The 266,661-nt window shown below is 51.2% G+C and overlaps 7 protein-coding genes and 1 long non-coding RNA gene across 29 annotated transcripts; 5 read left to right on the plus strand and 3 right to left on the minus strand.

Annotated features, from left to right (window-relative positions):
• The first annotated feature begins 4,515 nt into the window (after positions 1-4,515).
• RTN3 (reticulon 3) lies at positions 4,516-45,762 on the plus strand. Of its 3 annotated transcripts, XM_075006088.1 has the most exons (9): positions 4,516-4,856; positions 17,751-17,801; positions 27,550-29,820; positions 37,979-38,186; positions 39,395-39,533; positions 40,805-40,874; positions 41,460-41,506; positions 41,887-41,945; positions 43,807-45,762. In XM_075006088.1, the coding sequence occupies exons 1-9, from the start codon at positions 4,727-4,729 to the stop codon at positions 43,850-43,852; spliced, it is 3,021 nt and encodes a 1,006-aa protein (XP_074862189.1). In that variant the 5' UTR covers positions 4,516-4,726; the 3' UTR covers positions 43,853-45,762. The 3 variants fall into 3 exon arrangements, with proteins under 3 accessions (XP_074862189.1, XP_074862190.1, XP_074862191.1); XM_075006089.1 differs by lacking the exon at positions 27,550-29,820 and having other exon boundaries at positions 4,585-4,856; XM_075006090.1 differs by lacking the exons at positions 17,751-17,801; positions 27,550-29,820 and having other exon boundaries at positions 4,587-4,856.
• Positions 45,763-46,611: 849 nt separating this feature from the next.
• ZFTA (zinc finger translocation associated) lies at positions 46,612-57,198 on the minus strand. Of its 7 annotated transcripts, none has more exons than XR_012647022.1 (7): positions 56,994-57,198; positions 55,764-56,228; positions 54,549-54,929; positions 53,831-54,265; positions 51,444-52,763; positions 48,530-48,638; positions 46,612-47,419 (listed from the first exon to the last, which is right to left on the minus strand). XR_012647022.1 is itself a non-coding variant. In XM_075005751.1 (5 exons), the coding sequence occupies exons 1-5, from the start codon at positions 57,058-57,060 to the stop codon at positions 52,231-52,233; spliced, it is 1,881 nt and encodes a 626-aa protein (XP_074861852.1). In that variant the 5' UTR covers positions 57,061-57,198; the 3' UTR covers positions 49,833-52,230. The 7 variants fall into 7 exon arrangements, 1 of the variants encoding a protein (XP_074861852.1); XR_012647019.1 differs by adding an exon at positions 50,762-50,833 and having other exon boundaries at positions 46,612-48,638; XR_012647021.1 differs by having other exon boundaries at positions 50,762-52,763.
• A 1,223-nt stretch (positions 57,199-58,421) lies between these two features.
• On the plus strand, positions 58,422-65,215 carry SPINDOC (spindlin interactor and repressor of chromatin binding). Of its 2 annotated transcripts, XM_075005308.1 has the most exons (8): positions 58,422-58,533; positions 60,988-61,174; positions 61,315-61,575; positions 61,836-61,949; positions 62,061-62,207; positions 62,851-62,970; positions 63,289-63,432; positions 63,608-65,215. In XM_075005308.1, exons 2-8 carry the CDS (start codon positions 61,006-61,008, stop codon positions 64,051-64,053), a joined length of 1,401 nt encoding a protein of 466 aa, XP_074861409.1. In that variant the 5' UTR covers positions 58,422-58,533; positions 60,988-61,005; the 3' UTR covers positions 64,054-65,215. The 2 variants fall into 2 exon arrangements, with proteins under 2 accessions (XP_074861409.1, XP_074861410.1); XM_075005309.1 differs by lacking the exon at positions 61,836-61,949.
• Positions 65,216-65,774: 559 nt separating this feature from the next.
• Positions 65,775-76,116, minus strand: LOC142019245 (dual specificity protein phosphatase 10-like). Of its 2 annotated transcripts, none has more exons than XM_075005855.1 (4): positions 75,996-76,116; positions 70,914-72,091; positions 69,224-69,556; positions 65,775-68,221 (listed from the first exon to the last, which is right to left on the minus strand). In XM_075005855.1, exons 2-4 carry the CDS (start codon positions 72,076-72,078, stop codon positions 67,950-67,952), a joined length of 1,770 nt encoding a protein of 589 aa, XP_074861956.1. In that variant the 5' UTR covers positions 72,079-72,091; positions 75,996-76,116; the 3' UTR covers positions 65,775-67,949. The 2 variants fall into 2 exon arrangements, with proteins under 2 accessions (XP_074861956.1, XP_074861955.1); XM_075005854.1 differs by lacking the exon at positions 75,996-76,116 and adding an exon at positions 73,653-73,762.
• An 11,345-nt stretch (positions 76,117-87,461) lies between these two features.
• MARK2 (microtubule affinity regulating kinase 2) lies at positions 87,462-198,056 on the plus strand. 10 transcript variants are annotated; one of them, XM_075005906.1, is made up of 19 exons: positions 87,463-87,977; positions 175,004-175,183; positions 178,653-178,706; positions 184,845-184,893; positions 185,264-185,329; positions 185,422-185,492; positions 185,770-185,826; positions 186,076-186,312; positions 186,773-186,892; positions 187,722-187,821; positions 188,504-188,616; positions 188,923-189,055; positions 189,717-189,892; positions 190,073-190,170; positions 191,526-191,684; positions 192,722-192,973; positions 194,133-194,159; positions 196,835-196,879; positions 197,179-198,056. In XM_075005906.1, exons 1-19 carry the CDS (start codon positions 87,921-87,923, stop codon positions 197,528-197,530), a joined length of 2,346 nt encoding a protein of 781 aa, XP_074862007.1. In that variant the 5' UTR covers positions 87,463-87,920; the 3' UTR covers positions 197,531-198,056. The 10 variants fall into 10 exon arrangements, with proteins under 10 accessions (XP_074862016.1, XP_074862007.1, XP_074862010.1 ...); XM_075005912.1 differs by lacking the exon at positions 87,463-87,977 and adding an exon at positions 118,727-118,812; XM_075005907.1 differs by lacking the exon at positions 87,463-87,977 and adding an exon at positions 158,318-158,530.
• LOC142019274 (uncharacterized) lies at positions 92,253-133,790 on the plus strand. The gene is made up of 3 exons (XR_012647031.1): positions 92,253-92,441; positions 93,263-93,374; positions 133,712-133,790. It is a non-coding gene; the product is annotated as an uncharacterized LOC142019274 (long non-coding RNA).
• A 3,312-nt stretch (positions 198,057-201,368) lies between the features above and the next one.
• RCOR2 (REST corepressor 2) lies at positions 201,369-211,021 on the minus strand. Of its 2 annotated transcripts, none has more exons than XM_075005917.1 (12): positions 210,895-211,021; positions 208,562-208,618; positions 207,731-207,811; positions 206,231-206,283; positions 205,693-205,854; positions 204,420-204,544; positions 204,146-204,215; positions 203,661-203,894; positions 203,422-203,499; positions 203,151-203,208; positions 202,720-202,946; positions 201,369-202,383 (listed from the first exon to the last, which is right to left on the minus strand). In XM_075005917.1, exons 1-12 carry the CDS (start codon positions 211,019-211,021, stop codon positions 202,027-202,029), a joined length of 1,629 nt encoding a protein of 542 aa, XP_074862018.1. In that variant the 3' UTR covers positions 201,369-202,026. The 2 variants fall into 2 exon arrangements, with proteins under 2 accessions (XP_074862018.1, XP_074862019.1); XM_075005918.1 differs by lacking the exon at positions 210,895-211,021 and adding an exon at positions 209,310-209,429.
• A 13,941-nt stretch (positions 211,022-224,962) lies between these two features.
• NAA40 (N-alpha-acetyltransferase 40, NatD catalytic subunit) lies at positions 224,963-257,547 on the plus strand. 2 transcript variants are annotated; one of them, XM_075005538.1, is made up of 8 exons: positions 224,963-225,076; positions 232,703-232,798; positions 238,434-238,486; positions 239,915-240,010; positions 242,202-242,360; positions 243,151-243,234; positions 249,794-249,871; positions 251,533-257,547. In XM_075005538.1, exons 1-8 carry the CDS (start codon positions 225,071-225,073, stop codon positions 251,672-251,674), a joined length of 714 nt encoding a protein of 237 aa, XP_074861639.1. In that variant the 5' UTR covers positions 224,963-225,070; the 3' UTR covers positions 251,675-257,547. The 2 variants fall into 2 exon arrangements, with proteins under 2 accessions (XP_074861639.1, XP_074861640.1); XM_075005539.1 differs by lacking the exons at positions 249,794-249,871; positions 251,533-257,547 and adding an exon at positions 246,377-246,712.
• Positions 257,548-266,661: the final 9,114 nt, after the last annotated feature.

Below are 266,661 nucleotides of genomic sequence, written 5' to 3' on the forward strand. Positions count from 1 at the left end.
CTTAGCCTTGCAACTATTAGTACTGCTTTTTCCCTTAGCTCGTTCATTGCAACTACTTTGCAGCAGTTCTAATCATCTTCAAATGCTGTAGTTAAACTTGCCTCCTGGCTTCTGGAAAGAGTCTCAAGGGATGGTGCTAGGAGGCAGAACTGACTGAAGGAATGAAGGAGCTATGCTGACTGGTTGCAGAAGACAAGTCGTGTTGCTGGAGAGCAGGTCTTAACAGGTTTACTATTGTTAGTATTCACGTAGTCCAGTAGTATGTGGAGGCCAACAGATCTTAGTTCCCTCCACCTTGGTTAGAATGTTCACCGCCAGGTCCAGGCAAGACAGTGCATCTTGAGCAACAAGAGGGATTGCCCCTTGGGCCCTCAGAGCCAAAAGCACAACCATCTACTGCTTTTATTGAAGGGGAATGGGGAGAGGACAATAAGTAACAGACAGAGCCCTCTGCATGCAGACCTGGGGTCCATGAAGTCTTTGTCTTAGCAGGAAGAATGACAGACACTAATAAGGAGAATGGAGGAAACAGAGCCCCTAATGTGTGAGGAATTTGGACTACACGGAGTCCATGACATGAATAGGAGACACTGGTATGGAGGGTAGGTGGAATGTGGGATGGGGGCAAAACACACCACCATGAGGGAGTGGGTGGACAGGTTGCAAGGATTTCCCCAAGTAGAAATGGGAGAGCAGCAAAGACAGCTTGGGGGAATTAAGAGAGCCCCTGTAGTGTGCCACAACAGTGTTTCCCAAAGTGTGGTATGTGTACCACTGGTGGTACACGAAAGGATTTCAAGGGGTACATGGCAGAAAATAAATTACTAAAATCAGGAGATAAGCACTGGGATGGGACTGGGAGAGGGCGTACACTGATAAGGCCCAAGTCCCAAAAGGGGTATGTGAATGTTTTAAGTTTGGGAAACTGTGCCATGAGCATGGCTGACAGAACCTACTATGTGTGGGACCCTCTGTGTATACAACTGCTTACATTAGAGAAGTCAAGGACAAACAAGTGAGCCTGGTACTCGAGGCAGAAGGTGGGGAGGTCAGGCTTGGCCTTTAGTTCCTGCATGAGTCCATTCCACAGCATGGCACCAACCCCTGAGAAAGCTCCAGCTCCTACAGACAAATGTTACACTTGCTACATGCAGAAGGCTCCATTGTACTAGCAAGGCCAAGTGGGAACTTGATCTTTCTCCTGGACCTTTAGGCATTTTGAGCCCTTTAATTTCGTATGCTGTTCTATAAAGCCAGGGTAGGGAGTGTAAGACACCTGGAAGCTGTAAAAGAGCCACATTTCCTGGAGACTGAGCATAAAGAGGATGCATAAGATGTGCCAAACCAGCAATTAAATGTGGTTCAGTGGCACAGGAAAATTATGTCCCTGATTTGCCTTCTTGTGGGAACACAGAACTGGTATGCAGCACAATGCTCCTGGGTCACTGTGTGCAAGGCAGGACAGTCCTACCAGCTCTCAGCAGAACTGATGCATTTCGCAAAGCGTGAGCTTTGGGAAGTCTGTGATTACAAATGTTTTTATTTAAAAAACAAAATCAGCCCTTACGGTTGTGCTGAAAGTGTGTCTACTGAAGTCTAACAGAAACAAAACCCCAAATTCATTACTTAAAGAAGACCCTCAGATTTTTAAACTATTTCTTGATTTTTAAAGCCCAGCACATAATTTCTGAATGCTGAGAAACAATAAGCCTGTGTTCTACTCACAGCTTTCTTTTGCTTTGGTGATGATCTTGGGCAAGTCATGCATGCAATTTTCCTGTGCCTCAATTTCCCCATCTGTAGAATGGGGATAATTATATGTCCTCCCCCTCCAACACCATATTATTTTAGCACCTCATAATATATAGTGGATTTATAGTGGACACAGCCCCCGTGAGGTGGGGCTATTTATCACCATTTTCCAAATAGAGAAACTGAGGCACAGTGTGACTTGCCCAGTGTCATAACAGTAAGTCTGTGGCAGAATCTGGAATTGAACATGAAGGTTTCAAGCTGAAAGCTAATATCCCCATCACTGGACCATTTTCCTCATGTTTGAGTGAAAGGGATGGCAATTCTGCAGTTTGTAAAAGGACAGTGAATTTGAAATAGATGGAAAATGTGCAACTTTTATTAAACTTTCAGATCCTTAAACAGAAATTTTGCTTTCAACCTTAAATTGAAGATTTTAGCTTAGTTCTTACAAAATGCCTAAAAGTTTCACAGAGTCTCAAGCAATTTTACTCATGGCATCTGTGCTGCCAGCAGGGCTTAATCAGCATTCAGGGTCAGAGCTAGCTCCAGTGTTCCTATGCAGAATGATGGGGCACTCAGTAGGGGGCAATCTCTACCCATTCCACGCGCATCCCCATCGTGGTTCAATAGGCTGTGCTGTTCCTTAAATACAGCGCAGGAAGAAGTAGTTGACCAAGGAGCCTACAAATCTTATTACACGTTGCTTAGAATAGACCTCAGGAGTCCTGACTCCTAGTTGTTCCCAAACCCACTAGAAGCCACTCCCTGTCCCAGTCCTACCTCTTAGGTAATGCTGCAGCACAATGATGTAGTATTCGTCTATGTGGAAAGCACGTTTCTTACCGGTAGGCAATAAAAAAAAAAAAAAAAAGACAGTTCTGATGCACCTGACAAAGTGGATCTTTATCCATGAAAGCTTATGTGCCAAATTATCTGTTAGTTTACAAGGTACCACAGGACTTGTTGTTTTTGAAGATACAGACTAACTCGGCTGCTTCTCTGATACTTGTCTGATGGGAATAGGTTTGAAAGCAAATACACATCAGCAACTGTTTAGGTTCTGCTGATACCTCAGAAATTCTAGAGTGGATGAAGCACAGGCTGCCACATATTAAAAAATACATTAAATACAGTCTCTCCCACTTTGCCCTAATCGGCACTATACTCTTGTCCTTTGGGGCACACTGTGATCCAATTGCTTAACCAGAGAACGGAAAGGTAAAATCACTTTGATAAGGAAACAAATGTTATCTTATCTAGACTGATAGGCAGCAAAGTGCAGATAGTTCCAGCCAGATCCCTGGAACGACTGCAGTGCTAGTGCAGCCATGCAAGGCTGTTAGCTCCTATGGATGCCAGCTTCTGTAGTCATATGATTGCATCAAAAGTTCAGGTTCCATTTATAAAACCAAAGAAATTTCTAGCTTATTTGATTGTGGAGAAAAGGCTGAAAGCATGATCCAGCCGTAACTAATGCTGTCTGCATCTGCAGAGAGCCTGAGAGCAGGGAGCCTCCACCTGGACCCTGTGCACATAGTCAAGACAGCCATGTCTGCCTCTTAGTCTGTATCTTTGAGAACAACAAGAAGTCCTGTGGCATCTTATAGACTAACAAATACTTTGGAGCATAAGCTTTCACGGGCAAAGACCCACTTCATCAGATGCATGAGTGTCAGATGCATGACAAGCATGCATCTGATGAAGCGGGTTTTTGCCCAAGAAAGCTTATGCTCCAAATTATCTGTTAGTCTGAAACTTAAAACATTCACATACCCTTTTCTGGACTTCAGTCTTATCCCATTTCCTTCCCAGTGCTTATATCCTGATTTTTATCTCCAGATCTGAAGAAAGGGGGTCTACCCCACAAAAGCTCATCACTTAATAAATAGAATAGTAACAGAGAGACAGCTGTGTTAACTACACCCATTCCTCACCCCCCTCCATACATCATGTGTACTTGATTTGTCAGTTTTTATTGCAATTTTTTTTTGGACCTCTGTACTTACAGATGTCAGTCTGTACTGGAAATGCTATTGATTTGCTGAAGTGGGTCTGCTCCACAAAAGCTCATCACTGAATAAATCAGTCTGTTAGTCTTTGAAGTGCTACATTACTGCTGTTTTCTTTACCTAATAAATTATTTTGTCATCTTTAAAGTGCTACATGACTGCTTGCTTGTTTTGTTAGAATACAGACAGACACAGCTACCTCATTTCCTGCTGTGTACCCCATGAAGTCCTTTCACGTACCACACTTCGGGAAAGGCTGCCCTCGGTATGGGCTGTTTGAAAGACAATGCATTTACATGTATAGTTTTTCTTTGAGAGAAAAGGGGAAGGTGGAACAAAACTGAAGGAGAAGAAAGGAAAGTGACAAGGGGGAAAGAAGATAAATGATGAGAAGGACTGGAGGGAAATAAATGAAAGACAAATTCTCCCTTCCCGTTAAATTCAAACCAAAGAATCAATTCAGCTCTGCATGCGCCCTCCTGCCTTCACTCCGCGGGGCGCCGCTCACCCGCCCGCTCGAGCCTGGTATTCTGGAGTGTGAATCGGCGCCTGTCCAATTTTAGGCGCCGCCAGACGTATTGCGCATGCGTAGAAGAGGGCGTCCCTCCAGCCTCGCCCACACTGGGTGCTTGCGTAACAGCAGCTTCCAACCCTGAAACGCAAAAGGCGCAGTACAGTACCCGCGCAGTAAATACCTCGCGTCCGTTGGCGCCTGCGCGTTGAGAGCCCCTCGCTGTTCCAGCGGCGCATGGGTGCTGCCCAACCGTCCGGCCTGCAGCTTCAAGCGCTTGCGCAGGGTACGCCTTCCTTTCAGCCCTCCCAATGGCGCATGCGCAGTGGGCGGCCTGCAATCCGTCCTAGCTAGGACAACCGAGCTCGGTTGCTCGCCGTCAGTCCAGTCAGTGGGTCCCCACCGTGAGGGACGGACGTTTAGTGCCGAGACTCCTGTTGCTGTCACGGAGATGGCCGACCCCGCCACCCAGTCGCCGTATATCTCCTCCTCCGCGGGAGGGGGCCCATCCGAGTCGGGTACAGCCCCGGTCCCTGCGGGCGGCCGCGACTGTAAGGGGACCAGCTCCCAGTCGTGCGCCGGTAAGAGCTGGGGGGAGGGTCAGGGAACAGCCGGGAGGGGGGGTGGGCGGCGAGTCGGAGGAACAGCTGGGTGGGGGGAGGTGGAACAGCAGGGGGAGTGGTGATAGGGAACAGCCTGGTGACAGCCGGGGGTGGGGGCGCCTGCGGGAGGGAGGAGAGGCGGTGAGGAGGGAACAGCCGGGGGGGTGGCGGGAGGTTGGGGGCTCTGGCATTGGGAGTTGGGGGGGTTGGGTTTGACGGGTGAGTGGGTAATAAAGGGGCGGAGACTTGGAGTGAGGGGGACTCAGGCTGCGGGCTGGCTGGACGCGAGGGGCATGGGGAAGCTTTGGTGCCGGGCTGGAGGATTTGGGGGAAGGGGGAAGGTTTCCTGCGAGGAGGGGTAGTTAGGGGCTTTGAATGCAAGGGTGACAGGCATATGTTGCATGGGGCTTGGAGTGTCGGTGGGAGAGGGAGGCTGACAGCAGTCTGAGGGATTGAGTTTAGGGGCATGGCTGTTTTTGTGGGGGCTCGAGACTGGTGGGGAAGGAGATGGTTTGGGTTTTAGTGGGAGGGAAGGTGTGTTTTAGGATCTGGGGATGGTAGGGAGAGAGTTGCACTGGGGTTTGGATTAGGGAGGGTTAGGATGATGGTGTGTTTTTTGAAGGGTGTGACTTTTTCTTTTTTTGAGGGAAGGGTGCGTTTTGTTGGATGGAAGTAGGTTGAGGCGGGGGCCTGAGACTGAGGTGGTGGAGAACTGCAGAATATAATGCCTATGTTCCATTTTCTAGTTCTGTTTTGACGGCGTCTAGTGGCGCCAGAGACCGGGCGGGGACTAGGTCAAGGAACAGTTTCTGAATTGAAGGGAGGGGACAAGGCAGATTCCCTTTGCCTTTGATAGTGCTCACTCCTTCCCTCCTGAAGTGGGCATGGTTCTTACTGTCTCTCTTTTAAGGATGCTTCCGCAAAGCATCACATTTCTGACTTTGGAGTGGCCCAAAATAGCAGGAATTGTCGAAAAATCAGGCTATGTGCAGATGAGGGCACAGTACCCACAGGGTCATCCCTCTGCAGGGGGTGGGTGAATGATGATGCAAGATGTATACACACACTCCATCCTCCTGCATTGTTTAATATGAGACATGGGCAGTGGGGACATGCCTTTATTCTTAGAAATATCCCTTTCTCTGTCACAAATTATTCTCAGGACCGGTGGAAGAGTGATGGGGCTAGTGGCAGCTTGCAGTGATTTTTGTTTTTGAGGGGGTGGTAGCAACTGGAAGTGTTCCCTTTTGTTATGTTGCAGCTCAGTAAATGGCGTGGGGGTGGAGGGAGAGCACATCAAACAAAGCAGTGTGCGGTTAATTCCCCCCTTCATTTAAGGGGAGCTATCCAAAATAGGAGGAGGAGGCTGTGCTTTAGTTCTCTTTGTATCCCTGTCAGGCATGGTGTTGGGAGCTGGCAAGCTAGTTTCCCTTGCAAAGATCTGCAGTGCAGATGCTTTCTTGTAGGGGGAAAAAAATTGGGCAGGTGACAGCTCTTAAAGGGGCAGAGCGTCTTATGATTGCCATAATAATAATAGTTTCGTCTTTTTCCACAAATATCCAGAACAAAAATTATTTGTTAAGTTTAAAAATTCATGGTATGTGTCTTCTGTTTTAACTGGTTTACCAAATATCCTGTCTCCTCTGTGGGAATATAGCAGATTGTCATGTTTTTCTTACTAAACAGAATTTATTTGCCCGAGAAGCTGGTTTTCCTGGGTTGCTGTAGGCTCTGCTTATCAGCATGTAAGCTGTATAGCAGCTTCCATCTTTCCTGCTAAAGCCCCAACACCCCACTGAAATGCCACCCAAGCCTAATCTCAAAGGAGATGAAATGGCTTTCCTACTCCTTAACAAGCCCAGTCTGTGGGGTTAAAGGCAAGCAAAGGGATGTGAGGCAGCATGCTTTATGCTGGCATGCTGTAGGGCTGAAGTGTGAATGTCTGCCTTTCTGGAACTTGCGTCATGCTGCTTCTCCACCCCCTCCTCCTAGATGTTTATTTGGTGCCTGAACTGGGGTGCAAAGGAAGGTTATTACTCAGCAGTTCAGTGCTTTGACTTCATAGTTATTGATTAATCGGTCACCCTTTCTGCTCTGAAATGCAGCCCTTTCACCCAGTATTTGAGGGCTATTAATACTCTGATTCACCACAACTGTTTGTGAAGCACCTCAGCTATCCAAGGAATAAAACCTTTGTCCTCAAATCTTCCAGATAAGCGACTGCTCTATAAATGTTGAGCCATCTTGATGGCCATTGGCACTATGTTTTAAGGGACAGTTTTAATCAGGCAGAGAAGCTTCAGGGTTATGTTTCTTCTAGAATCACTTGTGGACTCTGTTCCCCCAAGATGAATTATGCCCATGCTCTGCCTGAAGCTCAAATGAAAACATATGCAAGATAATATGCCAGAATGATGTGGCATAACTTACGTGCAATAATCCTGTCTTCTGTTATGGGAGAGGTGGTGTGGTTTAGTAGAACTTGGGGGCAAGGGTGAGTGTCAGAAATCTTGAGCTCTTTCTTTGGTGTAACTTGCTTTGTGACCTTTGGCAAATCACTTGCCCTTTCTTCAGTTCAGTTTACCCTTCAGTACACAGAAGAGTTAATTCAATGCTTGCTAATGTAGCAATACCAAAAGCACAGGTAGCTTGCCAGCCTCATTTTAATCTGCTTTTTTTTCTGTGTCTGGAACCCAAATATTTTTCAGCATTTTGTATATCTTCTCACAACTGTAATATCTGGAGTCTTGGTTTTGTTCTAAATGTTATTTGTGGCGTATAGGGTTTTTTTCTTTCTTTCGTTTTTTAAAATCCCACTGCAAATAACATTTAAAAAAATCTTTGTCTCTCTTTGAAAGAGCAATACTTCTGGAGATTTAAAATCAACTACTTGCCTATTGAGCTGCTTATACATAATGACTTGTGCCTGAGTTTGAGACGCTGCACACAACAGTCCTAGTTCAAACTGGAGTCAATGAGAGCCATTAGTTGTTAGCACTTCCAAAAAGTCAGACTTTGGGCCTGCTTAGAGAGCATAACACTACAAACTTTATACAGTAACTCCTTAAACATGTAGACTTCTGCTGAGTTAATCATAGCAAAAATATTAAGATTTAGTACTGGTTACAAACCACTCCTCTGGTTCTCCTGTCGTCAGGGTTGTCATACACCAAAAACAATTTTTCAAGTGCTCTTAGTTACTGCTGTAACCTTGCACTTTGTGGCCTTGCCTTATCCCTGTCCCTCAGCTTGTAAGATGATAATAAACTGGTTTAAAGGATACATCATGATTACCACACTACCCTGCCCGCTTGTTTAGCACTTCTAGAGGCACTATTTTTCACTCCAGTAACTGTTGTACTTGCCCACATTTCCATCACCACCACCACCTTTCCCTCCTTAGCCTGAAGAAGGTACCAGAGAGTTTTCAGTGTTCCAGGAAAAATCCTGATATGTAAGGGTTCGTGTTGAGAGCTATGCAGGTGTAATGTAGTCTAATTATTATACATTGAACGGTGACTCAGGAATCCTGGGTTTTATTTCCAGCTCTGACAGTGATCTGATGTGACCTTGATCTTCTACTCCATGACTCGGTTTCCCTTCACATCTTGTCTACCTAGATGAAGCTGTCTGGGGCAAGGATTTTTTTTATACTAAACACTGTATATGGGACTCTGAGTTTATTTAGAACCCCTCTCATACTGGAATACAAATCATTAACCAATTAAGGCAAATCACTGGATGTGTTTATAGCTATTTTACTTTTTGCCATCAGCTTGTTAAGTCTGGTCTTAAAAGGCAAAGCAGGTTGAGGTTTGTCTAGTCACTAGTGCGGAGACCTGGTGTAGAAACTTTGTTTCTGTAATGGATTTACTGTGACAAGACACGTCATCTTGCTGCGTCTCAGTTTCCCCCATAATATTTTTGTGTCTTTCTAAGAGGATGGTTTTGCACTTTAATACATAAAGCGTTATAAACCCTTGCTTGAAAGATGCTGTAGAGTTGCAGAATATTTGCTTAAAAGAGTATTAACTTCTTTTCTCCATTGGTTAGATTTGCTAGGGGAGACTTGGGGGGACCAATCCTGAGATTGAAAAACGTGCACACTTTGAGCATAGACTTCTCAGCAATTTTAAATGGTGTTCTGAGCAGTTGACAAAGAAGGTGGCAGGACTTTTTTGCTTTCTTTATCGTACTAAATCAGCTGCTGTGTGCCATCATGGTGCTGCTATAGGCATGGTTGGGAAAGATACCTACCAATATGGCTAGTAGTTGGCATTACTGCTTGTTGCATCACTGAAGTATTTCAGAGCCTGGCAGTGTCATAAAGAGACCTGTCGCACTACAGTGCCATTACAATTGGCAATATTGCCTATTACAGTACAGTAAGGTCTCAAGATTTGTGAACTTAGTGTTTGCGAATTCAGTTATTCGCAAGCGGCCACTTCCCCCTGGGGCTCTGAGCAGGAGCTCTGGCAGCTGCCACTTCCCCCAGGGCTTCGGGGCATGGAGCACTGGCAGCCGCCACTTAGCCCGGGTCTCCAGGCAGGAGCGCTGGCAGCCGGGCTCCAGGCGAGAGCCATATTTGTGAAATTCAGCATTCATGAGGATTCTCAACACAGAACACTTGCAAATGTTGAGACCCTGCTGTATGTCAGAGCACTGTTGGAGCTTTTTGTAAGCACTGGCTGCAGGCTTCGTGGGTTGCTCCTGAACCTTTGTTTTCTTTCAAACAATGGGAAGAACACATCCACTGTCCATGTGAGTCTAATGACTGGTACTGTTACCGGACACACGCATCAGTTCTGTTTTGTAGCTAGAGAAATCAAAATGTTATATGAATTTCTTAAGAAGGAAGCATCTGGCCTTTACTCCTGGATGTTTCCATGGTGTGGGTTGGGAATCGTCCTGCTTGAAATAAAGTGAAACTTTATAAATGCCCCTAAGCTGGTTTGTTGGTATCAAGAAGTGAAAATCCTAGTGGTATGAAGTAAGGTGGAAGGGTAAGTGGGTACAGTTCCTGAGAAGATGAAAGCACACATGATTACGAACAGCCTCACTACTTCATTTGTGAACTGAAGTAACTTTTTTCATTATTTGCTTACAGACCTTTGAAAGGTAGGGATGGTTGAGGCTTTGCAGCTCTGAGCGCAACAGGATTGAAGAGGATGACAGAAGTCTTGAACTTTATTCCTTTGGTGTCAAATCCAGGTCACATGATAGTATTGCTGCTGTATGGAAGGAAGCTCTGGATTTAACTTCTGATTTCTTGCCAGGATAGGCAGGAGTGTTTTGCTTAGTGGTCCCCTTTGTGGTGTAAAGGGGATGTGAAGAGAGTCCCACTTTGTCCTTGAACTCAAAACTGGTGGTTATAATGTTCCCAAGTGTCCTTAAAACACTGTCAGAATCCTTCTTATCCCTACCCATACTTCAGAGTTTGGGTGGGCAAAACAAGTCAGTCCAGTGTAATGTCCTGCACTGGAAGGTGCATGAGAGATCAGGTACTAAGAAACACTGAAACCATTAATTATTGCAATGTTGCTGCAAGAAAGAAAACTGCATGACTACCAAACACCCTGGTTCTACTAGGGTGTAAGTGTAAAGTTATCAACACTCTTCAAACATGCACTGGTATTCAGTGCCACTTTCTGAAGCCACTCTTTCACAAATGCTTTTGACTACAGGAGGCCCAGCACAAAAACAAGTCCTTGATTAATGAAAAACCCCAGGGATGGCTTAAAAACATGATCAGGCCTATATGGTTTTAACCAACGTTTTGTTCTAACAGGAATACTGTTTTGGAAGCTTTATACCAAGAGCTCTACATACGTACAACATTTGTATTCACATCGGTATCTACAAAAATGATATGTGGACAGCTGCATCCACAATATCCACATCTTCTCAGAGTTCTGCATACAAAATTTGTATCTGTGTCTATATCTGCAAAAACGAGTTGTGGATTTTCACAGGTATAAAACAGATGTATGAGGCTCTATTTGTACCACACAGTCTGAGATTATCAAACAGTACAAATTCATTAATAAAACCTGACTTCAGGACTTTAATTGAATAGCTGGGAATGAAGAAATGGTAGTGAAGGAATCTGCAGGACAGGAGAAATATGCAGGACAAGTGTAGCAACCCTGAACACAGGAAGGATCCCCCTCACCCTTAACTTTATTGGTTGATTCAGGGTGCTAGTAAAGGTTGGTAAAAGAGCTACATCCGTGACTCCATGTTGCATGGGCAGTTGGAGTAGATACATAAGGTTAAAAAGGCTAAAGGAGTGCCCGAAAAGCCAATTCAGCTGTATGTGAATTCGTATGAAGATGGTGAAGTAGTTTGTGTTATCCTTATGTTAAAATACCCTTTAGTGAGAGTCAGAAGCTAGTCTCTTAAGTAAATAAGTGTTCTGTACCTTTGAAAGCTTCTCTGAGCCCCAGAAAGTTGTATTTTAAATAGATAGTGGTGTGTGTGTTTGACTGCAGCTAAACAAAGGCTTTATCAGTTTAGCTGCTGTTCATGTTTTTCTTATGCTTCTTGCTTAGGGTTTGAACATTGGGGAGCATCAGTATGTGGAGTTAATGTCAAGTATGTAGTTGTCCCCTCCGCCGAACCTCTAGCTATTAGTACAGGTTGAACCACTCTAGTCCAGCACTCTTGGGACCTGACCAGTACCAAACAAGAGAATTTGCCGGACCATGAGAGGTCAATTTTGTCTAGCATGTTACCAACACCTCCACTGCTTACTGGGCTCTTAGAAGACATTTAGTGGTAAATTACAGCAAAGTAACAGCACAGAAAACTGAGAGCCAGGACTGGTGGCTGTAAACAAACTTTATGAGGCCACGGGAAATATTCATAAATGGTGGTCTGGCTAACTAAAATTTTGCTGGATTATGGATGTTGCTGGATGAGAGAGTTCCAGATTACAGGGGTCAACCTCTACTGCATGGCTTTGTCTCTCTTCATAAAAATAAAATAATTTTAATTATTTCATCAGTGTCTCATAGAATGTAATGTTGCAAATTCAGTTGTGACACATAATTCTGTGACTTGAAACTGAGCTTTTAACGTAGCCCAAATCAAGTTTAACAATAACTTTATTTAATGAAATGCCTCACAAATGTGAGGCTAGTGACAAGGCTGTCAGCAAGCGTGTCTGCTATTCTGATGCCTTCTGTATAAGACATTCTAATTTTTCTCCCATGGCACAGAAGGGCAAGGATGACAGCCTGTCTTCTTGTGTTGGGTGTACATTGTATTTAGCACCAAAGACATGCCAGGCAGAACTCCAACTCTATGTCTCCATTCACTGGGGAAAGTAGGAGCAGGGGGCGTGAAGGGGAGACATGCTGGCACGAGTGTTGTGCTGTCGATTGGTTTTCACCATAACTGGCAGCTCTCTGATCAATGATTTAATTCAAGGGAGTGCTAGCTAAGACATTCTTTACTAGCTAACAAAGACTAACTTTGAAACTTCCTCAGAAGGGTACATCTGTCCCTTTCAGTCTCTGCAGATGGTAGTCTCATCTTAGCTGTCAGGTCAGTGATAGGATAGTGTTGGGGAAACGTGCTGCTGCTGTACATGCTGTAATTAATCTATGATAAATGCAGAGGACATCAGACTCCGGGCTGTGAAACCACCACTAATTTCTAATGAAAAATGGAATCTCAAAACATGTAACATACCAGTAGCTGTGTTTCTGATGAATGGCACTCTGAAGCTAACAGTGTGATGTATTTTTAAGCAATGAAACCAACCTGATGTGACTATCCAAAATTGCATGTTGTGCATCATGAGCCCTATTGCAATTCTTCTGTCCAATGGTTTTAATCAGTATGTTGTTTCTCTGCTTACAGAATCCAACAGGCTGTTGCCTTGCTAGGAGTTTTAACGTAATGGGTTTCGTTTTGTAGCACCAAAGGTCACAAGCTTATCAGTATCTACTTAAAAATTACCAGCTCAGTGATGGAGGAGTTACAGGTAGGATGTCCCTGCTCTGGCATTCTTCAGACGTGAGTGGTCCCAAACTGATGATTTTCTTGGACAAGGGGAAAGTCAGTGCTCCCTACCTGGCTTCCAGACCGGCTTCTGGCCTCCCTGCTTCTCCCCCCAAGCTGCCCATCTGGCCACCTTCTTATCCTGGCTGCAACGGTCTGACCTTGGCTGGGGCTCCCAGCTGGCTCATGCTTCTGGCTGCCAGGGCTCTCTGACCAAGCAACATCTGTAGTCCTTGTTGCCGGACCAGAGAATCCCAGCTTTCAGTGATTCAACCTGTCTAAAATAGTAGTATTACATACAGAGCAATAAAGAAAAGTAAATTGAATTTCAAACCAGAATATATTATCTGACTTATATTTAGGAAAGTTGAAAGATTACATACAGATCATAAGATCTTGATGGAAAGCAGCATCACCATTTTTAATTAAGTAGATAATAATCATGTTGCTTAGTTACATTGTGCTGCACTGTGTTTTGTACACTAAACTAGAGACGTTAACGTGTAACCAGTAAGCCTCACCCTAAACAGAAGAGACTTACTGATTATGGTTAACCTGTAGGGCTGGAACAGCCCCCCCGCCCGCCATTAGCAGGGGTTTGCTCCAGCCCTGTGGAGCTCACTTTGGGTGGGGAGGCGCTCCTGTGCAGCCAGAGCAGCTCTTGTGCACTGGGTCCAGCCCAGATCTGCTTCAGGCAGGGGCGCTCCAGCCTGGCCAAAGCAGACCCTCTCCAACAGCCTCAGGAGTACCACAAGCAAGTGCCTTCTAACCAGACTAGAGCAGTGGTGTCAAATAGGAATTCAAAGATCTCCACGCTTATGTTTATGGTTGTCATCTTTCTATATTCACCACATTTCCCCCCCCCACACTAAATAAATACCGTCTCCCTACTCCCCCAGAGCCAGACACTCCTAGCCCCCCCATCCACCCAAGCCAGGTATTCCCTAAATAAATGTCCTCCCTCTCTCCCAGAGCCAGGCACCTCCAGAACCCCGACCCCCATTCTAATTCAATGCTGGCGACTCGCCAGAGCTGCCACTGGAGTCTCAACCTCATGCGTTTCTCCCACCAAGCAGTAGGGCAGGCACAAGGAGGGACAGGCAGCACTCCCCAGGTGCAGCTCTCAGGAGGAGCTGCATTTAAAGGCTCCAAGAGCCTCATGCAGTTCAAGAGTCATGGGTTGGCCACCCCCATATTTGCCATACTGCTGTACCCTATTTGCCACAAGTTTGGTGAGTGGCAAACATATTGGACACCCCTGGGTTGGAAGATCCTGGCACCTTGGGCTGGAGTGGCCTCCCCAGTGGCTCTTCCCTCCCCACCCCCATTTAATCAATTTAAGGGAATTTACTTTCCTATGATAAATGCTTGTATATCTGTAATATAAAGCATTCCTGTTAGATAAAAGGCAGCTGGCCACTGGGGACTCAGAACAGTACTGCTTAGCACTCAGCACGTTGTATGCAAGAATCTGAAGGTACTTTACAATAAGTTGCATTAAGTACTATAAATGAAACAACCGAGTCACATCGGTTGTGGTGTGCTCTGATGTACTCTAAAAAGTTGCCAAGGAGCAGGGTGAGAGCTTGGCACTGCTGGTACAAGAGTAGTTTGTTACTAGACCCTGCTAAGTCTTAATATACCCATTTCAGTCATGATTAATTTGCCATGCCACATGTTAGCTGTTTCCTCATGCATTTTAAGAATACTACTGTATCTCCAATGTTAAAGAACTGGATCTAAATATACAAGCACCTCATAATGCCCATGGAACACATGGTCCATGGGTCATTTAATCTGTCTGAACATGAGTGTAACTCCCAGCATTATGTGCTCTCTAAACCAGATTTATTAAACTATGCTGGCAGCCTGCCCTTATGGCCTCCATACTTAATCCATTTGCTTAGACTGACTTCACAGATGTCCTGCTGAAAAGAGCTCTCATGCTCCTTTTCACCCACTCGCATCTCCTAAGTGAGAAGCTTTGGCCCCAGCACAAACTATTCCTCTGGTCCATCGTTAGAGGGAAGCATTTGTCTCTGAGTCAAGCTTTATCTCAGTGTTTAATAGTTGTTAGGCTACCACAGCGCCTTAAGCCTCCACTCAGACCAAAACATTGAGATTCCACATCTCCAGCTTCCTGGTGGAGTAAAGGAAACATTAAATCACTGGAGCATTTCTTCTTAAAATGTGTTTTTCTTCTGCCATAAAAGGGCAGCATGGAAATAAGCGGAAGAAATACTAGGCCACCAGTTTCACAGGTAACTAGTGCTTTGAGTTGCTCAAGTTTCTCTTGGGTGCCCAACTTAAAATACCATTACACTGATTAAAAGCATCTTGATCAGCAAAGGGCAGGTGCTTATTAAATGAGTCCTCTTTAAGGTGACAAAGTGGTTAAACAAAAATTGAGATGTTCAGTCATTATGACTTTTGAAACTCTTAGGCCTTAAAGTGCTTGTTCCGGGATCAATATACTAAGATGCATCTCTTCTGGATGGAGACAGTTGTTTTGTTTTAGGATGTTTTCTGGCATTTTGAGAGGTAATACAGCCAGGTGGAAAATACCTGCAGTCCTCTAAAACTATAAAATCGTGTAGCTATTAGCAGTACTGTTTAACGTATGTATGTATTTATGGTCTGAAATGCAAATTCTGCCATAAAACAAGCTTGAGTTTCAAACCATTAAAAATGTCAGGCTTGCAGCTGGTTTCAGAGGACTTTTTTCAAATTTCTTACCAAGTGTGAGAAATCAAAAAACATTTCCTTTAAGGCTATTCCTATGGTTAAATACATTAAATAGGCTCTTTGGTAAAGCAGCTGGGGTTTGAAAAGCATAATGAATCCAGACATAGGATATGAAGGTGAAAAAGAATCTTCATAATTCCTCCAAAGGATCTCTGTTCAGCTACGCAGAGCTTGGGCTGAATAATGCAATTTGAAGCTATACAATATGCTTTTGTCAATTAGGAGACCCTATACAGCCCCCTCATTCCAATCACAACTGGTTAACAACTATGAACACCACTTTTGTTTACACAAACCATGGATAAATAGTTTTTGTGTTAAAAACTGCTGTTAAAAAGAGGGCTTTGAATGGGGGAAATGAGATGGTTGATCATTGAGATTGATAGCCTCTTCCCATTTCATAAACTTAGTGGAGTTCTTATCAAAACGTTTGCATCTTTGTTCATGAAATTCCAGAACTTGCTGTCCTCGTATTTCAGAAGGATTATAGCTGAAGGTAAATGAGTCATCTGCAGACTTGGATAAACTGGTTCTGAGCAAATAAAAACAAAGAAAACCACACACCCGCGCACCCGCGCGAACCCTGTTTAACGTGTCAAGCAAGAGTCTGGGCATAAGGACTCTGGGGTTCCCTTGTCGTGTGCTATGGCCTTGTTTTGGATCTCGGGATTAAAGCTTTAGGGTTGGGTAGCTGACCCTGAGGCATTTGTCTGAGGTCACAGAGGAAGTTAGTCATAACAAATATAAGCAATTCTGGATACCATGCTCAGTCCACTACACTGAGGCTTGGTCTACACTAGATAGTACAGTCAACTGCAGATATGCAATTCTAGCTATGGCAATTGTGTAGCTATAATCGACATATCTGCAGTCAACTGTAAGGTCTGTCCTCACTGAGGGAGGACGATGGGACCATTTCTCCCATCAACCTTCCTTACTCCTCGCAATAGGAGTAGCACAGAAGGTCAACTGCCAACCCCAGAGAGATCAACCCTGAGCAAGTCGATCTCCTGGTAAGTGAAGACAAGCCCCATGCTGCTTCCTTTACCATATATTTGAAAAATAGGTTTTTGAAATTACATATGCAGAGACCGATCTAATCTTTTATATGGTACAATCAGTTTAAATTGGAAGAGCCATATTTTCACCTCCATGTGAGAGAAAAATCCCACAGAGTGGCTGTATTTCATAAAAGTTCAACAAATTCCTTTCTGTCTTTGCAGAAGAATAAATCCCCTTGTTTCCAGACAGTTTTTTTCGATATCTCTTAAAATAAGAATGGGTGCGTTATGGGACAGTGGTGTAATGGTGGTGTTTGGTTTGGTGTTAACATGAATGTGTTAAATGAAGTAATATTGAACTTCTGTATTTCTTTTTGAGGAAGTCTAGAATTAAGATGTCTTTTGTCTTTCGTCATATAACGTGTCTAATTTTAGGTCTGTTAGGAGATGCTATGAGTATGGAAAACCATCTCTAAAAAAAGTGATCTGTGCAGTTGCCAGAGGTGGTTCTGTCTTTGAAGTTGGATGTTTAGAGTGGAGCTGTAGCACATTTCCTATATGTCCTTAGAGTGAACTTATATTGTAGTGGGGTGGGGAGAGGTGTAGTTTCAAGTTAAGGCAAGGGGGAATCAAACTTTGAGCAATGGAGGAATCTTTCAGTAACCCCACATGTGTGTTCAAGCTTTTTGATGTTGGTGTTGCTTGTATTAAGTCTGTTGCGGCAGCACTGGAAACTCATTCATTAGCTGGGTGTAGCAAATACAGTTACCATTACTTCAGAAGAAGTGCATTTACTACTAAAGACACTTGCAAAACCCTAGTGAAAACCTAATGAATTCATACAAGCACTGACTGTCCCCCATTCTCCTCTAAAGTAACAATGGAACATTGTATTATAGAGACATGGTATCCTTTCCAACCAAGTGGGGTGAAACTGACTGCTTGGCTTAATATTCATAGTAGCTTTGCTCAAGATTAAAAGTAAGGAGTTATTGCAGCAAGGTGAGTACATGGATCAAAAAACCCTTCTTCATCCCCATGGTCCTTCTGCAGCCATTGCGATTCACTGCAGAGTAGTGTGTATAACTGTCAAATTCTCATCCTCTATATTTTCTTTCAGATTCCTTTGTTTCCTCCTCTCAGCCTGTCTCTCTCTTTACGACTTCACAAGGCAAGTCTGTCATTTTCTTGTACACTAATAAAAGAAAAATGTTGAGAAAGAGGCTGTAACTGGGGCACAAGGCTTTCTCTTGTCCACAATTATCTCTTAAATTTGTTAGTCACTTCAAAACAGTTTACCACCATGTGACTTGCTCAGCAGCTGTTAGCTAATGATGCGGTGCAGCCAAGCTACTTGCTTATCATGACCTGGCTGCTAGTGCACAATACTTTTTCTTCATGTGGTTTAACAAAAATAAAGACATGCTCTTTCCTCCTCATATAGCAGTTAGCTAGCGCTGTCCGGAGTGAACTGGCAAATGGGATCTACAGCTGTGATCTAAGGACACTATGAGGGATTTCCTAATGCACATAATGATCCTGAGGAAATGGGGGTTTGGGAAAAAAGGACAGGTTTGCTCTAGTTCATGTGGAAGGCTCCTGTGGAACTGTTGATAGTCTTGTCTCTTGTTGAATTCCTAGTGGATTAACAGCACAGTCTAGGAGAGCAGTCAGCTGGCATACAGACAACCAGCCAAACAATGCTGTGGCTTTTCTTTTTATTCAGCTGCTGATTGAGAATTGGCATTATAACTGTGCATTTCTTGGGTACGGTTCTGCCAGGCAACGCAGAGAAGGATGGAGGGGAACAGTGTGCTTCACTTGTCTTGCTGGGAGCCCCTCTTTATTTTGTGGGGAGGCGGTGTGGTTTAGTAATTAGAAAGGGCAGTTTTGAGCCAAGCATCCTAGATTCTACCACTAACTCTTGCATTGCCTTGCCATATGGGCATCAGGCAAGTCAATTCCCCTCCTTATTTGCCTGTCTGTGGAATGGAGATAAATCATCAGAAAACTTTTTACAAAGGTGGTAGGCTCCATTGGCATTAGTGTGATGTGTATGTTACTTGTGCCGGTAATCTGCTCAGTGGAAAAACTGTTTTAAGAAGTCCCAGTAAGCTCCCTTCAGCTCAGAGGTAGTGGTTGCTCTTCTTTGACTCATTCTGCTTATACTTGGGTAGGATAGTGTTTTTAAGAGCCTGGAATTGGGGCCTGTTGATTAAATTGGTTACTAGCAGAACTAGTATTGGGAAAACAGCTTGGCTACTAGTATATGCAGTGCCTTAGTGGCATTGACCTAGCAGCTGCAAAGATAAAATAGCAAAGCCCCCCCCGCCCTCCCGGTGTCTTCTGCGGTAGCTACAATAGCTTGTTCATATGAAACTCTGACCTAATGTGTAGTGATGCATCTAACAGTACATACAGTGATGCCAGCGTTTCAGTGCTTTAGCTCATGCTGTTGGTTCCCTGGAGGAAATTGATACCAATATAGTTCAGGCAGTGGTAGGAATGGGGAATGCAGTGTTCTCTCCTTGTTTCTTATCTCATTTCATATCTTGTCATGAAAGCAAATGATGCCATCCTATGTCTTCAGAGCAACCAAATATATTTCCATCATAGAATGCTAAAGAGCAGTAGCTGACTGAATAGCAATGACTAGACAACAGATACCCTAATATATCACCTTTTCTAATCTGTTAATCTGAGATAAAACTATTGGCCTAGAGTTTTAATATAAGGAGGAATTTGAGATAGGAAAACTGCGTGAGGTCTGAAGTGACTTCAGTTTCCATCTTCTACAGGAAAAAAGCCATTCATTAAACCAAGGACTTGATCTGCATACAGATTTTGTACCAGTATAATAACTGTTTAGGGACTGTGATGTTTAACTGGTAGTTATACCAATACCACCCCTAGTATGTGACAGTGTTTTATTAGTCAAAGGATGCTTTATACCAGTAAAGATTATTTCCCTTCCTGCATGGAAATAAGTATACCAGCAGAAAACACCTTTATACTGGTACAGATGCCTCCACACCTGGCATGTTGTAATGTTCTAACTACCATAGTTAAGTGGTACACACTTTTCTTACAGACAAGGCCCAAGATGGATATAGGCAAATTCAAGAAGATCCAGTCCCTTAGTGGGATTTCTCAGAAACAAAATGAGGTTAAATAGTCTGTGCTGTAGGAATATTCTCTTGTGGATTTGATTTGCATCCACCAGTTCTGATTTTTCAGCCCAGACCTTTTTGAAACTAAAAGAAATGTTGGTGTTGGAAACACCAGAAGTATTCAAATAAGATATGACTATCAATTTAGCCCTGATTTCAGCCAGTCGTTGGAAATGCAGTTCATTTAACTTTATAAACAAAAAGTTGGGACTGTTGGAGCCACCAGAGTTGCTAGTTCAACCCTAATTTCATGTGTGCAGTTATACTTGAATAAAGTGTGGGTATGTCTACACTATGCAGCTTTTAATAACAAAGCAACATCGACACAGCCTTGTTACTAAAAGTCAGCTTGTGTAAGTGCTGTTTGTCAGCTCTTTTGTCCAAAAAACAAACAAACCAACTTCTTCACCCAACAAGGGGGGTTTGCTTTGTTGACAGGAAAGTGCTCCTGCTGGATAAAGCAATGTTCACACTTCCCCTTGCTGCCACAAAACTTCATCCTTTATTGAGGGAAGGAGTTAAACACCTGTGAACAACAAAAGTTTTGTCAATCAATTACTAGTGTAGATATACCCTGTGACTCCTGCATATAAGGTACACACAGAACTCCAGAGTAGAATGAAAGAATGTCATGCCTTAGCTGCCAAAGTTAAGAAACTTCATAGTTGATCATCCTTCAAAAAAGGCTAAGGAAAAGAGCTGACTCCTGATTATATGATCAGGGTAATGTAAGGAAAAGCCTGCTATGCAGTATCACTAATACAAATTCTTTATTTGGCTGTCTAACGAATTCGCCCAGCTGGCACAGACCGCTCCAGGCATCTGGAATAGGAAGTTACAAGACTGAAGAACTTTGGGGCAAGCGGTGGGAACAAAGTTGTTAGCCAGTTACAGCCTTTTAAAAACATTTTTCTTTCTACTCTGTTCCTGTTACTCAAGTCCTTTGCAACCAAGCTTGACTGCAAAGTGTCTGCTGGCTAACTTCCTATCTTGGTGCTGTGGCTGTCAAGTGCTGATACTGCTTTGCACGTTTTTATCTTCAATTTTTGTCTGTTGTATTTGCTTGGATTCAAAATAACGCAAATTAGTTCAGTAGCAAAAAAGCCTTAATATTTTTTTCAAACCTATCACTTGGTGGGTGTGTTTGTATGAGTCCACGTGCTATTAAAGATGCTGAATCAAATGCCTGTCACCCTATTAAAGTGATAATTATATAGTGGTTGCTACACCGCTTTGTTATTAGCTTGCTACAGAGTTGCAACCTAAACCCATGTTTTTCCATCAGTTGACATACTGTTAGACTTTAAAGTAGCAAATTCCACTTGAGTTTTTGAAAACAAACTAAGCAAGTGATGTAAACAGCAAGTACTGAACACCTCAGAGGCTGGGTCTACACATGTCCCTTCCTTTCGAAAGTGGCATGTTAATGAGCAGGTTCGAAAGATGCTAATGAGGTGCTGCAATGAATATTCGCGCGCGATCCGTGGAGATGGGACCTTCCAAGAGGACCCCCTGCAGTTTTTGAAAGCCCTTCTTCTGATGAGGGGGTCCTTTCAGGCGGTCTTGTCTCCACGGGCAGCATGCGATTCAAAAAGCCACACTTTTGAATCGCCGCAGCCGCCATTATGCTAATGAGGTGCTGCATATTCATTGCAGCGCCTCATTAGAATCTTTCGAACCTGCTCATTAACATGCCCCTTTCGAAAGGAAGGGGCACGTGTAGACCCAGTCAGAAGGAAAATGAAATATAAGCAGTTTTCAAATCTGTAAGAGAAATGACCTCAACACTGAATTCAATGAGTGGAAGAGTGCATACCAAGTTGATTTAATCTGTAGGTTGAGCAAGGCTCCTACAGGTATCTCCTGTTGTAAGGGTGACCTCTACAGGGTTTCTAAAAATGGCTTTGAAAGTAAAGGGGAAGGATGGTCCAGTTAAGGACCTGGCCTGGGACTCAAGGAAGCCACATTTAATTTCTTGCTCTGTCACAGATTTCCTGTGTGACCATGAGCAAGTCACTTTATGTCAACACTAGAAAGCTAGGCTGACCAGGCTATGTCACTGAGAGGTGTGAAAAATATTCATATCCTTGAAATATGTAGTTAATCTGACCTAAGGCCCAGTGTTGACAGTGCTAGGTCAAGGAAGAATTTTTCCATCAAGCGCACTACCCTGTTTTAGGGAGGTGGACTTACTACAGTCATGAAAGAACCTTTTCCATCGCTGTCATTGTGTCTATCCTACATTGCTGTAGTTATGCCCTCTGTAGTGTTTCTATTGGTGACGTACCCTTAGTCCCTCTAGGCTTCTGTTTCTCCATAAGATAGAGATAAAAACATATCCCCTACCTCACAGGGGTGTGTGAGAATAAATATATTCAAAAGTCTGAAGTGCTTATACTAAAGTCATGGAGCAATGTAGTATCTTAGACTATAAATAAGGAAGTCTGTTGCGGGATTCTTGCATCTTCCACTGAAGCAGCTGGACATTAGGAGATAGGATTGCCAAACTAGACCAGATCTGGGTTCCATCCTGATCAGAATCCTATGACTCTAAGAACAGAGAAGTTGCATACTAGTTCAGTATTCCCTGTAATCCAGTATTCTCCACAGGGTGGATAAAAATCAATGATTTTTTTTAAATAAAAAGTTGGGTTTTTTAATTTAAATTGGATATTTTTAAAATCATCAATAAAATACTAAATTTCTCATTTAACAGAAGTTACAATTAAATCTCATCACAAACATGTTACACATACATTTAGTCTCTTAAAAAGAATTAATGGCTCTAGTTTGTCAAGCCTAACTAATAGCTCTTGCTTCTTGAACATATTCGGGGATTTCAGTTTCTGCTTTTTAGCAGATTACCTATGCAAAGAAAGATACAAACAAGATGCATTTGTTCTGTGCTTCTGTGGTGGTGGACCTTGGCCAAGCATGGCACAGGAGTTAGTTAAAACAGTGTCTTGAAGACAGCCAATAGGAAAGGAAGGAGGCAGCATAGAAAGGAACAGTGGAGTGGACTGGAAAGAAAAAAGGAAGACGTTATTCAGCACACACACAACTTCCTATATTTCCCCATCATTTTGCCACAGAAAATACTATCATGGCTTCTGGGCATAAGAGAAGACCCTCTTTGGGATTATTTTGAAGAAATTCATTCTCTGTGTAAAAAAGGAAAATATATCAAGTGTAAGCGGCACAAGGAGGGCCGAGTTGCAAGAATAAAACATTATAAGGTAAACTGTTGATTGGGAGAAGATGATGTGAATGCAGATGCAGATGTGGTTGAGTGGATCCACCGATAGTAATGTAAATAATTTACTTTGCAATGTATCATTCTCCAAGACTTTGCTTCTTAGTATAAGTGTGATCTGATAAGTAAATTCCCAAGCTGTTTGTGGTGCTGGATGTTGCTAGAAAAAATGTTTTAGCTTAGCTAATCATTATGGTTTGTTTAATTAGTTAAGACGTTTTAGAATCTATCACTCAGGCATATAGTACATAAAGCTGCAGTAAGAAAAATCTAGAGTTGCCAGTTGCCACTGATCATCATTTTCTTATTTTATACTGCATAATCCATGCTTCTTATCTTGAAACACCACGGCCACAGACCATAATGGTGATGTCATAAGTCTGTTCTCTATTTTATTTCATCATAACTCAGCTTTTCCAAGGGAACCCCATTCTATACTTGTTTTCTCAAAAAATGTAAGTGCACTTTAAGCACAGTCAGTCTTAGTTTTTTTGGTAACTTGTTTTAACACCTCTCCCCTTTCTTTTTTAATTTTAATGAATCCTTTAAATTGCCTTGATTTAAATAATATGCTTTTTTAATTTTTTTCATATTTCCATGAGGAAGTAAGGTACAGAAATCTTGATCCTCCATTTTAAAATAAAAAAGCAACAGGAAGCACTTTTTAAAAGCCAGCTTTACATGGCACCTTTATGCATCATAAATTATTCGGGACAGTCTCACATTTGGGCTCAGTGCAAATTGGATGAAATTCTCAGGCTTGTAATAACAGGAGATTAAATTATATGATCTTGGGTTCCCTTCTGGCCTTATTCCGTGAATCTTTTCCTTCAGTCTCTTATCCCTCAAGCCATAAGAAACATCTGAGTGTTTTTCCCGTCTGAGAACTAAAAGATCAGTTTTTCCAAGTTGGCTGACTTGAGGCTTTTGTAGCGTGACACTAGAGTTTTTCCTTTATGATTTGAAGAATATGGTTGACTACATATAGGAAGTGTAGGCCTCAGATTAACCTTATATCTGGGGAGCCTTGTTTTTGATGAAGTGTACCTTTATAGATTTGTTTAGAATGCTGGATTTTAAACTGGACTGTGGACCCTTGTAGGGGTCTGGGGATGAGGTCTAAGATCCCCAAAGTGGTCCACACCTCCACTTGACATTTTTATTGGTCCACAAATGAAAAACTTGAAAATCATCTTTAAAAATACGCTATATCTGTCTACTATCTCAAGCTATAGCCTTGGAAAGGACAGCACTCCATCCCCACACCTCCTAATTCAGTTATATCCTGGCCGAGACTTCCAGGAGTGGCTGCCCCACGTTCTTAATTTGGAAAAGTCCTAACACACCATTAACTCAGAAGCTGAATTCTGTTCCCCTCCTCCTTTATTTTGTTACTTGAAGCCCTAACAGTTGAGTATGTTCATGCATGAAAGAATGCAGGCATAGTTGGAAAGAACTTATTTCTCAAAAGTATGAGACACGTGCTGAATGTTTTGCTAATGCTGTCCAGTAAAAAGCACCCATAAGTGATTAACTTAGGAATTCCTTTCACTGAAAATTTAATTTTTCTTTGAAACAAGCACAGTTTTTCTCCCAGTGAATGCAGAAAAAAATTTGGATGATGCTTTGCTTAGTAATGGCCACTCTTCCAGCTTGCATAGCGGGTCTTTTTTTTTTCTACTCCAAGATATCAGCTTCCTAGAACTGCAAAGATTTTTCCTGAAGGTTAATATTAAGTTTATTGGCCTTCTGGGGAAGATGATTATTGAGGGTTTGACAGCTGAACTGTTAAAAAAAATAATTACAGAGTTGGGCTCTTGACATGAGGGGTGTTTCTTGTGGTGTGAGGAGTCTTGGGGCACCTTCTAGAAACAGGTAGAAATCTTGGAACGCTAGGCAAAAGAGACAGTCACTGTCTTCTGCCAGTTAAAAGCCTTCATTTAGAGTTCAGGAGCAGTAGGTTCTGAACATTAGACGTACAGGAAAATAGTTTCTTTTCCTGTTCTCTGTTAGCTTGCACTAGGTTTCGATAGAACTGCTGCGTACAAGCAGCTTAAATTTATGGGCAGTTGCCCGTAAATCCTCTCATACTCTGTCCAACCTCCTCCTTGTTCAGACTTGGATTACTTGAATATGCACAAGTGCTACACTGAGTAAACTGTGTGTATTCTGTTACAAATGCATGGGATTGGAAGGAACTTCAAGTGGACCCCCCTACACTAATGAAAGACCAAGTAAAGCTAGACCATCCCCAAAAGGTGTTCTTACAACACACTATTGATGGGAATCCAAGACCTCCCTTTGAACTCATGGGAAGCTGTGCTTCTTGTTAATTTTATCCCTCTTTAAATAATCAACTTTCAAAACCCTTTTTAGGATTCGCTAGTAGTATTTTCGTATCATTGCAGTAGCAAGCTCTGTCAATATCTGCTGTTGCACAGAATCTGCACAGCAGTTAGGTTGTATCCTAATGTGTTACTTCATTTATGATCATGCTGGCAATGTTAATCCTGTATTAGAGGCAAACTTTCATGGATGAATCTGTATATTGCCTGAATTTGGATTGTAAAGCAGTGTAATGTAATGCTTGCATCAAAATTGACATTCATAACATCCTAATAGACGTTACTGGACAAGCTAGAAATACATGTGCAGAATGAACCTCTCTAGTCCGGCACACTCTCGTCCTGCAACATCCATAATTCAGCATGATTTTAGTTAACCGGATGACCACTTACTGTAGGAGTGGCCAAGTTTCCTGTGATCCCATAAAGTTTATTTACAGCCACCAGTCCTGGCTCTCAATGATCTGTGCTGTTATTTCATTATAATTTACCCTAAATGTCTTCTGAGAGCTCAGCATACAGTGGAAATGTTGGTAATGCTACTAGACAATACTGACCTTCAGTGGTCTGGCAAATTTTCTGTCAGGTCCCAAGCATGCTGGACTAGAGAAGTTCAACCACTGCAGTATGTTTTTAAAAGAAAGGGCATTTTTGCATCTTTTAGCAGAGAGGGAGGTATGGCAATTTGCCAAACTCAACAGATGAGGAGAAGTGTGTGTTATCTAGGTATAAGCTAAACTATTAAAATAAATGAGACAATTTTTTTTTCTAAACCCGTTGTTTAAGTTTTATGTTGGGAAACCTGTTGTGGTGGCATTTAGAAGGTAGTCAGCTTCATCACAGCCGTCCTAGCACAGGTGTCATCCTAGCATTAAGGTTAAGACTGAGCTCAAGGGTTTATTCCTCGTTATATCAAACAGTTCAGTATCAAACAGCTGTTTTAATGTAAATAAAATATACAACATCCATGTGAAATCCTTATGGTTCTGCATTGAGCAGCTTTCTTCTATGCTGTGTTTTTCCAAAGCTCAACTTGGCATACAGCACATTTTCCCAGGCATTTGCTCTGATTCATCTTGTATGAAGTTGTTTAGAAGCATATCAACATGACTGAATCACTAAAACTGCAGACATACAGACTCAAATCATGCCAGAGGCATGCTCTCTTTCACCTGCAAAGGGATTGGCTCCACCCCTCCTCTTTCACAAATATAATTCCATTTGCAGGGAGTGATTCCCCAATAACTACATCGCATGTAGCCAAGGCTGGTTCTCTTGGTAGCACAGTCAGAGAAACTGCTCTAAGCAAATTTGCAAGATCACTAGGTAAAGCTTTGGTCATAACCACTCCAATCTCCTTGAGCTTTGATGTGCTATGGTAGGGCATGCAGCCTATAAACTCCTACATTCGTGACCTCAAGTGCTGTAGATAAGACACCAACTTTGGATGGTATAATCAGATTGCCTTTCTAGGCACTAATGGAGATGGGACTGTGCCATTCGAGCTCTACGGGGTATGTTAATGAACATTCTTGCCTTCCTGCTTCTTCAAGTGCAGGTCAGAACTATACCCACGTGTTTGAGTAGAGCAAGGGAGGACCAGTTGTCTTCTACACCATACACAGCTAGAAATAACTCCTTCCATTTGCTGAATTGAACAGTTCGGGCAGCAGTAGCTGGAATGCAGGTGTTGTGATGCACTCAGGTGTTTTTCAGGGGTCACTTTAATTTGGGTGATGAATTTAGGCTGTCTTATTGAAACAGTACTATTTGTATAGCAGTCCCATCAGTGCCTTAAGTAGCACGCAGCAAAAAATTCAGACACTTAATTTGTGTTCCTTTTGTTAACCTCAGCATGCTCCTCCAAAGTGGCTTTGCACAGTTAATTTTGCAGGCCTTAACACCCATCTTTATGTGCTAGGAAATCACAGCTATAATTGGGCAGCTTGGAAAGTATTGATGTACATTGCAATCTCGTGTGTGTAAAGTGGCGTTCCTGTTCTACAGCTGACAGTTCCATGCATGTTTGCCAAGCCTGGTGTCTCGGGTCCTCTCTTTTCCCTCTAGATCCCAAGAGTGCATGTTGCCTGCTTGACGTTTAACTTATAACTGCACTCTGTGAATTTCTCCCTCTCTCAAATCTTGCCTCAGAGGGCACAGCTTCTCCTCTCTCTGATAAGGCAGCTTCAGGGATTCTGAGATCTGAAAATCAAACTCCTGGCTTGACAGCTTGGGTAGACAGCAAGCTGCCTCCCTTAAATGAGGTGAAAGAACTGGTGGTTGCTGCAGACAACAAAAGAATGGATAGTTTTCGTGGGCCAAGTGCAGATTCTGAAATAGAGGCAGCATTCATTGGGTCCCCTGGGTCAGCAGGCTCCCCATTTTCTGTTGGAGCAGAACCTCATTCCTACAGTCCAGTGATTTCAACTAGTTCTCCCGAACAAACTGATGTGAGGGGCGCCACTATCTGCCTGTCGGAAGGTAGTAAGTCTGAACAAAGCAGACATAAGGACCAAGATTTTACGGACCAAAACAAGAAAGGCACTACAGGCAGTGAATCCAGGTTTACTTTCCTGGCTGACCAGAAGCAAGATACTGAGCAACATCTGATGAAAGGTGCGTCTTCACATTCTTGCATTCCATCTGGTGGGGAGACCACTATGGAAAAAGATTCTCCCGAATCGCCTTTTGAGGTGATTATCGACAAAGCAGCCTTTGATAAAGAGTACAAGAATGCATTGATCAGCAACTCTAGTGATCTCAGTAGCAATTGGGTGATGCACAATGAGAGAGAGCTTCTTACAGATATCCCAGAAGATAGCATCTGTGAATTCAAAGTGAAAACTCGCAGCGGGAACAGCATTCCAACAGGGCCTGGGCTGTCACGCCAGTCTTCAGGTACAACAGCTGCATTGGAAGAAGTGTCCAAATGTGTACGTGAGATGCACAGCTTCACGAACGAGCTGTTGACCTGGGACTTGATTCCTAAAGTAGAGCATTCTGACAAGATTGGAGAAACCTCAGACCTATGTTCAGTGTCCTCCAAAGAAGCTGGCAACACTCCTGTGCAGCGACCGGGCAACAGAAAAGAAGCATGCAAAGCATCCTCCCCTCATCCTGTCACCATCAGTGTCCATCAGAAAGACAGCACGTATACAGGCTTAGCATCACCTCAGTTTGAGAGACATGTTCCTTTGGACCAAGAAGCTGTTAAACTGAAGGCTGCTTCATCTGTCACAGTTGAACTGAAGGCTGATGGGAGCTGGCCAAGTTCTGGCCTGGCTGAAATCACAGATGCAGATAGCTCTGGTGAATCTGATGATACCGTGATAGAGGATGTGCCAGTAGAGCTGGCCTATGGAAATGAGAAGCTTGTCCTTCACCCCACTGATAGCAGCAAGGCACCAATGGAGAAGCTGACCTTTGCTCCAGTTACTGCTGGTGAAACAAGAGACCAGATAATAACAAGTAATGCAGAAGTACCTAATAAGTTGCACAACTACAGCAGAGAGGGCCTTTTGCCCACCAAGACACCAGAAGACAATCAGGGATTAATTGAAGATTTTGAAACTATACAAGTTCATCCAGACAATGTTGGAGGGAGTCCAGTTGCTGAAGCACAGTCTCCCAAGTTATGCACTCTAAGCTTGACATCTATAAATATGCAGCAATCAAGCAGCTGTGATCCAGGTCTTTTTGGGAAACCACTCCAGGCTGCTGAAAGTCTTAGCATTTCCCCAGTGGGAGCTCCACCAAAAGATATTAAAAACATACCAAACGAGAGAATCTCCCTCTCTCTGCCTTTGGGTAACTTGGAAGAGCAAGAGCATCCAGATGCCTTAAGTGGGGAGCACTTTGTGGATTTTATGCAGGAATGCTTGAAGTCCAAGGGTAATGACTCTCTGGAGGACCTGACAGAAACCTTCTCAGCGGCTGAAACTGCAGATCGAAAAATCACTCCTCCAGAAAGAGCTGTTCCTAAAGATGAGGTAAATAAATCAGATGTGGAAGTGGATGGTGGTTATGCTGTGGGAAGCATCACAAATGACAAGGGCAACCTCCAGAAACCTTTGTCTCAAAGATCCTGCACAGTAGCTCAAGACTTTGAGCAAGAGCAGTTGACAATTAAGGCCCTCAAAGAACTAGGTGGAAAACTGAATGAGACGCAAACTCCAACACAAAGCAAAACCTCCCCACTGGAAAATGGAAAACCAGCACAGGCCCTTGACACCTCAGCATATGCTCAGAAATCTACCTTGGAGATGAGACCTCTCTGCATCCAACAGCAAAAGGATGTGAAGCCTGCCCCTACCACAGCTGGGATTAGTACTGGTGGTGAAATCCCCAAAGAAGTGGGCTATGAGAGTGTGGCTGGCTCTCCAGTAGAACATGCCCTAGGGAGGCTACTGACTGGGTTTTCAGGTAAACATTTTATATTGGAAATACAATACCAGTTTCTTGTCCTTATGTGCTTGTCAGACATTCACCTTGTTAATTAATACCCTTAGAAGTGTGGCTTTACAAAGGAAACCAGCTAACTTGCATTGTGGGTACAAGAGCCTATCTTGGGTTCTGGGTGATTCTAGTCATGTTTTTCTCCTTCCTTGAGAACGTTTCTTCGTTAATGTCCAAGTGCATTCTACCATTCTCCAAATAAGGCTGTTTGCTTGCTAAAGTCTGTCTTGTAGTTTGACATTATACCTTTATAGTGAGTGGCTTGAGCAGCTCAGTCCCTTTAACTTATCAAAGCAAAGGGTAAGTGGTGTCTTGATCAGTCTACATAGGGAGCTAGAAATTTGATAGTAGGCCTTTCAGTTGAGCGGCAAAGGTATGGCCAGATCTTATGCTGAGAAGCTGATGCTAGACAAATTCAGTCTGTAAATAAGGTGCAAATTGTGAACAGCAAATTAACCTTTGGAACAATGTACCAAGGGCTATGGTGGAATCTCCATCACTGGCAATTTTTAAACCCACATTGGATGTTTTTCTGAAACGTTTGAATCAAAGCAAATAGGAATTGATTCAGGGCAGCCCTGCGTGAGTGAGCCTCTGTTAAACAGGAAATCTGACAAGATCTCAGAGCTCCCTTTTGGCTCTATAATCTTGAATCTACTGCTACCTGTTTCTGTACTTTCTGAATGCCTTCCATGTAAAAATCACAAGTAGCGGTGTCACTGGTGGATTGCATAGGGTCTTGGGGTCAGCACTCTGCTTGGGGGTGTAATTTGGGGTATGGGAAGTTGAAAATAAAAACCCGTTGCTGTCCATTCCACCAGTACGTTTGTTGATCCAGATGACACACACACATCAAATGGCCAGTTGTAATAGCAAATACTTGTGGCCACAAACAGTTCTTTTAATAATTTGAAGCCCCTGGGGCATTTGCATCATGTGGTTCATTTTTTAAATGACTGCTAACACAAGCACTGATTATTTTGAAAGAGGTTATTGTGACACTTTCTTTAGACAAAGGCGTGCCTTGGCTGAGCAGGGAAGCGTGTACTGTAAAGAGGTCTGAATAGAAACTCTGTTGACACTTCCAATGAGGTTATGCTGGGAAGAGCAATTTTAATCTGGTTTTCAGAGCTCCCTCCTGTCTCTGGTGTATGGGCCGATATATAACAACAAGGGTATTGGGAAGAAACTCACTCCTGGGTTATTGCTAGGTGCAGTTAGTGTCCATTCAGGAGAGTGGAATGGTATCGTTGACACAAGTAACGTTTCAGCTAATGCAAGGGGTTGTTGAACTGCACCTAATGAAATCGCTTCTGTCGTTGGGGTTCAGGGTGACGATCCCATTTCAACTTTCAGATGCAGGCTGAGTGCAAGGAACAATTAAATATTGGCAGGCTCAGAGTGTGGTGGTTGAGTTTGTTGGAGGTGGAACCCAGAACATGTAATCTTTGAGAGCTGTGCTTTCAAAAATTTTAAGATACGAGGCATTCTTCCCTGTGATTCAATGGAAGCAGCCCTGGGAAAGGATACTGAGAGTTGGGAAAGGGTGTAAACACCATGACTAGGGCCAGATTAACACAGGGTCTTAAGGGGCTGCATCCCAGGACCCCAGGAAATGTTCTCTAAGCTGCCAAAAGTCCAGATCTTTTAGCAGGGCCACATTAACCTAGAGACCTGGACTGTGGCCACTAAAGCCCCTCTATTCATCCTGCCTTGCCTGGTGAAGAGGAAGGTGACTCTGCATGCTGTGGTCTTGCCAACCCCCCTAAACACATACCTCTACTGGGCTGGAGCTGCAAGTGCAAACCTGTAGAGATTGGTGGGGGGGAGGGCTCTGTCTGCATGCTGCCTTCACCTGCAGGTGCCACCCCTGCAGCTCCCATTGGCTTTGAATCATGGCAATCGCTGCAGCCAGGGACATGCAGGCAACTTCCAGAAGTGTTGCAGGGCCAGGGCAGTCAGGGAACCTGCCTCACTTGCTGCATGACCAAACAGGAGCTGCCAGAAGTAAGCCACCGTCACCCCAAGTCCCTGCCCCAATCCTGAGCCCTCCTTCACACCCTGTCTTCTGTCTATATCCCGCATCACAACCCACCCCAGTGCAGAGCCTGCTCCAGCTCCCTAACTCCTTCCCTGAGCCTGCTCCTGCACGCCAAACCCCTTAGTCCCAGCTCGGAGCCCCCTGCCGCATGCTGAACCCCATCATTTTTGATCTCGTACCAGAGCCTAGGAGAAATTCCAACCCTTCCCCTATCCACATGCAATTATTTCCTTTTAAACTGGGAGAAAGACTTGTATACAGGGGCCCCACAAAAAGCTAATAGCCCCAGGCCCACTGAAGAGTTAATCTAGCCCTGTGAAGAACAGTACAGTTATTTGGGAAGATGACAGAGAGAAATGGGGTGATCTGTATGGCTCCAAGGGAAGCAGTAAATACTCGTTACTTGGACTGGGCATTAAACAATACATTGTAACGAGCAATTCTGCATCTTGCATTGACAGGCAGATGAGACCCTTCTATACCCAGTTCCTGCGACTTTTAAATCTCCTGTACAGCCCCCGTAGGAGCTGGCGCTAAGGTAACCGTTGCAGGAGCGTTCGTACGTGAATGCATTCTGTGGTTTTATATGACCTGAATGATTTGCATTCCATTATTGATCTTGCATTCACAAACACAAGGTCAGGAATCCCACAGTGATGTGGGGAAATAATGAAAGCTTAAAAGATGATTAAAGCCAAGTGGAAGTTGAGCTTAGCTTGACAAACCTATTCACCTGGGATGTGGACAACAAGCAAAACAATGTTGTTGGGTCAATACTAGACCACACATCACCCATAGGCACTGCTTTAATCAAGTGTAGCCAGCCTTTGTAGAATTGAGATTTTTGCAGTGTGTTCATATGGAAGGGATCCAGGCACCTGATATGGCTGTTGTGCTGAGAACTTTATCCTTGGATGCTGGGCTAGGAGCATGTGTGTGTTTGAGGGACGTATGCATTATAATTTCTGTATAAGAAAGATAGGTTAGGAATCACCAACCAAAATCCTCTGTGGTGAGAACGTGACCAAGGCAGTTACATCCCCTCTGTATTTCTTCCTGATGGCACTGTGGGAAGCTGGCTTTGTTCTCCTTTGTTCTGGTGTGGTCTAATACTTTGGTGGTTCTTGGCTTTCACTCTCTCCAGCAGTTCTGGTAGCAGAAGCTATTCCCTTCTGCGTTGTATGTGAGATTGACAACCAGGCATCTCTTCATAGAAAAACTATTTTTCTGCAGGTCAGGAGAGAGCAACCCATTTGAAAAAGGGCTTTTTGTAAATTTATCTTTGGCCAGTTGCCAGGCTCCTTCCTAGCGCGGAGAGAGCGCCTCTCCTGTCTCTCACAGTAACAGCCTTGTGCTGCTTTCTAAATGCCTCCTCTGTCCACTTCTGAGGGCTCTGGATCTGGCTGGGGACAAATTGTAAAGAGCGAAGAAGGCTCCATTAACCTATTTTGATTCCTGTGCAGCGTAGGAGCTTTATCCAAGTGGTGGGGGTTTTGTTTTGAACCAAAGGGGTTTGAAGCATCTGCCTTCGCAACCTGAGCAGTTGGTCCTGTGTTCACAGCGCATATGTCATTCTCTGTGTATGCTAAAGGAGCACAGGCTCCTAATATGGCTGGCTCCTCCCTTGCAACCCACCGCTTTCATATTTCACTTAGCTACAGGAATCCAAGCCAGAATGTGGTATACACACGAAGGTGCAGCTGATTCCAGCCTGTGATCCACAGACCAGCTGAAAGCTGGGAATTGTAAATAGGCAGGCAAAGACAGAGCATGAAATAGAATCAAAGTCTGCTGGAGATTCTGGAATCTTTCCTTTACCTCTGATCTGAGTTATTGCACTTCCCATCTTCATTGTAATTCACGCATCAGCCCTGGCTCTTTACCTTGTTCAAGCATTAAGGGGAAAAACTAAAATGGCTAGTTCTCCAGCAGCCTGTTATCTGTCTTCAAACCTAGAGATCGGAGATTGTTCTCACTTCCTCTCCTATCACACTTCCCTTTTGGCAGCTCTGCTGCTGAAAACCAATTCTGCCAAGCTGCTGGTGCAGAAATGGTCTGGGAACCGTGTTTAAGAAAACTAGCACCCTTTATGCTCTTCCAAAGCAGCCAGAAAGCTAGCTCTGTGCTCAGTTTCAATCCGGAGATGTTAGAAGGGAATTTCTAAAAACATGCACTGCACTGCCAGGTCTGTTTTTTTAAAATAAGCTGTCACACTAGCAGGGTTCATCTCTGCATATTCTAAAACAAAACAAAACAAAAAAAACCTTTCCTGTCATAGTAGAGGCTTCACCAGCCCTTCAGGTAAATGCATGTAAAGCAGGCAAGAACAACACAGGGTAAACACTGGAAATTCCACCTTTTTCTTTTTGTTCTGCCTGGAGCAGATTTGAGTGGCTTTCTTACGCAGCTTTGTCTGAGAGCATGGATTAGTGCCAGTCTGCTGGGAGTGGTGCTGACTGACTGGCTGCCCATTTATAGTCTCTCCTCCTTCCTCCGTGCTCCCCCCCGCCCCCCCAGCAGCCTGTCACTAGTAGAATAAATAACAGGAGAAACTGGTTGAGGACTGCTACTGCAAATTCTTCCGCTCAGTGTTAGTTCTTTCCTCAGGCGGCCATTAACGCCAGTGGTGCCCTCTTCTAGCAGAAGCAGGATACTGCAGGGAAAGCAGTACGGGAGGTTCTCATTAGTCCAGGTTTTGTTACTAAGTAATGCAACTTATGGTGAAACAACTTATAAAGGGGAATTAATATCCATAAGAAATAGTGTAATTAGCTTGAGATATGTTCCCAACACACACACTTCACACACATGTGGTACATATAAATACCTATAACCTGGAAAAACCAGTAAATAGAAATAGATTACGCAAACACAGTACTGTACAGTATATTAAGAGAAAGTATGCGCCCTTACGATGCGTTCGCTTCAAAACTTAGACAGTAAGAATGACAAAGGATTGTGGTGTGATGTCACGGCACTCTACAGCAGGGATGCGGAAAGTGTAGGGGCACAGCCCCTTGGGAGGGCATGGACTGTTTTATGGGGGCACAGCAAAATGCAACTCCCTTCAGCTCCAGTGTCACTAACGCAGGGGTCAGGGGAAGAGCTGTGTCTGCAGGAGGGAATACAGGCAAGTCACGTGCCCCAGCCATTCTCCCTTGCAATGGGACATTCCCCTTGTGTGCTGGGAGGGCAGGTAGGCCCTGCCGCTTCCCTTCAACCTGGCACACAGGCTGCCCCTGTGAGTCCTCCCCCTGCACCCCAGAAGGACACTGCACACCACCACCTCTCGACAACCCGGCATGCAGCCTGCCTTTGCCTCCAGCTGCCTTTGTTGGGCAGTGCAGCTGTCTCCTCTGCCTCCCCCTCTGCTGCCTGGCTGCACTCTGGTAGAGTACAGGACCTGTACAGGTTGTACGTCTTATCCAGCATCCTTGGGACCTGACCCGAGCCAGATAAGAATTTTCCGAATGAGGGAAGGTCATCTTCCCTCAGCACCACCAGCTGGCTCCTGATTGATTGCAGGTCCTGGCAGCCGGGTCCCAGCTTCTGGCTGCCTCTGGGTCCTAGCATCCAGCAACCACAGTGGCTCCCCACCAACCACAGATCCAGGCAGCCTGCAGCTGTTCACACCACCCCGTCCACCTCTGGCTCTCTGAAGCTCCCTCTGGTTCCCTGCTGGTCTTTCTCCTCACCCCCCCAGCTTTCCATGGCTCCCTGCTGGCTGCCCCTGGCTACCTAACAGCTTCCCGCTGCCACACCCCGCTCACCTCCTCCCGCTACCTGCTGGCTCCTCCCAGCCCCAGCTTCCCATATCTGCTTGCCACTGCCCCATGTTTTCAGGGCTTGCTTCCAGGGACCCTGCACTACAGCACCTGACACCCAGCCCGCAGGTACGTTCCTAGCTTTTGGTCCCTTGGCCCCCAAACAATGTAAGTGTGGATCAGTGCAACTTGCAATGAATTTACTTTCATGAATTAATGAACAATGTATATGTGAAACAACTTACAGTGAGGTGACTTATAATGAGGACCCCTCTGTACCCAGTGTGCACTTCCTACCAGGAGACATTATTTGCAAGAGCTGGGAAAGCAAAGCCCATCAAGTCTCGGGTGTACACATAGGGATCTCCTTTATTCTGAATGGCGAGTAAATCCGGGGCATGGGCTGAGTTCCCTAACTGTAGTTTTAAACAGCTGTTAAAGACATCCACTTATTTTAGAGTAGAGTTTTAGAGAACAATTTGTGTTGCAAAAGTTGATCCAAAGATAATTGCAGATGGTGCTACTGCGTTGTACCGAGGACACGTAACCCATGTTATCAGTACTTGGATACCCCTGCGTGAGCACCACAGACCAAGCCGGGGTGTGCAGGGGCTGATGCTGCAGACACCAGCGTATGGTGGCTGAGTACTCAGAAGGCTGTCTAAGGTGGGATTTAGCCTGGTATATTGTCTCTGGGCGAAGATGAATGGTACTTCTCTTCAGTCCCCCTTGGGTAAATCTACAATGGGTTGCACTGAAAATGTGATTGGGGGAGTAGTGTAATAAGTGGATTGTGATGACTTCATTATAGCTAATAGGCATTTTGATGCTACCGTGGCTGTTTCTAATCTCTGGAGCTGAGCTTCCGTCTGCCTTGCGTGTTTCTTTTGCTAGGACTTACTCGGCACCAAACAGACACCTCTCTCATTTTACAGTCAGCGTCCTCGACTTACAGCCTTCCTCCTGTAGGGTGACCTCTGCCGTCTGCTCATATTTCTTGGTGCATTGCTGTGTGGCCTTGCTCTGTAACCCTCCAGCAAAATGACAACACCGTGCTGCAATCTCTCAACCATTCCTAGGCCTTTGGGGCACAGGGCTGACTTCCTGGGACGTTCTGGTTTGGAAGGACTGGGATGAGACGGAAGGAGAGGCCCTTACCCAAACACCAGTCTTCAATGATAAAGGAAATGTGCTGCACGCAAACTTGTGTGCTGTTCTTTAAAGATTGATTTTTAAATTGTCACTGACTGACCAGCAGGTATTTCCCTGCTCAGACTGTCTCTTGTGACAGCTTACTTTGGACAGTCTGCTTCTTTTAGAGGGTAACATTGCCTAGCAGGAGAGGAGGATGGGAGGTCCCAGCTGTGCTGCTAATGCTGCTAATATTGTAGAGTGATGTCATGCAAACTGCTTAACATCTCTGCTTCCTGGGTAAAAAGCAGACCTCACACTTGCCTATCTGCTGAGTGCTTAGAAGCTAAGAGAATTCTGCCTTGGCTTTGTTTCCACTTGTCTGGTTTTGAGTCCAGCTTTGTGTTCTGTGAGAGAAGTTGTATGGAGACTCTAATTACCTGATGCTAAAGAAACACCATTGGAAGGATTTTCCATTTTGGTTTCAACTCAGATTTTCACACAAGTTGAGGGAAGCCAGGCTGCAGCCTGTTTTGTGGCTCCTTTGGGCTTGCAGGAGCTGGGAAACTGACCAGCCTCAGTTTCCTGGCTCCTGGAGTGGTGGGGACCTGGGGGCAGCCTGATTCCCCACTCCCTGGGGCTTTTGGAACCCAGGAAGCTGACCAGCTGCATGATTCCCAGCTCCCTACTGCTTAGGGGACCTGAGAAACTGACCAGAGCAGAAGCCTTGGTCAGTTTCCTGGTTCCGGCCTGTGGAGGGGAGCCAAGAAGCAGTGGCAGCCTGGCTCCCAGCTCCCCTCCACTCCTTGGAGCCAGGAAGCTGACTAGTGCTCTGCTGGCTGCTTCCCAGCTCCCTGCTGCTCCAGGGACCAGGAAACCACTCCTGTCAGGGGCAGCAGTCACGTTAACCCAAGATATGCTCAGTTTGGGTGTGCATATTTCTAGGGTTTACTTTATACACCTGTTTGATGTTGTGTATATGCAGTACATTCATGGCTGTGAGTGGGCCTCTGGGCCTGTTGTTCATGATGTATGGTGCAAGGGAACCAATGTTATAGGCCCATAAAGCTACACCTCAGTGAGAATTACTTAACAAAGACCTGCGCTGTCTTCCCTACCGTCCAGCATTCTTCACTGTTTTTACCCCCACCTTCATAATTTCTCCTTGTTTTGTCCCTTTGCTTGGCAGTGCACGATTTGATCTTCTGGCGGGATGTGAAGAAGACCGGCTTTGTCTTTGCCACGTCACTGATCATGCTGCTCTCTCTGGCCGCCTTCAGTGTCATCAGTGTGGTTTCTTACCTTATCCTGGCGCTGCTGTCAGTCACCATCAGCTTTAGAGTCTACAAGTCTGTCATCCAAGCCATACAGAAGTCTGAAGAAGGACATCCATTCAAGTGAGCAAATCCTTCATTCTTAGAGATATGGCCATTGGACAGCCCCTCTGGTTACCACACTAACTGGCCACAAGCTCTTCTGAATGTGTTGGCACTGGCAGAGTGGAAATGGGAACTAGGTTGATCACACAGTGCCTTCTTCTCTTCTCTCTGGTTAATCTGATCCTGTGCCAGGAGAGCAACTGCCCTTCAGTTAAATACTGTCCCACGCACCAGCACCACTACACAGAATGGAGTGTCTTGGTAATACTAGCTGCCAGTGTCCCCTACTGGAGTGAGGGCTTCTAGCAGCATCATGATCATTATACGTGCAGCAAAACTGCTTAAACTCCGTGAGGTGTGTGTATGTTCAGCGAGGTCACAGTCCTGAGGAGTAGCCAGTCCCTCATTGCTACCATAATCAGGCATACTTTAGGCTTGTCTGAACCTGGAAGCTAATCTGCAATGAAATCGGATGTGAATTTTGAAGTAGATTAGCAACAGTTAATTTGGAATTTTGGAAGTAGATTAACATAATTTGGAAAAGTGCTTTTGTTCCTTATTTTGCCAGTGTTTTGCAGCTGAGAAGATTCCCAGGTTAGTGGAGTTACAGGCTTTAGAACCTGATGTCAGTGCATTCCATCTTATATCGTGGTGCTTACATGCTGGGCTCCATTCTTGCCTCAGAGCTGACAATCTGTGAGCTTTCTCACAAGCACCTCTCAGCATCAATATTCGTGTCAAGGTTACAGTGAAGGGTCTGCACATAAGCAGTGCGAATGCCAAGAACTACTAACTGGATCAGAGCCACAAAGTTCTGGAGATTTACCGTAGATTTACTGGGATGTTCTTCCATACTAATCCTGCTGGTGGCACTTCATATATGGCACGTGCTTCAAAGCAAGTGTGAATGTGTTTGAATACCTCTCCTTCCCTCAGTTTTCACTCAGGATGGTGCTGTTCCAGTTCCGTATCTCAGGCCTTTCTCCCTCCCTGTCTGGTTGTAGCAAGTGTATCGGGTCTGAACTTTCAAGGGTCAAATCCCACATAACATTTGCCCTCCTCCTGGGTTCCTGGGATGTAATAGGATGAAGCTCTATTGTCTGAGCTAAAGAATCCCTTAGATTATAAGCAATAGCGCATTCTGCCTCTGTGCGTGGGGAAGGGGTGAGTCATACTGTTAGCATAGGGCTGATGTGTCTCAGTGGGGACAACTCTCATTCTTCCAGAGCCTACCTGGACCTTGACATCACTCTGTCTTCAGAGGCCTTCCACAACTACATGAATGCTGCAATGGTGCATGTCAACCGAGCTCTCAAACTCATCATCCGCCTCTTCCTGGTGGAGGACCTGGTAGATTCTCTGAAGGTGGGTGAAGGGATTCCTGGTAGCTGGGGATCTTGTTGGGCAGTGACTCTTCAACAGGGAAGCCTGGCTCTGGTAATACCTGCTTTGGAGACTCTTCAGCTGTGTCTACGCTATGAGATAAAATCAAATTTAAAGTCGTTGGCGTGATATTAATGGAGTTAGCTCAATATTAAAGCATCACTTTCTTCACTGTAAATACTGTTTGTTCAAATTAGTGAGCCCTACTACTGATAACAGTGTCGATATTAATGGAGAGGTATTTGTAATTTAAAATGTCAAAGGCTTGTGTGGAAGTGCCATGTATTGAATTCAAATTTATTAGTCTCCAGAAGTGTTCCGTCACTGCTATGCAGTGACCCTCCATGTATAGCCGCTTCCTTCTCCGCTGCTCTCCATGCAGGTGCGCCGGAAGAAGGTCACAAGATGCCTGCAAATTTTTGATTGAATTAGAATTTGAATTCTGCAGTTTACAGGCCTGCAAATATAAAGGTCCGAACGCATGGCTGACGAACCGGGCAGAGGTGGACAGGGCTGTTAGCACAGCTGCCCGCTGCTACACCAAAGTCCGCAGAGGACACGCAGCAGTGGAAACCCGGGCGGGTTTTTGGGAGGGCTGAATTCTGTTACTGGGTGCTCTGAATTCTGGGACAGTGCTTTCCATTCTGGGATTCTAACATGAAACACCCCCCAAGCAACTGGGCCTAAGGCACTGTGGGATAGGTACCACGCTGTCAAACTTGCATAGAGCAATGGGTATGTGGAAAATCGACATGGAAAAATAGTGGGTCGAATTTCAAGAAGGTCTGTGGACACTTAAATTCAAATTCATAAAAACGAGGTTAAAAAATTGAATTTATTAAAAATCATATTTGTCTCATAGCGTTAGACACAATCTTCCTTATAGAGGGAGCTTTCCTTCGAGCGCAGCAGCCCAAGCTGAATTCTGGGCAGATCTGAAGTGGGAAATAGCACCACAAACAGCTGAGCCAGAAATCAGCGAGACATACCAGAGCTGGAGGAAGGCAGTTAGTAAAACAATATTAGGACTTTTCATGGCAGCGACAAGGAGTGATGTTCCCTGTCCAAAGGGTTTGGAATCAGTGTTCCTGTGACCTTACGAACAAAGCAGAACTCGATACCAAAGGGCCTGGATCAGCTTTCAGGGACTTGTGCTCTCATGTAGTACTGATCTAGTCTGCACGGGGGCAGGTGAGCGCTGCTTGGCAGTGTGGCCAGGTCCCGTTAACAAAACTACACTGTTCCCTTTGCAGCTGGCGGTTGTCATGTGGTTGATGACTTACGTCGGGGCTGTGTTCAATGGGATCACCCTCCTCATTCTTGGTAAGAGAGCGGCTACAATTCGTGAAGGCAGCAGGTCTCTGTACAGAGCAGTTCCCTGGACTGTGTAGCAACTTGCCTGTTTCACTGTCATTCAAGGGGCTTATCCAGTATACATACGTTCAATTACATGGACCTCAGCATCAGCTTCTAATTGGTCCATCCTTAACCAATGGACCCTTGGATCTTTTACAGGCCACAGGGGTGCCAAGCGTGCACACACACAGAGCATTTACTAATGGGTATAAATGAGCCAGAAAGTTGCCCCAGTGCTTAGCATGCTAGCTTGGTACCTTGGAGACCCAGGGTCCATTTCCTGTTCTGCCACAGATATGCTGTGTGGCCTTGGGCAAGTCACTTACTCTCACGGTGCCTGTTAACCATTTGTACAATGGGAATAACAGCAGTGCCTTGCCTGTGGGGTGCTGGGAGGATAGTTCCATTAGAGATTCTGTGGCACTGAAGTAAAGGGAGCATGTTGAGATATTGCAGCACTGCTTCTGCACCTTACACAAGGTAGTATGTTTCCATGTTCACACAGTGAACAAAGAGCTATTGTCTTCCCTGTGACATGTCTGTCTCTTGCAGGGGAATTGCTGGTTTTTGGTGTCCCAGTTGTCTATGAGAAGTATAAGGTAAGTCACTGCAGTCTCCCCACACACATGTCATTCAGCAGCCTGTTTGTCTAGCAGATGCCTAAGGCACTGGAAACCTCATAAAAGACCTGCAGTGGACTTGGTCAGAACTGCATTTGAGGCATGTGGATTTAAAACAGTAGCTTTGTAGGAGTTAAAATGCAGATACGTAAGGAGTCTTCATGGTCCTAGCTAAAATTTGCCTGGGCTAAGTTGGTAGCTACATTACAGCGGTCTGGTCAGAGTGAGTGTGGTGGCTGCTGCTGGCCATAAAAGATAAACTGAGGCAGTCGTTCAGAGACCTGTGGAGGAAAGCGCCATTGCTGTCTGTTAAACACACTACTTTTTCCAGCTGTCCTAACCTGTTGGTTCTTTCCTAGACGCAGATCGATCACTACTTTGGAATCGCCCGGGACCAGTCTAAGTCAATTATTGCAAAGTGAGTCCACTCAGTGCTTCGCCAGAAACCTCACTGTCAGAATAGCATCTCCCCTGTCACCTGAGAGCAAGGAGTCCCTGGGCAGAGGGCTCATCCTCCCCTGAGGACAGAACCATCTGTTGTACAACAACTAGCATGGTGGACCTCTTGTTAGAGCAATACAGGCCCCAGATGAACTGGACCAAGCTGTTGAAAAGAGCCTTGGCTGGGAGGCATAGCTGGTAGGGGTGAGGTGCTTGTGACCTGCTGACTACATCCAGATCGTGCAAGTTCATTGTCTCTTCAGGTTCTCTGGGCTCATAGGGCTTCCTGGGAAACAAGTAGGCACACAGGGCTAATGTGCTCGATGCTGGGGCCTGGTTGCTGGGGTCAGATTGTTTGGAAGTGAAGGTTTGGCCTCCCAGCTGGAACATACTGCTCCTTGCTTCTGCTGCAGAGGAGAAGCATCTCTGCTGGTAGTACTGGGGGTTGGCACAGCAGTCACAGCTGCTGGGCTTGTTTCCATCTGATGGCCCAACTTCCTTACCCTCTGAGCTGCATGTGGTCACCTTGAGGGCTAGCCACAGGGAAGAACCTCACACAACCCGAGCTCTGCCAGTGGGAAGAAGCCTCAAGCTTCCCTCCTTGCCAATCTCTTAGGCCAGGGCGGGCCTTAATTTGCCATGGGATGTGGGGCTACTCGGAGGATTTGGTAAGTGGTGAGGAGACACGCCTTTCTATGATACTAAGGTGCGGAGTCTGGGATGGGGATTGGGCTGCAGGAGGGGGGTTGGATTCTGCCAGGGAGTTCTGTAGGAGTCAGGGGTGTGGGGGGGAAGGGCAGGACAGAGATTTTGGTGCAGGGGGAGTTGTGACCGGGGTGCCAAGGGCAGGCTTTGGCCAGGAGGTGCTTACCCTAGGTGGCTCCCGGCTGGTGGCCAAGCAGGTCCCTCAGACTGGCTCCCCAGCTGTCACGGTCCCACGCATCCCTCAGAGCAGCTGGCTGCTGGGGCCAGCATGCGCATTCTCTGCATTGCGCTCCTTGGAAGGAAGGGGGCAATGGGTCTCTGCAGGCAGCACACACCAACAGGCACTGCCCTTGCAGGTCCCTTGATGGGAAAGCAGCCAATGGGAGCCTGTGAGGATGGAGGTGTGGGGCGGGTACAGATGCATCCCCCGAAGGGCACAGCACACAGAGAGAAACACTGGCCCCCGCAGCTGGCCACTTTGACAGCATGTTGGGCTGCAGCAGGCAGGGAGTCTTCCTGAAGTTCTGATGGGCTGGAGCCAGATATTTGGCGGGTGTATTTACCCACCTGTTAGGCGGGGCGGCAGGGGTGCATGGTGGGCTCTGTGGACCGCACTTAAATGGTGAGAGAGCCCCATGTGGTTCACCAACCACCGTTTGGCCAGCCCTGCTCTAGATGTCTGACTGCTATTGACTTGCAGGGGGAGTTGGAGCCCTTGAAAATAACCCCCTTGTACCACTCTCCCGTAGCTCCCAGTGTGGGCCCCACCGTGCTGTCCAGCCCCCTGGGTTTCCAGTCTAGTGTGAGTCTTCCGCAGCTGCCATGAGCTTTCGCTAAATGCCTCCCTGAGTGCGGAGCATTTGGGGCGCGTGATGCTGAGCAGAGAGGACAGAGCCACATGGGACGATCCTCAGTAAATCGAGGGCAGTGACACTCCCGCTCATGGCTGCAGGGCTGGAACTTGCCACCATGAAGCATGTGTGTCTGCTGCCTGAGCAACAGCCTCTGATCCAGTCACTTGTCGCCTTAGAAACATCTCACGTGCTCCAACCACTAGGCTGTCTTAAGTTAGTGAGCATCCAGCGGAGCTTGTGCCCCTTCAACTCACCTTCTTCCCACTTCTCTCCCTGTAGGATCCAAGCAAAACTTCCAGGAGTGGTGAAGAAAAAGGCAGAATAAGCTGGGGGTGGGCTGCCCCCCCAATCCAGCCCTTACTAAACTCCATACGATAGTTATAACATTGTTACTTGTACCTGTGAAGGAACATGCTGAGTCAGCTTGAGCCTGCATTCCAAGTGTTTCTTGTTATTTGGCATTTGCTTTTCTAAGCCTACAACACTGGGCTCAGAACATGCACCAGACTAAAGGAGACCTGCCGTCAAAACCATTGGGGGAGTCTCAGCACACCCAGCCGATTGTATGGTCTGTACCCAATCACGGGGACCTGACCGGTGCCCTGAACGCCTCTGTTCCTTTGGGGTTCCCGGCTTCCCGCTAGGGCAGGGTGGCTCTGCTCGACCAGACGCTTTCCTGCCTGCCAAGGGGAATAGCTGCAAGGGGGCGTCCCTTGCGCCCTCTTTTTGGCTTCCTGCACTTTCCTTGAGCAGTGCTCTGTGGTCTCTGCTCCCAAAATACTCTCCCAGCTGGCTCCTTGGGGTTAGACGCTCATACTCAGAGGCATGGAGTGGGAAGTCCAGGAAAATGCCCCCTCAACCTTGCTGATCGAAAGGGGAGGGTTGTATCCCTACGTGACATCAGTTCTATGCTTTAGTCTGGTTCATCTCTCTCCTCTCCTGTTCCTGCGATGTGCTCCCCGGCCCGGTCCCAGGTTGTACCTTTTCTTTCTTACTATGAGATGAAAATGTCTGTATCTGCTGTACACTGCTACAAATGTGTAGAGGAAAAACAACATCCCTCAACTCTCCCCCGAACTCTGCATGCGACTCCTCTGCTGTCAGAACCCCTATCTCGGCCCCTGGAGGGCGGGTGACCACTGAGAGCTGGACTACTGAGGCAGTGCCGCACGCTGCCTTGCCTGTCTGCCATTTCGGCAGTGGGGAGCAAAGATCCTTTTCAACCCCAGCTGGGCAGAGCAGTGATACCTAATAGGCTAGTGTGCAGAATAGCCGTAGCGTGGTATTTTCTTTTTTTTTTTTGTACAGACTCTTAATTCACTGAACTTCCTTTGAAGGTAGCTTTGAGTTTCCTCTAGTGGGGCGGAGTCAGTCTTTAACCAGTCTGCCCTGCCCCAGTGAGAGGTGGCTGCCCTAAGAGACCTAGCCCAAAAGCCCACTTCTGTTGCTTTTTCCAGGGGAAAAGGGGTCTCTAGCTAGCTGGTGCAGAAGGAAGTTACCCAGTGGATGAATGAGCAATTCTGGGGACGGGGGATTCTCCCCTCCCTGGGGTAAGTTTAGTTTGGCGAGGAGAAGGATGGCTTTGTTGGCTCCTAATAGTATCTGCTGATGGAGCAGGGGCTCTGAGCCCTGCAGGGCAGAACTTAAGCAAGAGATACAGCTCTGCCTTTGAACTGAGCCCACCTGACCCAGGATAGATTCAGTTGGATTATTGCAGGGAATCTGTCCTCAAGCCAGACAAGCCACGCGCTGGAGCCATAGGACTTGCAGCTGGCTGGGCAGCTGTGCCACTGTCTTCTTCCCAAGGAAAGCTTTTGAGGGAGGTGGGTGAATGCAGGGAGTTCAAAGCCTCTTTGCTCCTGCCCTGATCTTTTCTCAGCATCACAGCAACAAACCACATTTCTGGCTTTCCTCAGAGGAAGCTGCACTGATAGCCTTGCCCTGAGTCCCCCTCCCCGGGACCTCTTCTGCACTGGAAACCGTTGGCCCAGTTCTTAACGTCTGTTCTGTTACTGCTGTTGTGAGATGTTGAACAGATCTTTGTGCCAGGCAATTTGTTTTTTTTTTTTTAAAGAGAACCTGTAGACAAAAAAACGGAAACAAACTACTAATGATGCTCTGTGTGTGGATGTGTGTGTGCGTGCCGCATAAATTACAGTAGTGCCCCGGGAGCTGATCAGCCCGGTTCCTGTCAAACTGCAACTGATGTGGTATTAATAAACACCATGGACAGGTCCCCTGGCTTCCTTTCCTTGTGTCAGTCGTCCCGGGAGCTTGTCAAGGGGGAGCTAGTGGGTGGGATGGAGTTAGCCTCAGCAGCTGGGATACACAAGTTCACCAGAGCTTGCCTGTCTTTGGGGAGGCCGAGCCTGGGTGGAATTCTGGCTCTCTTCCCGCTGTCACGGGGTCTTGGACCTTCTTTTCAGACTAGGCTATTAAGCACCTTACCTTAGAGTGAGCTGAGAATCGTGATGGACAGCTCCACTCCAAGGAGCTCTTCTGCCCTCAAGGTGTGAGCTCCTCCTGCAGAGATGAGTTTCAGTGGCCGGTTTGAGACCGCCCTGTGAAAAGATGACGTGTGCATACCGCCGACGTGTGGTGGTTTGAAGCTGCCATTGAGCTATAAACACTTGCGAATCTCATCCACCAATTCAGCTGTTTGTACCCTTGTCAGTTAACGCAAGGCACCAACCTCACTCAGTATAGGGGGAATCCAAGCTCTGATGCTTCATTCGCTTTTGCAGTGTCTGCATTAGAGGGCAAAGCACTGAATGAGGAATTCTTTTTACAGACACATCCTTCAGCAGGTTTAGAAGGAAAGGAAACTATTTTTAGGAGAGTTAAAGTACCTTTAAGAGTATCTGCACAAAGCCACATGTTTAAATCAATGCACAGAACTCTGCAGCTGAGCTGTTTATTCTTCTCAACTCTCTCCTCTTTGCACTAAAGAATTATAACTATTATGACTCCAGCTCCTAAAGCAAGGGTCTCATGAGTGTAAGTGGAGAAACACTGGCAATAGTATTTTTATTAACCCAGTAATACCCCCTCCCCAAATTCATGCACTTCAAAGCAGCATCATTTGAAAGGATTTATTTAACATGTTTACAAAACATATGCATATAAAAACATACTGATGCAAAACACCTTTTCATAAGGACCACATACAAATATTCCAATACTGTCACTAAAGTGTCACATAGGCATATAAATATAATTCGTAGTAACATTTACATGGTAGCTACATGGAGCAAGTCACTCACTGAAGGGAAGGAAGAGTGGTGTATAAAAACATTTCACTCAAAACCACTCAGGCTTCAGGAAGGTCTTAACTGAGATGATCGTAGTGTCTAGTCCAAGATGGCACAGCTAAGTCTGTACCTCACACAACACCAACCTGTCACCTGCTTTTTGCAATGTCCCTCATGGGGTGGGAGGATTACGACTGGAATCCAGCTGTTATTCTCTGTGCACCTGAAAAACCCTGGAAAGCATGGGGCCTCACAGCTGGGCTCCTTACCTCTTGTGCTGGCAAGTGTGACTGTCCATGTCTGAACTACCGCCCTTGTGGTACCTACACTGTATTTTAACAATGACAATTGGTAAGGGCACAAAAAACTAACCCTAGAGGCAGCTAGCAGTTACTATAGACATCACATGAGAGTCCACAATCTCCTCTACTTTGCACTGATCAGGTCTCAATTGAAGTACTGTGTCCAGTTCTGAGCACCACACTTCAGGAAAGATGTGGAGAAATTAGAGGGGTCCAGAGAAGAGCAACTAAACATGATTAAAGGTCTAGAAAATATGACCTATGAGATGTTAAAAGAACTGAGTTTGTTTAGTTTGGAAAAGAGAAGGGTGAGGGGACATGATCACAGCTTTCAAATACCTAAAAGAGAGGAAGAAAAAAATATTCTCCTTAACCTCTGCTAAGAGGACAAGAAAGAAGGGGCTTAAATTGCAGCAAGGAAGGTTTAGGATGGACATTAGGAAAACATTTCTAACAGGGTGGTTAAACACTGGAATAAATGGCCAAGGGTGGTTGAAAAAAATCTCCATCATTGGAGATATTTAAGAACAGGTTAGATAAATATCTAACAGGGATGTTCTAGATGGTGCTTGGTCCTGCTGTGAGGGCAGGGGGCTGGACCTGATGACCTCAAGGTCCCTTCCAGTTCTAGAGTTCTATGATTCTATGTGACACCAATGGCGAAATGCCCTAACATTGCATATCTTTGTATGTAAAGAAACCCCCTCCCCTGCTGGCCAGAGCATGGCATTTACAGAGCTGGAATGGAAGAAGGGAAGCCAAAAAAAAGGCTCTGAACACCATCCATGCAACTAAGGAGGACCCACAACAACTCATGGCATCCCTCCTTGGGAGCCACTTCTACCATCTGGCGTGGTCGCTAGAGCACGTGCTGAAGTGCAGGAGCTAGCACTAACCCAAGGTAAGAAGCTACAAGGAAAAGGCCTTTGGAGCACAAGCTGCTGCTTCTGCAGCCAAAGGGCCAGCCTGTGACAGAGCAACCCATCCCATGCTAGGTGCGTTACCCATGAAGCCCTGAAATGTTCTGGGGGGGTGGGGGGGGAATCCTTAACATAGTGCTGTGGCTTCTACCCTCCCACCAAGCCTGCTGGGTTGGATTTGGGATTCTTGGGCTCATGGTCCTTGGTTTTTCCAGCCTGTACCTTGGGGCTGATGAGCTGCTTGACCTCCACCTGTGGCTAGGGTGGGGCGGGGCCTGCAAAAATAGGCCCCAGTGCTACCTGTGTCCAGGAGTACACAAGGGAGCATGGCCCCTGCCTGGCTCACTTCCCTGTGCACGAGCTGCACCAGCCAGTGTGCAACCCAGAAGAGCGACTCCTGAGCCCTAGCCACCTGGGAGGAGCCTCACACTCGCCCTGGCAGTTCCCAGCTTCGGAGGAACGAGCCAAGACGTAGCTGTGGGTGTTCTGTGCACGCACACCCCCCCCAACACTGTAGCTGGTTTCTAACCTTCACAGCTACAGCAGTGACCCCTGGAATCTTCCCTCTGGGCGGATGCTTGCATGAGGAGCTTCGGCCAGTGTCACAGCTAGAGCCAAGCCGGGGTGGAGGGTTTCTCCTTGCATGCAAAGGGAGAAGCCATATGAGGGTGATGGCCCAGGTCAGTTCCCCCTCCCCCTGCTGTTCACCTAACGCCCCTGTACCCACTCAGCACCTTTACAGGTTAAGTCATGGAGTGGGGATCAAACCCAGCAGCCTAGGGAGCCTGGTATCTCCTCATGCTCCTGGTTTCTTCCTTGGAAGAGAGCAAAAGGCCCAGCCAGGCTGTTTCTCCCCTCTCCCTCACACTCATGCTCCCAGATCAGATCCATGGTCCCATCTTCCCTCAAATCCCCATGACCCTATGGCCATCAGCCATAACCTTTCATCTAAGGTGCCATGGGACCTGAGGCCCTCAATCTTTAATACATTTATCCCCCTCCCCGCCCCATCCCCAGCGAGCAGAGCAGAGCTATTATCCCCATTGTACCGAGAAGGAAGCTGAGGCACAGCTGAAGTGACATGCCTAAGGAAGCAAAGGAAATTTACAGAAGAGCAGGGAATTAAGCTCATGTCAGCTGAGCCCGAGGCTGGCGTATCCCTCTTTCCTCCCAGGCAGCCCTCCAGCCTGCTGTTCTTCAAGGGGTGACTTCTCTAACCCAAGCAGAGAGAGGCTTATGCAGCTGCTCTGAGATAGGGCCTCAAAGGGGGCTACCCAACCCCAGAAACAGAAGAGGCAGCCTGCTTAAAACCCACCTCAGCGGAGCCTGGGCACATGCGAGCCAAGCTGCTGCGGCATAAGGTGCCAGCTGCTGTGTCAGAGGCAGAGCCGAAAAGGGAGCCCCCCCCTCCCCCCCTCCAGCTCAGAGATGACACATGAGCGCTGGGTCTACACGTGCCCCTTCCTTTCGCAAGGGGCATGTTAATGAGCGGGTTCGAAAGATGCTAATGAGGCCCTGCAACAAATATGCAGCATCTCATTAGCATAATGGTGGCCGCAGCGATTCGAAAGTGCGGCTTTTCAAATCGTGCGCTGCCCGTGGAGATGCGACCTTCTGAAATGACACCCACCCACCCCCATTTTCAAAAGCCCTTCTTCCAATCACAGATAGGAGGAAGAGCTTTAGAAAACTGGGGGGGTCCTTTCGGAAGGTCCCGTCTCCGCAGGCGGCGCACGATTCGAAAAGCCGCACTTTCGAATCGCCACAGCCGCCATTATGCTAATGAGGCGCTGCATATTCATTGCAGCACCTCATTAGCATCTTTTGAACCCGCTCATTAACATGCCCCTTTCGAAAGGAAGGGGCACGTGTAGACCCAGCCCGGGGCAGCACTGAATGATTTCCAAACGGGGGTGGTTACAGAGTTAGGAGCATAATGCCTTGAAGGAGGGGGGCAGCAGGAAGAGGTTAGGGGATAATCCTAGGGCTCCCCCACAGGCTCTGAGGTAAACTCTACCCCTTGCTAAGGAGGACAATGTGCTAGTGTGGATTGGCAGCTGCCTGGGTAACCCTGCAGGTTTGTTTGCATTGACAAGGGTGGCAGGCTCTTCCATTTGCCCCTGTCTCTTTACTGCAGGCAGGGCCCAGCTGCTCCAGGCAGCCAAGGGTTTGGAAGCAGAGTCCACCCTTCATAAACTCAATGACCTAGCAGGCCTGCCAAAGTCTGCCTCCCCCTCTCTTACAGTAACAGGCCCAGCTAGCCCTGTACCCCGCTGCCAACCCAGCTCCAAGAGAGGCAGGGCCATGCAGGAGTTCATCAGGCACCCCCACTAGCCCTGTGCCTGGCACCAGGGAGGAGTCACTGCCCCTACATGGTGAAGGGGTCTGGGGCTATCAGCTGCAGGACTCTGGTGAAGCCTGGCAGCTCGCCTGGCAAACAGCCCATTGTTTTACAGGCGGCACCGAGGGCAGATGTGGCACTGGCATGAGATCAGCTGTAGGGAAGGCAGCGGGGCCGTGCCGACTCGCAAGAGCTGCTGCTTTGCCCCTGAGACAAGACCTTCCTGGGGAAGTAGCACAGATAAGTCCCTGCCCCTGTGGGTAAAAAGGGCCTAGTGGTTAGAACACTGGCCTAGGCTGCAGGAGACCTGGGGTCAGTTCCCTGTCCTGCCCCCGATTCACAGGGGAATCGTGAGCAAGTCTAAGCTGCTCTCTGCCTCAGCAGCTGCAGCCGGTGGCAGAATGTGCAGATCTCACCAACCTGCTTCGAGTAGCAGCTCCCCCGGCCAGCAGCCACATCCTGATGGTGGAATCAGCTCTCTTGTAATGTCCCCTAGAACAGAGGTCCCCCAGCTGCAAGGTGTGCCCTCCCCCAGGGGTAAACAGGAATGGCAGGAGGCAGGAAGAGTGCCACCCTGCTGCTAGGTCTGCTCCAGCCCAGCTCCACCCTGTGTGGCTCTGCGCCCAGCCTTGGCCCCAGGCCCAGCCCAGCCGCAACCCCCTTACCCACCCACAGCCCCTGGCTCCAACGGGGGGTTGGGGGCACAGGCAGGACTCGCCGCCCTCGGGGCAGTTCCCCAGCAGCAAGGGAAAGGACGCTGTGAGCAGTGGGTTCTCTGCCGGCACCTGGCAGTGCACAGGGAAGAGCCAGCCTGCCACTGCAGTGCTCAGGCCCTCGCTCAGAGCAGCCTTGGCCTGCCTGCAGCTCTAGGGTGCTGGAGCCCTCCAAGACCTGGACCACCCAGGCTGGGGCCTCCAGCTGTAGCTCTCGGCCTCATTCCCAGGAGCCTCCATCAGCCCCGCAGCGCACTTGAAATTCCAGCCCTGGCCCAGGCAGATGCCACTTCCCCTTATACACCCATTAGAAGTGAGCACAAAACACTCTCATCGAGCTGGGAGACCAGCCCCATGCCCTTGGCACCGTCAGAAATGCCATCACTTACCCCGGCCCCCAGCGCTGGCAGGGGAGGGTCAGTTTCACTTCAGCACAGGATGGCTCTCAGGAGACTGCATCGCGACAAGGTGCGGTGACTCCCATGGCTCATGAAGCTACTGAGCTCCTTTGCAAAGGCCAGTCTAGGTGCTCCACAGAGGGCAGCGTTGCCCTGGAGCAGGTGGAGGAGCGCGTCTGATGTTATGTCCTATTAAGGGCGAGGCACATGGCTCCAGCTGGCAGGCTTGGGTGAAAATCTGGAGCAGGAAGGGAGGGTTTCTGGGCAAGGGCCAGATGGAAGCTGGGGAGGCCTGAAGGTGGAAGCACCAGCTGTGGAATGTTAGCCTTTCAAAGCATCCCCCTTAGGAGCCAGGAAGAGCCCCAGGAGGGAAATCGCAACAGGCCCCTTAAATAGGGCCGCTGCCCCCTTGCTCACTAGTGGCTGTCCTGGCAGGGGGACATGGGTGGACCCTGCCCCACCAGCACCCTGAGCCATTCCGTGCCAGCCCTGGTTGTGTCATCCCCAGCCCAGATGGGGAGTGTTAACAGCTCTGGGGGGAGGTCAGCCTGAGGTCCTTTCCCCCACCCCGCTGCTTGGGTTAGGGGTATCAGTGCACAAGGGCCGGGTGCACTGGGATGGTGCTGGGAGAGGGGGAAGGTACTGAGCAATATCTGTTAGTAAGGCGGGGATGCAGAACCCCTAACCGGCTCCCCCTTCAGTCACCTCCGCAAGGGAGGTGGGGTCTGTCCACAACCCATCCCCTCCCCACCGTGAGTTAAAACATCCTGTCCTTTAACTATGCTGTGCTGGTGGGCGGGGCACAGGTCAAACCCGCCTCTTCCTCTTCATCAGGAGCTGCCTGGAGAAAGGGGTGGGGCTTAACTTCAGACTCCTCCTGCTGGGTGGGCTCATAGCGCAGGGCGGTCTCATTGTAGGCCTCCAGGATGGTCTGCCGCTCCTCTGGGGTGAAGTCCAAGGAGAAGGGGTGCACCTGCAGAATGTGGCGTTTGATGGTGCTCACCTTGAGCGTGGCCAGCGCCCCCCCGCACACCATGCACACCAGCCCGTGCCGTCTGCCATCGTAGTCCATCAGATACTCCACCCGCCAGTGCAGCTGGTAGTTCCGCCGCTGCTCTCGCCGTGGGACAGGAGGGGCCGGGCCTGGCTGGATGCCAGCTATGGAGTCTGGAGGGCTCTGTGGGGTGGACGGAGGCGTCCCCACCACCACCACACACTCATCCTCCTCTTCCTCCTCCCCCTCTGCCATCATCTGCACGTCCTCATCCCGCTCCTCGGGGCCTGATGGCTGCAAAGGATTCTGGGAGTCTCCTGAAAGGGCAAAGGGAGGTCAAGTCAAGCTAGTTACCATCCTTATCCCCCCCACCCTGCTCCGGCTTCCCACGGCCCAAGCACGGTGAAATCGCTGACACCGGGGCTCTGCTCCAGGGCCCTGCTCCCATGGCTCAGGGCGCACAGTCCAGCTGCTGTGGCGGGGAGGGGAGAGCGTAGCTCCGGAGCACTGCTTCTGAGCCAGCCTGGCTGAGAGGAAGGAGACAGTCGCAGCCTCTCTGGTGCTCTTCTGACCCAGCCCCCCCATACAGGAGGACTTGGCCTCTCAAGAACTGGTTCCAATCTAACTTGGCTGTAGCAGGGAGGGGCCTCTCTGGGGCTAGTTCTGCTCCAACCCTCTAAGAGCTGGTGTGGGAGACCCCGCTGCTCACAGGGGCTCTGGGGCGGGACAGGCGGGCAGCTTCTCTGCTGGGGCTGGGGCTGGGGCACGCTTGTGGAGCTGCAGCTGGATGCAATGCCTCCTGCTGCCACCAGGGGAGCTCCTGCACAGGCGGCCACCAGGAGGGCTCCTGGAGCTGCTGCCAGGTGCAGTACTGCCTGCTGCCACCAGGGGGCCTTACCTGGGGCTGCAATACCCCTGGGGCTACTTGGGGAACAGAGGAGGGGCGCTATGCTGCAGTACCACCGGCAGCCACCAGGTGGTAGTCTGATCCTTGCAGCAGAGTACTGCAGGGAGCAGAGGGAAGCACACTGGGGCCGTACAGTTCAGAATACAGGGCCCAGCTGCTGCCCCTCCCTGCAGCCCAAACGCTTGCTAAGGCCACTGGGCCCATCTGGCATCTTCTGGGGGAGGAAAGGGGAGGGGGGGGGTCACTGACTCTGTCCCTGACTGCGCCGAAACACAGACCTGGATCCTTTTCATTTCGCCCCCTCCCCATGAGACACTAGCAGCAGCTCCCCATCTTGACCAGGCCCAGATGGCAGGGCATGGCCCTGGGCCTCTGCCCCACGCAGCAGCCCGGCGCCCAGGACTAGATGCACCTCAGCTTCTCAAGTCCCCATCAGAAGTCTGGCACGTGGCTGGTCCCAGCCCCTCCCCCACTCGCCTGAGGCCTGCTCTGGCAGGGGTGTCCCCATCTCCACCAGCTGGGCCACCTTGCGATTCCACTCCTCCACGATCAGGGCTTTGACCTGGTGGCTGAGCAGGGTGGAGTCAGGGTGCCGCTGGCGGATGTGACGTTTGATGGTGCTCATCTTGAGGGTGGCCAGTGCCCCCCCGCACACCATGCACACCAGCCCGCGCCGCTCGCCGTGGTAGTCCATCAAGTACTCCAGCCGCCAGTGCTCCTGAAAGTGGCGCCGATGATCCTTGCCCCGCAGCGGCCCCCCGGTCCCCTCTGCCTCCAGCTGCCACGGGGCCGCAGGCTCCTCCTTGGCCCAGCTCCCCGGGGAGCTGCTCTCCTCTGGCTCTGGGGCAGCTATTCCTGGACATGGCTCCGGCGACTCAGCACCGAGGTCCCCAGGGGAGGGGGCATCGGGCTCTGGGGAGAGATGTGGGTCAGGACGGAGGTGTTTGGGGGGTGGGGGTCACACAGGGTACCCCATGGGCACAGAGCGATTTGCTTGTACCCCATCCCCACCGATTCCCCCCCATACACACAGCCCCTCCCCATCACCTGTGACGCGGGTGGGTGCCCAAGCCCACCCCATGGAGGGGATGCAGAAGAGCGCATTTCCCTCACCCACCCCCTGCCCAGTCTCCCAGTCCCCATCTACCCAAAGGGGGGGGGCTGTCCCCCCAGCCCGGTCTCTCTGCCCCCTCACCTGCAGGGGACTCCCCCTTGCCAGCCGCCAACACCAGGGCCCGGGAATTCCAGGCCTCCAGGATGGCGCTCTTCTCAGCGGGGCTGAAGGAGAGTGAGGCGGGATGGGCCTGCAGCACATGGCGCTTGATGTCGTCCAGGTTGAGGCTGGGCAGCCCACACCCGCACATCATGCAGCGCAGCCGGTTGCCCTGGGCATCGTAATCCATGAGGAACTCAGCCTGGAACCAGCTCTGCAGGGACTCGCGCACGTAGCGCTCCAGCCGACGGGCACTGGGCGATGCCTTCCGGCCCCCAAGCGCCAGCGGCCGGGCAGCCCCCTGGGGAGATGGGCATGGGGTGCGACGCCGACGCCAGACCCCATCCCCCACCGCTGGCGCCCCTGGGGGAGAGAGACTGATCAGCACCCTGCCCCACCCCAGCCCCCAGACGAGAGGGGCCCGGGGCACAGGCTGTACCTGCTGCTGCCAACGGTGCCCTGAAGAACAGAGATGGGTTTGTGCCCCGGATACGCATTACCTAACCGTAATGCCAACCACCCTTCCCCACTAACACCAAACCCCACTCCCCCAGGGCACCCCGAGTACCTTTCCCTCTCTGCCCCTCAGTCCCCCAAGAGGCGGACATGGAGACTGCTGGTCACCCCCCAGTTTCCCAGCCCCAGCCATGCGCTCACCCCCCACTAGCCCTCCCCCCAGCTGTATTCCCCAGCCATAGCTGCCCCCCAGCCCAATTAGCCTATGGCAGGCGGGCAAGGCCCCACATGGGCTCACGGTAGGGCAGCATGGAGCCTCCCCTACAGGGGTAGAGCCTTCGCTGCCCAACACGAGAGGAGCCTGATGCAGGGGAGGGCCATGTCCGTGGTGCTAGTGGAGATTTGGGCCAGAGGGATGCACAGGGTGTGGGGTGGCAGGCCCTCCCAGGGACTCGGAGTCCAGAGTGGGGATGCACACCTGGGGGAAAGGAAAGTGCGGGGAAAGGTGCCCGGGAAGGGTGCCCAGGGCAGGGGGGCTCCAGGGGCCAGGGGCTGAGGAATGTTTCAGAGTATTCAGGGGAGTGGTGTCTAGGAGGGGAAGAGGGGGGCTCTGAGGAGGGGCTGCCTTGGAGCTGCTGGTGGGTGGAGGCCTGGCTGCAGGAGAAGGGGTGTTGAGAGACTGGAATGCCCAGAGAGCGGGTGGGTACTTAGGGTGCCCCAGGCGTAGGGCTTGCGCACTACCTTGTGCTCCCAGACGGCTGTCAGATGCCTGGGCCACGTCCCCGTGCCCCCTAGACTCCCCCTTCAGCCCGAGGTGGGTGTCCCAGCTCTTGATGATGACCTGCTTCTCACGGGGCCCCCAGGCCCCGGAGTAGGGGTGCTTCTGGCGGATGTGACGCTTGATGGTGCTCAGCTTGAGGGTGGCCAGGGCACTGCCGCACACCATGCATATCATGCCATGCCGTGCCGGGTTGAAGTCCATCAGGTACTCCGCCCGCCAGTGCTCGTGATAATACCGCCGATGGTCCCGCCCGGGGATGCGGCTCTTGCCAGGCCGAGATGCCCGTTCCTCACAGTGATCCGAGTACTTCCGTCCCCCTGGGGCCAGGAGAGGGAGCTCTGGGGGGGTACCCCATGACAGGGAGCCCCCCAACAGCAGCTCAGAGTCCTCAGCGCTGCCGGCATTATCGGGGCTTGGGGAGTCCCCTGGTGAAACAAACCACATGGGCAAGAAGGATGGGTGAGAAGGCAACGGCATGGGATGGCTGGGGGCTGCATGTCAGAAGGGAGGGGCATTGGCAGAGCTAGGGGCACTGTTAGGGGCATTGTCTTTTCAGGTCCTGGGAAGAAAATGGCCTCTTGCCCCTTTAAAAGGTCTAGAGGGTCAGGGACAACGGATCTCCTGGACTTCCGGGCCCCTACCCTGCAGAGAGAAGCCTGGGGACCAGACGGCTCCATGCCCTCTAGAGACTCCAGCAAAGGGCCCTCCTCCCTGCAGCTTTAAGACCTGCGCAATGAGAAGAGGTTATGCCCCTTTAACGCCCCACCGAAGATCGCGGGCGGTTCTCCCTCCCTCCCTCCGGTTTAAAGCCCTACAGTCACCTTTAGGGGCCCGGGATACAGAGGAGGAGGCACTTACCCCTTTAAGAGACCTGGGCAAGGGCAGAGGAGCAGGCGTCTGACCAATTAGATGGGCCGCAGCGTCGGAACCTTAAAGCGGCAGTGTGAGGGGAGGGCGGCTCTTTTAGACAGCGTGTGGGTCTTTAAAAAGGAGGGGGAGTCTTAAAGGGGCAGCGGGGGAGCGGGATCGTTCTTTATAAAGCGGGGGACTGGGTGCTTTAAAGGAGGGGCACCTCTTAAAGGGGGGGGGATCTGAGACCTTAAAGGGGACGTCACCCCCCAGCGAGGTCCCCTGGGCGCCTACTCACCCCAGGGCCGGCAGGTGGCGCCGGCCGCCCCCTTTGTTCTCACCTGCCTCCGGATCGAGGGGCTCCCGTTTGACTGGGCGGCGGGGGGGAGGGGAGGGAGGCGGCTCCATCCCTCTGTCCGTCCGTCCGTCAGCACCCGCCCCCCTCCGGCCTCCTGTCCATCCGCGCCGGGGCCGCGGGGCAGGCTCGGTGCTGCCGCAGGGCCCTGCGCGCGCGGGGACGGGGGTTCCCGGGCTCCGTGCGGCGGCTACGGCCAAGCCAGGCTGCTCCGGCCGGGGTGGGGATTCCTGCCTGGGGCCCCTGGGGCTCCTTTAAGGGCTCCTGGGTAAATTTAAAGGGGCCGCGCTCTATTTCTGCAGCGTGGGGCGGAGAAGATGGGGGCGCCCCCCGGCTTCCAGCTATCTCCCTCCCACTCTGGGTCCTCAGCCTTGGAGGGGGAAGCGGGGATGCAAAGGGGGGCTGGGATATAGGGGGAAAAGGGCTGCGATTTAAAGGGGTTCGGATGGGCATTAACAACCCCCGTTCTCAGCCCCCGCCACTCACCCCCCTTTGCCTCTGGTTCCCCACCCAAGGGGAACGGGGGGAGCGGGGCGACAAGGAGGTGTTTGCGGTACACTGAGCTGCCTCATGTCTCTGCCATACACCCCATCAATGCACCGCCCAATTCTAACAGGGAGCTTGCAGCCCCCCGTCGACCTACTCGGAAGGGGGACATTGGGAGCGACCATATCCCAGGCACCACAGACCGCCCCGCCAGGACTGATCCCCGTGCCGGGGCGAAACCTCTGCCACCCCCACACACTGTCACCCACTCCACGGGCACCCCCAGTGCCAGCCGCCCACTATTTCACAGCTCCAACCCCCATCCCTTACACGCGCGCTCCGGGGGGCGGGGTTCTGCCCCATAGAAACCCGTCCCTCACACAGTCCCCTCCCCCCCGTTTCTCGGGGGCACGATTCAGCAAAGCCCAGCACGCGTACAATCCCCCTCCCTTGACCAGGTGGGGCTTAGCCCCCACGGAATTCCCTTTCCTTTTTCCTGCCCTATCGCCCAGGGCAGGGGCGGGGCTCAGCCGCTAACTACCCCGTCCCCTATAGACTCCCCTGCCTTTGTGCCCAGGGAACAGGACTTAACCCCTATAGGATTCCCTGCCCCTCCCTACGGCTTGAGCTGGGCTCAGCTCCTGCCCTGCTCTTGGGACAAGTCTCTGCCTGCCCCCATAGAAAGCCCTCTATAGAAGCCCGTCTCCATCCCTGCCCCACAGAGTGGGACTCTCTCCCCACTTCCCACATCCTGCAATCCCCACTCGCGGCCGCTAGGTGGTGCTCGACCCAGCCCCTCCCCCGGCCCTCCTAGTCCTTCTCGTGTCCACGTGTTGATTGGTCAGCGGCGGAGGAGGCGGGGCTTAGAATGGCTGGCTCCTCACGATTGGCTGTGGGCAAAGTAGCGCTCCCCGAGCTAGGAGAGCCGGGACAATGAGACCATAAAGTAGGAGGTGCGGGGGGGCTGGAGAGGAGGTGGGCAGTGCCGCTCTCTCCGCCAAACTCTATGGTGCCGGGCCCGGGAGCGGCAGCGCGAGCCGGTGAATGGGGAGGGTTCGCCAGGATGGATCCGCCAGCGAGGGGAGGGGCTGGGATCCGGTGGGGGAGGGACTGGGATCTAGCGGGGGGCCTGGGGGAGAGGCTGGGATCAAGCGCGCTGCGGGGGGTGCCGGGGCCCAGCGGGGTGCAGGCCAAGGGGGGAAGGGGGTTGGGATGCAGTGGGGCTGTGGGTAGCGCCGGGGGCGGGGACCCATAAGGGCCGGGATCCAGTGGCAGGCCCAGGTCACGTGGGGGGAGGAAGGGGGGCCGGGATCCAGTTGCAGGCCCAGGTCACATGGGGGGGGGAGGGAGGGGGGGAGGCCGGGATCCAGTGGAGGCCCAGGTCACATGGGAGGGGGGCCCAGGTCCCAGTTGCAGGCCCAGGTCACATGGGGGGAGGAAGGGGGGCTGGGATCCAGTGGCAGGCCCAGGTCACATGGGGGGAGGAAGGGGGGGGCAGGATCCAGTTGCAGGCCCGGTCACGTAGGGGGGAGGAAGGGGGGCTGGGATTCAGTGGCAGGCCCAGGTCACATGGGGGGAGGAAGGGGGGGGCAGGATCCAGTTGCAGGCCCAGGTCACGTGGGGGGGGAGGAAGGGGGGGCTGGGATCCAGTGGCAGGCCCAGGTCATGTGAGAGAAGGAAGAGGGGGCTAGGATCAGGTGTTGGAACAACGTGGTGTGGGGGAGATGAGAGACTGTGAATCAAACTATAAACCTTGTATGTGATGGAAGCTACTTCAAGCCATAGAGTGCTGTCCAGCACCCTTCCAGCACTTCTAGCTGGGATCCCATATGTGTGTGGGTTACACTGGGGAGGAAGTAGGTGCTGGGATCCAGTGGAAAGCACAGGTCATACTGAAGAGAAAGGAGGAGTTTGGATCCAGTGGGGTGTGGGTCATGGTGGGGCTGAGGAAGGGACTAGGATCAGGATCCAGTGGATGGTATAGGTCACTCAGGGGGTGGGGATGGAGGTTTGGAATTCAGTATGGGAAGAACTGCCCAGCAGCAGGGTCTTGCATAGGGGTCCTGGGACTAGCCCTGTGGGCGGAGAATTCACGGACTGAGCAGACTATTGGGAAAACTGAGGTCCAGCAGGGCACTAGGTTAGCTGGAGAGGAGAGTGAGTTTCCGAAGCGGGCTGGGTTGTGGTAGAGGGTGTCATTGTGCGTGGGTTGGGGGCTGGAGACTAGATCCATTGAAGGACGGGTGGGGGTCTATTCCTGCAGAGTGAGGTGCAGCTGTTCAGAGGGCCCCTCTTCCACAGTCAAGATGTCTGGTTATTAAACTGCCCCTCTGCCCTCCCACAAGGTGGCTGCATTGTAGTACCTGGGGCGATAGTTATAAACCCCTTTGGGATCTTGTGCATTCTGGGGTGTTGATCTTGGAATCTCTCAGCCAGTGGGTCAGGTCTCCTGGGTTCCCTCCCTGGCTCCTGGAGAGGAGTACTGCCTCTTGAACTCACCTGTAGCTGGTGCCTTAATGTCCACACCCAGGATCCAGTTAGAGTGACTCCCCCACTCCCCACCTTCCTTTTTCCTGGTGGTGGATGGCCTGCCAGCCATCTCCTGTGGGCAGGGCCCATGGCCATGGGTCAGCTAGCAGAAGAATGGGGGGGACAACTGCAGCAGCCAGGCTCCCAGCGTCACTGGGCAGGAGGGGATCTGGAGGGGATCCCTGGGTCAGAGTCAGGGGAAGGAAGGACTCTAGCTGTCATTGAGTTCCTAGAGGAAAGGGAGACTCCTGAGATCCAGGGGAATTGAAAAGAGGGGGCCTGGGAGGGAACTCCTAGGGCTGGGGGGGTCTCTGAAGAAGGGGAGGTTTCCAGGGTCTATGTGGAAAGAGGGTTGGGAAGGAAATGTTTGGGTCGTAGGTGCTGGAACTTAGCACCCCCACGCGTGAAGCGGTTTCCGTCATGTGCAAGGTTTACAGTTGTTACAGTGGCTCTGAGTGCCTCACATCCGGGGGTCAATGAGCAGACGTGCAACATCACAGTGACTGGAGGGGCCCCAGGGATGTATTTCCCAGTGTAGAAAGGGATCCAAGCCCCCAGCCTGAGTGTTGCCAGGTCCTTTGGGGAGTTCCCTGCCAAAGTGGCCTGGCTGGGGCTGGGACCCCCAGGAGAGCGCAGAGAGGCTGTTGCTGGGCCTGAGTGGCTGGAGATAAGGAGGAGGTGGAGCGGCCTTGAGCTGAGGCCTGTATGGGGTAGTGAAGGAGAAAGCAACCGGGGTGGAGGAGCTCTGCCCACAGTCAGCCAACGAGGGAGGGAGGGAGCAGCTCCCAGCTTCTGAGTTCTCTCCCTAAGTGTGGGAGGGGAGAGGGGTCTAGTGGTTAGAGCAGGCTGGGGTCAGGACTCCTGGGTTGTGAGTGAGGGATAATGGCAGGCAGCCAAGTTGGCTCTTGTGACAGGATCCAGCAGTCTCTGAGTGCCCCGACTAACCTGTCCTCCATTGTACCCAGCTGTGCCCAGGCCCAGCCATGGAGGTGAAGGCAGAGGGGCCCCAGCTGGAGTACATCGCGGTCTCACTGAAGTGCGAGGCAGAGGAGCCAGTGCCAATTGCAGCCTGCACCCGGCTCTGTGCCCCCCTGGGCGACCTGGCCCCCGGGGTCAAGCTGGAGGAGGCTGACAAGGAGCCTCTGGAGAGAGGTACGGACTGTCCAGCCAGGACTCCAGGTTCTAGCCCCTGCTTGGGGAGGGAGTGGGGTCTAGTGGTTAGAGCTGAGGGGCTGGGTCCCAAGGACTCCTGGGTTCTCGCTCCCCTCACACGTATTTTCCTTCCTTGCTAGGGGGAGCACGAGCAGAGGCGGGGCCCGGTCGGGCCTGGCAGCAGGAGTACCTCGTGGGAGACTGCCCGGGGCGCGGCGGGGTCGTGTGCATGGTCTGTGGCACCTTCCTGGGCACCTGTGGGCCGAGTGCTGCCCGGGAGCACGTTCTGCAGCACCACGCCCACTCGCTGGGCCTCAGCCCAGAGGAGAAGCGCAACATCCTGGAGGCCTGGAGCCAGGGGGGCAGCCTGCCTGAGGGGGCACCCCCACCCTGCACCCCAGGTATAGCCCCCAGCCCCTCCTGCAGGCGCGGGGCCCAGAGCTGGGGTAGCAGGTGAGCTGCAGGTTGGCCCTGAGGGGCACCGGCAGAGCTGGCGAGGGGAGGAGCCCAGAGCCGGGGTAGCAGGCGGCTGCAGGCCAGGAGTAAGGGGCACTAGGCGAGCTGAGGGGTGGGTGGGAACAGTGGGTCTCTGGGCTGGGCTCAAAGTGCACCAGCAGGGCTGGGGGTGACAAAACCATCCCAGACTCTCCCTCCCCTCTAGGTCAGCACCATGGGGCCAGGGAACCAGCTGAGATCGAGGTTCTAATTGACTCAGAGGAGCAAACAGTGACCCGCAAACGTGGGCAGCCCAGAGGGCGCCCTGCCCCCTGCCCAGGTGAGTCCAGGGCCTGGGCAATCGCTGGGGGCAGGGACCAAGCGCAGCTGTTTGGGAGCCCCTCCCCTTTCTTTGGGGCTGCCCTTCATGACACCGAGTGCCTCATTGCAGAGGCTAAGGCCCTGGAGCCTGGCCAGCGCCTGCGGGGCCAGAGGAGACGGCAGAGTGTGGGGCCTGCAGAGGATGTGGTGCTGCCAGCCAGGGAGCGGAGGAGCAAGCAGCTGAGCGAGGGACAGGACAGGGGCACTGTGAGTCCAGGTGAGTGGTGGGAGGAACAGGTGTGATGGGGTGCGTGGGTGAGAGTCAGGCTGGATGTGTGTGACAGGCAGAGCAGCTCACAGCCGCTAAGGATGACCCCCGAGGCGGTAACCTAAGCTGGCAGGTAACACCTCCTCCTGAATAAAGAGCAGGGAGGAGCAGAGCTGGGTTTGAATAGGAGGCGGCAGTTAGAAGCTGGGGAGAGAGGGGGAAGCTAGACCCAGATGGGGCACCCCTCGGGCTCCTCTCCCCAGGAAGGGTTGGAATGACTGACTCTGCCAGCTGTGCTGACCTCTGTACTGAGCTGGGCCTCTGTCGACTAATAAACTTCCTGTTTTACGGGCTGAGCGAGAGTCACTCCTGACTGCAGACAGGGTGCAGTGCTTGGGGTGCAGTCCCATTACAACAGGATTCCTTGGTTCTGTTCCCCCAGGAGCGGAGTGGGGGCTGGGAATTAGAGCAGCTGGGATCTGTGACACTTGGTTCTGGCAGTGGAGGGCCTGGGAGGCAGCACTCCCGGAGGCTATTCCTGGTTCAGGAAGGGGAGTGATGTCCAGTGGTTAGAGCAGAGGAGCTGGGAGCCAGGATCTTTGGTTCTTTCCCAGTGTCGACCCTCCCCTTACTGCTGTCTCCTTCCCTGCAGGGAAAATATCCCACTCAGAGGAGGCTGCCCCCAGCTCGGCGCCCCCAGAAATCTGCCTCTTCACTGACGGGTCCTTTCCAGCCGGATTCACGCTCAGGTTGTACTGCAGACCCCAGCCAGGTGAGGGTGCTGTGGGAGAGAGCATATCTCCTCCAGCCATCCCCGTGTCCCCCAGAGCAGAGCTGAAAGCTCCTCTCCCCACTGGGGTCCTAGCTGCATCTCGGCCCCTGCCGATCAGCCTCCAGGACCTCAGCTAGTTCCCAGACCCAGTGGCTGGCCTGGCTGGTTCCCTTTGGCTGGGGCCAGTTGAGTTCCCATCCAGTGGTGACCCCATCCTGGGGGAAGATAAGGGGCAGGTGCTCCCTTCCCAGCTACATGCTGGGTGAGGGGGAGAAGGCACAGTGATGCTCCACTCACTGACCCGCTCTCTGTTTGCAGCCTCCACAGGGAGAGAACTAAGGAAGAATCCAAGCATCCGGGACCAGAAGAGCTCTGGGGACAGGGGCAAAGCCCAGGCACTGGGGAGGAGACAGAAGCAGCTGGGCAAAGCAGGGGCCATGAGACGGGGCGCAGGGAGCCAAGGTGAGTGAGGAGGGACCCTGCTGGCCCCTTAGAGGCCACCCCAGAGGCAGCTGCATCTTTCTGCTGGACAGGGGATGCCCGTAGAAACAGCCCCCCCCGCATGCTCCTCCCCAGAGGCAGCTGCTTCTCAGCGTCAGCTGCTGCTCCTCAGCATTAACCTTTGACCTCTCTGCAGTTGGCAGCCGCCCCATCTCCGCGCTGCCCAGCCAGGAGCTGGACCCAGGTCCCCCCCGCCTCCGCCGCAAGGGCTGCTCTCACCAAGGCATCCCCCGGCGCCTCCGCCTGAGCCCCAGCGCTGTCCGCTGCACCCTGCAGAGCTGGCGGGCGCAAGGCAAGGCCCCCCCAGCACCTGCCCCGGCCCAGGCCAAGCCCTTTGACCCATCGTGGCGCGCTGACCTCCTCATGGACTACGATGCCGGCACTGGCACCATGGTGTGCATGGTCTGCGAGTACTCGCTGCTGCCTGTTCGACTGGGCACCGTCATGCGTCACATCCGCCAGTGCCATGCTGAGACGCTGCACCTGCCTCGGGGGGTGCGCCGGGCCATCCGGGAGGTGTGGGAGACCCGGGGACCCGTCCCTGCTCCACCCCAGCACGGGGCGCTGCAGGGGAAGGAGTGAGGCTGACAGCAGTGGGGGAAGGGACCCAGGGACCCGTCCCCGCTCCACCCCAGCATGGGCTGCTGCAGCGGAGGCTGCCCACGTGCTGCTGCGGGTGACCTGGGGGCTTCAGCAGATGAGAGGCTGGATGTGAGTTAACAGAAGCCAAGAAGGTTAATGGCATACAGGGGCGCATTAGGAGGAGGATTTCCAACAGGTCTAGAGAAGTTGTTGTTCCCCTCTAGTCGGCACTGGGTCAGGCCACATCTGGAGGATTGCATCCAGGTCTGGGCCACCCCCCCAGTGTAGAAGGGATGTGGATGCATTGGAGCGGGTCCAGCAGAGGGCAACAAAAATGCTCAAGAGGCTCAAGCACGTGACCTGTGAGGAGAGGCTGAGGGATTTGGGCTTACTTAGTTTGCAGGGAAGACTGAGGGGAGATTTGATAGATGCCATCAACTTCCTGGAAGTGGGGCTCTAAAGAGGATGGAGAGAGACTGTTCTCAGCGGTGACAGACGGCAGAACAAGGAGCAATGGTCTGAAGTGACAGAGTTTGAGGTGTAGGTTGGATATTAGGAAAAACTATTTCAGCAGGAAGGTGGCAAAGCAGTGGAATGAGTTTCCGAGACAGGTGGTGGAATCTCCATCCCTAGAGGTTTTTAAGTCCCGGCTTGATAAAGCCCTGGCTGGGATGACTTAGTTTGGGTTGATCTGGCTTTGGGCAGGGGGCTGGACTCAATGACTTCCTAAGGTCCCTTCCAGCCCCAGGATTCGATGATTGTGTGATCTTGGGGGGCGAGAGAGGATGCTCCTGTTTGACCCAGCCATGCAGGGACACTGAGATGCACCCCAAACTCTCCCTGCCACGGTGTCCTGCCGTCCCTCTCGCCCCCAAAATGGCCTTGGGACTCTGCCTCCTTAGTCCAGCCCTCCCCGTCACTATCTGGGGGGATCCAGCCCCTCCTGGTCCCCAGCACTGTTCCCCCCATATACCTGTCCCTGTGCCTGCTGCCACGGGGACAGGGAGCACTGGGGCATGGTGTCCTCTGGCCCTCCCTAAGCTGCAGGGGCAACAAGCCGCCGGCTCCCCCTGCCCCCCACCCCCCGTTACCTAGAGCAGCCCCACCAGGGTGCCCCCCACCATGTAAATAGAACCAGGAGCAATAAATTATTTTTGATGAAGTCAAGTGGTGTTTCATTCCTGGCGTGCCCCCCTCTGGGAGCTGCAGGGTGGCTGCCTCCGCCTCCGGGAGCTGGCTGCAGCGTGAGGCCCATCCTGCGAGCTGTCTCGCCACCAGAGGCTGGGGCCGGAGCAGAAGGTGGGTGGCCAGAGGCTGGCTCAGGGGCGGGGTGGTGGGGGGCACAAGGCTGGGGGCAGGGGTGTCAGGCCACCTTGGTGCTCTCCTTGTTTGGAGACTGCTCTGCCCAGCCTGTCTCCACCCGGAGCCCGACTGGGAGCCTTCGCTGCTGGGCGAAAGCCTTGTGGGGGGCTTGGCCTACATGTCCCTCACCTCCCGTTCCCCAGTTGGGGAGCAGGGGGGTCCCCATCCACTCCCACTTGCCCAACCATTGTGCTGGGGCTCAGCCCAAGGCCCAGTGGGTCAGGCTGGGGCACTGTTCCGAGCGAGCCCCCGACCTGTGTGTACCGCGTCTGCCCCCCCAGTCCCAGATCCCCCATGAGCCCCTCCCCCAGCCCAGAACACACAGCTGCCTGGCTACAAAACCGAATCCACATTTAATAAATTATTCCTGGCCTCAATAAATAACAAAGACAATTTCCAAAAAGAAACAGCAGGGTCCCCTGTTCCCGCCCCCACCCGCCTCGAGCTCCAATGCCTGGGGGGAGGAGGCCCCTTTAAATACAAAGCTCTGAGATCCGTGTGGAAGGAAGGGGGAGGGAGCCCGATACGAGCCCCCCGCCCCAGGGGACGAGGGGTAGGGGATGGTTACGCACTCACTAGCCCCAGCTTGTCATGTCCCCATGCCAGCTCCCAAGGCAGAGCAGGGGGGTGCACGACTGGCTCAGGGACACACGGGGCTCTGGAAACATGGGTGCCCCCGTGCCCCAACCTGCTCCACCTGCCCTGGGAGCAGAGTCAGGCAATGAGGGGCACTTCTGCCCTCGAGGCTCACCCAAGAGAAGAGTGGGGCCAGGCTCCACACCCAAGCTGGGGGAGGAGGGACGACTGTAGGCAGATGGGGTTGGGAGGGCCCCCCTTTTCTCTGGCTCAGGCCCCCCCAAAATTATCACCCGCCTGGGGGTGTGGCCATGTCAGGATCCGATTGCACAACTAGGGGGAGCCTGTGTCTGTCCGCGGGTGGGAACAGGTGGCAAGGAGGTGAGGGTGCAGGGGAGCGGCTCTGGGTGGCTATGCACATCGGGGTGCTATTTGGAAACTGGGAAGTGGGTGGGCCTAGGCCTCCTCAGTGCTGAGGCCCCTCCCCCAGCCTCGGGGGAGGGGCTCCTGGTCCCAGGACTCAACCAAGTTCTTGGGACAACTCATAAGCGGCTCCTGCCCCCTCTTGGGCTCCGCGTTCCTCCAGGGGGCTGGGCCCAGAGTGCCCCTGCTGTAGCTGCAGCTAATGACCAAGTCTTACAGTTCAGGCAGCCAAGGGGCTCAGGCTTTTAGAGCCAGGCCCCAGGGCTGCGTCCCTGCTGGGGACACAGAAGGGGGCACACGGCCATGGCTCGAGAAAGCTGCCTGTCTGAGGGCTTTGTGGCCAGGCCTGCCCGGCTCCAGGGGGCACGCCCGGTGCACCGGGGCTGTGGGAAGTATGTGTGCAGGGTTGTCTGAGTGGGGGGTGTGGGTGGGTGTGCATGGGGTGGGACTATTCACTGCCCCCCCCAACAGAAATTGGCTCCATCTCTTTATTCCACACTCCAGCCCCCTATCTGCCCCCTCCATGAGGGGTGGGGGGCAAACTTCACCCTGCAAAGAAGCGGGAGGGGTTGGAAGACATTAAAATAGGGGGAAGAGAAATTTCTTCTCCCCCAGATTTTGCAGGCCCATTAGCTATAGCACCCCCTGCTCCAGTTGTGGGGAGAAGGGTTAAAAAGCCCCAAAATCCTATTGCATCTTGGAAAAATAAGAAGCGCCCCCTCCCCGCTGCGCAGCTTCCCTGCCCTCCAGCGGAGGGCACCTCAAAGAGACAGGAACCAACAGCCACAAGAAAGGGCCCAGGCTGGTACAAAGCAGAGGCAGCTCCCCTCCACGGTGGAGCCCCTCCCCGAGTCTTTAAAAATAAATATCCCTATGGAAGACTATTCGGAGTTACTATTGCCCTGGAGGGAGGGAGGCAGGGGTGTGTCTCCTACACTGGGGGGGAGATGTCCCCATCCACTTTAACCCCTCCCCCCATGCACCCAGGAAAGGTGCTACTGTCACTTGAAGACACCAGTCACTATAACAGGTTTCCGGTCAGGTATGGAGCAGCAGCATCCAGAGAATAAAGGTGGGGCGGGCAACAGGGCCCCCAGAACTGCAGCCGCTGTTGGCGCTGTTATCAGCCCCAAAGGAAGTCTGTGATCGTCCTGAGTTTTCAAAAGAATCTGCTACTTTGGGGGGGGTGGAACTGGCATGTGCCCCCTGAACCCCAGCAGGACCCCCTTCTCCAGGGCGGCCTTCAGCAAGCAGCACCCGGAGCGGGGAGGCCACAGGACCAAGGGGCGGGGGACCCCCCCCCCACACACACACACCCTAATAAATAACAGCAGGCACCAGCCCTCCCCCCCACACACACACCCCCACACACACCATTAGTCTTGGGGTAAAGCCCAGCCCCTCTGCCAGCTGGCACCTGGGTGCCGAGTGGGGCAGGTCGGGCGTCGCAGCCCTGGCCGAAGGCCGTCTGTCCGTCCAGTTATTGCTCACGCCCCCTGCCCTGAGGTGGGTGGCCTGGCCCAGCCTGGGCCCCTTCACACCTCGGTCTCCACCCCAGCCAACTTGAGCTTGGGGGTGAGGATGCGGGGGGTGACGCCCGCGTTGAGATCCGTCTCAAACTCCAGCAGCTGCCCCATGAAGTTGAGGTTGGGCGAGATGATGGGGCGTCTGCCTTTGACGTACTTGTAGGCATCGCTCATGGTCATCAGCGTGTGCTTCATCAGGTAGGCGATGACGATGGTGGCCGAGCGTGAGACGCCCGCCTGGCAGTGGATCAGCACACCCTTCCCCCGCTGGTGTGCCTCCTCTGGGGGAGTGACGGAGAGACGGGCTCAGGCCAAATGCACCTCTGACCCAAGCAGCCTGTGCATGGTCCTGTACCAGCTCTCCTGCCCTGCACCCCTGAGCCCTGCTACCCTGTCCCCTCCCCCGCAGCCCTGCACCCGGTCCCCTGCCTCCCCGAGTCCTGCTACCCTGGCTTCTGCACTCCCAAGCCCTCTACCCTGCCCCCTGTCCCCTAGCCCTGCCTCCTGTCCTCTGCACCCCCCCAGCCCAGCGACCCTGTCCCCTGCCCCTGAGCCCGGCTACCCTGTCCTCAGCCCCCCAGCCCTGCCCCCTGGCCCCTACACCCCCCAGCCCAGCTACCCTGTCCCCCGCCCCTGAGCCCGGCTACCCTGTCCTCAGCCCCCCAGCCCTGCCCCCTGGCCCCTACACCCCCCAGCCCAGCTACCCTGTCCCCCGCCCCTGAGCCCGGCTACCCTGTCCTCTGCACCCCCTGCCCTGGCCTGGCTACCCCATCCTCTGCCCCCCCGCGACCCACCCTGCTACCCTGTCTTCTGCCCCCCAGCCCCTGCACCCCCCAGCCCTGCCCCCTGTCCTCTGCACCCCCCAGCCCTGCTACCCTGTCCCCTGCCACTGAGCCCGGCTACCCTGTCCTCTGCACCCCCAGCCCCAGCCCTGCTACCCTGTCCCCTGTCCCTAAGCCCAGCTACCCTGTCCTCTGCCCCGCCCCGCCAGCCCTGCTACCCTGTCTTCTGCCCCCCTGTCCGCCAGCCCTGTCAACCAGTCCCCTGCATTCCTCCAGCCCTGCAGTACCTTCTCACAGGCTATCCCATCTTGGGGGCGGGTGGGTGGAGAAGGTTACATTGTTCAAGAGGGGAGTGCAGCCTTCTGTCCCCCAAAACACTCTGCTCCTGGGCACCACACCCCTGCCTGGCCCCAGCCTGCTCCCCAGAGGCCCCCCCCACCAAACCACCACTGTGCCCAGCCCAGCCTGCTCCCCAGAGCCCCCCTTGTGCCCCCCCCGTACCGATGAACTCGAAGGCCTCCTCGAAGTACTGGCGCAGGTCCTGGCGGCTGTTGTCGGTGGCGGGCAGGCGCTTGTAGCGCAGCCGCCCGCTCTGGGCGTGGTAGAGGGGCAGGTGGGTGGTGACGTTCAGCACGTGGCCCACGTTGAGGCTCAGCATCTGCTCCAGGTCCTGCGCGTCGCGCTCGTTGCCCAGGAAGAGGAAGGGCAGGATGGGACTCAGCTCAGCGCTCTCCAGGTCGGGGGTGAGGGCTGGGGCCCCAGGGTCCCCATCCAGCCCCTCCAGGACACCCTCAGCTTCTTCCAGGGGCTCGGACGGTGGCACAGCCACACTCCCTGCAGGCAATGGCTCAACGTTACAGGGGGCACTTGGACCCACATTCAGACCTGCTCTTGGTCTGAACCCCCCAAAGGCCGAGCCCCTGGCCTGGCCCAAACCCAGCCTCTCTCCACCGACTCCCCAGCCAGAACACCTTGGGGGCAAAGCGTCCCTTGAGAGCCTCTGGAGCTCTGCCCCCTGCTCTGCCCTGAGCTCAGCTCACGCCCCCGCCCCCGAGCCTGAGAGCCCCAGGCTTGGGAATCCCAAACTTTGGGACCTCAGAAGTCTCCAGGCTGCTGCCAGTCCACAGGCCCCAACTCAAATCACACCCCTGGAACCACAACTCTGCTCCGTTGCAAACCTCCTCCACCCCTGACCTGTGTGCCTCCAGCCCCCTCGCCCTGAACTCGCCCCCCCAGCACCCAGGCCATTACCTGTGACCCAAAGACCCCTAACACCCACCTTCGAGCCCCTAATTACCCCCCATCTCCGGCCTTCTTCCCACAGCCCTCGAGCTGCACTGGGGGGGGCAGGAAAACTTTGCCATTTTCCTGGTCTGTTGACTGCCGAGGCCGGCACCTCTCCAGCCGGCTCAAATGCAGTGGAGTCTCTCTCTGGTGCAAGCTGGGGGGGTGGAATCTGGGGAGACGGGATCGGGAAGGGGGATGCTGGGGAGCGTAAGGAAGGAGGGTGAAGGGGGATCTCTGCGGGGAGGCGGAGCCAGTTGACCTAGGGGTGCTGGTGGGTGGTAGGACCCTCAGCAGCCCAATGCCTGGCCCCCATCCACAGCAGGGGTCCCAGTTCTGGCCAATGGCTGTCAACACCCCTGCAGGGAAGCGGGGGGTGGGGAGTGGGAAGTGATGTCATGTCACCAGCTGGGCTGGGATCCATCCCACTCAACAGGCCCAGAGGAGGTGTGGGAGGGGCTCCCCCCTCCCCACCCCATAACTCCATATTCCCTCTGGATCCTGCTGGGATGAGGTCGGGGGTCCGGCTCTGAGGAGTGAGGGGAGGGGCTGGGAGGAGCAGTATGAGGCTGGGGGGAGGGAGGCAGGGGGCACTGAGAAGGATGGGCGGGGTGTGGGGTGAAGCCTAGGAGAGGGGAGGGTGCACTGAGGGGGGCGAGGCCTGGGGCTGGGCCGGGATGCAGTGCAAGGGGTCTTGGCTGGGGGCTGGGCTCTCTCTCCAGCCCTAGGAATCTCTGTGTGAACCCCTCGCAGGTCTCAGCCAGGACAGCCGTGCTTGAGAGGGCAGGTTCTCTCTTCTCCCCACTGTGCACCCGTTTCCCCCCAAGCCACGCCTCTGCAGCCTCCAGTGGCTGGGGCACCACGTCCCCCACAGTCTGCCCCCTTGGCGGCCCCCAGGCCCACCTACCTCTCCTGCCCTGCACCTCCTTATTGAGGGAGTCCAGCACCAGGTGGAGATTCTGGGCAGGCAGGGCTTTGGGGGGCTCAGGAGGGGCCGGAGGGGCAGGGCCCTCCCCCGCGGCAGAGGCACAGCTGCCATTCTGCTGCTCCTTGGGCCAGAGGCACTGCAGGGAGTCGTGGGGGTCCTTGGTGGCCACAAAATCCAGCACGGCCAGCTTGCCCTGCTGCAGGCGCCGCCGGCCAGCCGGATCAGAGACACTGAAGTGCATGGCGCCCTGCAGCTGGCTCTTGGTGTACTGCACCAGGTTGCGGCAATCCAGGATGAGGGGCGCCCCCTGCTGCTGGGTGCGGGAGCGGCTCATCTTCTTGGCCAGCTCCTCCGGCCAGATGGTGCGCACGCTGTAGTCGTCCTCATCGAGGCTGGAAGGGGATGAGCTCCGGCCTGGGGCGTCGTAGGCCACGATGGGGTCGCTGCTGCAAAAGCTGCAGGAGGAGCTGACCGACTTGACCGAGGGGTTGCATGCCAGGCAGGCCAGGGACTTGAGGGCTGAGGAGGTGCAGGGCAGGCACCCCAGTTTCTTGACGGAGGGCGGGGAGCAGCTGAGAGAGGCCAGGCTGGAGCGGCAGGACAGGCAGCCCAGGGACCGTAGCCCCGGCTTGGGGCTGGCGTCCTCGCAGCGCATCAAGCGCCAACAGCCCCGGCAGCCGCCTTTCAAGGGGTGCATGGTGCCGGTGCCGGGGCTGGAGAGGCGGGAGGAGGCGGGCGATGGGGTGTCCCTCCCAGCCGGTCGCGAGTTCTCCTTAAAGCAGCGTTTCTTGAGCTTGGCTTGAGGCAGCAGCACCTTGAGCTCGGACCCCCCGCAGGACCTGCCACCACCCTGCTGCAGCTCAAGCTGCAGGGAAAGGTTGCGCTCACGCGCCCGGGTCTGCCCAGCCCCCACCGTCAGCTTGATATCAATGGTGTGGGAGTGGGGAGGCGAGAGGCAGGCGGGGGGCTCCGGGGAGGCTGGGGCTGTTCCGGCGCGGTCCTTTGGCGGTGGGTGGCTCGGGGGTCTCCGCGCCCGGGGCGACAGGAGCTGCTTGTCGGCAGGGAAGCTGTCGTTGAGGTGCAACGCCAAGGTCTTGGGGCGCTGGAGGATGGAGAGGCGGTCTTCCAGCGGTGAAGGCGGCATTGGGAAGGGTGACCTGCAGGGAGGGGGCAGAGAGGGTCAGCAGTGTGGGATAAAGGGGGCACAGAGGGTGATCCCCATACCAACAATCCTCCCAGCCTCTCTGCAGGCCTCCCCCCGCGCCTGCCAAGCTGTGCCTCCCTGTGCGCCGCCCCCACACCAATGGGCACCTGGGCTGAGACCCAGCAAACTCATTTCACTCCCCTCCCAATAGCTTTTTAACCCTTCACACATGGGCTTCGATATTTCCGGTGCCAGCACAGTCATTGCAGCCGGGGCAGGGGAATGGGGAGCCCTAGAGTCCTGGCTCCCTATTGGCCCCCCAGAGGCAGTTGCACCCCAGTGTTGGGAAAGGGATCTATGTATAAACCAGAGCAATCGGGGTGGGCAGAGCAGCTGGGTTGGGGGTACTCTGTGCAAGCGCTCTGGATTCAAGCTCCGACTGCAGGTTTCCTCCCTTCCCCCTCTCATTTTGGCGACGTATCTCCCAGCAGACCCTGCTCCCCCGAGGCTAAGTTAGCCTCAGAGAGGCCAACTGGCCTCTGGGCCAGCAGAGATTAACCCCCCTGCACCTTGTGGGGCTCAGCCCACCAGCAGCCCTCCATCATCCACGTGGCCAGGTGCCGTGGTCCTGAGGGGCTGAGTATCCCACTGGGGCAATTACACTCTGTGCCCCCCAGCCCCCACATACCTCCGCTTTACACACACCCCAGTCCTCCATCTGCCCCTCCACCCAGCCCCCCTCCCCCATCTCCTGCCCCCTAGCGACTCTCCAACCTCCCCCTACTCTTTTCTCTGTCTCCGCAGGCTGGTTTACCTCTCCCCCCGCCATTCCAACCCCTCTCCAGCCACTTCCTCCCGTGAGGGTCTCTGCTGGGCCCACCACCCACCCCTTGTGGCAACGTGCCATCCGGACACTGTCCCCAGCTCCCCACTCAGCCAGCCCCAGAGCACTCTCCCCCAGGACAGCAGCTTGGCTCCAAAGGGGGGTGACAGGGCCAGTCATTGCCATCAGCACCTCTGGCAGCAGAGGGACTGTGATGGGCAGAGCTGCAGGGCTGGGGAATGGGTCCCCCCCACCACTAGAGGGCAGTGTCTGTGCCCCTCTAGCCTGGGATCTTCCCTAGCAGGCCAGCGGCTGTGGAGGGCTGCAGGACCTTGGCAGAGCCCCTGTGAAGGACGTCCACATGCAGCCCCACAGGGGGGCCATGCACACCCGCAGCTGTGCCATAGCCTATGGGCCCACACGCTCCCGCACACTCAGCCACAGGTACACATGGATGCAAACTCACACATGCTCCCTGGCCCACAAACTGACACCCACGTGCACAGACACTGGCTCCCAGGACGCCTGCCCGTTCGTATGCACACTCACCTCCATGCACGCACACCTCTTTGCAAAGTCGAAATTCACACGCACCCTGGCACTCCCCTGCATCTGTGCTCGAGGCCATACGCATGCTCGCCTCAGCAACTGCTAGTACCAGGGCATGCTTCATCAATGCACGCTCATACGGAGGCACACTCTCCTCCTTGCACACTTACTTCCCAGCACACTCTCAGTGCTGCACGCTTACCCAAATGCATGCCCACGCATTCACTCATGCACACTCAGACTGAGGTGTGCATGCCACACACTCTGCTCTGTAGCTGGCAAGTCCCAGTCCCTGGGGCGGCATGTTCAGTCCCCCCCTGAAAAGAGAAAGCGGCGTCTCTAAAAATACCCAGCTGAGCTCAGGGGCTGGCAGAGCCTGACAGAGGCTTGTGCTGCTTCAGGTTACCAGCCGGGGTGAGCTCACCAGCTGGCCCCAGAAGTGCTGTGGTGGGCAGAGCGAGCGGGGGGGACAGGGGACTGCCCCCACCTCCCTCAGCAGGGACACTCCTCGCCCCAGGACTCAAAGCACCCCCAGCTCCTGGGGATGGGGGCTGTGTTCTTGGCCACGCCACCTGCAGAACATGGTACCCACTGCCAACCAATCAGCAGTAAATATCCCCCAGGATTCTGACTGGCTGCGGTGAGGGCTGGTCTTCCGCCTGCGGAAATTGTGATTGGCCGGGGTCTAGGTGGCTTTTCTAGCTGGAGGGGTGGAAGGGACCAGAGGAGTCTAGGGCTGCTCCTGCCCCATGCCCCTCCCCTCCTTCCTGCTACAGGCTCCTCCTGCCCCTAGGCTCCCCTCAAGCCCCTGTCGCCATGCCACTCCTCCTGCTCCCATATGGCTCCAGCCCTGCCCACGCACGCCCTGCATGCACACCCCCCAAGGTCAGGCTACAGCCCCCTCCCATAGGGCTGCTGTACCCTTGCCCCCCCACTTTGCCCCTCTCCAAGCTGAGAAATAATTCCAGTGCTGGGAGCAAGCAGCTCTTTGGTGGGAAGCTGCCTTCCTCTCATGCAGAGGTCAGGGGTAATGACCAGGGACATGAGGCAGTTGTGTGTCTGTGTCAGAAACTGCATGTGGACATACCTATGCTGGGCATATTATGGATGAGTGTGCAGGTGCGCACTATAGGATATGCACCTGTAAAAGCTCTTGTAGGTCATTTGCACTTCTGTGCATTAGTGTGCACCAATGAGTGTGCATTTCTGTGCAAGCTTTGGTGTGCTGTGTAATGCACATCTGTGGTTATGCACTTGTGCATGTTGTGGTGAATGTGTAGTCTGGTGGATGCATGTACTGAGTGAACTCTGGCCTGCTGTGAAGAGGGTGTTGTGATAAGCAGGTGGGTGAAGGGGTGTGCACAAGCCCTGCATGTTGTGTGGGTCTGTGTGTGCATTTGTGCAAGCTCTGCAGGTGGTGGTGGGTGTATATTTATGAACAGTTGTGCATGGACATGTGTGCATGTCACAGCACAGGTGAGTGCAACCATTTGTGTTCCTCTAGCAGTCATTTCCACCTTTGCAGGGGTGGGGTGTGAAGACCAGCAGTTCATTGGCCAGCCCCAGGAGTGCCACCAGTAACTTCCTTCCCAAGCCCCTGACCATGGTATCACAACCCAAAAATAACCCCTTGTGTCACTGCAGCCCGAGTGCCGTGTGGGCACAAGGGCCGCCCAGCTCCCTGTAAGGTCACAGCCGGCCAGGCTGACAATACCCCCACTCCTGCCAGGGTGCTGAGCCAGGAACCCAGGACCCACCTCCAACCTCTCCGAGCCCTGACATCACATCGCCACCTGTGCCCCCAGTCTGGCACTTCTCCCCTGGCCTCCCCAGCCTGGCATCACCCCACAGCCATCCCTCCTCGTCTGGCATTGTCCCCATCTACCCCTGTATCTTGCATTGCCCTGATTCCCTCCAGCCTGGCATGACCCCACATCTCCCCAACTTGGCATCAACGCCCCCATCCCCTCATGTCCTGGCATCAGGCTCCTGTGCCTACCCCTCCCACCCCCAGCCTGGCATCCTTGCCCAGAGCAGGAGCCCGTCTGTTACCCATGAGCGCAGCTCCAGCCGTCCCCTCCATGTGCCCCAAAGCTCTGCCCCACAGCCAGGCACCACAAGCTCTGCTGGCATGTCTCTGCACCCCTCTTTGCCGTCTCTCCACCCCAGACAGCAGGAGCCCCCCATCCTGGCTGCCAACGGACACCTTTGACAGCCTCTCCCCTGCCGCCCACCGGTCCTCTGCCCCAGCTCCAGCTGGGCGCCCCCCGCCGCCAGCTGGGCTACCGGGCACCCCCAGCTGCTCCAGGCTGGCAACCGAGAGGCCGGGGGACCTCACCTTCGGGGATGTCTCCTCTCTCGCGCACCCCACTCTGCCCTTCCTCCAAGTCCCTGCGCCCTCCCCCCGCATGTTCGCACCCCGGCACCCCTGCGGCAGCCAGGCGCTGCGCCTCTTGGTCCCCCGGGAGAAGCAGCCCCGTGCCCTGCCCCCCGCAGTGCCAGTCCCAGCCCCCCATCTCCCCGGGGGGAAGGGGCACCCCCTTACCTGCATCAGATCCCTAGGCTGTGGCTCATGCCCATGTGGGTGGAGATAGGGGGCTCCGCAGAAGCCAGCCCCGGCGTCCCCCCACTGCCCAGGCAGGTTCCACCCCCCGGGCTGCTTATTTACTCCCCCTACCCCCACCACTCTCTGGGGCTGGAGCTTTGCTTTGGTGGGAGGGGGAGCCGGGAGCGGAGTGGGAGGGGCTCCGGGGGTGACATCATCTGGAGCCAATGAGCGAGAGCCCGGATCTCCGGGCTGGGGAGAGACTGGCTGGCACGTGACGCACGCTGGCTTCGTTGTGAAAGGAAGGACCCCCTTGGCTCCGTCTGTCTGTCTGTCTGTCCGTCCACGGGGGCGGGCCCTGGGGAGACAGTGCGACCTACCCCAGAGGGAGCGACCGATCTGCCGTAGAGCCCGGGATCCTCCACCCCAGAAACAGCATAGATCTCAACCCCATGGGTCCCCTCCATCCACCAGGCCGAGCCTATTTCTCCAGTCATCCCCACACACATCCATCTAACAGATCTCCAGGCTTCCCTCCACATCTCTTTAGCTACCTATCAATGCACACGCAGTTACTCCATTATCCAGCCATCCCTACACACACCTGCCCAGCTATCCAGCCATCCCTGGACACATAGGCCTGTCCATTCTGTCCCATCTAGCTGTCTATCTGCCTCCCCTCGGTTTCTTCCTCACCGCAGTACTTCCCATCACAACGCGTTTTGTTTCAGTTTTACAACTATCGCACTCCATTCCTGCATGATTTCCAGCTGGGGAAACTGAGGCAGTGTGCAAGGGAAGGGTCTTGTGCTCAAGGCTATGCTGGGTGTCTGCAGAAGGGCTGGGAGGAGAACTCTGGAGAACTCCTGTAAATGCTGCATTACAAAGTGCAAGGGGCAGGGCGGCTTAAATGAATTTCCCAAAGCACTCTGAGAACCAGGGAGAGGAGTCCCTCCATTAGCATCATGACTCTGTGTCTCCCTCTCTCCATTCATGGCGAGGCGCCATCTGCCTATCCACCCCAAGTAGCCCAGCAGCAGGTTTCTACTGGGGGTTCCCAGGGACAGTAGGAATCAGATGAGCAAGAAATTTAACAAAAGAGAGTCTTGTGTCCCCAGACTCACTCCAGCTTTGGACCTGGTTCCTGTATTGAACCCTTTGCAGCCCTTTATTCACAACACCTCTCCCTTGTCACTCTGCAAACCTGAACCGGAGGGTGAGGCACCATGGGCCTAGTGTGAAAGCCCAAGTGTGGGTCACACAATGGTCACACGGCCCAGTGGCCTGGAGCCTTCTGCCAGAAAAGTGTCCTGTGCTTTGCCCACATCCAAACTCGGTGCATGAGAGGATGTTTCTGGGTGTGTGGACAGGCAGAGGTGGAGAAGGGCCATGAATCCAGACACGAGAGTGGAGGGAATCTCCGTGTGCGGACACGTGGAGATATCTAATGTACAGGTGATGAGAAGTGTGGAGAAATGTTAAGAGGGTGTGTGTGCATGTCAGTGTCATGTGTTACATGCCTGGGATATGTATGTGTGCATATTTGCCTGTATGTGTTAAGCATGTAAGGGGCCAGAGATGTTAAGGAACTGACACATATTGACACATTTTGCTCATTTTATACACTTACTGAATCTCAAAACCATGCAAACCACACCCATGGCACACCCCAGTCCTCGCAGGCCATGCTGCCTCTCGCGCCAACACCATACCAGGCTCCGGAGGGTCTGCACAGTCAGCTCTGCCATTGCATACGAGCGCCTTTGTTTTGAATGCTGTTTTCCCTGCCATTGCATCTCCGGGGCAGACTCCGGTACAGGTGTGACTGATGACCCCACAGCATGTTACTCACTGGGTGACACACACAGTGGGGCAGGGACCCGCCCAGCTTGGATCTGGCTCAACAAGAAACTTCCTGAGCCAAAGCCCACAGTTTCAGGTCCCTGCCCATTCGTTGGTGAGGTCATAGGGGGGAGGTGACTCAGACAGCACAAGGTCAGTGGCCAGATCACCAGCTGGTGCAAATGGGTCACAGTTCCACTGGAGTAAATGGGAACTAAAGCTCCAGGCCCTGTTCCTTTATTGTCTACTGATTGATGGGGGGGGGGTGTTTGTGTATGTGTGTGTGTTAGAGAGAACCCCTTTCTAGACACATCCCACCAAACTCCAGGGTGGACCTCCTGTCTGCGCTTCAGTCCCTCTGGGGCAACACCTGGCACAATTCAGGATCAGTCAGTATCCTCTTTCCTGCTGGTGCTGGCATGAGAGCTGGTGCATTCCTGCCTGCCCCCCACCACCCCCAACCGCCCATGGGACCTTTCCAAAGCTATGAGTCACCAGGGTCGATCACAGTCCTGTCCATGCCTATGAGCTAAAGGGGCTTTTCTGGCTTGGGCTCCTAAGGGATGTTGAGGAGGAAAGCAGTGAACCCGGAGCTATATATGCTCACTGGGACGCCCAGCTGGGCCCAAAGGGCCATGTCTGTCATGCCCAGAGCCTGGGATTAGGTGCAAATCAGGAAGTGGTATAAGAGTCATGTCCCTGGGAGGAAGGAGAGCAGAATGGGACATGTCTGGATGGGGAGGGTAAAGGGGTGGAATCCCTGCCAGTGAACTGATCCCCTGGAAGCCTGTTCCAGAGCTGGCCCTAGAGTTAGGAAGATGGCCCTAATGCAGGTGTATATTTGTGTGGGTGTACATTTGTGCAGGGCAAGTGTACATGTAACTGTGCATGCATGTGTATGTACAGACACATCATCTCACCTTAGGCCAGGCTGGTTTCCCCACCCTACAGCCCAGTGTGAGGTCCGTGTGACTGAGTGTCCAGGGCTGTCCCAGCAGTGTGTGTGTACAGGTGGTGAGGGTGCTCTCTAGAGATACAGGGCCACACCCACTGTGCACTACCCAGCTGGGCTCAACCACAGAGATCCCACTCCCTGGGTCCCAGGAATGATGTCATCAACAACCAATCAGAGTGCGTCACTCATGTGCTGAGTTGTAAATGTCTTTCATAATTCGGCAGTGGGCTGAGGGAAGGGGGATTCTCCTGGGACTGTTCCATTGTCACAGCTCAACAGGAGGGGCAGGGGAGAATGGGACTAACCATTACCACATAGGTTTGGGGACTTCGTCTGTCTTTCTATCCGATTGGCTCTCCTGCCCTTAGGGAGTCAGGACTCCTGGGTTCTATCCCCAGCTCTCCGAGGAGAGTTGTATCTAGTGGTTAGAGCAAGGGGGAAATGCAGGGAGGACTCCTGGGTTCTATCTCCAGCTCTGGGAGGGGAGTGGCGTTTAGTGATTAGAGCAATGAGGAAGTGGGAGAGGGGCCCTGGTTCCTATCCCCAACTCTGGAGGGGAGTGGGGTCTAGTAGTTAGAGCAATACAGAAGTGGGGTTTGGGGGCAGACTCCTGGGTTTCTATTCCCAGTGAGTGGGGTCTAAGTGGGTTGGAAGAGGGCTGAGAGTCAAAACTCTGTGTCCTATTCCTGATTCTGGAGTAGAATAAGATGCAGCCACACCTCCCACTGTCTAATCATAAGACCCCAATTCTGTCCAAGAGCTGAAACCAGCACCCAGGAGTCCTTACACTGAGCCCCATCCCAGCTGCTTATTTTGTCACATGCCCTGTGTAACTTACTTGCAAGCTCTGCTTTGTTATGGGAGCCAGCAGTGGCTGCGTAAGCTTATTTTCTAATGAGCCACCAGTTATTGAACTCACGTTATAAATAGCTTTTGCTACCAGTGACTTGGTGGTGGGGAGTGAGATCTCGGGTCTTTTCCTTCTAGGGGGTGCTGGCTCTGATCCCACCTTGGGGTGGGGCACTGGCTGGCTCAGGAGAAGGGAATGGGATACAGAGGATCTCTTGAACAGACAGGGGGGGCATGGGGGAAGGCAGCAGTTTTTAGGAAGGTGCCACTGGGATGCTGCAGCACATGGGCTATTTTTGGGAGCCCTGAAGAGGAGGATGGGGGGACAGGTCAGCCCTGCAGGTGTCTGCTGTCCCCCAACACCACCCCCTCATCCTTAGCCTGGAGGAAAATTGCTGAGACAAGCAACAGGCCACACCCACGCGCTACCCTGTCGATCTCTGACATCACCAATCTCCCTACAGCCAGAACAGGCCCAGCAGAAAAATCTATACCATCCCCTGTGCTAGGCCAAGCGCATGGAGCGCCGCCATCCATCCCCCCCACAGCACAGAGCTGCCTCCTCAACAATACAACTCTCCCCCTCACCCACAGCACCCCAGCTCTGCCCCCAATAGTGCTGCCTCCCCATCTATGACAGCAGCCTCTCTTCCCCAGCACCTGTGGCGTGCTGCTCTCATATCCTCCCCTCCCAGTCAGCCCTACACAGACCTAATCTGCTTCTACCTCGGCAGCGAATACACCGAGACTGGTGCCCTGTCTGCTCCCAGGTTCCCCCATCTCCCATAATGCACCTATATGCCCAGCCAGTGCTGCAGGTATGCTAGGGGGAGTTTCTTTGCAGAGCCTTAAGTGGAACAGGCCAGATGATATCAAGTACACCTGGACAGTCAGGGGAGGTGGGTGCCTGCAGGGATTGAGGGGGAGCCGGCGTGTGGGCTGCCTGGCTCACAGTGGGTGCTGACAGCCCTTCCTTACCTTGCATCTTTGCTTCTCAAGCACATGGGCAGGGCATGTGCACCCAGGCTGGCACAGGGCAGGGCAGTAGCTGGCATCTGCAGAAGTTTAAATGCAAGGAAGAGCATGCATGCAGCTTAATAAGCTTCCCCTTGCCTCAATCGTGAGTCAGGTGCTGCCATGGAGCTGGGACGCAGTTCTGCTGCCACCCTGCCATCTAATGGGTATCGACAGACACCGTGTGGGTGGCAATCAGTTGACCTGCCCCGGGGGATCCATCAGCACCACTCCCTGCGAAGGCCAGGGACCAGCCAGCCGCAGGATTTAAAGCAGGCAGCACAGGAGGGGATGGGATTCAGATTAACAGCGCAAAAGGGGGCACTTAGATGCAACTGCCTCTGGAGCCAAGCGCAGGGCTGTGGTACGGCGAGGGAGACGTCGCTTGTGCCCCGCTAAGATGCAGCTGATTCTGGAGTGGATCACAGGGACTGTTTAACACCTAAGGATACATAGTGAGAGAAAACCTCCTATGGCAATAGGGATCCAAGCTGGAGCTAGATCAGGACACTGCTCAACCTCTGCCATGCCCTAACATCATTCATTTGATTAGGGCACTCCCAATTGGCCTGAGAACCCACCTGCCCTGATCCTCCTGGGCCTGGCAGGGTTCCAGAATGCTTGGCAGGAACTGATTCTAGATGGTGTCTCTGACCCAAATCCCACCCCCCTTGCTGCACTATACCTCCCCCGAGATGGCTGCATCTCAACCATGGCAGAGGCATGGCTCTAAGAGGGGAAAGTCTATACTTGTTTAGTGTATGACTTATCACCCCCCAGGCCTGCTGGTCACACACATGGAGAACACCATGTGTCCTCCTGTCTTTGTGCAAGTTGTGGTTGCTAGTTAGGTGACCAACTGTCCCGTATTTGGGATGCCAAAAAGGCGTCCCTCCTAATTTTTTAAAAGTGACAAATTGTCCTGTATTTAGGCCCGCTGGAGTGGGGGTGGGAATGCTCACAGCTGCAGCTTCCCTGGGACTGTGGGTGGGGAGCACCGGCTCGCCAGGGCTTGGTGTGGCTGAGAAGAGCTACCCCTCCCCCTGCATTGCTCTCTGTCCCATATTTGGGGCAGGGAGATATGGTTGCCCTAGGTTTGAGCGGGGGGCAGAACAGTGGAGGAGGAGGCAGAACAGGGGCACAGTGGTGGGGGGCTTAGAGGAAGGGTGGAACATGGGCAGGACAGGGATGAAGCAGGCAGGTGTCCCAGGCCCTGAACCTCCTAAGGACAGCCCGGAGGGATGGCTGAGGGATGGGTTTGGTCACCAGAGCCAGCACTGCCCCATACACAGAACTAATCTGCATAGGGCACCACAGACTTTGGTGCCCCAAATTTCGTGGTACCTGACACAGCTGCATATTTTGCATACTGGTACGCACGGCCTGGCTGGCCTCCCATCCACTTCCCTAGTGCATCCTGGAGCACCGGGTGCCTGGGAACATGCACACTCCTGGTGATGCTCTTAGGCATTGCAGGCTTTTGTGCATTCATGACACAGCATCCTTATGTATCACCCGGATGCAGTTCAGTGCATCAGTGCAGCCACCCCACTTCTCCTGAAGCTTGTGCCTAGTGACCCCTGCAGACAGGATACCTGGGCTTGGGGCAGAGCCATGGGGGGAAAAGCATGAGGCTGAGAACCCTAATTTCCCCCCTGCCCCGACTATGTGAGCCCAGCTCCTATCCCAGCCCATCGCAGTGTTGGCTCCTTGGGGGAAAGTTGTGGAGTGCAAATCCACAGTTCTGTCTGTGTAGCTTGGGGAGTTGGGATTTTTTCAGAGGATCTTATTCAGTCTGTGGGGGACTGACTGGGGCTTCTCTGTATCCCACCCCCGGGCCAATGGAATGCTCTGTAATGGGGGGCAGCAGGGAGCAAGGCCCTCTCCAGGGCAGTAACTCCTGGCCTGTCCCTCCCACTCCCCCACTCTTGTTTGCTCCCTGCTGCTTCTCCTGGGGGCATGTTTCCATGTGGAGGGGAAGGGGTCCTCTTCACAGGGGACTCTGACATCCCTGCTGGGTTTGGGACCCAGTGGGCAGGAGGATGATGGGGATTTGGCCAGTTTTCCCTTGCCAATATCCCAGGCTGGTGTGAATCCTCTATAAGACAACGGGACTTGGGACAATCCCTGGGGGTGGGATGGGGTACCTCTACCCAAAATGCAAGAGGGCCTGGGAACAGCCTTGGAGAAGTGCCTTTTCCCATAATGCATTGGGGCCTGAGAGGTGCTCTGTGGGGCTCCCCATACAGTTGGTCTGGAAGTAGCTATGGGGGTTGTCTGGGCCCATAGTGCCGTGTGGCTTCTCAACAGTCTTGAGGTGCCTCTACCCATAATGCAATGGGGTCTATGTAGGGCCCAAGGATGCTGCTAGCTATAATGAAATGGGGCCCAGGAGCAGCCCTGGGGGCACCTCTGTGGATCATAATGCAACAGGGCCTAGAGGCAGCTGCGGAAAAACTACCCATAATACCCATGAGGGGCTTGAGCGGTGCCCCTTCCCACAGTGCAGCCAGGTGTGGAGCAGCCCCCTGGTCATGCTCCTGGGGTATTATGTGGGTTGGGTGAGAAAGTCCCGCTCTGGGGGCAGGGAGCAGAGGAGCGGGAAGAACAGACCCCTGTAGCTCCTGTGTCTTGGGGTGACCTGCTTTGGGCACTCTCTGTCTTGGGTCCCTTCCTTTCCCTCCCCTGCAACTCCCCACTGCTGTTAATCAAATGCAGTTGTTAGAAGCAGCCCCCCAGTGGGTGCTTCCAGGGTTCCTCGGCCTGAGCCACCTTGTGTCTCCCACCAGCCATGGCTGCGATGGGTATCATGCCCTGGGCTACAGCCTCCCCTTGACCACCAGGGTTGTGTCCAAGGTTCCCTCTAATTGTTCCCATCCTTGGGCAGAATAAATGTCATGTGCACCCCCAACAGCAGCACATGCTGCCCACGGTGGGGGGCCATGAGCGTTCTGCTAATCACCTGGGTGGCTCCTGAATCTCTCCTCAACAGCCACCCAACTGCTCAGTTTACAGGGAGCACTGGCTGCATCCCCCACCTCCCTGGGAAGGGAGGGGCTGGGGTGCAGAAGGAGCAAGGGACACAGAGCAAAGTGGTCTGAGGGCACAGGAGCGTGGAGAGTCTGGTGGACATAGGACTGGGGGGGCTCAGAAGGGGCTGGAAGGGAAGGGACCCTGGGCATACAGGACTGTGGGATGGGACAGAGGACTGGGAGCCTCAGGTAGTGGGTCTATGGAAGACCATGGCAGAGATCCAAGGGCTGGAACAGACCTCAGGGTGTCAGGGTCTTACCAACCCCAGGCAGAGCCCCATTTGCTAGGGACGACTGAGGACAGCGTGTGTGGTGCCTCTAACAACCCTCAGGGCCATGCCAGCTGGTGGTGGGCTCCTGCATTGGCTTAAGCCATTGATTTAACTGGGTTCTCCACTGAGTGCAGGATTCCTCCTTGTAGCCCCTGCAGAGCCCCCCTCCCGCCTGTAAATTCCCCCCTCACCCCACTGCTGGTGCCAGGACTCCCCTCTGCAGCAGCCAAGGTAGGGACCGGATGAGGAAGGGTTAACAGCAGAGCAGTTCCCTTCCTTCTCCACCTGACCATATGGCTGGGCCCCCAGTGCCTCCCTCCAGCTCCCATGGGGCTTTAGAGTTAGAAACTCCCACTCCAGGGGAGATCTGGGGGGAGGATCCTGACCCACAGTCCCCCTCTCTCCTGCAGGTTTCCTTCCACTCCCTGCTCCTCCCCCCAGCCTGCAGGCCGCCTTCTGCTCTGCCCCACCCGCCCCCCAACCTGCGGGCTCCCTTCCTCTGCTCTCCTCAGCCTGCCAACTATCTTCTGTTGTCCCCCAAGGCTATGCGCTGCCTTCTGCTCCCCCCCAATTGGTCCCCGCCCTGTGAAGCGCCTCCCGCTCCCTGCTGCTCCTGCCCCTCCCGCTCTGGGCTGCCTGACCTCTCCCCCTCACACGGGCAGCTTTCGGCTGCTCCCTCTCCCGCACCAGTCTTTAGGCTGCCTTGTGCTGCGCCTCTCCCGCCCTCTCCCATTGCAGTCTAGCCTCCCTGGACCCAGCCTGCCAATCACACACAGACTGTTTGCTGATCCCGGGTTCTGGCCCAGAAATCTCCCCACCCTTCTCGCTCAGCCATGGCTCTGCTACTTGGTACCTGCAGCACTACACATATCCCCCAGCCCCAAAGCCAGGGCCCCTTTGCTTCCCCTTCTAAGCAGGTCAGTCTGGCTCACCAAGCCCTAGCTGCAATTAAACACAAGCTGCTCGGAGTCAGGACTCTTGGCTCCAAGCCCTGGCTATGCTTATGTCCCTTTGTCTCTAGGCTTGCAAACATGGTCATGGGGCTTAGTGGGGCCCAGTGGGCTGGGCACTGGGTCAGGATTCAGGAAGCTTGGGATCTGTTCCTGTGCTAATGACCTTTGGCAAGGACTGCCTCTTTTCTGGACCTACGTATCTCCTCCCAACCTTTGTCTACTTAGATCTGACGCTCTCTGGGGCTCAGGCTGCTGTTATTATGGTGCTGATATTTTAGCTGGGATCTGTGCAACCTGATCTTGTTTGGAGTTTGTGCAGCCCAGTACAATGGGGTCCTGATCTTGGTCCAGATGATCCTGGAAACACAGAATAACCATACAGGTGCAAAGAGTAGTTCTCCACTCTGTGATGCTGGACTGACATTCTGGAGGGGCATGTGCATGCCTGGGGCCCTCTATTGGGAAGCTGAAAACTGCTTGGTGCTACCCATCCCTGGGGAGCTGGCCCTAAACAAACAGCATTCAGTCCTTGCTGATTAGGTGTTCTCTGTCATGCTGTGGAGCAGAGAGATAGGGCATAGCTCTGCGGCAGTGTGGAATGTGTCATGGCATGTTTCTAACACAACTGTTTTGATAATCCCCTGGATGCTGCACCCCACTAGATGCCCCCTATGCACTAGGTCTCTGGCTGGAATCTCTACGCTCTTTACAGGGCATTTAGTTCTGGGGGAAGGACCAACAGAGCCCCAGATTTGGGAATGATCCACAAATGCAATCATCAGCTAGGCCCTGTTACTGGTGCTAATATTGGCTGCGTGATGTATGTGCTTCCTCTAATGCAGTGGTTCTCAAACTGTGGGTCAGGACCCCTTTTCACTGGGATTTCAAGGGCCAGCATTACGTGTCCAAAGCCAGGGCTGAAGCCCACTCTGGAGGGCAGGGCTTAGGCAGCTGTGACTCAAGGCAGGAGTGTCTGAGTGTGCGCACATGGCTGTGCAAGTAGATTTGTTTGCGCATGTGTGTGCCCAGATGTACACATGTGTGCATGCAGCTGTGGGTGCATCTGTGAATGAAGGTCTGAGTGCATCCACATGCCAATGTGTGTGTATGCAACTGCGGGAGTATTGTTTGTGTGTGCATTCAGCTGTGGGCATGTATGAATGTGCACATGCACCAGTAAGGGTGTGCATGGTTGTACATGCAGCACTGACCATCCGTGGACATGCAGCTGTTTGGGTGGGTGCATGTGTGTGTACACATCCAAGAACGTGTGTGTGAATGGAGGCAGCTCTGCCCCCTGCCTGCTTGCATGCAGTTGTGGCCATGTGCAGGCCATTCCAGGTCCTCTGTGCGGTACCCCCCTCCCCAGTTCCTGGTGCTCGCAAGCTCTAGTGCCGGCTAGCTGGGGCGCTAGCTGTACGTCGTCGGCAGCAGCCGGCTCCCATCGCATCTCGAAGACTGTGCAATGTGGGACCTGAGCGCCAGCCGCATCAGCCTCTGCTCCCGTCCGTGAGCCGCAGGCCGCCCAACTGCAGTTCTACCTCTGACCAGCAGGGGCCGCCGCTGGCGCACACCAGTCCCGGGCCGTGGGTGTTGTAGCCGCCAGTGCATCTGGCAGCTGTAGGGAGAAGGCGGGGTCTGACCACACGGGAAAAATAAGGCGCCGTTCTCCCGGGAAGTGGCTTAGCCTCACACCCCCATACACGGAGGAGTACACTGGGGGTGGGAGGGGGAAGGGATCCCGGTTTTGCCCACAGCTGGTTGTGTGTGCAGCACGGGAACGTGTGCGGCTGGGAGGGTGTGAGCAGGTGAATCTCGTGTCTTCAGGGGGCGTATGAAGCGCAGGTGCAGATGGGAGTGCAAATGCACGAACATCTACTGCTGAGCACGGGCGTCTGCAGCCCTACGCCGCGTGTCTGCGTAGATGCACTTACGGGAATATGTGTAATGTGCCCCGCTGTACACACACGCTTGGGCATGTTTGCACGACCAGGTGTGCACACATGCAAATGACGCTCTCGGCGTGTACATTTGCACCCCCGTGTACCCGGACGCGTGATTTCACCTCCCCCTTTCTAACCCAGCTACCGTCCTCCCCAGAGAAGCCCCCTCCCCTCAAAAGCAAACTCAGACTCTATTTACGGAAAGTGGCGGAAATAGCTGAAGCCGGGCGGCTCGGCCTGCTCGTGTTCCCGAACTCCGGCACCCGCCCTGGCAAAGCGGAAAGAGCCGAAGCCTCTTCCTTTTGTCGTTGATTTTCGGAAACTGCCGATCTTCAGCCTTCGGGAACTCTCGGAAGCCCATCCGGAAATGTCCGATCGCTGCGCCGAAGGCGAAGTTCGTCTTTCTCCGGAAGGAGGCGGAAATGACCGACCGCGAAAGGGGCCGCACCCTCAGTCTCGGATGTTTCCGGAAGAAGGCGGGCACGGTGATCGTGAGGGGGCGAGTCGAGTGTTTCCGTCAGGCGACGGAAGCTGCCGAGTGGGGGGTGGGGAGCCGGGTTTCCGGAACCGGCGGAAACTGGCTCTGGCGGGCGGCTCGGATGTTTCCGGAAGGGGGCGGAAATGGCCGAAGGCCGGTGGCGGCGGCGGCCATGTTGGGAGCTGCTGCTGCTGCCGCTGCTGCTGTGTGAGTGTGAGATGCGCTGAGGGGAGCCGGCTCTCGGGGCGGAGAAGACGGCCTGGCCGGGGGCACTCGGCCTCCGGGTCTGCTCAGCCCCGGCTCCGCGCGGCCTTCGCCTACGCGCACGCCTGGTTCTCGGCGGCGCGGCCTGGTCCCTGCTCCTCATCCCCGGGTTCGCTTGAGCCGCCGGGCCGGGCTCCCCTCACCGCGGCCCGGCGGAGACCCATGTCCGAACCCCGGCGGCTTCCGGCTCCCTGAGTCCCCCCCACCCCCTGGGGCTCCCCCATGGTGGTGGCTTGGTCGCCCCCTCCGGTGTGAGGAGAGCCCCGGTCTGAGCCCCAGGATCTGCGGAGCCCCAGGAGACGCTGGCCAAGGGGGGGGGCAAGATGTCGAGCAGCGGCCGGAGCCCCCTCCCCACCGTGAATGAGAGAGACACGGATCAGGTAGGGGGTTGGCGGACCCTACGCCGGGGTGGTGGGCTGCCACATGCTGCCGAGGGGAGGGAATGCTGGGGGCAGGAGAGGGGGCCCCTGCCCCGTGTGGAGATATAGAGTAGGCAGTGACTGGGGGGCTATCGAGCGGGCAATACCCCGTTCCCTACAGCTCCACGCCCCATGCTTCCTAGGGCTAAGCGAGGGTTGGGAGCCTGGTTCTTCATAGATCGATATGCACCTTTCTTGGGTCCTTACTTATCTATCTGGTCTTCCTGTGCTGCGGGATGTGGAACAAGAAGACAAGAAAGGAGACTTCTGCGGGACCGCTCAGTGTTCCTAGGAATCCCTTCCCTAGTAGATCCCTGTCTGCTTCCAAACTCTGCTGTCCCTGGTGAACAGAAGGGAGGGGGTACGAGTCAGGGAAGAGAGTACCCTTATCTGTAGCCCTGTATGCGTCCCCGTGTCCCCAGTACTTCATCACTAACTGCTGTCTGCAGTGAATGAGGTGTTGAGACAAATAAGGGAGAGATTACTATATATCTACTCTGTGCACAAATCTATAGATCCCCTTGCATAGCTTCCTAATCTCTTTCCCCAGAGGGGGTGCAGGGACACTTGTAGAACCTTATAATGCTCCTTGGGTGAAATAGAGGCATACTGCGGAATGTTCTCACTCTCTCTCTATATATAGTTGTTATACCCATAGGCCAATCAATGATCATGCAGGAGTGGTTATAATCCACTTCTTTGACCCCTTAATGTCCCACCGTTTACACTATCTCCCTGAAATGGGAAGGAGTGGGAAGTAGATTGATGTATCCCCTTTGGTGTGCGCGAACAGTTTGGATCAGAGAGCTTTTCCATCTCTTCTTCCCCTCCCACATATTAATTGCTTTGTCAACCCATTGTGAATGATGGAGGCTTTGAATGAGAAAGACAGATGCCCCCCCCCCCCACCACTCTGCATCTCCTTGCCTTTTCTGCTGCTCCATATCACTTCTGATCCTTCCTTAGGTTTCAGGGTGATGGAAGATCCCATTTGCATGCTCACTCAGTAGCTCCCTATGCCCTTATTAGGTTTCAGACCCAAGGAGTTACCTCTGTCTCAAGTGCCTCATTCATCTGATGCAGCTCAAGATGCTTGGTGACATGGTGGTGGTTTCCTTTGTCAGGGTGTATTTGAGAGAGGAGATAACTAGTGAATAAATTGGCTCTCTAAGCTGAATTTAAGAAACATCTCATAACACATCAGTCTAACCTCTTCTCCTCCGACCCCACCCTTATAAGTTGAGACCTGCTGTAGATGGGAGCTTCCCACTTCAGTTACTTTTTTTTTTTTTGGTGCGGGGTGTGATTTGTTGAGAGAGGGGCTTGCTGTGCAGCCAGCATTTCTCTTGGTGTTGTGCTTAGTTGTATAAGGGAAATCAGAAGGTGCATTTGGACCTTATTTGTTAAGAGTATTCTTGGGCAGAGCAAGCATTCTTTCAAGAGTGCATGAGGTGGGTTGTATAATATCAGAGGGTAATTATTCATTGCTTTGTGATATGTTACTATTTCTAACAAGGGGAGGACTTGTTTGAATGTGAAGGAGAGGTAGGGTACTGCTGTTCTTTTGCGCTGGCTGCCATGAGATGCAGACAACCAGTGCAGGACAGGACCCTTTGTGGCTTGCTAACTGGTTTAATGGGTGGAATAATTACTTGCACACACATGCTGCATTAGATAGGCCTGGCAGCAGGGTGGACTGGGCATTGTGAAAGGTCTTGGACTTCTGTCCTAATAGCTTTTGCTTAATGAATTCTGATTCATTCTCACTGGCAGGTGCACTGTAGCAGCCATGCGCTATTTAATCTCTTCCTTACCTTTGTCCAAAGCAAAGGTATTTAAAAATAGGTTTCCCTCCCCCAGTCCTACGATGACTGTGGTTATGTTCCCTCCACTACTGAAGCACAGGGAGATATGAATTGTGTATATGCACTTGTGTGACCTCAGCTGGACCTTTGTTAAGAACACCAAATGAGATGAATGTTATGAGACTAGTTAACAGAACAGAGGGAGCCTTTTGACCAATAATCCATGCCTTATGTTGGTGAAGTTGGACCTGGTCACGCTACATGCCTTGGGACTCCTTGGAATTAATAAACATTTCTTAGGCAATGAGGAATGTAACTTCAAGATGGGGAGAGGCTCCCTCTGTTCTGTTAACTAGTCTCATAACATTCCTTTCATCTGGTGTTCTTAACAATTTCTTCAAAATAACTAAATTTGGCTGACATTTAAGCACGATTGATCTAAAGCTGTTTCCATGATCTCTCTTCAGCTGCCTCAATTTGAAATTGCTGAAGCATAAAAATAAAGCCTCTGCTTCGCTTTTGCTTGTGTGTATGGCTGGATAATGCAAATTCAGATCTCTTACACTTTGGACTGCCCCTCAGTGGTTTAGACTGGTTTGGCTATGTCCTTCCCTGTTTTCTTGGGGGAGGGGGTGGTAGCATTGTGATGCATAATAAAGTATGGGAAGAGCAGAACGTAATTTAGAGCGAAGATATCAGTCATCTGCTTCCCTTAAAGCTGGAGGACTGGAGAGTTGTCAAGAGTATGAATTATCAATAAAATAAGAATTTTATCTCTGTTGCAGTATTATGGAGATGTCAGAGAACTAACATCAAGGAGCGCAAACTACAGTGCATCTCCATCTCTTGCTGCTCTTTCCACTTTTGAATTATCTTGTGCTTTTAGGAAGATAGCAGCATCAGAAGAGGAGTAGAGGTCTCGTCTAGAGTCCTTTTCCATGCGGCTCTAGCCACTAACCTATGTCCTGACCTGCAAGACTATTTCCACCTTTGGTTCCTCTCGAACAGAGAACTATCGGCCACCCTAAACTGATCCTGTAAACCATGGGTGTCCAACCTTTTGGCTCGCCTGGGCCGCGTTGAGTGAAGAGGAATTTCTTGGGCCGCACATAAAATATATAATAGAGTTAATGTATATAGATCACATAATAATGTTAAAAGTTTACGATCTTGTGGGGCCGCATTACTAGCTGTCCAGGGCCGCATGCGGGCTGTGGGTTGGACACGCCTGCTATAAACTGAAGAGCAAGTCTTTTTGCTGGGTGGCAGTGGCTTTTCATGATCAAAACTGAGGTGCATTATGTCTGAAAAACTGCTTTAAGTGGAAGATTTAGCTTGAGCACCTCTTGCTTTCAAGGTAGCGTCAACTATTTTGAGGTTAAAAACAGGAAGTGTTGTAATTTCTCTTATCTACAACATTGCGAATTAATATTTCAGGCGCCTGGACCATCAAAACTGATGTCTATTTCATGCTTGAAGTAAAAGTTTTTATGGGTACAGGTCGGTATTAAACTGTCTTCTCTGATACAGTACTCCCTTTTCTCAGGATCTCTGTCCACCCCCATGGGAATTAGCTATCTCAGTTGTCCAGATGCTTTGGATGTCACAAAATCATTTCTAGTAAATGGGTTGTACTGTGTTCCCTTGTTTGGCCAGGCTGTTTTTTACTTCCTATTTGATGAAATTGTATGCATCTCTTTACCCTCCTAAATGTACATACAGATGGAGGATGCAGCCTTATTGCAGAGATTTCACTGATTTCTCTGGAAATCCATTTTACATGTATACCTACGTAAATTGGAATTAGTGATATTTTAAAATGTATAGCTGCATAATTTGGGAGTATAGAAGATTGTGAAATCTTTGGCTTTTATTGCCTGTTACTTGAATGATGACCTCTGGCCTTATCACTGATGCTTTATAGTTTAAGCGTGTTCCTTCTGCATCTTTTGCTGCCATGTGGTAATGTAGCAATGTAGCTGAGAGCAGAGAGCTCAACTAGAGCAGACAACCAGTTTCTGAGATCCAGAGGAACCTCCCTGCATGATGTATTTCCCATTTTTCCCTGCATTAAGTTTTATTCTTCAAGTTGGCTCCCCAACTGGGGAAATCCCACTATCAGGATTATATTACCTATAAGGAGGTATTAAAATCCAGCAGACCAAAATGCCACTGTGAGGGTGATGAAGAACTAAGGCTGCCTTATGAATGGGAAGGTCTGTCTCAGTGTTTCGCAATGGTTTTATGCTGCTCACCCCCTCTGGATTGTTTTTAAAAGAGAGAGACCATTACCGCTGCTTGAAAAAATTGTGAAGGACCCCTCGCCCCCAGCTTAAATTCCAAGCTCTGGGCTTCAGTCCTGTGCTGAAAAATGTGAATTAGCGATGTCTGACCAGGCTCTTACCTTGCTTCCTCCCTCCTTAGCGCCAGCTCTGCTTGTAACCCTCCCTAAACGACTCCCTCATCTCCAGCTTGGGAGACACTGACTGGCCGAACTGCTGTTTCCCAGCAAAAAGGAGGCGGTGTGTGGATTCGAAGTCATGCTGATATTCTGCGTGTAGTTGAGGTTTTTTTCTTATTGGGAGACTTGAACTATGGTAGTGATTTCCCATGGTGTGAGGTGAGCATAAATTGTGACGTTAACTACAGACCAACCTCCTTTTGATGTGTGGCTCCAAGGCATGCTAGAAGCTTTAGAGGCCTGTAGGAAGACAGGCTCTTGCCCCAAAGTAGAGCCCTGCACATGTGCAGGCCATATTTGCAGCTCAGATGTGGGGACACATTTTGTATCTGCACTGTTCTCCAGGGAGTTTATAATCTAAATTTAGCTTTCAGATTGAGGGATGGATCCTGGGCAGTGGGTGACACCACAGCTTGGGGAGACAAGCACAGCCCACCCCCAACACTGTGGCTCATGGCCTCTGCCCAGCTTCCCCACACCCAAACACACACACAGCGGGCCTACTAACCCCCCAGCCTGGGATAGTGCACCCTGTAGCTCCAGGGAGCTGGCAGGATATGGCTGCAGCCTCCACCAGCTCCAAACTCCAGACAGATGGCGGGTGGTTTGGTTGACGCCTTTCCTGGCCCTGGAGCTCTGGGCAGCCACCATGTGGTGCAGCTGCAGCCTCCCTCCAGTCCCCATTCCACAGGAGAGCCACCAGTCCAAGTACTGGGGAGGTCAGGAAGTGTGGCACAGTCCATGGCTTGGTGCAGCCCCCAGCCTCTGCCACCACAAGAGCAGGCTGCGGAGGAGACACTGGGGGCTCCAGTGGAGCATGGGCAGTGGCAGATGAGGCTGTTTGGGATGGCATTGGCTTCTCCTGCCTATGATGCCCACAGGCCGTGGACAGGTGTGACTTTATTCTTGGTCTGATTCTAAGCTGAACTGCTGCTTGCTATTTCCTAACCCCTTTTCTGTTTCATCTCATTTTCATTTAGGAGGTTTGGGTATCAGAAAATGCCGAAGATTTATAAAAATGTCTAGGAATGTGTATTCAATAACTTCTGCTCCTGTAAAACATTCCCTGAGGGATCTCGATGCACTTTGCAGGTATTAATCCTTGCAGAGGGAATCGGCACTAGCTCCATTTTTCCTGTGGCAATATTGAGATACCAGGGGGCTTAGGTCTTGTCTACACTTGGAAGTTATACTTTTGATATTTGCCAGTTAAACTAGTGCAAATGCTCAGACTGATATAGCTCTTCTGGAACTGAAAGGGGGATAAAGCGTCTTTATGGTGATATAACTGCACCTACACTAAACTATATCAGTATTCTATTATAGGCAGCCTAAGAGACAGCCAAAGAGTCAGTGTCTGAGTGAGGCATAGAACCCAGGAGTCTTGTGTTAGTTACTAAACACCTTGCTTGCCACATGTGTCCAGCAAGACTGATATGTTACCTACTGTCTCTTTCAGTCCTGAGTTTTCTTAATTCCTTCAGGGAACTATAGCTGCAGATGTCTGTCTTCTGCTGGCATTTTTCTAATATTGCTATTTTTCTCTCCCCTTATTATCCCTGATGTTTCATGTGATAAACTCCTGAGGGCAGAAATAAATGGAACCTCCTCATGAACCCCAAATGGCTGCTCTGCTTCTTTGCTTTATGAAGAAGTGTAATGGGTAAAATACAAGCCTGTGGCTTACGAGTCCCAGCTGTAAAACTTTATTCTGGGCTATTAAATCACCCTTTCCTTTCTGCGGGGAGGCTGTAGGAGGGTAATGCTTGCCTAACCGGTTAGACTGGTCTTGCTAAGGACCAGTTAGTGAGCAGGGATGATTTGTGCTTGTTAAATGGGAACTTCATGGGAATAGCACCTAACAAATGCCCTGCCTGGGTGTCATGCCTCTGCTTTACAAAGCTTGATTTGTTAAGCCATGTGATCTGCCTGTGAGGAAGGGATGTAACTTTACGGACTCATGCAGGTGTCTGAACTGAAACAGAGACAAGATTGCTTGATAGGCTGGGCCTCTGGGAGATCTCGGTTTGATTTCTGGTTCTGCCGCAGACTGACTATGAAAAGTCCTTGTCTAGTCCATAACAACATGAAGTCCTGTGGCACCTTATAGACCAACAGATATTTTGGAGCATAAGCTTTTGTGGGCAAAGACCCGCTTCATCTTATCTAGTCCATATAGTACTATGGTATCTGAGCCTCTCACAGCCTTGACTGTACTTATTCTCTCTGTAACCCTGGGTGGGAGGCACTCTCCTCATTTGATTTGACAAATGGAGAACTGAGGCACTGAAACTCCCTGTGTGTGACCTTGAGTATGTTAGTGACAGAGCAGGGATCTGAACTAAGGCTCTTTTGTTCCATGGGAACATCAGAATAACTAGCTTAATTTGCAATTCAAGGCATTTCTGTTTAAGAAACACCTAGTCTTTTTTAGCTTCCATACAGTCAAACACACTAACCACTGGACCATCCTTTTCTTCCACCCCTTTGACGTTTGGCAAGTAATGTCAATTTTGTACCTCAGTTTTCCGCCTTGTCTGCACAACACTGAGTGCTGAGGCCTCTGATCCCCATTGTAAACTTTGGGTGCAACTGTAATGCATAAATGCTATCTGACTTATACAGTATTTTGATAAGCATTTATAAGATGTCCATCTCTTCCGTATCGAAATTACATACAATTTGGCTCAGAATACTTGCTCCTCAGGTGCAGCCCATGGGATGCCAACCAGCAGTCTGCAGAGAGTCAGTGGGTTGGTTGTATGTAGCTGCCCTTTCTTGCTGGAAGGTAAGAGCATCTTAAATATTTCCCTAACATGACTCTTTCACATTGGCAGTTTTCATAAAGTTACAGGGATATTTGAGATTGGGAAAGGGGCATTGGGAAGGAGACTTGTGTGGTGCCCAAGACACAAAAAGTTATGGTCCATTTCCTTCACCCCTTTTAAAATATAAATTTGAGATCATTTTGATTTAGATTAAGACATGTCACACATTTCAATCATAAGGAGCAAACATACCAGAAATGAGACCCAGTCCCTACAGTTACCAAAACCCCACGCTGGAAGACAGATCATTATAGCAAGGAATAGAACCCAGGAGTCCTGATCAATCCTTTTGTTAACCTTCTGGTTACACTAAACTGAGAAAGTTGTTCTATTGCTCCTTGCCTGTGACTAAGATTCTGATTAATGTCAGATAACCACATTGCTATTCCCTTTTATTTCTCAAAATGTCTGGATACATTTTTAGGTTGGGGTGGTGGTTGCATATATTTGGCTGTATGGAAGCTAAAAGCATTAGGTGTTTCTTAAATGAAAGTGCCTTGAATTACAAATGAAGCTAGTCATTCTGATGTTTTCGTGGAAAGCATCCGTCTTATGGCATTGTGTTTTCATGAAGTTCCCCCATGGCTGATGGATGCTTGGCTCTGTTTCCTTCAATCCTGTGTTCTTCGCTTCATAATTTTTGTTTTTTAACAGTTGAGAGAGAGGAAAAACACTGGGTTGGTGTAAGATGCCTTTGGTCAAAAGCTCTGTCTGCTTCATCATGGCTTGTGAAGGAACAGGCCTTCCAAGCAGTAGCGGCACTGTATTTGGAGTGCTGAATTTCATATTTATCCGGAAGCCAAGCACTTGCAAACTGCACCAGATTGTGCACTAGCTTAATTGTGCTGAGGGAAGGAACTATCTCGTCCAAATCTACTTTGAATTGATCTACCTGAATTAGCTGTCTATTCTGTTTACTTGTGCTCTTTTTGTTCAGTAAATTTCTCTTGTACGTTATCCAGCTTAAACTTTATTTTCTCTGAGAATGCGGCTGTCATTTGTATGGGATATTCTGTTACTTTCTGGTTTGTTTTCCAGTGGCTGTTCAGTGTGTGTACATGCACGCGGTCCCTGAATTGCATGTCCAGGAAAAAGATCAAACATACAGTAGTTTCTGCAGTTATGAAATCAGATAACCTTAAAGGGGCAAAAGGGGCTTAGGCTTCCATCAGCACTTGCTGCTTTTGGCTTTAGTGTTGGTTTGAGTCTTGTTGGCTGCTATCACAGGAAGTACTTGAGTCCAGTTTCAAAAGAGAAGGAAATTTAAATGGATATCTCTAGAGTATCCTGGGTATTAGTTAAATAGAAAAATCTGGTTTAAGAAATATTAAACTGCCTGCTTCAATTGTTGTTAGGTTTCATTCTCGTCTCTGTGTGGAGGCAGATTACCCTTCATCTGCCCACTGTATGGTTTTCCTGCCTTCCTTTGATGTATCTGTTGAGAGCTCCTGTTGAAAACGGATACTGGGCTGGATGGACCTTGGGTCTGATCCAGTCTGGCAATTTCTTTGTCTTTTATAAATCTATTCAAACACAGGCATGGCTTCAGTTGGTAGCCTGTCTGAGGTGCAAGTGCAGGAACACGAACAAGGAGTACTCTTCCTGGCGTAGCTGTGGCATAATGGAAGTGTCCTCCCTCCTGTCTTACCAGGTAGTGTGGGCAGAGTGTTGGTCTGGGACTCTGGAGATCTGGCTTCCATTCCTGGCTTTGCCTCTGGCCTAGTGGATAACCTTGGGCAAGTCCCTTTCCATCTGTGCCTCAGTTTGCCCAGCTCTAAAATGAGGATAGTATGTCCAGACTTTGTGAAGCACTTTGAGATCTGTTGATGAAAAGCATTAGATAAGAACTGGGTATTTTTGTCTATGTCATAAGGTTTCTTTAGGAAAATGCAACAACTCTTTGGCTTCCCTGGAAATTGGCAGAGCAGCTGCAATTGACTGAGACTCCTGTGGGAGTGAGAGCCTGGACTCTACCTTGGGCAATATAGACAGTTGAGCAGGTGTGATGTTCCTTACGGTGTGGCGCCATGATGAAGCTTTGTTAAGGTTTGCCTCATTGGCTTCAGAGCTCTACAGACAGCGTCTAGCTTTGTCTAAAAGAATCTGCACTGCCAGCAATTCACATACTAAAACAACTTTCCCTGCAAACTACAGTTGAACCAAGAAATTCCAAAATCAGTCTTAGGTACTTGTCTGGCCCCTCTTGCTGTAATGCATGGATGTGTCACAAAAATTGATGTATTTATCTTGACAACAGCAGGCAGTATTATCCCTGCTGAAACTGAAGCACAAACACTAACTGGTTTGCCCAGGGTCACACACTGAGATGGAGCAGAGTGCTTGAACTGAATTCTCACAAGTCAGAGGCCAGTGCCTCAGCCACTAGCTAGTTCTGCCTGCGAGTGGCCCTTATACCTGCTGCTACTTTATCCTTGTGGCCATGGGGTTCTTGCTGGTAATAGAAATGAATTTTTTTGTTGAGTTGGAAGGGTTTGTTCTGGAGATTATTAGTAATAAAAAGACAGTTCCCCTGAGTTTCAAGCAATACATCCCTTCCATTTTGGAATCCAAACTGGGTGAGACAGAAAAGCCTTATTAAACTACATAGTTGACCTCCTTCCTTCCGCACACTGAGGTGCCAATGATGGGATCGATTTTTAAAATGTATATTCCAGTGCTCTGTCTTGTCCTGGTTTTCAACCATTGGTGCTTCAGCTGCTTCTCCTGAGTGTGAGCATTCCACGGTTTTTGACACGTTACTTGCTGTGGTACTCCTGGAAACCTCCATTTGTACGAGCTGATTTTTAATTGACTGGCTGAGTTGAAGACTTGTGTTCTGATATTGATAACACCCGTCCTTTCTTTGGAACAACTGCTTCTCTGAGCTGCTACTCCTGTGGTCCCCACTGGAAATCTGAGAATGAAAACTGTTGACCTTTTAAGGTCTAAAAGCACATTGCTATCTCTTTGTCCTCCATGGCTAGGTAGCTTTGTTTGCAAAATTAGCTCCTTTCTCTTCTTTAAAAAAAGAAACCTGCTGTAGTTGGCAGAGCGTATATGTATATGATGGACATACGCATCTCCTAGGACTGGAAGGGACCTCGGGAGGTCATCTAGTCCAGTCCCCTGCCCTCTTGGCAGGACTAAGCACCATCCCTGACATTTATTTGCCCCAGTCCCTAAATGGCCTCCTTAAGGATTGACCTCACAACCCTGGATTTTAGAAGGCCAGTGCTCAAACCACTGAGCTATTATTTCAACAGCTTCTTTATAACCTTTCTCTTTACCCTGCCTGGCACCATGTGGGTGTCTGAAAGGGAATGGAAGGCTCTCAAGAACACTTGTTTTGAGTGACCAGGCATCAGATGGTCGAAGCCCCAAATCAAAATTTAAAGGCCTAAAGTCTCGTGAGTTTCAGCTTCCCTGGTAAATCATATATTTAAAGGTCAAAAGGGATCCCTTTGCTAATCTAATTACTTCCTGTGTAACATAGCCCCATAGAACTTCACCCAGTGATTCCTGAGTCTATCCCATTTTGTTCTGAGCTAGAGAATACCTTTTAGAAAGGCAGCTAATCTTTATTTAATTTTAGTATTGGAGCCTCCGTTAACTTCACTCTTTATAAACTTGCTGAGAATGCATTTCTCAGGAAACTGTACATCCAAATCTTGTGTTGTCTCTCTTGGTTACTTGTGAGTGTTATCTAGTGGTCCATGCAGGGTATTGGGAGTCAGGACTCCTGAGTCACGTTCCTGGCTCTGCCAAGTATTATCTGTTTGATCTTTGGTTTGAGACGTTAAGGGGAGAAACCTAAGTTAGGGCATGTCTACAGTAGACATGGAAGTCGACCACAGATATGCAGTTTTAGCTATGCCAGTCTATGCTCATATCACTTGTCTGTCTTAACAGGGGCAGGTCAACAGGAGAGTGTCTTGCAAGGAGTACGGCGTTTGACTGTAACACCTTAGAGCTTGATTTCGCACACACTCAAAATCAAACCCTGGAAGATCAACCCTGACCAGGTCGATCTTCCACGGTAGTGTAGATGTAGCCTTAATTTCAGTATGCCGTTCTGTAAAATGGTGGTAAACTAATCTCAAGAGGGAGGAACCCTGAAGCAATTTGAAGATCCTCTTTGGAAGTACTATAGAATTAGTGTTCTGGATTCCACCTTGTATTCTTTATTCATCATCTGCCTGCATGATTTAATTCCAGTGGTCTGAGTTCTAATCTCCATTGTGTCACAGATTCACTTTATGGTCTTGAGCAAGTCTATTCCTTGCCTCCCTAGTGATTATATCTACGTGTTTTGCTGGAATCTTACAATCATTAACTAATTAGGTATGTAAAGCACTTAGAATATTAGACTGCTACATAAGCTCTCACTGTTCTTTGTTGTGGGGAAATGTGCTGTCCTGTATGATGCTAGTTTGAATTGAACTCCTGTGTTTCTGGGGGGTAGAACCAATTAAGTCTTTACTCAGTGATACTTAACATTAGTGTTTGTCATTTGGATAAGTGATAGTGAGGGAATAAATTGCTCATTCTTAGTGATACAGTCCACAGTTTGACTAGTATTACAGTACTTCTAGATGTACAGAACTGCTCAGTCTAAGGGCTGTGAAAAGTCTGGGAAGGGGAACAAAAGAAGGGAATTTTATATATACATCCTCAAGATCTATTATAGTCCGCATAATAAACATAAATCTTTTAAGAGGAGCTTAAAAGTAAGTTTAGCCATTGTGGTGTGTTTGGGAATGTTGAACCGTGCTTGAGGGGCACAGAGATGACTTTATGAGGCATGTAAGGGTAGAAATATTATTGTCTGGTGGAGGGGAATGTGAGTCTCAACTAGGGAATGGCAAAGTTGCATAAACCATGAAGGAGTTGACCAAGTATCAAGAGATGCAGTGTGCCCCAGTGCACAGAATGCTGGTCTGGGGGACTCGGGAAACATGACTTCGGCTGGCCTGCTTGGTGACCTTGAGTAAATCTGTTCCCTTAGTGCCTCAGTTTCCCATCTGTAAAATGGGGAAAATTCTTTGCCTTTTTTGTAAAGTGCTTTCAGACGTGCTGATGAAAGGTGCTGTGTATGAGCTATGTTTTACTGTAACAAAAACCAGTGGAGGGATTCAGAGAGGGGACTGATGTGACCAAATTGACAGACAAAGGAAGTGACTTGAGCAGATAGCTCTGTTTATTGGCTAGCAAGGAAGGATGAGCGTGTGAGTTTCTGCAGCAGTTGAGATAGAATGTAAGGGCCTGACCAAGAGATCCAGTGGTAGATGTGAAAAGATGGATCTTGGAGCTGATGAGGAATATTTGTATTAGGTTTAAATGCCAAAAGAGGGGCAGGATTTACTTGAGATTTATAGATCAGAGGCCAATCCTCTGCACTAATTGGAGAAAAGATATGCTCTACACACCTGCATTAGACTAGCCTGGCTGTGAGCAACCACTGCAGAGCCATGTTGTAGTCACTGTATTTTCACTGGTGCTACACTTTCATGTATTTGTAACTAGGACTTCTGAGGGCCTATCCCATGCTTCCTTGTGTTGCAGTGAGCTGAATAAATGATTTTTTTTCCCTCAGTGACTTGTGGGCAAACTAGTCTGTTCTCTTAGGTACATGTGGTAACTGTGGGAAGGCATTGAACTACCAGCAGTTAAGTGATTTAGCTTGTGTCCTCAGGTTACCAGCCAGAATGGAAAGAGAACCTGGGTTCTAACTGACATGCCCAGCTGGGAAGAAAGCAGATACAGAGCATCACTCTTCAAGAAAGAGTTTTGTGTATGTGTGGTGGTTGGGTAATATCCAGGAAAGAGCCATACCCTTAAAGGTCAAAAGGGATTAGCAGACTGACCTATGTAATATAGGTCAGAAAAGCTCACTCAGTTATCCCTCTTTTGAGCCAAATAACCTGTGTTTGACCAAAGCACATCATAAGATGCATAAGAGAGTACTAGTAAAAGTAATGGGGTGGAATTTAGCCAGAGAATCAGAGGGGAGAGGCTGTCTAGGTATGTCCGATTGGGAAAGCTACATAGGCTATAGGGGTATAACTTTTTCCTTCCCTTTATTCTGGTGTAAGTGGCTTTTTTCGGTGGGTTAACCCCCTTCCTAAGTAACATAAGCTAAAACAAGAGAAGTCTCTCTAATACAGGAACAAGCATGTCTGCACAAAGGTTATATGCTAAAGCCATTCTCATGTAGACAAGACACAATTTTATGCTCAGGCTGTCAATATGTGATGTTACTCCTCTGATTTATTTCTGGAGATAATGCCTAGCCTGAAGTTCAGAAGTGCCCCCTTCCTAGGGAGGTCAGTGCGGTGACTACAGGTAGTATTGGGTTGTGTTTTCTCAGACACTGGGTTTCTGGCTGTAGCATTTTTTGATCAGAACCTAAGTTTTAGTTTTAAGAGATCACTGTAAAGACACATCTTTGCTAGATTGGCTAAGCTAAGCCATTGCCTTCTAGAGAGAAGGGGTGGCACTGAAACCCAGGAGATCTGGGATCAGTTCATGCCTCTGTCATGGAGTTGACAGGGTCTGTGGCCACATCCTCATGACTGACTGACAGAAGTTTTAAAAACTATTTTTGCTCCAGCATCTAATCTGTTCGTAACAGCAGCACCTGGGTATTTCACAGCTAATGTTCATTTGAATTTATTGTTACAGTGCCTTGTGGGGGGTGCTCTAGATTCTAAATATCTGTCTTAAACCATTTATGTCTGTTGCTAAGAAGTGAAGAGGGAATCCTGAGACACAGTCATACCAATGAATTATGTTGGATCTGTGCACAAGTAATGTATTCGATTCATTCTCAAATACAGTAAACTCTTTCATATCCGGCAGCCCCGGGGATTGGGATGTTGCTGGATAATCAGGTATTATGGGTAATAGAGAGGTATAGTTAGCAAAGCATAACACTAAACCAAACAAGATTAGATATTAAGAAACAAACCAAAATATATGCGGAGTACTTTATTTACCAATGCCAGTAGTATTGTGCACTGTAAACTATACTTTATTTGTATTTACTTTCACTATACTGTACTCATGGAAAATGTAACTAAAATTTACTTATGGTTAAAGTGCCAGTTATTTGAGAGTTCTGGATAATAGAATGCCAGATATGAAAGAGTTTACTGTGGTTTACTTACAAGATTCATTCTCAGAGATGTGCTCTGCTGGTGACCTTGCCACTGTCCAAACAATAAAGAGGTGGGAGATAAGTTGTGTGCACTTCCAACTTGATGTTTAGAGGTGCCAGGTGGGCCCAGGCAAACACATTGGATCTGAGAATATAAAAGCACTTTCCAGGCTTTATTAGTCTCAGCTCTCCCACTAATGGTAGGTCAGTATTAGTCCTACTTCACAATTTGGACCGTAGAGCAAATGACTTGCACTGTAACCATGGGCAAATCATTGACCAAGATGGGAATAGAAAGTCGTTCCTAGTCCCATGTTTTAATCACTGTTTGAGGAGCAGGAGGCAAAGATCCCAGTTTGGGCTGAAGCTTCAGGTACTCAACTTGGAAGGCAGTGTGTCCTGGTGGATAGAACACTAGACTGGGACTCATAAAACCTACTGTTCCCAGCTCTGACATTGGACTGCTGGATGACACTGGGCAACTCACTTCCCTCTGTTTTTCCGTCTGTAAAGTGGAAATAGTGATATTTGCTTCTGGGAAGTTCAGTGAGGTCTGCTAATGAACAATGCTGCACGAGAACCAGATATTAATATTATAATAGTAGTGTATCGGATATTGGACTGAGTCAGAGAGCTTGGATTCTTTAACCAACTCTGCCACTGACTTACAGGGTGCCTCTGTTCCTCTCATTCAATGTCTATTTGTATTGTAATCTCTTCAAGGTAGAGGCGGTCTTTCTGTGTGCATGGCACAGCTGGGAGGGGGTCCATTGGATTTTGATAGGGGTTTCTAGATGCTACTAATAATGCAGAGTCTAAACTCTGCTCTGTTAGCGGCTCTTTGAATGTCTGCTTTTTGCAGTTCTAACCTGTCTTGGAAGATGCTTGTTTTCCCAAGGCTAGACGGAAGGGTGGGTCCTGGACTGCTACCTTCTGTTTCCATCTTGCTGTCTGACCTTGGAAGTTGTTTCACCCCTCTTATTCTATGTCTTTAAAGTGGGACTGAGCCTTGGCTTCCTCTTGATGCAGTTGAGAGTTGGTTAATGTTTGTAAAGCACTTGAAATTCTCAGATAAAAGGTTCTATAGAAAAGGCAACAATCTTTTAATATAGAAGCAGTTTATTATGAGACTCGCCCCGTCCCTGTAAGGGCACTACAAACTAGGAATCATGGGAGACTTTTCCTATCACTGCCTAATGCTGAAAATGTTTCTGGTGCATGAAACCTCTCCCTGGCACTCCATGTACTTGAGATAAATGGGGATGAGGTCCTAAGTTAGAAATGTCTGGTAACCCTCTAGCTGTTTTTCTGCATGACAGATCCAGTAACCTGACTTTGCTCTGTGCTTGGTTGCACATGAGTTGGTTATCTGGAATCCAGGGCTCTCCTTTGGAAGCTGCCCATTTTTATTCCCATCTCTTTTGTTCTCTTTAAAATGCTGACTGCTTGCATTTGACTATGCCCTGAATGACAGACCCCTACTGGATTTCAGGTTTAGAGAACTCCTGGTGCTCTTGATTATGGCTTTTGTGAAGCAGGCTTGGAGCTATGCTTACTAATAGCTTGTCTGTATACAAGTTATAGTACCTTAACTACACTGGGATAGTTAAGTCAATACCACAACCTCTTCTCTGCAGTATAGATGACGATGTCAGTAGGAGACACCTTTCATTCCAATGTAGCTGTTCCCATGCATCATATGAGGATTTATAGCGGAGCAATTAGATTGGGGTAAAAACAACGAGAAGTCCTGTGGCACCTTGTAGACTAACAGGTATATTGGAGCATTAGCTTTTGTGGACAAAGACCCACTTTGTCAGATGCATAGGTTGGGGTACATACACTTTGTAGACTATGCCTAATTAGACCAGAGAGGTTTTGGAAATGTATCCTTTATGCCGTAGCAGCTGAACAGGGTCCATCTAGCTTATGATTTTTGGGTTTCTGCAGTGTTCATTATAGTTAATGGTTTCCTGTTCTAGCTCTCTGATAGTGCAGACTTCTTGTGGAATGAAAACCAAGTCAGTGGCCCCAGTCCTTCAGAGGGTGCTTATGGGCCCATAGGTCTGATTGTAGGGACAGAGTTTCGATTTAGGGTAAACTTGACCAGTTCTGGAAGTCCATTTTGACCCCTTTTTAATCAAAATAGAGGTTTACAAAATTCTTCCCCATTCTGCTTACATTTAAAAAAGAAATCTTGCATTGCTAAGTTAATTTGCTTTAAAAAATTCATGCTGTTTACTTTTTGCAGTTAACTCAGACTTGACAATTAAAACAGATGAGTCATTTTCACTCTGTACTGCTAGTTTTCACTTTCTGGCTCTGGTACAGTATGAGGATACTGTGATTGGGTTTGTGGTGCTGGTAGGAAGGCACTTGCATTAACTGAATTGTTTAAGAGTAGAACAATATTAATTTTTTTAAATAAAAATGTAAATTCTATGTGTAACCTAAATTAGTTCCCTCTAGGGTACATTTTCATTAGCCAAAAAACAAAACAAAAAAAAACAGAGATTTATCCTTCATTTGTGTTAGCTAACATGGAGTAAAATTCTAGTGACATTGGCAGTTTGTGCTTTTTAACATGGGCAAGCAGTTTGGGATAAACCTAGGGTCCCATGTATCTTTACCCTAACTTGCTAATTCATTTTAAAACTATAAACTACTTGTCTTTATGTGTATTTTACTTTGCATTAGCTACAGAAGTTAAGGACAAACCCATTTGTGCAGTGAAGATGAAGCTCTAATACGGAAAAGAGGTGAGGTGTCTCAGTATGTTATCTTGCTACATTTGGCTAATACAGGGGAAATGTGAATGTCAGAGTATGTGACACTTTGCCTTGTAATCCAGTTTCATTTAGTGAGGTGACCTTGTAGAGTATAGCATGAGATCTAGGTAAAGTCTGAGTAGGTTGCTTTTAGAAAGCTGAAGAAAAAAGCATTTGTTTGTGGTTTTAGTGTAATTTCTTGTGGTCCAAATACTGGATTTGTCAAGTTTCTGTGTGTGGAAGAAGAAATAGTGTGTTGAAAGAAGATGTTTCTTAGCTTCCCCTTCAGACTGCGTATTGTTTTTTATATACTGCTTAAAAGATAATGTCCTTGCAGTTGTAGGGTTTGTTTGCAGTGGGGTTACTACAGCACTTCAGTGAAGATGCTGCTTACACTGATGGGAAAGGTTTTCTCTCATGGGGGTAATCTCCCCATCATCCATGTCCTTAACAGCAGTACAGTAAACCCTCAAGGTACGTGGGGGTTGCATTTCTGTAAACCCTGCATAACTCAAATTTTCACACAAGCTGTTGGGAGAGGTTGCGGGGGAGATGGGAACCAAGCTGCATCCTGGTTCCCAGCTCCACTGGGCTTGCAGGAGCCATGAAACTGACCAGCCCACCAAGGCTAGTCAGTTTCCTGATTCCCAGAGTGGTGGTGGGGAACTAGGGGGCAGCCTGGTTCCTGTCTCCCTGTGGCTTGCAGACCTGGGAAACTGACCAGCTGGTCAGTTTCCTGGCTTCAGCCAGTGGAGGGGAGCCCAGAACCAGGAGTAGCCTGGCTCTAGGCTCCCCTCCACTCCCTGCCACTCCCTGCTGGCCAAGGTTGGTCAGTTTCCTGGCTGCTTCTCCCTGCCTTCCCCCAGCCACAGGGATGTAAGAAGCACCGCTGAGGGAAGGCAGGGAGAAGGGGATCTTAGCTTGTCTAGCTGCCCACAGGTGCAGGCAGCTAGCCAGGCTGACAGCCGCAGAGCAGCTTCACGTTGTGCTTAACTCATGTTAAAGTGAGTTATACGCAACTTGAAGTTGCATATTTCTAGGAGTTGCTGTATCAAGGTTGACAGTAGAATTTTGCTGTTAACCTAGCACTGTCTACACTAGGGGTTTGGGTCAGCTTAACTCATCACTTTTGAGGTATGGCTTTTCCATACCCCTGAGTGATATAGCTATAATGATCCAATTTCCGAGTCCAGACTAGGATTTTAGTTCTGTGCTTTTTCTGTGCCAATGTTGAGCTTCCTGCCTTGTATCTCAAGTAAGCACTTGGACTTTCTACAAAACTCGGGGGGCGGGGGGGGGAGGGGTTTGTAAGTTACCTGAAAGGGTCATCCATGCTAAAGTCATCATTGGTGACCCACCTGAGGTTACAGATGATTTTTCACATGTCCTTTTGGTGATTTAGTAGTCCAATCCCTGAGCTGCATGCAGACATCACAGGTAATGATGGAAGACAGGGTTGGGCCACAATTGCTGTGACATTTGTCTTTCCTTTCTTCTCTGGTGTTTTTCTGTGGCCACAGTACACTGGTTTTCCTCAGAAGACATTCCTTTCTGACAAGTCTTCACCAGTTATCTGTGTACTTTGTCGTTGTCTCCCAGTATATGGTTTCTGATCCACTCCTCTTGATGCTTATTTTGAAGGTATCTTTAAAGTGCTCCCTGTTTCTTTCTCCTTTGGGGAGCTGGTTGTGCAGCAGTTGTTTTGAAAAACATAAATCAGGTATGTGTACACAATGCCTGTTTTGCTTTGTCTGGGGTTGGTTAACCAGGGCCTCAACACTGAAGATGATGGGTTGAGTGAGGACACCGACATTAGTGTGGCAATCCTCCCTTCTACTTTGCATTGAGAGTCTTCCACAGAAAGTGCTTGTTTGTTCCAGATTTTTCATGGTTTTTTTTAATAAGTCACCCAAGTCTCAGAGCCGTAGAGAAGAGTTGTGATCTCCACTGCTTTGTAAACTAAAAGTCTAGGACGTGTTCTGATACTGTGGTGGTTGGACATCCGGTGAGACAATCTACTGTGCTGGTCTTACCTTTGACACTCTGTGCTGAATCTCAACATGTGTGTCTGCCCTCTGTGGGAGATGGCTGCCAAGGTAGGCCAAGTATTCTACATTTTCTAGTTCTTCTTTGTAAATGTAGAGCTTCCTGGCGTATCGCCACAGTAAAGTACACCTATGCTGAAATAGTCCTTCTCTTGAAAAACTTAGCTATGTGTTTACGCTATTCCTAGCACAATAGTGTCCTGATAGAGTGGTGAGGGTAATTTAAGCTGGTCAGTGGGCCACAAGATGGTCTCCTGGGATAGGGTAGTTTTGCTAACTGTGCTAGCATATCTCAGATTTGTTGGATGTGCTGATTGAACCAGAGTAGTGCTTTGAGTGGATTTAGAGGGAGCGCACGACTCTCACAATATTATGTGCAATTAGCATGCACCTCACTTCATGTGCCCTTGCTTTACATGTCTGTCACTTTTTTAATAAGAGTAGGGAAAAAAAAACTACACAGAGGAAAACCAACGGAATCTGGCAACCCTGGGCATGGGCAACAGTAAGCAAAAAGTCTTGTGGGCCACACGGAGAACCTGAATGCCACCACTATGATAGAAGCTTCTGGGCATTACTCTAGTAATAGTCATTGAATTGGCTCTGACACAGTTGAAGTTCACAGTGAAGACAGGGCTTTGTGTGTCTCTTAGGTTTTAGCCCAGTTATCAAGTATAGTGGGGATTGGGTGGGAGGATCAGTTCACACTTGACTGGATGCCCTTGTTTATTTGTTTTATAGCATGGGTAGACCTCTAGAAATCAGCCTTGGACAGAGGAAAGTGACTGGCTGATTTCAGAACTTGGCAATCAGCCAGTCCCTGTGAATTATTTCTTCATATGTTTTGTTTTCTTCACCTTTAAAGTGGGTTTTCTAATTTTCAAGATGCCTCTTGAGACACTAGAAAAGGAACCAGCTGCTATATTCAGATGTTTCTCTGAGGCAAGGTAGTTCTTGGGGAAGACTAGCTCACTTTGCTGTGTTATCTGCAGAATGCAGGTTGCTATGCTATTCCTGCTAATGAAAGCTGCATCTTTAATGGTCTGCCTTTGGTGGTTTAGCGCTTCACTGCTACATGAATTTCTTGGGGAATAAAAAAATCTTTTCCTTAATTACTTTGATCTTGCCCTTGGAGAGGGATGGATGCTAATTGATTAGGTGACATTCCTTTGTGTTAGTGTGTCTCGGTGTTTGACAAGTAGATTGGTGTAAGACTATGTTTTGGACACATGCTTCAGTGAACTAGTATCCCAATAACTTATATTTCATTTATTGCAGATAGCAATTAAATTCTAAATTAAGTTCAGTCCCATGTAGTTTAAGCCATATGGTAAGCGATGCCTTTTCCTTGTTTCCACAGTAGTTTTTGGCATAAAAGCCTCTTTCACCATTTTGAATAATCCTTAAAAATAAGTAATAATATTAAACATGTTTTTAAACCTGTTCCTCTTTGAAACATTGAAAATATTGCTTGTGAACTACAGCATATAAGGCATTCTGCCAATAACCAACTGAATGAGATGTAAAACCAATCCCTTAATGACAAAGTGTTTAATACTAGTTGTTCAATTTTCATTAGTTTTTTTTTTAAATAAATCATTTAGGCTTTGAATAAATACCTCTGTTTTTCAAGATACTTGAGTACCCCCCTTTTGCTTGTAAATATGTTCACTTAATATTAACTTTCTATACAGTTAGTTCAATATAAAAATGCTTGTACAGTTTCAGCTCTGCACAGCTCCTTTTAAAAAAGTAAATGCCAGTCTGTAGATTTCTTAGTTGCTTAGGCCTCCATGTTGAGGTAACTGATGCTCTTCATGTGGCACTTTCAAAATGTGAGGTCTGGAGCACTTGTGCCCTCAAATTTTTGGTACCTTTTGCTGACCTTGAGTTTGGACAAGCAGACTGTGCCATTGAAATCTGATGGCTTTCTCCCAAAAGACGAGGCATATAGTCCCAGTGATCTGACCAGATGCTTCATTTGAACAATTATAATTTATCATTGTAAATTTATGGAAGGTGGTCAGAAACTTTGATTGATGGCAGTATAAAACCCACAGGTAAATTCTCTTTGCAGTAGTGTGGTAATCACCATGGTTGGTAGCATTGCTGTAAACAGTTGCAGGATGACATTAGAGAGGGAGTTGCATTTAGCTGACAACTTTATTAATTTATATTATAATAGCACCTGGGAACCTCAATCAAGATCAACGCCCAGTGCTAGGCACTATAGACATATACCATTTCATGCACCTTGGTGAAATACCCCCTGTGTATGTAGCTTCTCATCCATTCCTTAAAAAGCTGAGTGTTTTGGGGGCTTTGGGGAGACAGGCAGAATATATAATTCAGTCCTCCTTGTATCTTGTCTCATGGAAAATGAGCTGCTGCAAACCTCCATTGGTTACATCTGCATTCTGGAAAATCTGGAAGGCCATGTAGAGAAACTAGTTTCATTCCCAGAATTGTTCGTTGGTTTGAGAATTACAGTTGAAAGATTAGAACAGATCATTTGCTCTCAAAGCACCTGGGGACAGAGGAGCCGCTGCTGAAGTGCAGAAGGATTTATTGCTGCTTATGCACATGGAAGGATACCTGATGTCGGTCTCTGGTGTAATTGGAGCGAACATATGGTGCTTACAGCAAAATCATGGAGGCTGAAAAATATCCTGGGCGTAATACTCCATCTCAGGGCTGGTTAGAAAATTTTGTTCCCCTCCTGTCAAGATTTTGGCAAGATACAAAACCCATGTGTTTTGATTCTGTAATGCCACCATTTTGCCTCATAGAATTTGCTTTTGGGATACCTCATGCTCTCATTCTCTTCTGCAGGTCAGGCTCCCTGGGTGGACTAGAGCTCCCTTCCTGGTAAGGGGAGGCAGTGCAGCCATGGCAGTCATGTGGCTGTGGGGCAGCCCAGCTAGGGACCGTGGCTCATAGAAGAGAACTGAAGGCAGGAGGCACGTGAGCTATAAGTCCCAGGAGTCATTGGGCTGGCATTTCAGAATAAAAGACTTTTGGTTTTTTAGGTGATTTAGATTTTGAACCAGAAAAAAAAATCACAGTTTCCCATCAAAAGCATTCACTAAACCCCTACAGTGCTGCCACTTCTAGCGTGAGACAATGATGGGGGAACAGCATGCAACAACAATTTGGAGTGGATCAGAGAAGGAAGCAAACACCATAGCAAATTGAGATTGCAGCGAAATATACCTCCAGCATAGAAGCGGGTAATATTTTGAGACCCTGCATCCAAATTCCCTGATGGGGATATCCATGGTTGGAAAGCAGTGCTCATCCAAGAGGCATGCCAACTGCTTTAGCTGCTGCACTGGATGGAATCAGTTGTTTGTTAGGATAGTGGGGCTATGTGGTGGAATTGATTGACCACCACCAACAAAAAAGCAGATGCCGGAAAGAATTGTAGGATCAGAAGCAAATTGAAAGACTGTTTACAAAAGGATTATGCAGCTTGCCCAGACGTGGAGGGAGGCGCAGGGCACAGTAGTCAAAAGCCTCTTAATTTACATACAAGTGTGTTCAAAGGGGCTTGCAGTCTGTCCTCTTGGGAGAATCAGGACTCTGTCCTTCCCTCCCCAGCTCCCTGTGCCACTGTTTAGTTGGCCAGGTGCCTTGTGGAAGTGTGGAGGAGATAGGGGAAAGAAGGGTTTCTTGACTTCCACTGAGGCAGCTGCTGGATGTGAGAATTAATAAGATCCTTGACTCCTACTTTGCTCCTTAGGCTTTCTCTTGGGTATTGCCATTTTCAAAGGAGAGGAAGTCAAAGGTCTCATCTTATTTTGGCCTTCATTTGGCCAAATATCTGGGGATGAGAGCGTGTAGGAGCCACCATGGGTGTAGTTGTGGATGCTGTGAGGCTAACTTATTAGAAGTGAATGCGTCCTGAGGCCAGTATCCTTTTAGGCATTCTGGATAACCCTGGAGGAATAACTTTAAAAAACCTTAAATAAGCACTAGACTCTAGGCAGCGAAGAGGGAGGAGAGAGTCCTGTGTGAACATAAAGCCGGAAGTGGTTGAGACAAAGCAAAACAAAAATAAATAAAAGGTGGTGAAGGGAAATGGCAAAGCTGAGGTTACAAAGTTAGTGCTGTAGGGCCTTATCTCAACATGCAAGTTGTATTGTTTAGTTTTGCTGGTATGTCATACTTGTGTCACTCCTTTCTTGTGAGTGCCATTATACCAGTATAAAGGTGGATATGCTACTATACTTACTGCCATATGAGAAGGGGAATAAGCTGGTAGATCTGCATCTGTACAAGGGCTTTTACAGGTGTAAATATACTGGTTTTAAAAAACCCACTTTTGTAACTGACAGTTGTCCTAGTAAAATCTGTGTGTAGGCCTTAGAGAAAACTCCTTAATAGTAAGAGTAATGTGGGTTAGTTGATAAAACAGTTTCCATTGAGCTAGCGGTGTGTGATCCTGTCTGTGCCCCAGTTCTGCTCCTTCCCTCAATGCCAAAGCAACGAGGGGTCCTGTGGCACCTTATAGACTAACAGAAATGTATGAGCATAGGCTCTCGTGGGTAAAGACCCACTTCTTCCACTGCATCTGAAGAAGTGGGTCTTTGCCCACGAAAGCTTATGCTCATACATTTGTTAGTCTGTAAGGTGCCACAGGACCCCTCGTTGCTTTTGCAGATCCAGACTAACACGGCTACCCCTCTGATACTTCCCTCAATGCTGCACCCTTCTCAGTTCTTTGACATCCCCTAAGTGTGCCAGTCCTCACTCTTCCTCCTCCAGCTTCTTGCATTCCACAAAACTGCTGATTACAGTCTGCAGAAGGGAGAGGGAAGTGTGCTGATCAGCAAGGCCTGCCAGATTCCAGGAGGGGCTGACAGCGGCTGGTGGGCGCTCAGCACCCAACATTTTTTCCTCATGGCTGCTGCGGCCATGGAGCACCCACAAAGTTGTTGCCCTATGGGATGGAGCATTGAACTAGGGTTCAGAAAACTGGGTTCAACTCCTGGCTCTGCCACTGGGTGACAGTCAGCAAGTTTCATCTCCCTTTGTCTGTGCAATGGGGTTGATACCTTTTGTAAAATGGTTTTCACTTTATGCATGAAAAGTGCTGTGGAAGAGCCATTAGTGTACTATAAGAACAATCAACAGCATTTTGTATAGGAGCTTATTAATGGAAGTAACCTGTCTGATGTAACACAAAAAGGTCAGTGGGTGAGCTGGAAGTAGAACCCAGGTTTCCTGATGCCCAGGCCAACATCCTATACACTGGGCCACAGAATCTTTGCTAGTGACTATTGCTATTAATGCTATTAGTAGCCTCCTTTCAGTCACCTAGACTGCATTTAAGAATACTAGCTTGTGGGGAGTTAAGAAGCAAACATTACGGAGGGAGTGGGGGGCAGAGGAGGGGATTTAACTAAGGCACACAGTCCACCTTCCCTTTGGATCTAGTCACTGTGCTGTCCAAGATAAGTTTTGAGCTGAGTCTCCCTCCCTCCCTATCTTGGAGACCAGCTGTATTGCAGCAGACCATTGCACCATGGGAAAATGAGAGCTAGAGTGCTCCAGCCCAAACTTCCTGTGTGACTTTGGGCAGCATTGTATAATTTCTCTGTGCCTTAGTTTTCCATCTATAAATGGGAATTGTAGCACAGCCCTGCTTCATGGGGTTTGAGAATCATAAGTGCATTAAAGATTTCGAGCCTCTTAGCTGTTACTGTTGTGGATGCCAGAAAAGTATTCATTGGAACATCTACTGTACACCTCTAAATCGACCTTCATTAAGATTAGTTACAGCCACTGCAGTGGCTGATATCCATGCTACTCTCCTTGTATCCATGATGCATGTCCCACCAGGTGTTCTGCCATTGACGGAGGAACGACAGTTATGGCGGGCTGAAAGCCAGGGCTCCTGGCCAGGAGCCCAGTTGTCCTGCAGGGTTCTTGGCTCTGCACTGCCAGCTGGGGGCAGGGAGCCATTGTCCAGGCTTCTCAGCTCCCTGGCCTAGCCTGCTGGCAGTAGCTCAGCAGGGAGTTGCATCAAGACAGCCAATAGCTGATTCTACATAGGGGCTGCATCACCCTTACTATGCCCACATAAGTGCTACAGGTTGAACCTCTCTAGTCCAGCAAACTCTCATCCGGCAACATCCATTGTCCAGCATGATTTTGGTTAACCGGCTGTCCACTAACCATGTGTGGCCAAGTTTCTTGTGGTCCCATAAAGCTGTTTACAGCCACCAGTCCTGGCTCTTCATGTTCCATGCTTTTATTTAGCTCTAATTTACCCCTAAATGTCTTCTAAGAACCCAGTCAGCAGGGGAACAGTTGGTAATGCTGCTCAACAATATTGACCTCCTGTGATTCTGCAAATTCCCTCATTTGGCACCAGTCTGGTTACAAGGATGCTGGACTAGTGAGGTACGCCTCTCATGGTGGTGGAGATACATGTGTAGAGTAGGGCACTTAGATCTCCGGGACAAGGCTGTAGTGCATACGTTGGCATAACTAGGTCAGTGTAATAAGCTACCTTATGTAGACCAGGCGTAAGATAGAATGACTGAGCCCTTCCCTAGTATAGTTCAGCAAGACACTCAGAGATACACTAGTGTCCTGGGATTTTATAAAATTCTTCTTTTGAACATCCTTGATAGTTTGGTTACTCAATCACAAGTTATGAAACCAAAACTATCACTGGGAGTTTCCGGAAACCACCTCCACAGCATGTCTGCCAAGGGGAGGAAGAATTGCTCATAAATCCAAATGCCCGCTGAGTTGATGCCCACAGGGACCTGCAGGTAATGTTGCGAGCTGCCATCTGTTTCCAGAAAGCCTTTTGTTTTCCCAGTCACCTGAGATTTGTTCTCATAGTCTTGAAAGTACTTGTTAGGCTGGTCTGCTCACGTTTTATTCCTGATCTCCTCATTTGCTGCCCTGGGCAAGTAGACTGAAACTTCCCACGTTAGCAGGTGCTTAGTCAGTTCCTTCCGTTCTTCACTGTCTTGAAATGCAGCTGCATGGAGTTAAGCTTTCGCTGTGTGACGTTTGGGGAAAGGGGCCCCCGGGTTAGTGACTGTAGCTGGTTGAGCAGGGCTAAGTTTTGATGTGGATGGCAATGAGGGCAAGGTTACTCAGAAACCTCCACAGGCTGCATGTTTACTACTTGTTTTAAATATGCTCATCCTATTTAGCCACTTCCAGGGTGTTGAGAGACTTAATTAACCAACATTTATAAAATACTTTGTGATCTTCTCCTTGGATCTATCTATGCTTCAATTACCCACAAATCCTTTCACTTCAGTTTAGGCAAGCACACCAGTAGAGCTCTCAGCTTGGACTAGTCCTGGCTATGAGAATGGGTGGAAACCTAGTTTCTGCTTTCATTTGGGCTGGTAACCTGCTAGTTCAGGTAGTCCTCCTGTAATTCCCCATGTATGCCTAGAAGGTCAAACAGCAGCTCCCACAATTTACTGGGAGAGAATCAGACCAGCTCAGGTTGCTGCAGCAGCACAGAGAACAATGACATAAGGCTCCAGATGTCCTGGCAAGGCAGCAGAATGAAGCACAAGTGAGCAGAGTAGCTCAGGTGTGATGCTGCAGTGTGGCTGCATCTACCCATGCTAAGGTATCACCTGGGAGGTTGTGACCTGCGTCAGGGGCCTGCCTGAGACTCCTTGCTGTGTACGTGGGTCAAAGTGGGTGACTTGGTGGGCCAGATTTTGCCTGAGCCTGCCTTAAAGATTGAGAGAGCTCCCCAAAAGCATGAGACAGCCTCCCCGCCCACCCTGCTCCTCCATGAGTCTTTAAATGGAAACATCAGACTTGATACTTCCAGAGGGATGCCCTTAGTAAAAGGAGGCTTGAGCAGGGCCTAGCCCAGTCGAGGGTAACCCACAGATCATGGGGATTCTGTGTGTGGCCTGCAAGACATTTTGTTTATTGTTTCCTATTTGCAGGGTTGCCAGATTCCACTGGTCTCTGTCCAGGTAGTTTTTTTCCAACCCATGTTACTAAAATTATATGCATGTAAAGCAAGGGCACGTATAGCGAGGTGCATGCTGATTGCACCTCAGGTTGGCTGCAAGAGCCATGTGCTGTTATGGTTCAGTCCGCATGCCATGCAGATTTTAGGTGTGTAAGCACAGTTAGCGAAACTATTCTATCTCAGGAAACCATCTTGATTACAACAATCTTGCAGCCCATTGAGATGGAGGACTGCCCACTCGCTAGCCTAGATTGCCTGTCACTGGCCTAGCCTAATGGCGTCCTGCTCCCTGACTGGGGCCCCTAAATGTTACTGCACTATAGATATTACAGGTTGAACCTCTCTAATCCAGTACCATTGGGACCTGACTGGTGCCAAGCGAGAGAATTCGCCTGACCACAGGAGATCGGTATTGGCTACCAACGTTACTAACCCTTCTGTGCTTACTAGGCTCTTGGAAGACATTTGGGGTAGATTAGAGTTAAATGAAAGCACAGAACACTGACAGCTAAGGCTGGTGGCTGTAAACAAACATTATGGGACCACGAGAAACTTGGCCACGTCCGTGATAAGTGGTCATCTGACTGACTAAAATCATGCTGAATTACAGATGTTGCCAGATGAGAATGTACCGGACTAGAGAGGTTTAATCTGTAATAGTAGTAGCACTTGAGATCTGGGTTTAATTCCTTGCTCTGGTACAGGTTACCAGTGTGATCTTGAGTATGTCACATCACCCCAGGCCTCCGTTTCTCTATCTGTCAAATGGGAAAATTTGTTTAGATTGTAAACTCTTGAGGAGGGTGGGGGTTAGGATGGGCAGAAGGTTTTTGGCGATGTCTGTGGACTGTGGGAGTCTGTGGTGTGCCTGGAATGGAGGAGAGAACACCCACCCAGTCTTGGCTGTAAAATTATTATCTATATTGTTGTGGTGCCAGGAGATCCCAGCCATTTAAAAAAAACCAGGGATGTAACCTTCTAGGCCTTTATAAAGACTGGCACAAACACAGTGTTTCCTGTGCCTGTTCCATTTAAATTCCTATTTTTAAAATATTGATGTACTTTATTTCCCTATTCCTGTTCTCAGGCTCCAGGAGGGGTGAGGAACAGTTGATTCAGGATCTCATTTTAGGGGATGTGGTGTCATAAAGGTGTTGGATGTTCAGCCTTTCTGAATCCCTTTTAAAATTGTCATTCCCTGCTGAGAGGCAGAAATAGAATAGGAAGGCTAAGCTCTCTCCTAAAGTGTCCTCCACCTTTTTGTGGAGAAAATGAAGAGGGGTGGAGAATACGAAGTTCAGTCTCAGATTATGTGGTAAGTGTGAAGATCAGCCAGTAAAACAAAGTCTGTATGGCTCTGGGCATGCACACAGTCTCCGAGGGGGTTTTCATTCACAATGTGCTGCACCCTCTTTGATTCCCCAAGAGGCTGCCAGAGCTCACGGCTGAGACAGAGGCAGATTTCCAAGGGGGTGGTCCTATAGCTGGAACTTTGTGTTTATTTGGAGCAGGCTGTTAATGAATCATGATCCCTGGGTGCTCTTTCTCATCCTGCCACTGGGCTCTTGTGTCTTTCACCCTTATCTTGGGTACTTTCATGGCCCACATTACAGTACAACCTGGTGCTTCACAATCTTTGTATTTATCCTCATGAGCTTTGTGTGAGGCATGGCAGTGCTGTCATCTCAGTATACAAATGAGGAACTGAAGCACAGAGAGTAAGTGCTTGCCTGCTGACAGTCCCACAGGAAATCTGTGGTGGAGCGTTGAATTGAAGTTGGTCCTCAGGTCCCGAACCATTGCCTCACACTTCGATCAATTATAGGAACAAACCACTTAACAGGTCCAGTTTAATCCAAATCAGTTTAGCTACATTACAAACGAAGCAAATTCTCACTTGTTGGAGTATGGGTGAGGTTTTCTGAATGACTAAGGGTGATTTAAGATCTTCTGGTGAAAGTCACTCTGGAAGCATAAAGTGCTGTAAGACAGGATATAGCTGTTAAAGGGGTTGGCAAGTTTCTTCGAGTATTAATGGCCTGCACAGCGGGTAGGGTGTGTACACAAGAGGCTGCCGTAGTATGGTGACTAGCATTATTCCCAGCAATCACCTCAGTTATCTGCTACAATCTGGGGATGTATAAGGAAGACATTGGCACAGCCCTGACTCTGTGGCCATGCAGTGGGGGAAGTAGTTTTGCTGCTCTCCCTCAAATCAGGCAAACTCCGTGGAGCACAGTGATTCAGTGTTGCTTCTGAGCCTTCTCATAGAGAAAAGTAACATCCTGCGTGGAACGTTAGCGTCATGGCTTTCAGGCAGGGTGGATTTGGAGCCACTCATAAATGTTTGGCTTTTAACATCAGCTTGTGGAATTAAATTAGGAAATCAAACAAGCAGCATTTTAGTTTGCGACCAGCTGTTTCTGCAGCTCTGACCAGGGAGCACTGTCTAGAACCAGACAAGATCGCCTCTGTCTGAGTGAAGGGGCATGGCTGAGGAGTGAAAACAAACTCTGCACATGCACTCTTTTAGGGTATTGCCTGTGCCAGACAGGCAGATGCAAAGGCAAGTATTTGGGAGCCGTTCATTTGTCATGGAAGGGTTGGAGGAACAGAGGAATGAAACCATTGCCATCTCTCTTGAACTTCCCTGTGTCTGGAAGCAAAGGCCAGACCTTCTGATGGATAGTTCTGAAGTCTTAAAATGATTAATCTCCATTGGGGATTGATACCATAAAAGCCTTTTCCTGTGATGTCTCTCTCAAAATCTTTTAAAATTAGAACTAAAGGCAGCAGTGAAAAAAGCGATGTTAGGCATAGGCAGGCCGCTCAGCTGAGAAGGAGAATGAACTGTGAAGAAATTGTGCTGATTATGGCAATTGCTGAAAATAAGACCCAAGATCTTGTGAACTAAAAGGATGGTGTCTGAGGCACGTGTTAACCCAGGGGAAGTGAAAGGGGATCCCAAGAATTGGAGAATTAGAAACTAAGTTTTTGGGGGCTGGAACTGTTGTGTACGACGCTGGGGTCACTGCCAAAACTTGCCAAATAGTCATTCCACCTGTGAGCTGATTAGGTTTTTTCAAACATCAGGATCTCTTGGCTGACACTTTGCCAAAGGGACTAGTGATTTTCAGTGTCCCATTTGAGATGCTCCAGAGCGGTCTGATTTCAGCGAAGTGCTGCATGCCCAACCTTTTTATTGCTCATCGCTTCTAGAAAGCTGGCTCATGAGTTGCTCATGGATACCAGGGGACTCATTTCTCACACCACTTAGGTTGCAGTACTTCCTGAACCCACCTTTGATTCCCACTCTTGTGATCCAAGCTCTTCCTTTCCTCTTGTTCTGCCCTGGCAATGATCACAGCGCATCATTGATAATTTTTGCTGAGGTGGTGGTGGCATCTTAAGTTTCTGGAAGTATGCCAGCCCTTTTCTGACCAGGAGAGAGCACCATCATGGGGTGTTTCTTCACCCCCTCCCCCATGCATTTAGTTTTCTTAGCTTCCAGATTTCTCAGGGTGCAGCTGCTTTGCTCTGCACTGCCTAGCTGCAGGAAGTTCTTTTTTCCTTAAAAAAGCAGTGTGACCTCCCCTCTATGTTATGGGAAACGAAAGGGGCGGTGCTTCAGCACATGGAAGTAACCTTCAGTTCTCTTATGACGCTGGAACAAACCGGAGTTACTAGCCATGAGAATTGGGAGCCGGCCTGTCTAACAGCTCCTGATAACTGCCTTGATATGGAAGAAGATTAATGGGCTAGTGAGTACTTGGGACTAGTAGTTAATTGTCATCTCAGGGCTGTACTCTTTGGGATCTATCAGGGTGTTTGCAGACTGCAGCTGTCACACCTATTCTAGCTCTTCCTGAGTGAAAAGTGAGAGAAGTAGCAAGGTGTGTTGTCTTTTTGTCTCTGAAAGAAGCTGGGATTTCTCAGTGACAAGCCTGTAACAAACACCCTGGCTTTCAAGTAGGCTGGGTGTGTCAGAATTATTCTTGGAACCCCTGATGGGACATTGAATTTCTTTAAACCAGTTATTTCTTTCTTGTCCTAAGCATTTTTCAGTTGCTTTTTGTTCATTCCAACTCCATTTCCCTCCCACCCACCCTTTGCTCTGGGATCTAATTGACCAGAATGACATTAAAGCCTCTAATTAGCCCAGTGCAAGCGGCACACCCTCATTCTCTCCTTTTGTTGCTCTTAAGAACCAAGAAATCTGCAAATCATAATGTAATAAAAGGAGCTAAGGGAAAAGCTTCAGTGGAATTGGAATTAAGGTGCCAAATGGGAGTCTTTGAAAAATGATTGTGTGCAGTTCCACTAGTAATAATGTATCTCCAACTATTTATTTTCATCGATGGTGCATTTGGCATATAGTCTGACCAGCAGAAATGAGTGTGGCCCCATATTATTTTGGTGGTCCACAAACTCAATCTTTTCTCCCTTGCAGAAGTGCAATACGTGGGAGATAGCTTTAATGTTCTGCTTGTCGTGTTTGAAATTCCCTAGGATCAAAAGTTAGGATCCTAGCAAGGCTGGTTTGGCCTGCCATGTTGCCTTGTAGACTCATTATGTAGGATGACATCAACTCTTCTCTCGCTGAGTGGGCATTAAATTAAACATCTGTGTGCTGTTCATATTTGTAGCCATTTGACCAAGTGTCATTGGCCTGCTATTTGTGTGGTTCGTTACCAAGCTGCTGCTCCAATAACAATCCTTGGCACCTGCCCTTTTACCTTCATGTTAGGCTTTTAGAACTTCCCAGTCTCTAAACCCAAATCTGATCTCCAGCACTGTTTTATGAGGGTCACAATAAAAAGCTTCATTTTCTAAGCCACAGATAATTTTTGCAAGGGGAGATAGCGGATATCCCCTGCATCAGAGGGGTGTTTGATGCTCAGTTCATGCAGGCTTGCAAAATCCTATGTGCAAGGAAGAAAAGTGAGCTATGGGAAGTGACTCTGCTCTCGTTCTGGCAGTCAGTGTCCAAGTGGTGCTTAGGGTTTGAATTTCTGGCCCCAACTCAGTCTGTTAGGCCATGTTACTTCTGAGAGGAGATTGAGTGAACATGTTGCAGAGTGTTGTATGCTCTTCTCTCCCATGTCCTGGAACCAGCACAGCTACAACAACACTACTTGGTTTTAAATTTACTTTAGTAGCGACTCGGGACCCCAGCCGAGGTTGGGGGGCCCCCCATTATTTTGTGTAAATTTGTAGCAATAGTACTAGGATATTCCCCAGAAGCATCAATTCAGGTTCAGGGCCCCAGTTAATGTGTGTAGTATTAACACTACCACAGGCTTGACCTGAGGACTCAGTTGAGAGCAGATACCATTAATTAAAGTATCTACATTCCTAGCAGTTGGGGCCCTTAGGTTGGTGGTGGGCAACCTGTGGCCCAGGGGCCACATGCAACCCATTAGGTTCTATGTATGGCCCACAGGACTTTTTGTTTGCCATTGTCCATGTGCAGGGTTGCCAGATTATATTGGCTTCCACCTGCATATTTTTTTCTTACTGCTATTATTAAAGCGACATGCATTTAAAGCAAGGGCACGTGAAGTGAGGTGCTTGCTGATTGCGCACATTGACTGAGAGCTGTGCAGTCCTTCTGCCGCCAATCAAAACACTGCTATTGTTCAGTTGGTGCACCCCGCAAATTCCAGGTATGCAAGCACAGTTAGCAAAACTAACCTATTCCGAGAGACCATCTTGGTTACAGCAATCTTGGGGCGCACTGAGGTGGCCGGCCTCTTATGCAACTGTCTCGCTAGCCTGGGTTGCTCATCGCTGCCTTTGGTGCTACCATAATACTGATAAAATTCACATCATAAGGGGACCCTGATCTCAACTGGGGCTTGTAGGTGCTACCATGGTACTAAGATTGAGCTGCATTGTGCCAGGTGCAATCCTGATGTGTAATAAGAGACAACCTGTTCTGGAGAGCCTATAGTCTAATTATCAAGCTCTTAATTGATATGAGGCTCTTCGGTGTCACAGTAGCAGCTGCCGTGTCCCCTAGTGATTAGAAGCAGTTGCTGAGATTTGGTACGCATACCGGCCTGGGTTTGCAGAGGTGCTGAGCACTGGCAGTTCCCTCTGCTTTCCATGGGAGTTATGATTGCTCAGGCTTTGTCACTTCAGGCAGCACAAATATCTGCTTTGTTTCCTTTGACACTTGGCCAGTGCTGCTTTTTTCAGTCAAGTTATCGCCGAAGAATGTTTTGCTTCCCAGTAACCTTGCTCTGTTAGCACAAGGAGCTGTGAAAACTTAGCAATAACTCCAAGGTCACTTGGTCTTAAGCAGCATCTGGCATTCTAGTAAGCGGTCAGTGATAGGTATCTGCTTTATGCTTTACAAAGATCCCCTGGTAGGGGGCCCTCTTGGTATTTACTTGCTAAAGCGCCCCACTGGCTTGTATGGGCTTCACACCCCCACCCCAACCCTAGCTCACCCTGCCTCGAGTTTTAATCCTTTTCCCTGTAAACAATCTGAGTACAATGTGCCTGTGTTGGGTTCATGTGAGCTTTATCTTTTCGCCTATGGTTGGTGTTGGAGTTTGAGATACAGCAATCAGTCGGAGTTAAACTATCTTAGCAGGAGTGTCGCAGAGTGTAGTTTAAATGAGGAGGCTAGATGGGGGTGAGCAGTAGTAAAGAGGGCGTATGTGGTAAATGCACCAGGGGAAAGTGTGGAGGGTATTGGGAACTTCTGTATGATGGGGGCGGTCTTTGATCAACTCTGTGCTCCCCTTTCTCCTCCTGGGTTCCAACTTTTTTCTAGCTCGGCTCATGGTGTGGCACTGATTTTCTGTAAGCAGATGTATGCCTCAGCTGACTAGTAAGTGATTGATTGTTTCATGGGAAAATACAGGCTGCATCCCCAACTGGTTGATTGTAAGGACAGCAGAAGAGGCAGGTACGGTTGTTCTGGTTGGATGGTTAGGAGCTCTGCCCTGTGCTTTAAGGTGGAATGCGTTTTGTCTGAGCTCTTGACTGGGAACTTGAACTGAGATTTCAGGTCATTTTTTAAAAAGTCCAAATTCCCCTCCTGCCACTTCTCGTCCCACTTCTCTTTGCTTTAGAAACCGTCCTAGATGTCTGGCCTGCAAAGCACCAGATTCTTGTGGGATCCCTTTTCCCCACAGCAACTTCAAAGAGCTGCAATCTAGGGAGAGCAATTCTGGCTCTGCATTTTTACTTCAGTTATTTCATTGGAGTTTTACAATGGATTTGGTCTTGCATCAGACAGGCTGTGCAGTGTAATGGTTGAAATGGGAGATGCTGGGAGTCTGGATGCTTGGATTCTCTCCCCAGCTTTGAAGGAATGGGGCAAGTTCTAGAGTAATGGAGGGTAACCTGTGGCCTGCAGCCCACATTCAGTCCACTGGGACTCCACTTATGTCCCCCTTGGCTGCCTCTCCCCCTCCCCTCCCCCCCGGCTCTTGCACACCAGGATGCTGGATCCCTGCACTTCTTTGCTCCTAACCCACCCTTCCAGAGCTGGAATGCTACAAATCAGCTGTTGGTTGCTGTTCCAGCTCTGGGAGGGAAAGGAGGAGTGGGGACAGAGCACGAATCAGGAGATTTGCATGCTCTGAAAGTACTCGGTTGGAGGAGGAGGAGCAGTTAAAGCTCTGGGCTTTGGTTCCCAGTGTGACAGGTGTGTGAAGGAGGGTGGGACTGCAGGTGGAACTCCTGTGGGCTGTGGTGTCCTGTTGGCATGGAGGAGGACCACTCCTGCAGCCCACTTGTGTTTGGTGGTTGCCCATCGCTGTTCTAGAGCTAGAAGTTGGGACTGGAAGTCAGGATGCCTGGGTTCTAGCCTCAGCTCTGGGACTCTTGTGCCGAATCAACAGCAGAGTCCAATCCAAGCTCTGCCATTGGCTTGCTAAATTACTTGCTTCATGTCTCTGCCTTAGCTTACCCATTAGCAGGACGGTTACTAGGGTCTGGGCTTTCCAAGGTGCTGAGTAGTTTAATGCAGAGTTCCTTGGGTAACAGGTCTTAATATATGGGCAGCAGTAGCATGTGCAGCAAAGCAGTTTTGGATGGATGTGAGGGAGGGGTTGTATTAAGTTCACACTTCATAAGGCCACAAAACGTGGTTGCCTCAGGACAGCAGGTGCTTTGTGCATAAGCAGCAATGAGAAGTTTTTTTTCCAGGGCCATTACAAACTGACCTCAAGAAGAAAAACGCCATTGGCATGAGCTGGGCCTGTACATCAAGACTAAGCTCTACTTTGCCACCATCTAGCCTGTGGAGGAATGGATATGTTGAACCAAGGATATGCGGGATTTTTACTTGCTGCCTGCTCAGCCTACTGGGTACCCAGTGTTCCGGCAGACATGTCTGAGAAGAGATGCTGACATTTCTCTTGCTGCCATGGCTCTGCTGCTTCTGTTCGTGAATATCCAAGAGTGAGAGCTGCAGGCTTGGCAGGCTGCCTGTTCTCATGTTGCTGGTACACAGTCTGCAGCCAACACAGTGGTAGTTACACAGTAGTCCTCCATTCCTCAGCATCCTCACCAGCAAGTTGTTGACTAAACTGGTGTTTCCCCAGGTTCAGAAATGACTTGGGGTAGCTAGCTCCAGTGTACCACTCTGTAGTTGTAATGATCATTGTGGCTGTAACTGATGAGCATGTGATTGTGCACAAAAATTCTAATTCTTCTCGCTGTACACTGATGGTTGCCAAATAGCATCTCTTATTAACAAGGCACAGAGACCTGTGTCCATAAAGCACCATGTATACTGGACAGCACCATGTAAGTAATACTCAACGCATATGTAGCGCAACTTCACTGATCTACCTCACAGTTTTGTAGGGACGCAGAGAAATCCCAAGATGGTGTGAATCCATGGCAGTGCTGAGGGTGGAACCCATGTTTCCAGAGTTCCTTTAGTATTGTTTGCTGACCACTCAACCATACTCCTTGCATATCATGGATTGGATCAGTTGAGGGTTTACCCAGCATGTCTCTTCCTCGTAATAGTACATAGTAATCATACCATTGTGGTGGCTGGGGACCAACCAGAGTCTGTTGTGCGGGGCACTGCATAGTGTGTAACTCTGCATTTTCTTTAGCATTTGCCCATGTGTTTTAGATCAGGGTTTCCCCATACTGTGTTCCCGTGCGATATTTAAAAAAAAAAAAAAAAAAAAAAAAAAAAAGCTAGCAATATTTTTCTTCTGAAACACTTAATAAGAAATTGTTGTGTATCAAAAATACTAAGGTATTTGAGTAGTATTTAGATTGTAGGTATATTAATATTTATGACACATTCATAATAGTAGTTATGTGACTCGTGCTGAAACAGATGCAAAAACACTCCGCTTTAAAAAACCTGTCATGTTTTTTTCCCCAGTAGTTTTCTGTAAAAAGAGCAAATATATAAAAACACAATTAAAAATATTTTTCATTGCCTAATTTGTTTTGCATTTCTTTTTTCATAAAAATGTGCTTTAAGCTTTATGGAAGGAGAGTCCTTTTTGAACAATATTGTCTTTTCTATTTTTGTTCAGAAGAGTGACACTAATCATCCTTTCAGCTGTGTTATTGCTGTTTTGTTTTGGGTTTGTACTTAATTTTTATTTTTTATACTTAATTATAGGATTGCTAACCATCCTTCTATCAGAAGGGCATAAGTTGTTCATTCAAAGTCTATTGTAATTTTTTGTTCTTTGTAAATAAGACATTTATAAAACCAAACTCTTCAACTTTTAAGCTTTATGTGCGGCAATATTTCAGTATGAAATTCCGCCACCCCAGGCCAGCATATATGTGTTCCATCAATATATTCCAAACTCAGAAGTGTTCTGTGGCCCAATTAGTTTGGGAAAAGCTGGTTCTTCTTCGCGTGATTGCTCATGTCCATTCCAAGTTGGGTGTGCGTGGGCACACTCCCAGTTGCCGGAAGCTTTTTGCCCTAGCCAGTAGCCGTAGAGTCAGTGCAGCACCTGCTGAGTGGCACGAATATAGCAACTAATATATGCACCTCCTGACCCCACCTCCACCCGCTCATTTGCTTCTACCCCCATGCCAGTTGTTGTAGCTCTTGCTTTCTCTGCTCAGTTCTTTAGTTAGTAGCCTATTGGCCGTGTCTACACTAGCCCCAAACTTCGAAATGGCCATTTTGAAGTTTACTAATGAAGCGCTCAAATGCATATTCAGCGCTTCATTAGCATGCAGGCGGCCACGGCGCTTCGAAATTGACGCGCCTCGCCACTGCGCGGCTCGTCCAGATGGGGCTCCTTTTCAAAAGGACCCCGCCTCCTTCGAAGTCCCCTTATTCCCATCAGCTCACGGGAATAAGGGGACTTTGAAGTAGGCAGGGTCCTTTCGGAAAGGAGCCCCGTCGGGGCGAGCCGCATCAATTTCAAAGTGCTGTGGTCGCCCGCATGCTAATGAAGCGCAGATTATGCATTTCAGCGCTTCATTAGTAAACTTCGAAATAGCCATTTGAGTGGCCATTTTGAAGTCGGGGGCTAGTGCAGACACGGCCCTTGTGTAAATAGTCCTTCAAGAAGTGTAAATAGTTTTAGTACTTGATAGCTGGTGTTAGTGTTTTAACTAATAGCTGCGGTTTGGCGCTGGGGAATGCCTGGCTCCCCAGGCTTTAAGGCTTGTTCAAAATGTGATAAACATATGCCCAAAAGTGACCCCCCCCCATTCAACCTGTTTCATTTGCTTGGGGGAAGGACACTTGCACAATCGCTGTCAAATTTGTAAGGCCCTGAAGCCCAGAATGTTGAAAGATGAGGCCCAACACCTTAAAGGGCTCTTAATAGAGGTGGCTCTTAAGCCTCTCGTCTCCAGCAGGAGCGGAGAGTGGAGCGTCCTCAGTGCAAAATGCACCGGCGCCGTCAACCATGGTGCTGCTTAAGGGCTCCCGGCACCGAGTGCAGGTTCAGGCACCATCTCATTCTCTACACCATAGAAGTCAATCTCTGGTGCCGATGAAGAGGAGGAGGCACAAGAGGCACCGCTCGCCGAAGTCAAAGCAGGCGGCCTGAGGTCCAGGGCTCTGGCGTGCACTGCCAAAGGGCAGGAGGTACATCCGTTGAAGCTGGTGCGGAGTGGGAGCCTGCAGGTGCTGGACTTGCCCTCAACACCAGAGGTATTTCAAGCAGCACAAAGACTTCTGCAGATGATGGTGCCGGGTCCTTCTCCATCTGTGGAGGACAGGCGCCATAGCACTGAAACGGAGCGATCGGGGCTCATGGACTTGACACCGGTGCCAACCCCTGCATTCATGTTGATGCGAGTAGTGACACCATATTTGGTACCAAGTGCTCTGGTGCTGACCCAGCAGACTGTGGGCCAGTTTCAAGTGCCCTATACTTCGGAACCGGCACTGTCCTTGGCGTGCATGATATCGGTGCCGACTCCGATGGCCCCGTCATGGTCATCTGCTTCTGAATTGGCATCGGAGTCAGACTCCTTTTGCTCGAGCTCCGGGTGGAGCAGGAGCTCGAGAAGGTCACACCATAGCTGTCACAGGCACTGTAGTCGTCGCTCGGACAATACTGGTTGGCTGCTGGCTTCGCAGGCGACTCAGCAGTGGCCCTTCTGGACCCCATGGGCATTTCACGAGGTGCAGGGTCAGGCTGTTGGAGTGCCTTTAACAGTGCCGGGGGCCCCGCCGATCCCATGCTCAGCACCATCAGTGTCACTGGGAGCCCCACCACTGGAACGAGACAGGAAGCAGCAGTTGTCGTGGAGCCACCTACGTCTACTTCTTCAGCATTGAGCTCAGCACTTTCGTTGGCGCCATTGCAGCGGGACTGGACCCCGTCAGTGTCAGTGTCAGTGCCGTCTGTAAGTGTACCTCCGGTGCCGATGGGGCAGGCACCAGCCCGGGCACTGGCACCAACTCAAGTGCCGGGAGCGGTAACAGTGCTATTTGTGCCCTCTGTGGCAGGGTTTTCTGGCCAGCCAGTGCCTATATCTGCTCCGCCTATGGTGTCCCCCAGTTTGCCCATAATTTCCATGAGGGGCCAAGTGCCTGGACTGGTCACTACTGCCCTTCCCCTCCAAATGGAGGCACAAGGGCTATCATCATCTTCCTCCCTGGATGAGGTGATGGCAGGCTCATTAGCCCCACCTGTATTGGAGGATGGCAGGACTTTTCAATAGCTCCTTAGGAGAGTGCCCAAAACTTGGAGGTGGAAGCAGAGGAGGCCCCAAGCGAGATGGTCCCTGTCATGGACGTTTCGTCCTCCGCGGGTCCCACCAGGGTGGCTCTGCTCATAATCAAAACAATTGCCACTATGGCTCAAACGGTTTGGCAGACCCCTGCTTCTGCCCTTCCTATGGCCCATAGGAATGAGAGACAGTACTTTGTCCCATCCCAGGGCAATGAACATTTGTAGCCACCCCCCCGACCTGACTCCCTGGTAGTGGATGCTGCTAACCATAGTGAGAGCCAAGGGTTCCAGGGTCCCTCCCTTAAAAATTGACCCTTGGACCTCTATGGGAGGAAGGCCTATTCAATGGGAGGGTTGCAATTAAAAATTGCTAACCAGCAGGCGCTGGTTAGCAGGTATGCTTATAATACAGTCAGCGCCCTGTCTCGGTTCTCTGAAATGGTGCCACCCGAAGCCAAACAGGACTTCACGGCTGTGGTGATAGAGAACAAACCGATTTCAAGGGTGACCCTGCAGGCGGCATTGGTTGCTGCTTACATTGCCATGTTGGGTTATGGCCTCCGGAGTGGCAATGCGCAGGTGGGGCTTGGTTGCAGGTTTCTGGCCTGCCTCATGAGGTGTCCACCAGACGATCCAGGACCTCCCGTTTGATGGCCCTACCCTATTTTCCAGACAAGACAGATTAAAGCCTGCATAGTCTGAAAGACTCTAGGGCCACCCTCCGCTTCTTGGGCTTTCATATACCTGCCAACCAACAGAGGCATTTTAACCCCTGTCCTCAGCAAAGACGATTTCTGCAGCCACAAAGGGACGGCAGTAGGAGGCGGAACAGGACGGGCAGACGCCGTTGAGACCAACAACCTCAAGGCCTCCAAAAGGTCCCACAGGGACCCAAGCCTCAGTTTTGATGGCACAGTCGGGAACATTGAGTTGATCTCACCCACTCCAGCATCCCCACTATTTTTGTTTCGCCTATCCCCCATGCCATTGATTTTATATTACCTGTGGGGCCTGGTACAGGAGGGCTTGTCCCTCTCCTCGGTTAGGGTGCACTTAGCTGCTATCTCAGCCTTTCAGCTGGGTCATGGAACATCTTCTGTGTTCTCAGGTCCCATAATCAAAACATTTCTGAAAGGTTTAGAGAGAATCAAGAACCAGGTTCGGGCACCACTGCCCCCGTGGGATCTCAGTTTGGTGTTAGCCAAGCGTATGGGGGCCCCCATTGAACCTCTGGCTAGCTACTCCCTGCTGTCTGAGTTACAAAACAGCATGTTTGGTGGCAGTCACCTCAGCCAGGAGGGTATCTGAGTTGAGGGCACTTTCAGTGGACCCCTTGTGCACAGTGTTTCACAAGGATAAGGTTAGGCTGAGACCTCACCCCACGTTTTTCCCTAAGGTGGTCTCTGCGTTTCATGTTAACCAAGACATTTCCCTACCGGTGTTTTACCCAAAGCCCCATGCCTCCCCGAGAGGAGCAGTGTTCACACACCTTGGATGTTAGAAGGGTAATGACCTTTTATGTGGATAGGACTAAGCCCTTTAGAGGAATGCAGCAACGCTTTGTGGCAGTTGCTGAGAGGATTAAAGGCCTTCCAGTCTCTTCCCAGTGGATTTCCTCCTGGGTAGTTACATGCATCAAGGAGTGTTACAAGCTTGTGGGGGTTCCTCCCCCTCCGGTTAGAGCACACTGCACGAGAGCGCAAGTATCGTCTGTGGTGTATTTGGTGCAGGTGCCTATCCACGACAGCTGTAGGGCAGCCACCTGGTCCTCAGTTCATATGTTTACAGCAAATTATGCTTTGTTGCAGCATGCACAGGAAGACGCTGCAGTGGGCAGGGCTGTCCTGCAGTCCGTTCGGGGCTCTGACCCCACCTCCTAGGCACTGGCTTGTATTCACCCAACTTGGAATGGACATGAGCAATCACTAGAGGAAGAAAAGACCATTACCTGTTCTGTAACTGTTGTTTTTCGAGGTGTGTTGCTCATGTCCATTCCAAAACCCTCTCGCCTTCCCCACTCTGAGTATCTGGCAAGAAGCAACTGATTCAGACAGGTGCAGGGAGGACGGTGTATACATTGGTTGCCATTCCAGGGAGCGCCACACCAAGCCTATGGCTACTGGCTGGGCAAAAAGCTTCCGGTGACTGGACGTGCACCTGCGCGCACCCAACTTAGAATGGACATGAGCAACACATCTCGAAGAATACCAGTTACAGAGCAGGTAACTGTCTTTTTAGGTGAATGGGTTGAGAGCTACCTCAGTACAGTGGATAGGGAAGGTAAGTAGGATGCTTTATTTTGTACCTCAGTTTCCCTGGCTGTTCATACATACTTTCTGTTATGAAGCACATGGAGTTTTCTAGATGAAGTAAAAGTTAATTTTTACAAGTAATAGGCATAGGTAGTTCCAAGGATCGTGGTTTTTTATATGGCCCATGATAGGGCCTGGATAAAATAACTCAAGGCTGGTCATATAACACCTCTGTGGTTCTAGCAGTTGCATCTTAAGTCTAGTCAGTTCATTCCAGACAATACTGGGTGAGAGTTTATCTGTATAGTGGAAATGCTGTAATGCAGTCCTCTTCAAAGCCTTTGTTTCCCTTTTGAACAGAGTGGGAGGGAAAGTTAAATCAATGCAAAGGTTGGGAAGAGGTTGTTGCATAAATCGGGATTTTTGCTTTGCTCACACTTTGGAAGACACACACAGCTAACACTCTAACAGGAGAGGAGCTCGGCATGCAGGGTGAATCAACAGATTCCAGACTGTTATTTCCACCTAATCTGTCCTTCCTGCAGGTAAACTTTCCTCTGAGGAGCATTCTTTACTCTGCAGCTGGCTTATGGGCAGGGTCTGTCTCATGTTGCTTATCCTAGAATGGGAACCACGGGCCATGTAGAGCAGTGGTTCTCAACCTTTTCCAGATGGGGACCCATTTTGACAATAAAGGAAGACCTGTTGACCCAAGGCAATTCAAAAATGGGAAGGGGAGGGGAGGAGAGACAGAGCTGTAAGTAGCTAATTTTACACTTGAGGCAAAAATATAATATTGTGCCCACTCGTGTACCCCTCATGTTTATATATTCATAATAATTATTTCATAGAAAATAAAATAACACTAAATTTACTGTGGTTACTCAGAGTTGTGGTGGTGGAAAGACACTCATGCCCAAACTGCTCCCCCCAACCTCCCGGATTAAACCCCACACTCAGGGCTAGGAGCGTCACAGTCAGGGGCTGGAGGGGGCTAGGGGAGCCACATGCAGGCACTGAGAGTCACTCGGGCTGAAGGCTAGGGGAGTCACACTCAGGCTGCAGGGGGCTAGGAGTCACTCACAGGCTGGAGGGAGCTGGGGGGTGAGGCACAGGGACCCCAATGGCTGGGAAGTCAGCTGGGGTGTGGAACTCTGTCTGGCAGCGCCAGCCACGGGAACCCCAGCCAGTAGAGGGGGGAACCCCCATCCCTGCAGCTGGAAGCCAGCTGGGGCAGAGCCACAGGAACTCTGGCCAGGACTTGGGGGGGGGGTACCCCAGCCCCTACAGCTGGAAGCCAGCCTGCGGGAACCCTGCTGTGGTCAGGGGGGACCCCATCTTCTGCAGAGGCTGGAAGCCAGGGAGCTGATCGGCTCTGCCCTCTCTCTGAACTTGGGACTCAGGCCCGCACCTTACCTGAGCTGGGCACTGTTCCTAAGGTGTGCAGTTCTCTGTTCTGCAGCTGAAATGGTTCTCAGTGTGATTGGCTTAACTGCCTGATGTCTGTTAATCAAATTAAGAACCACTTCAGGAGTGTGAATGGCTTCTTAATAGCCACCTGTGGAGCCACCCAGCAACCCTTTTGAAATGTAATTGCAACCCATGTTTGGGTCCGGACCCATAGGTTGGGAAACCCTGATGTAGAGGCTATATGCCAGGCCATCTGAACGTGAATCTCTGGATTTTAAGGGTAGAAGGGACTGTGAGATCTAATCAGATCTCCCAGTATAACCAGAGGTGGAAAAAGTTACTTGAGTAAAAATGCAGCTACCGGGGGGGGGGGGCGGGGCGTGTACTTAAGTACACGCTATGGTGCTCCTCTGGAAAATTACTTGAGGAAAAAGTACATATGCATGTGGACACCCCCCCCCTTTTTACTCAAGTAACTTTTTAGGTACTTTCCCCACCTCTGTATAACACAAGGATGAGATCATCCAGTTACACCTTCAGAGAGCCCAGTAATACGGTGAATTGACAAGATTTGGCCAGAGCACTGGACTTGGAGATGGGGGCCTGTCTTCTATTTCCAATTCTGCCATTGACTTGCCACGTGACCATGGACAAGTCATTTTGCTTCCCTTTCCTCCTCTACTACAGCAGTGTCTGTTTGGATTGTTAACACTTAAAGATGGGTCTTTGCTCACGAAAGCTTATGCTCATACATTTCTGTTAGTCTATAAGGTGCCACAGGACCACTCGTTGCTTTTGCAGATCCAGACTAACACAGCTACCCCTCTGATACAAGACGTGTTGTGTCTCACTATGTCTGAGCAGTGCCTGGACAGAAGGAATACAGGATTCTAACGTAATTGTGGGTGACGTACACTAATACAGACAAGACCTGCTCCTTTGGGATGATACAAATAGGAGTCTATGGGCAAGATTTCAAATGAGGTTGGGGGTAGGTTTAAACCAGTGTATTCTGTGTTTAAAATCTGGTATGGCTATAAAATTCTGGACTTGATCATGTTGAAAACGCAACGGTTAGCTACAGCCATATTTTCTAATGGCCAGAGGAGTCCAGTGTGCTCTAATACCACTACCTTGCCAAATAATAGCAACTGTGGGATGGCTTTGGGATACTCCCTTTGCAGAAGCTTTTCACACCAGGAGCAGACAAACCCCCAGCTACAGTTGAACCGACTTTGGCCTTAGCCACATCAGTGACTAAATTCTTGTTTAGCCACTTCCCCATGTTCATGTTTACTGGCCCTGCTGTGTATATTCCACTCTGCAAATGTCACTTGTCTATATCAAAAGTCTCTATCGCTGTGAAAAATCAGGGAATTGGTTCCAGTTCTCAGTTCTGGTTGAAATAGGTTTAGTTTAGTTTATGCTTAGTATGGTCATTGTAGCTTCACAGAGAAGTTATGCTGTCTCTGGTGGATACATGTCCCCAACCAACAGGTGGATTAAGACAGTCTTAAACTGTGTATCACAAAACATCCCCACTGGGTTTCTAAGTGTGTTATTCCCTGTGCATGTCTTATGGGTCTAAATCCACTTCAGTGGCATCTTGTTCTCTACTCTTGATCACGATGGAAGAGTTCTGCCTGGTTTCCCCATAGTATTCTAAGGGTCTTTAAAATCTGTTGCTCCTGTGTGAATTTTCCCACTGAATGTAGGTGGGTTAGTGGTTACATAGGGAGGACCTCAGACTCAAGGCTCCTGGGTTCCATCCTTTGCCTAAGAAGGAAATGGCCTCTGCTTCAAGAAAGGGTCATTATATCTTCTCGTCTGATCTCCTATGAGCCACAGACCAGAGAATTTTCACCCAGGTGCTCTTACATTGAGCCAAGTAACCTGTGTCTGAATAATGTATCTTACAGGCTACGTCTACACTAGGTCCAAACTTCGAAATGGCCACGCAAATGGCCATTTCGAAGTTTACTAATGAAGCGCTGAAATGCATACTCAGCGCTTCATTAGCATGTGGGCGGCCGCGGCACTTCGAAGTTGATACGCCTCACCGCCGCGCGGCTCCTTTTCGAAAGGATCCCACCTACTTCGAAGTCCCCTTATTCCCATGAGCTGATGGGAATAAGGGGACTTCGAAGTAGGCGGGATCCTTTCGAAAAGGAGCCCCGTGGGGACGAGCCGTGCGGCGGCGAGGCACATCAATTTCGAAGTGCCGCGGCCGCCCGCATGCTAATGAAGCGCTGACTATGCATTTCAGCGCTTCATTAGTAAACTTCGAAATGGCCATTTGCGTGGCCATTTCGAAGTTTGGGGCTAGTGTAGACACGGCCACAGACAGGCATCTGGTCTGGGTTTAAAGACATCAAGAGATGGAGAATGCAGCCCTTCCCTTGAGAGCTAGTTCCAATGAATGACTTCCATGGCAAAAAAACTTGTGGAGTATTTCTAATTTGAATTCATATGGTTTTAACTTCCTGTCAGAGCAAGAGAGTTGGGCAGGGAGTCAGGACTCCTGGGTTCTATTTCCAGGTGTGTGAGAAAAGTGTGGGATAGTGGATTAGAACCAGGGATGGGGAAAAGGAGGACTGAGACTCAGGGCTCTCAGATTTCATTCGCAGTTTTGCTGTTGCCTCAGTGTCTGATGTGAAGCAAGTCTGTCCTGTTGTCTCTCTCTGACCCAGTTGAAACATTTGTAACATGGCCATGACATTCATCAGGGATGCTGAGGCCGAATTAATAAAGAACTCCTTGTAACAATGATAGACTTGGGAAGGTTCTGTTGTGCAGTATGAATTGTGGGGCTTAAGCACTGATTGTTTGCAAATCTGTTTTACTAGAAAACAGTGTCAGTATTTTAAACTCTTCATCTGGAAAATCTGCCAGAGGAACTGCCTGAGAGACATTCTTCAGTGATATGTAAGTGCCAAAATGGCCCTTTATTTTTGTATTTCTCATTTGGATGCTGTGTAATCCCATAGTGTGAGATATGATAGGTAACAGTAATACCACAAGGCTGGACCATGGAGAACTTAACTCCAGTTTTAAACTGGTCTGGGCATAACAGTCTGACACAGAATATATATATATATAGGATAGTGAATGATTGGTTGTATAGTCCACAGTCCCAAGGGGACAGAGGGATAACCATGTTAGCCTGTATTCTATCAAAACAAAAAAGCAGTCATGTAGCACTTTAAAGACTAACAAAATAATTTATTAGCTGATGAGCTTTTGTGGGACAGACCCACTTCTTCAGATCAACATGACTGCTGTTTTGTTTTGATAGTCTCCAGGGGAGATATTTTGGAGGTTACCAGAAAAATCCTTTTGAAGCTGTTGTTGCAGGCAGCACACCCATAGTAGAGTAGGAGATGTCCAGAGACTGCAAACGCAAATCAAAATCAGTGATAGCATTAGTGCATTAGGCACCTGTGGATCTCCAAGCTCAAATTTGCTTATACGTCCCTGGCAAGAGCTCTGCATTTGGACTTAAACTCGTACAAGTGGACTTTAAGAACTGGGAGACTGAGTTCTAAGTTCTGAAGGGGAGAGTTCATTTTGTAGTCCTGTGCTGCCCCATACACCCGCCACGTGTGGTGAACAGGTCATTGCAGTGTGGTGATTCTGGCTCTGGAAATGGGGCTTCTCCTAGAGCCGCACACGAGTGCTGTCCACACGTGCCCCATGCCTGGTGGGATAAATGTGTGGTGGCTCCAGCTGCTCCTTCGGCCCCGGTGGCAGACCCGGTGGCCCTAGCTGCTCCTCTGGCTCCAGCCCTGCTGGGCCTGTCTGCTCCTCCAGCCCCAGCCATTCCAGCAGCTCTGGTGGTTCTCAGCCACTCCTCTGACCCTGACTGCCACACCAGCTGCAGCCTTCGTGGCTCCTCTGGCCCTGATCCCAGCAGCAGCTCCGGCCACAGCGGCTCCTCTGGCCCAGGTGGCTCCAGCTGCAGCGGCGGCTCTGGTAAGTCGTCAGCATTAATTTAGAAAGTGGGGCTGGGGGAGCCTGGCTCTGGGGAAGGGGGAGGGCTTGTATTTGGGGAGGGGGGCTGGGGGAGCCTGGCTGTGGCGATTATAGTAAGAAGACAACCACAAGTGTGGCGATCTTTCAGTTCCTGTTGGCCACCACTGTTGTCCCTTTTGTTCGACTATGGAACACTTTGCACACGTAGACAAATGAGGTCCCATAGCATGCCTGAGGAGTGGCGGAATTGGTATTGTATAGCAGGGCAAAGGGTTGCGAGTTAGTGGTGGAGTCAGCAATAGAATCTAGGAGCTCACTATAACCACCAGGCAGTGCTCCCTCCTGTTACCATAATGAGGTAGATTTCTCAGAGTTCTAACGCTGGACTCTAAAGCCATATATGTACAAGTTGAACGTCTCTGATCCGGCAGCATCTGTGGTTTGACATGATTTTAGTTAGCCAGATGTCCACTTACGGTGGGTGTGGCCAAGTTTCCTGCCATCCCATAAAATTTGTCTACAGGCACCAGTCCTGGCTCTCAGCGTTCTGTGGTGTTCTTTAGCTCTAATTTACCTAAATGTCTTCTAAGAGCCCAGTAAGCCGTGGAAGTGTTGGTAATGCTGCTAGACAATACTGATCTCCTGTAGTTTGGCAAATTCTCTGGGTAAGTGCCAGTCAGGTTCCAATGGTGCCACACTGGAGGGGTTCAATCTTTAATAGAAGCACTTTGTCCATAAAGGTTTTTTTCTGGTAAAGCTTATGCTGCCCTCCTGGGTGTAACCAGCATGACCAAATGCTGCTCCCTCCCACCCCACCCCCCAAAAATAAATAAATAAAACCTAAATCAGTAGCTGTTACTGTTAAGTGCGTCCAATTTTGCAGGCATTAACTTGGAACTGATTTCCTTGGCCCCACAGTTCGTCTGATTGGCCTTATTTTGGGCTTCAAAAGGTGTTGCTACTGTCCCATGTATCTGTGGAACTATTCCTCTCGTCATGGCCTTCAGATTAGGAATCGTGGCTCCTGTGTCTATTGACCTTAGCTTTGCTTATCTGGGTATGTGGGACAGACGTGTGTGGGGTATTACCTTTTGGGCCAATTTCTGCTGGTGGAAGAGAAAAGCTTTTGAGTTATAAAGCCCTGAAGAAGAACTCAGTGCAGAACTCTGTGCAACTTGAAAGCTCATCTCTCTCCTGCTGACTAGATTTAGCAGAAGTCAGTCCAGTAAAACTTATTACCTCAGCCCCCTCTTCTGTTTTAATATGCTGTGAGCAATATGGCTGCAACACCACTGCAAACAACTTGGGCAGGGCAGTCTGTCTGCATTCTCTTCCTTCCTCCCCCGTGGTTTTTCAAGGTGTGAGTCTAAAGCTCTGTGTATGGGGCTGTTTTTAATTAACCTAATATTAGTATAGATTTTTTTTGTTTAAAAAAAATTAATGGAGTGTTCAAATACAGAGGGTTTATTTTATAGACCTACATAAATATTTTACCATTTCCAGGGCACTGGAATCTGGTCTGAACCTTGTTAATCCCTTGCTGATGGAATGAAAAGAAGAAATAAAAGATACAAAAAATCTGACGCAAAGGCTTTAGAAGAGTGCATCTGTTTTGAGGCAACGCCAGCTGTCAGCAAGCAAAACTGACTAGAATCATGCTCTCCAGTGTGCCAACAGACAGGGCCCTCATCATTTTCACTTCTCTCTCTCTCTGTCCCCCCCACCCCACTCTCCTGTTGGTCTCCCTCACCTGGTGTCTTTTGGCCCCACTACATAGAGACTAGGGATGGTGTTTGGTCCTGCCAAGAGGGCAGGGGACTGGACTCAATGACCTGCCGAGGTCCCTTCCAGCTCTAGGAGATGTGAGTGAAGCGAAATATAATGAGATTGCAAATGGTCTGTGGGGACTGCAGAGAATTGTGCCTTACCTTTAATGAAGAATAAGCCAGGAGGAGGAAAAAAGAACGAGAGGTAGAAGGTAGCTTTTCTTGAGTAAGCTTGACACCTTCCCCTAGAAAGAGAGCAAGAGACATATGTACTGCAGAAGAACATAACCTGAATGCTGTGAGGAATGCTGTTTAGCTATTTCGGGAACGCATAATACACCCAGTTTGGAAAAAAGCGAAGTGTAGCTGGTGTTATCACATTTTTTTTTCTTTCCTCTCCTTCAGGCCTCTATTCTTCATGGAGGTTGCTCCACCCGATGGTGGGTCTGTGTCCTGTTCTAGTATTTCAGGTCTGTGCTGCCTTCTCTCCCATCCATGAAGTTTTTCTTGCAAACCTGGCTCTAGGGTTGTCTCCTTGCTTTGGCAGACGCTGATTTAAAAGTAGGAGAGGAAATGGTGTTACTGCATTACCGTTCTGCTGCTTTACCTGTCTGAATCTCAAGGGGCCAGCTGAAAGCCTGGTTAGTGCAAGAAGTGCATGGTCCATGTGGATTCTGTAGCCAGCTGTGGGGATAATGGATTATTCTTGGACATGCCTGTCACAATAAATCAAATCTGCCACAGCGCATAGTAACAATGGGCAGTTTTGTTGCTTGACATGCTCCCAACAAGGGTTTCCCGGGACTGTCTCTATGGCTCAGTGCTGCAGGCATTTTACTGCAGCTGCCCATTCAAGGTAGTAGAAGCAAAGCTTTCCCTGGTGTCTGTTTTAAATATTCCCCCCAACTCCATTTCTTCTTGCTCTCAGAAGCTAGGATTGTTTTTTGGGTTTCCATGGGGAAAGGGCCATAAGCTTTCATGGGTGAAGACCCACTTCATCAGATGCATCTGGCGAAGTGGGTCTTTGCTCACAAAAGCTTATGCTCCAAAAAATCTGTTAGTCTATAAGGTGCCACAGGACTTCTCATTGTTTTTGGGGATACAGCCTAACATGGCTACCTTGCTGATATTTGTTTAATGATTAGAGAGAGACTGAAAGTTAGGACACTTGGGTTCTATTCTCTGTGAATTCCCCTTTTTTCCCCTGTTTGTGAAATGGGCAGGATAACACTCTTTTTCAGACAGATTTCATAAGGTACTGCATGATCCTTTATGGAGAACACTGAGTCGTTAGTTCTTGTTGTCATTGCAGGATTTTACATGAGAGCGCTTCAAAATAAAGTGGAGTCACCTGTGAAAATGTCTCAACTTGGGAGTGGGGTAATAAACAGGGTCTCTGCTGTAATAGCTACAATGTTAAAGTAGTTGTTGCTAACAGAGCCTGGTAACACTAAACATCTCTAGTGCCTTTTACTGGAGGCCTTTCCAAGTTTTTGGTGGGGTGATCCTCTCCTCAATCTGTAAGATGGAGGGAACAGAAGAACACAGGAGAGTGCCTTGCTCAAGGCCATCCAGAAGTCCTATTTGTAGTCCTTGTGCATTTTTTACTACCTATGCTCCCCAGTGTTAAGAGCTGAGCACTTAGAACCAAGCACTGTTACTAAAGGCGGTGGTTCTTCAGTGCTATTGTCAACAGGATAGACTACTGACCAGCCTGTTGGCTAGCTGGGTTGAATGTGCATATCTGGAAGAAGCTAAGCTATTTATGATTTCATTGACTTTGAGGCACCTGATGATTAGCCCTTATGGTAAAAAAGGAATAAACAGCTGTGCTCTTTGCAGTAGTAAACAATGGTTAGAGCGCTTGCTGCCCTCCAAAAGTAGTCCTTGCATCAGAGTTTGAAATGTGGCTATAACCGAGTGTTAAGCTAGCATCAAACTATCCACTAACCTTTTCTGGGCTGGACTGATTGCCTTCTGCCGCTTGGAGGGTATCTGTTCATTTCATTGAGCTGTCAAGCTGTGTGTTCTACGGAGGTATGGTGCCAGCTTTTTGAGTTTTAAAAGGAGAGAATTGACATTAGGGAGTTTTCAAAGGCAAGTCTTGAGGTGTTTAGCTCTCATCCAGGATTCTTCCTCTTCCACAAATTGTGTAAACCTGATCTCATCCTGAGTATGACTACCGTTATTCCTGTTGCTCGGATAGCACTGCCAAGCTGTGGAGCCTTCATGATTCACTCATCGGCCTGAGGAAACAGTTGGAATTGGAATTGGGATATAGGAATTTGTCTGCTAGGCCTGCGTTTAGACCATGTCTCTCTCCAAAGGAACCCCAGAGTTTGGGTGATTTGGGGCAGTGTAGATTCTTTCTTTTCTTGCACTTGGAGCTGCTGTTGAACTAGGTGTACTTGGATTATAAACTTTGTAGCCAAGTGGCAGCCTTTTTGTTATATTTGCATAAGCGCCTAAGACAGTGGGTCTCCATAATACCAATAATGAAAGTAGTATGGTGCTTGAAATCTCTCCAGCTGGCTGCTTCCTACCTTCCACAACAAACATCAGTTCCTGGTCCTGGCCACTCTACATGAATTTCCTCCAGTCTCCTTCTGGTCTCCTTTTCTTTTTCCCACATCAAGGTGCCCCTTCATTCTGCCAGCATCTCATACCTAGCCCCTCAGTCATATCCTCCTCACTCACACTCACTTTGCCATACTGTCTTCATTGCTGCACCTGGTTAGTGCTGCTTAGTCTTAACATGACAGGCATCCTCCCCTTCAGCTCCATCCTGTGCACTGGTGGGTCAGGGAGGCCTGGAGCAATGGAGACAATATGAGAGATGCTTCTTGGCCTGTTCAGACCCACCAGCTGCTAGCATCATCTGGGTGGTGGGGATGTAAAATCCTGTTTAAGTAGTTAACTTGTTAAATGTTAGGGTTAACTGATTAAAGTAGGGGTGAGGGGGTGGATTTCCTCAGCTGCGGACAGGGGATGCACGAGCCAAGCTGGAGCAATATCCATCCGCAGTGGCCCTGCCCATCTGGGCTGGAGCCACCTTCCCAGCTGCCCCACCTCCCAGCCTGACAGGGGCTGCTTCGGCCAGGCTGGAGCACCCCTGCCTGAACTGCTGCAGGCGGAGGATGTGCTAATCATGCAGGAGGGCTGTCTCTCTCCTCCCCTCCAACCTGCACTCTTCCCCTTGCGCGCGCACGCACGCACCCACCCACCCACCCACCCACCTGTGGCAGCCCCACAGGGCTGGAACATCCCCCTGGCAGGCTGGGGAGGGGTGGGCTGCTCCAGCCTCTACCAGCTAATCGTAAGCAGCACCCTCATCTATTTAGGGGATGCTTATGAGTAACTGGTTAAATGTTAACATCCCTACTGGGCACCTCTCACCTAATCGATTTCCTACCATTTTGGGCATCTCAGATATTGCTGGCTCCTTGTGATTGCCTGTTCCTGCTTTCAGTATGTAATAGGTTATCTCCTGAGAACTAAAATCGCTTCGTCTAACCTGTTACTTGGGCTCAATGCAGGAGTGACTGGATGAAATTCTTTGGCCTGTGCTAAACAGGAAGTCGCTCTACATGATCTTAATGGTCCCTTTGGGATTTAAACTCTACAGAATACTTACTATCAGTTGGTATGCTCACGTGAGATCTTCGGGGGATCATGTGCAGAGAGACCTGCAGGGTAACTGCCTCGTGTCCTGCTTGCACAGTTGACACCCTGTGTTTTGTACAGTATTGGAGTGCAGGGAAGGCCTAATGGCTAAGGAGTTGGGAGATCAGGATTCAGTTCCTTGATCAGGTACTGACCCCTTGGTTAGTTACTTAATCTTAGTCCCTCAGTTTCCCTGTTATAAAACTAAATTAATTACTGTACTGCCCGAGTGCCTAGACCCTTGGAAGTATTTCACTGTTTCTCTGTGGCATCAAGAATAATGCATTGAAGATTGTCAGATTCTGCGTCCATGGGGCCATAGAATTACTGTAATAGATGTTCCTTTCTTTGCAAGCTGGGGTTGACATTTAATCTGAAACAGACATGGCGCAAAGTGGACTTGTATACTTCTGGACACCCATGCCACTGTGAAATCTCTGCCCATTTTATTTCACCAGTAACCGTGACTTGTAATCCTGTCTCCCAGTTGGCAAAGGATATGTGCCTACTGTTTTTATTAGTTCCCCTAACCCCCACTGATCCATTTCTCATCCACCCACAGGTTGAACCTCTCTAATCTGGAACTCTCTCGTATGGCAACATCTGCAATCCAGCATGATTTTAGTTAGCTGGACGACCACTTACCATGGGCGTGGCCAAGTTTCCTGTAGTCCCATAAAGTTTGTTTACAGGCACCAGTCCTGGCTGTCAGTGTTCTGTACCATTATTTAGCTGTAATTTACCCCAAATGTCTTCTAAGAGTCCAGTAGACAGTGGAAGTGTTAGTGATGTGCAAAACCAGGGGTCAGCAACCTTTCCGAGGCAGTGCCAGATATGACCATTTAACCTCTGTGTACGGTCTGAGTCCCAGTGATGCTTTTTAAAGTCACTAATAGTCCTACTTACAGCAGCTTAGTTAATAAAGATGCAGACTTGTGTGGTGGTTGGTAGCGTTAGCTAGTCTTTTGTTAATCCACAGGCAGCATGGTGGTTTGGGGGAGCTGAGCTCCTGCCTCACTTGCTGATGAAAATTGGCTCACATGCCACTTTTGGCATGTGTGTACCGAGTGTTGCTGACCCCCGTGCTAGACAATATTGACCTCCCATAGCCTAGCAAATTCTCTTGTTCAACACCGGTCAGGTCCCAACGGTACCGGACAAGAGAGGTTCAACCTGTAGTGTGTTTTGTCTTCTAGATTGGAAGCTCTTTGGAAGTGGCCTATATATCAGTTTCCCTGTTTGTGCAGCAACTGGCACAGGGCCTCTATCTTGGGTGAAGTTTGTAGATGCTACTGGAAGTTGGAGGTGGTTGGTGCTTACAACTGAAAGCTATATTGGGATTTAGGCTGAGGCTTTTGTTAAAGCAGGTTGCCTCTCCCACAGCTTCAGAACAAATGGAATTGTACCTTGAATATTGTGCTTCTCATATTTCAAAGTACCCGCATGTGTGTTGTAGAGTTGCGTTGGGAGTAGAGACAATGACAGCTGTCCCAGGAGATGATTTTTTTAGGCCATTCTCCTAGAAATAATTACACTAGAATCTCTAGATCCTACTGTACAACATGCAAGGCTATTCCTCACTTTTGATTATTTCTGCATAATACAGCTGGTCTGTAAAAGTGGTTTCCCAGCAAAGGTTTCTTCCACATGCAGTTATTCTCTTCTCAGAGTATTTTCTCCTTTTTATTTTAGCAAGTGATTATGATTGAGGCATAAACTCTGTGCCCTGCTCCTGCCGGAAGTACAGTAATGCCTTTATTGCTTTTATTATCTCTCCCTGGACATGTGCACAGAGCAAGGGAATGTGATGCAATAAGGAGGTAGATCCTTTTTGCAGTAACCAGCTTGGCAGGGGAAGGGAACAGCAGCGCAAGGGGATTGGAACCTTAGTCCTGGGGGTTATTAATTAGTGGCAGGGTTCTCCCACTAGCCAAGCAACCTCAAGCAGCACCCCTTATACCCTCAGGTTTGGAAAGGTTAGTGCAGGGGTACATAAAGTGGGAGTGGGGTGTGAAATTTCACAGGGGGTGCAGCATAATCAGCTGCTGGGTCTCAGGCTCATCCAGCTCCTTAAAATGTTGAAATATGTTCCTGTTTTTAAGTATGGGTATTCACATTTATATATTGATTAATTACATTTTTTACCTTCTACAGAGTTATTTTCATACACATGCCAGAAAGGTTTTATTCATATGAACACAACCGGAATTTCCATAGTTTTAGATTACATTAGACAGGTTGGTGGGGGGGGGGGGGGGCGGCTCTGCTAACTGCAGGGACAAAAAGTGGGGCCTGATGGAAAAGCTTTGCTCACTCCTGGGTTAATGCATACCTAGTGAAGCTGTAATGAGGCTCCTTGCCATTTCCTGGCAGTCTCTGTTTGGGAGGCGGGACTGTGTGTCTCTCTTATCTTGCTCTCACATGCTCAGTTGTGGTAGGGACTGGACTGAAACTAGTAGAGATTTTTCTGCTGGGGGCCCACTTGTCATTCCTACCTAGCTAGATTTGATCAGGCAGCTTCACCTCTGAGCTCCTTGACGTGATGTCTTAATTGCCGAGTTAACATGGGTGATGGGCACTGGAATCTGAGCTCCCATGGTAACCTCATTTGCTTGAGAACCATGCTACAAAGCCCTACCTTGGTGATTCTGTTCTCAGTGGTCCTGCACGTCTCCTCTCAGGCATGGGAAGTAAGGGGGCAGGGGAAGAGATGCAGCCACATCCCCATGCTTTGCACCCAACATTGCTTCATGCCAGGAGCCCGACCACCTGCCCAGCTGCTGCCACAATGCAAGATCCTGGATACTTGCCACCAGGCTCTCCTCCTGGTCATGGGCTGGGGCTCTACAGCTGCCCTCAGCTGTGGACCCAGCTTGGGAAGAGTTGTGGGAAAGACACTGGAGAGTGATCAGCAGTTGAGTGCCTTAGTCTGCAGCCTCACTGCAAAGCGGACAGCTTACCAGCCTGAGTGGAAGCCTCACTTGGATTTTAGCCTGTGGGCCAGGATGGGTTGGCCAGGCCCGTTTGAAAGCACCATTAAGCCTGGATGAGAGGGATTTCCGTGGAGACAGGGTGCTGGGAGTGGGAGGAACCCCTGAGCAAAAGCCCAAGTTAACTCTGTAATGAAGAGAGATCCTGAGCTAATCTCTCCGCTGGAGTGACTGATGCTATGTTGTGTTACTGTGGTAACAGACCTGTGGCAGGTTACCCTGCACTGTTCCACTGCCTGTTCAAGCATCAGCCCCAGATTTCCTGACAAAGAGAAGATAATCTGCAACACCCCATGGAGAGTGCGGTGACTCTTGCATTGGAGCATTGGTGTCTAATTCAGCCTCCAGGGAAGCCATGTCATGGCCTGGCCTCCTTGCTGTGCCGTACTGGTGAGGGAACAGCTCGGAGAGCAAGCGCGAGAGCTATGCGAGTTGGACGTTTCTGAGCTTTGCGCTCTTGCAGTCGCTGTGTGTAATCTTCCCCAGGGTGCTAGTCAGGGCAACTGCACTTGTCCTACTGCGAGGACTCAGATTGCAAGTGGCATAACCAGATCGCTTTAGAGCAGGGCATGGTAACCTGACTCTCGGAAATGTCCTCCCTCCACCCCAAAACTGAACCCAGGCAGAGGAGCGTTGGCTTCATGCCATGACTCTGGTCCTGATCTCTGCCCTGTTTTTGTCTTTATTTGTATTCTGGTAGCACCTGTGAGCCCAGCTGTCAACCAGGACCCCATTGTGCTAGGCTTTTTGTAGAGAAGAGAGAACTCTGACCTGCACCTGAGAGCTCACCATGTGCTTAAATGTCGGTTTCCTATGCTGAATCGTCATCCTTACAGGCTGGCCCGTTGGGGGCCTCAGGCCCTTTAAATTGCTACAGGAGCACTGAGGGTGAGAGCTGGGGGAGGGGGGGAGTTTCGCCATGGTACAGGGGGTGCTGAGGGCTGGCTGACCTGGCCCTGCCTCTTCTGGGGTGTGAAGCAGCACCTCCATGCCTTGCCCAGAGGCCTGTTGAGGTTGTCAGCCCCTCTGCATCCCTATAACAGTCTCTTTGTCCTGGAATGCATGTGAAACGAAGGTTTATTCATAAGAGGTAAGTTGTGGTGCACTCAGCGTGTTTTCAGTTTGATGCAGTCTTCTGTGCAGACACTCTTAATTTCATTTAAGAATGGCTCTTTTGCATTAGCTTGAGGGTTAGATTTTCCAGAGTGTCTAAGTGCCATCCTCAGAAGTGCAGTGGAGGTCTTTGGGAGGTCCCAGCTTTTGGCAGGATGCAGGCTCGTAGGCCAGTTCTGTGCTTCTGGAAATGTTTATCCTGAATCTGCTTGCAGTCATCTTAAACTAAAGCACCACAATCCACTTTTAGACCTGCATTGGAGTATCCACGAGAGACTTTTACTGGTTTAATGCAATACGTTTTAGGGCATGTCTGTACTTGCCGTTTAAAGCACAAATAGTCCTTTTTTGTACAAAAACCATAAGAGCACCTACATTTGCCACTGGCTTGTTGTGGTGAAATTTTTGCAGTGATGTGCATGTGAAGACATGTTCTTCCTGTTTCCACAGGTTTTAGCCTCCAGCGAGTATCCCACAGAGCTCAGGTTGACCACTCTGGCCAGCAGCTCGGCTACCTAATAAACTGACTTCTGCCCCTCCTCCTATAATGCTCCAGGAACTTTGAAACTCCCCATCTCCCTTTCTGTTTTCTTGCCAAGTGCTCACTAATCTGTCCAGACAGGGCCACCACTAGATGTTTTGGTGACTTATGCAGCCCTGGGGTGGGGTAAGGAGTGGGTGTCTGCGCTCAGGGCTGCAGGGTCAGGCTCACCCCCACGTTCACCAGCAGTAATGGGAAGTGAACCAGCCTGGCCCCAGCCTACTCCACTCCCCCTGCTCCCAGTTTGGGGGAAAGGGTAGAACCACTTCCCACACTTGCTGGCAGGGAGAAGCAGAGCAGCATGTCTGGGAGCTGGGGCAACAGAGTGGGCTGGGGCCAGGTCGCACTGCTTTCCCCTAGTGCTAGTGCCAGGCCCTCACTAGCCCCTGAGCTGTCATTTAGGGCAGAGGGTGTGGAGGAAAGGGTGGAATGGGAGTGGGGAGGAGTTGGGGGGAGCTTATGGGAAGGAGTGGGATAGGCGGGATGGGGTGTGTGTGGATAGGTGTCCTGGGCCCTGCTACCCCTCTAGGGATAGCCTTGCTTTGCAGTCTTTGACACATATGGCTGAGGGATGGGGTTGCCCACCAGAGCCAGCGCTACCCCTGTAGTGTAGGGCACCACAGAATCACAATTTGTTGTCCAAAATTTCATGGTGCCCTATGTGGCTGCATATTTTGCATATTGATAGGCGTGGCTAGGTGGCAGTGACTGGTCTTCAAAATGGAGAGACCTTCACTGTGGGATAGCTACCCTCAGTGCATGGCTCTCCTTGGGGATGGATATGCTGCAAATATGAAGACCATTTGACACCTGTGGAAGTGAGTGAGAACACAGACCGATGCTTGTCTTTCACCAGTTCTCTATTGCAGGTGAAACTGACTGCATAAAAACTCCAAGTGTCAACATAGCCTTAATGATCACGTTGGGCTACAGTTTCTTGCATAAACCAGCACTGCGTTGATGTTCACTTTGTGAATATTGGAGGAATATGTGCAATTTTCCAGGCAGCGGTTCTGTCAGTCTAGTGGAGAAAGCAGTGGGACGTGACTGAGTTCTGTTCCCAGCTCTATCACAGGTTGATGGGGGACTTTGGGCAATCCCACTGCCTCTCTGTGCCTCGCTTACTCCACCTGTAAAGTGCCGTAACAGTATTAACTCTGTAAAGTGCTGTGAGACCCTAAATGAAATTTGGAAGTAGGAGCAAGAAAGCCAGAGTGGACAGGTGTGAAATAAGGTGCCCCAAACAGAACTTTCCTCCTAGGCCCTGTTGGGCAGCAGTTGGTTTATGTTCTGAAACATGAGGGTTTATATCAGCCTGCAATTTTTTTGTACTCTAATATGGCTATGGTGTCTCATTATCCATTTAATAACAAATCCTTTTTTTTTAAGTTTAGGACTCATCCAAGGCATTTGTATGCCTAAAAAGGGGGCACCAAGTTGAAATCCAGTCAGTATAAGATGTCTCCAAGTGCAGTAATTGCCCCCTTCTTCTTGTCAGTTTTCGTGTTTCTCTCCAGTTACCTTTTCCTACTCAACTGCCTCCCCACAAACCAAGTCTCTTATTACCATTGGGAAGACAAGCCCCAAGGGAAACGGCTAGCTAGCTCCAGCTAATGGTGAAGCAGGCCCTTTGCAAGTTGAGTAAAATGCGCAAAGTCAACAAAAGTAACAAGAGGTCCTGTGGCACCTTATAGACTAACAGACAACGAAGCGGGTCTTTGTCCACGAAAGCTTCTGCTCCAAAATATCTGTTAGTTTAAAAGTGCCACAGGACTTCTTGTTGTTTTTGAAGATACAGACTAACTGGGCTGTCTCTCTGATACTTGTCAACAAAAGTAGTCATCTTATTTATAGCTAAAAGTAGGGCAAACATTTCCAAGTGTACAGGTTGATTCTCTCTAGTCCAGCACCCTGGGGACCTGACTGATGCTGAACGAGAGAATTTGCTGGAACACCAGCGGGCAGTATTGTGTAGTGGCATTAGCAACACTACTTCTGCTTAATGGGTTTTTAAAAGGCATTTAGGGAGTAAACGACAGCTAAATAACAGCACAGAACGCAGAGAGCCAGGAGTGGTGTTTATAAACAAACTTTATGGGACTCCAGGAAACTTGGCCACACTTGTGATAAGTGGTCATCTGGCTAACTAAAATCATGCCAGGTTACGTTTTTACGGATGGTGTCAGATGAGAGTGCCAGACTAGAGGTTCACCCTTTCGTAGCGTCAAGTTGCTAAGGTCCCTTAAAGCGTGAAGATGAAATCCAGGGCTAGATAAGATGCTTTAATGCAGAATTCCCTATTCAACAAATTATGTGCATGAAGGTTATCTCCTGAATTAGCTGATCACATCACCAAATGCTGCCTTGCATCCAGGTGTGTTCCTTATGTTTTACATCTAGCATGGGCAGTGTATTCCATTTTGGGGTTGGGCTTTCAGATGAAAACAGGGTATGGGAGGTTTCTGGAGCACCTGCATGCATCATCTCAGACTCAACATCCTGCTGGCAGCTGAAAGAGAATGGTTTACAAAGCTCTCTGTGCTTGTTATTGCCAGATAGGCTTGCTCAGTCCTAATGAGACTGAGTTAACCCTTGTCTGGATGTGGGCCACATTTTAACAGATGCTTCTCCTGCTGCTCAGGATTGCTAGTCCCCTTCACTATTGGGAGGGAGTAAAAACATCCCTGTGGTAATTATTGCAGTTGATGATTTCTAAAAGCAAGATTAGGAATGTTTCGTTTTCTTGAATAGGAAGTACATTATGTGGTGTACCTACCACCTATCCAGGTTTCCACCATGTATGTCTAAGACCACCAGTGAACCACACTTAACTGAGGAAACTAACGTCCCTGAGGTGTTCGCTTAAAGCATATTTGCACAGGTGTCTGAGGCCTGATCTACACTAAGGATCAACATCAGTTGCAGATACGCAGTTCTAGCCATGCCATTACTGTAGCTGGAAACGATGTATCAGGATCAACTTTGTTCCCTGGTTTAGCTCAGGGCTTTTTGGTCTTGCACCAACACCCCTTACTCAAAATGCATCGACAGCTGAGCCCAGAGAGAGCGATTTTTGTCACGTCTTCACATGCGGCAAAATCGATCCCTAGAAGGTTGATTGTGGTGCATCAGCACCCCCCATTCCCCATGAATATAGACATGCGCTGAGAGGAATGCAAAGCCATGGATAATCTTAACGCAGCCATACTTTGAAAGCCGATAGGCACTGTTAAATCAAGTCTGACCTACTGTTTTTCACAGGCTGAAGAGTTTTCTCCCACCTACTTTACTGAGCCCAGTAGATTAAGTTAGGCTGGAGCATTTTTCAGAAAGACATCCAGCATGGATATGAGACAGAGATTCCACCACTTCCTTTGGGATCTTTTCAGTGGTCAGTCACCACACTCTTTAAAGGTGCTTTATTTCTAATTTAAATAGGTCTCACTTGAGCTTCCTGCCACTGGTTCGCATTTTACCTTTTACACCCTTTTGTACCCAGTACTTGCATACTGTGATCATCACTTCTCAATCTGTGGGATAAAGAGCTCAGGTCTGAGTTTAGACCTCTCCTGTAAGGCTTTTATCTTCCACTCTCAAATTACTGTTTCACTTTTTTCCTGCAGCCGCTCTAATTTTTCAATGTCTATTTAAATTTAGACACTGGCTGTGTACGGTCTCACCAGTGGTGCATACAGAGGTTAAATCACCACTCTGTTCCTACTGACTGCTTCCCCTGTCGTACATCCAAGGGTCACACTCATTCTTTTTTCCACAGCATCACACTGGGAGCTGTCACTGAGTGTTCTGAGATGATGTAGTTGAGTGGATTTTGATGTCAGAGAGTCTGACCTTGAATGAATCAGAGGCCCACAGTAAAGTGGCATCTGGAGAAATGTGGTGTCTGGGGCTGGGTTCTGTGCTGGCATTTGGGTTCTGCCTCTGCTTTAAACACCCAATTTTGGAAGAAAAATCCGTAGCTGTGAAGAATTCTGGAAGCGGAGGAGATCATAAGAGGAGATTGCAACTGGGAAGAGTCTGTTGGGGCTTCTCCTGGGAGTCTCAAGTCACATCTCCTGGGAACCTTTAAAACATGCTTGAGACCTTTAAAACTAGAGTGTAAAGCCTTGGCGCTGCACTGAAGGAGCAGCTGTAGACTAGATGAGGCCCTGAGAATCTCATCCAAATGGGGTGGGGGAGGCAGCCAGCTGGTTCACACTGGTTTCAGTAGATCCTGCAAAACAGTTGATATGACTAAACTCTGTGTCCCAACTGTCTGTGATCCAGCCTGCACTTTGGCTGGCCAAGGGAAAATTCTCTTCTTCAATTTGATGATAGGTTTAAAAAAGAAGAATAAATAATGTAATGCCGTGAATGGACTCAGACTTGGATTTTGGCAGAGATGGCCCCTCTCACTGTGGATCATCTAGCACACATTTCTTCTATCCTTTCAAGCACTCTGCTGACTGTCAGCATGAGCGCCTATTTCTCTGCAGTTCTGGCCACCTGGAATGACCTTCTCCAATTTCTTTGCTTCCTCAACCAGGCTTCTTAATTGGAATTCATTTGCAAATTTGACACCTTTAACCTAGGCCTTAACAGACATTGAAACTATCTTATGAATTACAAAGGCGATTTCCCCACCTTTGATATTTGCAGGAATGGGACACATCCTACTTAATCTCCTTCATCAGCTGGTCCTGTTTTTTGTTCCTCCCACCCCTCCCTGTTGTACAAGCCCTGGATTCTGTTTTTTCTACTTAGTCTGAAGAAGTGGATTTTACCTGATAAAATGCTCACAACCTAATTCATTTGTTAGGCTATAAGGTGCTATAGGACTGCTTGTTATTTGCCAACTGGAATGCTCTCTCTTGGTGATCACTCGATGATAAGTAGGACATCATCTTGTCACTCTCTTATTTGTGCGACTGTTGATGGCTGATCAGCCTGTTTCTGGAGCTGCAGGTCTTAACCACGGAAGGAGTGGGTGTTGGTAGCTGTTGGAGGGGCGCAGGGCAATTTTTTGCTGCTCTTTTCTTCTTCTCCGCCTCAGCAGGAACTTTTTGTTCTCTGGGTCTTGTTTGCTTTCCCTCTGCTACTGAAGTTGCACTAGTGTGTTTGTTATAGTTACGGGTTGTGTGCAGACTTCCAGCGTATTCCTAGAGGAAATAACCAGTGGTAGAAATTGGAGAGTTTGCAATGCATATGTTTTGGGTGTCACTTCCAAGGATGGGCACAGGAATGATGGCCCAGTGTTTAAGGCCCTGTCTTGGAACTTGGGAAACCCAGGTTCAAGTCACTGCTTTGACACAGAGTCACTGTGTGATCTTGGACCTAGTCACTCAAGCCCCTAAATGACTTGAGTGCTTTGGGAAAATTTCACAAAATATTACAGGTTGCACCTCCCTGGTCCAGCACCTTTGGCCCCTGAGCAGTCCCAGATAAGGTATTTTGCCCGTCCAGGGAAGGTTAATGCCCTCAGGGCTCTCCTGCTGACTCCCCAGCTGCTGTGGGTGCCTGGCTGGCTCCCCAACTCTGTGGCTCACTGCAGCTCCCCAGCCCCACAGCTTCCCAACCCATGGTTTTCTGGCTGATTGCCCTGCTGGCTGCCTGCTGACACTCCGCTGCTCCCCAGCCACGGAGTCCCGCTACTCACTGCAGGCTCTCCAGCCACCGGGGCCCACTGTCTTTTGCTCCCCAGCTTCCCTCTTCCTCCAGGGCCTGGACAAGGGCTCCAGCAGGGGCTCTACCCTCCCCACCAACGTTCCATCCAGCAGCAGGGCCGTGGGGGCTCCAGCTGTGGTCTGGGCCAGGCTGCTGGCCACTGCTATGGCCCCAGCCCCTGCCCCACTGATGCAGGTCCTGCTCCAGCCCTAGGACTCTCTGGTCCTGCAACATCCATTGTCATGCCTGGCCACAGATGTTGCTGAATGAGAGAATACTGGATTTAAGAGGGTGAACCTGTATTATCAAAAGTGACTCAGGCACTTAAGAGGGGCTTAGTCAGCGAGAAACTCCTAGACCATGAGCACACTGGCACAAAACTTCGAAATGGCCATGCAAATAGACATTTTGAAGATTACTAATGATGCACTGAATTGAGTATTCAGCGCCTCATTAGCATTAAGACGCTTCCGGCCGCAGCGCTTCAAAAGTGATGCTTTCGAACATGCTGGGCATGGCTACATGTGGGTCCTTTTTGAAAGGGCCCCGCACATTTCAAAATCCCCATATTCCTCTTGGCTGAGGGGAATAAGGGGATTTTGAAATGTGCAGGGTCCTTTCGAAAAGGGCCTCCATGTAGCCATGCAGAGCCACGCACGTTCAAAAGCGGCGCTTTCAAAGTGTCACGGCTGGGAAGTGTCCTAATGCTAATGAGGTGCTGAATATTCAATTCAGCGCCTCATTAGTAATCTTCAAAACGGTCATTTGCATGGCCATTTTGAAGTTTTGTGCTAGTGTAGACACAGCCCTAGTGTTTGAATCATTTTGAAAATGGGACTTACATGGTTTTGGAAATTTTGTCCTACATGCTTGTATCTCAGATGTCCATCTGTAAAACTGGGATAATAGGTTGTCAAAGCAGTAGTACTAGGAGGTTAAACACCTCTAAGCTTGAGGTGCTCAGAGCCTTTTGAAAAGGGGGATGAGAGAGGAGTAGTGAAGATAAGTTGGCTTGGAAGGATGAGGTTTTTATTCGTAAATGTTATTTTTACCATGCACACACGAACCTTTGCAAAAATATTTCCATCCATGAACACAGAAAGTTAAAGGCAGGCAAAGTAAGAAAAATGCTGCATCTGAACTTACTAGAGTTGGATTTAAGGCTATTTACTTTATATTTTGACACCTCATGTGATATTGGCAATTTGCGTTTTAATGGCTATAAAGCTTTAACTTTTTTGAATCTCAACATCTCCTACTATTAAATACTTGTTACTCCCACATGATTTCCTGCAATTGTGAAAACGTAAATTTTTAAACATTTTAAAATGCTTAAAACATCAGTTATCTGTTAAAACTATTAAAAAAAAAAAAAAAAAAAGAGTCCTGCCAAACCAACGTATACCTTTTGTTGCCTGTCCAACAACTGGGATTGTACAGATATGCTGTGTAGATTGCTTCCACAAGCTGCAGCCTAGGTAGAACGTTTGAAGTCCTGATTTTTTGATGGCGTTATTCCAAAATAAAAAATAATAATCCCTAGCTTCCACACAGTACTTTTCATTAGTAGATCTCAAAGCACTTTACAAAAGAGAAGGAAATCATCATCCTTAGTCTACAGAGGGGAAGACTGAGGTGCAATAGGGGACTGTCCCAAAGTCATCCAGAAGACTAGTGGCAGAGATAGGAATTGAACCCAGGTCTCCTAAGTCACAGGCCAGTGTCCTGCTTGGTAAGATATACTGCCTTCCTGGTATCAACCTCTTGTGAGGTTGGACTGAAGTCACTTGTGGACTGTTATTTCCGTGTCATGCCTTTTCTTGGAGGCCCCAAAAGCACCAGTCAAACAATCAGCAGGCTGTGCCAAGAAATCTGCCTCAATGCAAATCTCTTGTCTGCAGACCAAATGACGCAGCCCTGCTTTGCTTTGTGGCTGCACCTTCTTCATAGCATGCGGGGGTTTTCTTGAAACCAGACTGATGTGTCTTTGCTTGGGAGGTTGTGCTCAACATCCTAGCCAGGGCTGGGATAGGGTTGCGAGCAGCTGTTCTCTGTCTGAGCAGATGCCTTGGCTGTTCCTTTGGCTTAAGAGTGCAGGGACAGTCCGGCTGGCTGCTTTGGCTCTTAAATCCCACCCTAATCGGCGCTGCCGCCTGTTTGACTGAAAGCGTGTGCAAGGGATTGAGTTTTTCTGCTCCAAGTGACAGGCAGAAGAGTTTAGAGAAGGGACAGAAAGAAGATAAAAGGTGGTTGCTGAGCAAATGACGCTAAGCGCCTTTCAGTGGCTGCAAATCCATGGTTACTATCATTAAAGCCCAAGTAGCACGGTACTAATTTTATTGGCCACGTTTACAAGTCTAATAGAGCACTGATTGAGCATATTTATGGCAGAAGCATGGCTGTGCCGCCATTCCTTAGGGGGCATTGTTTACTCAGCATTCTGGAGCCCACGTGTGGGGACAGAACACATGGCCTTACATGTTGGGGAAGCTTGCTCTTAGTTAATCGTCTCTGGCAAGTTACAGGAAAGCCTGATGGGCTGAGGGAGAGGGTATGCAAGAGATTGTGATGCATGTGTGGTAGTCTTGCTACACTGTTAACGAAGCCGTGCTGAGGAGCAGTTTAACACCTTATGCTATTTCACTATAGTCTGGGGAATGCCTCCTGCCCAGCTGAGGAAGTGTAGAATTAAATAGGTCTGTACATATTGGAGCGGAAACCTGACAGCAAAGAGCCAGACTCCAAGAAGAGAACCTTGCTGGGGGGCGGATTCTGTGCATGAACCCTGCCCCTCTCCCTGGCTCCACAGGTTCAAATTACAACCCTCTCTCCTTCTTAGAGAAGTGTTCCAGCATGAGGCTTCTGACCAGATCTCCTAACTGATCTTAATGGGACACTAGATCCCCTGGGCCACCACGTTAGTGGGGCTCATTGCAATGCCCTTCCTCCCGGCCCCACCCCAGCTACACAACATGAGCTGGTTGTGGCAAACTGCAGACGTGGCTGTTCTTGACTGGAAGGGGCTATAGAGAAGAGTGCGATAGGCCTTTGCAAGGAGTTTTGCTCAGTAAGGGGATGGGAGCCCACCATCTGTCCTCAGTGCAAGATGTCCACAATAAAACAGGACAATAGAGGCTGCTCATTGTTAACCCCAGTAGTGCCCTTGGCTTGGAGTCCTCTGTCTGTCTAGTCTCCATACAGTTGGCAAAGCTTCTGCGAGGGCTCAAACAGACTTGTTATCTCAAGCCACTGCTGATTTAGTGGTGACCTGGGAGGAACAGGAGATGGCTGTGGTAGGGGACAGAAGAGAAGCTTTCTCTCCACTTGCAGTCACCATCCTCCCTCTTTTAGACAAGGAAACTAATTTGTCTTGTTAAGTGCAACAGCCTTTTTCTCACGTGGGTCAAGCGAGTGGAAAGCACCATTCAAAGGCACTTGGCTGGAGGCTGCTGGTGAGCTTTGTGGTTTTATTCCCATCGCCCCTTGCTTCCTGACACCACCTGCAGAGCAAAATGACGGTCAGAGATGAATTACCTACTTTACTTCAAGGAACCGGGGAAGCTGATTGCTTGCAGAAATTTCAGGCCTGGCATTCAGAGTGTGAATGGAATATAGAGAAAAGCAGAAGTAGAGGGAAGGAGCGGTGCCTGTATTTCCCAAACCCCACATAGGAGGAATGGCCTTGTCAGCCAGTATCCATTTCTCCATGGACTCCTACACCAATGGGTAAGGGGAGGAGGTCTTCTTACAGGCAGTCCTTCCCACACCCCCCAGCCCTGCTGCTGTTAGCGTGATAGCTCACTATAAGTATCCCTAGCTCAGGTGCACTGCAGACAGTTGTGATGCAAGGGAGCACTTCCTGCAGCTGCAAGCACTTAGGTCAGCTTTGACCTGCCAGGAATGCATCACATTTGTCGTCAGCCTCACTGTTGTGTACATGTACTCCCCCCCACAGCATGGGGGGCAGAGCCTCAGTGGCTGACTGTAAAGCTGGTGCTCCTGCAGTGTGAAGCTACCCCGATATAACAGAAGGGTAGGTGAGGTGGGAGGTAGGCAGGGGAGGCCCCAGCTTCAAACCTCAAACTCCAGCGCATTAGCCAGGTATGGAGAAATAACAGAAAGACGAAGAGCCTTGTCTGAAGTCTCACAGACCATTGAGAAAAGAACCCAAGAGTCCTGGTGATGAATAGAACTGCTCGGTCCCTGCGCTTGGGTTGGATCCCACGAGCAGAGAATGAGAACCTTGATTCCTAGTCTCCCTTCTAAGCCACTAAACCCCACTGCTCTTACACAGCTGGGGTTAGAGCCCAGGAGCCCTGCGTCCCAGCTGCGCTACTAGATCATCATTGCTTCAGTCACCTCCCCGCGGCCAAACAGGGCTCTTTTGCCTAGGCTGCTCGCCGCACCAGGACAGTGAGGTTCTGCATACTGGCTTCCTATTAGCGTAAGTGCTGGGTATGGATGTGGGATGGCACAGAGCCCTTACTCTCCTGCTATTCACCAGCTCTCTGTTGAAAGCATCTTTGGTGAAGCAGACAGGCAACTGAAGGAACATAAAACATACTTGAAGATGCAAGTAATTCTGACAGTGCCTCTGGCTCCACAGCTCCTGCCATCAGTGTCAATACCCTCTCACATTAGCACTGTGTATAGCTGCTGCATCTGCTATCTGTCACGTTCAAAGGTTAACCCCTTGGCAGCTTGAATCCGCTCTTCTATCAAGGCCTCTCATGCGGAAATGCAAGGACCTGCGAGGACACTGCTGGAGGAGTGAAGTTGGCAGGAGGTGTGAGAGACTGGTTTCAAAAAGGCTTGAGAGTCACCTTCGTGGAGCAGGAGCTGGTGCAAGCACAGGGATTTGGTGCATGTTAGGGGAGAGAAAGAAACTTTGTTTCCTATTGTCTGTGAAATTGCCTATTGTCTGTGAAAAAGCCTTTGACTTTTTTCAGTGTTTAATAGCAAAAAGAATGGGCATTCAAACGTTGTGTTCTAATTTCCCTGTGCTGGGACTAGCTTCATTGATCCCTGGTATCTTTGCCTCCTGGCTACTCTCCAACGAAAGGGATGAGATTTAGCAGCACTCTGTAGTGTTGTTACTATCTAACCTCTGATCTGTGCATTCAGTGCTGGTGATTGTTGTTCTCTCACACACCCCAACCCCAAATCTGACTGTATTAGGAGGTTTTGTACAGCACCTGCTATGTAGGGCCCCTGTCCACGACTGGGCCTCCTAGGGTCTCCTGCCATCTTGCTACTAATAGAAACCTGTTTTCTCATCAATAAGTTTTCAGAGGACACACTTCTATTTGTACGCATCTGAGCTGTGGACAGGTGCATATTCCAGACCACAACAAACACGATTGCAGTTATAACTCTTGAGGTTGGGGTGACTCCTAATTGCACCAGGGTGAATGAGCAGAGGCTTACCTTGTAGCTATATTATTCTGTTGGCTAAATCACTTAGCCGTGAAGTGAATTAAGGTGAAGTGTGGCAGGCTAGGAGTTTATTTTCCCTGATTGTTTCAAGCCTTTAATGAGGAGAATATTGTTTAACTGAAAGTGTTAAGACTGTCGATGGCAGTGGTTTGTATTGTAGCAACCCAAGTCATGAACCAGAATCGCTTTTATGGTAGGCGCTGGACAGAAAGAACAAGACTGTTCCTTGCCTCCGGTAAGGCTTGTGATAATAGTAAGGCAGGAACCTGGCTGGCAGCTAGGGATATGAAAAGTTAATTGGTAAGCATCACCCTTAACTATTGATGCTTACTGGTTCTGGTTAACCACTGGGGGCTGCTCCAGCCTGTGGTGGAGGGACTGCTCAAGCCTGGCTGCGGTGGGAGTATGCCCCACCTCTACTCACTCCCCCTTTAATCAGTTAACCAGCTAAACATCACGTTTAACCAATTAACCAGAATTCTACATACCTACTCCAAAATCTTCTGGCTGAAATCACTTGACCACATGTCCTACCACAGCTGGGACTTGAACTCAGGACCCCTGAGTCCTAGGCTTTCTCCTGGCCTAATCCCCTAGGCCCTACTGAGCTCACGGAACGGAAGAAAGAACCCAGGAGTTCACGCTCCCAGCCCCTTGCTCTTACTGCTCTCTCATGTCCCTTACCACATGCTTCCCCACAAGCTAAAGAATTACCATTTTTCTTGCTGAATTTTGAGTCCCCTTCTTGCAGCATCAAGCTGTTAATGGGATAGGGCTGCTCTGCCAAGAGCCTGGAGGCAGTTGGTTGTGAACTCACAGCCTTAACTGGGTAATGCTGTAACATAGCTCTTGACTTATTGTAAAAGGAAATGGGGAAGGTGTTCTCCTGCCCCCTCAGATGCTGTGACAGCCCCAGTGCATATGTAGACTTAGCCCTCTTGCCTCTGTGTTCCCTGGCTGGGGTTTGGCAGCTGCCCAAAGATTTCTCAAAAAGGGTGTGTGCACACGGATATGACAGGCTAGGAGCCACCCACTCGAGGAGTGGGGGTAGCACGTCACTGTGTTCCACCCTAATCTCCCCCGACCCAACGCTTTCTCTCGTTTGGCAGCATTTGATTCCCTTTTGAACTCAGTAGGGATAGCTGCCCCGATCTGTTCATCTTGCTTCGGGGCTTGCAAGCCACTTGGTGCAGGTAGAGTTAACTTCAGACTCTTTTCAGGGTGAGCACTTCCTCCTCACACACTGACTGAAGAGCCCTGCCCTTTACAACAAGGGTGGGGCAGGCAGCTTCCTGTGGGGGAAGAGTCGTGAGCTGCCATACCGCCCTCTTTCCCCCAGCCTAAGGATAGCTCTCCTCCCACCTTATTCAGCTGGAAGCAGTGCTAGTGCAGGGGTCAGCAACCTGCGGCTCGGAGCTGGATGTAGCTCTTTAAAGACGTCTTTGTAGCTCTCGATGCTAAATTGCGAAATGAAAAAAAAAAACAACCTCCTCATTATTTTCAATAAAGGGTGAACATCTAAAAGCCCCAAAAGGAGCAAATCATGTAAATAGCAAACAGTATGTGATCTTGAAATGTTGGAAAACTCCCCAGAGAGAGCGAGAGAAGGTTCGGGCGTGAAAGGCAGGAACACAGTGATACACACACGCATAAAGTGTGAGGAACCAGAATAGGTAAGTGTTTGAATGTCCTGTAGTAAAGATGTCACGTTACAAATCATTATGTGTGCACTTTTCCTAAAAATAGGGGTTATAGAAAGTGAGCTTTGACCTTCTTTATTAAGGACTGTCTCTCATTCACAAGCACAGCGGCTCTTGAATTACTGAGTTTTTTACCGAATTGGAAAAAATGGCTCCTGTTGCTCTTTTTGTTGCTGACCCCTGTGCTAGTGGGTTGTGGTAGAAGTTTGCCTTCCTCCCTAGATGGATCCTGGGACTGAGATACAAACAGCAGCCTGAAGCTCTCAGTAATCCCCAATGCATCTGCTATCTGTCAGGCTGTTTAGGGAAGTTGCAGGGGTAGTCTGAAACTGATGAATTGCAAAACAGGCTGGGCTCTGGGTTAGCAATCCGGGAGATTGCGAAAGGTGTGGCTAGCTCAGGTATCGAAGGCGGAGTCCCGTTGCCGGTTGGTGGGGGAAGTGGCTTGCCTGGGTTGTTCCTGTACTTTGATCCTTCTGAAGAGTTTCACTTTGGCTGCTGCCGTTTGTTCGTACACTCCTGCACCACTTCAGAAGAGGGATTGTGGAGGCTAACAGGGAGATATGAGACAGCTTTGTTCCACACGCTCGGAATAAGTTGGAGTTAGTTCCCCTTTCTTCCTGGCTGGCTGAAGTGATGTAAATGAGGAGGGAGAGACTTTTCCATTTGGGGTCCGGAATGGAAAGCTAATGAAAGCCAGCATCTGCCCTTCCAGACTCTACAGACCAGGCGCTCAGGCCAGCGTTGCTGATTGCGTGAAGGCAGGGCAAGAAGACAACTTTTGATGAGCAGAGGGAGCACGTACACAAGGCCTATGGCTGGAGTAAGTGTTGGGGGCATGTTGGATCCTGAGACGAATGGGAGAGATGTGATCAGAGCTGAGTCTTGGGTTTGGGGGAGGCAGAGGAGCTGGATTTGTTGCAAGCATTAGAGCTCACCTGTCGGATTCGGAGAGGAAGCCTGCTGAAGGATCAGCTCTCCCTGGAGCCTGTGCAGTATGTCTGTACATTGCCTTCCTCTAATGCAGGCCGTACATGCGATACCCACCCCCGCGTGTGCTGCTTCAGTCGGGTCTGAGCTTGTTCAGCGGCCCCTGACTGCCTCCCTCCCCGGCCAAGTCAGCACTTAATTAAGTGAGCTCTCCTCCCAGGAGCATTGGGAGCTGCACTTCCTCTGCAGTCACAGGTGATGGCTCACTGAAGTGCTGTGCCAGGCATCAGGACTTCAGCCTCTGGCTTTCAGGAAATGATCCCAGGCGGGGAGTTTATATGGGAGGGTTTTCCCTGGGCCTCTTGGCATCAAGGAGCACTGAGACTTAACAAACAAGCTCTTCCTTAACATCCTAGCAAGCACTTGTAGATAATCCCAAGCTCCAATGGCACCAACATCTGAGTTCATGGCCTAGGTTGCCTTGGTGGCCTTCCCCATGCTCTGTTCCTGCAGCCAGAATAACAGCATGGTTTTCCCTGTTCTGTGTCCAGAGTTCCACACTGCCCCACCTTCAGGCAGATGCTTGCCCAGGGCATGCTGCTCTGCTAATAAAAGCCGTGCAGAAATCATGGAACTCAGGAGTATCATTTGCATATTGTTACCCAGCATGCATTTCCAGTCAGCAGTGACTTCCTGGCAGCTAATGTCAGACTCTGAACGCATAGTGCTACTGAAGATGTTGATTTTAAAATGTACACCTCTCACTGAGACTGATGGCAAACTCCTCTTGCTGTGACATGGAGAGCAAGCACCTCTGACTAGATAGCGCTAAGAACCTGAGGTAGGGCAAGGAAATGATAAGGATGTGAGGATAAGGGGTGTTCACTTTCCTTGCTCCCGGGCAGTCACAGTCTAGAGGAGAAACAGCCTAGGAATCTCATGGCAGTCTAATACTTGAAAATTTCCCAGGAGGAAAGCACTATAGAACGGCAAAGGGGTCCTTTAAGTGGCCTCTGCCTGAGCGAGGGAGAGGTGGTGGTGGAAGTGCAGCCACAGGAAAACAGGTGTCCTTGTGCACGTTGAAGTACATGTTGTTGAAAAAAGGTGGAAACAGACTCTCCTAGACCTGACTCCCTGCCTTTCTTGTGCGAACCACTAGACCCGCTCTTCTCCCAGGGTTGAAAACAGAACCAAGGTATCCTGTCTGTATCCAGCTAGGTGCTCGTCTTGCCATATCTGAGGTTACTACTGTGGGCAAGCTCTTGGCTCTCTGGAGCTCATTGCTTCCCTCCAGTGCATGCTGGGGGCAGAGGCTTACATGTCCTCTTGCTTTGTGGATGTGCTGTCACGTCAGGTGACTTGCTTTAGAAGCCTTCATCCCATATGGGCAGTGGCATCAGAATCTCAACCCTGATAATGAGCCTCTTTGCAGTGTGTCTGCCACTGGTTCAGCTGCCAGGCTTCCCTCCTTCCCAACACCCTCTTGTGCTTTCCCTGCTGCGTGCTGCAGACATGCCATGTGTCTTCCTAAGAAGGGAGCTGTTGCTGTGGAAACCGGCTCCCTGCACCTGTTCCAAAAGGGGCCTGCCCTGTTGGGCTTCTATGAGATGGAAGCTGGTCTGCTGTTTGCTGGCTGTCACTATGACATCTTTGATCCTGTATAATTCAGTTAGTTCAGCTCCAGTAGCACCAGGCGCTCAGTCATATACCACTGTGCTAGGCACAGTACAGACATGGAACAAAAGGATCACTTTTGCCCCAGCGAGCTTCCAATCTAAGCAGAATACAAAGGATGACAAGGAGATACCGTGAGACCAATGGGGGACTATGAAGGAATAACAACAGTGTGTTTTTAGCCAGCTAGTGATCGGTAACAATTAATGATCACGGTGTATAGTCAATGGTGCTATGGAATCCAATTCCCCTCTGCCCTGCAAAGACACTTTGTTGATGCTCCCCCAAATACTAAGCTTTAATCAGAGGTTTTGTGAAGAATTCTTTACAAGCACATGGGCTATTGAGCAAATGGGCTGTTGTGGTTATCAGATCTTGCTTCTCTTTCTGGGAGGTGTCCAATGAAGGAAGTGCTATTAGCTATTACAGAGGGACTGGGCTCGCATCAAATGAGGATCAAGCCCAGTGATGGAGAGGCTATGTTGGTAATGGTGCAACCTTTCAGATAAGGCCTAAAACTGAGGCACCAAACACAGCCATCCGCAATCTGCATTGTAAGAAGTTTGGGTGATAATCGCGGTGTCTTAACCAAGCCCCTGTTTGGGTTGTTTTAATCTGCCTCTCTAGCTAACGTCTAATTGTAACTCAGCCTGTTAACGTAAGGGGGATAAAAAGCTGGTTAGATCATCAGGCTCAATAGGTTGTGATCAGTGGCTCAATCTCTGATTGGTGGTCTGGTATCAAGCAGAATCCCCCACGGGTTGGTCCTGGGTCCAGTTTTTTTCCGCATCTTCATTAATGGCCTGGATGAGGGGATGGAGTGCACCCTCAGCATGTTCACAGATGACACTGAGATAGGAGGAGAGGTAGATATGCCAGAGGGTAGGGATAGGGCCCAGAGTGACCGAGACAAATTGGAGGATTGGGCCAAGAGAAATCTGATGTGGTTTAACAAGGACAAATGCGTAAGAATCTCAAACACTTCTACAGGTTGGGGACCGACTGGCAGACCATCAGTTCTTCAGAAAAGGACCTGGGCATTACAGTGAGTGAGAAGCTGGATGTGAGTCAACAATGTGCCCTTGTAGCCAAGAAGGCTAACAGCATACCAGGGTGCGTTAGTAGGAGCATTGCCATCAGAGCTAGGAAAGTGATTATTCCCCTTTATTTGATGCTGGTGAGGCCACATCTGGAATAATATGTCCAATTCTGCACCCCCCCCAATATAAAAAGGATGTGGATGCATTGGAGAGAGTCCAGTGGAGGGCGACAAAAATTATAAGAGGGCTGGAGCACAAGACTTTTAAGAGAGACTGAGGGATTTAGGCTTATTTAGTCTACAGAAGAGAAGAGGGAGGGGGGATTTGCTAGCAGCCTTCAACTACCTAAAGGGGGATTACAAAGAAGATGGAGAGAGGCTGTTTTCAGTGGTGACAGATGACAGAAGGAGGAGCAGTGGTCTCAAGTGGCAGTGGGATAGATCTAGGTTGGATATTAGGAAAAACTCTTTCACCAGGAGGGTGGTAAAGCACTGGAATGGGTTACTTAGAGAGGAGCTGGAAGCCTTTAAAATCCCATCTTCCTGACTGGGATGATTTAGTTGGGATTGGTCCTGCTTTGAGCAGGGAGTTGGACATGATGACCTCCCGAGGTCTCTTCCAACCCTATGAGTCTACGATAATGATGAAAACATGCTGCAGGATCTCAGCTGCTCCTTGGGATGTGGCATTTCAAGCGTTCTGTCCCCAACCAGTGCCAGGGCTGAGTGTGAGAACTTTCCTGAGAGCATTCTCTGTCTGGATGAGGCCATCGATCTCTCACAGGAGGCTGCTACAGGCAACCAGACTGGCTAATGGAATCAACATAAAATCCTAGGAAGATGAAAGGGATCTCAAAGAGATGGGCAATTCCTCTGAGATCTTTAAAAGTAATAATCCCTAGCTCTTCTGTAGTGCTTTTCATCAGTAGATCTCAAAGCACTTTACAAAAGAGATCAAGGTCATTACTGACAGATGGGAAAACTAAGGAACAGGGAGGGTGAGTGGTTCTCCCCAGGCTTACGGAGCAGACCAGCAACAGAGGCAAGAGTAGACCTTCTGAGTCCCAGTCCAATTCTCTTTTCATTTGGCCAAACTGCCTCACGCAGCTTCCTCTTCCTGGAGCCAAGCAGTGAAACCATTGATCATTTAAGCCATGCTCAGCAGCTGGTCTGCTGGATGATTCCTCTGAGGTGACTGATTGCCCCACAGAAAATGAATCAGGTCCTTGATTCTTGTGGGATGTGATTCCATGTTCCACGTGCCCAGGAGGACTGGCTCACTGCTGACTTCTCTGCAGAGAGAATAAAATGGGTGCTTTTAGAATCGGAGCAGAGGGGCTAGGACTTCCTCCCCATTACGAAGAAATCAAATAGACCAGCATTCATTTCACTCTAAAACATAAGCTTGCTGAAATGGGAGATTTTCCACCACCACTGATTTAATTAGATGTGTCTGGAGTTGAACCAGCAACAGGAGTGGAGAACTCCAGCTTGGTTTGTTTCTTAGAGTGAAGCACAGGGTCAGCTGGAAGGTGAGATGGAGACTCAGGGAAAGGGGAACTGCTGTGAGAGCCTGTTTGAAGAAGTAAATGGTGCTGACCTCCTGCAGAGAGACGTGGGGGGTCAGCAGAGTCATTGCCAGAATGTTAAGCTGTTCTTGGCAAACAGCTTCCAAGCAAGCTCCCAGAAGAGCAGCTTAGACTGAGACTGTTTGCAGACAGGGGCTGATCTGGGGATCAGTAACAGCCCCTGAGCAACTCCAAACACAGCTTGGCTCCTTACCCAGGCAACAGTTACTCCAGGCATGATTTAGCCGGGCTTTGGGATCAGGTCCGACAGGAGGCTTGTGAGGCACAGACGTTCTGGCAGAGAGAACGTGAATTCATCTACTGCCCAGAAGTGGGAACTCATAGCCTGGAGTTTGGGGTGTTTTCTGTCATCTTGCTACTAGCACAGAAACTTCCTCATGTGCCAGAGGGGAAGGGTTAGACCATTATCCTAACCGGGGGAATCTTGCCATGGTTGCAGTACAGCTGTCAAGGATGCAGCAGCCAGGAGAATCTTGCTTATCACAGCCCCCAGTTTAAACCCAGAGAGCTGTTTTGGTCTTGAACAGGTAATGTCGATAAATCAGACCCCGTGCTCAGCCCTGGATCATTTTTGCAGCACCTCGTGTTAAATGGGTCTCTCCTTCCGCTTAGCTTCCCAAGTTAACGGCTGTGATGAGCACAGGGTGGCTGAGCGAATACCCTTGCAGAGCAGAGGGTAGGCAAGCAGCGATTTCTGAACCTCTGTTTTTCCTAAAATGCCTGCCTGGTGGAGTAGTTAGAACAAGCTGCCGCTGCAGGGTCCCTTCTGGAAGGTGCAGGTTCATGTCATGCTTTCTGTCAGCTTATCACAGTGAGGTTCTGATGCCAAGGACTCCTGTGGCTGCTCTGACCTTGCGGAGTTGGAATCTGTACAGAGTGGAAAAAGACTGTTGGGTCTGGAGATGGAAGAGATGTGGCTCCTGCCATGATTCCCATTTATACTGGATGATAGGGATATCCAGGTTACGGTAGCAAGTGCTGAGAAGGGAACTGAGATGAACCGTCTCATTCTTCCAGGGGCCAGGTCTCCCCTTAACACCTACAGCTAGCTTCTTGCACCAATGGCTGAAGCATCCAGCAGAGCCCAGTGCCAGACACAGGGTATCAGGCCTGGATCTGATCCCACCTGACATCTCCTTTGCTTTATTTCCTTCTGGTGCAGGAGAACCCAAGTATGTGAGTCTCACTGGCTTTGGCCAGCTGTCTATGGCCATGTCTACACGTGCCCCAAACTTCGAAATGGCCATGCAAATGGCCATTTCGAAGTTTGGGGCACGTGTAGACGTAGCCTATATGTGAGTGTTCCTAGAATGGAGTAGGAACATGTCTTACAGAGAGATCCAGAGAGAGCTCTTTTTTGGATCACACCCAGGCTAGGGATGCTAATGGTTAACCAGTAAGCCTCGCTCTGAATGGATGAGGCTTGCTAGTTATGGTTAACCAGTGGGGGCTGGAGCGGTCTCCCACCCACCCTGGGCAGGGGGCTGCTCCATCGCTGTGGGGCCCACTGCAGGTGGGGGCATTCCAGCCCAGCTGGAGCAGCCTCAGTTCACAGCGGCCCTGGGAACACTGCAGGTGGGGGCTCTCCAGTGGGGCCAGAGCAGCCTCTGTCCATGGCCTCCCCCCAACCCCCATTTAATCACTTAACTGGTCAAACTTAATGTTAAACCAGTTAACTAATTAAATGGGATTTTACATCCCTGGTCCAGGCATGCTCGGGGTAAGCATGGGGGTCTTGCTCCATGCAGGAACTGCTGGGTGAACATCTCTGGCCTAAGCTACACTGGGGGAGGTGGGAGGTGTCAGGCTGGATGGTCACAGTGGTGCATTCAGACCTGAAAATCTCTGCCTGTGTAGGAAGAGGCGACTCTCTCTCCCTTGACATTTCAGATGGGTAGGCGGTCTTTCCCTGCATGCTTGGCATAGCCCCATTGCCCTAGACGCTGGACAGGTTCCCACGGTGCTCTGTGTCCCTAAGAATGTGTGACTTGAAGGAAGAGGGGGAAAGGGTGCAGCATATAAGCAAAGCGATCCAGGGTAGCAAACGTCTCATCAAGAGTGGGGGCCTTTGAGCGGGTGTGTTGAGGCGAGAAGGAAACTGCTAAGGACAGCGGTGGGTGGCTGAGGCTAGCAGGGAAGAGCCGGTGAGGCAGTAGGGGACTTCTGTATTGTGTACGCCGGGCGCTGTCATTCCTCAGGATGCTTTAGCTGTGCATCAGCCTCTGGGGTGTGATGCAGCAGCTGTTATAACAGTTCCCAGCAGAGCTGTACAACAGATTTATGATCATGAAGCGGGACACAGTTCCCAGCAAACTGCAGGGGGATTCAGCATGCAGAGCTAGGTAGGGATTGACTCTCTGCCCCTAGCCTCCCAGAAAGTGGCGGTGCAATCGTCTACTATTGGCAGTCCCGACCTGCTCAGCCGTACCCTTCTTTGGGAAGAGGGCACCTTAGGCAGGGCTTTGTCCTGTACTCTGTGCAAAAGCATTGTGCCAAGAACTGACATGGGGAAGGGTCACCTACAGCCCCCCTGCATTTATCCACCCTAATACCAGCCTGGCCCAGCCCCACGAAGCTTGACACCCTGCAGCCTGTGGAGGCAATGGGCTTCTGGTGCACCTGCTGTCCACGCCTGGAACGGAGAGACTGAGGTTCTTCGGCTTTCCCTCTGCTTGGCATTTCCCCTGCTCTCCTTCCTTGTCAGGGCATGAATTATAGATGAGCAATGCAGCAGCTCTCTGATGCGGTTAGCAGAGTGGCTCACCTGGGAAGGTGGAGTCTGGAGAACCAGGGCCCACAATGTCCTTGAAGAGCCAGACCCAAGCAGTGCAGGAACCCAGAGGAAACGGGGGCGTGGAGCCGTACCTGGCTTCCAAATGCATTGCGGGCAAGGGAACCCCTCCTTTCCACCGGTGTCTTACCTTCCCTGATTAGTATGGCCCTGCTGATAAACAGCTGCGTTCCTGCTCTCTGCAAAACTTTAAGTGCTAGATCATTAGAGGGCAGCGTTGTGTGATCAACGAGGAATTGAGGGGCTTGTATCAGAGTCTGACCCTGCTGCCCTCAGCTTGTGTTGCTGGCTGGTGAGCTGCTCAGAAGTGGCAGCTGAGGAGAATGTTCCCAGCAGATGCAGAGCTGAGACAAGATGCCCTGCCTGCAAGTACCTTTTGAGGAACACTTAATGTGGTTGTTTTGTAAGCCCAGAAGTAACTCTGTACCCAAAGCAAACTTCTCTTCAGTTGATTCTTCTCTTCAGTTGATTGAACTCTACTGTGGGGTAGGAACAGTAGTCAGGTGGGGAGAGTGCTGGATTAAAGATCAGGACAGTTGGGTTCCATTTTTGGTTCATCTACAGACTCCTTATATTTCTTTATATTACCACAGCAGCAAAGAGCTCCTGTCACAGACCAGTACCCCATTGTGCTAGGTGCTGTACAAATGCAACGAAAAGATGATCCCTGCACCAAAGAGTTAAGCTGCCCTTTTGCTTCAGTTTCTCCCACAGGTAAAATGGGGGTAACCCTTTGTTAACCCATCAGAGAAGTGAATTCATAAATGATCATGAGGCTGGTTAGGCCTCAGTTGGAATATTGTGTCCGGTTTTGGGCACCACATTTCAAGAAAGATGTGGAGAAATTGGAGAAGGTCCAGAAAAGAACAACAAGAATGATCAAAGGGCTAGAGAACATGACCTATGAAGAAAGGCTGAAAGAACTGAGCTTGTTTAGTTTGGAAAAAAGAAGATAGCAGTTTTCAGGTATCTAAAAGGGTGTCATGAGGAGGAGGGAGAAAACTTGTTCTTCTTGGCCTCGGAGGATAGAACAAGAAGCAATGGGCTTCAACTGCAGCCAGGGAGGTTTAGGTTGGACATTAGGTAAAAGTCCTTAACTGTCGGGGTGGTTAAACACTGGAATAAATTGCCTAGGGAGGTTGTGGAATCTCCATCGGTGGAAGTATTTAAGAACAGGTTGGATAGATGTCTATCCGGGATGGTCTGGGCAGTACTTGGTCCTGCCATGAGGGCAGGGGGCTGGACTCAATGAGCTCTCAAGATCCCTTCATGTCCTAGTATTCTAGGATTCTATGAGGCATTTGCGTATTACAAAGATACCTGAATGATTAAATTAAAATAATCGCCCCTTCTTCATATGCTGTTCTGAGGTGTTCGAGTTGAGGACTGAGTCTTTGTTCAACACAAAACATAGTGGGGTCCTGTCCGTAAGGGGGGGGCTCCTAGGCATTCCTGCAATAGATGATACTCCTGCTGCCTGTGCCCCCATTAGTTGGGCAGCTCTGTAGGTGAGTCCTGGTGCAAACGAAGAGTGACCTTGTTTGCATTACCACGGTCCTGTTTGAAAGAGGACAGCGTTGAAGTGAGCAGCAAACCTTCCAGCTTGCACCAGCAGCTTCCACTAAGCCTGCTAGTGTGTGACATTGGTGCATGCTGTGCTTCACGCCCTGCAGCCCACACTGCCACACAGCATAGATGTCGCCACAGGCCTCTACCTGCCCCACTGTAGGTGCTTTTGAATGTTTTTATCCAAAGGCCTTGTCATACACAAGGCCTAGCAGTGTGACAGCCCCATTCTCTTTAGAGCAGACCAGCCCTGCTGGTGGAAGTGATGGAATCACAAGGCCTGGTGGGTGAGGCCGATTGGGAAGATCACCCATGTGGTTCCCTTTCTGATGGCTCTGCACTTTGGGAGGCAGGATGGCCCGGGGGGAGGGCACTGGCATAGGACCTCAGACCTGGGTTCTTTTTCCTGCTCTGCCCCGGCTGCCTGGGTGACCTTTGGGCAGGTCACTGCATCTCTCTGTTCCCCATCTGTACAGTGGAGATAACAGCCCTGCTCTGCCTCCAAGGAGGGGTGGGAGGGAAATGCATTGAACTGAGAGGCATCCGGTACTGTGGAGATGGAGGCCATATAAGTACATTCCACAAAGAGACAGTTACAACACTATAAAGGTGCTTCTTACCAGTGCAGCTGTTTTCCAGGTGTTCCCTCTAATTTTTTCCATACCTGTGCAGAATGAATTTTATGTGCACCAGTATAGAGGTGGTAAGTGACACGTTGCCTCCAAATTGGTACACATCACAAAATTCATGTGGTAGGGTTGGAACAGAGGGGTCTGGAGTGTGGCGGGGGGGCATAGGGCTGGGGCAGAGGATTGGGGTGTGGGCTGTAGGGTGGTGCTGGAAACGAGGAGCTTAGGGCTAATGGAGAGGATTCTGATGCCCGGGGGCTGAGAGATTTGTGGAGGCTGACCCAGGACTACCTGCCGCTCTCCCCATCAGCCCATGTTCCCACCCATACACAAACCCCACAGCCCTCTCCCTCAGTTAGCAGCATGTGGGCTGTCGGGAGAGATGTACCTCTCCCTGCCAGGGCAGCTGTAGGCTGGTGGAGGGTTGCCTCTCCTGTATGTGTGCTGACTCCCTTGTATCGGTGTCTACTCCATGGGTGTTCCTGGGCTGAAGCAACCACAGAGAAAAATTAGCCAATACTCAGCACTCACCAACAACAAACTTCCCTTGCTCGCTCCAGGACCTCTTGCCACTGGTGGCCTCACTGATCAATTCCTGCTGCTGCTTCCCAGCACCTCCTGCCTGCCATGCATAGTGGTTTTGTGGCTTGCACGAGGGGCTGGAGCAGAGAGGGGCAACTTCAGGGAAGGTGGGAAGAGGTGGGGGAAGGGGTGAAGTCGGGGTATGTTGTGGGGTGTGTACAAATCAAGCACCCTTGGGTTAAAGAATGAAGTCAGTGCCTATGCCCCCCTAGTTGTGGCAGGTTTGGGGAGTGGGGAGGGGAATCTTTACTCCAACCATGGCAGGGCTGGGGCCGTCTGGGGTTGCAGGAAGAGGCACCTTACCCCCCTGAGGCATGTCCAAGTTGGGGGAGAGGCATCCCTGCTGCAGCTGTGAGGACCTGCACAGCATTTAATAGGCTGCTACGCAGCCATGCAGCTTTGAGGAAACAGAGCAGCACTGTAGTTTCACTTGGGGTTGGGGCGATGGGGCATGACTGGAAGTGAGCAGAACAGATTAATAAAAGTGCAGCTCTGCTGGTACACTGTGTCCACACAAGGAGTTCTTTGTTGGCTAGAACTCTAAACACTGGGACATTGCCAGACAGAAACAGCCTCTACTGAACTGACCCTTCAGAATCATGGTGACCAGATTCACAGCCTTAATTCTGACATTCACGAAATGTGCCCCGAAAGGCCTCCATCTCAGGGCAGGAATCCTGAATCAGAATGGCCCCCACTTACCTTTGCAGGGCTTTGCTTAGAATTTACATTACAGAAATGCCTCAACACCAGCAGGGGTGTGACAGAATCAACCTGTCACGTGTCAAGGAAAATCATGCCTCACCAATCTATTAAAATTCTTTGGAGTCAAAAAAAAGCATGCGGGCAAGGGGAATCCAGTGGATATAGTGTACTTGGATTTTCAGACAGCTTTTGACAAGGTCCTCAACCAAAACTCTAAAGCAAAGTAAATGGGATTAGAGGGAAGGTCCTCTCCTGGACCAGTAATTAGGTTAAAAGGCAGGAAACAAAGGGGAGGGATAAATGATCAATTTTCACAACGGAGAGAGGTTTAAATAGTGGTTTGCCCTGAGATCTGTGCTAGGACCAGTGCTGCTCAATGTATTCATAAATGTTCTTGAAAAAGAGGTAAACAGTGACGTGGCAAAATCCTCCAACGATACAAAATTGCACAAGACAATTTAAGTCCAAAGCAGGCTGCAAAGACTTACAGAGGGATATCACAAAGCTGGATGACTGGGCAACAAAATAGATGAAATTCAGTGTTGATAAATGCAAAGTAATACGCATTGGAACACACAATCCCAATTATGCACACACAGGGATGGGGTCTAATTTAGCTGTTACCAGTCAAGGAAGAGCTCTTGGATTCATTGTGGCTGGTTCCCTGTAAACATGTGCTCAATGTGTGGCAGCAGTCAAAAAGCGAAGAGAATGTTAAGAACCGTTAGGAAAGAAATGCCGCTATATAAATCTGAGGTACGCCCACACCTAGAATCCTGCGTGCAGCATTGCTGGTCGCCCCGTCTCAAAAAAGACGCATTAGAATTGGAAAAGGTAGCAAGGCAAAAATGATTGGGGGATGGAACCAGTTCCAGTTGAGCAGTGGCTGAAAAGCCTACGACTGCTCAGGTTGGAAAGTGGCCAGCTAAAGGGAATATGATAAAGGTATGTAAGGTTATTAGTGGTGTGGAGAAAGTAAATAAGGATGTTATTCACCCCTTTCTATAACCCAGCGTTTCCCAAATGGTGTTCTGCGGAAACCTGGGGTTCAGTGAGAGAATTGCATTATGGTAGCTGGCTCCTCTTTGGCGCCCTACCCTGCCGCTGCTGAAACAGTAGAACTAACTTGAACCTGCCGTTAAACCAACTGAATTTAGTTGCATTATTTCGGCCGTGGCAAGGCAGGGGGCCACAGAGAGCCCCTCGCTTGCCCCACTACTCAAGCGGCCACACCCCTCTGGTGGGTGTGCTTTGGCTAACCCCCGCCAGCGCAACAACTCCACATCAGCCTTCCTGCCACTGGGTGCACATGGCCACCCAGCGTAGGCTCCCCAGATGGGTTAGTCCCAGGAACTGGTTTGGGGCTGAGGCAGGCTGATTCTGGGGGTGGGGGTGGGGGTTGGGAGTCAGGGGTTAAGCCTGGGGGTGGGGGGGCCGGGGTTGGGGCTGAGAGGAGTTAAGCCTGGGTTTGGGGGTCAAAGGGGTTAAGCCTGGGGATGGGGGGAGTTGGGAGCTAAGAGGGCTTAAGCCTGGGGGTGGGTTTGGGGGTCAGAGGGGTTAAGCCTAGGGATGTGGGGGCAGGGTTGGGGCTGAGAGGGGTTATGCCTGGGGGTGGAGGGGCAGATTTGTGGGATAGGGGGTAAAGCCTGGGGTGGGTGGCCGGTTTCAGGGCTGAGGGGGGCAGAGCCTGAGATTGGGGTCTCACAAAATTCTTTCCAGTTTAAAAGGGCTCCATGGCCACATAAAATTGGGGAAAACTGCTATAACCCAAAAGCCAGGGGGCTGACAAACAGAATTACTAGCAAATTAGAAGCAACCAGAAGGAGCTACTTCTTCACACTGTGCATAGTCCATCAGTGCAACCCATTGCCAGGATGTTGTGAAGGCCAAAACTATAACGAGGTTCAAAATTAGATGAATTCCTGGAGGACAGGTCCACCGATGGCCGTTAGCCAAGATGGTCGAGCAGAGCCCACACAGCCTCTGGCTTTCAGAACCTGGACGTGGACAGCAGGGGATGGATCAGTTGATGATTACCTTGTTCTGGTCATTCCCTGGGAAGCACCTGGCGTTGGCCACTGATGGATACTGAGCTAGGTGGGCCTTTGATGTGACCCAGTACAGCCCTTCTTGTGTTTTCTTTTGTTATATTCAACACAGTGCGAGGTGGTCCCTGCCCCACGGAGCTCGCTCTCAGAGTAGGCAAAGGGAGGGGGAACTGAGGCACAGAGGGGATGTGGCTTGTACAGCAGGTCAGTAACAGAACCAAGAACAGAAAACCCGGCGCCCTCAGTTTCCATCCAGTGCCCTGGCTGCTGTAACCCAGCCATGGGACTATGTGAGCATATCGGGAGTTGCCATCATCATCAATGACCGTGGGCTCAGCACCCATTGGTGTCTGATGCCTCTCTCACTATTTCTTTCCATCTTTCCCTATCCAGTGCAGGGTGGCTTAGTTTCTGTAGACTAGTTCTGCACCAAGCTACTACATCATCTATCTGTTCTCTGTGGGGTCTGCCTCTCCTATTCGAATCGTCCGTTATGCCGAATACCAGGGTCTTGATTTTTCGTTCGTCGTTCATTCTGCAAATATGTCCAAATAGTTGTAGCTTCCATTTTATAACCTTCTGCAGCAGGTTCTCTTTCAGCTGTATCTTTCTCTATAATTCCTCACTGGTGACCTTCTGCCCCCGTCCTATTCTCAGGATCTTTCTATAACAACTCCTTTTGAACGCCAATATTCTTCTTTTCGGATCTTTCGTTATCACCCCTGTCTCACATCCATACAACATGCTGCTGAATATACCCGTTTTCAAGACACCCAGCTTCGTTCTTAAGCTAATTGCTTTGCTTTTCCAGATCTTATCCATCGCCTTCAAACTCGCTCTCGTTTTCTCTATTCTAGTCGCTATTTCCTTCTTACAGTCTAGGTCATAGGTTATGTTGCTCCCCAGATACGTGAACTTCTCTACATTTTCTAGTTCAATACCATCCACACTAATCTTCCCTCCTATTTCCTTATCTCCAAATACCATTGTTTTTGTTTTATTGATGTTCATAATCAGTCCGTACAGCTTCTTTTCTTCGTTTAACACCCGCACCGTTTTCTCTAGCTTCTCCTCATGTTCCTCAATGATAACTATATCATCCGCGAACCTCAAGTTGTTAATTCTTTTCCCGTGCACAGATATCCCTTCTACCTCTTCCTTGATCTTGTCCATCACTCTCTCCAGACGTGTGATGAAGATACTTGGCAATATTGGATTTCCTTGTCTCGTACCTCTACTTGTTTTAAACCAACTTCCCAATTCCCGCGTATTCTCACCGCTGCCTCTGCATTATCACTGATATCTTTCAACAACCATATTAGTCTGCTATCCACTCCATATGACTCCAACACCGCCCGGGAGTGGGGGAAGTCATATCTGAACTCCTAGGAATGCTCTGTGAGGCTGGTTTCTAGTGAAGGGGAAAGAAGTCTAGTATTGTGTGGCTGGTAACTCCAGGTCAGGGAAACCTTTGGCTTCTGGGGGCCTATACTGGAAAATACTTAGTTGTGTCACCCCAAAATGTGCTTATTGCTCTGTGAGTGCTAGCTGGGCTGCCTGAGGCTGAGCTGGTAGCTCCCAGGCTGTGGGAGAGCCTGTGGAAGTGTCAGGCCCTGCCACACCCCTTGCGAGTTGCTTAGCAGGATCCATGAATGTGAAGAGGAAATGATCTCCCAGGGTAGTCATGTAATTGATTTACAGAGAGCAAGGGCCGCCTTGCCAGGAACACACCTGCCTGCCCGCCAAAGGGTTAAGTTCGCTTTTGGAGCAGGTGTGCCTTTAGCTTTCTTGGCAGCCTCCTCTGAGCTCTTCCTCCTTTGTACTTGTGTTACATGAAGGCCTGGCTGGACAGGGAACAGGTGTGGCTGTTGGTTTGCAGAGTGTATGGGAGCAGTCCTGCACCTGAACCTCTTCTTTCTTTCATCTCCCCAGCTCTGTTCCTTTTCTGTTTTCCTTTGAAACACTTTGGGTACAAATGTAACGATTCCTGTGTCTGGATTGAGGTGGGTGGGATCAGAGCCAGAGATGGAACCCAGGCATCCCTCATTGGGGTGGGGGTGGGGGTGCTGGGAGTTAGGACTCCTGGCTTCTATACCTAGCTCTAGAAGGGAATTGGGCTTGACTGGGTTAGAGCAAGGGGAGCTAGATGTCAGGACTCCTGGGATCTGTTTGTAGCTCAGCCACCGTCACACTGTGTGACCTTGAGCAAGTCACTGAACCCTCTGTGCCTCAGTTCCCCCTTTGTAAAGTGGAGGTGATATTCATACCAAGTCCGAGACAGGTGGTGGAGCTGAAATTTCACCTACCATGCTAGTAGTGCACAGATGTGACTGGGACTTGGTATTGCCAAACTGCAAAATAGAAGTACGCTTGGCTGAGCCTTTGACGCTTACTAGAGGCACAGCTGTTACTGGGTCATTCGTCTAGCAGAGTAGTGGCAGAATCCATCCCACTTGAATACACACTTGGTGCCTTTAGCCACTGGTCTGTGAAGCCTTACAAGTGTTGGGCTTTAAACTGTGCTCCCCCCAGGAGTCAGGAAGGAAGGTCGCCCACAGTGGGCTGGGTTTACTTTCCCGTCCTGGGTAGAGTGTTACCTAGGAATCCCCACTCTGCTTTGTGCATTACTGGTCTGGCACTGGTGCCAGGATCTCCAGCATAAGGTGTGGTGATTCAGAGCTCTCAAAGCTGGAAGAGCCTGCTAGGTTAACTGGCCTGACTTCCCGTGTATCCCAGACCAGAGTATCCCCCCTCTTCACCCTGGGCTGGGAGCTCCTCAAACAGCAAAACGCTGTGGGGAGGGGGACTTGAGCGCTTCCCTTGTTAGGGGACAGAGGACAACACCTGGGGACTTGCAGGCTTGTTCTCAGTAGCAGAGGGAGCGTCTCTGTCCATGTGTCCCATGACGGCGGGAGAACACTGCTGTTTCCATCTGGCTCTGACCCCTCCACAAAGCAGCATGAAATGCTTTCCAGCAGGGAGCTGCATAGGGGTAGCTGGGGGACTGCTGCATACACCAGCTTCAGCCAGATCCTCAGTGGGCTCTAGTGGCAGTGAAATCTGATCCCTCTCCTCTTCAGCATGTGTGGGGCAGGTGCGCTGGGGCTCCTGCCAGCCCACCCAGTCGAATAGTGTGCTTGCTGCTGGCGCTGTGTGTGCAGGAGGGCTTGGGGTTAGTAGCATGCCGTTCCTTCTGATCTGTGGTGGCGTTGCTTTGGGCCTGGCATCGATCCCATCCTGCGCTGCATCCCCTAGCGCTTGGGTTTGGAAGGGCCTGCATGAATCTGGGGGTGCTTCCTAGTTAGTGCATGCTTAGGTGATGGTCTTTTCATCTTATGCTTCAGAGCACTGACTGGTTCCCAGTAGATACTGGGAAGGAAGCCCTCTCCCAGTGCCACGTGGCTTAGCCTGACGTGCATTGGGCAGCAGCAAAGTCTCTGGAAGTGGGGTTCTGACCCAGTGATGCAGGCTGTGCTGGCTTATCACCGCCCCACCAGGGAGGAAGGGACGGGCCACTGCTGGGTGGAGTATAGGCAAGACCCAAAAAGGTGTAGCCTGTCTTTTGAGGGCTGAGTGCTCTATCCTGCCAGTGAGGGTGAGAAGCTGGAGACCAGAGCAGGCCCCCCCAGAGCACACTGGGTGTGGGGATACCAAGGCCAATTTCGGCACTGGGGCATTGGGGGGGGAGGGATGGCCCTCTGGTGGCTTCTCCCAGCTAAAGCCTTGTGTGTCTGTCTCCCCAGCCGGCACTGGGCCACACCGAGTCCAAGGCCAGCAGTAAATCCAACATGCTGCGAGGCCGCAACTCTGCCACCTCCACGGATGAGCAGCCTCACATCGGGAACTACCGCTTACTCAAGACCATCGGCAAGGGCAACTTCGCCAAGGTCAAGCTGGCGCGCCACGTCCTGACGGGGAAGGAGGTGAGATCTGTCGGGCAGGGAGAAGGGGGCAGTTGGAAAATGTGCAGGGCCAAGCCCACAGGCTCAGATGCAGGGTGCAGGCCAGTAGTGTCTGGCCTTGCTCTGCCCTGCAGTTAGAAAACCCTAGCTGGCCCATGCGGGGCTAGAGGGGCTGTTTAAATGCAGTGTAGCCATTCAGGCTCAGGCTGGAGTCTGGGCTCTAAGCCCCTGTGGGGTGGGAGGGTCCCAGAGCTCCAGTGCCAGCCATCCGTGCCTGTCTGATGTAACCCCTCAGCTCTGACCCTTTGCAAGCCTGTGAAGCCTTCGATCCGGAACAGATGTGTGCCCTCAAAGCTGCTAAGGAACATTCGCTGCCAGGCACCCGCCCAGGCTCCCACCCCCTGGAGCAGATGGCAACAGATGCATCCCAGCACCTGGCTGTGCTGCAGCCACATAAACCATCACAGAGGCAGCTCTGAATCCTAGCCGAAGGGCCAGGCAGGTTTATCCCCACTGCCTTCAAGCCTTGTGGGAATGTGCTAGGAACTGTGCAGCAGAACCCAGCCTTGTCTGCCTGGCCTTCCCATCCTGTCCCTCCATGACAGGCCCTGCTGGCTGGCTGGGGGTGACTAAGCCCTACTGCTCCTGCAGCATCCTCCCCGCCACCAACCCCCGGCTCAAAGGGCTGCCCAGCCTCGGGAAGGGGCCTGGGGCAGAGTGATTAGAAACAAACTAGGCCGAACTGGAGGATGATCAAGAAGTGGGGTCTTCCCTTGGTCGCATGTGGGCAGCTCAGCCGGGCAGTGCCCCATCCCGGGAATCCAGGCAGGTGCCATTGTTTACTTTTCTTGCGTGTGTGCATGCGTGTTCAAGGGGGCTGCGTGTATTTTTCATGGGAACCGAGCGGGCCCCATCCTGCCTTCACCCCCAGAATTCCCACTTCTGGGGCAGGAGACGAACGGTCACATTTTTCCCGGGGGGGGCAAAGAGAACCAAGCAGCGCCTGGCTGGTTTTGCTGCCCCCTGCCCCCAGAACAGCAGCTCTGCTTGGCTGCCTCACCTCAGGGTGAGCGAATGAGGAAGGGCAGCATCAGAGGTGGGCGTTTACCTCTTCAGCCCCCCAGGAGGGTGCAAAATGCCAGAGAGGTGGTGGATCAGCCTGGCAGGTCTGGATTCAGTTTCCCATGGGCTCAGGGACAGCAGCCAAGCTGGCAGGGCTGGGGCAGGGCATCCTGTCCCCGCCCCGGTAGCTCTGTAGGCTGTAAATAAGCCTTGGTGGCAGTGTGGAAATACCGGTTTGTTCACGTGGCCTTGCTGCTGTTTGCACAGGCTGAAGAAGCCAGTTATCTCCAGCCTGAAGCCAGGGCCTCTTTCCCAGCAGCTCTTGTGGCTGACACGGGGCTTGGAGGGCCCCTGTGTTTGCAGCCTGCCCCTTGCCTGTGCTGCAGCACAGAGCTCTGGGTTTGGTGCTCAGCTAACAGCCTACCTCACCTGCCGCCTCCAGTTACCAGAGTAGGATGTGTGTGTGGGACTGCAAGGGCAGGGAGTTTCTCCTCCTTGTTGATGGCCCCAAGCTGGGAAGCCAGGAGGACATGGATCTAGGAGTGGTTGGGGCAGCGCCTCTGGCTCTCAGGCACCCTTCCTCTGCCCCCCAGCATGAGCCCCTCTCCAGACAGGGGCGGGGCATGAGCCAGGTCCACATTGCTGGTCAGCGCTGTGAGATCTAGCTGGACTCTGCCTCATGAGCCATATCCAGGCCTGCGAGGATCCCACACAGGATCGTCCCCAGTACCTTCTAAGTGTCCTGACCCATGGGGCTCCAGCCACTTCCTCTAGGAGACAGTTCCACAGCCCAACAGATCTGGCACCCTGCAGGTCGTGGCCTTCTCTTTGGTCTGTTTCATCCCCTGCATGTCCGATGCATTGTTTGACCCCCTCTACTTTTTTTTTCCACAATACCCTTGATCAGGCAGCTGCTTCCCACATCCAGCCCTGGCTTAGCCTGCTGGTCCTCCAGCCCTGGCCTCTGGGAAAAGTTAAAAGGGCCTGGCAGGGCTGCAGGCTGTGGTGCTAAGGCAGTCAGGCTTCTACAGCTGCACTGGGGTCTTACTATTGTGAGAGTCCCTGGCCCTGAGGAGGGTGGGAGGGGAGGCCACACCGGTACTTGCGATCCGACGGAGGATGAAGCATTGGGCCAGGCTTGAACCCCTTGAAGGCTGAGCCGCTGGAGGGAAAAGGGTTTTGCATTTACACAGGGGGTCCTGGTTGGTTGAAGTGGCAGCAGCCCCTCCTACCCCTGGATCACAGCTCAGGGAGTGATGGCTCCCCTTTGGGAGCCCTGTGTTTTCCTGGCACCCTGGCTGGCAGAGGGCTGCGGTAGCCGTTGGCTTGTGCAGGCTACTTGTAAGCTCCAGTGTGTTTTGCTGTAAAGGCTTTTGCAGTCATAGGGCCCCACAAGGAACTGTTTGAGCAACATCCATTCTCTGCCAAGGCCTTGTGGGCTCCACATTAGCATCCTGACGGAGGGTGATACCTGCCAAGTGAAACTCTTCCATGCTTCTTGCCTTTCCGAGTCCTGGCCACAGGTGGGGGTCTGTCTTGGCACCAGGTTGTCTTAGGTCGATCTGGCTTGTCCCTTGTAAATGGATCAAGGGCTCCATGCAGGGAATTGGTGCAAACTGGGGTGTGTTTATGGACAAAGCCTGGCTAGAAGGGACAGGAGGGACAGTTAAGGGCCTTTCAGGCAATGAAAGACCAGCAGGAGCGAGAGTGCCATCTCTGCGTTGTGGGTTACTGGGCCAGGCCAGCTAATGTCAGCCCAGCTCACTGGTTTCTGCTGCTGGTTTCCACTGCTAATTGCAGCTGCTAGCCTGGCTAGCGCTGTGCCACCTCCCTGACATTAGCCAGCAGGACTGGGCTCTTGAGGTGGCTCTCGAAAGGATCCAAGTTATACAGCACTCCCTGCCTGTCTCCAGGAGCCTTCCACGAGTGTAAGTGTGACCGAGTCACTGCTCCCATCTAAGCTCGCACCCAGTAGGTCCAGGTCCTCCAGCCAGGTTTGGGATCTGAGGGAGGATGCAGCACTGGAACGGGCCTGCTGGCCTCCCCCGGCAGACTGAGCCACCGTAGTGAAAAGGGGTTTGCATTTGCCCAGCGGGTGCTGGTTGGTTGAAGTGGCATCTGACCGCCCTTCCTTGGATACCCCCCAGCCTGTCTGACACTTAGCCCTGCAATCTGTGTTTTCCCAAGGCTGTAAGTTGCCCACTGGCCTGCTGCCATCCCCATGTCGGGCCTGCACAGGCACTTGATGGAGCAGAGACGCATCGTCATTAACCGGGGTGGCAGAGGCAGCAGCAAACAGCCAGCCGGAGGGGTGTTGTGGCCTCCGTCCGTGTTTGTGCCTGCCTGGGATTCTCCCTTGGGCATGTTCTGCTCCAGCACGTCCAACGCTGTGGGAGAGAGAACTCAGCTCCCTTTTCTCCCCATCCAGGTGGCTGTAAAAATCATTGACAAGACGCAGCTCAACTCCTCAAGCTTGCAGAAGGTAAGGGCCCTGCCTCTTGGTGTTCAAACTAGGGGCAAAGCGCTCTGCCAGCAGAAGGTGCTCCAAGCACTGCCTTCAACCTAGCATTCCCCTCCGAAGTAACCAGAGTAAAGTCTGTCATGCTCTGCTCTGAGCCCTGCGCTACCCAGCCAAGTGCCTGCACAGGGCCATGTTGCCAGGGTTCGGTATGCCAACATAACTGGCAAGGCCTGGCATGCCCCTGTGCTAACCATTGGACGTGGGACCCAGGACTCCTGTGCTCTATCCCTGGCTCTGGGAGTGGAGTGTGGGCTGGGGGGTACCTGGGAGCCTGGACTTGTAGGTTCTGTCCACACCTCTGACCTTCTCTGCCTCAGCAGAATGGGAGAGACTAGGGGTTGCTTACCTTCGAGAAGTACTGGCTGAATGACACTACGGAGCCATGTGCCGGGGTCAGTGCTTGCCACTGGGGTGCCCAGTACTCTGCCCTGTGGAGGGCTGGAGTTCAGCCAGCCTTGCCATGACCCCAGGGGTCATCACCAGTCATTACTGGGCTCCTTAGAATGGCATGGCAGGGTGAGCCGAATGCCCACAGGCGCCGAATGTCCCATCCTAGGAGCTGACTCTGCCTGCTACTGCCGGGAAGCTGGCGCGGCCCAGAGAGTGTGCTCGGGCCAGGTCTGCTCCTCTTGCCTGCTTGTCAAGTAACCCTCAGCTCCCTCCTGCCGGAGTCAGGCTCCAAATGGTGGAAGCTATCACTGATCTTCCGCCCGCATAGGTCACCAGAAGGCCATGCGGGAGGAGCAGCACTCTGTGCCCAGACTACTCCATGTCCTGTTTGACTCAGAGCCTGACACCAGCAGCCCTGCTTGGCTTGGCAGCCGCTGATGCAGCCTTGTCAACAGCCTGAGCGGAGCGGCTGAGCTGGCAGCCCCTGCAACTTGCAGGTCATGTGAGTGCCCAGGGAGGGACTGGCCTGGGGCCTGGAGCATGAGGCCTCCTGTATCCCATTCCTCCATGCCAGGATGTGTCTCCTACAGCCACCTTGTTACATCAGTAGCCCCCGCTTCTCCCTGGGGTGTACCTCCCCCCCAAGGTGTAGGTCTCCCTTAGTTTCTTGAAGCCTTCATGCCTCTTCCCAGCACCACCTCCAGTTGTTGTACTGATCCCCCCGGCCATGGGCTGGGTCCTACTGGAGAGGAAGAAGCAGCGTCCTTTGTCAGAGGAGCTCTGTTATGCCAGCCCGAAGTGTAGAGGGGGCTTCTCCCCAGCCAGGCTGAAATAGGGCAGCTGGGAGATGTGCTCAGGTGCCTCGTGCCATGTGACACAGGGCCTGTAGCCTGTCTGATCTGGTCCCATAATGCACTGGGCCAGCTGTGGAGGAATGGTCCCTGCCAGCTCCCGCCCCTGTGGATATTGGTCACTGGATTTTTCAGCTCAGGGCATGAGCATGTGGTGCCTTCCCCCAGGAAACCAGAGCATCCTGCAAAGGAATCCCTCCTCCTCTCGCCTCCCACGAGTCAGCCATAGCAACCATAGCATCCCTGGCAACCAGCAGGGAGCTGCGCCCGCCTCCAGAGCCTGCCTCGGCTGCTCGTGGGCTGCGGGCTGTGCTTTGCGCACATCCTGGGCGGGGGTGTCTCGTGGGTGGGGGTGAGCTCAGCCCTGGGCCATCTGCTCCGGTACCAGCACTGGGTTTAACCCCTACCTGCCCAGTGAACTTCCAAGGCACTTGGTTGTGCTGGGCCCAGCCTCAGCCATCTTGGGGCAGGGCTGAGGCTGGAGGGGATGCTGGAGCTGCCTGTCCTTAGCTCTTCTCACTGGCCCATCTGTTGACTGCCTGATGTTCCCTATGGTGTCCCATAGGGACCTCAGTGATAGTTCAGAGCCCCTCTGCCCCAGGCACAAACGCATGACTGACACCCCAGAGAGGTTACAGCCTAAGCACAAGGCCTCCCGCCTGCCCCCAGGGAGCAGCTGTGTGTAGAGCAGTGGCTTATGGGAGGGGCTGTGTGGCACAGTGGGTAATGCATTAGGCTGCTGGGGCAGTATCTGGGCACATGCAGGCTTTGCTCTGGCGCTCTGAAGACTGCTGCGTCCCTGCTCACGGGCCAGCGCAGGTGGGCCGCCCCGACTGCCTAGCCCCAATGGGGATTGCACCTCTGCAACCACTTAGCGCCAGGGAGGCCAAACTGTGGCTCTTTCGCGGTTAGTGCGTCTCGTGAAGAGCCCACGATGCCCCCCGTTTGCCACCTGCTAGATGGGGAGGGAGCTGCATAGTGGGACTAGGGACTTCTGCCCAGCCCGGAGAAGGGCTTTAGCCAGGCATGCACACAGGGATGAAGCCCTGGTAGGTGCTTCCCCATGGGGCAGGCTGCAGCTCTTGAACTTCTGAAGATGATCATGTGTAGCTCGGAAGGTCAGTAAGTTCAGCCACCCTGACTTAGAGTTTCCACGTGTGGCAGAGCGGAAAACAGCTGAGCCCCTGCTACTTGTTTGGCCCGAGCTGTCCACAAGCCCTTGGCCGTACCGTGGCCACAGATGGAGGTATGGATAACAGGCAGTTGCTGGAGGAAAAGCTTTGGCTGTGAAGCATCAGTAGATCCCCCTGCTAGAGCAGGGAGCTGGCAAATAATGCCTGCAAAGAGGCTCGCGGCTCGCAAAGATGCTTGTCAGCCCCATGGGTAACTAAGGTCTCTAGTGAGCACTGGTTCATCCGTAGCCCGGATTGTCTGGGATTGAGCCCAGATGTCTGGGGAATGTGTTCTAAATTGCCGAGGGCCCGGCTCAGCCGGCGTGAGTGCAGATCTCGGGGCAGTATGTTCTCACCTCAGTGCAGCCAGTGCTTCCTGGCTGGGCTGGAACCCCCGTAGCCAGCTCCTGAGTTTCACACCTGGTCAAACGTCTGCAAACTTGGGGCACTTGTGAATCAGGGGAGTCCAAGGGCATCAGTCTAGGAGCAAATGTTCACCTCTATGCAAGCAGCCGTGGCATCTGAACATCTGGCTGCCAGTTTGCAGTTTGGCTCAGCCTCCAGATGTTGGCTGGGGATGTATTTATAGTTCTCTCCCATGTATGGTCATTAAAGAGCCCACAGACCGTTTAACTGCTGTGGTTTTGGGACATGGGGAGGGTGTGGGATGCGTCTGTGCTGCCAGCTGCAGGAGGGAGGGTTGTCCTGGAAACCAGCTTTGTCACCGTCCTGCCAGGCACCAAAGGGAAGCCGTGATGTGGAAAATAAGGCCTGGGATGGGGCCTCGCTTTGTGTCCAGGCTCCAAGGTGCTTGCCAGGTAAATGCTGCTCATCGTGGGATCCTGTAACCCTTTGGGTTCTTTCCTAGTAGGTGGATAACCCCCCAGTCCCTCTACTTGCTCATGCAGTGGCGAAACTGAGGCACAGCTTTGTCCGTGTCAGGCACCAGGGCAGTGTCCTCCTTTACCATCTAGGAACACATGCCGTGTGCTGGGAGGCAGCTCTGCTGTTGGGGAGTATTTGTAGCTGGTGGCAGGCCCCTGGGGGCAGGGGTGGCGGCGTTCCCATGGGCTGCGAGTGGATCGCATCCAGCCAGGCTTGTCACACAGGCGGGTGAGCAAGGGCCGGAGAAGCCAGAGACTGACCTCAACTTAGCCCAACTTGCAGGCCCCCCGGTAAGGGAAAGCTCTCCCCTTCCTTCCCCACACACCCGGAGGCTGAACTGAGCGAGCAGGGGCCATGAAAGATGGCGAGTGGGCGTCCCTGCGAGCTAAGACGTGAAGGGAAGGAACAGAGGAGAAAGCTCTGGGTTGTGCCTGTGGCTCGTTGCCTTGGTAACGAGGCAAGTGTTAGTCAGATCCCTTGGCATCCTCACCGAGAGACAGCTGGGAGAACAGCGCTGAAGCCAAGGTGTGGACGAGGGCTCAGCCCCCGGCAGAGCTGCGGGGCGGGGGGGGCAGGGAGCGGAATCTGTTTGGGAGGTCAGCCCAAGTCAGAGGTGGGTGGGGGGCAGTTGCGTGTGGAGGGGACACGTAGCCACATACCCCAGCGGGGCTCCCACTGTCCTGCCAGGCCAGGCACTCGGCCCAAGCGTGTTCAGAGGCTGGCAGCATCCAGAGCATTGCTCTCTTCCGAAGCCTGGGAGGTGTCCAGGCACGGCCCAGCACCCATGGGGCCTGGCAGCTTGGCCTCAGCTTGGGGCCCAGGCCGTGGGCTCCCAGTGCTCCCTCTGTGGCCCCACCTATCTGGGGCAGGACCTGGGCCCACACCAGCAAACCCCAGCACGGCAGTGCTGTCAGGGGCTGCGTAAGGCCAGGGAGCAGCTCCAGCCCCTTTCGTCCAAGGGAGAGCTGCTGTGTGGCTCTCAGACACTGCTCCATAACGCGGGATACAGAGGAATTGACCCTTCAGACCCCCACCCGCGCTCACTATCTGCACCCAGAGCATTGACCACCCAGCTGGCTTCCCCCGGGCCCTTTGGGTTACACAGAGCAGCAGCGCAGCTTGACCTGGTGCTCACCCACAGAGCCAGACCCTTCAGGGAGCAAAGGAGGACTCGTGCTGCACCAGTGTTCATGTGCTAAAAGGCAGCCCCGTCCGTGTGGGGCACTAGCCACAAAAGCCGTCTGCTCTGCACGGCACAAGAGGGCCTCCCCCAAGCCCCTGAGCTGGCAGCTGACACTTTCCTGAGGTGGAAGGTGCTGGACGAAGTGGCGTCCCCTGAGACGACTCCAGTTATAGCCCAAGCTCCATCTCCTGCTGATTGTTTTCGTCCTGGGGTCTCCTTATATTCGGGAGCAGGGGCAACACCTTGCATATACCTGGCCATGACCAGCCACCTGAAGGTGAGAGAGTTAATGTACCTCTGCTCTGCATGGATGGGGTACCGTGTGACTCAGGCCCTTCCCGTAACATAGCTGATACCCTCCTGCAGCATGCTGACTGAGGCAGGATCACGACAGCACAGACGTGCAGCTCGGAACTTGGGAGTTCTAAGTCCCAGCTCTGCTGAAGCCTCAGTTTCCGCATCTGTAAAATAGGGATAGTGATCCCACCCTTCTTTGTGAAGCACTTACGGTCTGCAGGTGAGCAGTGCCAGAAGCGTGCTAGGGATTGTTAGCATAACCGTGCTGTGTCCTGTGCCGCCTCTTACAGGTGGCGGGAGGCTCGGTCTCCAGGCCTAATTACCCAGTCTGGTTACACACAAGTGGATTGCGTGGTTGATTAATGGATTACAGTGGCAAGCTCTGTAACTGGAGGCGGGATTCCAACTGGACTCCCGCTTACAGGGATTTCTGTAGTGGCCAAACACACAAAGCCACTGCTGGGAGATCCCCAGGCAGACAGGCTTCTGGGAGTAGTGGCCATCTCAGCTGGTCTCTAGGGTCCTGGGCCTCTGAGGCTGCGTCTACACGTGCACGCTACTTCGAAGTAGCGGCAGTAACTTCGAAATAGCGCCCGTCACGTCTACACGTGTTGGGCGCTATTTCGAAGTTGAAATCGACGTTAGGCGGCGAGACGTCGAAGTCGCTAACCCCATGAGCGGATGGGAATAGCGCCCTACTTCGACGTTCAACATCGAAGTAGGGACGTGTAGACGATCCGCGTCCCGCAACATCGAAATAGCGGGGTCCTCCATGGCGGCCATCAGCTGGGGGGTTGAGAGATACTCTCTCTCCAGCCTTTGCGGGGCTCTGTGGTCACCGTGGGCAGCAGCCCTTAGCCCAGGGCTTCTGGCTGCTGCTGCTGCAGCTGGGGGTCCGTGCTGCATATACAGGGTCTGCAACTAGTTGTTGGCTCTGTGTATCTTGCACTGTTTAATGAAAGTGTGTCTGGGAGGGGCCCTTTAAGGGAGCGGCTTGCTGTTGAGTCCGCCCCGTGACCCTGTCTGCAGCTGTGCCTGGCTCCCTTATTTCGATGTGTGCTACTTTGGCGTGTAGACGTTCCCTCGCTGTGCCTATTTCGATGTTGGGCTGAGCAACGTCGAAGTTGAACATCGACGTTGCCAGCCCTGGAGGACGTGTAGACGTTATTCATCGAAATAGCCTATTTCGATGTCGCAACATCGAAATAAGCTATTTCGAAGTTGGGTGCACGTGTAGACGTAGCCTGAGTGACCCTGGCCTTGGACCGTTGGGCCTCCCTTGCTGATTAACCCCAGCTGCCTACTCTCTGCTTTGTTCCAGCTCTTCCGGGAAGTACGAATAATGAAGGTTTTGAATCATCCCAACATAGGTGAGCCTGTGCCTACAGCTTGACCCCGTGCCATGCTCATGCAAGGGGCACACTCCTGCCACCCCGGGGGGGAATGCGGGCTCTGGCAGGTGAGGGTGAATTCCTCCAGCCGACTCCCACCCTCAGGGGCGGAGAGCTACGTGCCCAGCCCCCAGCAAGCTGCATTTCTTGCTGTTTGCAGTTGTGGCTCTCGACACTGATCCAGGCACTACAGCTGCCATCAGCACTGGAAGCCCAAATGGGCACAGTTCCCATTAATGTCAGCGGGTTTGGCCTTGAGCACCTGTCCGATGACACACCCAGCCAGCTGCACGCCCAGGTCGGGCCAGCTCTGGCAGTGCACCCACTTCCCCTGCTTTGTGTCTTGCAGTTAAATTATTTGAAGTCATAGAGACAGAGAAGACGCTGTACCTCGTCATGGAGTACGCCAGCGGGGGTAGGTGCCAGCCGGGCTGCTGGAGCAAAGGGTTTGGGGCAGGGCTCAGCCCCACACCCTTCTCCATGTAACGTCTCTGTTGCCCCTTGCAGGTGAGGTGTTTGACTACTTAGTAGCCCATGGAAGAATGAAAGAGAAAGAAGCCAGGGCAAAATTTCGACAGGTTAGTTTGGTCCTGTAATGCTGCAGGCCTCTGATGCAGGGGAGCTGGCTATTGGGTGGGCTTTAGCGCTACAGCCCCCGGAGACCTGGCTTCCATCTGCCAAGTTTAGCCTTGTGGAGCTGGAGGCTGCTGCAGGGAATGCTGTTGTCAGTGGAGAAGGCGCTCTCGCCTCTGTAATAGTGCATGGGCTGTGATTGCACCCCTTTCCCCTGCAAAGGCAGCTCTGTCATGAACCCCGTGCCTGCCCCTTACTTTTTGACCTTCTCTTCCCTTCCAGATAGTGTCTGCTGTGCAGTACTGTCACCAGAAGTTCATTGTACATAGAGACTTGAAGGTAAGAGATGCCTTCCAGCAGGGGGTGGGTCAGATCTGCTTTCTGCCCGTCAAGGTGACAATCTCTCTGCCCCCTTTCTCTGGCTGTGGGGCTCGCACACAATTGTGGCAATGCTCCTCCATACTGACCCACAGCCCCCTAATGACTCAGCCCTAGGGATCCCCTGCTGCTGGTGTGCTGTCCTCTCTCCCTACCTGCGAGGAGCTCCCAGGCAGCGGTGACACCTGCCCTATTGCTCCGACCCCGCAGGCCGAGAATCTGCTGCTCGATGCCGACATGAACATTAAAATCGCCGACTTCGGCTTCAGCAACGAGTTCACGTTCGGGAACAAGCTGGACACGTTCTGCGGGAGCCCCCCTTACGCTGCGCCTGAGCTCTTCCAGGGCAAAAAGTACGACGGCCCGGAGGTGGACGTTTGGAGTCTGGGCGTCATCCTCTACACCCTGGTCAGTGGCTCGTTGCCCTTCGACGGGCAGAACCTCAAGGTGAGCGGGAATTGCCCCCTCTGTCCCTGGAGGTTCCCCCGTGAGCACGGGACAGGCCTGTCCTCCTGTCGTGCCTTCAGGGAGCCTGTATACACACGGTGTCCCCCACAGCTGGGGTTGGGAGCCAGGACTCCTGGTCCATTCCCGGATCTACTGGGGAGTGAATAGAGGAGGCGACTGGGACTGGAGGGTTCTGTTTTCCCATGGTGGTAGTGGGGTGGTGTCTGCTGGTAGGGCTGGGAGTCCTGGGTTCTGTCCTTGGCTCCCTGCCTTTTCTGACCGTGGTAGGTTGTTGGTTTGGGATTTTTCCCCATCCCTCTAGTGAGGGGAATCACACCCCACCCCTCTCCTTGCATAACAGCGCTGGGGTTTGTGTGTGAGGTCCTCATCCATGTGCATCCTTGCACCCACCCTGTGAGCTCCCCTCCTCCAGCTACAGTGCCTCGTTCCCCCCTTCCAGGAACTGCGGGAGCGGGTCTTGCGGGGCAAGTACCGGATCCCCTTCTACATGTCCACGGACTGTGAGAACCTGCTGAAGAAATTCCTCATCCTCAACCCTAGCAAGAGAGGCACTTTAGAGGTGATTGAGGGATGGGGGGCCTGCCGGTATATCCCAGGCAAGTCCTGGTACCCCGCCCGCCCTTCCCACTGGACTAGTTGGACTCTTCCCAAGCCAGGGGATGGGGTCTGGCTGGGCACCAGAGCAGGGGCGGGCTGAGAAGGGAGATCCTGCTGCCAGATCTACCTCCACTCCCACGGGAGCAGGGCCCTCCGGGCTCGCTGCTCAGCCCCTCCAAAGGCTGCGCTGGCGGCTCCAAGGGAAGCCCCCTTCGTTCTGGGCAGGGCTGCAGGCTCCCCAGGCAGTGCCCACTGAGGTAGAGGGGACAGAGGGCACTGCTCAGACATGGTGCAGGATCCTGCCTCCTCCCCGCGGTGATGTCCCCATCAGGCCAGTGGGCCCAGCCAGCCCAGCGTTTTTCTCCCCTGCCGTCAGGCCAGTGGGAGTCAGGCAGCACCCTGTGTCCCTCCCTTTCCTTCTCCCTAAGCCACTCCCGTTCAGTGCATCCACCCATCCTCCCTACTGCAGCTCAGATACATGGGACCCAGACATTCCCCCAGGCTCTGCTGCTCTGGGTCAGACCCATGGGCCTGTGTGGTCCAGTGCCCTGCCCCTCCCCATCCAGCAACCCGGTCCATTGGCCCTCTGGCCTGGGACTCTCTCCAGCAGCCACCTGTACTGCGACGTTCCCAAGGAAGGTGCAAATCCCTCTCAGTGCTGGGCCCATTGGGTGCTGGACACACTAGGGTGCAGGGGCTCTGCTTCCCTGGCTGTGCGGTGGGGGTCGAGGTGAGTGCTCCATCCCCGGGTGCCCCTTGCTCGTCTCTCTGCTGACTCCTCTTCCCTGCAGCAAATCATGAAAGACCGCTGGATGAACGTGGGGCACGAGGACGATGAGCTGAAGCCCTACATGGAGCCCCTCCCCGACTACAAGGACCCCCGGCGGACAGGTACAGCACCAGAGCTCCTGGGGCGTGGTGGCTGGGACCCACCCAACTGGCTGTGGAGAGGGCAGAGAAGCCCCCGGCAGTGCCGGGGGTTAGGTCCCAGTGCTCCGCCAGGCTGCTGTGGGCAGCTAGGCCTGCCTCGGCCCTGCCTACTGCGCACAGGGAGGAAGATCGCAGAGGAGTCACAGGGAGCTCCGTCCCCGCGGCAGTGGGCTCTCGAGACTGGGGGTGAGACTGGGGGTGCCTGCCTTCCACTCCCCACTCTGGAAGCACAGTGGGACTCGTGGGTTGGAGTGAGGAGCTGAGAGGCAGGACAGCTCAGTTCAGCCCAAGCTCTGGCACAGAGGACCAAGCTGTCGTGCTCCTGTTCCCGCTGCCCAGTGTTGTCATCCCCCCAGTACCTGACACTAGGGGGCAGTGGGTGCCGATGTGTGCTTTGCGGGAGCTCTAAGCCACTCCATGCAGCTGGGAGGTAGCACAAGCCGGGCCCAGCTCCAGGGCATGCCTGCCAGATGGGGCACCTTATGGGGCACCCAGTGCTGCACACAGTTGCACTGGGGCTACGGGATGTCTTGGTGCCAGGGCAGCCCTCTCCTCCTGTGCTCAACAGCAGTACCCCCTGTGCCAGGCAGGGTGGGGAGCTGGGCCTTGGGGTCCTCACCACTGCTGGTTTGTTTCTCTGCAGAGCTGATGGTCTCCATGGGGTACACACGGGAGGAGATCCAGGAGTCCCTGGTTGGGCAGAAGTATAACGAGGTCATGGCCACTTACCTGCTGCTGGGATACAAGAACTCAGAGGTGGGTGCTGCAGGGAGGCGGGCAGGCTCTGGTGGCCATCGCTCAGCTGTCAGCCGCCCTTCACTCATGACCCACAAGGCTGGACTCTGGCAAGAGGTCTTCTTGCCTCCCAGCCTTGCAATTCAGAGATGATCTTTCTGGGCAGTGATTGGCTTGAGCCTCAGGCACTGGCCACTCCAGTGGTGCCAACTGGTAGCCAGTCCAAGCTTTGGCAGGGAAGGTTGGCTCAGTACCCTGTGCCCTGCCCAGCTCCCTGCTGGTCCCTGGAGCTCTCTGGAAACCCTGGCCTGTCTCCTGTCTCTCCAGCTGGACAATGACAACGTCACGCTGAAGCCGAGGCCTCCGGCTGAGCTGGCCAACAGTAGCGCCCCCTCCCCCTCGCACAAGGTACAGCGCAGCGTCTCTGCCAACCCGAAGCAGCGGCGCTTCAGCGATCAGGGTGAGTGTCCCCAGACAGCCCCCCACTGGCCCCTCAAGAGTGGGGTGAGCCGCGAGGCTGATGGCTGCTTAGCTCTAGGTGATGGGCCTAGTGGGTACAGCCAGCGGAGGGGCCGGCAGTTGGGTCTCCCAGGTTCCCTCCCCAGCTCTGCTGGGAACTCACAGTGTGACCCCTGTGCTTGGGAACAGTGCAGCTCATGCTGTGAGCTCTGCTGGTAGGAAGGGCTAGAGAAGGGGGCCCTGCTCGCAGCCATGGCTGGCAGGGGTTTCCCCTCGCGGGTACCAGTCCCCTGGCCGCCTCCCCCAGCCGTGGGTCCCAGGGCTGTATGACAGTACAGTAGAATGAATACCCAGCCACTCCAGTCTCCTGGCAAGCAGGTGTCCCAGGCAGTGCCTGTGGCCCAGGGGGGAGAGGCCAGAGCCACGTGGAGCTTGTGGTCTCAAGCATGGGGTGGTTCCTGGCCAGGCAGTGGTGCTGGCTGGGGGCATGGAGCAGAGCTTGCAGCCCCCGGCTGGGTGTCCCTGGTGCTGGGGGTGGCTGGTCCCTGGGTAGGAGTGGGGACAGAGGGGACTCGGGTGCTGGCTGGCCATCCAGCAGCAGCGGTCAGGGTGCATCGGGTGCTGCTCACGCTCAGCCTGTGGGCCCTTGGTTGTCATTGCAGTCCCCGCTCTCCCCACCTCCACGTCCTACTCCAAGAAGACCCAGAGCAACAACGCGGAGAACAAGCGCCCTGAGGAGGAGCGCGAGGCTGGGCGCAAGGCCAGCAGCACCGTCAAAGTGCCCGCCAGCCCGCTGACCGGGCTCGACAGGAAGAAGAGCACGCCTACACCATCCACGGTCAGGGCTCCTGGGGGCAGGGGGGAGGCCTACTGGTTAGAGCAGGGGGAGTAGGGGCCTGGGAGCCCAGATTGCTTGATTCTCTTCCTGGCTCCACTGCAGACTTGCTCTGTGCCCCTCAGGATGGGGCAGCAAGTGCCAGGTGCCCCTGTTCACTCCATGTCTGTCCCACCCCCACAGAACAGCGTCCTCTCCACCAGCACCAACCGGAGCCGGAATTCCCCCATGCTGGAGCGGACCAGCCTGGGCCAGAACTCCATACAGAATGGCAAGGACAGGTAGGGATTCCTGGGCAGTCTTGGCGAGGCTCGGGGGGGCCACCCTGTCCCTGGGAGCCGTGGAGTGCCAGGACAGGGGTTTCTGCCCTGCGGCTCCCATCTGTGCCATGCTGGCGGCTTGGCAACACTGCGATCTTCTCTGGGCAGTGCCCTGACATGCAGGGGCCCTGGCATCGCAGGGGGGAAGCTGGCAGCTCTCCCTTCCGGTGCCCAAGGGAGCTGACTTGCTCCCGGGGGCCCTGCTCGGTTTGTGAGCCACGCAGATGTAGCAATCTTGGGCGGGGAGGTGAGCAACCAGCTGCACCAGGCCCCCAGCAAAGGTTTGGCGCTCACCAGGCTGCACTCCTCATGTTCAGCGGGAGAGAGCCTGGGCCGGCCACCTGGCCACTCCTGCCATCCACTGGGCTCTGCCCATCCCACTTTGCCCTCCCCTCCCCAGTGCCAGGCTCTGGGTGCCTGGTGACCACACTGAGCTCAGACTGAGGAGCAGCACAGGGTTACCTGTCTGGAGCAGGGCTCCCCCCCAGTCCCTTCCCTTTGCTGCTGCTCCATCTCTGCTCCCTTCCATTGTGCACCCAGCATCCCCCACTGCTGCGGGCCCCAGGCGGGTGAGGGGCTGCGTGCCTCCCTGTGCCCCACTGCCCATCTCACCTTCATCAGCACCTGCCCCTTGCCCAGTCTGCATCTGAGTGTGTCTCCCTCCTTTCCCCATATACACATATACTGGGCCGTATATTGTATATCTTGCTCCTTGACCTGTCTCTGCCAACATGGGGCTGTATCTCTGGGGTGGCACGGGGGAGAGGGGTATTTCCCTTCCTGATGGGGGATTAGGGCACCCTGAGATGTGGTGGGATTGTGAGTACAGGCGTTCCCACCCCGGATCCCTGGGGAAGGGAAAGGGGCTGTAGCAGGGCTAGAAGAAGGAGTGAGTGAGGCCTTTTTCTGATCTGCCCCAGGCCAGCTTCAGGGCAGGGCTGGCTGGCTCAGGGGGTGAGGAATGGGGTCTGTCTCCCCTCCTCTAGGGGGCGCTAGCTCCAATCCAGGCCTAGGGTGGGGGCGGCAGCTGACTCACTGGGAGGGACCCTCAGAGCAGGAGTCCTTCCCCTGTTCCTGGCACCAGCTGAGCTTGGCTCTGCGACTGGTGGCCAGTGGGCTGAAGGCAGCTGATGCTGAATAGCCCCATGGCAGGGCTTGACCTGGGACAGACCCAGAGAGTAGTCCCAAGCCCCAGCGTTGTGGGGAGCTCTGTTTACCCTGCAGGCAGGTGCAGCTCTGGATACAGCCTCATATTCCCCCTTCCCCCCCATTCCCTCCCTTTAAATCTGTGCTTCTCCCCTGCTTTTGTTTCCTAGTTTAACCACTCCGGGGTCCAGGGCTTCCACGGCTTCCGCTTCCGCCGCCGTGGGCTCCGCACGCCCACGCCAGCACCAGAAATCCATGTCCGCCTCCGTGCACCCCAACAAGCCCCTGCTGCCCCCCACTGAAAATAACTGTGAGGCCCAGAGACCCAGGCAAGTAGGCAGGCAGGGTGTCCCCAACCGTCTGCTCCTCAGCCACTTCCCGCACCCCCTCCCCAGCGAGAGCCGTGGCAACCCTCAGCTTTGTCCGTGGCGGGTGGCACCAGGTGAGGAAAGGCAGCTCATTCCCTGCAGCCAGTGCTGGCTGATCCGAGAGTCCCTGAGGCCAGAAATGGGGCAAGAAGCCTGGGCAGGGCTAGAGATTCAGCCCTGAATTAACGTTACTTCCTCACAGCCCCTGCTAGCCGCTCCTGAGGAGTCCCCCCCACCACCCCGTGTGAGCTGTCAACCCCAGCGGCTCTGTGGGCTCAAGCCGCACGAGGAGCCTTTGGGGTCAGCTGCTGGAGATAACACCTTCTGTGCCCTTTGCTGGCGGGCGACAGGCCCCGCTGAGTCTTCGTGCAGCCGGAGCAGGAGGCCCTGGGACCACTGGCCTCCTGATGCGAGAGTGCCCCACCAAGGAGCCGCGCCGGGCAGGGAGGGGCTGGAGGATGGGTCTGCGCCCTGTGGCAGGGTCATCGACGGACACGGCTTCTGTAGCCGCCTGTGTCTGCAGTGCTTAATGTGGTGTTTGCACTGTGTTAAACCCCCGCAGCTGGCCGGGGCTGGAGGGCCGGCAGACTGCAGTGTGGATGGCCATGCTCAGGTCCCAGAGCCCTGCGAGCCTTAGTCAGCCGATACTGGCCAGCCTTGGGTGTTGCGGACTGGCTCACTCGGAGGCCAGGGGATGGGCCCCCAAGTTCTGATCTGGCCTCGAGTCGGGGGAAGTGGCTTGCTTAGGGGGATGGCAGAGAGTACAGGTCCATTCTTCTCCTGGGCACCAGCTCTGATCCAGCCTCGGGTTGCCCCACTAGCAGTCTCTTGGCTCTGCCTGGTCCCCAGAGGAGCAGGGGCCCGGTGTCTGGATTGGAAGCAGGTGGCACGTGTGTTGGAAAGTGATTGGATGTCGACTGTGAGTGCCCCCTGCAGGCTGGGGGGGAGGGCATGTCTCCTACCTCTGCCCCCTGACAGGATCTCTGCCCCCTCCACAGCACTGCCCCCCAGAGGGTCCCGGTGGCTTCACCCTCTGCCCACAACATCAGCAGTGCCATCCCGGAACGCACCAACTTCCCCCGGGGGGTCTCCAGCCGCAGCACCTTCCACGCCGGGCAGCTCCGGCAGGTCCGGGACCAGCAGAACCTCCCCTACAACATGCCACCTGCTTCGCCCTCTGGGAACAGCCAGGGACGCCGTGGCGCCTCCGGCAGCATCTTCAGCAAGTTCACCTCCAAGTTTGTGCGCAGGTGAGTTCGCAGGGGCCTGGGTGTGTCTGTGCTCAGGTGGGGCTGGCGGGGGCGGCGTTGCTCTTGGTGGTTTGCCTGCTGTTACCGTCCCAACCCCCCCAGGCCAGGGAACAGCACAGAGCAGAGCCCCCCACACCACCCCGGCAGAGGCACTTGCAAGCAGGCCATGTACTGTGCCGTGCCAGGCCCAGGGGTTGGCACTCTGGGCTCCCAGCTGGCTCCTCGCCCCTCTGTGCTATTGTCTGCTGCTGTCTGTGTTGTGCAACCCTCGTCTGGCTTAGCCTGTCCTCGGCGTCGTCGTAACGTCCTGCGATCACAAACCCACCGTGTGCCTATGGCAGGGGGGCCATGCAGCGCTGTGTCTGGGGGGAGGTGGGGCAGGCCGGGATGATGAGGGTACTGGCAGAGAGGGGGGCCTTGTGAAATGCCTGGAGTGGTAAGGTCTAGTGGGTTAGGGCAGTGGGAGGAGGCCAGGAACCAGGCCTCTGGGGTTCTGGTCCCAGCTCGGGAAGGGAAAGGAAGGGTGGGGTCTAGGTACACAGAGTTGGGGGTGGGAGGGGATTGGGAGCCAGGACTCTGAGGTTCTGGTCCCAGCTCTACATCCAGTGACACTAGGGGGGACTCCTCTGCTGGATTTGAGTGGCAGATCGCCCCCCAGTAAAATGGACCTGATTTCAGGGTACTCTGACTTCCCAGCAGGGTAGCTGCCTGTCCTCAGGCCTCGCCTCTGCCCTGATCCCGCCTGCTAGCACCCACTGGGGCAGGGGCTGGCTGCTGTCCGGAACCTGGGAGAGGAGCCAGGAGTCCCCAGAAACCAGCCTTCCCCTTGGTGGTAGCAGCTGCCTCATCCTTCCTCCCAGGCACTAACCCCCCCCTCCACCCAGCGCTGGCTGCCCGCTTCTGTTCCCGGCTCAGGGGGAGGTGGGGGCAGGGCTGGGAGTCAGGACTCCAGGGTTCCATTCCCAGCTGGGGGGGAGGAGGGAGGGAGGGAGGGAGGGTTGAGAGCCTGGTGCAGGGGGTGGGGTGTGTAGGGACAGAGCTGCCCGGCCTCTGTGGCGTGGCACCCTCACACCCCCAGGGCTCTCCCCTCCCTGGGGCCTGGGTCTCTCAGTGCCACACCCAACGTTCTCCCTTCTCTTCTCTCTTTGTGTTTTTGTAGAAATGTGTCTTTCAGGTTTGCCAGAAGGTAGGCGGCTCGCCGGATTGACCTGTCCGTCCCATACTAACCCCCTCCCGCCCTGGTAGCAGCTTAAAGGGACAGTGGCCTTACTGGCTCCCTGCTTGGCATCAGCCCCCGAGTATAGTGAGCTGGCTAGAATCCCCTCTCCTGAGGGTCGCCAGCTCAGGAGGGGGCACCACTGGGGGCATGTGCCCCCACGCCTGGCTTTGAGGCTTCCAGTCCCCTGCAAACATGGGGCTGGGCTGGGGAAAGGGTCCCTGCCCTCCCAGCGGTTGCCTGGCAGGATGGCATGGCACAGGGCGTGAGAGGCTGCACTGTCCCTTTAAGGGGCCCTGCCTCTCCCTGGTGAGCAGTGCCGGGGCTCTGATCTCTAACCGGACCCACTCCCAGACTAACCCTCTCCCGTGCATGTGGCACTAGGAGCGGGGCTTTGGGTGGGGGCTCGCCATGGCTGCTAACCTGATGGGAACATGCTCGGGGGGGGCGTGTAAAGGTCCTCGGGGCTGCTCCCAGGGGCACTTGGCTGCTCTCCAAGCCGCACACCCGCCCCAGTGCTTCACTCCGGTCCGCAGGGCTGGCAGTGTCAGGACCCCTGGGCAGTGGCTGGTGGACTCGGCCGGGCCGCCCACCTGTGGCCGTGGCTGTCACCATGAGGAGAGCCGGGCTGAGGCCCCCCAGGGAATGAGCTCCACAGGGCCCCTCCCTCCCACACATCCAGAGGCTCCCGGCGGTAGCTAGTCCCAGCGGGTGGGACGGGGGGTCGTTGTTCCCATGAGACAGCAGAGAGGAACAGGGCCTCCTCCCTGTGCCTGGGGCCAGCCTCAGGCCAGTGGGCAGAGTAGAGGGGGCTGGAAGTGAGGATTCCTGGCAGGGCTGGGGCAGTGGGGGGAGGCTGCGGGTTGGGGTGGAGGGGCTCAGGCAGGCTGGCGTGGCCAGGGGAGTTGGGGGGTGTGGGCAGACTGGAGCGGGGCGGGCTGGTGGGGGTAGCCGGGTGGGGGCAGCCAGGCTGGGGCAGAGCCTCACACAGCAGCTGCCCTTGGCCCTGGGAGTCTGCGGGGAGGAGGTGGCTGGGCCGGGCCGTGCTGCATGGCTCCCTGCATGGCTGTGCTGAGCAGCTGGGCGTCGTGGGCTGCCCGCCCAGGGCGCAGGAGGGAGGGAGGGTCGGGCTTTGGCTGTGTTTTTATGTTGTGTGTGTCCGTCCTCGCTCCTGTGCCCCTGTCTGTGCCATTTCCTCACTAGCCAGCAGAGCTGGGACCGGGGCCCTGGTGCCCTTTGCCCCCCCAAGCTGGTGTCATCCCAGGGGATCCTCCCACAAGGAGCCGGGCAGTGGGTCTCCAGCAGGAGATGGCTGACACAGGCATTAGGTGGCTCCTCAGTCCTGGCCATGCAGCCAGCTGGTGCCAGGTGCTGGGTGTGGGCTGGGCTGTGGTGCCCTGGGTGAGAGTGGGCGTGAGGCTGTGTGGGCTGTGGCCTCCCCAGGGGAAGCGAGGGCTGAAGCGTGGGACAGCGGTTAAACCCGTAGCTGTGCTGGTGCCCCTGGTGGGGGCAGGGGCTTGGTGCAGGGCAGGGCTCCTGCAGGGTGGAAAGCAAGGGGTTTCCCCAAGCCCAGCCCAGCCTAGCCCACTTCACTCCCACCCTGGCCTGGGCCCTGCAGCGGGTGGGCTCCGAGGACAGGGATCATGAGCATCACGTCAGGGGGCATGCCAAGCGAGCGTGGAGAAGGGGGTCTCTAGTCAGCTCTCCCGCAAGCAGATCTTGGGCAAAGGAGGGAGATGGTGGTGTCCTGGCTCTGAGACACTTCTGCCCCCTCCTTACTGGGAAAAGCATGTGCCACATCAGTCCCTGCCCACAGATCTGCTTCTGAATGGACCCTGGCTGTGGGGTGAGTTGGAGCTAGTGGGTTAGAGCAGGAGAGGCTGAGAGGCAGGACTCCTGGGTTCTCTGCCCAGCTGGGGGGGAAGGGAAATCTAGGAGCCCAGGACTCCTGGGTTCTCTGCCCAGCTGGGGGAAGGGAAATCTAGGAGCCAGAGCTCCCGGGTTCTCTGCCCAGCTGGGGGAAGGGAAATGTGTGAGCCCAGGACTCCTGGGTTCTCTGCCCAGCTGGGGGAAGGGAAATCTAGGAGCCAGAGCTCCCGGGTTCTCTGCCCAGCGGGGGCTGGTGACAGGACTCCTCCTGCGCTCTGTTCTCTGGTCCCTAACTCGCTGTGCCAAGCTCCCTTGTCCATCAGCCTGGCCTGATCCCTGCAGAGCAGGGGGTGAGCACTGCCTGGCAGTTCCCTGATGCTCCTGCCAGCCTGGCCCTGGCCGAGGACAAGGGGGAGCACTGTCCTGGGGCCACTGAGTAATGCCCCTTCTGCCCTGCGCCAAGCTCCCCCTCTCCTGCTGGGGCAGAGGCGGCAGTGGTATTTGGAGTCCTACCCTAGTGCGGCCCACAGCAGCCAATAGGAGCCTCCTGCTCCGGCCTCCCCTGCCTTTGGGCTCTCCCGTATGGGGCAGCAGAACTCCCAGCATGCACTGCTCCTCCGCACCAAGTGCGAGGCTGCTGGAGCCGGGCCCGCGGGGAGCTGTGCTGTGCCAATGCTCAGGCTGAGGCAGGACAGGGGCCACCCCCGGGGTGGGGCCAGCAGCGTTCTCGCTCCCCGGCCCCCTCCAAACTAAACTCTCCCGCTCTGTTTTTTGAGGAACCCGCATGAGCCAGAGAGCAAAGACCGAGTGGAGACCCTCAGGTGAGAACGCAGCTGCCTCCCCGCTCCCCGGGGCCCCCCAGCCCTGGGATCTGGAGTGGGCAGCTGGGGTGCGGGGGGCAGCTCAGCTTCGCTTTGCCTGTCTGGTTCTCAGTGGGGGACCTGGCTTGGGGCTCCCTCTCTTCTAGGCTCCCTGGCTGCAGTGCCCCCTCTGTCTCAGCCCTTGCTCCTGTCTGTGTCTGTCTATCATGCCGCCCGTCTCCTCCAGCTGTCAGGTTGGGTGCTGGGCAGCCCAAGGCGGGGGAGGCCCCTGCCGCACTGACGCCCTCTCCCCCTTGCAGGCCTCACATGGTGGGCGGGGACAAGGAGCGGGACGAGAACCGGGAGGCCAAGCCTCGCTCGCTGCGCTTCACCTGGAGCATGAAGACGACGAGCTCCATGGAGCCCAACGAGATGATGAAGGAGATCCGCAAGGTGCTGGACGCCAACAGCTGCCAGTGCGAGCTGCAGGAGAAGTATATGCTGCTGTGCATGCACGGGGCGCCTGGCCACGACTCCTTCGTGCAGTGGGAGATGGAGGTGTGCAAGCTGCCGCGGCTGTCGCTCAACGGCGTGCGCTTCAAACGGATAACGGGCACCTCCATGGCCTTCAAGAACATTGCCTCCAAGGTGGCCAACGAGCTCAAGCTTTAACCAAGCCCCTGCTGTGCTGCGCCCCCCCCCGCCAGGCCTGGGCTGGGACAAGAGGGTCCTAAGCAGCAGCATCACCCCACGGCAGTGGGCTGGGGGAGGGGGTCGCCCTCAGCACATGTGCCAGGAAGGGCATTGGAGAAGCTCCTGCTGACCTTGCAAAGACCCACAGCAGTGCACCAGGACCGGGCCTCCCCGGCTGTGCACCGGCGTACAGCCTCCTCCCATGCAGACGTGCGCCCCCCGCAAGGCGCGGAGGGGCACAGAGCGGCACACTCCTCCCCGTCGCAGGATTGTAATTCATTGGAGAAATGTTTATTTTTTGATACCCCGCCAGGGGCAGCAGCAGAGACAGTGGCGGGAGGGCCGGGGTGGCCTTTCCCCTGCTGCTGCTGCCAGCGCGTGGGCTCCCAGCAATCGTGGTACTGCCCCCGGGCGCCTGCCAGGCTGGCCAGGAGCGCTTACCAAAAAGAGAAGTGGTTCAAAAGCCAGAGAAGTCCGCCCCCCCTTCCCACAATGCCTTTCACCTCTCGCCTTGCCCCCTTCCCGCAATGCCTTTTGCCAGCCCCCCTGCAGGTGCCGCCTCGCCCTTTCCCCTTGGGGCAGGCTGCTTGGGGCTGGGCCTGCTGTGCTGGGGGCAGCTCCCACAGGGTGGGGCAGCAGTGGGGAGCTGGGAAAGCCAGCCCCCTCCTTCCTGCTGGTGCCCCCTATTGGGCATTAATGTGGGGGCAGGGCTCTTGGCAGCTTCCCCCTGGCCAGCTGTAGCGTGTGCACTCCCAAGCTGAGCCCCTGCCCTGGGTGGGGGGGGATCAGGCCCACTGCCCTCCCAAGCTCTGTTCGCGCCGGGGGGGTCCTGTGGGAGGGGTGCTGCGGCTGGGCTGTGGGCTCCCCCTCCTCTGGCCTGGAGCAGTTGGCTGACAGGCTCCTCCCCCATGGCTCTGACTGTGGCCTGCCCCAGCTGGGCCACGCCAGAGACCCCGCGGGGGATGTGGCTGGAGCTGAGCTCAGGGACCGGCTGTGGCTGGGGGGGGGGGCCTCTTGGCTGCAGCCAGCCCTCCCCCGCTGCCTGTCCCAGACTGGGCTGGGGGTGCAGACGGCTGCCTTCCCCCTCTCCCAGGTGCACCTCAAGTAGGGGCAGTAAATACCGAATCTCCCCAGTGCCAGGGTGACTCCCTCCAGGACGGGCGTGGGGGCGTCAGGCTGGAGGGCTCTGGGGCCTTGTCCCCAGAGGGGCTCTCCTGTGAGCTGAGCCGCCGGAGGCACAATAAAGAGAATGTTTTTAACCTGCACTGCAGCTTTGGTGTTCTTCCCCCTGGGCTCTGGGATGGCTCCTGCCCCTCCCACAGCCGCTGGGCCAGGCTGCCCTCCGACTGCATGAGGAGCAGCTGGGGGCCTGCTTTCCCCCTGCTGCCAGCCCTCTGGCCCCATGTGGGGTCGGTGGAGCGGACCAGCCCCCGCTACGTTCCCCAGCAGCAGTTGGGCGCTGCTGCGGGTGTGTGTGGAGCAGTGGAAAGGGCCTAGCCAGGCTGGGAGAGAGCCAGGACCCCCCTGTTCTCAATAGCGAGTCTCTGCCCCATGTGCAGGTAGCAACACCTCCCTGCGCTTGGCTCCAGACCTTTCTCGTGCTGTGTGCCGGGGCGAGGGCCCCCAGGCTGGGCTCAGAGGGTGCGGGGAGGGGGATTTCCCAACTCAGGCTGGAGCTATGGGGAGCGGTTACTTGCTGTGCCTCCCACTCTCCAGCCATGGGTTCTTGGCTGGCTTCCCCTGCCCTAGCCTCGCCCGCGTGGCGGAGGTGCTTTTGAGAGAGTCCCTGCAGACAGGCTCTTAGTGAAACTGGGGCCCCCTTCCTACCTCTGTCCGGCTGTGCCCAGAGCTGTTCCCCCCCACCCCCGCCTTTTCTGGGTGGGCAGCGCCTGGGGAAGGCCACTGCCTTGCAGCGATGAGCACGCAGGTACTTGAAGCCAAGATTAGGCAGGGGTAAGCCACAGCTGCGTGGTGCGAGAGGGGAGAGGGGAGAGGGTCTAACATCCCCTCCCATCCCAGCTGGCACTGGCCTAGCAGAGACCCCTGGCTCCGTTACTGCCCACCAAATGTCGTCCCTGTCCTCCCGCCCCCCTTCTGGCTATGGCTGCACCGCCAGACTCCGCCCCGCCCCCCCGTTTCGCCATCCATCACAGCACACATGGGATGCTAAAAAGCCCCCTCCCCTCCGGCCCCCCAGCCTGTATATATCTGTACTGATACCTCGGTTCTGTGAGTGGTCGGGGGGTTGGGTTGGTTTTAGTCTCATCGGAAAATGCCTTTTTTTTTTAAATAAAAACACAAATCTGCTCTGGCCTGGACGCTGCCCTCCCCCCGCTGTGGGAGGTCACAGGTGGGCTCTGCCTTGCCCCTTCTGGGAGGTGTGGGCCTGGGCTCTTCCCCTGCCCCCTGCTGGAGGCCTTGGCCCCACCGGGCCCTGGGGCAGAGCTGCAATTTGATGTAGTTTTCCAGGTTCTAGATTAAATCTTTCCAGAAAGAGCCATTGCAGCCTCCTGTTTTGTATTCCTCTGCCCACCCCCCACCCTACTTGAGCTCCTGGCCGCCCACTCCTCTCCCCACAGGAGCCACAGCTGGGGCTCTGGGGACTGTGGGAGGCAACCCCCCTGCAGCCAGTGGCCGTGGCAGGGATGTGGCCAGAGCTTGGGCTGGAAGGTGCTGTAGAAATACCGTTTTTAAGGGGAGTCTCTGCCCCCTTGGCGCCCAGCCTGGGAGCTTCAGCCCCGCTCTGTGCTCTGCAGCTCTGGGAGGGCCCAGTGTTTATGCAGCCAAAGGCTTTTTGGGTTGGGTCCCAATGCTGCCCCTTAGCAGGCAGCAGGAAGGTGCTGCAACCTCAGCCCAGCTCAAAGGGGACCTCCGGCTGCCTGCTTCTAGAGCCACAAGCCTGCCCCCTTCCCCCCGCCCCCAAGGTCCTGGCCCAGGCTGTACAGATCAATCCTAGCAACAGGAATCCAGGACAACCAGTTCTAGCCCAGCAGCTCTAGGGCTGTTGGCCCCCTGGCCTGGCCCTGCCCTGCCCCAGTCAGTTCCTTTTGCAGCCCCAGCTGCTGCGGGGTCCCTTGTGCCTGACTGCTGGGCAGGGCAAGTGGTGGGGTCCAGGCTCCTGTGGCAGGAAGTGCTGGGCTTACCCCTTGTTCAAGGAGCTGCCACAGTAACGCCCCAGCCTGCCCGGTGCTTTGAGCTCCGGCTGCAGAGGCTAGCAGCTCTGGGGCTTGGCGCTCTCCCTCCAGAGCAGAAGCTGCTCCAGTAATAACCGGTGCCCCGCCTGCCCTCTGTGCTACCTGGGCTCCCCGGAGCTGGGCCTATGCTGCACTAGCGGGGAGGGCGCAGAACCAGGGCCCCCTGGTGCTGACTGCTGTTCCCCCAGCAGCCATTAGCCTGGGGCCCTGAGGGGATGTGCACCAGATGGGCTGGGCTTAGCTCATCCAGAAGCTGGGGTGCCCATCAGCTGAGCACTGGCCCTTCCTGTCCCTGGCAGTGGGGCGGGGGGCAGGGCATGGTCAGAGCCCCTGGGGCAGTTGATGGGTGGGGGGTGGGAGGATGCTGGTGCAGTGATGGGGTGGGGGGGCAGCTTGCACAGCAATGGACTCTGGACATATAGTAAAATACTTTTATTCAAAATGCACCATGACCAGAAGTCCCTTCACCACCACCCCTCCCCCCGCCAGCTCCCACCGCTCCCTCCCCCCCGTGGGCTGCAGCTACACCATCCATCTACAAATGCCCCAGCAGAGCAGCAGGCACCTGACGCAGGGGCCTCCCCAGCTGTGCAGGCGCTGCCCAAGCTGCTTCCCCCCCCCTTCTGTGCTTCTTCCATCGCTGCTCCCCACGGTCCCGCAAGTGCCTCAGCCAGTGTTATTGCTGGTTGACCCCCACCCCCCCGGACCCTGGCACTCAGGTCTCCCCTGGGAGCCAGGGCTGTCCCCTGCCCCCCAGGAGGGAGCTGTGCCCCATTGGGGGGGGGGGGGCTTTTGTGCTACTCCTGCCCCACAGCTCCCCTAGCAACTGCCATGCCAGCCTAGGGCCAATGTCAGCTCCTCCCGGCCCCCAAGGAGGAGGGGGTCCCTGCCCTGCACTGGGCCTGGCTCACCTGCAGGGGGCGTGCTGCCCTACTGACCATAGCCCTCTACAAGTAAAGAACCCCCCACAGGCTCCCCACAGCTGCCATTGGTGCCCACTCCCCTTCTTGGAGCTCATCCACAGCCCCAGTGAGCCATGGGGGGAGGGCCCCTCTGGGCCCCAGGGGATTTGGGCTCAGCTAATACACATCCTTGAGCTGCTGCCCTTCCCAGGGAGCGCGTTTCCAATCCCAGCTGGTGGAGGTGGGTGGGTCCTAGAGATGCCCCCCGCCCCCCGCAGCCCAGTGTGGTGTTATGGGGTAGGTGGAGCCCCAACCCCTCAGCCAAGCAGGATCCAGGGCACTAAGGAATTGGGGCTTCAGCTCTTTTCCTCCCCCAGCCTCAGAGGGAACCGGAGGAGGAGGAGGAGGAGGAGGGAGGCGGGGGCTCTAGGGCCACGCCCACCAGCGAGGAAGGGGGCTGCGGCCCCCGCCCATGGTGGCGGGAGGCAGCAGGCCGGATGAGTGGCGGAGGGGGCTGGTTGGGAGACAGTCTGGGCTGCAGGAAGCGTCCCTGCTGGAGGGGGGGCGGCTGGCGATGGAGCGTGGGCGCGGTGGGCAGCGAGGGCCGCAGCAAGGGGGGAGGCTGGGAGAGCGTGGTGGGTGGCAGTCGGGGGGAGGCAGAGGGTGGAGCCGCTGTGGTGGATGTGGGGGCCTGTGTCTGCTGCTGGGCAGAGCGGGACACGGCTGTGATCTGCACCTGCAAGGAGAGAGCAGCGTAAGCAGAAGCCAGGTGGAACTCCCAGGGCTGGCCAAGTAGGGAGCTGTGAGTCAGACCAACAGGCCTTGGCCAAGCTGTGTGGGGTGCCCGGGGCTGGCCAGACAGGGGGCCGTGGGTTGGACTGACAGGCCTTGGCTGAGCTGTATGGGGTGCCCAGGGCTGGCGGGGCAGGGGGCCAGAGATCAGACTGAGGGTCCCTGGGTATGCTGGGTGCCGGAGGGAAGTGGCAGAGCCAGGGGCTGTTTGGCCTGAAGGATACCAGCAGAGGTGGGGGCGTGTCTGTGGGTGCAGGTCAGGGTCCCGCCCTTTCCTCACCTCGTCGTCATCCTCGCTGCTGGCCAGAGAGACGCTGGAGCTCTTGGTGTCATGTGGAGGGGAGCGGCCCCCTGGGGAGCCCCCTTGCTCCGCCTCCCACTCCTGCAGCACCTCCTCCAGGTTGAAGCGGCGCCGGTAGCTGACAAAGAAGGTTTTCACCTGGGCCAGCGTCTTGTTGCCGATCACCCCGGCCACAGCCTGGAAATCTTTCCCATACCTGCGGATAGCTGGGGAGAGGGAGGGGGTCAGCGACTCAGGGGAGGCAGGGCCTCTGGGTGCTGGAGTCCAGGGCAATGACCCGCATAGGCCCTCTGGGGAGAGGGACACCAGGCTGAGTCACTGCCCAGGGGTCAGTCATGATGAGTGAGGCCTCTAGCCCCTACCCCAGCCTTGCTCCCGGGAATCCCCTGCCCCGCATGGTCCCAGCTCACCCTGCACAGCCAGCAGCTGCTCATCAGTGGTCCAGCGTGAGTTGAACTTGCCGTTCCCCTGGGGGGAGAATGGAGAGGGTCAGGCTGGGGCTGGGACCTGCCCAGCACATGCCCGCTGCCCTTCCCCTGGGGGCTGGTCTCATCCCCTCCCTCACCCTCCATGCAGTATGGACTGCCTCTCCCAGCACTGGTGGTCCCAGCACCTCCCCTCCCACAGCTGGGCCTGGTTCCTTCTCCCCAGCGGGGGGGGGGTCACTACTCCACATCTCACCTCGGGGGGCCGCAGCTTGTCGATCCCACCCTCCAGGGCCTGTTTCATGCTGCTGTTGATCTGCTTGATGCACTGGACCTGCCGGGGTGGGGACAACAGACCTCTATTAACAGGGCAAAGGAGGCTAAAAGTTTAAGTGTAACTGGAGGGGGAGGCGCTGCAGCTCGAGGCGGGGCAGCGCCCAGGGGCCCAGGTCAGGGCTGGGGGCTGGCAGGGGCGAGGGGGGGGTCAGGAGTTACCTGGCGCTTGAGGGAGACGAGCTGTGAGTCGAGGTGGCGCAGCGCCAGGGTGCCCACATCCGGGCTGGCCGAGATGCCAGCGATGTCGTCCTGACTCAGGTACATGCCTTTGGGAGGGCGCCGGCGCGAGCGCAACGGGTGGTGCCGGTACTGCGACAGCTGCACCTCCTTCCTCACAGGCCCCGAGCCCGATCCTGGGCCTGGGCGGCTGCTGGGCAGCTTCTGGTAGCTCAGCTGGGCAGGGAATGGAGCTGGTCTGAGCACGGCACCCACTAGGGAGTCCAGCTACAGCCCAGTGCCACAGCCTGGCTCCTTCCACAGTACCCCCAGCGTCCAACACGTCCCATGGCAAAGACCCCTTGAGCACAGTGCCCTCTAGTGATCCCTGGCAGCCCAAGGCCCCCTCTCCCGTCCCACAGCCCCAAGTGGGGGACATGCCCTCCCCCACCCAGCTGCCTGAGACCCATCCCACCCCAACCCCTCACCTCCTTCTTGGGGTCCATGGCATCAAACTCCCCCTCGCTGGCCGCCCGTCCCTCCTCCATCTCGTCGTTACTGAGGGGAGCATGGCATGAGTTAGAGGGGATGATACCAAGACCCACCCCCCAACACCAGACACCCTAGCCCTTGCCCACCCAACCACCTCCATCCACACTGTCTCCCCCCAACCCCTGCCCCCCTTCCCTCACTCAGAACCCCCCCAGCACATGTGCCTGGGGATCACTGCCCACCCCTGCACCTTCCCCCTCCAATCCCCACCTGTCATCCCTCTCTTTCTTGCTGAGCAGCCGCCGGGCCTGCCGGTCCATGACGCTGGTGCGGCTCCTCGTCTTCTTCCAGGAGTAGTAATACTTCACCAGGCTAGGGATCAGCTTGTCGGGCAGCTGAGGCAGATAAGGGAGGGGGTCAGAGGCCTGGGGGCAATGGGAGGGCTGACGTGCTTGGTGGGTGGGTGGGTGAGGGGGAGGAAATAGGATAGCTGGGAATGGAGGTGGGGGAGCTGGGGAGACTGAGCAGTGCAGGAAGGGATGGGATGATAAGAAAAGGGAGGCAGGAGAGGAAATGCTTGTTGTGGGGGGAGAGACTCCCGGGGGGGATGCTGGTCGGGAGGAGAGGCTGGTGCAGGGGAGACTGGAGGGAGGGGTGGGGTGCTGGGGGAGGGAGGGGCCAGGGTGGGAGGAGATAGATGCCTGCATGGGGAAAAAGTAGGGGACAGGAAGGAGAGGCTTGCCAGGATCCCCCTGGGAAGGAGGGTGGGTGGGCCCCCAGCTGTGGAGGATACAGCAAGTCCCCGCCCCAGTACCAGGCCCTGATAGGTTGAGGCAGCGCCATCACGAAGGGCTGGGGGGTTGGCATGAAACCAGTATGTTGGCCACAGGTGGAGATGGGGACATGGTGGCATATAGCATTTGCTGGGTACGTGCTGGTGGGCAGTCATTGGCACATACCATCTGCTGGCTGGAAAGGGGGAGAGAGTGGCAAATGCCATTTGGTCAGGGGGAGGGTGGCACATACTATTAGCTGCAGCAGGGGAGTGGGGACACATACCATGCACTGGCTATGGGAGTAGGAGGTGGCACAAGCTATCTTTGCTAGGTGCCAGGTGGTGGTTGGTGGCACATACCATTTTTGCTGGCTGCTGCATAGGTACGCATGGAATATACTATGTGATGGGGGTGCAGTTGTAGCATATGCCAACTCTGTTGGCTGCAGGAGGTACCATCTGCTGGCTGGGGGCGGGGGGCGGCATGTCAAGTACCATCTGCTGGTTGTGAGGCAGTGTGGGTCATACCACCTGCTGGTTGTGCAGGTGGGGGCAGCAGGTACCATGTGATGGGGAAGCAGGGCCCAGGTGCCATGTGCCAGCTGCAAGGAGCCTGCAGGTAGCATGTGCCGGTTCCTGGGGAAAAAGGGTGCTCTAGAATGTACCATCAACTTGTTTATAAGGGGTGAGTTGCAGTTCCATCGCTGGCAGAGGGGGCGTGATAGGCACATACCATCTGCTGGCAGAGGGGGCGTGATAGGCACGTACCATCTGCTGGATGCGTGCGAAGCTCTTGCCATGGAAGCTGAAGGCCTGTTCAAATAGCACCTTGTCCTCCACTGTCCACTCGTCTGGAAAGGGTGTGAAGTTGGCCAGGTCAGCCAGAGACTTCTCCACGTCATGCTTGTGCCACAGCAGCATCCCCAGGGCCTGGGACAAGACGGGGGTGAGAGGGGGCGGCAGCATCGGCGGGGAGGTGAGGGAGGGGAAAATGGGGCTGAGGAGGGCCCCAGGCTGGAAAGAGGGAGATGAGCTAGGGGTTAGGACTGGCGTGTTCGTGGGGTGGGGTGAGGTGGGGGAAGTGTATCCCTGGGATGAGATGGGGCAGAGGGGTCAGTATCCCAAGGGCAGCCCATCATCGCTGGGCTTGTGTGTTGGAGCGTCAGGTCAGCCATCCCTGGGCACGGTGAGGTAAGATGGGGTGGTAGCCCCGGGACCTGGTGGAAACCGGAATCAAAAGCCCCAAACTCCAGGGATCTCTCCTCACATGCCCGGCCTGTGCAGTGCAGGGGAAGGATGTCCCTACCTGCTCAATGTTGTAGCCATGCTTGTCCTTGGCCATTGCAATGTATTTGTCCACTGCGCAGCGAAAGGAAAGGAACGAGTCATCAGAACAATTCCTTCCCACAGGGCCATCCCCTCCCCTCCAGCTCCAACCACCCCCACGGTGCAGATCATCCTGACACAGCACAGTGCTTGCACGGCAGGGGGCGTCTGATGCCAGGTGTGGGGGGGGTTGGTGGGATACTGAATGTGGAGGCGGGGAGATGCCTAGCACTGGGTCTGTGTAGGGGAGGGGTCTGATACCGGCCATGTATACACAGCTGTGCGTGACGGGGGTTGGGGGACGTGCCTGATGAGGGAGTGTGCATGCAAGGTGGGTCTGTCTGTGTAGGGGCATGTGCATCCAAGCGTGTCTGATACACAGGGTTTTGCATGCGTGCTAAACAAGGGGGCAGGCAGGGCAGCAGCTCTGATACATGCGACATAGGAGGACGGGGGTAAGGGGGTTGATGCAATGGGCTGGATGTTTGTCTCTCTAGGCTGGGATCTAATGGCAGCAAGTGTGGGGCCCACCCAGGCCCCCGCGGCCCCAGTGGCTGTGTCGGAGTGACAAGCCACACATTGTGACCAGCCAGTCGTTCCGTCGTCTCAGCTCACCCTCCCGCTGCACTTGTGCAGTGCAAGGAACTGAACCCCAGCCCTGGCTCCTCCCTGCTCCAGTTCTCTGAGCCCAATCTTGCTGTGCCCTGCTGGATGGGGAAGCAGGGCCTACGGCAGGGAATATCCCTAGCAGGGAGGCCAGCTGTGAGTCGGGGCTCCATGGTCACCTCACCCAGGTTCTAACGCCACCAGAGCAGGAGCTGGAGGGGAAGGAAGCATCCCTGCTTGGGGGAGACATCTGGTGCTTCAGTGGGGGTGCTGTGGGCACTCATATAGGGTATTTATGGGGGTGAGGGAAGATGAGGGGCAGGGAAGGGTTAAGTGTGCTGGGCAGGGCAGAGGAGGTTGCTAGGTCAAGGAAATGGGGAGAGAGGTTTGGTGGCCAGGGAAAGAGGGCAGCACACAGGGCTTGGGTTGAGGGGTTTGCTGGGGGACCTGTGTGCTGGGCTACGGATGGCATGCTGGACGGGGCAGGGCATGGCACTCTGGGCTTTGGGGGTTGCTGGGTGGAGTCTGGGGGCACGGAGGAGGTTGCTAGGCTTGGGAAGGGCAGGATAGCCCACTGGGCTGGCAAAGGAGAGGGGATGAGCTGTGGGAGACAGGCACGGCACTGGGCTGGAGGGGGCGTAGAGGGAAGGGCACTGGGGCAGAGGAGAGAGGCGGGGAGTAGCTTTGGCAGAAGGAAAGGGCCCTGTGTTGGGCTGGGTTGGGGTACAGCTCAGCAGATGTGGAGGGGCTGCCAGACTGGTGCGTTGCCCAGGTGGGGGAACGGGAGGGGGAACGGGAGGGGGAACAGCCCCAGCCAGCAGGTGCCCTGGCTGCAGTGCCCATTTGCTAACGATAGGGGCCAGGAGCTGCTCACGTTTGGCATCTGACACGCAGTGGTTGGGTGACCAGACCAGCATCCCTTTCAGCTCCTTGTTGCTGTAGCGAGCGGGGCTTTCTGCATCAGACCGCAAAGGAGACAAAGGGTCAGCACCGAGCTTTCCATGCCAGATACGCTGGTGCCCCACCCATCACGCTGCCCTCAACCCCCTGCTCCACTCGGGGACTCACTTCACAGAATGAGGAGGTCACCAGGGACCAAGACCCTGCAGCTCTGCCAGTGCCCCTCAGTCCTGACCTGCAGACCCCCGCTATGCCAGCCCTGGGATCCACCCAAATCTGATTATGCCCCTCAGCCCCAACCTCCAGCCCCAGTGAGAGACAGGCAACTACACTGAGCTCCCCAGCAGCCCAGCTGGCAGCGGAGGCAGCTCTGGCCCGATGCCAGGAAAAGCTGCTTGCTGTGCCAATGCCCAAGGGGGGAGGAGAGACTATGGGCACAGTGAGGCTCAGAGGATGCTGCTCTGCTCCCAGTAATGAGGGAAATGGGGTGTTGGCCGGGGCAGTTACCATGCAAGGAAGAAGAGACTGCACTTCCCCCCTCTGCCCCTCCACCCTTTGAACCTTAACAAAGCCAAACACCCCCCTTCAATCCCACCCAGGCGCTGCCTTAGGGAAGAGGGTCTCCCTCGACATGGAGGCGGAGGCTGGCTGCAGACACACACGCCTCCCTCTAAACCCCCCGCAAGCCCTCGCTGAGTGAGGGCGGGAGGCACAGCCATGGGTCCTGGGAGGAAGGAGGGGTGCCCGTGCTTTCTCTGCCTGCCCCCTTCTCTCCTAGGAATCCAGACTGCATCAGTCCCCTTACCTGGCTTGCACTCGGGGATCACAGCTTGGTAATCGGCCCCCACCCGGATCATGCTGTCTAGAAGGGAAGAGGAGAGACAGGTGTGAGGGAGCAGCTGTGGGTGAATGGGAGAACCCAGGAGTTAGGCCCCCAGCTCGCCATTCCCCTACCCCAGAGGAGGGAAGCCTTGGACCTGCCTGTCGGCTGGAAACTCACACTGAGCAGGGGTGGCATGTGGCACAGGTTGGCCGGGAGGCCCTCCAAGGCGCTGCAGGAAGCGCTGACTCAGTAGGGGGTCCCCTGCAGTCCCTGCTGAGCCCAGTGCAGCACTAGGTGGTGCTGTGCTGCAGGGAGCCAGCCCTGGGGCTCAATAAGGGGGTCTCTCCCCTGCAGTCAGGGCTGACCCCGATGCCCTAGTGAAGCGCTAGGTGGCACTGTGCTGCGGGCAGGGAGATGGGGCTCAGCAGGGGCTAATCAGTGCGGGCTAATACGGCTTTAATTCCCAGCTCTCTTTCGAAATAGCCGGTCAAATAACACAGATTGCCTTCACTTCCCGAACTACGGAGTAGCTTTTGTTAGGCAGCTGCCAAGCAGCCCGGGCAGCCCTCCCCAGAGGTGGCTGCATCCCAGCACCAGGCCAGGGATCCCGAGACAGGAAGAACCTCCCCGCCCCCACACATGCCCCGGGAGCTGCATCTCAGAGCTGAGCAAGCCGCGGTAGGTGGGGGGACACCACCCACTCACCGCTGTCCTTCCCACCCCACCGCACCCCTCGGTCCCCTTCCGGGGGAACCTGGCTTGTCACAGCTGCAGCCTGATCTGGAAGCATTTAGCCAGCGCCTGCCAAGGGGCTGCCCTGCTTTCACTTTCCGGCCCGGGGCCTGAGCACCACGCGGGGAGAGGCAGAGAGAGAGGGGAGCTCTGCTCCTCGGAGGAGGATCCCACGCCCGCAGGGAAGATCAGAGTGGGAAGGGCTCCAGCTGCTGATGGGTGCCACCCAGGTAGCTGCCCTGTTCCAGCACACTGTAACCCCCCCCGGCGGGGGGGTGGCCGCGGCGCAGCTGTGACAGGCGCTCCGGCTGGAGAGGGGAGGGCGGCTGGCCAGAATTTCGCCATCGCTTGGCCGGCTGGGGGCAGTGGGACGCCACCCGCTGCGCACAGGGGGCGCCGCGCGGGGTCTCGGAGGTGAGGCCCTGGTTTCCTTAGGGGTCGGCCCGCAGGGCTGCAGGAGGGCGCCCGAGCGGAGCCGCTCTCCGCCCTGCTAACCCCCCCCCCCCCAGGCGCCCCGAGTTGCTCGCATCTCCCCAGACCCAGCGCCGCAGGGGCGTAACAGCCCCGCCGCCCACCCCGGCAGACACCCACCCGGATCGCACATGGCCGGCTGGGGGCAGCGGCCGCTGGCCCAGCACCTCCCTGGCTGGCGCGGGTGTGCGGCGGGGGGCGGGGGCTAACAAAGCTGCTGGCGCTGGGAGGCCGGCACACACGAGGGCGCCAGGGGACAATGGGGTCGAAGCTGTTAGCAACACCACCCTCCCAGGGTTGCCCCGGCTCTTTGTTCAGCGGGGAGCGCCGCTCTGCTCCCCCCACCCCCGGCGGGTGAGTTTGGGCAGAGATCGCCCCCCCCACCCCCGTGTTGTTCAGTTCCCCCCCCCGCCCATTCCCAGGGATCGGGCCCCAGTTGGCAGGGCAGGAGAAATTATACCCAGGCTTTGTTGTAGTCTCCCCGGTACCCCAGTCCCGGGCCGTCCGGCTCACCCCAAGAGCCACGGGGGTCGCCAAGCCGCCCCACTGGGCGCCAGGTGAGGAGGGGATTCCGAGACCCCGGCAAGTGGGACTTTTTCAAGTCACTAGTGGAGGGGGCATCGCACCTCGATCCCTCCCGCCCCTCGCACCTCCCGAGGCTGCGCGGGGGGGGGGACGACCGGGTCACGCCCTGTCACTGCCCCACGCCCGAGAAGTTGCCGCCAGCTCCTTATCCCTGACCCTGGGCCTCCCACTCCAGCAGAGTTTTTCTCCTCCTCGGGGAGGTGGCTGCGGGCTACAAGCGTGGCGTGATACCTACACCCCGTCCACACGCGTGGCGTGTCGCGAACCTCCCCCCGAGCGCACGCGTGGCGTGAGTCCCCTTTAGTCCACACGCATGGCGGGTCACGAGCCTCCCCCCCGAGCGCACGCGTGGCGTGAGTCCCCCCTTAGTCCACACGCGTGGCAGGTCACGAGCCCCCCCCCACATGTGTGTCGCCAACGAAGCATCCTCGGCTCGCGTTCCGGGGCACGCACGCGTGATCCGCGCGTGGGCCGCCGCTGGCTCCCTGCCCCTTGCACAATAGCTGTGCCCCAAGTCTGGCACTTACCGTGCGAATGCTCCTCTTCGCTGCTCTCATCCTCCGAGGTCTGGTGATTGCCATTGGTGGCCGATTTCGCCCGGCTCCTCGACAGGATCCCGGAGGCCGGGCCGGATTTTTCCATCACGGAAGGCATTTCCCTTCCCCCCCCCCGGCTCCCCCTGCTTGGCGGCCCCCTCTCCCACAGGAACCCCCCTCTCCGAGCCCTGGCGCAGGGTGGCACACACGCGCGCTGCTCGGTGGCGACTTGAAACGATCCAAAATTAAACCAGCGAGGGGGCGAAAGTTACAATCCCAGAAAAATCCATGGGGGGGGGCGGATCCCGGGCGGGAGGGACCCCCAGTGTCCGCTGCAAAGAAGGGAGGAATTCGGGGGGCTCTTTTCCAGCCTAAAATCCCTTCCCACTCAAAAGTTTCCTGAACTCCCCTCCATGGGGAGGGGGGCGTTCCAAGAGGCCCCTTTGCTTCCAGCCCCTCCGAGTCCAGAGGCTGCCCCCTCCCTGGCAGATAACAGGCTACCACATGCAAAAAAAAAAAAAAAAGGGGGGGGTGCGTTAAAATGAGGGACTCCCTCCCCTCACAACTCTCTCCTCTGGGGAGGCTCTGACCCCAGGTTCCTGCTGTGGCTTCTTTCTTCTTCCAAAGATGGAGCAACTTGCTCACCAAAAGAAAAGTGACCTCCAGAAGTTGGGGGTGGAAGTGGGTGCTGAGTCCAAGGGCTGGAAGTGCTGCCAGAGGAGGGGGGGTGAACTCAGTGTGTGTGGTGGAGGGGAACCCTGGTGGGAAAGTTGCGTGGGCTGGCGGCTTTACAGGAGCTCCTGGGCCTGCCGCCGTCTCTCCTCGCACACGCACACAATGAGAGGCAGGCTGGAGCTGCCTCGCTCGGCTCCTGCTTGCTTGCCTGCTGCTGGGGAAAAGTAGTTCCAGCTCCCCTGGCCTCAGCACCTCCCAGCTGAACCCCTCCGCCTGGATGCACATCTGGCCAGAGGGGGGCAGACAGGGGCAAGAGGCAGGCAGAAGAGGGTGGAGAGTTGAGCCCAGATGTGTATGTAAGGGCGGGGGTCGGGGGGGGGGGTGTCAGCGAGTCGGTACTGAATGAGAGGAGGGGCTGGAAGGGTTTTCTTTTAAAATGCCACTTCCCAGGCAGAAGGGATGAAAGAGGGACTGGAAGAGATGGAGGGCTGTTCAGAGCCAGAGGGGCTACGGGGGCTCGCTGTCACTACTGATTTATTCTTCCCCACCCAATACACACCCTCCTCATTCTCCCTCTTGCACTGTGTGCCTTTTTTGGACTAGATGTGCGTGGCATATGTGGATGAGCGTAGATTACTACATACGTCTATAGACAGGTTAAATAAAGGAGTATATAAAGAGAGGCATATAGGTGGAGAGGTATGTAGGGTGATTGATGGATAGATGGAGCAGTCAGTATAGTTGTATATATGGGGATGGACAATAAATACAGGAGTGTGTATAAGGGTAGATCAATGTAGATCTATAACATCTATTCTCTGAGCCTCTTACTTGGAGGAGATTCCTTTGTTGTATATTTATTAGCACAGTATTAACATTGTTTTTTAATATGTTTGTGTAAAGTAAAGCTGCCTAAGATTTGTTTCTTTAAGCTTTCAAGACCTCCTGCTGCTGGCTACCCAGGGAGCACATGGCGGGGGGGGGGGGGGGGGCGTGTAGAATATACCCCAGCAGCTGTTCATTGCACTTTGAGTAGCACAATTGTAAGTAACACTGCATAAAAATATTCTTAAACCATAATCCTTAAAAATGGGTGGGGAGAGAAGAGGTGGACTTCATCAAATTAAACTCAGATCTATCTAATTAATATAGGCAGAACTTCTACCTACCCAATAGTTCCCATGATTAGCCTCTGTTTCCAGTTGCTTATAACTTTGCCAAAGTTTAACAATTTTCTATGGCAGGTATCTGCCTCAGAAAGAACCTTGCTGGGAAATCTCAGACGAAACAGTTCAGCCATTCCTGAGAATGAGACTGGGGAGAAAACCCATTGTTTAGCCCACATGAAGAATATTAAGAATAAACATCTGTCCTGCTCACACCCTGCCTTCAGGAAGGGATAAAAGGGGTTAACAATCCAATGGAGATTTTAAGCTTTGCTAGTAGCAACTTTTTGTCACCTGGTGTTAAGCCTCCCCCCACTTTTGCATAAAGTTGGAGGTGCAAAAAAGCAGACCAGATCCTTCTCCAGCAGGAGGGAGAGTAGTAGGGAGTGAGGGGGAAGCTGTTTATCCTTAGACTCTATGATCTTCCAGTAGGTTTGGTGCTGGGCTACTCTCTAGTATAGCCTTCACAGCGCTAGCAATACTGGGAGTCAGGTGTTGTGGGGGGTTCCTTAGAGCTGAGGCTTTCTAAGGTGACTGGCTGGGGATTTGCTTGTTTTCCATCTGATTAGGTAGATTGGAATGCAAGAGTCAGGTACTGATTTGGGATACTTTAATATAAATTAGTTACTCCAGATTTACACCTCAAAGCAGGACCTCAGATCAGGAGTAGGACTGCAGTGGAAATATGCAACCAATGCATAAAAACTAACAACACTCACTTGTGTGCAGCACACATAAGCAATTCACACAAGCAACAAACACAATCAATACACAATCACGTGTATCATATACAACTACCACAAATACTGGGGTCCCACTTCACCTTGAGCAAAGCCATTCTGTGCTGTTGGGGTTTTATACCTTCTGTGCTCTGAGCGTGTCCCTGGGGGCTGTGGCTGAGAACCAGGCCTTGGGACGTTTAGGTACAACTAGCTAGTGTTGGACTGGTGGGGCGGCTAATGACGCTGGATGTGACTGAGGAAGAAAGAAGGGGATTGATTTTCGCAGACCACAAGCAAACAGCTTGGCTCAAGCACGATGGAAGAAAGTGGGGATGGAAACAGGGACACACACAATGCCCAGGGATTTGGCCAGCTGCATAGCTTCCATTGCAGCAGCCATCTTCAGGCCCTGTCCGGATGGGGTGAAGGGAAGGGGATCCCAGTCCCTTGCTCCCTTGATGCTATAGGGACCAATGTTCCCTATACTCTATGCACTTGTGTAGCTACTCAGGAGAAATCCCACCACCAGGTGTTTAGCAGATTGTTCACAGATAGGTTTGTGTGTCTCCTGGTGGTGCACATTTACCCCTTCCTTGGTGCACATAACAAAATTCATTCTGCACATGGATGGAAAAATACCGCCGCGCAAATGGAAGTGATTAGAGAGAACATTGGCAGGGACCCTGGCCTGCCAGCTAGTCTTGTGTTTAGAGACAACAGCAAGAGTGGGGCAAATACTGTCCTCCATCCATTTCCATAATACATCCCCCTAACTATTCATCTAGCTAGCTAGCCCACTAGGATGGGCAGAGCGGCTCACCAAATGTACCCAGCATTTCACATGCTGAGACACCATGTCTAGTTGCTTATAGCTTTGGCAGTTCTCTGCCCCCTGGCCACCACCCTTTTCACCAGCGTCTGCCTCTTCATGCGCATTCCGCCGTTCCTCCCCTCTCCCGTGCGTGTCCTCTCTTCATCCAGTTAGTCCTCCCGCCTTCCCCAGAGACAGCCCTGCAGCTCAAAACACCCGCACCCGGGCAGTGTGCTAGTCGCTGCCCCAATGCTGCAACCACTGGCAGCCCGTTGTCAGCTGGGAGACAAGAGTGCTCCATCTCCCAGCGTCAGGGAAGCTCTCTGCTGACCTTTTTTCTCTTTCTCCTTCTCCTCTCCCCACCCCCTCCCCCTGCAGCCCAACAAAGCGGAGCCATTGTCTGAGCAGACACCTGCTCGCCTGGCCCTCCCTCTCCACCACGGAGACAGGCCTGGAGAAAGGGCTGTGGGAGGGAGTCTGTAAACACACCGCTGGTGGGAGGCAGGGCGGGAAGAGAGACAATGGGAGCTGGGGGGGAAACTGGTGCGGGGATGGTGGGGAACACCAGGGGGGCAGGGCTATGGGGGAGCTTCCCCCCACCCACTTGGTACTATTGGCAACGTGCAGGGGCGGTTGGAAGCCCAGTGCTAGTGTAGGCAGAACAGCAGTGGCAAACTGGAGTGAAAGGCCACCTCGTTTTCTTTCCACGTGTGGTATTTGACTCCCTGCTGGGCGTGTGCTGCCAACCCCTCAGTGATCCTGGATTTGAGTGGTGCTCCAGGAGGCTAAATCTCCGCAGCTTCGTTCTGGCTCCGATTCTTCTTTTGCCAGGAGGCCGGATTGAGGGTCCCTTTCCCCTCCCCGTCTGGCAGCCCAGGGCTCAGACCCCCCCCCCTCTTCCCTTGGGGGTGTTCCAAAGCTGGAGGGAGCTATTTTCAGAAGCTCAGTGTCAGGGCAGGAAGGAGATGGCAGCAGCTGGGAGCTCTGGCCGCCCACTTCTTTTTGCAGAGGAGAAATGGCGGGGGGGGTGTGCCCGGGAGATGCTGTTGGGGAGGCTGAGTGTGAGACACAGCCCCACAGTTTGTTCCCATGGCAGCGGAGGATTGGGCTGAGTCATCCCCTCAGCCCCAGCCCCTGAGTTAGTGCCCCCAGGGTTCTTTGGGCAGCTCAGACACTGTACTGCCTCCTCACACACAGGACCAGCCATGGGGCTCCCCCCAGGGCCTCCCCTACCCTGGAAGTCTGGTTCCCTTGCTCCCAACCCACTTCACGTACAGCACCTGTCACAGGGAGTCAGCAGGAGCGCCGGGGAGATGGACCGAGCCCCCAGGGCTGGGGCTTGTTTTCCTTTGCAGGGCCACAGAGCCAGCTGGCCCTCGACGGATACGGACTGGGAGGAGGGGGTGCTGAGAGAGACACGGTGTATGCAGCTGCAACTTTGCGTGTGTGTGTGTGAGAGAGAGAGAGAGAGAGAGAGACAACCTGTGAGAGAGACTGTGTCTATGTGCTTGTGTGCGAGGGAGATTGTAACACTGTGTGCGTGCCTCACACACTCACACTGCATGTGTCTGTCTCACACGCGCACTCACGCCCTGCGCCGATTCAATGGGAATTTTCCTCTCTCCTTTCCAAACCCCACACTATAATCAGGCTCCTAAATTTAGCAGCCACCACTGAGTGCAGTCATGGCCCCCGCCCGCCTGTGGAGCACGAGGCCACTGGGGCCTGCCTGCTGCTGTCAGCAGGAGCGCTTGCTTCATCCACCCGCTGTCCTGGTGCGGCTGTGGGATGAGGCACCCCCAGGCTGAGGAGAATGGGGTTCCTGCTGCTCCTTGCAGCGTGCACCCAGGCGTTCTCATCTGGGGATTTCAACTGACTCGGGGGGTGTGGGTTTGCTTGTGCGAGCGTGCGTAGGTACACGCGGGTTTGCACATGAAGGCGAGTGCGCTCTGTGCACAGCCCGGCTTCTGCACTTTTATGTGTGTATACACGTGTGTGTGCAACACACACAGCTCAACTCACGCTCTGCATTGCCAGCGCTGGGAGTTCCAGCATAAAGAGGCTGATCATCAAAGCCAAAGGGCTGGGGGTGGAGGAGGGGCGAGAATGATGCAGGGCTAGCAAGAGAGGAGATGCAGCCAGCTCTAGACACGCTCATCCTGTAGCAAAGGAAAGGACCCCAGGCTGCCCTCCTGGGAGCAGCCGGGGCAGCGCTGCAGCCAGTCGAGAGCAGCCGGGGGGGGGGCCTGGAGTGGGCTCACATGTACACACACAGAGGCACGACACATGCCTGTATCTCACTCTTCCCAGCAGACACAAAACAACCTGCCCCATTCCAGTACACAGCCACTACACACACACCTTCACCTCCCTTACACTCCTTCAACACACACAAGTGCCGCCATCCGACAAACACACAGCACCACAACCTGCCGTTGTCCCACATACACACACACAGCAGCACACAGTGCCACCATATGACAAACACACAGCACCACAACCTGCCATTGTCCCACATACACACACACACACACACACACACACAGCAGCACACACTGTCACCATCCCACATATGCACACAGAGCACCTCAGTCACCTCCATTACACACATGCAGCACCGTCACCATCCAACACACACACAGCACCACAACCTGCCGCCATCCAGCACACTAGCCTACAGCACCACTGTTATGTCCACTACACACGTGCAGCATGACACACTGCTACCCCCAAACACACACACACACTCGGATACAACACATGCTGCCTTGCCTCCTCCAATATACACACACACTCCGCATGCCCTGCAAGCCCCCCCACACCCACCTACACACACACACACACACTCAGCAACGCAGACTGCCTCATCTCCGCCTCCCAAACACACACACACACACACACTGATCCCACATGCTCCTCTCCCCCACCCCGGTCAGACGCCCCCTCCCAGCAGCTCCGCACACAATGGCATCATGTCTCCTGCTCCCCACCCCTGCGACATACAACCACACAGCTGCTCCACAAACACAGTCACACCTCATGGCTCCTGTTTCCCACCCCCCCCACACGCTCCCCTCCTGCTACTTTACACATATGCGCCCTGCGCCCATGCACGCACTCCCACTTCACAACACAGTCACACGCTCCCACAACCGTCCAGGCCGGCACACGTACCTCCCCCACGTCCACCCCAGCCTCAACAGGCAAAAACAGCCACACCCCACCACACACTCGCCTGGTTCCCCGATGCTCCTCCTCCAAGATACACTCACACCCCAACACTCTGACACACCTAGCTGCCCCTGCTTTAAGGCTGTTTGCAACTTTATCCAATCCCCTACGTGGTGTTTCCAGTGTATGCCTGCCCTCCCCCCGACCAGCCATGCGCTCTCTTCCCTTGCAGGCCCCCCCCCAACCCTGGGCACCCCAAGCTCTCAACTTCTGCAGTGAAGCAAACAGTGACCTCAGCACCCCCCCATCAGAAATGTGTGTTGGGTCGAGGGAGAGGGGTTTACACCTACGCTGTGTGGTGCTGGTGAGGCTTGCCCGGACCTGAGGCCTGGTTGTACCAGGAGGCCGGCACGCAGCAGTATCTGTTTGTGGGTGGCGGAGGGAGCTGGATGGGATTTTAGGGGAGAAATTTGTACATTAGTTAGTGGGGGCTGCCTGGAGGGGATTTATGGGGGACTGGGATTTTAGGAGGCTGTATGGGATTTTTGTGGACTGCAGGATTGGGGCTGAATGGGATTCATACGAGGGTTTGGATGTGTTTCAGGGGGAGGCAGGATGGGAATTATGGGAGACTGTGTGGGATTTGAGGAGGCTGGATAGGATTTTTGGGAGGTGGATGGGAGGCTCTGTGAAGGATATTGGGAATGGAAAGGCTTGACAAGGGGTCACAGATGGGATTGGGGGGGGTTATGTGGGTTCTGGATGGCTTCTGGGGGCTGGGTGGGGTTTATGGCAACCTTGAATGGAACTGTGTTCCCACCTCTATTAATAGAGGGGAAGGAGCCTGTGTAACAAATGTCCTGAGCTGTTCCAGTTTCCAGTGCGTGTGGCCTGGCAAATCCAAGTTCACTTTTTGCAGTAAATCTTCCCTCTGCCCCATACACCGTCATATGCCCCCACCTCACACACACACACACACACACACTCACGCTCCGTGGTGGGGGGGGTTTAAGATCAGGAGAGACAGACTCCCTCTTTTGTGCAGCCACACAAAGAACAAGGACTGGAAGCAGATGCCATCTGCTCCCTGCAACCTGATGGTCTTAAAGAGATACCAACCCTTTTCCCTTCTCCTTCCCCTCCCTGCCTCATCCTACCCTACAGAGATGGAGGGAAGGCCTACCATTGTTCTGATCCCAGCAGGGGGGCTAGGGTGCCATCGGGGGTCTCTCTCTATGCCCCAGATATGCTTGCACGAGGCATCGAGGCGAGTGGGAAGGAGTTAACTGGAACAGACATGCACATGCCCTTATGGGGGGTACCACTCAGCTGAGGCCAGGGATAAAACCTTAAATGAGCATTCTGCCCACATGGCAAATAACGGGCACACACAGTGCTATGCATGGGTACATCACTCAGCCAGAGAGGATCCTGTGGTCATGCATCACCACACCTGGCTGATGAGAGCCCGAAGCCTCATGTCCCAGCGCACCAGGGGTTACACCTCCAGCAGTGATCCTTAATCCAGCCATGGTGCTTGCTGCTCTACCAGACTGGGAGGGGAATGAACGAGCCAGGCTGCCTCCTCAGGAGCCTGAGATTGTCCAGATGAAGGCTAGCAAAGAGGATGCAGGGTTTAGGAACAGTGCCACGTGAAAGGGAGTGAAATTAATCCCCAGCACTAAACCCCCAAATCCAGAGACAAGGGGCACTGCTGTGGGATGGTGGGTAAAACTGGGAAATTTTTGTGCTTCCTGAGCCTGGGCAATGAGGTACAAGGCGCAAGCTGGTGGAAGTCTCAGCACAGAGGGGAACAGTGGGTTTCCCAGGCCCAGAGCATATGCCATTTTGGTGGACAGAGCAATGTGGATGAAAAAAATGGGGGTTCTAGTGCAGGGTTCCCTGGGGCTGGGACTGGGGATGGTACAGCTGCAGCAGTGCAAAGCAGAAGAGTGTGTGGGGAGCTTGAGATGGGCATGAGATGCAGGACTGGGGGACCGAGCAATGGGTGTATATGTGTATTGCTCTGTTTGGGATTAGCTGCTCCCCATTCCTATCTCAGGCTCCAGGGGCATTTTCAGTGGGGCTCCAGACTGGTCCCCCCCACTCTGGAAGAAGGACACAGGAACGCTCTGTCTCCAGCAGGCCAGGAAAGGAGCCAGCATGGCAAAGCGCATCCTCCCTCCCACCACCCTCGCCCTTTCCCTGGAGACAGGATACATGAGCTGACTGTGTGGCAGAGCTGAGGAAAGGTGATCTAGCCCTGCCTGGCCCCTGTGCTCCTGTCCCCACCTCCACCCTCAAGAGGATGGATACAATTCCTGGGGAGCGAACTCAGAGCCTCTCACAAGCCAAGCTGTATGGAAGAGATGGGCGCGGCTGCTGAGCTATGCAGGGAGGAAGGTATTGTGCAGGGATGGGTGTTTGGAAGATGCTGGTTCGAGCATCCCACACTTTTAATTCCTGCAGGTACCTGCCATTTGGAAGCAGAAAAGAGAGCAGAGCTTGTAGCCAGAATCAAGGCCACAAAGTTTTCTTGATAAACCATCCAGCACAATCTTTCCAGCTCAGGCGGCATTTCCAGTCAGGACTGAGAGGCATCTGCAGAGCTTTGTGTTTGCATAAGAAATCCAGGGCTGGGATAGCATGAGTCTGGAGCGGAAGTGAGGAGTCCTTTCTCACCCTGTGTCCCGGGAGTTCGGCAATCCTGTTAGCCACTGTTATCCTCCCTTGGCCCTGACTCCCCTCAGCTTGAAGTTTGTGTTGATATCTTGGGAATCAGAGCCCTGTGGTATATTGCCTGGTAAAGCACAAGTCTACCCTGAGAAAATTGAACTCCTTCACACTGACAGGAAAGACATGGGGCTTGAAAATCTGATGTGTACTACAATAGCTAAGCTGCTTCGGTGCCTCAGTTTCCATCTCTGAGAAATGGGGATACTGCTACAGAGAAGGTTTAATGAGACCTTCTCAGAAGAGCTGGTTCGCTGCTTTCATGCCTACGGTGGGCTCCCCATGCTTAGTAATTCCATTTCCCCTCCACACAGCTGCTGGGAAATGGATCTTTTCAACTGAGAACATTTCCTCTAAAAGTGATACTGGGTCGGGTAGCACAACCTGAGCCTAGGATCATATGACTCAGCCAAGACAGGCATGCATCCCACAATGCAATAGGGGAAAAGGCCTTATTATGCGGTTGCTTCCAAGCCTCTCCCAACCCATTACCATGCATTCACCGCTTCTGCTCCTCAGTAGGGTGGCGCTCAGACCTCTCCTTGCCATTTCCACTAGCGTTGATGGACTCTGCAACACTGGCGCCCTCTGGTGTCTGCTTGAGACCAGACCATCAATTGATTCATCATAATTAGCCTTGCTCTGGCTTATTTATAGCTGGCCCTGCAGATTTCCAAGACCAGCATCTGATGAAGTGAGTCTGTGCTCACGAAAGCTCATGCTCAAAACTTTTCTCTTAGTCTATAAGGTGCCACAGGACCCTTCGTTGCTGTTACAGATCCAGACTAACACGGCTACCCCTCCGATACTTGTCATCATAATTATTAGTAATTATTGGTATTGCAGTAGTGCGGAACAAAGGGATGGTGCCTGCCCCATCCAAATACATTTTAGATGATTAGACAATTAGTCTCATGCATCTTAGACCCGTTACCAGATAATCATGACAATACAGTAGCCCGAGCGCATCTACTTGACTGAGGCAATCACAAAAATATGTCCCCGCTCTTGCCCTTCTCCAAAAAGGTTCCTGTTCTGGAGAACTGGATGAAAGAGGGTGTTTCACTCTGCTGTAGAGAGCAGCTGACAGGCAGGTGATTCATTATTTTTGTAGAGATTCTAACAGGATCATTTTGAACCCTGCTGTACGCTTAGACAGAAAGATGAGTAATGTAATCGAGCTCTTTTAATCTTCTGGAATTATGGATGGGGCAACTGAAGTGCAGAGAGGCAAAGGGACCTGCCTGAGTTCACCAGCCATCTGGGCTCAACCACAGAGGTCCTGCTTCCGAGTCCTATGTCTGCTTTTTAATCGTTGGCAGCTATATGCTGCACTTTTCAGTCCCCAGAGCTGCAGAACTTCCACACGCAGAACCCTCCTGAGATGCCACTGCCTCTTAGGTGGGGAAGGTAATGAGTTCAAGGGGTACTGAAGCAAATGCCAAGTTCCAGGGGATTTTGAATCTTTGGATGCACAGGAGTCAGTACTATTGCCCCAGCATCCTGGAGACAGAAGACTGATGCTGATGCTTATGGGCTGAAGCCAATGCCTCCATTGCCAAGAATGAAAACAGCAACTGAGAGAGACCTTCCAAACCATATGGGATGTCAGCCCATCACCAGACATTCCCACTCTCCATTTCGTCTCCTGCTCTCCTCTACGAGTTCCTTTCTGTATCCATTGCCCACCTTTACAACTCCTCCTCTGGCTTGTCTCTTCTCTCAGCTCCTTGCCCAGTCCCCTCTTTTCCCTCTGTGTCTTCTCCTTCCACTTCCATGCCCATTTCCCTCTGCCCCATGCCCTCCCCGCTCCTCTCCTTCTACCCTCCCAGTGGTGCTGGAAAAGTTTTTAGAGTAGGGGTGCTGAGCCCCTCATTGCCCTCTGGAGCTGAGGCCAGGAGCAGAGCCATTGCTTCAGGACATGGGTGGGGGATGGGATATGGAGAGAGTAAGGGGGCCAAGTCTGGAATAAGGTGCAGAACCTTGGGACAGGGACGGGCACAGAGCCCCAGCTGTGGAGCTTGCAATCTAGACCCTGAGCATGGGACCAGCAGTGGAGAGCCAGGGGTTGGTCCAGTAGTCAGGACAGTCCATGTGGGCCGGGAGCAGAATCCCAGGAGTGGGAATGGCAGCTGGGACTGAGGCCAACAGCAGAGTCCTTGGCTGTGGGGCCAGCAGGTGAAGCCCTGGTCTGGTAGCCAGGACCCTGAACAAAACCTGTTGGTACTACAGCACTCCCTGTACCCCTTGTTCCCATGCCCATGTGCCCTCCTCTCCCCTGCTTACCCTTCCCTCCCAGTATCTTCTCCTTCACCTCTCCTTACATTACACACTCCCCTTACCCCTTCATCACAAACACACACTCTTCTCATCCACTTTTCTTGCCTTCCTGTAGAGGGGAATGGACATTAGGAGGCCATATTTGCGAAATTCGACATTCATGAGGGTTTTCAACACCGAACCTTCCCAAATGTTTCAATCCTACTGTACATATTCTTACTCTAACAGTGGTTGTAATCATCTTTTTCACAAGCTTGGCAGCCTCCTAGGTTGGGTCTGATCCTTCACCCTGTTCAATCTTAGATATTTCCAGCAGACATTCTGGGTAGTAAGCTGGTTTCTCCTGGTATCTAGCAACTGATCCTATTGTTTGGTTTCTGACCTTTAGACTCCCTTTGCCCAAGGTGAGAATTCTTTGTGTTCAGTTCTTATCCAAAATGGGTTCCAGCGTCAGGTGGCCTGGCCACATCTGAGCAGGACCAACCACAGGAAAAACAAGACTGTTCACAGGTTGTTGGTTTGAGTACTGAGCCATTATGGTTTTGGAATATCGCTAATGGCCCTCATTAGTACATCTAGATTTATAGACAGATTCACATACAAGAACAATACATGCACAGAAATAGAAAAACCCATGCAGCAGAAGACTGTAACTTTAAAAGTGATATATCACACGATGCCATGTACAGAGATAAAAAACATCTCACTACAGTTTTATACCTCTAAGGACTGCATCCTATTGAGCAAAGCAGAAGAAATGTAGCTCTTTAAAGACTAAAAAAATTATTGATTTGGTGCATCCTATTGGTCCCTTTTCTACCTCAGCAACACTGAGAGCTCATGTGGAGTCGTTTGTCTACTGTGACCCCTGAACATCTTTAAAGTGATTTCTTTTCAAGATGCAGTCCCCTACTCTGTAGGAATAGCCTTCCTGACTTTTTCCTGGATGTATAACATTGCATTTGGCTGTATTAAAACACGTGTTGTTGGGATGAGCCCACCTTAACGAACAATCCAGACTGCTGTGGAGGACTGTCTTCCTGAGTCCACAGTCTTTGTGTCATTTGCAGATTTTATCAGCAATGATTTTGTATGTACTTGTTGCAGGGCATCGATGGAAATGTTGGCCAGCACTGGGCATAGAAAGTGTGGTGGTGAAGGGAAAGGGTGTTAAGAAGAGTTAGAGCACCAGTTTGGGGTGAGCCACCAAAGGGACATTTTGTCAGGGTCTTAGAGGCATTGGGCTTGGCGCCACCGAAAGTGTTGGGCTGAAGTCGAGGGAGAGAGAGAGCAGGGGATGTTGGACTGGGGCCAACAGCAAAGGGGGCATTGAGTCTCAGTTACAAGAACTGTTGCATTAAAGCAGTTGGTCAGCAAATTTTATACGTCAGTCCCCATTTTTCCTCTCTGCAATTAGCAGGGCCCTCCCAACCTAGCTAGTGTAATCCAAACCAATGGGAATGTCTGTTATGGTCACATGGAAAAAACCCGTTCGGCATGTGCAAGAAAATAAGTGCAGAACGTAAAAACTTTACTAATCAGCATGTAACTGTGAATACACACACATAAAACCGGTAACGTCTTTCAGCATTTTGAATGAGATGGATGAACCTGGGACCCAGAAGCCATTCGTGCTGCATCCCCCTTATGAAATTTCACCCCCCCCCCACACACTTTGCACACCCCAGCATTAAGCTACAAGGAGACGGCATCAGAGTCAGGACTGTGAGCAGTGCTTGGTTTGATCAAAGAGAGCAGGGAGAATTAGCGCAGGGCCGGGGACCTGCTGCGCTGGGCTGGAATATGGGGAGCAGCGGGAAACGATACCTGGGGGGCGCTGGGCAGGGATGTAGGAGCAGTGGGACAGGGGACGTGGGGGGCTTGGATCAGTAACCTGAGAAGCACTGGATCAGAGCAGATGGGGCACTGGGCAGGGAGCCGTGTGCCAGAGGCAGCGGCTCAGGGGCACGGGGTCAGGTGCGCAGGGGGCGGGAGAGTGCTGGCAGGGCACGCTCAGTCGGGGCTGGGGCAAGCTGTTGGGATCAAGTCAAGGGACTTCAGGGAAGGGGAAGGGCCAATATAGGGTGCGTGACAGAGTGGAGGAGGCAGGCGCCTCACAGCATGGGCCACGGGGACATGCCCGAGGGAGAGCTTGGGTGGGCAAAGGGGTCTCTCTTGGCGCCCACACTGAAGGGGATGGATACTGGACTCTCACGCGGCGCCCACTAGCCAATCAGAAGAGCAAAGCCCTCGCGCCGAGCGCTGGGCGCGGCCTTGACCGTTAGGCACCAGCTCTCCGACTCGCGCATGCGCATGAACCAATCCCTCAATCTCTCTCTTTCTCTGGTCCCCCCGCCCCGGCAGCTGTGAGCAGTTGCGCGCTTGCGCAAAACGTCCTCTTTCCCTGGAGTCCTGTGGCCTCGCGCCTGCGTAGAGCGTACTTCGCGACCCCTTTCCCCTTCCCTCTCCGTCCGCGGGCTTTACGCAGGCGCAGTGCGCGCGTGCGTGATTCCCGACCGTTCTCTGTCCCCCCTTCGCCCCCTCCCCCCTGTGGGTGCCCCCCTCCCGCGGATTTGTGAGGAGTCGGTGGGGTCCCGCTTGTCGCCGCCATGGGGGTGAGTGAGGCCCGGCTCAGGGTCCCCTAGCCCTGGCGGAGGGGCCTGGCCGGAGAGGGAGAAGAGCGGCCTAGGGTCAGGCGGGGTGGTCCATGAGGAGGCTGGGAGGAAGGAAAGGTGGTCCTGGGGGCAACTTTCGTGCAGGGGTGGTGCGAGAGTCTGGAGTTGGGGGTCCGTGGAGGGAGTGAGGGTAGCCCAGGGGTGTCACGCGGGGGGAGCACACGTGAAGGAGTGTCCATGGGGGGGGCGACTTGGGGAGCTCGTGGGGGGCTGCGAGATGAGGGCCTCTGAGGGGATAATGGAGGGTTCCAGGGAAAGAGTTGGAGGGTGCAAGGGTGTGATTGGGTGGAGTCAGGGGGCTGTGAGGAGGCAGGTTGCGTGCCTAGGATGGGGAAACTGGGAGGAGTCCGTTAAGGGAGTCCAGGAGAAGAGAGGAGCTGGAGGAGGCCAACATGGATGTCATGGAGCAGGAAACTCAGATGGGGGTGTGTGTCAAGGGAGAGTTTGAGCTTTGGGGAAGCAGTTGGGTGGGAGATGTGAGTGGAGCTGGGGGTGGTCCAAAGAGGAGATCTGGGGAAGGGAATGCAACGGGGGGCATTGAGGCTGAAGAACTAGGGGCCGAAAATGGGAGCTGGGCAGTTCCATGCAAATGGGAGGACCTTTGTGGGAGCTGTGGTGGCAGGGGGAGGGTCTCAGTGAGATGAGGCAGAAGTTGTGAATAAATGGTGAAAAGGGGTGATGTGTACATCTCCCTTGATGATGGGTGAAGGTTTTGGAATAGGGAGGGTCTTGATTCCCTTCTGATTGGAGGAGGCCATGGGCTGTGCATTTATTTGTCTGAAGAGGGAGGCAACATAAATGCTCGGGGGGGTTGTGATTTTCTTCATCAGTTCATAATCATATGCAAGCCCTGCTCCCAAACACCCATCCTCCCCCAAAGTACAAGTGGCAACAGTGTGTTTGTGAGTGTGCACATGCATGCACATGTGCCTGGGCTGCACATATTGTGACATACAAGCTGAAGAATATCAGTGTCTGTGTGAGGATCGTGGTCACACTGCATTAATGTGAATTTCTCAATGGATGGTGTGATGTCTAGTAGTTAAGTGTGTGTGCTGGGTGTGTGGACTTCTGGGTTCTAGCTCATGGAGGAGAATGCTGTCTAATGGGTTAGAGTGGATCTACTTTTCCACTTTAGGGTGGGACCTGGGTCTAGTGGTTAAAACTGGGGGAAAACTAGGAACTGGTTGTTGTGTGACTTTGTCATCTTCCTTTCCCTCTGTGTGCCTTTAGTTTTCCTATCTGTGTGGTGGGGAAGATGCCTAAAGGTTAAGAGTTGGAAAGTCCTGTGAATCCCACTGTTGAAATGGGCTAAAGAAATGCAAATGTTATGAGACACAACAAATTCTCTTCAGATTTGCTGCTAAAGATTTGTCTACCTTTATACTGTCTCACTTTAACTGTACCCTATAGTGGATTGGTGTGGAGCTAGTCTACAGAAACTAAGCCACTCTGCACTGGACAGGTAAAGATGGAAGGAAATAGTGATGGAGGCATCAGACACCAATGGGTGCTAAGCCCATTGTTGATGATAATGATGATGAGTGTATTAATGCAGTGCAGTCCTCTAGTGAGTCTAAAGCAAGTGTGTTTATATGGTAGAGAGTGTTGCGATATGGAGAGGGAATAAGCTATACTGGTGGAAGGCATCTTTGTTGGATATAATTGTGTCCACACTGCACACGTACCTGTAAAAAAAAAGTCTAAAAATTAATTTAAGTGAAAGGATATTTTTGGAGCAAGCTGAAAAAATAACAGTTTATTATTGGATAGCTGTGCTTTAAGAATACTTTGACAAGTTGCTCTTATATATTCTTCCCCAAAGGAGGTGTCAGGCTTTTGTGGTTGAGTGAGGTCCAGGTGTAAAGTTTTAGAGCATCAATCTCTACTTAAAAACAAATAACGTCATTTTTTTCTGCTCACTGTCCGCTTCAGAAGTACAGTACTGAATGGGAATAAGACTGACTCACGTAACACAGCCCCGAGAGCAAGCTCTCAGAAATAGTTTGCTCTAGATACACTCCTGAATTGAAATGCTTTGATTTTTTTCTACCTGGACTCAACCACACGTATGATGAAAATAGCTCTATTTTAGTGGGGAGGTTCATGCTTCAATATCTGCGGTGGAGTGGAGACTTGTGTGGACATTCGTCCTATGAGAGAAAGTGTTTCTGATGCTATAACCAAGGAATCTGTTCAGCATTTTAAGTTTTGATTCTTTCCCTGCCAATAGTTGTACATTGGGACCCAGAGACTATTTAAAAACACATACATCCCCAAACTTTCATCATTTGAAACCTCTGAAAATAAACTTTATTAAGTCCACCAGAGTCTTTATTTTCAGTGGTCATTAATTCTTACAATGATGTAGATTCTTAAAAATAGACTTTTGAGTTAGTTCACATGCAGAAGCCTCTTCTTTAAATGAAATAATTCTGTGTGTTCTAGAGCGGGGTGAGCAGGCATTTTACACTGGGCTCCACTTTTCCTCTCTGCAATTAGCAGGCACCCCTCACCCACCCAGGTGGCCTTGGAAGGGAGCAGTGGTCTCCTGGAAGTGAGGCACTGTGCACCCTTTGTGGCGGAAGCTGGAGCGGGGCAGAGGCTGTGGCAGAGGGGAGGGTCTAGAAGGGATTAGGGGGAACGTTGATCTGGGTGAGATTTTAAAAGTCCCTGTGAAACACGCAAGCCCGGTGCTGGGAAGCCAAGTTAAAGGGTCTTCTTTCTTCCCCACTGTGCATGCAGCCCCGCCTGCACCCCAGCTCAGTGTCATGCTGGGGGGGTTCCCAAGAGTAGTAGCAGCAGTACATCCAGGAGCAAGTCCACTGGCGTACCACTAGTTACCTCCCTACATGCCAGGCAGCATGTGGGGAGGGGGCAGAGGAGGCAGCCCCCTTGGCCAGCAAATGGCAGTCCAAAGGCAGTTGGAGGACCCACAGGGGTAGGTTGCATGCTGGGCTTTGTCCATGTATGGGGCAGGAGTGGAGTCAGGTGCTGGGGTCGGAGGAGGTGGAAGTGGTGCATGTATTCCCTGGTGCACAGAGGGTGTGTCCCGTTGCAAGTGAGAGCTGCTGGGGCACATGTGTCCCCTGCACTTTCTACTGTAGAGTTGGCTTTGTCCCATTAATGATCTGCTGTGGGAAGTGGGACTTTTCAGCCCCCCTCCACTAAAAATTTCAACCCCCCACCCCCACTTTCTAGAGACCAGAGAATGGCATGGAATTAAGGTTAACTGCTGAGGTGTACTCCTAATTCTCTGAGGAGGAAGTGTGGTCCATGAGTTAAAGCAGGCATTCAGGATGCTGGGTTTCTGTTCCTAACTTTGGAAGGAGCATAAGATGCAATGTGTTAGGATGTCAGGGCTGGGAGTCAGGACTCCGAGATTCCTGGGTTTGGAAGGGGAGAAGAGGAAGTGCTGAAAAAGAAAGTGCTAACAGTTTGGGTATTTTTGGCCGCATTTTTGTAATGGGATAATGTTTCTTCCTTCCCCACCTTTACAAACAAATCACTCCTGTGAGTGATAAATGGTTTCTGAGGTAAAAGAGCATTTAGCCTTTATTCTAAAATTGTGTTCAAGTTGTATGTTTGGATCTGACTATAGCTACCTTTTCAGAATGCCAAATGACTCAGCAGCAGGGGTGATTATAGAAGTAGCTTTGAGAAAGTTACAGGTTTTAATGACCCATAGGTAATTCTTGAAGAAACAAGCCAAGTTAACTTCAGCCCCCTACCCCAAATTCCTATCCTATCAATTTAGATCATCCCAGCATTATCAGGATTTTCAATAATAGTACATCATCCATGCTGTGGATGCTCCTTTCTGCAAAGTATCAACTTTTTTGGTAAGAGGTTTCTTGCAGATCCTTAATTTCTAGGTGACATGATCCAAGCAGAAGTGTAGTGTTGCTTCCCCATTGACTTAGCTTAAAGTTGCGTAGTTGCTTAAAGTATTGTGTAGATAGATGCCTTGTGTGTTGTGTTTGGTGCCTTCTGGAAGCATCAGCTAGAGGTAAGATATTGCTGTGTGACCTTAATCATGTCCAGCAACAGACAGGCCTCTATCTGGCGCAAACCACCTGTGTAACATTGAAGCTAAATGTGCTTTTCAAAGCTTGCTCTAGGTGTTCCTGAATTTGTGATGGATCATACTGGAGCTGCATCCTTCCATGCTTCCTCAACAGTTGGTGCCAAGTGTTTTATGGCACCACCGTGCTCTTCTTTAGTGTCAGCAAGTGCTTATTTTTCCTGTAGTTTGTCCTAGTAAACATTTGTCTGGCCAAAGGGAGCTCTCTCTCTGGCACTCCACTCTCTGGATGGCACAAGAGATTGGAAATTAGTCTTTTGCGTCTAGGTCATCAGTTCCCATCTGGCCTTGGATCAGGAGCAACTAAAAGTCATTTCTATCTGATGTGCTTTAGGTGACCCCTGCAGAATGATTTGCTGATCTCAGTTGGTCTCCAGTGAACAAATGTTCATATTACAGAAACAACCTCCAGCACTGGTGCATGGCCTCCTTGTTGAGAGGCTGAGGATTAACTAAGCCATTTCCCTCTTTCTCCTTGTATCATGATGGCTGGAAACCATGTGGAATGCTTTCCTGCTGCTATCCATGTTCTGGGGACAGACAGAAGATTGACTATGCCTACCTGCACTTTGTTGCTGTCACAAACAGCTTTAAAATTACCCATCTGCATTAGAGTAAAGATTGTCTCCAAATCAGAGAGTGGAAAATGCAAGCTACAGTGCGCTTCAGCATAACTTCAGTACTAAAATAAATGATAGTTAAGGGTGAATTTACCTTTTGCCATAATGGTGTATTAAACTACTTGCAGTCTTGCCCTGACTTGCCCCAGTCAGAATAGATTAAGTGAAATAAATGCTGAAGTTTGCTAATCAGGACATGAATCTGCCAGGAGCCCATGCTTTCAATTCATTGAGGAATTCTGAATCAATCACAGGTGACAGGGAGTTCATCCCAATCAGAGTCCCCAAGTAAAGCACCCATATCAGCCTTCCCTGGTGTCAGGCAGCATAAAGTTGTGCATGCAGGGGATTGGGTTTTCTCAGTGGCCGTGTCTGAGGTTAAACAAGTAATTACAGGAGCACACTTTTCAGTCTGGTCTGTGCTAAGGAGGTACACGAGACATTCTGTTGCCATGTGTTCATGTGGCTTGCTGCCTGGCAGCTTTCCTTCCTCATTTCCCCTTGGTTCATGTGCAGACTGAACATGTTTGCCAGCCACGTGTCAGGAGAACTGGTGTCCTGATTTGAACTTGGGTGGTTTATTATTTTATCTGAGCATTAAGTTTAAGTACAGTATTGGCTCATGCCCACCAGTATTTAGTGGCTTGCAGACCGAGCTAAACTTCACAGCATTGCAAAAAACAAAATGCCTGATGGCAGCATTTGGGATCATGATTGCAGCAGAGTGAGTAGTGGAGCAGAATAAAATTACTCTTGTGATCCCTAAGTGGTGACCTGAGTTAGAGTCCCAATATTGATCTCCCCAAACCACCAGTGCTATGGGGAACAAGTGTCTTATGTTTCATAATGCACTTTCTTCATCTGGCTGATCAGCTCCAAAGTAAATGCTGGCCAGGATGCAGAGCTCCGTGTGCAGCAATTCCAAGGCTGTGAAGCAACCATAAATTCAACAGATTGTACAGCAGCAGCTGTGCTAACTGCATAGCTCATCTTCCACCAGATGTCATTGTTTGCCTTTCTCCTTTTGTACTGAAAATCTACACAGCAAATGTGCTTCTGTAGAGGTGTGTCACTGGGCTTACCTTTTAACAAGTGCCATTTCCCAGTGTGCTCTCATCTTATACCAATATAGTGTTATCCCTGGAAGTACCCGGTAGTGCAGGGATGGGCAATAATTTTTGATGGGGTGCCACTTCAGAATTTTGGTAAGTGGTCAAGGACCACGCTTCTCTATTGAGAGGATGTGGGGTCTAGGATGGAAGTTGGGCGCAACAGGGAGCTCAGGATGGGGGAGTGGGAGGCTGGATAGGATGTGGGGTATGAGAGGGAGTTTGCTTGAAGGAGGTGATTGTGACCTGCAGCAGGGTATTGGGGTGCAGGGTTGAGGAGAGTGTATGAGCAGGAGAGGATTCTGACCTAGGGGAGGGATTTAGGAGTAGGTGCAGGTTTAAGAGGGTGTTGTGACCCAGGGCTGTGGGGAGGAGGATGCAGATGGTTTAGGTAGTGACCTAGGGCAAGGGACTGGGGTACATGAGAGGATTCTGGCTTGGGGAAGGGGAGTGGGAGCAGTTAAAGATCTTGGAGAGAGTTGGGTTTGTGTTCCAGAAGCAGCCTCTGGCCAGGGAGGTGCTTACCCAAGCAGTTCCTGACCAGCAGCACTTCCTTACCTGCCAGTTGTTCCAGCCCATTGGATGTTCCACGTGGTGCTCTGTGCTGGCAGGTGGGGTGGGGTGGTGGGAGGGCTTCAAGCTTTGTCCCTCTACCCAACAAAATCTCTCAACTCCTGTTGCCCATTTTCAAGTGCTGCCCCCACCCCTTGCAAAATCTCTTGGCTCCTATTAGCTGGAAGTGGGCCAGAGGGAGCTGGGAAATTGGATTGCACTGTCCCCTCATTCCAGCAAGCTCTTTCAGCTACTGCTGGCCAGTTTTGTGTGCTGCCCCCACCCCTTACAAAATTTCTTATCTCCTATTGGCTGTAAACTGGCCGGTGGGAGCTGAGAAATTTTTCTGAGGGTGGGGGCAGCACCGTAAGCCTTTCCTCCCACCTCCCTGCACCCCCACCAGCAGGACAGAGAGCAACAAGGAGCGGGCTGCATCTTGCCCACTCCTGCAGTAGTGCCTGGCATGTGTTTCATAAATATTAAATATAGTCATTTTTAATTAAAAATACTTTAAACTGCATATGAAATCTAAACTGGTTACTACGTTAGAATAAACATGTAATTTCTTCTGCTTGGGGGAAACAGGGTGGAATTATTTGATAAATTCTTACCATCAAACTGTGTTTCATGAATCTGATCCTCAGAGTATGGTTTTTCATGCCTGTGGGTCTCTGCTAGTGAAAAGAGTATTTCTGCTCAACCATTTGTGGGCAGTATTTTAAAATAAGACTAATATAAAATATTTGCATTGATAGTTCAACCAAAAAAAAAAACCAACCTTCCTTAGTATAAATCAGTTTTCACTGGAAGCAGCTATAAAATGGCTTTTTAAAGTCTCAAGTCTGAATTTCTGTGGTCTGTGTTGCAGTAACAAGAACTGTATTGCTGAACAATATCTGATCTGTTTCAGTCATAAAACTTGGCATGATGTAGGGATGGGCAGACAGCAGCCACTGGGCTTCTTTCTGCAGCATTGAGTGCAGCTGTCCTTTAATGCCCTGTAGAGAGCACAGATTTCCAAGTGCAATAGTCTGATCATTGCAAATGACTCTTGGACCATTGCATGCTGAAATGTGTAGTCCTTTGGGCCAGATTGAGGGGGGTGGCTATTTGCCAATTTTGTGCCCATTATAGGTAAGGCCCTTGAGTTCCAGGCAAGGTGAGGGTCGTCCTGCTGTAACCCTGAGTCACTCTGTTTCAGAGAAAGTCAAGTAAAGCCAAGGAGAAGAAACAGAAGCGACTTGAGGAACGGGCTGCCATGGATGCTGTGTGCGCTAAGGTTGAAGCAGCCAATAAAGTAAGTGTCTCCTCTGCCCCTTCTCCAAACAAGCATTTACTCCACCCTATCATAATTTGAGGACTAGCAGACCAATAGGCTGTGTCTACACTATATTCTCTTTCAGAAGGGGAATGCAAATGCAGCTGATTGGAAATGCAAATGAGGTGTTGATTTACACATTGTGCACTTAATTTGCATAATGGCAGCCACTCATTCCAGAAAGTCTGTTTTCGGGGGTAAAAAACAAGAAGTGTAGACAGGGTTCATTCAAGAGGAAACCCTGTTTTTTAAAGAACCCTTTCTCCTGAAAATATGAAGAAGAAGGGTGCTTTCAAAATCAGGGTTTCGAATGAACCCCGTCTACATGGCTTGGTTTTTTTGCACTTCTGGAGCAGTGAGTGGCTGCCGTTACGCAAATGAGGCATGTAGTGCCTTATTTGCATTTCTGATCAGCCACATTTACATTCACCTTCAGAAAGGGAAATGTAGTGTAGACGCAGCCTGAGACAGAGACAGGTGCTTGAAACTTAACGTTCCCTAATAGGTTTGGGCAATCAAATACTTAGAGACTTGATATTGGGGCTTGAGGGTCATTACATCTCCAGCTGTTTGTCCCCTAAAAGTCACAACAGTTTAGTGGCCATTCCGTGGCATGTGTGAAATGAGTTGATGGATCTGTGTCATTATTTCCTAATTGTATTTGTCCATGGAATTCTTTTAAACTCAGAAGAATTTTGCAGAAGCCCTAACAACAGTCTTATACATGGAGCTGAAAAAGTAGACCACAAATAAGGAAGGATAATAATAAATAAATGCTAAACAAGGTCATGAGATCAACATTTATTTTCATTGCTATATTTAAAAAACAAAATCACATTTAATGTGTACAAAAAATATAGCTAAAAAACGAATACACATTATATTGGCAGTTTTCAATGCAAAGAGTGAGTTTTCTTCTTTTCCTGGCAAATTCTTTGTATATTTGCTTTAATACTGGAAAGTTGGATTTGCATATCTGGCATGTCATTCCATCGATTTCTGTATTTCGTTTTTGTTGCTGTGTAATTTGAGAACCCAGTTTTGCAGAAGTGTGTGCTGGCGAAGGATAACAACTGACGAATTGCAGGTCTTGATAAAGTTGAATGTTCTTGACACAAACCACCCCAAAATGATCCACGCTCCTTGAGAGCGAGTACAGGGATTTAGAGTGGTGTATAACAGGCGATTGCACCACTGAATGATGGCATGTGCAGCGCTGAGTAGTGACATCATTGTCCCCACTCTCTGGGTAAGCTGACATTACACAGGAACACTTATGGTGGCAAACAAATGAAAATTCATAAATGCTTTAATATTAATTTTTTTTCAAAAAAATAATACAATGTTGTTGTAATGGAATTTGCTCGCAGAGCACCATTTGGGAAACACGGATCTATATTACAATAACCACCATCATTGATGACACCTCTGGTGGCAGTCTCAGAGACCATGAAGTGAAGGACTGTAGACTGAAATGCCCCCCCCCCCTTTTTTTTTTTCATACAGTGGGTTTCTACACATTAGGCGTGAGGGGTCCTTCTAGCATTAAGCTGGGGGAGGCAATGTTGTCTAGTAGATAAAGCACAAGACTGGTGCTTGGGAGGCTCAGGCACAGCTTGGGTACTGGCATGCTGCGTGATCTTGAACAAGTCACATCCAAACTCTGTGCCTCAGTTTTTCCCTCTGTAATATGGACATGATGATACAGATCTTGGTAAAGTATTTTGGTATCTGTTGATGAACAGTGCTATGTCTAGGTAGTTTGGTTATTATTATGAAAGAGAATACAATCTACCACTCCCACATTGTACAGATAAATGGAATCTCCAGGGCTGTTGCTCTCTTGGTTTTCTGTAGCTCTCATTGCCATACCTGTGCACTTCCTGTGGTAAATTAAATCTGTAGGGTGAGAACCCTATCAAACTCCATTGAAAATACCCAAATCCTGGATTGTGAAAGAGTACACAGCACGAAAGATTGGTAGGAGGCTTGGGCTTTCGGATCAGGGAGGTCCGTTCTCCAGGTGCAGCCACAAGGAGACACCGCAGCAGTCAGTCAAGAACCCCCTTACAGTGTCAGTTATGGCAAAGGTCAAACATGCTTCCTCTCGGAGAAGGGCCCCTGAAAGTGATTAGATCACACTTCTTAATCTGCTGTGGCTGCTCATTGCTTGGCTGAATTCGTGCTACTGGAAGCACGATACATTTGAAGCCATCTTGTTCCAGAGAAATCCAGCTGTCAACGTGGGCCATAAACAGGGATGATAAACCCTATGTATCTGGCATTGTTATGCAGGAAATATTCAGTGTATTGTGTAGCACACTGAAATTTAAGGTATGTCCACACTGCAGTTAGCCAGCTTAGGTGCGAATAGCAATGAAGTCATGGCAACACAAGATTCATAAACAGCAACGAAGGGTCTTGTGGCACCTTATAGACTAACAGAAAAGTTTTGAGCATGAGCTTTCATGAGCACAGACCCTTCGTTGCTGTTACAGATCCAGACTAACACGGCTACCCCTCCGATACTTAAGATTCATAAAGGGTTGTATAAGCCCACATGAGCCACTGGCTATGTACTTGCCAGTTGTCCTACACTGAAATCCATGTTGCTCTGGCCTCATTGTTTCTGGATACCTGAAGTAGCTAGATTAATGCTAGGTTGGGTGTGTCTATAAGTACTGCAGTCTCACCTCTGAGTACAGTGTTAATATATTGTAAGTAGTTACTAATCTTCCTTTTTTACAGCCCCATTGCAGGTATATTCCCTTTTTCCATTGCTTGAGGTAAATAGCCATTTAGGCAAGTATGCCTCAATGTATATTTTCACAGATCCGTGTTAAGTGAAACACAGAAGCGTGATTACAATCCTTCTATCTTGACTCTTACACAAATGACTATCAGTAACCTGTTTGCTTACCTTAAATTCCACTTAATTTTTAGTAGTTTCACTTTCTTTTTGTAACAGAGAGTAAGCCGTGCTAGTCTGTACACTATCAAAACAAAAAGCAGTCAAGTAGCACTTTAAAGACGAGCAAAATAGTTTATTAGGTGAGCTTTCGTGGGACAGACCCACTTCTTCAGACCATAGCCAGACCAGAACAGACTCAGTATTTAAGACACAGAGAACCAAAAACAGTAAGCAAGGAGGACAAATCAGAAAATAGATAATCAAGGTGAGCAAATCAGAGAGTGGAGGGGTAGGGGGGGAAGATCAAGAATTAAATTGAGCCAAGTATGCAGACGAGCCCCTATAGTGACTCAGAAAGTTCCCATCACAATTTAAACCATGTGTTAATGTGCCAAATTTGAATATAAATGTCAGTTCGTCCACTTCTCTCTCTAAAACAGTGCGATAATTTCTCTTCAGTAACACACATACGTTGAGGTCATTGACAGAATGCCCCATTCCATTAAAATGTTGACTAACTGGTTTGTGGATCTGGAGTGTTTTGATGTCTGTTTTGTGCCCGTTGACCCTTTGTCTAAGGGAGTTAGAAGTCTGTCCAATATACAAAGCATCTGGGCATTGTTGGCACATGATGGCATATATGATGTTAGTAGAGGAGCATGAGAAAGTGCCCGTGATTCTGTGAGTAACCTGGTTAGGTCCAGTGATGGTATTTCCAGAGGAGATATGTGGACAAAGCTGGCAGCGGGCTTTGTTGCAGGGAAAGGTTCCAGGACTGGTGTTCCTGGGGTATAGGCTGTGGCTGTTAGTAAGGATCCTCATGAAGTTGGGAGGTTGTCTGTAGGAGAGAACAGGCATGTCACCCAGGGCCTTCTGGAGTGTAGCATTCTGATTAAGAATAGGTTGTAGGTCTTTAGTAATTCGTTGCAGTGGTCTGGGTTGGGGGCTGTAGGTGATGACCAGTGGTGTTCTGTTCTTGGCTTTTTTGGGACGATCTTGGAGTTACAGGTGCTAATTGGTGAGCATTGCTGTGTTAGCACTTTGCATCCCAGAGGTGGGGGATGGATGACTCCATTTCTTGTTTTGATTTGGCCACCACACAGGGTGCTAGTTGTTGTCCGGTAGTGCTCCCATGCTATAAAGGTGAGCATTTTAGAAATGCAAACACTAATAATAGCAGTAATAAAACACTCAAAGGTGCTTGAATGAGATGTGAGAAAGTATGGTCTAGAGGTTGTGGTGTTAGCCAGGAATTTAGGAGATTAGTTCAGTTCCCTACTGTGTTCCAGGTTTCTCTGAGACTTTGCATAAGTCATTCTATGCCTCAGTTTCACCACTTACACAGTGGAGATAACACTGCCATGCCTGATGGGTAGTGTGACAATAAATATATATTGTGAGATATCCAGATGCTATGGTAATAGGCACCATACAAGTTCCACTGTAATGTACATCATCAAAGGTTTTCCCCCTCAGTGTAGTTAATCCACCTTTCTAAAAGGCATTACCTAGTTTGATGGAAAGATTGTTCCACTGACTTAGCCATTTCTACAGTGTGGGTTCGGTCGACCTAACTGTATCACACAAGATATAAAAGTATTCTGAGTCCTGAGTAATGTAGTTAGGTCAATCTAATTTTTAGGTGTAAGACCAGGCCTTAAATGCGAGATATAGAAAGAGAGTAGATTTGTTTGTTTTGTTTTGTTTATACTTGGTTTTGACTGAAGAATGGGGGGAGCCTAGCTTCCAGTAAGGCTGTGTACGAAGCCAAACAGTTAAGCCATCATGAAGAACATATGCAAAGATAATAACTAGTCTAACGTGTAAGAGCTGCAGTGGTCACTATAGCAGGTAGGGAGGGGAACACTGTCTCTAAACACGAATGTGTCCCTGAGACACCCTAGTGTTCTGCACGCAAAGAATGCCAAGATGTGCTATATGCCACTTGCTGACTGCCTGACCTATGCCTGTACTATGAGGCCCTCAGTTCTCAGCAATGTTTTCCAACGTGGCTTTTAAACTCAGATAGCAGTATAGAAAATGAGTTGTTCCCTGTAAATTCAGTCCATGAGTTACCATTCTAGCTGCAGAATAAGCTACTCTGCTCCTTCTCGTGGTGCCAACTCCCTTACTCATTTGTCTCTGATGGCTGTGCATGAAAAGAATCCATGTAATCTGTGCAAAATATCATCTGACTTTCTGCAGTCTGCTCTACTTTTCTGATACCTCCATATTCACCCTGTTGCAGAGCTACTCTTGTAGTTCCAGTCTAATCAGCCAATCTGACTGCTTTTGAAATAAGCAAGAGTTAAGGAATATAGTTTATGGGAGTGTTGATGTGGGGTGCATAAGAACACTTCTCGGGTGCTGGCTGCAGTTCAGCTATTGAGGTTGAACATAGATCTGTTGAAAGAGCAAAGCTCCTCTCTTGTTTTTTCTGAACAGCTGAAAATCTCCCCTCTTCCCCCTCCTCCAAGGCATCTGTGCCTTGTTATATAGACAAGGGGGCTAGCAACCTTCTCCAGAGCACTTCAAGAAGCAAGGTGAAAGCAGAGTCTTCACACCTATGAAAGGAGGTGAATCTCGAGCAGAGCCAGACACATACAGCATTCACCCACCATAACTCTGTCGTTTGACCACTTCACATGCATTAACATCTCAATTTCTAGGGTGTGATTCCTTTTTTTTTTCCTTCTTCTTTAGCTTGGAGACCCCTTACAAGCCTTCCCAGTGTTCAAGAAATACGACAGGAATGGGTGAGCTAATGCTCGTTATTTACTCCTTCACAGCAGCTTGGCCCCATGACTATGGCAATGCACTGGGACCCGGAGCAATTGAACTTTCCTCCCAGCTTTATCACTACTTTTGTCTCACCTTGGGAAAGCCTCTTCTGTGCTATATGCCTCAGTTTGCCCTTGCACACTCTGCGTGTTTATACTGTGACATCTCCATGCCAGAGGCTCTCTCACCATGGGCCTGTGTAGCACCGAGTGCAACAAGGCTTCCCCATCCTAGTTGCAGTTGTATGTATGTGCACTTCAGATCCTACCCTCAGTGTTCCCTGTAAGCTTGAGTCCTTGATGGCCACTCCGGAGCGAGTCAAATGCCACCCAGCTAATTAGCAAAACGCCTACAGCATCCCCAGCTGGCAACATGTATTCCTCCTAGTGGGGCATATCCGCACATGCCTCGGTACATACAACAAAATTTATTCTGCCCATAAATGAAAAAATTAGAGGGAACATTGCCGACCATAATATACCTACTAAAATAAAGCATTTTGAGCAACTTTGAGGTATTGAGAAGATGGTAAAGCCACTGTTGATGTTAGGACAGGTTGTAAAGAATAATATTAACACAAAGTAATTAACCTGTCTGCTAATGCCCCTCATTTTATCTGAAAGATGAGATTTCAGCATAGAGAGAGAACTTTGTTTCAGTTGTTGGAAGAAGTAGATTCAACTGGGCAGTAGAAATATTGGGATTTTAATTACTAGAGGTATATTAGCCCCAACTGAAGAATAGGGTCAGCATTGTGATGAGCACTGCATGGACCCCATCAGAGACAACCTGTACCCTAAAGTGTTTCCAGTATAAACAGCCAAAGTAAGGATTATTCTCCCTAGGTTAAGACTGGAGGAACTGAGGCTAGAGAGGTTCAGTGATTTTTCCCAGGGTCTCACAGGGGGTCTGCAACAGAGCTGGCAATTGACCTTTGGTCTCCTGAGTCCTAGCACAAGGGCAGCCTCTGTCTGTCGTGCTCTTGTTCATCATCATCTTATGTGTAATACTAGGCTGAATTCCTGGTGCTGGGCTTAGCACAGTGCTGGATGCTTTAGATACATAAATTCAACAGAAATCTCTCTTGCTTGCATGTGAAGCTGAGGTCAGGATACAAGTCCCTCTTCATCATCTGTGGTTAGCTACACTTCCCTGTACAATAAGTGTGACCCACTGGTGAGTCTGTGTTACAGATCCCTCTGCGTGTCTGATCTGCACAGGAGAGGTGTTTGCTATGGCTCTCGCTAGGGAGCTTTTGTTTTTAAGCTCAGGTTGTAATAGGTCACGTTTGAGCTCTGGAAGTCCCTGGTTCAGTCTGACCAGCCAGCCAGCTGAAATTGCTTGGGTGTCTTGGTGCCTGGCTTGCTTGGTGCTAAGTGCTGCTTTCCCATCTCTTTTCACAGTTTAAACGTCTCCATCGAGTGTAAGAGGGTGTCGGGCATGAACCAGGCTACAGTCGACTGGGCTTTCGAACTAACCAAAACAAATATGCAAACTCTGTAAGTCTCAAGCCAGACTGGAGAACCCTGTCCATGGGGCAGACTGTTGCTGACAGGATTTCTAAGTGCTCTCTGGCAGCCAAGATACTGAAGTAGAACCTCCCCCAACTTCAAGGATGCCAGTGAAAACTGAACACAGGGCCCTGGGGATATTGTGAAGAAGCCAGAATGCATAGGTGCTGGCAGATTGCTTCCTAAGCCATTGTAGAATAGCCTCAGGTTCCAAAGGCTGTGCTTGGAGTATTGTTCTACTAGAGCTAGTTAATATGATCAGTCTTGCAAGAGGGCATGTGCCCTTTCTTTCATTCGGACTGAGTTCTAACTGTCCTAGATGACCTATCTTGGTCCCTTCCAGTCCTATTGTTTTTGTTATTCTGAAGAAAATTTTATTCTTTACTTGTGTTAGACGGAATGTCCTACTGGGTGATCTAATGCTCCTTTCTGGCCTTTAAAACCTGTCTATCGCAGGGGTCAGCAACCTGCAGCTTTGGAGCCACTTGCAGCTCCGAGCGCTGCCGCCGCTGACTCCACATGCGGCTCTGGAGGCTGTCGCTGCTTAGTTGTTTTGTTTAAGCGGTGGCAGCCTCCAGAGCCACTGAGGAGTCACCTGCGGCCGAGGGGAAGCCGGCAGGGCAGGGAGCCTCGGAAGAGAAAGCTGGGGCAAGGTCACCCTGCAGGAGAGCTGGGGGGAGGGGCTTCCAAGCCTGCCCTGCTGGAGTTGTGCAGCTGCGTGGAGAAGGAGGCAGCTGGAGGAGGGGGGAGCAGTGACTGCAGAGTTCCTCATCTGAGCCACGTAAATCCTGGGTTGGGATGGTGATTTGGGGCTGAAGGAGTTAAACTGGGGGTTGAGATGGCGATTTGGAGCTGACGGGGTTAAACAAGGGGTTGAGGTGTTGGTTTGGGGATGAAGGGGTTATTCCTGGGATTGGGATGGGTGTTTGGGGCTGAAGAGGTCAAACCTGGAGATGGAGAGGGTTGGGTGCTCAGAAGGGTTAAGCTTGAAGATGGCTTTGAGTGGGTTTGCAGGACAGAGGGGTAAAGCTGGGGAATGGGGGTAACTTAACTTTTAACTGGTTAAAGTCATTATGTGTGTGCTGTTCTTAACATAGGGGTTACAACAAGCACACTTTGACTTGGTTTATTATTTTTATGCATTTATGAAGGACTGTCTTGTATTCACGTGCATTGGGGCTCTTGACGTCTTGATTTTGTAACTGAATTTGAAAAAATGGCTCTTGTCACTATTTTGGTGGCAGACCCCTGATCTATCAAAAGCTTGATGTAGGTTCTGTACCTTGGGTTGAATCAGAACTACTATCTAGTCCCAAAATATTGCAGAGTCATGGATCTGTGGGAATCCTCTGTGCGCACACCCCTCACCCTTGGTGACAGGGGTCTTGGTGGAAGTATCTTCTCATTCTTGATCACTGTCTAGGATACCTAGAGGGAGCAGATAGAAGAGGGCACTGGAATCCATTTGATCATAGCGGGATGAGATCAGGTGGCTGGGAACTGAAGCTACACAAATTCAGGTAGAATTAAGGTGGGGATTTTTAACAGGGAGGGTGATTAAGCATGAAAAGAACTTAGTGGTATTGTGGATTTTCCATTACTTGGATTCTTCAAATCAAGATCACACGTATCTTACTGAAAATCATACATCCTCAGCCTTGCAGGGTGTGGGAATCTGGGGTGAGATTCTTCCCTTTGTTAAGCAGGAGGTCTGGCTAGGGGCACACCTAGATGAACAAGGCAAATCAAGATGTAAATCTATAGCACTCCATTGTGTTGTGTCTTAACTATGCGTGTGGATCAAGCTGCTGTTCACTAAAAGTTTCTTAGTGCGCTTTGCATAGTGCAGTTTGAAACAGTAGTTCGGAGTGCAGTGGGAAACAGCAATATCAGGGTCCGCACAGGCATGTAGGGTGTGACCTGCTGGAGTGCTGTGCATTTACACCCCAAATTGTCTTGCAATAAGCATTTATCTAGAAGTGCCCTACATGATCATAATGGTTCCTCCCACCTTGAAATGTATGAATCTTCTCGACTGCATTTCAGTAGATGGATGGGGACAGCAATGGTGATCCTGAGAACAGTATATGCAGGAAGCACGGGGACCTGAGTGCTGAGACCATCATGCTTTCTACAGAAGGAGCACTGAGCTGCCCTATTGTTTTCTCAATGTCTGCAGGTATGAGCAGAGTGAATGGGGCTGGAAAGACCGGGAGAAGCGTGAGGAGATGACAGATGACAGAGCTTGGTATCTGATCGCTTGGGAAGATAGCTCTGTCCCTGTGGCATTCTCGCACTTCCGGTTTGATGTAGAGTGTGGGGATGAAGTCCTGTACTGGTATGTGCACCAGCACTTGCTCCTTTTGTTTTAGGAACAAGTATTGCCTTTTGCCTATCTCCCCTAAACAGACAGAGAGGGAGTAGGGAAGTGATTTGACACAGCATGTCAAAGCCATAAGCAGACCTCTATATCTACCTGAATTCCAGTCCAGTGTTCTGTCAGCTAGTTTACCCTGCCAGTCCTTCACCGTGTTGTTGTTGCTACATTCCTTTGATGGCTCCATGAGCAGAATGTGCCTCTTCGATTCACTCACATGCTAAAGGCCATAAATGTCATATAAGAGGAAATGGTACTGTGCTAGGAAAGGAACGGTTCTCTGTTGCTTTTGTCCTCTCCCGCAATATGATGTAGAGTCGGGGTGGGAAACCCCGGTCCACAGTCCAGATGCAGACTACAGCTTGCCAGGATCCAGGCTCAGGGCTCACCTCCATAGCATCTGGCCTCTGCTGGTGGAGCAGGAAGTGGCTTTGGGCTCCATGGCCAGTTGCTGCTGTTCTTCTAGCTGGGGAAAGGGGAGCAGGAGCAGCATTGGCCTGGGCAGCCTACCCAGTGGTTTGAACATTGGCCTGCTAAACCCAGGGTTGTGAGTTCAGCCCTTCAGGGGGCCATTAAGGGATTTGGGCAAATAGATTTAAAAAAAAAAAATCTGTCAGGATGGTGGTAAGTCCTGCTGTGAGTGCAAGGGACTGGACCTGATGACTTTGCAAGGTCCCATCCGGTTCTATGAGATAGTTATATCTCCATGTTAAAAGTATTCATCTCTTCTCCCCTCCCGCTTTCCCCCCAGCTACGAAGTGCAGTTGGAAAGCAAAGTCAGAAGAAAAGGTCTTGGCAAGTTCCTCATACAGATTCTGCAGCTCATGGCGAACAGGTGAGTTGCAAAACAAACAAGCAGTCAATGTAGCTCCTTAAAGACTAACAAAATAATTTATTAGGGGCTTTCACGGGGCAGATCTGAAGAAGTGGATCTGCCCCATGAAAGCCCCTAATAAATTATTTTGTTAGTCTTTAAGGTGCTACATGACTGCTTGTTTGTTTTGTTAGACTACAGACTAACACGGCTACCTCTCTGTTACTATTCAACATGCAAGGTGAGTTGCAGTCCTACCAGGCATGTAAAGTCTAGCCTGAATTAATTGTCACTTTCATAACCTTCAGTTTAAAGTGTGACTCGGTCTCTTTTACAAAGGGGAGAACACCTGAAGTACCAAAAGTTCCTTTAGGCTTGTGGAGAAAGGCAGAAAAAGAACCAGTAGCCTAGTAGATAGAAATGTTCAAGTTTGAATTAAGGCATCAGTAGCTAACAATGGGGGTAATTAACTGTTGGAACAAACTCCTGAGTGGTGGATTCTCTCTCTTGATGTCAGCAAATCCAGAGTGGCTGACTTTCGGGAAGAAGCTTTAGTCAAACACAAAAATATTTTGTTCAATAGAGGGATAAATGAGTGAAATTCTCTGGCATGTGGTCAGCAGGTCATCACCATTAGATGATCTATTGGTTCCTTTTGGCCTTAAGAGCCATTTATGTATGTAGTTGTACAATCACACACTAAAAACAATAGCACTAGCACACTGTGGGAAAACAAAGACTGTTGGATAACGATCTTCTCGGATGGTCACCCATAACCTTACTTGCCTCTTTTTCTCCTCACAGCATGTCCCTGCCCCCAGACCTCAGAGCTCATACTGCCCATCTATCTCACTCCTGAGCAAAATTGCTCAGTTGAGAAGATATTCCTTCCCTCTCCCCCATCTCTATTGCTAATATTGTAAACTGACTCTGGGATCTGAAAGTAAAGCTGGATCCTCTGCAGTTTCTACCTCCTCACAAGTGGTAAGGATTCTGCATTTGTCTTGTAGCTAACAGTTAGTTGGAAGATGCAAAAGTAGCCCGTGGATTCCTCTTCCACACTTAGGGCACCTCTTCGTGGGCCAACAGGAGCATAAAATAGTAAAAGAAAACTTGTACCACATCTAGTGTTCTCTGTCTCTTTGGAGTCAGAGTTACTAAGCATGTTAAACACATCTTCAATGTGGTTACTGTTCTGACTGGAGACATGCTTCAAAAGGTACTTGTCCAAAGGGCTTTGGTTAGCTTGAACTGAAATTTGGATTTTAATTTCTTTGATTCTATGAATAAAACTATTTGACAGCTTTCAAGTCCAGAAAGGGACCATTAAATTATCTAGTCTGAGCTCCTGAATAACAGGCTGGAGCATTTCAACCAATTACTGTCGCATTGAGACCAATAACTTGTTAGACTAAAGTGTCTTCCAGAAAGACAGGTAGTCTTGAATCTGTCAAGAGATGGAGAATCCACCACTTCCCTTGGTAATTTGTTCCAAGTTAATCACCCTCACTGTGGAAAAATAACTGTGAAACCCAATGTTAGGAAAAAAGATTCAGTGAACAAATTGTGTTGTCAGATTGTGTACAGCTGTATAAATAACATTTGTAGTCTGAGGTTCGTGTATGTGTATACCTTGGCTACATACACAAGTTGTCCTGCTTTAACTATACCAGTGATTGAAGTGATATAATCCTCCTACTGTGAATGCAGTTACATTGGTTTAAGAGTGCATATACCAGTACAGCTACGCCCATTTTATACTGCTGTAACTGCATCCACATTAGGGGTTGTACTCTGGTATAATCAAATCCCAACCTGTTAGGATAAATAGCTTCCCAGGATAGAGTTCTTCTATATGATTATGCATAGGAGTATCGACTACTTTCAGGAAGTGCTTGATGAGAAAGAACAGTATATTTGGAAGAAGAAATAAAATGTGGATGTTGCACAGTTTTGTCTCTCTCCTCTCATTCTTGATCAGTGAACATAACAGTTTTATCAATAAGAACAGCAGTACTGGGTCAGACCAAAGGTCCATCTAGTCTAGTATCCTGTCTTCCAACAGTGACCAATGCCAAGTGCCCCAGAGGGAATGAACAGAACAGGAAATCATCTAATTATCCATTCTCTGTCACCCACTTTCAGTTTCTGACAAACAGAGTCTATGGACACCATTCCTGTCCATCCTGGTTAATAGCCATTGGTGGACCTATCCTCTATGAATGTATCTAGCTCTTTTTTGAACCCTGTTATAGTCTGGAGTTCACATCATCTTCTGGCAGGGAGTTCCACAGGCTGACTGTGCAATGTGTGAAGAAGTACTTTCTGTTTGTTTTAAATCTGCTACTTATTAATTTCATTTGGTGACCCCCCAGTTCTTGTTTTCTGGGAAGAAGTAAATAATTTTTCTCTGTTCGCTTTTTTCACACCAGTCATGATTTGAGAGACCTCTATCATATCTCCACTTCGTTGGCTCTTTTCCAAGCTAAAAAGTCCCAGTCTTTTTAATAGCTCCTCATATGGCAGCCATTCCACATCTCTGATAATTTTGTTGCCCTTTTCTGAATTTTCTAATGCCAAAATATCTTTTTTGACATGAGGTCACCATATCTGTCTGCATTCAGCATTCAAGATGTGAGTATACCATGGATTTATACAGAAGCAATTAAGAGAATAAGACAGAGAATATCCATCTGTTTGTTTTTTAATGATTCCTAACATTGTTTGCTTTTTTTTACCTCCGCTACACATTAAGTGGATGTTTTAGAGAACTATCCACAATGACTCCAAGATCTCTCTTGGGTGGTAATAGCTAATTTCATCCCCATCATTGTATACATGTAGTTGGGATTATGTTTTCCAATATGCAATACTTTGCATTTATCAACATTAAACTTAATCTGGCATTTTGTTACCTTGTCATCTAGTTTTGTGAGATCCTTTTGAAGCTCTTCACTATCAGCATGGACTTATCTATCTTGAGCATTTTAGTGTCATCTGCAAATTTTGTCACTTAATTGTTTGCCCCTTTCTCCATATCATTTATGAATATGTTGAATAGGATTGGTCCCAGTACAGACCCCTAGGAGACACTCCTGGTTACCTATCTCCATTCTGTAAACTGACCATTTATTCCTACCCTTTGTTTCCTATTTTTAACCAGTTATCAATCCATAAGAGGACTTTCCCTCTTATCCCATGACAGCTTACTTTGCTTAAGAGCCTTTAGTTGGGACGTTGTCAAAGGCTTTCTGGAAATCTAAGTACACTATATCCACTGGATCCCTCTTGTCCACATGATTGTTGACCCCTTCAGAGAATTCTAGTAGATTGGTGAGTCATGATTTCCCTTTACAGAAACCATGTTGAGTTTTCCCTAACAAATTATGTCCATCCATGTGTCTGACAATTCTGTTTTTTACTGTAGTTTTAACAAGTGTGCCTGTATGGAAGTTAGACTAACCAGCCTGTAATTGCCAGTATCACCTCAAGAGCCCATTCTAAACATTGGCGTCACACGAGCTGTCTTCCAGTCATTTGGTACATAAGAACTGTGTCTACACGTGCACGCTACTTCGAAGTAGCGGCACTAACTTCGAAATAGCGCCCGTCGCGGCTACACGCATCGGGCGCTATTTCGAATTTAACTTCGACATTAGGCGGCGAGACGTCGAAGTCCCTAACCTCATGAGGGGATCGGAATAGCGCCCTACTTCGACGTTCAACGTCGAAGTAGGGACCATGTAGACGATCTGCATCCCGCAACGTCGAAATTGCCGGGTCCTCCATGGCGGCCATCAGCTGGGGGGTTGAGAGATGCTCTCTCTCCAGCCCCTGCGGGGCTCTATGGTCACCGGGGGCAGCAGCCCTTAGCCCAGGGCTTCTGGCTGCTGCTGCGGCAGCTGGAGATCCATGCTGCAGGCACAGGGTCTGCAACGAGTTGTAGGCTCTGTGTATCTTGTGTTGTTTAGTGCAACTGTGTCTGGGAGGGGCCCTTTAAGGGAGCGGCTTGCTGTTGAGTCCCCCCTGTGACCCTGTCTGCAGCTGTGCCTGGCACCTTTATTTCGATGTGTGCTACTTTGGCGTGTAGACGTTCCCTCGCAGCGCCTATTTCGATGTGGTGCCTCGCAACGTCGAAGTTGAACATCGACATTGCCAGCCCTGGAGGACGTGTAGACGTTATTCATCGAAATAGCCTATTTCGATGTCACCACATCGAAATAGGCTACTTCGATGTAGGCTTCACGTGTAGACGTAGCCAAGATGATGTAAAGGATAGGTTACAAACAGCATTCCCTGTAAGTTGAGTGCTTAGGCAGCCACCCAGGAGAGATTCAGGTACTGCCCAGGCCATTGATTCTGCCCGCTGCCACCCACAGTGGGCAACGTGTTTCTGTTGATGGTCCATATAACAAAATTTATTCTGCCCATGGATGGAAAAAATTAGAGGGGACACTAGTTACAGGCCACATTTAGTAGTTCCACAATTTCACATTTGAATTCTTTCATAACTCTTGGATGAATGCCATCTGGTCTTTGTGACTTACTACTACAGGTTGAACCTTTGAAATCAAGGACTTTCTGATCCTACAGCATCTGGATCATATTCCCCTGGCAGGCAGCAACAGGGGCCAGCTGGAAGTCTAGTGGCTGGGAGCTCCTGACAGGGTCAGGCAGCCACAACCTGTGCAGTAGGGTCCAGGAAGTCCCTGCCAGGGAGCTGGCAGTAGCTGGGGAGCTGCAGTGGGTGCTGGACTGGCAGTGGCCAGGAAGCCAGCAGCAGCAGGAAGATGCAGTAGGGAGCTGATGCCAGGTTGGTAGCAGGGGGCCCAACAACAGCTGGAGAACTGCAGCCGGGAGCCCTGGCCAGGCCTGGGAAGCCACAGCCAGGCTGAAGGCTGGGAGGCCAGTGGTTGGGAACCCTCCTGAACTGGAAGCAGAGTCTAGTGGACTGGGCTGGTGGCCAGGATCGCCACATTTATGATTATCATTCCTTATTCGCCACATCATATTATACAAAACAAGAGGAGAGTCCAGGAGTGGGAGCCAGCAGGGCAGCCTTTACTTTCTCTGGTCTGACAAGCTCCCTGGTTTGGGACCCACTCAGGTCCCAAGGGTGCTGGACCAGGGAGGTCCAACTTATATTTGGTTTATTAGTTTGTTCCAAAACCTCCTCTAATAACACCTTAATCTGAAGCAGTTCCTCAGATTTGTCACCTAAAAAGAATGGCTCAGGTTTGGGAATCTCCCTCACATCTTTGGTCATGAAGACTGATGCAGAGAGTTCAGTTCAGTGGTGTCAAATAGGAATTCAAAGATCGCCACACTTATGGTGGTTGTTTTTCCTTATTTGCCACATTATATTATACGAAACTTCATAGAGCCAGGCACTTTCAGCACCCCCCCCTTTTCTAAATAAATGCCTTCCCCTGCCCAGGAGCCAGGCATCCCCAGTCCCCTGTTCTAATTTAATGCCAGCGACTCACCAGGGCTGCCACTGCTGCTGCTGCCATGCGCTTCTCCCACCAAGTGGTGAGGCGCATGTGTGGAGCGGGCAGACGGACGGTACGCCCGATGTGCGGCTCTGAGGAAGCACTGCGGGTTGGCCTCCCCCCATATTCACCACAACGCAGTGTCCTATTTACCACATGTAGCAAGTGGCAAACATATTGGATACCGTGGAGTTAGTTTCTCCACAATGACTTTTTCATCCTTGCATGCACCTGTGGCGCCACTGGTGTTTTAGCAGGCTTCCTGCTTCTGATGTACTTAAAAAATATTGCTATGTCTTTTTCAGTTTTTGTCTAGCTGTTCTTCAAATGCCTTTTTTGCCTTCCTAATTATATTTTTACTCTTCATGTAACAAAGTTTATGCTCCTTTCTATTTTCCTCACTAGGATTTAACTTCCGCTTTCTAAACAATGCCTTTTTATCTCCCGTTGCTTCTTGTACTTAGTTGTTAAGCCCCGGTAGCAATTTTTTGGTTCTCTTGCCATGTAAAACTTTTAAGTGAGACCATGCCTTAGGCATGTCTTGTCTTTGAGTTGTCCTGTTGAAGTCAACAAGACAACCTGCATCTCTAAAGTTCGGCAGATATATAGGTGTGTACTGGATCGGGCCCTGAAATGTTGCTTTGCAGCATTAGAAGCCCAGCTTCAACTCAACCAAACACATTGGGAAGTGGAACTGACAGAAAAATAAGATTGAGAATAGAATTGAAAGTGACTAAGGCTAGGTCTGCACTAATGCATTAAGTTGATGTAAAGCAGCTTACACTGACCTAATTATGTCAGTGTACACACTGCCGCCTTATTGCTGCTGATATAAGGGCCCTACTACACTGACATAATAACTCCATCTCTGTGAGAAGATGTGTGGGCTTATGAGGTATAGTCAGGGTGACACATAATCTGAGTAGACACTGTGATAATTACATCAGCCCTCCGCTCTCATTCTTATCAACTTCACAGCTCCAGCATGGAGCCATGAAATTGACAAGAAAGCTGGGCTGTCACCCTAGGGGAGTTCTTCTGTATTATTCCTTTGACACTGACAGCTGTGCCTTTCTCCTGCCTTTCAGCACACAAATGAAGAAAGTCATGCTAACAGTATTTAAACACAATCATGGGGCCTACCAATTCTTCAGAGAAGCGTTACAGTAAGTGTTAGTTATCCTAGCTCTTGCTTTCTGCTTTCCATGGGGGAGGTGAGTGGGGGTGGCCGTATTATTTATTTAATATGGTAGTACATTGACTGCTTCGTCATTTCCATTTTGTAACACGCTGTTCACACAACTGTCTTTCAGTGCTATGGCAACATAACGCTAAAGGGGAGAGGCCGTGGGGACAGTAGACTAGGATGGATGGGAATGGGTGGTGGTGATAAGGACGGGTGCTCGAGGACCTGGCCATCTGATCACTGCTTAAAAGCAGCATAGAGAGGTGGGTTTTCAAGTCTCTCTGCTTCCCTCGCTCTTACTAGCACTCTTTCTTGCAAGGCATCCCCCAGCCCAAGCAGCAGGCTTCATTGGAACTGACTTGCATAGACTATAGCCAGCGCTTGCTCCCTTGTCATTTGAGCTTTCTCTTTATTGTCTCTTAAATGTAGTGCAGGGGAGGGTTATTTTAGCTACTACCTCGTGCATTTATTTCACAAAGCTCATACTTAACCATGACTATCACAACTTTACAGTGGCACCCAGAGGGGAACATAACTTGAGAATAGAACCCATCTCTCTCCATCCCCAGCTACGTGCCCCCTCGGTTGGGCTGCAGTGTCTAAAACTATACTGTGGTTCTTGGGCCTCATAATTAATTCTTGCCTATAGCAAAAAGTGAACGGTGAAGAAACACATTTGCTGACTGAAATTAGAAGCAACCACACTCAAATGCACCTCTTGAGGTGATGTGTTTATCACTTCAGATTTAGTAACAGTACCTTGCACTTCTCCATCAGCTCTCGTTCCCCATGTGTGTGCCGTGCTGGGGGACAAGGAAGGGATTTAGATAGAGCAAGTTTCATATAAGAAAGCAGAGACCCCTGCCAGGACTGCATGAAGGGGGAAGATGAGCTCCCACCCAGAGGAGGACACCCTGCTGCTGAATGGCTCCTGTGGCAATGCAGGGAGCCCCCTGCAGTCCTGCTGTGACCAGAGTGATTGAGTAGGCTTTGAGAGCAGAGTGGCAGTGGGCTTCCTTACTGCCACAAGGCTGGTGACAGATCTCTGCAGGTGCAAAGAGCCACTGTGGTCCTGGTGGGGAGAGCAGAGTGCTGGCTGGGTGGGGTCTCTGCTCCATTCTCCCCCTTGTGCCTTCAGGGATCTGGTATCACTGGCCCTGCAGCAATTCAGCTCTGCTGCCAGGTGAGGGTGAGTGAGTGGGCCAGAGCAGAGACCCCGAGCCAGGACTGTGAGGAGGAGGAGTTCCCAGCTGTGGGGGAGGCCAGCCTGGTGCTCAATGGATCCTGCCTCTTGATTATCCAAACTTCTGATTAGTCAAATAAAGGGTGTTCCCATGCTATTTGGATAATTGTGAGTAGAATGTACCAGGGGATTGTGTTTGTAGGACCTCACCTTTACAACCCATCAAAATACATGAGTAGGCAGAATCTGTTGTTTTGATTCCTTTTTGTGAATTGAAGCTAATGCAGAGAAGAGGGCAATGGGAGAACAATAGGGTCTGGATAATCGGACCAGGGCAAGATCCCTAAGGCTAAGTGAAGGTGACTAGTGTTAAACAGTCTCTAACACGACATGTTGCCTAAGTTCCTAGGTGCCAGGAAATAGCTTCTCTCTGTTTATTGTTTTGTACCTCTCCACAGGTTTGAAATTGATGACACCTCACCCAGCATGTCTGGCTGCTGCGGGGATGACTGCTCCTATGAGATCCTCAGCCGAAGAACTAAATTTGGTGAGAGCCAGCACTCTCACTCGGGCAGCCACTGCGGAGGCTGCTGCCACTGAGTCTGAACCGCCTCTTTGTGTAGTCCTCCTCACAACACATCCCTTCATCTTCCTTCCCTGCCATCCCCATTCTCACATACTCCTTAAGATAGGCCACTGCCTGCCTCAGAATCAAGAGACTTAAACCACGTTCCGCAGTGCGGATGAAATTGCTTTCCTCTGTGCAGGAGGCATTAGAAATCAAAGTCCTGTCCAGCTCTTGGACCTAGTTCTGTGACCTAAAACAGGAAGCACCAACGGTGTGAATCTGAGGACACTCAGTGAAAGAAACTTGAAAGCATAGGTTAAGGAAGCAGCGATAGCACAGGGCATGCAATGAGGGCAGTGAGCCATTAGCTTCTTTCTCTCCCCTGACATCCCTCCCACCAACCTGCGTGATGTAAATGGTTTGGAGCAAGAGTGATGACTCGGCTTTATTACCCACATCTCGCTCCCTGCATACATCATCTGGGAATTAGCCTTGTTCTTTCCCAAGGTGCTCTGCAGAGCTTTAAAACCAGTTACAATGCAAATACAAGATTCTGAGCCAAAAAACCCAGGCACATCTTTGAGAAGCTTTGAGAGTTTCTTTATACTTCACTCCAACCCTCATGGATCCCAGGTGCAGGGTTCCATGTATCACCTGTAACACCTTTATGGTGATGGCTTCTGCGAAGAAGTGCAGACGGCCATGCTCAGGTTTTGATGGGCAATTTCCAGCTATTCCTGGCTCTAAAATGTAAGTAGCAATCTGTAACTTTTGGGATCTTATGGATGGATGGAAAAAAAAGAAGACATCCCCGATAACTTTGTGAGCAAAACTTCTGTCCCTTTCTTTGCTAGCTCAAGGAGAGGCTGTTTTGCATTTTTGCTTCCCTGTAGTTGGTACCAAGTACTAAACAGAAGTAAAAGGTGATTGTAAGATCAGTGCATTGGAAACGTTTCTGACTCAGCTGTAATGTGCATGGTCTGCCAGTTACAGGTGGCAGTCAGCTATTGAATGTAGAAGGGCAGTGGTTCTCAGTCTGAGGCTCTCGTAGCACAGCCCTACTGCTTTCTTGTGTTTTAGCTACAGTGTACTTTCCACTGAAGCAAAGCAGACCTGGGAGCTATGGCTGAGAGACCTAGCATCAGTAATGAGCTTACTTGATTGTACTGATTGCATGTGATCAATACTAGTCAGATCTCATCAGAGGGCTCCAATCTCTCTGCAATGGCTGCCCTACATTTCACTGTAAGAGCATGGGACTAAGCTGAGAGTTTGCGTGTTCTATTGCAGGCACCCTTCTCAAGTCGTTTCCCTGCTCTGTGCCTCTGTTTCCTCATCTGTAACACCAGGATTGTACTGACCCAGCTGATGTCTTTAAACCCTTTGAGATACTTGGGTGCAGGTGCTAGGGAAACACTGTCTTTCCGGCTGAGTCTAGCCCAAGGAGGTCAGGGTGGGAAGGGCAGATCCCATACTAGTGCTGTCTGGAACAAGTCACATAACTGAATGCTGCTCTGCTGGAAGCATGTTGAGAACCAGGTTAGCCTAAGCATCCATAACAGGACCAGACATAGTCTGTTGGCCTCACAAAATGGAGGCTGTGGAGCGCAGTCAGTTATAGGAACAGTCTGGATCTTGTGATTTTTTTTTTAAAGGCCTCTCTTTTTCTTTCTTCTCAAGGATAGGAAACTGTCATGGAGTCTGTGACTCCTTTTTATTCACAAGCTGCTTGTCAAAGTCCCTTTACCCCATAGGGGAGGACAGTCCTCATCTCCCATACCCCGAGGACGGCCAGTGACTCACTGCTTGAGTTTCAGCTTCTATACCAAATCTAAACTCTTTCAGTAAGAACAGTGGCAAGTTCCTCATTGCAGTAGATGCCTTTTGCCCTTCCTCACAGCTTGGCTTTCCAATCTGAGCCAGGGAGCTGGAGGGCACGCTCCCCCTTTCACCTCAATGAGGTGTGTTGCATCCTCACTTTGGGGATCCTCGTGAGGCCCAACTGGAGTCGATGGGACTCTTTAAATCTCCTTGTCTCGGAGCAGCTGTTGTAGTAAGGACCTCTGTCTCCATCTTATCAGGTGCCCCTCTTCTGGGTGGAACCTTTATCTGTATTGCACCTATTGTGAGGTTCAGGCTGATACTTGCTCCAACCATGAGAGAGTAGGACCTCTGCTTGTGTCGTACCAGGTGTCACACCTATCGGGGAGTAATGACCTCTATCTGCGTTGCATATGCTAAGTGTGGCAGGAAGGACTTCAATTCATCTTGTAATAAGCAGTGTGCCTGCTGGGAGTAGGACCTCTCTCCATGTTGCACCGTGCACACCCACTTTCAGATGCCTCCCACAGTTAGATCGGATGCATGTGTTAAGTGTTGTTCTTTGTGCCCATCCTCTCTCCCCGTTGGCCCAGTATGGGCTTCTCTGTTTCTGCTCGCTCCCCTTCAGCTCTCATTTTTAAGCTCCAGTATTCTCAGCCTCCTGTGCCCTGTGGCAGCCTCAACTCCTCACTGCCAGCCCAGGCTCTGGATGCTGGAGCACTTTGCTGTATCTGCCATAGACAGACACAGTCTGAACTCTGCTGCAGTTTCGCCTCTTTCTGGGCTGGGAGAGGTCTCATCTGTGGTTATGAAATGCATTTAGCTGAGCTCGCTACTTTCTGTTTCTGAGAGCCAACATCTACCCGGCTTACTGTGCAGAAATTTGGTATGGGCTTGATTTTTCAGGGAGTCAAACACCACCTTTAAAATGGGACTTGGACCCATAAGTCTGATAGGCACCTGTGACATTCCAGCTGTAGCTGTTCTACAGAGACATGTTATTTAGGGGACAGGGAATAACCTGTTTGTTTTTACAGGGATGGCTTTTTACTTGAGATCTGCTGCTCTGTTCCTACTCATCTGCCTCCAGCCACCCCTGTCATCTTGCACTTTGTGCGAAAGATGCTTTAAACTTTGGCCCACACAACCCTGCAATTTTAGGTCTCTGCAGACAAAGATGTTCATTTTGAAGAGAGATTGGAACAGAAATGGGAAAGACCATGCTGCTGTTTAACTGCTATTATTCACGCTTCAGAGTTGCTGGGCATGGAGGCTAGGATTTTTGGAAGGACTAGTGATTTTGGATGTACATCTGTTTAACTTAGCCACCCCAAAAGAAAGTTCTGTACATTTGCTTGCTGAGGCATCTCTAGATGGGCAGAACCAAAAATAAAGTAGTCCCGGGAGAAAATGTTACCGACCAAGGCATTCTGTTCTCCCTTAGCTCTGGCTAAAGATTAGCCAAAAGGAGCTAGCTGCTAACCTGCAGAGAGACTGCTATTGCTGCATGGGTAATTCAGGGTTGAAATCTGAATTCTAACACCTTTCAAACTCAAATGCAGGGCCATTAACCTGCTGCCTGTAATGCAGGAGATCAACAATGACGGGCAACATTCCACCCTTCATGGGGGATTTTTGGGACTTCTTTGCTGCATCAGCAATGCCCAGTGTCATTTGCTGGCGGTGCTTAGCTTGCACCTGCTCCTTAAACTGATGGGAGATGCTTTCTGAATGGCAACTCCATCTCCTGCTTTGCTCAAGGTCAGAGGCATGTGGCCCTGCATTCAGTCTCAGCAGTCCTGCCATTTTGGATGGATCAGCCTGTCTTGACCAGATCAGTTTGGCTGATGCTTATGGCTGCAGTGCCTAAAGTTTGCCTCAACTTCCCAGAGTGTTTCTTCTCATGGCTGATTTCTCATGGCTTGTGGATATGACAGATGGTGCTACAGCTCCTCTCAATGCCCCCTTCTATATGAAAGCCCCAGGCTCCTCCTGTTGCTGCCACCGCCAGCTCTTTATACCAGGCATGGGCGTACACCTTCTTCTAAGTAGCCAGCTGTGATTGCTGCTCCTTTTCCATCCCCTGCTTAAATATTGCCCCTCTGCTGTATGTCTCTGGATGCAGAGACAAGGCTGCTGGCAACCCAGGAGCATCTGTTCCTGAAGCAAAATCATCACCACCCCTTAAATGCTGAGGACCCTGTAAACTGCAAGTCATCTTCTGTTTATGCCTCCCTGCCAGTCCGCCAGACAGGCTAAACTCCCAGCCGGAAGAATACCCCCCCTCCAGCCCAGTGAGAATCCTTTCCTCTTCTAACAAGGTGCCTCAGTAGCCAACGTTAGCCCTCTTTCTCCCGCCCTTCAGCAAAGCGTGGCACCACATGTGCAATGATAGCGGATTACTTCAGCACCAGATTTTAGCTCCATAGCAGGCTGCATTTGGGTGGAACGTGGATGTGGAGCATCTAATGTTATCCTTCTGCTGGTATGTGTGAGAAAACAACACCAATTCACCAGTTTCCCAAAAGGACTGTCTCACTGCTTGGTGTATTAGCTAAAGCCTAGGTGATTTTAACCTCTTGGTACCTGGTATTTATCTTTCAGTGGACTCGTGCATAATTCCGCTGGCAGTGGGCTGCTGAATTAATTAGTATCAAAGAACACAAGCATTTTGAGAGAGTCAGACTGCATTAAGAACTGCATAGACTTTGTAGAGGGAAATTTAAGCAGGTTATGTTTAACACCTGACACCTTTTGGCCTGTAGTTTTGCCATGTGTCCCCACTGGGCTTGTTTTAAAAATCAAGCACTGTGTGTAGGCTGGACACTTGACCCCCGGCAATCCTGCTTTGAGTCCTTATCTCCGTATGGCTGTGTCTGAAAGGTGCATATCAAGTTTGGGGGAAAGCAGTGAGGTTGCATTGTTTAATTTTCACTTTTCTCCACATATGAAATCCTCCTTCAGACTCTCCCTGGGATCCCCAGTTCATGGCTTTTCCTCCTCAGGCTGGATTCTGAAACTTGCTACTCAGTCTCCCTAACCCATCACAGCCAAAGTGTTTGTTTAAACAGAGTCAGCTGGTCTGAAGTGCTTGCTTAACAATAAGCATGTGCCCAGGTGCTTTGCCAAATACAGAAGCTTCGCTGAATCTGGGTAGCTCTCTGCCAGGCAGTGAATTGTAACCAATACAAGGATTCCAGGTTCTTTAATGATTCCCTTGTTGTTTTTTTCCTTGACTTGGTCTCCTTTTATATCTTTCAGCCCAATAACTGCTCTGTGGTGTGCGTGATAGTGAGTTTTATAGCTAGCCACAGCTAGGCCTGCTTAGAAAAGTAAAATTAATTTCCCTTCTGGGCCTTCTCCTGACTTTCCTCACTGTCTTCTGCCTCTCATGAATGGAATCACCACTTCTTTTTTTATCAGCTCATTCTCTTCATTGGGAAACTACAGGCAGATTTTGCGAGGGGTTGAAGGTTCTAAAACAAACCCAGTGCTTATTTTTGTTCTTTTTAAAGAAAATTCCTGCCTCGTCCCCTTTTTACATTACGCACTCTCTCTGCCACCCGCTTCTTTTCCTCCCCTGCCCCAGATTATTCTAACTGTGGCTAAACAAAAAGGGCTCGTCTGAAATTTCCTGTCTCCCTTCACCCCTTTAATGAATATATTCGTTGACTTAGCAAATTGATCTATAATTTTGTTTGTCATCTTGGTACCTTTTAAGGTAGGCTCTTGTCCCCCAGTAAATGCCTAGTCTGGTTTGACAGACATAGCTGACCTGTTTGTACTGTATCATTTTTTACTAGGGGCAGGGCATATTAAGTTGTTTTCTAAGCCTTGTCTCTCTCTATTTCACTGTTTAAGTTGATCATGCGTTGGGACTTTTGCGTGCGTGTGCATGTTTAAGGTTATTTCATTTGGTTTTTTTCCCCTTTCCGTTTCTAAAGGAAAATTTAAAATAAAACCTCACGTCTGATGTTGTTGGGTTTTTTAAACTAGTAACTCTTCTCACTGGAATCAAAGGGAAAAAGCTAATCTTTTTGCATTGGTTTTATTTGTATGTTACAAATAAAAATGGTTTGTTCAATGGCTGGTGTTTTTCTCTGTAGCAGGAACAAGGCAGCAAAGCTTATAGAGGTAGAGAGTACTGATTCCTGAGCGGATTGGGGGAGGGGAGGTATGTGGGAGATAGGACTCTTCCGTGCTGTACCTATCTCTTGGAGAGGAGTGGAGTCAGACTCTAATGTGTTAGAACAAGGCCCCCCTGAGTGGCAACACTCCTGGTTTCCATCACTACCTTTAGGAGGTTGGAAAAGTTAAGTGGGATGGTCAGGACTCCTGCTTTCTTCTCCCCTTTGTGGGAGAGGAATAGGATCTAATCATAGCAGCAGTCAGCAGCCACAGGGCACTTTTAAGTTTCCAGGTCCTGGGGCAGCTGCCACTTTTGCCACTGCCTCCCCAACAGTGGCCCTGACCTGTATTGTTACAGAACCCACCTTACCCTTAATGACGGATACACTTAACAGTGCTGTTCGCAGGAGCCTGAAGCACAACATGAAGTTTTTCCCCTTTCTAGTGGTCTGTGGATTAGTTTAACAAACTATCACTGTATTTCCCAGGCAGTTGAATTGGGAGCTAATTAAACAACTTCTTGATTACTGCTTGTTATAATTGGCAGGTTAAAAAAGAGATTTCCTCTGATTTTTAATATTTTGTAGAGCATCCTTTTAGCCTTTTGTAGGCTCCAGGTACAAACAAGAAACAAATCACCACCAGCACTAACCCCACCTCACATTTGCCTTCATCACCAAAAAATCACCCCCTCCCTCAGCTATTTGCATGAGGTGCCCTCTTTTGTGTCTCTGTATAGACAGAGAATAGGCACAATTGTAATACAACCAACCTGTGAACAAGTCACTTCTTTGCCCTGAAGAGCTCATCATTCAAGTAGACAAAAGGGCAGAAGGGAGAATTGAGCTGTGAAAAGGGAAAGGGATATGGTGTGTTTGTAGAATGGAAGCCTGCATTCTGAATTGCAGTCTTATGGACAGTGTTGCCTCAGAAGGGTTTTTCCATCTTCTAGCAGCCATGCAACTTGCCCCTTAAGTAAATCCAGCCTCTAATGTGATGAAGACCACAGGGAAGGTGATCTTGTCCAGAACAGACCTGAACTCTGCATCAAGACAAGAGAGTGACTGAAACCACAAGCATATGCAATGTGCAGAGAGAAAAGTGCTCTTCTAGAAATCATTTTATGTGAGGAAATTTAATGAAAAAAAAGGTCCATTAAGACACTAAAAAAGATGGTGTGAAGAAAACAGGGTGATAGAGTGGGGGCTGTGAGATGTGGTGCTGATGGAATCAGACATGACCCAGGCACACATTGCACAATGGAGGATGGAAACCAGGAGGTATTTAATGTGTGTGGATCACTGCTTGCCCTTTGAGGGATGAGAGGTCACGTAGATTTTTGTTTCCTTTGCATGGCAGATGTTTCCAGCTGCAGAGCATCAGGGGAGAGCATAAGCCAAGTCACATGAGTCTCAGCCAAGGTGAAATTGATGGCTGTGACAGGAAGATGCTGTTTAGAAGCACTTCCTGTGGACAGTGGATGGCTCTGCCTCTGCAGACTTCTTTGATGATACACATCTGCTAGGAAGTAGATAGGGATGCTGGTTTGGAGCCACCTGCCGATACAGTCAGTGTATTTACCCTGGGGAAGACGAATGATCTGCTCAGGGTGGGCACAGGAAGAGAACTTGTTATTGGTAACAGCCTGATGGCCAATACCTGTTGTGCTAGGTTCTGTGCGAAAGAGAGCTTGCAATTTCAGTATAGATTCCTGCACTCTGAGGCCAGCAAGGACAGCTCTGATCATCTAGTCTGAACTGTACACAGAGATGAGAATTTTCCCCAGAAGCTAGGTGAAAGCATGGCATTTTCAAAAGAGATCTAATTCCCTTTGAAAGACTCCAAAGTGATGGAGTCCACCACCTCCCTGGTGCGCTCTTCCAGTACTTAATCACCTTTACTGCTGGGAAGTCATGTCCCATTTCATTTGTCTAACTTCAGCGTCCAATCGATGGATCTCATGTCTTTATCTGCTAGGCGTGGTCTGTGCTACAAAGTGAGACTGAGGAAAGTTACCTCTCATCAACTTATTTACACGTGAGTCTAAGCTCAGCCTTTCTTCTGATCAGTGTGAGCAACCCCCTTACTGCAGTGCAATAGCAGCACTGATCTTGGAGCCATGGTCAGTATGAGTGTAGACACTGCATGACCTACGTGAAACCTGATTCTCTTCCAGCAGCTGTCCCACAATGTCCAACAGTGACCACTTTAGTCACAGTTGTGAACTCCACTGACTAAGGGGTCACAGAAACCCAAACCTCCCCCCCACACACTTTAAAATCTGTGTATTTTTGCAATGTCTTCCTGATTGCCCAGCTTGGTGCACACATCTATGCAACTGTCCAGTTGATGGTGCCAGTTGCACACAATCGAGGCACTCCTAGACAGAAAATACTGGATCCCCTGGGCCTGTGCAGAGAAGAGGACATGTGTAAACAGCTGTGGATAAGCCACAGAAGCAAGAACACCTATGAGAAGATAGCACTGGAGATGCAGGCAAAAGACTGCAATAGGGGTCAGCAAAAGGTCTGTAAAACTGAATGACCTGCACCAGCCATACAAGGCTAGAAGATCAATAGTTGAGCTGGTGCCAAGCCACAAACAAGCCAGTTTTACTATGAGCTTCATGCTATACTTAGCAGAGACCCTACCAGTGCCCCACAGAACACCGTGGAGACCTCATTGAAGACGGAGACCCTGTCCTTATACATGAAGAAGGGATGGGAGATGGGGTGGAGGGTTCCAGTTATCCTGCAAGCCAGGGCCTTTTCAAGACTAGTGCAGCTGAACACAGATGAGCCTGATCCAAAGGAAAGAACCTTGGGTAAATGTGTGCATGCATTCTGCCTTACAAAGTTTAAATGTGAAGATGACACCTGGCCCAACTCTAAGCTGTTAGGACACAGGTATTTACTTTTCACTATTGTACTCACAGTAGAAGAGAATGATGCAATAGAGATGAGAGTTGTCTGCTTTTCATTCCCCTCCAGGAATGGAGAGAAGAGTAATTTGGAACTACTTGTTTATGTATGTGGGGATGTCCTTTGTGTCCTGAGAGATCTCTTTGAAACTTACGTGGAGATATTCTGCAATCCTCTCCTGAGAGTTTCTAGGGGTGGCTGCCATATTTCTTCCTCTGTGGTAGGTCACTTTCCCACACAAGTGCACAGTGACTTCATCGGACACCACTGTGGTCAAAAAGCTAGTAGCGTATGGGCCTAGGCAACTACAGGCCTGAAGGGTGAATATAGCAAATAGGCTAGAAAAGGAGGGAGTGGACAGAAGGCAGGGCCAGGAGTCCAAAAGGGACCAACAGTTGTGGATATGTCACCCTTTGCAGGTCCTGGAGAACTCCTTGGTAAGAGCTCCCTAATCCTGCCAACATTCCACAACCCTACCCTTCCCATGTCATGCTGGGGGATGGTCAGGAGAGCTACAGTGTCCCTTACAATGACCTGTGGTGGCCGAAGCTGGTGTGTAGTAGAGAGAGACTGAACTGGGCATGCATATTTTCTAGGTTTCTAATTGTGACATTCTCTACCATTAATTTATTTTATAAGTTTGCACTCTATTGGTTTGTAATTGCACATTATCTTTTGCGTTGTTTTATTTACACGATTCATTTTATTTTGGGGGAATAATTTCCTCTTTATTTCATACCATATACAGTGGAATGTCTAGTGCTCCTCAAAGCACACATTAATTTTTATAGGCTCCATAAGCTAAGTGCAAAGCACATTGTAAGAATTAATGTACTTGAAGCACCATGTAATTTAAAAGATGGTGTGATGCTTATTGTACGCCAAGCCCTACACAATTCCTCAAAACCCCCTGAAACTTCAAGGCTAGGGAGAGCACAGTCCAGTGCAGCAAGTTAATGTGGTAGATCCTTAAGGACCCTATTCAGAGCCCCACTCAGTCCTATAGCTCTGTGCTGAGTTCTTTTAATAGCTCCTTTTGACTGGGCTTTTCAAAGTCAGCAGATAACCACTGCATCTTTGCGCTCCACCGTGGTAATCATATTTCCCTTTTATCTCACGGATATTACGTAGCACACAACAAGCAGTGATAGCTATTGGGATATTTTTCTCGCTGAGTTCTAAACGAATGAGTAAATGCTACCAGCATGCATATCCAACTGTCCTGCTGAGCCTGACTCTCTTTGGAGCTGTTAAGATGGCTTCTAATACAGCCTCAAGAGGCAGGGGAGCAGGAGGTAGGCTGGGTCCCCCAGGATCACTATTGCCATTTTGGCAGCACCAGTTCTAATCTGCTGGTCAAGAAAGAATGTACATGCCTGCAAGTGTCTGAACTGGGGTGTATGTGAGGGCAGGGCACAAGGGGTCATGTGCACTCCAAGGCAGAGGGGATGGACAGCAGCCATATGTAGGAGTCCATGTGGCTACCCCTCTGCACTTACTGTCAGTGCTAGGGAAAGTGCAGCAAGGCAGCCCCAGTTTGCACTGCTCCGTGGGATCCCACTCCCTGGAAGAGAAGTGGCACAACTTGAGAACAGTGTTAGCTATGGCCTCTTTGCTGCACCTTCCCTCTCCCCCCATTTCCAGTGAATGTGGTGAGGTGTGTGTGTGGCGGGGGGAAGGCATGAACCCTTACTTCCAGCACTGGTCTCCAGCCTTGCTAGCCCCTGGGCCACCTTGACTGAGGGAAGAAGCAGGACAGGAGCAGAGCAAAAATGGTGCCCCCCCAGCATGCCCCTCATCAGTCACCTCTACTCTGAACAGCCCTGTGTTCTTAAAGAGGCAAGCAGCATGCACTTTCTCTGCCCAGCCCACACTGATGTCAGTGACGTGTGCCTGATGATCCCCCAATACTGGGAGAACCATAGAAAAGGAGCCCTTTCTAGTGATGTACTCTGTTGAAAGGGGGACAGGAGCCAAACTAGGGATATGTGTGATGTCACCCCACGCAGCTTGGGAATCCCACAGATGCGAATCTATCACAATCCTGCCTCACAAGAGGGTGACATCTACACGAGAAGCCTCTGTCAACAGAAGTCGCTGTCAGAAGGGATTTTCCAGCAAAGCTTTTGTCGACAGATCGCATCTACACATAAAAGCAGATTGAAGAACAATCCGCTCTGTCAACAGAGAGCAGCCAGCCTGCCCAGCCCTCTCTCGACAGAACGGCTTATAGGAATCTCAGCAAACAGGGCTGCCTGGTGAACTGGAAGCCCTGTCCATCAACAAAAGGGCCCCAGAGCATCTACGTGGCTGTTTTGTCAACAGACCGCTGTTGAGAGAGGTGTTATAGCTGAGTGGGGAGAAGTATAATACTGTCAGTGGATGTCCTGGGTTTTGTCGACAAACTGTCAACACAGCGCATTTGCCATGTACAGTCTCTGTGTTTTTTTTCTGGCAAAAGCCTGGTTTTGCAGAGAAAAGCCGCTCGTGTAGACATGGTCAATATGATTAATGGGCCTACATATTTGCATGACAAAGGTCCCCACTGTTGATTTTCCAGCTCCAAAATGTTTTCCCACTGACTGGTAGCCATGCTGCATTGCATGCTCCCACTGTACAAGTGCCATTCACGTCTCAGCTATTAGTGCAACTCTCAGCTGATGTCTGTGTGCTAGAGCAGGGGTGTGCAAAGTGTGGGGGGGTGAAATTTCATAGAAGGGGGCTCAGTGTGATCAGCTGCTGAGTCTCAGGTGCATCCATCTCATTAAAAATGTGGAACTATGTTCCTGGGTGTATTCACATTTCTATACTGATTAATAAAGTTTTACATTCTACAGACTTATTTTTACACATAAGTGAAATTTCCATCCGTTTGGATTACATTATACAGGCTGAAGGGAGGGGGAGCTGCTAACTGCAGGGATGAAAAGCGGGGGCCAGTGTAAAAAGTTTGCTCCCCCCCCCGCCCCGTGCCAGAGGGCTGGCGTGAGCCCAGCGCACAGATTCAAGGATGTGGTTTTCTTCCCATCTAACAGCTCTATAGTTGCTGCTCATCATCCCAACCTGGTTTACATCTGTATTCCCCCCAGTTCCTGTTCATTTCTTGGGCCCAGAACCAGTGTTCTACCATTTGCAGCTGCTCCATGAATGCCACCAACACCCTGGAGTCTGTTTTGGCTAGGTCCCCTTCGCAATCCGGCCTCAAAAATCCTCACGTCCCTGATTGTTGTGGTACTCGCTGGAGCCCTGTGAATACTGGCAGGTGGTTCGTCCTATTACCGACATTCTTGACAACAGTGCAGAGCGGGCGGATAGTCACAATTGCCACATGGGTTTGTGGGATTTTTAAAAAAGGCTTCAAAATTATAAGCTAAGACTGGCAGCATAGGATAGAATTGAAGATGGAAACTTGACCTCTACTACCCAGAGTTCCCAATGCAACTCATGTACCCTACAGCACATTGCGAAATACCTCCCCGGCCAGCCCAAAGGGTTGGCGTTGGAAGATGGCGTGTGGCCCAGTGGCACATGCATTGATACAAGCACACCTGGCATGGCTGCAAAACACTGATCCAAGCAGCTAAGTATTGAAGCCTTGAGCAATATGATACCGGTGGCAGCTGTATACCAACCTACCTTGCATTGTGACAAGGCTCTCCATTGAAAGCCCCCAGTATCAAATTCCTTTTCCATATGTAAGTCTCCTCTCCCTCTTCTCATTGATAGGCTCAATAACTTGAGCTCCTTCAGCCTTGCATCTGAAGATGTATGAATGCAGGTAGAAAGGGAGGGAGGTAATTGTAAGCTGGAATTGATGGATGTGGGTGTAATGTTTAGGCAGCTAGTGTGCTGAGTCTGTCTGAAGTGCATCCTTTTCATCTCTTTTTGCTTGCCCAGTGGCATACAGCTATCTCTTCTTACTGGTAAATTGTCAGCCCTTTGGTGGGGAACTATAATTCTAATCATCCCTAGGACCTCAATAGCATTGTTCCCCCAGAGCTCCCAAAACACTTTGCAAAGAAAATTGGTATCACTCTCCCCATTTTACTGATGGAGAAACTGAGGCATGGAAAAAGGATGGGACTTGGACACAATCATCTAACAGGCTAGTGGCAGGCTCCAGATCTCCCAGGTTCTTGTCCAGTGTTATACCTGTATACTAGCTCTTGGGTACTGTCCCTTCGGTTCACTTGTACAGGACCTAGCATTAGTGAACCTAGTCTGCGGCTAGGGGCTTATGGACGCTACTGCAGTACAAATAATAGTAATAGCAGAGGAGCAGTATTCCCAAATCTGCCCGGCAGGCATGAATTGATGGGGCATATGTGCTTCTTCCACATCTCCAGGGTGTACTGTCAGCAGCATCCTTTGGAGCCCTATCGGGACGTCTCTTTGTCTGATGGGGTCCTTCAAGCCTTGTATGTTGATCTTTCGTTGGCTCTGTTTCCTTTAAGTTCTCCATTTGGTGACAATCTTAATTGCCATCGTAGAGCAACTTGGGGGGGTGAGCAGTCCAGCTGCCATCAGCGCAAGTCACTGCATGTGTGACGACATCATGCTGATCCTGAACGCGGATGATGACATAGTCTCTGAGGTGCTGGTGCTCTGATCAAGCATGTTGCCATGAGGTCTTAAGTTTGTTTTCCTGGCGGAAGAGGGTGTTTGTAATGACAAGCTCATTGAGAGCCGGGGATGGGGGCAGGGCCTGCTGTGCGGGGGATGGTTGGCATTCACAAAAAAAGCACGCCTGAGAAACTCCTGCGTATGGGCCTGATGTCCCCACAGTCTCCCACTTGGCTGCAGAACCAGGGTGCAGGGTCTGGTCCGGCAGGGTGAAGGATGCAGCAGGGAGCCTGGGCACTTACCCCTGCTGCAGTCAGAGCTGATAGTGGATGGCTAAGCACCTGCCCCAAGGGCTCCCTACTCAGCTTCAGAGGAAGGCAGGCAGAATTTGGCAGGCGGAGTGGCAGCAAGATGGGGTGTGGATGGGAGTGTGTCCTTAGAAGCGCTGGACAAGGCCTTGAATTCTGATAGCTTCAGGTCCCCATGACCAGAATCCCCGTTTGTTGAGGGCATGGGAGGGGCTGCAGGAATGGAGGCAGTGGGAAGGATGGTTTGCCGCCACTCCTGCAGTTCTCCCCCATGTCCATGTTTTCCTCCTTCTGGGGCTGCCCCACAGCCTCCCCATAAATCTGAACTCTCTGCTGTGCACCACCCATTGCTCCCTGCAACCCAGGTGCTGTAAGCCCAGAACCCCATCCAGTGGTGGAAGGTGTTATTGCAACCACCCTGCTTACAGCCACTCCAGTTCCCTCCCTCCACCTCCCAGACCCAAGGCTGCCCCAGTCTTAACTATGTCTTTCTTCTGCACCTAGTTGCTGTCCTGTCCAGCAGCCCCCCACCTTTGGTGGTGAAGGTGCAGCCACACTTGGTCACGATCTTCATGAAGTAATGAGTGAGTCTTGCCTAGCCAGGTCCAGGCTTTGGATGGTATGGATCAGTACCCCTCACAGGTGGGCAGATAGTGGGTAAGCCCATCCATGTAAGCACCATGCTTACAAACAAGGAAGGGGAGCCCAGGCAGGTGAAAGGCCAAGATGTGGAGGAAGCAGTGTCTAGTGGTTAGAGCAGGGGTTCTGGGAGGCAGGACTTTCCTAGGTTCCACCCTTGAGCCAAGGAGAAGAGTGGGATCTAACAGTCTGAGCAGGTGGTGCTGGGAGCTGGGACTCTTGGATGGTATTCTGTTCCCCACCCAATCCTCTTATTAGTCTCAGGATGCTCCTCTTACCCCATGTACGGCTCCTTCTGCCTCAGATAACCACCATGCCCTAAGTAACTTATTACAGCTACCTGGAGTGGGACACAGGGGCTGCTTATACTTAGAGTCCTCACCCAGCACTAAAATGCAGCCAACTCTGGGGTGGAACAGGGGGCTGTTTATACAGGGATCTCTAACACTGTGCTGAGAGGCAGCCACCTCTGCGATGGGGACTGCTTTCTGCTATTGCAGCAGTTCTGGGAATGGGGGCCGGAGGGAATTCCAGGCTTGCTGGCTACATGCTGGGCCATGTTTACACTGACACTGCCAGCACAGGACCTGCTGTCCAGCGCCAAGGAACATGAGCACCTGGTGTGCCCACAGCTAAGAA

This window comes from Carettochelys insculpta, chromosome 11 (assembly GCF_033958435.1).
Source record: "Carettochelys insculpta isolate YL-2023 chromosome 11, ASM3395843v1, whole genome shotgun sequence".
Taxonomy (NCBI): domain Eukaryota; kingdom Metazoa; phylum Chordata; order Testudines; family Carettochelyidae; genus Carettochelys; species Carettochelys insculpta.

Bases quoted from the DNA above. Each gene is read 5' to 3' on its own strand.
- RCOR2 (XM_075005917.1), bottom strand. From the start codon at position 211,021: ATGCCTTCCGTGATGGAAAAATCCGGCCCGGCCTCCGGGATCCTGTCG. The intron at 205,855-206,230 runs GTAGGGACATCC...GTCTTGTCCCAG, and splicing joins ATGGCTACAACATTGAGCAG to GCCCTGGGGATGCTGCTGTG. The intron at 202,384-202,719 runs GTGAGGAAAGGG...CTCTCCTTGCAG, and splicing joins GCAGCGAGGATGACGACGAG to GTGCAGATCACAGCCGTGTC.
- ZFTA (XM_075005751.1), bottom strand. From the start codon at position 57,060: ATGGAGCCGCCTCCCTCCCCTCCCCCCCGCCGCCCAGTCAAACGGGAG. The intron at 54,266-54,548 runs GTGAGGGGGCAG...ATCTCTCCCCAG, and splicing joins CAAGGGGGAGTCCCCTGCAG to AGCCCGATGCCCCCTCCCCT. The intron at 52,764-53,830 runs GCGAGTGGGGGA...TTGCCCTTTCAG, and splicing joins CCTGCCAGAGCAGGCCTCAG to GAGACTCCCAGAATCCTTTG.
- SPINDOC (XM_075005308.1), top strand. From the start codon at position 61,006: ATGGAGGTGAAGGCAGAGGGGCCCCAGCTGGAGTACATCGCGGTCTCA. The intron at 61,950-62,060 runs GTGAGTCCAGGG...GCCTCATTGCAG, and splicing joins GCGCCCTGCCCCCTGCCCAG to AGGCTAAGGCCCTGGAGCCT. The intron at 62,208-62,850 runs GTGAGTGGTGGG...CCTTCCCTGCAG, and splicing joins CAGGGGCACTGTGAGTCCAG to GGAAAATATCCCACTCAGAG.
- MARK2 (XM_075005906.1), top strand. From the start codon at position 87,921: ATGTCGAGCAGCGGCCGGAGCCCCCTCCCCACCGTGAATGAGAGAGAC. The intron at 87,978-175,003 runs GTAGGGGGTTGG...CTGTCTCCCCAG, and splicing joins ATGAGAGAGACACGGATCAG to CCGGCACTGGGCCACACCGA. The intron at 185,330-185,421 runs GTAGGTGCCAGC...TGCCCCTTGCAG, and splicing joins CATGGAGTACGCCAGCGGGG to GTGAGGTGTTTGACTACTTA.
- LOC142019245 (XM_075005854.1), bottom strand. From the start codon at position 73,672: ATGCGTGGGCATGCATTTGG. The intron at 69,557-70,913 runs GTAGGTGGGCCT...CATTGCCTGCAG, and splicing joins GGAGGTGCAGGGCAGGAGAG to GGAGTGTGGCTGTGCCACCG. The intron at 68,222-69,223 runs GTACGGGGGGGG...TCACTCCCCCAG, and splicing joins GGAGGCCTTCGAGTTCATCG to AGGAGGCACACCAGCGGGGG.
- NAA40 (XM_075005538.1), top strand. The intron at 238,487-239,914 runs GTGAGCTAATGC...CTCTTTTCACAG, and splicing joins AAGAAATACGACAGGAATGG to TTTAAACGTCTCCATCGAGT. The intron at 240,011-242,201 runs GTAAGTCTCAAG...CAATGTCTGCAG, and splicing joins AAAACAAATATGCAAACTCT to GTATGAGCAGAGTGAATGGG.
- RTN3 (XM_075006088.1), top strand. From the start codon at position 4,727: ATGGCCGACCCCGCCACCCAGTCGCCGTATATCTCCTCCTCCGCGGGA. The intron at 17,802-27,549 runs GCAAGTCTGTCA...ATCTTGCCTCAG, and splicing joins TCTCTTTACGACTTCACAAG to AGGGCACAGCTTCTCCTCTC. The intron at 41,507-41,886 runs GTAAGTCACTGC...GTTCTTTCCTAG, and splicing joins TTGTCTATGAGAAGTATAAG to ACGCAGATCGATCACTACTT.